The sequence below is a fragment of the Pezoporus flaviventris genome, unplaced genomic scaffold (genome assembly GCF_033815535.1).
Source record: "Pezoporus flaviventris isolate CSIRO_AGI_PZ_B2104156 unplaced genomic scaffold, CSIRO_AGI_Pfla_v1 ptg000011l, whole genome shotgun sequence".
NCBI lineage: Eukaryota > Metazoa > Chordata > Aves > Psittaciformes > Psittacidae > Pezoporus > Pezoporus flaviventris.
In genome coordinates, this window is record NW_026892559.1 from 1,636,211 (window position 1) to 1,893,234 (window position 257,024).

The 257,024-nt window shown below is 46.2% G+C and overlaps 7 protein-coding genes and 2 long non-coding RNA genes across 25 annotated transcripts in view; 5 read left to right on the top strand and 4 right to left on the bottom strand.

Annotated features, from left to right (window-relative positions):
• TOB2 (transducer of ERBB2, 2) overlaps positions 1-2,349 on the top strand; it is a 5,736-nt gene extending 3,387 nt beyond the window's left edge. For all 3 annotated transcript variants that reach the window (XM_061450708.1, XM_061450711.1, XM_061450709.1), the window contains exon 2: positions 1,225-2,349. In XM_061450708.1, coding sequence (XP_061306692.1) covers positions 1,311-2,333 — 1,023 coding nt within the window. In that variant the 5' untranslated portion in view covers positions 1,225-1,310 and the 3' untranslated portion in view covers positions 2,334-2,349. The remainder of the gene's footprint in view (positions 1-1,224) is intronic.
• Positions 2,350-22,942: 20,593 nt separating this feature from the next.
• On the bottom strand, positions 22,943-47,007 carry TEF (TEF transcription factor, PAR bZIP family member). 3 transcript variants are annotated; one of them, XM_061450722.1, is made up of 5 exons: positions 46,709-47,007; positions 34,510-34,836; positions 32,815-33,035; positions 31,954-32,165; positions 22,943-30,089 (listed from the first exon to the last, which is right to left on the bottom strand). In XM_061450722.1, exons 1-5 carry the CDS (start codon positions 46,809-46,811, stop codon positions 30,068-30,070), a joined length of 885 nt encoding a protein of 294 aa, XP_061306706.1. In that variant the 5' UTR covers positions 46,812-47,007; the 3' UTR covers positions 22,943-30,067. The 3 variants fall into 3 exon arrangements, with proteins under 3 accessions (XP_061306706.1, XP_061306705.1, XP_061306707.1); XM_061450721.1 differs by lacking the exon at positions 46,709-47,007 and adding an exon at positions 42,135-42,326; XM_061450723.1 differs by lacking the exon at positions 22,943-30,089 and having other exon boundaries at positions 31,797-32,165.
• LOC133267960 (uncharacterized) lies at positions 42,757-46,513 on the top strand. The gene is made up of 2 exons (XR_009742925.1): positions 42,757-42,927; positions 46,140-46,513. It is a non-coding gene; the product is annotated as an uncharacterized LOC133267960 (long non-coding RNA).
• Positions 47,008-53,020: 6,013 nt separating the features above from the next.
• Positions 53,021-104,836, bottom strand: ZC3H7B (zinc finger CCCH-type containing 7B). 7 transcript variants are annotated; one of them, XM_061450713.1, is made up of 23 exons: positions 104,579-104,836; positions 98,464-98,524; positions 96,568-96,601; positions 95,991-96,188; positions 95,008-95,166; positions 92,097-92,177; positions 90,509-90,565; positions 89,199-89,241; positions 84,915-85,180; positions 83,689-84,037; positions 82,607-82,719; positions 81,576-81,738; positions 81,332-81,493; positions 80,257-80,462; positions 76,905-77,005; positions 76,063-76,244; positions 71,957-72,042; positions 66,465-66,598; positions 62,122-62,227; positions 60,655-60,763; positions 58,797-58,930; positions 57,880-58,043; positions 53,021-57,124 (listed from the first exon to the last, which is right to left on the bottom strand). In XM_061450713.1, the coding sequence occupies exons 2-23, from the start codon at positions 98,514-98,516 to the stop codon at positions 56,932-56,934; spliced, it is 3,093 nt and encodes a 1,030-aa protein (XP_061306697.1). In that variant the 5' UTR covers positions 98,517-98,524; positions 104,579-104,836; the 3' UTR covers positions 53,021-56,931. The 7 variants fall into 7 exon arrangements, with proteins under 7 accessions (XP_061306697.1, XP_061306700.1, XP_061306699.1 ...); XM_061450716.1 differs by having other exon boundaries at positions 82,610-82,719; positions 84,921-85,180; positions 90,509-90,568; XM_061450715.1 differs by having other exon boundaries at positions 84,921-85,180; positions 90,509-90,568.
• A 6,236-nt stretch (positions 104,837-111,072) lies between these two features.
• On the top strand, positions 111,073-130,182 carry RANGAP1 (Ran GTPase activating protein 1). Its single transcript, XM_061450730.1, has 15 exons — positions 111,073-111,230; positions 112,428-112,555; positions 113,652-113,711; positions 114,350-114,529; positions 115,810-115,944; positions 117,097-117,255; positions 117,429-117,542; positions 119,271-119,370; positions 119,743-119,827; positions 120,225-120,369; positions 120,848-120,961; positions 121,215-121,317; positions 123,040-123,128; positions 124,765-124,886; positions 129,284-130,182. The coding sequence occupies exons 1-15, from the start codon at positions 111,119-111,121 to the stop codon at positions 129,351-129,353; spliced, it is 1,716 nt and encodes a 571-aa protein (XP_061306714.1). The 5' UTR covers positions 111,073-111,118; the 3' UTR covers positions 129,354-130,182.
• Positions 130,183-134,770: 4,588 nt separating this feature from the next.
• On the top strand, positions 134,771-140,107 carry CHADL (chondroadherin like). The gene is made up of 5 exons (XM_061450741.1): positions 134,771-134,883; positions 135,920-136,090; positions 136,165-137,826; positions 138,975-139,141; positions 139,471-140,107. Exons 2-5 carry the CDS (start codon positions 135,938-135,940, stop codon positions 139,667-139,669), a joined length of 2,181 nt encoding a protein of 726 aa, XP_061306725.1. The 5' UTR covers positions 134,771-134,883; positions 135,920-135,937; the 3' UTR covers positions 139,670-140,107.
• A 1,438-nt stretch (positions 140,108-141,545) lies between these two features.
• L3MBTL2 (L3MBTL histone methyl-lysine binding protein 2) lies at positions 141,546-166,832 on the bottom strand. Of its 5 annotated transcripts, none has more exons than XM_061450735.1 (17): positions 166,454-166,832; positions 156,117-156,384; positions 155,751-155,884; positions 155,285-155,408; positions 154,227-154,306; positions 153,297-153,414; positions 152,800-152,934; positions 152,034-152,122; positions 150,174-150,405; positions 149,380-149,459; positions 148,714-148,818; positions 147,386-147,533; positions 146,453-146,535; positions 145,098-145,332; positions 144,262-144,327; positions 143,218-143,340; positions 141,546-142,359 (listed from the first exon to the last, which is right to left on the bottom strand). In XM_061450735.1, exons 1-17 carry the CDS (start codon positions 166,706-166,708, stop codon positions 142,247-142,249), a joined length of 2,388 nt encoding a protein of 795 aa, XP_061306719.1. In that variant the 5' UTR covers positions 166,709-166,832; the 3' UTR covers positions 141,546-142,246. The 5 variants fall into 5 exon arrangements, with proteins under 5 accessions (XP_061306719.1, XP_061306722.1, XP_061306723.1 ...); XM_061450738.1 differs by lacking the exon at positions 166,454-166,832 and adding an exon at positions 164,254-164,304; XM_061450739.1 differs by lacking the exon at positions 166,454-166,832 and adding an exon at positions 158,111-158,176.
• A 1,202-nt stretch (positions 166,833-168,034) lies between these two features.
• Positions 168,035-228,894, bottom strand: EP300 (E1A binding protein p300). 3 transcript variants are annotated; one of them, XM_061450732.1, is made up of 32 exons: positions 228,721-228,894; positions 227,526-228,410; positions 212,549-213,207; positions 203,738-203,914; positions 201,366-201,627; positions 200,494-200,607; positions 199,297-199,533; positions 197,192-197,285; positions 196,725-196,859; positions 196,122-196,239; positions 195,520-195,694; positions 193,337-193,414; positions 192,402-192,511; positions 191,756-191,911; positions 190,235-190,675; positions 189,511-189,699; positions 188,420-188,576; positions 187,736-187,854; positions 186,340-186,579; positions 185,705-185,793; positions 183,201-183,281; positions 182,615-182,671; positions 181,095-181,172; positions 180,024-180,091; positions 178,427-178,577; positions 177,946-178,092; positions 177,416-177,529; positions 175,299-175,464; positions 174,521-174,685; positions 172,346-172,507; positions 171,638-171,919; positions 168,035-170,334 (listed from the first exon to the last, which is right to left on the bottom strand). In XM_061450732.1, the coding sequence occupies exons 2-32, from the start codon at positions 227,617-227,619 to the stop codon at positions 168,103-168,105; spliced, it is 7,347 nt and encodes a 2,448-aa protein (XP_061306716.1). In that variant the 5' UTR covers positions 227,620-228,410; positions 228,721-228,894; the 3' UTR covers positions 168,035-168,102. The 3 variants fall into 3 exon arrangements, with proteins under 3 accessions (XP_061306716.1, XP_061306717.1, XP_061306718.1); XM_061450733.1 differs by lacking the exons at positions 189,511-189,699; positions 228,721-228,894 and having other exon boundaries at positions 227,526-228,239; XM_061450734.1 differs by lacking the exons at positions 212,549-213,207; positions 227,526-228,410; positions 228,721-228,894 and adding an exon at positions 204,985-205,465.
• On the top strand, positions 228,767-232,386 carry LOC133267975 (uncharacterized). The gene is made up of 3 exons (XR_009742927.1): positions 228,767-228,903; positions 231,737-231,929; positions 231,963-232,386. It is a non-coding gene; the product is annotated as an uncharacterized LOC133267975 (long non-coding RNA).
• The last annotated feature ends 24,638 nt before the right edge of the window (positions 232,387-257,024 follow it).

The following is a 257,024-nucleotide window of genomic DNA, read 5'->3' on the forward strand; positions in this document are numbered from 1 at the left end:
AAGCCCATTTTAGGAAGATGGTTGAATACGACATGACTGTCTGAGCAAGGTGAGGGCAGCTGAAGAGACAGCGCGGCCTCTGACTAAGCTGCCAATTAAAAACTGGATATTCTGCTTCCCTCTGGAGAGGCGTGGAGGCTACTGGAAGTGTGCTTCCTCTTAAAATATCTGTGGGTTTTGTTTTCTTGGGATGGATGACAGCGTATGGTGCTGACCTACCCGGGGCTTTTATTTTGTACCCAGGCAGACATTGTTTGCAAATCTGTGTATAATGGGAGAGTTGAGTGTTGTGGTTTTGCACTGGGCTTTTGTGGGCTCTCTCCATTTCAGAGACTTCCTCACAAGGAGGGAAGGAGGATTACTTCAGTCTTTGGCAAGCAATTTCAATTTTTGTTAAGTAGGTACCTGATCCTGGCAGAGCTTAGCTTCCCTCTGCGCAGGGATAAGCAATGTGAACTGTGTCAGACAGGCTGTTGGTATGCGTGTTTTGTGACACCAGGCGTGTTTCCTGTGCCGCTCTTCTCCCCCCCCCCCCCCCCCCCCCCCCGAATTAAGTTGGGATTTTAGGCTTGTATCTAGGCAGAGAGCCTCCACTGGGTACACTTCATAAGATCTGTGCCTGCCAGTCAAGGGGATGGTAAACACGGGCTGGCAGCTGGTGCCTCAGCACCCTCTCTAGCTCCTTCTCATATCTTCTGTGCCAGCACCCGGCATGACCACCCGGCCTTCAGGAGGAGAGGCTGGTTCTGCTGCCCTGAGCGCAAGTGGGGGTCTCTGCACAAACCACTGAGTGAGGCACAATACTGCTGGAGTGGTGTGCTTGTGTTCTGGAGAGTCTAGTGCAGGGGAGCTGTGCTGGAAACAGCTGGGTGCCAGGGCAGGGAGAGGTGCGTTAGATGTGCTGAAATAGCTCTGCCAGGGTAGGCAGTTGGCCTGCTGGGTTTCAGCAGTGGGATGTGGCAGTGAGGTGAGTATGATGTGTGTACCTGTGTAGCTACCCCCTTATTTCTCCTGTAGAGGAGCAGGAAGACTCCTCCCTAGCAGCATCTCTCTGGAGGGCCAGTAGATTTGGAGTGAATCTCCTGGAGAGCATCACTGCTCTTCAGCATGACTGTGAACTGCTCATTCTGCTTCTGTTAATGACAAAGTGCAGCTGTTCATCTCGACAGGTGATGAGTTGTTGTGTTCTCCCATCTTCATCTGTCCTTTTCTCTCTTTCCCTAGGTCTGTTTGGAGCCACATCTTGTCTATGTGTGTGTCACTTTGTCTCTTTTAATACACTGCCCTGACTTGCTTGCTGCAAGGGGAGTATGCATCTGGAGATCAAAGTTGCTCTTAACTTCATCATCTCATACCTGTACAACAAGCTTCCTCGGAGGCGGGCAGACCTGTTTGGCGAGGAGCTAGAGCGCCTGCTGAAGAAGAAATATGAGGGTCACTGGTACCCAGAGAAGCCTCTGAAGGGATCTGGCTATCGCTGCATTCACATCGGGGAGACAGTGGATCCGGTGGTGGAGCTGGCAGCCAAGCGGAGCGGGCTGGCTGTGGAGGATGTACGTGCCAATGTGCCAGAAGAGCTGAGCGTCTGGATCGATCCTTTTGAAGTTTCCTACCAGATAGGTGAGAAGGGCTCTGTTAAGGTCCTTTACCTGGATGACAGTGAGGGCTGCAGCGCCATGGAGCTAGACAAGGAAATCAAGAGCAGCTTCAACCCCGACGCCCAGGTATTTGTCCCGATCGGCAGCCAGGACAACTCTCTGTCCAGCTCTCCATCCCCCTCCTTCGGTCAGTCACCCAGCCCCACCTTCATCCCTCGCTCTGCCCAACCCATCACTTTCACCACTGCCACCTTTGCTGCCACAAAGTTCGGCTCCACCAAGATGAAGAAGGGCGGAGGAGCCGGAGGAGGTGGTGGCGGAGCAGGGGCTGGGCAGCAGCTGAGGATGGTCAGGTCTCCCACTACCAACCTGCTGAAGCACAAGGGTCTCTCCCTGTCTATGCACTCTCTGAACTTCGTCGGCAGCGCCGGGAGCCAAGCCCCACAGTCACAGCTCTCCCCCAACGCCAAGGAGTTCGTGTACAGTGGCGGGTCACCGGCAGCCAGCAGCCTCTTCTTCGATGGCGTTGCCAGTGAGAGCCAGGCCAGCAGCATCCCGCCAGCATCGCAGTTCAACACTGGCACGGGTGGTACCTTTGATATGGCTCAGGTCTTTGGTGGCAGCACCAACAGCCTCTTCTTGGAGAAGTCTCCCTTCGTGGAAGGACTCAGCTACAACCTGAATGCCATGCAGTATCCCAGCCAGTCATTCCAGCCTGTCGTCTTGGCCAACTGAACACAAGGAAAGAGAGTATTTTGGGGCAGGGAGGGAGGGGGGAGAAACGAGAACAAAACAAACAAGAGGGAGAGAAAAAGAAAACTAGAAATATACAGAAAATATTCAAATCTTATAAATATAGCTTCTTGGGAAAAGAGAGAGCCCAGTGTTGTTGCGCTGTGCTGGTAATGCTCCTGAAGCACTGATTTGTTTTTTAACTCAGTCCCTATGCTTTTTTCCTACTCATTTTTTTACTCCTTAAATGAGCCTTGGGATTTTTTTGGTTCATGTTTCCCCTTCTCCCAGCCCAGGGCTGGTGCAACCATAGGTCACGATACTGCTGATTCCCTGCACCATCCCCCAGCGCTGGACACAGGGTCCTTCCACCTGGGTGTAGGGATGTCTTCCTTGTACCAACTTGCTGGAAGCTGGAGGAGGGACGGAGAGAGGATGAGTCAGTGGAGATACACACGCTCCTGTTGCGTGCTAGCCAGAAATGGGTGGGTGAGCTTGCTTGTTCTGTTACGGGTCTGCATGTAGACTGGAGAGCATCTACTGTGCCCATGGGCGTAGACCATTGTGCTGTTTGTTGCTCAGCCCAGGCTGGTGTCAGCTGCTCTGTGTGCTGCAAAGCACTAACTCTTCTTGACCACTTCCCGGCACGAAGCAGGGAGGGCAGAGCATTACTGTGAAATGGCTTCTTCCTGCTCCCTTCCTCACCTGCACTTCCAGCTGCAGCTGCAGGAGGACAGCCTTGAACTGAGTGGCTGTTATTGCCCCCTTCTGAGTGAGGGGGCCTTGCTATGCCCCCCAGGGCTGGCCAGGCAGTCTGGGCTGGGTCTGAGTTCTCATTCCCTGCTGTGAATTCATCATCTTGTCTCAAAGAGGGGATTCCTTCCTTTTTCCTTAGCAAGGCAGCACAACTTTAGAGGAAGAAGGGCTGTGTTGTCGAAGCTGCTCTCTTGAGTGGTGGCATAAGGGTTTATGCTTTCAGTGAGATACCCACCTGACTAAATCCCCTCCCCTCCTCCTCTAGAGAAGTGGGAAGAGGCAGCTGATCCAGCATGGAGGGGAAGCACCTAGCCCAAACTCATCATTGCAGCCAGATCTCATCAGTGCAGATGGCAGCAGGCTTAGAGCGGAGCCAGGCACTTCGAAGGTGAGCAGTCATCCTGCTGGGTCAATGTACGGTGCCTCCCTGCCACAGGGCCAGGATCCAGGAATGCTCCTGCAGCTTTCCCCAGGGTGATGTGCTGCAATTGAGCCACAGTGGCTTTACAGCTAGGTTGGGTCTGTGTCAGGGACTCCAAAAGCCACCTTCACAGGAAGCCGAAGGAGGGCTGCTGCTTTCGCTGGCAGGGTGGAGGCTCTCTAGGTGGGAAGAAGACTGCCTTGGAGGCTGTTGTGTGAGTATGGAAGTGTGCAGAGAGGAGAGAGATGGAGATGATGAGACTCCAGTTTTTGAAGTTCTCACTTAAGAAGAAAAATAAGCTGCTTTTTTTTTTTTGCTGCCTCCCAAACTTGAGGTTTGGTTTTCTTTCAGTGGTGTCTCTGGAGCACGCACTAAAGCCCACTTCTCCTGTATCTGTCAAACCCATGTGCTCTTTCAAGACATCCCTGTTTCAGGGGACGTGGGCTTGAACCCAGGCTGCAGCTCCCTCCCCTCGAGCTGAGACAAAGGCGCTCCCGCCCTCTTATAGTTAATGCTGCCAGTGAGCCCCAGGGAGGCTTCCACTGCCCAGAGCTCTGCAGGGACAGTTCCTAGCACCCTGCCCCTCGCTGGGTACTGGGGGGCGGCACAGTCCCTCCCTCTCTTCCCGAGCAGACCGCTTGCCATTGAGCTATGACCAACATGTGGGTGGGCAGGGAGGGTGGCTTCCCCAGAACCAGCCTCTGCGGGCTTCCACACCAGGACACGTTGCCGAGGAATGGCCGAGCAGTTGGGTTTCCCTTTTGTTTCCGTGTGTTTTTTGACACACTATACCCCCCCCCCCCCCCCCCCCCCCCGACGAACATCACCACTGCTACCGCATCCTCCTCCCGCTGTCCCTGCATCCGGACAGCGTGCTCTCCTCCAGCACAGGAGGAGAAAGGAAAGGAGGAAGGAAAGGTTGGGATAACCCCCCCTGCTCTGTCCACCTGCTTATGTGTGTGAAGCTTTGATGCTGCTTTGCCCTGCCACACGTATTCTACCTGCTTGAAAACACAGTGGTGTGAGTGAGTGGAAGGAGGAAGAAGAGGAGGGACCAACCTCTTTGTATCTTAAAAGGAAAAAAGCGTGCTTCAGAAGTGTTCCTCCAGCGTCAGGCAGCGATGGAAACTTAACGGCCTTTTCGGGTCTTTTCTAGTCTTGGATGTAGGCGTTCAGCTTCGAGTTTATTTTTTAAAAACCTGCACTAATTTCCCTGGTTTCTTAGGAAGAGAAGAGAGGAAAAACATTTTTTTTTTTTTAACTTTTATTTTTTATGGGTTTGTGTTTTGTTTTTTTTTTGTTGCTGTCTGTTTGTATTGAATAATTTGCTACATTTGTAAAATGTCAGAGGTATATATAATATATGTATATTTCTAACGTAAGAGAAAAAAACTGTAATTTTTTTCTTTTCAAGATTTTTTCTTAAAAAGAGGAGAGAAAAAAATATTTTTTCAGGAAAAAAACTTTAAAAAAAAAAAGAAGTGGTGAAGATTCCTTTCTCCCCACTCCCGCAGCCTCCCTCCTCTCCCTCCCGCCCCTCTCCGAGGAGTGAATCCAGAGTTGCCTTGTGGGAGAGGCCAGAAGTCTCTCTGTGTCTGAGCAGAGGGTTTCTGTGTGTGCTCTGCTTTTGGGGTTCTGTTCCCCGAAGGGGGCTGCTGCGAGGGGGCACCCAGGGGGTTGCTGTCTTTTGGGTTTTATTTTTCTCTTTATTTTATTTTTATTCTTTTCTTTAGAAGGAGGAATACAATCAGAGTTTTGTATTCAGAATGTTGTGCAATATTTTGGAAGGGGACATTGGTGTGTCTAGAGATTTAGTTAAAAACAACAAAACAGGAAAAAAAAAAAGGTTGATCAAATCTGTACAGTTTCTATTGTTCCAGATTTTTTTAAGTTTGTATTAAAAGCATGGTATAATAAATGCTTGTTTCGTGGTGTGTGTGATTGGCAGGCAGGGAACACTTCTGCTCCATGCTGCGCTTGGGTGGAGTGGTGCTTGGTTGTGTCCTGCCGCAGGCAGGGTGAGTGATGGAGGTCAGGAATAGCCTGGTGATGGCCAGGCTTGTGCAAGACCTCGAGGGCAGCTGCCTCCCTGACCTTGTGCTGCCAGGAATAGCGGCGACATAGGAAAAAGTGTCTGTGTGCCTGGTCCTGCCATGATTCAGCTCCTTGAGCAGGGGAGGCCAGGGCTGAGCTGGGGTTCCGCTGGTCGCTGTACAGGGTAGCTGAAGCCTTTCTCAGCAGTGGTTTCTGCAGAGGGCCTGCTGGTTGTGGCATCTCTCTCCTCTGCAAAACAGTTTGGGGTTTATCTGGGGAGACTCAGGAAGCGGAGAAAGCCTGAAGGTGTGTGTGCAGGCCCTATCCTCCCTGCTGTGTATGCCTGTCACCGGAGGTACAGTGACTCCTCGTAGCAGAGCGGGCTTGAGGTTGGACAGAATAGGCAATGATGCAGGTCTGATCTTGTTCCTTTTTCTCACCTCATTGCTTACCTTTAGTTGTAATTTCTGGCAAAGGGCACTTCTCCATGGTGACAGGAGGTGAGATGGCCCCTCTGTGCTGAGGAGGATGCCGAGGTGCCTGTCCCAACCCAAGGGTGCCCCATGGCTGTGGAACCCAACTGCTCCTGCTCCAGGGGGACCTTGCAGCTCTGGATGTACTTGAGGCAACCAAGCGTGGAGCCAGTACCCGTGGGCAGCTCACACCAGCATCCTCACCTGTGCCCCCTCAGCCCCCTGAGCTGGAATGTGTTCCTGGAAGAGCTCATGTTGCTCTGCCCTTGGCTTTGCAAGCCGCTGTTCGCGCTTGCTGCGTGCCACGTGACTGTCACCCTCTGCTAAGCAACAAAACTATTTTTTCCCCTTTGTGCCTCAAACCCCTTGCAATCATTTATCTCGAGTGTGCACCAGCGCTTGCCCTTACACATGCTTCTGGGAATGGAAAACCGAGGGCGCGTATGTGCCTTCCTGATCCTTGCCCTGCATTTGCTCAGCTGTGACGCAGGGAGGCACGGAGCCTTTCCCTTTTTGGACACAGGTACGGCCGGGTGATAGGGCCTGGAGTTGGTTTACAACTGATAGCTGTGCAGCCTGGGCAGGGTTTAGGGCAAAGCCTTAGTGTAGCCTCAATCCTGTCCAAGCTATTTGCCCCTGGAGCCTGAAGGGTGTGGGGAGGTGAAACACCCGCCTGGAAGCAGTGTGTTGGGATGGGGATCTGCCCTCCATCAGCCTCCAGGGAGGGAAGGAGATGCTGGAGCCCCGTGTCGGGTGGTGCCTGGGTGTGGGAGTATTTGCTGGGTGCTTGTCAGTGGCTGAGTCGGTCCCCAGGTTGGGTGCTGCAGCAAAGCACAGTGACAAGATGGGGCTTGTCTCCTGGAACCTCCAAAGCGAGGGGCGTGCGGGTGGTGTTTAGACACTCGTCACAGGGGACTCCGTTGTTAGAAGGAAACGTGCTGCTTGAGTCACCGAGCGGGCGGGCTCCCATCTGAAAGGAGACAGCTCTGCTAGAAAACGCCATGCTTCAGCCTTGGGCTTTTCAGCCTGTGACAGCAGCAATTTCTGACATGCTTCGGGCTGTTCTGGGAGAGGGAGGGGGCTGGCACCCCGGGGGAAAGCCTTATGCAAGCAGGAGAAGCTGGCTGTAAGGCAGCCGTGCCCTGCACTGCGTTTTCAATACGGGCCCAGCCAAACAGCCCAAGATTGTTCCGGCAGGAGAGCATCTCCCACCGCCTCAGAGCCCACTGCAGGCTTGGGGTTGTTGGGATTGAACAACACACGGCACAGGCACCGCTGACAGCGGGTGCCTCCCCTGTGCCGGCACTTGCCGACGTGCCAGCACCGAGAGGTGCAAGAACATGGCTGGGACCTGCTGAGTCCTTGGCGTCCCCGAGGAGTGTTCCTGCCAGTGCCACCTGCTCCCGCTCACGTGGCTGCGGCCCCTGTGCTCCCCACGGCCCCGGTGGGTGCGAGGGTCGAGGCTGGTGCCACGGTCACACCGTGTGTGTGGTTCCACCCCATGTATGTCCCCAGCCAGGGTGCAGGCAGCAGCGCAGAGGCCAAGGTTGGTTTGCTGCCTCCCAAACCTGGTGCTTTTCCCTTCAGTTTCTATGGCTGGGCTCCAATTCCAGCACAGCCGGGAACATGCTTGTAAGAGCTGTTCTTCCACTGTCCCCCCTGCTGCCGCCTGCATCCTCACCTCCAGAAACCTGGTCTGCTTTTAACAAAGCTGCTGAAGAACAGAGCTCTCGCCCCCAGCCCTAGGTGAAGGACAAGCCCTGGCCGGCATGCAGGGTGCTTTTGAAGCCATGAAGGACCAGTTTGTGTGTGGCCATTGCTAGTGGCAAAAGTGACTCTAGCACGGCAAGCGCATGCGCCGGGGAGGGATACATGTTCACCACTGCCAAGAAGCCCTCAGAGGCAGGTCAGCGGGTTAGGAAGAGATCTCTGCCAAGAAGATTCAAGGTTCTTTGCTTGAGGAGGGATGGTGCAGGTGTAGCAAGGGGGACCAGACTCTCTTCCCCAGATGCCAAGGAGGCAAGTGTGGTCCCCGTGTTATCCCACAGTTACCATGACCTGGTTGAGGAGGGGTTTTTGCTTACTTCTGTTTGCCTGGGGCAGGCTGAGTGCTGAAGGAAGCAGATCCGCAGGAGGGAGCGTGTCCCTCCCCCTTGGCAGGGTGTTTCCACCAAGGACAAAGTTTTCCTTCAAGTGAATCAGCCAGAAGCTGCTCGCAAAAGGTGCAGCTGGAGCTCGCATCAGGGAAAAACAGGAACACCAAGCTCAAAATGACCCACATAAGGTGATGTGCATGGAGGGCAATGGGTGACATGGCTGCAGCAGGAAATGCTTCTTTCATGGGCGTCAGTTGCAGAGCTTGGCAAACTCATGCAAGGACCAAGTAATGCTTTCCTCAGCAACAGGCACTTTGTGCTTCCTGATGTTCCTGTGGGTAGGTTCAGTGTCAACACATGCTGCCCCGGGCTCCCACAGAGGTCTGAGCAATGTCTCAGCAGGCCTCAGGCGCCTTTACAAAATTACCCAGGTCACGTCCTGTCCCTGCATAACATGAAAGGGGGGAGATTGAGATGAGCTCTGAGGTAGAAGCTCTTCCCTGTTTGGGTGCTGAGGCCCTGGCACAGGTTGCCCAGAGAAGCTGTGGCTGCCCCATCCCTGGCAGTGTTCAAGGCCAGGTTGGACGGGGCTTGAAGCAACCTGCTCTAGTGAAAGGTGTCCCTGCCCATGGCAGGGGCTGGAACTGGGTGAGCTTTAAGGTCCCTTCCAACACAAACCGTTCTGTGGCTCTATGAAAGGAGTAGCAGAGGTGCCTGGAAGACACGAACACAAGCCAGAGAAGGACTGAGGAGCAGAGGGAAGTAGGCCAGCACCCTGGGGACATCGAGGTGTTTACACTCCTTGGGGAGGCGAGGGCGGGTGGAACTCCTGCCTTCACCACCGGTGGGACAGTGTGTGTTCCTGGTGACCCAGCATGGGCAGCAGCCTCACCGGCTCCCTCCTAACCCGCCTGCCTCCCTGCTGGCCACCCTCGCACGTGGGATCGTCCTCATGCTGCTTCTGGGCTGCTCCCAACGAGGTGGTTCCCCTCTGGGGATATTGCCAGCTCCCGCAGGGTGCCCATGAGTCACCGAGCTGTCATTGCCGACAGCACAGACGTGGAGGCGCCGAGCCTTGGGGAGGTGCCGCAGCTCCTCCTGCTCATGGGGAGCACGAGTGCCGGGCTGGCACCCATGGCGCTCCCCTGCTGCCTCCACTGATCCCACCAGCACCAGCAGCTGCTCCCAGTGGGGCAGGAGATGGTGCAGAGGGATGGGATGGAGACACACCAGGGAGGACGGCTTATCCCTTGCAGCCACGCCATTGCCGGCCTCCACCAAGGAAGGGAAAGAGCTTGACAGACTCGGACAAAAATAGGATCCAACAAAATAAACCCAGAAAGGGCGCAGGTGGGCTGTGACACTCTGAGGCAGAGCTGAAGGTAGCCAGTGCTGCCAAGGGGAGCAGTCTCACTGCGTAAACAGTTGCTGTTGGACAGGATGTTGAACTCTACAATCCACCACCTAACACATCAGCACAGGGAAGGAACCACGAATGGCTGATTTCAGAAGGAAAACTGAAGAAACCATCCTATATTGCAGATTATAAATCACAGCACAGATCAAGTGTATAAAACCTTGCAAAAGAGACCTTACTTGGTTCTTCAAACTACAAACTTGTCCATTGAGACTAAACAGTTGATACCAAGCCAGCTAAGAATGCTTATTTTATTCTGATGAGCTTTTATTTTTAATCTTGGAGATACTCTTTTCTGCAAGACACAGTGCTCTTTGAAATACATCATTTTCCTCCGTGGAGATACTTGTTCTAGGAACTTTTTGACCAGCCAGTGCACATTAGTAGGGAATAATACAGTATCTAAGCAGCATGTACTCCATCAAAGTTATATTAGACCATTATCTACCGCAGGAGGAAGCCAGTGACCACATCTCTTTGTCATTCAGACATTCAGCACACAGACAAGATCACAGCTGAGGTTTTCTGACTTCGTATTTTTAAGAGAAAACTGCAGCTTTCCCAATGTGCACCACAAAATGCTCCAAAATGACTCAAGTCCGTCCAACCCTGGCCCCAGTGTTTTACATCATAGGGTGCCTGAGACTGAAGCGTTGACTCCTCTGAGCGCATGACTCCTCTGAGATGCTAAGTGCTGCTGTGGGGACCCATCGGTCTTTGAGCAGCACAGGCCTGATCTCTGCCCCCTGTGAGGAAGTGTTCCTGGGAGCGGGATGAACTGGTTGAACAGGTTGCCTGGGGACCGCAAGAGTAATCCAAAAAGCATCACTAGGAAGTGGAGGTCTGTGTCAGTAACTGTGCGCTGACCCTTCCCTTGCCTGGCCAGTAGAGCTTCATAGTCCAGAACTGGTTGGGGCTGGACATCTGCCTTTAACATACCTGGAGCATCCTGCAAAGTTGTGCAAGTGCCTTCCCCAGAGCTGCTCTGCCCAAGTAGGGCTGCAGGAGCTGCTGGGAGCTGCCCATGGCCATGAGGAGCCACAAAAGTAAGACCATGGCACCCCACTGGAGAAGCCCGTGTGGCCTCAATGGTGTGGAAAAGCTTCCTGCAAATGGCTGGAGGTGTCTTCTGGCTTCCACAGCCAGGGAGGTAAATGCGGGTAGGTCACTGTGTTGGCCTGGTTGAAAAACCCCATCAATTACATCCAGTCTCATTGACCGCAACAGAATTGGGTACGGGGAGCTGGCTATGATTTCACCAAAATACCAACCCCTCCCCAGGTATTTTTTGGTGCTACAGCTCTGTTGAGGAAGGTACAATTACCAAGAGACCCCATTTACTTCACTGCCTTTGAATTTACCCCCTCTCCCTAGGAGGTCTGCAGGTAGAAAAGGGAGGCTGTGCCAAATGCACAGAACTCTTCTCCTCCTATGCATGGCAAGGCTATTGGCTGCCCTCTTCTTCACCTGAAGATATTGGTGGGGGAATTAGGAGCTGCTGCTCCTGGAGGGAGCCACGTTTCCTCCAGAAGGTAATTGTCACTTGGCAGGATGTTACTCACCTTGTGGTGGCAGTGGCTGGCTCTCCAGGCTCTGCTGCTGGCAGAGCAGGCTGCGGGGACATGGTTCTCCGCTTCCCGCCCAGGGGCACAGCTGGATTTGCTGCTGTGCAGAATTTGCTGGTGCTGGGTGAATGCTGGCCTCTTCACACCTTGCCACGCAAACTGGTTGGACTCCAGGAGTTAACGCTCATGCTGGCCTGCAGCTGAGTTTGCCTGCTCTCCCTTCTGGGTGCTCTTCACCAAGCAGACTAGAAAGGAAGATGAACAGATGCAGCTGCATCTCCAGAATGTTTGCCATTATAGACACCTCCTGCCAGAGCCTATACGAAGACCCCAAGAGCGTGGAAGCATTTCCCAGCTTTTTGGCTATGATACCAGCTTATGTTACCATGGGTGCTGGTATTCCCCGGGTGGGAGCTCATCCACCCACCTACAAAACTTGGGTAGCATCTTTCTCTAGAGCCCCAGCCTCTTCTCCCTCACCTCTCTTGCTCCGAAACAGTATTTTCCCTAAATGCTATGTCCTGATCCTGGCAGCCAGTAGTAGGGTGAAGGGAGAATCCTGCACACATCTCTTCCCATAGTACCTTTTCCTCCTGCTGGACCCATCTCCCCTGTGCCATTCACCTGTGATCGTTTGATTCCTTTTTCCTCCCTCTGCAGCGCTTCCTGGTCTTCTCCATTTCCCACACATTTCCCTGCCATGGAAACAGCTGCCCTCCATGCAGAGGAACAGCACTGGCAAACAGACCTGCAGGACACATGGCTGTGGGAGCCCATTGCTGCACTGTAGTGCAGGGGCCTCAAGCGCAGCAGGTACCAGCTGCATGTCAGTGTATCTTGGAGCAGTCAGCTCAGCTGGCAGAGGTGTCCCAGCACTGCTGCCATAGCACAATAAGCACTTCAGGTGTTGCCACAGCCTTTGGCTAGGGCCCAGGAGCTAATGGCAGAGGAGGTGGCAGATGTGAGAGTTGCAGAAGCACGGATGGAGATGACGGGAGCTTGTTCTGAACAGCTTGTTGACGCCAGTCTCTGCTGACCAGCTGGGACAATGGGTTTTGCAAGGTGGATTTCTTACTTCTTACTTTGCAGAAGTCTCCAAACCCCTTCAGCCTTTGGAGCTGTGCTGCAGCCACATGGGGCTCTGCCGCCTCTCCCAGGTTGTCCAGAATTATGTTAGGACTACCGGAGTGACCGTCCCCATGACCGCTGCTTTACAGCCAGAGGAAAACTCATTAAACCCCAGGGGGGTTTAATCAGAAACAAAGTGGCAATGTGGCTTTGACACACCACGCATGTTGAAGTAATATGGTGGTATGAGGGCATGAATGTAATTGTCTGATGGAAGACATTCTCGTCTTACCAAATACCTCTGCTGTGCGTTGACCACAAATGGCCTGAGGCACTTGGTAACTACTGACCCCAAAGCAAAGCTATGGAGGGAAGCTGGGACAGGAGAGGCTGCAGAGTGGCAATGGAAGCTTTATGGAAGTGTACAGGCAGTGCAGCAAAGAATGTGCAGTGTGACACACAGCAAGAGCTCGAGGAGGTTTTTCCAAGCAGGTTGAAGAACTGGTTAAAAAGAGGCTTAGAGCTACGAGCAAAGAAGCTGTTGATGCAGTTTGACTCCTGCTGTGCTTACAGAAGCAGGAGTTTGTACGTTCTTTGTAGGCAAACAGGATTATGTCAAACTACCCGATGCCATCATTCAGTTCACTTACTAATGGAAACATTGAGTACAGGCTAATTGCTCAAGCCAAAAGGGAGGCAGGTTTTTGTGATCACCATGCTGTGTTATCTACGAGTATAAACTGCTCCTGTGGTGCTCTGTACAAAGCAAGAGTACAGATGCAGCTCTGGCTTGCTTATGCATGCACAGGGCTCACGGATACATGGACCCTCGGAATCTTTTCCATCTCTAGCTCTTTTTGTTACCATTCTTCCCCCAGGCCTACTTCCGATTCTGTTGTTCTCAATCTCAGACGTGATTTCAGTGGGAGCATTACAGCCCTTGGGTGTGAGGCCCTAACTGTAAAGAAAAGGGGTCAAAAGATCTGCCCTTGCATCTGTGTCCTCTATATTGATGCTTTTTTCCTCCAGTGACTCCAAAAACACCTTCAAGCCCACCCGCTGCTGCTGCAATACAGCCCCATCGTGCAGGGAGCTGTGTGACAGGGCAGCCATTTAGTACTAATAACAATAATTTTGTGCTAATACCGTGTCACAGGAGGGAAGACAGAAATGACTAATTAAAATGTTGGGGAGATAGTAAAGTCATGAGAGCATTACTCAAGTGCAATTTAGCTGGGAAGCTGCAATTCACAGCAGTGCTATTACAGAAATACCACAGGACTTAATTCACCAGACATTGTTGTCAAGGTATCAGGCTATCATCCCACCTGAAAGCAGCTCCAGGCTACCCACCACCCATCCCAGGCATCGGCTCAGAGCCATCCGCCAAGAGCAGACCCAGCTTCAAAGTGCTTGGTGCCATTTCCAGCAATCAGCATTTCTCTGGCCTAATACCAGGCAGGCCCAAGATGTCTCAGCTTGCAAACAGGCTTATAGCTCTGGGTGACACTATCATCATCAATGGGAAGCAGAATCCCAAAGCCCTCACATAAATACTTCGTGCCCTATGTAATTCTGCAACTGTTGATCTCTGCCCTAAGCCCTCTCCAAATCCTCTAATGCAGATGATGAAGAAATTACTTCATAGTGAAGGGAGAGACCTGAAAGAACAGTTTGATGCTTGTTAGCTGGGGGTCAGGCCAGGCACACAGTGGACCCTACAAAGCCACTGAGCGTGTCCCATCACTGCAGCGAGGGTCCCAAGTTGTGCAGGGTCCTACTGCATACAGACTTCATGCAGCAGAGAGAAAACAGGCAACAAACATCAACCTCTGCAGGCTTGATATAGATTAACAGGGGAGCTGGCGCATGAAGCACGTGTTTTAGCAGCTACGATCCCTCCCCTGCTGTGTCAGTCCCTGCTTTTACAGCTGTAGCAACAAGGCACGGAGGTCTAATGTAGTGGAGCTGCGTAGGAGAAGGGCTTAGCTGAGTGAGGTGTGAGCTGCAGATGGGCCTGGAGCCCACGGTCTCGGGTAGGAATGGTGTTTGGTGCTGTAATACAGTTTGTAGGAGCTGGAGGGCTCTTTTATTGACAGCTCCGGCACTGCTTTGGACAGTGGCCACTGCTGACTGGTGAATGAAGGGGAAGAGAAGAGGCAGTAGGGGGAGAGGGAAAAGGAGCAAAAGAAAAGTAAAGATCAACGTCTAGCCAAGAGAAAATTTAAGTGTAGAAAGCAAATGAGATGGAGGGAGGGGAAATCAAGGAGTAACACAGTGGGAGAGATGGAAGAGGAACAGCAGCCCTCCAACAGGCCAGAGAAGGGAGGCATGAAGGAGCTGGGCATGGAGAGGACAACAGTTCCCATAGTTGCTGTTGCTGTCTTGGAAAAGATGAGCCTGGCTGTAGCTGCAAATACTTAATGAGCACTTAGCACAAATACCTTCCTTAATACCTTTTGTGATGCTTTGAAGCTGAATGACGTATTGTGACAGGAGAGAAAAGTGATCTTGTGCAAGCTCAAGGAGGCATCGCGCCCCTGTGTAAAGACCCTCCCTGAGAGGTTAATGCACAAGAAGCAGCAAAAGCAGCCAGGATCTGGAGAAGGGCTGCCTCGGCCCAAAGAAAGGGGAAGTTTGGATGCATCCTTGCAGCTCGGTGCCCTGCAACCAGTGAAAATGGCCCTGTGCTTTTGCTGCCTCAGGCTGGGAGATCACAAGCACTTCCCCTGCTCTGAGCCAGAAAAAATCACTTTGGTGAGGAAGCAGAGCTGAGATCTTCCTTCTAGCTGGCCTGCACGTGGTGGCCCCACAGAACTGCTCTGCTCATTCAGCTCCTCACGCTGACTGCCAATGCAGATGTCACACTCACCAGTGATGCCTCCTTTTCCATACGCCCTGTCTTGTCTCAGTTTGGCCAGCAGCAGCTCCTCAAACGTCTGCCACGGCACAAGGCAAAGGGCTGGTGATTGTTACTGCCTCTCCTCAGCAGGGCAGGGCAGGATGGGGTGGCTGTGGTGACACTCAGCCTAAGCACGATGTGTGCCTAGGACCTCAGCTGGTGCCAGCGGGATGCAGGGGGAGAATGAGCTTCCCCAAGCCTGGACTCATTCATAGGCCAGTGGCTTCACAGCGGGTCTGGTTGAGCGATGCGGAGCCAGGGAGGGCATGCACCGGGACTTACTCATTACTCTGGGATGTCAGTCCTAATGGAAAACAGCAGGGAGTAGTTAGAATATGCCATAAATATTTACTAGCTAAGACATCCATTCCCCCAATATTTAGAAGCCCATATCTGCCTGAAAGTTGGACTCTGGTCCCTGCTCCAGCACCAGGAGAACCCAAGCACCATCCCAGCAGCTCCGGGTCATGCCTCCTGTGCAGCGGATGGCTGCATGGCTGCCAAACCAGCCCCAGGCCTGCTGAGCCCCAGGGGACCAACACAGTCACCTCTTGTGAAGCACAGCTGGTCTGTGGTTATGGATATAGCTCAACACTGTTTGAGCTTGGGATGAGCTGCATTGCTCTCCCCTCTTTGGGGGGGTGTGTGCTGACAAATGCCAAGGTTTCCCATTGCTCTGGGAGAGGCTGATGAGGTACCAGTATTTATTTCGGTGTCCAGCCTTCTGTGTGTGAGCTCTGGGGTCCGACTGTGCTTCCCTTGTCAGCCTGTGCAGCACAGGCACGTGGGTAGCGCTCAGAAGGCACACTTTAAATAACCGCAGTGACTCATGCCTATCCCAAGGCAGTCTGGCTGCTGGCACATAAAGCGTGAAAGCCAGTGATCTTTGGAAGAAGAGAGGATCCTACAGCGAGCAGGCATATGGCTCAGTTCCTGGCCAGAAGGTGGGAGGGGTGGAACTGATCCTAGATGAGATAGGCTGAGGCTGGCGTCCCTACCGTTGCCCAGCTCTGTCCTTCTGACCTGCCGCCACACACGCAGCCCCTCACCTCTGGAATTTTCCTGAGTCAGCAGATTTCGGAGCTGGAGCTTGGGGCAGTAGGGAAGAGGCATGTGGGAGCAGTGCCTGAGCCCAGCGTGGCTGACATGAGGGGATGTGGAACGCTCTTTTGCCCTTTGCAATGTTTGGCCTGTAGCACGCAGGAGGCAGGCAAGGATAGGCAGTGCGATGGCTCCAATGGACCTTCACCTTTCCCTCAGGCGCCTGAATCATCCTCCATTTCCCCAGCCCTCACCAACCCCAGCACTGCCCTTCTCACCCTGCCACTCTCCCCAAACCCTCCCTATCCACTCAGCCCCCTCCTCACACCAGCTCTCCTCAGTACTGTCCTTCCCTGCACTGCTTCTCACTCCCCTTGCTCACCAGACCCATCCTCCCATGCTCTCCCCTTCCCAGTTTCTAACCCCCTGGGAGCTGCTCTGCAGCCCCTGCTCTCCACCAACCAGTGCCATCTCTGCAGCCCCCCTCCTCCTCTCCCCGTGGCCACATCTTCCCCTCTGACAAACTCCATATGACCTACTGTGGCATTTCGCAGCCCTCCCCACAGCCTATGGCCCCTTCTCACAGCCCTTTGCACCGCAGCACTCCGCAGCTCCTGCCTGCTTTAATGCCACAGGGCCAGCCTGTGCCCTCGGGCTGCCCCTGCTGCCACCTCCTCCTCCCCAGCCCACAGGCTGTTTCCAGGGCCTGGGCACCCAGGAGCTGCCCATGGGCTTTGGCAGGGCAGCGTGAATGTCATGTCCCTGGCTGTTCCCACCCCGAAGCGATGTCTATCTCCCATTATGTAAGGCGCAGCGTGGATGGGAGCAGGGAGGCCTCGGGCTCACTTACGCACCACGAATGACAGCTACAGAAATGAGAAGGGGACTATTTTTAAACCTCACCCCTCCTTCCTTCTTCCCCACTGTGCAGATGTCCACCCTGTGGGGCAACTGGTACTGCTGGGCTGTGCTAAACTGGTGCTGAGCAATGCTTTGTACTGCCACAGAAGGGACCCGCAGCACCTTGGAATGGGGCCGGGGTACCTGGAGGACACGTCCTCTTCCAGCTCTCCTTACCCGTTAACAGTCCCCTCACAGCCTCTCCTTCACCTCTCATGGCCCTGCTTGCACTTTCCGCCCCGCAGCCTCTCCCTGTAACTTTAGAAAGGTCATTCCTTCCTCCCTGAGCCACAGGGTTATCACAATTCCTCGGAGCAGAGTGGAAGGGAAAAAAAACCCTACCTTCTGTGGAAATGCAATACCCCAGCATCACCCTGTCCCTCAGAGCGAACACAAGAGACACACGGTCCGGAGCAGGGGACTGCATGACGTCTCATTTCCCATTGAACACTGCTGCACAGGGACTGGCAGGGGACAGGCAAGGAGGGTGAGAAGGAGAGAGAGGTGGTGTTGGTCACAGGAAGAGTTGTCAAAACTGGCAGTGTTTTGCCCCAGAATGCTGTAAGACAGGCGCCCCTCAGGTTTGAGCAATGGAAGAAGACAGGCAGTGGGTGGATGCTGCCCATGCTGCCACTTCGGGTCTGAAAAAAGACACTCAGTTCAAGGACATGCCCATCAAAGAATTGTCCGGAGAGACCAGCAAGTTCGAGGTTCAGCTTCACCCAGCACTGTAAGCGCTGCTCTAGACAGCAGTCTTCCCTCAGGAAGGACAGAGCTGACCTGCAGCAAGTACAGAGCAGGCTCCTGAGTGGCCATTGTGAGTGTGCAACTTGTTTGAGCTGAACCAGGAGAGGGTGAGGAGAGACAGAATCCACACATCATAAACATGCGCTGGGGCAAAAGTCCAGTTTGTTCTCCTAGAAGCTCATCTGGATCAGAAATATATTTAGACTTGAAATGAGAAAGAAGTTCCTAGCCAGCCATGGTATAACCTTGTGCTATAGCCTGTTGGGCTGGAAGGTGGGCAGAAGCAGCCTAATTTGGTGAGAGATCCAGCCGGCTGGTAGTCACTGCATGGCAGGAGAGGAGGGTGCCCATAGAGAGCCATACACATGCCTGAAATAAAGCTTGCAATGCTACCGCCAAGCTGGTCCCCAGGAGGACTGGTACAGAGCTGAAACCTCAGTGTGTTGCATCCTCTTTAGGTTACACGTTATTAATCTGCTTCAGGGTCCTCCGGGATCTTTGAAGGGGCAAGGAAGAGGTCACCTCTTTTCCTTCTGGACTTCCAGGAAACTCTTTCATTTCCTTCATCTCTGTAACCTCTGTGGCCAGGGCTAGCCACAGGGTCGGCTGAGGCAGGGAGGAGGTACAGGGCAAGCCCTGCTGCTCTTAGTCATGCTTTTGTGTGCTAGTTTGCTTTGCTTACAGGCTCAAGACAAAGCTGGCTCTAGGGCCAGGAAGGCATTTCCCTTGGGCTTGGTGTGCTGGGGCAGCCTGGGGAGCATGAGCTGCTGTTCACTGTGGGAAGCAGCGCTCTTCCGGGGTTCCTCAGCTTCATTCTCCTTGGTGCAGGAGCTAGAGGCGCTTCTGCTCTCTTCCAATTGCTCCCTTGCTGTGTTCCCACCTTTAGGCTTCTGTGGAGCTTCATCACGGGCAGTGACAGGGTCTCTTCAGGCTGAGGTTGTCAGGACGCTCTCTGGATGGTCCCTACACGTCCCGTATGCTGCCCTGCGTGCAGGTCAGGACAGGAGTCAAAAGACCCAGGGCCGTGTTTCCACGTGGCACGGAGCCTGCGTTACCCCATCACCATGACAAGCTCCTAGCCGCGTGACCAGCTATTTTTGCCTGCTCCAAGTCCTCCCCCGTGCCAGGGGCAGCTGGGCAGCGCTGTCCTGGAGCGGGAGCCTGGATTAGCGCTCCGGTGGGCTCAGTTCAGGAGGCTGTGGAGGGCAGCCACAGGGCAGCAGGTCTAACAGGAGGGTAAGGCTGCCTCCTCCAGGTCAGTTCGAGGTTACTCCCAGCCGGCGCCTGTGTCGCACCCAAGCCCTTCGGCGTCTGCGGTTCCCTGCGGCTCCCGGGGACCCTCAGCGGGAGCTCTCGAGACGCTGAAGTCCCCGCGCCTGCCCCCGCGCCCGGCCCCGGCGCGCACTGCCCGGCTGAGCGCCCGGCGGTGCTGCCGTACGCGCTGCCGTAGCGCCACCTCGCGGCGGCCGTTGAAGCGGCGCGGCCCGGCCGCCATTTGGGGCACTGCGAGCCGGGGGAGAGCCCGGGGCAGAGGCTGGTCACAGCAACCCCATGCGATGCTCCAGGCTGGGAAGCTGCTCGTGGAAAAGGATCTGGGGGCGCTGCGTGACGGAGCTGAACATGAGCCAGCTTGTGCCCAGGCAGCCTAGAAGGACAACAGCATCCTGGTCTGTATCAGCAGTAGTGTGACAGCAGGACCAGGGCAGTGATCATCCCCCTGTACTGGGCACTGGTGAGGCTGCACCTCAAACACTGTGGTCAGTTCTGGGCCCCTCACTACGAGAGAGACATTGAGGTGCTGGAGCAGGTCCAGTAAAGCTGGTGAAGGGTCTGGAGCACAAGTCTGATGGGGAACGGCTGAGGAACCTGGGGATGTTTAGTCTGGAGAAGAGAAGGCTCAGGGGGACCTTATCGCTCTCTACAACTGCCTGCAAAGAGGATGGAGAGAAGTGTCTGGTCTCATTTTCCAAGTAATAAGTGACAGGTTAAGAGGAAATGGCCTCAAGGGGTAATTTAGATTGGATACTATGAGAAATTTCTTCACTCAAAGGAATGTGCTTTTGCAAATGTCCCCATCTCATGGATTCTGGAGCTTGTGCTGCACGAGGCAGTGAGCAGACGTGACAGCATCTTTAGGATGAGAAGGACTTAGAAAATGGCACCTTTTCCTGGGCTGCAGCAGTGTTCCCAGCAGAAGAAACCACTGCTGCTGGACTGAGGCAGTGTGTGAATCTAGGACAATCTGAGGAAGCTTCTTCTCCTCAGATTATGTATTTTATGTTTATAGGTAGCATTAGGAGCCTTAGGAGCAAATAAGCAGCCAGCAGGGTAAAATGAAGGCACTGCTGACTGATGACAGAGACTGAAGCTGGCTACAGAAGCTGCTGTTTGGGAGCCACAGGCAACCTTCACAAGCATGAGTGGGTGAAGAAGCACTGCAGCCCAGGGTGTGTTCACAGTACAAGGGCTGGAGCAGGGCAGTACCCACTGACACTGCACTACCACCATGGAACATGCGCAGGGATCAGGCTCCAAGGCTTGCTGTGCCACGGTTGAAGCAGGAGTGAGGTGCAGAGCCTGCTCTCACAAGCTGGAAGCACATTTCTGGATTAAAGCATTCAAGAGCTAGGTTTGAGCAAGTACAAAGAAGCAGTAAGGCACGTGAACTCACCTCCTGCCACTGCTGGAATACTGCCACCACCTTTCTGCTGTACTCCACTAGCTACCTCATGAGCCTGCCTTGTCTGCCTCTTCCCCTTTCCAGAGGGGAGGAAGGCTGGTCCCACATTGGTCTTTTGCAATTATTCCCCAGGGACACCCCACATACCCACCCGCAAGCCTGTCATACCTACACTGCCAACTTCTGGCTCAGTTCCCTTCCAGTCACTTTGCTCACACTTTCTTTCCATTGCCTGCCCTCCTCAGCAGCCTGCTCAGGTCTGATGTGCACAGCACGCCGCTCCCAGCCTCACAGGCTGAGCAACTGAGGCAGGGCAGAAGACAGCCTGTTGCTCCGAGACCTGTACACAATGGCATCTCCAGCTCCTCTGTGTCCCCCACTTCCCAGGCAGGAGAGGGACTCTAGTGTCATGCTGGATGGGGGGTCTGCTTTGTATACAGGATCTCTGGCCATATTTCACCCACATCCACAATCCGGGACTCCCACCCTTTTGCAGGTCCCGCTGCCTCCCAGCCTTGCACGTCAGCAGAGAAGGCGTTAGCCTGCTCTCCACTTGTCTCCATTCCTTCTTGCTTGAACAGTCACACAAGGATACGATGCCATGTGATGCCTGAAGAGGAATTCAGGGGCAAGTGGAAGGTGAAACCACTTTTGCAGCCTGGTCACCTCACAGATTTAGCCTTTCAAAGCCCAACCATCTTCCCAACTGTAAGGGAATTGTATCAATTGAAAGACACATAAGAGACTTGGAAGTGTCTTCTCAGTGGCCATGTTTAACCAACCACCACAACCAACAGCAAGCAAAAACCCAGAAGAGCACCTCTTGCTCATTTCTCAAACCAAGGCATTCCAGTTGCTGCTACAGTGCTACAAATCAAACAGCAGACAGATCCCTTCCCCGCTCTTTTGTGGATCTGGTGTAGCCAAGAGGAGAAAAAAATTAGAAATGCATTTGAAGTTCTGAGGTCAGCAGATCCCCCCCGCACACAACAGGAAGGAGGCTGAGTAAGAGGTTGCCATTTTTTCCATTGCCATCTCCCAGATCACCAACGGCTGCAGATTTTCCTGCAATACAATGTGCAGAGTTAGCACATTTATACATTCGCTCAACACCCACCCAAGAGAATACACAAGCTCCCTGAAAACAAGGCACTGTGTAATGAACATTGGTACTGCTACCAGATGCCACCACAACAGGGAAAAGATACCAAATACCCTCCAGTCATTCTGCTTTAAGGCCGCATAACACCAGAATAATACATCCAACACATCCTTGTATCCCCTCTGTTGCTACTGCAGTTCCTTGTTTTAGCTGCGTCAAGCTCTTGATCTTCAGTACATGGTATAAGTCAGGCCTCTAAAGAAGTAGGTTTTTAGCTTTCATACAGATTGCCTGGGACATTCATCATGCCATGGCTTTGGAAGGTAGCCAGAGAAAAAACACCCAACTAATTGACACTTAATTTCTTCCTTCTGCCAAAACTGTATGCTTGCCTTCTTTATCCGCTACGGTAGGTTGCAGGTACTCATCTTTATACATATGTTTCAGAATTATACTGCTGAATGACCAGGTGAGATGCCAACTTGGTCTTCATAGATCTTCTACCACCTGGCCTAGATACTTCTTCCTCAAGTGTCATAAAATGGTCACTGTCCCTGTAGGAAAGCCCAACCTGCAGAGTCAGATGAGAAATCCCATCTTCCCCCCTTCTTCCTGTTCAGAGTTTTATTTCCTTGCACCTGCATCACTAATTATACAAGATACCTTTTACAAAAGCAAGTAACCACAACAAAATCTGTCTTACTACAATTTCTAGATATGCTAAAATACTTCAGAGAAACTGAAACACCAGTGACCTCGTTTTCCTTGAGAGCATGTGGTTCAGAAGTATCACAAACTGTAAGGAGCAAAAGAAAGTGAACACAGCCTTCTCTGGAAGCTGTCTTTTCCACTAACATGCAATGAATATATAGAAGACATACATTTCTTTCTAGGTTGGTCTTCAGCTGTCAGCTCTTGAAAACACCACAACCAACCACCTAACCAAGGTTTAGTAAGAAAATGGAAAGGCATGGAGAAAGCTGCCCTCATGGTCAAAACTTATTTAAACTTTATTCTTCTTATGAAAGAACTTAAATTCTGATTATTTCGTTGTCAGCCCCAAAGTAACAGACAATGCGAGGTCCAAGTGACTGTGGCTGACTACTAGTTCTCAGCATTTTTCCTCCTACCCGAAAGAGTTCAACCTGGCGTCACTACAGGACAAATGCAAAACCTTGCAAAGCTTTTGAAATCAGTTAATCCAGAAATTAGAAATGGGGGATCATATACCTGTTGCCAGCACACCTAAGAGTTAACACATGGGAAATGCACAGCAAGAACCTAATCCTAAAATGTGATCAGCTGCTTTAGCATCTATCAGCTTTGTGCAGATCGCAGGTGCGATGCTGGCAGTTGAGGTGTACAGCAAACAGTCTGCCATCTAAAGAACAAAATTACTGGATCTCAGCATAGTGGAATATACATTTTATTTCTTAAAAAGGAAGGGTACTAACAGAATTTAATACAGTCAAAATTTTACATTTTAAACAAAGCTTTTCTTTTTCTTAAAAACCAGTTACGAGCAGAGAGGTGAGAGGATTTAAACTACTCACAAAATCCAAGCTGAAGACTTTGAGAATTCAAATCTGTGGTTTATACATTTAAAAAAGTGTAATAAATGGAAATATAAAATAATACCAACTCTGAAACAGTGAAATGCCCTTTTCTCATTTGATTGCTATTTAAGCACCTTTATTTTCACCCATCAGCTGCCAGGAGTGTGTAGGTTTATGTACAAAATAAGCAGTTTGGGATAAAAGATTCATATATAAATTAAAACCATTTATGGCAATACAGTTTTACTCAGCTGCTTTATAATCTTTATTATCTCTTTCACATCTATAGAACCTCCCAGTCAAGATAATCTCAAATGCACTTGATGGACTGCTTCAAAAAGCAGCTACATTTACAGGAATTATATAGACAACCTCAAGGAACACACATCCAAGAGATTAAACTTAACATGCAGTAAAACTAAGATTAGATATATATCTTTAAATATAAAAACTGTGCAGATTTATCACCCATCCCATTGAATGAATGGGACAGATCAGTGTCACATCTGAAGCCAAGAAAATACTTTTATCCAAGAGACATCAGAATTTCAGGCCAAATATAGCAGATAGGAGTTCCCTCAAACTATTTAGTTAAAAACTGTATGTTTCTCAGAAAGCTTTACAGGATCAGAGTTTTCTGAATAACTTGCACATATGCTGAGCTGTTTTATAGCCATTTTACAGCCAAGAAACACTGAGAGGGGATAAAAAAAAAAAACAGGAGAAAATAAAAACAAAACCAGAGATGCCACCATCTCTGCCACCTGCAAAGGATGTTGTGGCTTTTGTCATTTATGGAACACTGCAGACACAGCTGTTGCTATAGAGGAGACTACTCCAGTACAGCATTAAAGAAAAACAAGTTATATTACGGCTGGATAAAGCATCATCACAGCCTAATCTCTTTAGATGAAGGCTGATGGATCAATCTTACCTCTCCCTCAAACCCCAAGTGACTGTATTTCCTAGCAGACTGCTCATGATTCTCACTCCACTGTTTTGTTTTTTTTTTTCCCTTTTAACACGAGATAGAAAGGGCCATGAAAGCTGATGAAAGTTCCAGCTGTGCAGCATCCAGTGAACATGTACTCAGCAAAACCTCAAGTCATTAATCACTTTCTGTCTCTCCACACCACAGCAGGATACCTGCCTCATCTATGTGTATAACAGAACTAATGAAGATGTAGACTATCTAGGTTACAAATGCGCTTCAGTAACAGTCACTCACTGTTTCATTGCAACTTGCTGCAGTCTGGCTGAAGGGTGGAGACAGATCTGTTTGAGCCAAAAGAGAGAATAGTTTAACAAAATAAAACAAAACCAAACAACTTTAGTTTTCCTCAACCACTAATCTTCACAAATGATTTAATATCACCACTTTCCAAATACTACTCACAAACAAATCCACTGTCCAGCTAATGGGACGAGAAGAGTACAGTTATGAATGTAATCAGTAACTACTGTTAAAGAAAGACTGGAGAGAATCAATTCCCTCAAATTCTCAGTTTCTCTGCTTAAGTAGGTCGTCATTATTTTCAAAACATTTTTTGTTGATAGAAAGCATCACAACTAGACTAGAATTCCACAACATCAATCTTTGTTTTGATTTTTGTAGTTCTGTAGGAAAAAAATAATCCCAAATCAAGCTACATGAAGCATTAACAATATTCAGATATTACAATGGAAGCACTTATTTATTACTTCATAGAACAGTTTTAAAAGTGTATTTACATGTTCTAGGTTATACAAAATACAGTATTCCAATAATCATGTTAATCACCATATTTCAGACAACTTCACATGAAAGTGCAGAGGATGCATCCATCCATGATCCTGGCCAGTAGCAGTCAGCCACAGCGTGACAGATGAGAGCTGCTATTGTGCCCCCTCAGGAAAACAAATCCCACCAGACCTTCTCACCTAGACATAGCTGCAGATCTAAGAAAACATTCAGGCAGGTACACGAGAAAAGTTTGAGACCCACAGACCAAAATCACATGCCTTAATTTACTAGACATATGTGAAGTACTTTTTTTTAATACACAAGTTGCACAGCAAAGGGCTTCTGCTCATGCCTTAGTTGGGAACGTGAAGTAACAAGGGTTTTGGCTATGTAACAGGCACCCAAATTACACTTATTATCAATAGCCTTGTAACTACAACTGATCACGTGTTAAGGACACAATTCTGCAGTGGACCCCCTGGGCAGAGCTTCACATTCAAGAACAGATCCTGTGAAGTCCACATGGTTCTCCATAGATACAGGGCTCATCCCACACAGAAATGACAGCAGAATTAAGGCCTTGAAATACTGGGGCCTCAGAGAGTCATTTCCTCACAACACAGCACTATCAGTTCACATCAGCAGGTCAACCCTCAGTGCAGCAGCACAGTTACTTAAAGCAACTGCTATTTTTCCATGCCTTTCTGCAGTGACTCTCCTCCCTATCTGTATACTCCTTTCACCTATCTTCTGGACTGTGGAAGTGAGATCAAGAAAAGGAGATTCCCAAAACCTCAACAAATACTTGTCTTGTGTATGATGCTAACCTGAGGGGATCCAAACTGGCCTAAAATAAACAGTGAGGCTTTAGTTTTAGCGATCGTGCTCAGATCGGACTCTTGCATTATTCTTCTCTTCCTGCTTTCATTCCTTATTCTCCTTGCCCAGTATCTATGTCTGTCTATACATGTATCTTCCTCAGAGGATTCCTTTTCCCCCGTAGCTGCTTGACTTCTAAGAAGTCTGCATTCTTAAAGTGACTAACGAGGGGATAGCATACTATAAAACTGACAAATTACATTTTGCATGACAAATATACATTATCATGAGTTACTGTAATTTCTCAATTAGCATTTTGTTAGCATCTCCACAAATGTTAAGCCTATTCTTTCTGCTGCTTCCCCAGTCTTTCACTGTGAGTTTATCTATCCTCATCATGTTACAGTGGCAGATATACAGATCAGAGTAATTATCTGAACATCTAGAAAGCTGCTCAGTGTCCTGCAGTACTACAAAGGCAAAAGACTAGCCTTAACAAATGATTTTGCTATTTATGGATTTAGATGTAGGCTGCCAAAATTATGAGATTTATGCATTTCTTCATCTTGTGCTTAGCAGCTAAAACCGTAAGGATGAACAAAAGCCTGTGTGGATTTTAGAAAGGTCCAAGATACCTTCACTCTTAGTTGGGGCATCTGATCACAAGGAACCCTCTTATGCTGAGGAGGCTTACAAGGCTGAAGCAGCAATATTCTCTTCTGTGCAAGTCCATTATTTCTGCTGTCTACACAAAAATATTTTTCCACACAAGTGGTTTCATTACAATATTCCCAAAGCTGCTGGCCTTCCACCGCTCCTCTCATTCTTGAAATGAATTTTGTACAATTAGTAGCAGTCCTGGAGGTAATGCTGAAAGCGATTTTTACAGCTAGGGCACCTTGGGCTTTCCAACAGCACAGCAGGGAAATAAAGAATTGTCAGACCAGACAAAATGTTACTAGATGAACTGCAGAAAGCCACATTTAACTTAAAACCCCCCAAATAATTCTTCTCCCAGTGCAAGCTTATGGTGCACTACTTTTTCACCCTGTCTATGCAGGGTGGAAAAAAAGAAACTGAGATTATCCGAATATCAAAACCATCACTAACTGTGTAAATGAGAAAGGGATAGGAGCAGTTTACTAACATTACTTGGGCAGTCTGCAATATATCCACCTGATCCCAGCACAGAACACTTCAGAGTAAAGCAAAGACACCCATGACTCCAGAGCTTAATAAAACTTTACAATAACCACGTGAGAGTACAGACTTTCCTGCAGGAGTTAATGAGGTCTTTGTTACTGGTGTCAGTGGGTGCAGATCTTGGCAATTGGTGAAAGATTAAGCTTCTAGGGAATTTTTAAATACAAGCCCACATTATTGTAAGGAAATACAACTATGTGTAGACTAGAAGACCATGCACAAAAGCAATCCTGTATTAAATGTTGCACATCATTTATTCAAGGTTTCTTTTGCACAGTAAGACAATGCTCATTCCCCACAAATCTCATCAACAGTTTGTATTTTCAAAGTTAGTACTGTGAAATGGCCATTTGGTGTCAATCCACTTCCTAATGAATGTACAGCTCTGTCAAAAACTGCTCCCTCCCTTTACTGGCAATCCCTGCAGTGATGCTGAGAGGCGGACTCCCTTTATTCTTTCCCCTTGGAGATGGTCCCTTTATGGCTGGAATGGGGGTACACTGGCATCAGGCACATTTATGGCCTCTGCAGAGCATGTTCCAAGCCTAGAGAACTTCAGACTCTAGCAGTGTCAATTCAGCATCTTTTAATGTTCAAATTGAGCTAAAAGAATTATCAGTTGTCTTATGACCACTATGAAAATGTACACAACTTAACGACTTAAGGATAGGATTGTCATCCTAGTCAAAGAAACGAGATTATATAGTTAATCTTTCTGAAAGGAGCAGAGAGCTCTGAAGCAGTAAGCTTAACTTCCTGAGACTGCAAAAACTGAGAAAGGAATTCAGCATTGCACATTATTTTTTGTCTGGCAATACCTATACTCCTTTAAATAGTTGCTACCTTCTCATCTATCTTTAAAGATGTTGCATCTTCACACAAAAATAAATCTCCAACTACAAAAGTTAAGCCACACTCACCCTAAAGTGCTAATTTCCAGTTTTGCAACCCAAACACACAAATCACAGAATGTGCAAATCTGCGCTACAGGGAAGCACAAGAGATTGGTAACAGTCTTCTCTGAAGGAAAGGTCTGATGAACATTCACTGTTCATTTCCATCGTGGAAGCTTTTAATACAACAGAAAAAGCTAATAGAATTGCACATACTAATCTCACTATTTTGCTGTTAAAATAGCATGATATACTGCAAACCCAAATCCTGTATACAATATGTAAGTATTTATAAGATATTCCTAAAGGAGTAAGACAGCAAGACCCAAATGAAGGCCCAGCAACTCCTTGGCCAATTACAATACCCTTTAGCTTTGTGATTTAAACAGGAAGACATTCAAAGTTAACTGAAAATTTAGAAATGATAAAATGCAGAACAGTTGCTACATTTACATGCTGTCAGGGTCTTTTTTTTTTCTTTTTTTTTTAAGTCTATGTTTTAGCATTTATCACCAAAATAAAAACAACAACAAAACAGTACATATCAAAAATATCAGTCCAAATCAGCAATAGTTGATAGAGATATATGCTGACATTTCAGCAACACAGAGCTAAACTATTCATCTATTTGAAAAGAATACCCCAAGATTATCTCAGAGCTTTAGAATCCCAAACTATATTAATACACTCGTAAGCATACTTTTGTAACCAGCAAAAAAGTTGAAAGCACTTTCTTGACTTCAGAACATGGTCCATTAAAAATAATAGCTCAATAAGTACATTTAATGTATACATTTTTTACAAAGGTTATATTCAGAAAACTGGTTACGAAATCTGGGGTTTGAGATTTTTTTCCTTATATTTTACATGAAGTTTACAACATCAGCTGCTGCTTTGCACTTTTTCTCTCTTTCCTTTCTGCTCTGAAATTAGAGGTGGAATCTCTTGGGTAAATGCAAAGTCAAAATACTTGTTCAACATGATAGCATTGAGCTTTGCTGGTAACAAGTTGTGCCTCAATTTCAGCACTTGTGCTTCTGAAAGCTTTCAAGATTGTTTTTCTTGAGGTGTATGCTGCTTATAAAACTCCAGACACGAATACGCTCCTGTCTTACAAGCTCCATTTTGGCTATAAGCTTGGCCCTCTACTACCTGCCCAGAAATTACGTACGCTTTTTCTTCCCACACAAATTTAGCTCCTAAGGTTCCTTAACATAAGGGTACATTCTTGTTACGCTGATGATACTCTTATAAAGGAACTTCCACCTACTTCCTCCATCTTCTGCACACAGTGAACATCCCCACAAATCTGTCCAAGCTTTCATCTACTCTCCCACACCAGCACTAGGGTCTTGATACTTAAGCTGCCCGTTGTAACTGTGGAAAATCATTGGCTGTTTCAGTTTCATAAAACAGATGAACAAAGTACTCTTTCACCACTGCAGTTCTCATGTAGTCAAGAGACAGAAAATTCTAATATGGCACCAAATAGCCATTGTTTTGCTGGAGCTAATACTCATTTGGTAGTTGCAGACTGCCAAAAGACAAAGGCATCAGCAGCTCAGACTAGCACCTTTTCTGTGATTGCTGAATCACTAACAGGAGAGTAGATCTGGTTTCAGCAAGATACCATGGAAGCAAGTGAGCCTTATGAAAGAAACAAAGGGAAAAGCAGGTTAACAGCAGTGGAGCAGAAAAGCAACTGAAGTGTTTTACTATTACATGGGCAATAGAGGTTTATTACTACTCTTTGTGTGGCACACTGCGATGCTTTCTGGATTGTTTCAGTACATCTGCTGTACTTTTCTGCACTGGAAGTCTCACACATCACAAACTGCTGCTTTAATTCTGCACTCACAGTACTCCACAAGATGCTACACTGTACTAGAAGTGAGCTGCAGTATTAAATAAAATCCATACTACTGCAGGGAAAAAGAGTCTTAAAGTATAGCAGTTCTTAATATATACAGACACTCTCATTTAAAGCTCCCTATTTTCTTCAAGTGCCAAAAGAGTCTCTGTTCACACAGGCTGTCAACAAACCTTGAGACATGAACTTTGAGTGTCTTGACAAAACCCCAGTAAGTAAGCTTATTGTAGCTCATAGTTACAGTGAGAAAGACAGATAAGAAAGCCATTTACAGAATTAAGGAGACTTTGCACTTTTCATCATGCCCAGCCCTGGGTAGTTCAGATGGGGTACTTGCAGGCAAGCAGGCAGGCAGGGTCATCGTCAGTTGTTTGAGTTGGGACACCTCATAGATTTCACTGCTCACTCTGAAGACTGGCGACTCATGTGTGCTTTTTAGTTTCTTTGTTTTTAAAAGTCTTTAAAGTTGCATCACTCGGAATCAGATAAGTCACTTTAAACAAAGCAAAGCGTTAAGTGTGACAATTTATTTATAACATACTTCCCACCATCACCACCACACACCACCCTGTGAAAGAAAAACCCCTGCTGAAAGGGTGACAATTTTTAGTATGCTTGAAAGAAATTAGACCAACACTGCATCAAGAGCCACTCTAATCAAATTAAGAGCATAACAGAGGGGGAGATAGGTCAAAGCATACATTTACTTTAAGCATTGTATATTAGCCTGCTTCTCCACTTCCTTAAAAAGTCAACACACGATTGGTCTACACTCATACCAATTTCCACATCATGTTTAAAAGACAAGCTAGGCAAGTCTTTAGTATAGAAACGCCAATGCTTTTTTAATATACTTTTCAGATTTCAATGGGGAACTGGAAACTAGCCTAAGCATCATCTATCCCACATTCAGTCCCTAATATAAGTATTTGCCCAGGAAGTATAGCTTGAGAGTTCTGACAAAGCCTCTATCTTTAGATAGCTTCTCTTGTTAAGAGGACTTCTAGACATATACTTGTGTTAAAGCTTCTGGTTCTTGCAGTTGTAGGTCACGAAGAAGGTCCCAACATCACACAACATATTTTTCTTTTAACACCATACAGTGTTGAAGAAGTGCTTGGTGCTGAGAATGGATTACTTCCAAGAGGGCAAGTCTTGTGTGCTAATTTTGTAACAGGAAGCATGCTGGAAAGAGAACCAGCAGGCATAGAAAGGCCAGATATGCTGCTACACAGGAGACAGAGGTAAAACGTTCATGTTTAGAGTGGGTGTTGTTTGTTTGATAGACTGGTCATGAGGCAAAGGACCAAAACTCTTTTCTCAAGCTCTTGTACAAGTAAGGTATAGTAAAGTGAAAGTGGCTTGTTTGCGTCTTAAAAAACCCAAATCAACTTCTTCCAAAGCATAATGTACTGACAATTCCTTAACAGATGGGACTCAAGGTTCAGCCTAATATGCCAGACCTCTTTTTCTAAATCTTCCTTACTTCTCAGTTAAGTATAACGGGTTGCTTTATCAGCAGTTAAAGAGGGAAGTCCCTCTAAAGAAAAAATAGGAGGGGTGGTGTCAGAAATTCTGAACCCCACAGATTTTTTTGTCCATATCTGTCCCTACTGTTCTCTCTCCTTGATTTCTGGAAGCTATCCAGGATTAGAACCTACCAAGATGTTTGAGCAGTATTTTAATCAACACTGCACTGACTCTGGTGCAAATAACACTGTGCATTAACCTTGAGATACCTCAATTTTTACAAGAGAGTGAGTATTTTCCTGTCTTCCCGTCTTAAACATTCCCCTATTCCTCTTCCACAGGAACAGAGCTCTATACAACAAGTACTTCCTAGTGCCTCTGAATGGGAGGGGAAACAATTTCACGACGCTGCCCAGCAACATCTACTTACATCTTAAAATTATGGTTTACAATTTGACTGGGAAGGGTGGGCAGGGAGAAAAGAGCAGTTAAAAAAAAAAAAAGGCAAGAAGAGTCTCCTAAGCTCTTCCTCCACATGAAATAGAGATTAGAACAGATAGCAAAAGCCCTGTCCAGTCAGGAGGGATCCACATCTATTCCTTCAGACAGGTGAATCTGTTCTATTGTATGACATCAGAAAATGCTCTATCAGTATTAAAAACAAAGTTGCAAATATGGACACTAAGATTTTGGGCAACACAATGATCAGGAAAGGGCCTGAACAAGTTGCGCCAACAGAAACAGGGTTTGGTGGTGTATTTTTTCTTTTGTGTAGATGCAAAATAGCAAAGCCTCCACAAACTTTATTTTTGGAAGTCTCTACGGAAAGCAGAGAAGTCTAAGAGGCTAAACCAAGGAGCCCTGACAAGGAAAAGGGGTGTGCTTACAAGGGTCCGTATCTGGTCTCGTATTTAGAAACAATGTTCTTGCATCGTCCCACTTCCTTGCGCAGCTCCGCAACCTCCGTCCTCAGGGCTGTGTTCTCCTTCTCAAGAAAGGCTGCCCGAATCGTGATCTGATTCTCCTTTAATCGCCGAGCATCACGGGAGCGCTTTGCTGCCACATTGTTCTTCTTTCGCCTTGTCCAATATTTCTCATCCTGCAGCAAAAAAAGGAGAGGGAAAAAGAAAAAAAACAGCCAAGCTGACAACTCTTATCAAGCAAATGCCTCTTTACTGTATAATGACATTCACACTGACTGCTGTATTGAAGAACCTCCTTCGTTGGTTTGCAGGGATCTGACACCAAAATGCAGGCAACACTAGTATAAGATTTCATCCTTACACAAGTCTCACTGTAGCATAAACCAAGCGTACTGCTAGAACGAGGGAGATCAAGAGACTTGGCTACTAAGAAGCAGTCCAACTGAAATGCTCCCTTTACTTATTTTCAATTCAGGAATGATTTTTCACAGAAAACAACTTGTTCTGTTGCCTGGGCTGTTTAAAGCCAGATCGGACCTAATGCTGGGCAAATACATACAAGGGCCTTTGAAAGTGCAGTTACTGAGGATGTGACTTGATAGTTCTTCTCATTTCCGCATATATCGTAAGTTGCTCCTGCCCAGTAATTAGCTCATGATACCAAACCAGCAAGAACAGCAGCTGACTTGCCAATTCTATTCTTTGTGGTACTTCTGCCCAATCACATAGGTATAAGTGCATTAGCTTTATACGTCAGAACGTGTGGACAAAGAATCAGGAACTTTGACCAAGGCCTAGAGAAGTTTACAGCAATAAATCTGTTACCTTTTGCTCATCTGGGACAAAAACCTTCTTGGCTTTTTTAATCATTGGTTGTGGTTTCAGGTCCTCTTCAGTAAACTTGTGTTTGCGAGGATTGAAGAGCTCACCACCAGGCACACTGGACAGCACTAAATCAGCAGGGTCAGGATTAAAATTCACCTCAACTTCTACGCAGTCAGGATCAATGGGGCTGGGAGTATTTCTCTCATTTTGTGGTGGGGACTCTGGCAACAACAGGAGAAGTTACAATACATTCATCAAGATTAAGAGAATTAACTAAGAAGCCAACTTGGGTATCTATTTATTGCCATACTGTGAGCAATATTTAACAGTATTACTTGTTATTTCCTTAAGGTGTGTTTGGTGCTGTACCACTGCTGGCACAGAGAAAAGCTACACAGTCCAGTTTGTAACACAAACTCTAGGAACATATGCCAGACTAACAGACATGAGCAGACAGATGCAGGACAAGAGTTAATACTTCCTTAGCAAAAACTACATGCTTTGCACACTTAAGCAGCACCTCCCACAGCAGGAAGAAGTACAAAACTTGTACCAGCCCGAGTTTTGTACCACAGAAAGCCTTACAGAAACAAGCCTGCCCGATGACCTCCATCCCTGGGACGCTCAAAGGTCAGACAATTTTATTTCCAAACAAATGACTAAATAAAGGTGGGTTTGTTGCAAATGCAATAGTGTTCTACTTTACCACATGGAGAGAAATGTTCCAACAAACTGTCTGACACTGATAGTGTTCATATGAGCTTTGTAGTATTTATCTCTTCTTTACTTCATACACGTGAATTGCAAGTATCAGTCCATTTTGAAGTAGTGATCGACAAGTAAGTTTTTCCATATACCACCTAGAAAAAAGCCACACCCTACCCCTTATTGAAGGAGTCCCACGTTGACCTTTCTCTTGCAGATTATTTAAAGAGGCCCTGATCAAAATGCATTCTGTAAAGTCTGCTCATAAAATAGCACTGTCAAAGTTCAGTAGCTATCAAGTTTAAACTCCAAATCCAGGGCAAAATGTGCTGCTGAGTTCCTTAATAGAGAAGATCTCCATGTTGCAAATGAAGAAGTTCCCTAGTACCATTTAAGAACAGTTTTGTTTCTTATTCCTCAGTTCCTACTTCAAAGCACTAGGGAACATCAGACTGCATCATTAACACCTTTTCCAAGCGTCTCTTCTCACACTTCACAGGCTAGCGTGAAACACTGCTTCATTGTTTTTCTGTTAAGCATTGTTATTTGAAGTACATTAAGTTAGTTCACCAAAGAAGCAGAACAAATCACCAAGGTAGCCCAAACGACTTGGCAAAAACTACCAAACCTGTTGTAAAATAACCCAAGGAACTATTTTCTCAACATGTCTAACTTCTCACTACACCAGCAATACCAAGAAAGCAAATACTTTGTGTTGGTGGTTCAGCTCTTCTAATTTAAAGAGAGAGACAAACCGCACACTGAGACACTCAAGTCATTTTTTTCAGGAAAGGGAAAGGGGAAGAAGAGGACAGGCAGCATCTTCACAAACTGACACACAGACTAAGGCTCTAGATTGAGTATGTTTGTACTAATTAACCTGCCACAGCTACCCCTGACAGGTTAGCACGTCTCCTCTTTGATCTAAAGAGGCACCTTTCAACAGAAGAACAACAAAAGTCCCTCACAACCCCGTATTATCCCATCTACCTGTGCTGGAGGCTGCTTCAGACTGCTGGTAAACTGCAGTGGAAGAGGATGATGCAGGAGAACCAGTGGAAGCACTGGCAGACTCCTTTCCTTCCAGCTCAGCCACAGGCAAGAGTGGATTCTGGTTCAAATCCAGGTGAGTAGGGCTGGAAGGAATTCCATTCTCCAGCAGGAACTCATCCAGATCCATGTACTCCAGGTGGAAAGACTCGCCATCGTAAGGAATAGTTTTGTCCCAAATGGGCGGCATAAGGGAAGCTGAGACTGCCATAGTGCTGGCAGCTGCTGCCTCATCTTCCTCAAGCTTTATCTTCTCCTTCTCTTTATCTGAAAGATACAAGTAGGTCACTGTACAAGCTGCAACACAGGAGAGACTCACGCTTTAAGAGCCTAACAAAATCCCCATGAAAGGAAATTCAGTAAGCTATAGTTCTGCCTCATGACACGATCTGAAAAATCAGATGTTGAAAGGCAACGTTCATATGTAACTCAGTATGGAATGCTCTGACTCCCTGCGATGGCTGGACCACAGGCATTTGAGTATCCTTGAAGACCAGCATCCTTGCTGTGGTAACTTACTGAAGTTTGATACAATACTGCATCTAGCTTATTAACTAGTCACTGCAAAATAGCCTGTTTTTCACAGGCTCATCTTGGAAGACATTACAGGGAAAGTCCATAATTAGGATTACATGGGAAGCCACTAAGAAAGCTCCAAGGAAGCAGAAGTAGTTTATTCTATGCACAAAGAATGTGCAGAAGAATAATCTAAATACAAACAAGAAAAGAAGATGGGTTTCAGATTATGTTTGCAAATTAGTCAAAAGGGCCACAGGACACCAGAGACCTGGATGTCTACTGTTCAGTATTTCAGAAGCTTTTCTTTCTGAAATGACTCAGCATGTCCACACAAAGCAATAGCTCCAAATGCTGTTCACTATAGATAGCTCAGAGTACCTACATACAATTTTCACTCTTTGGGGAGATGTCTAATAAGGCATACTCCCACATCCCACCCCCAAGCCATGAAAGACTGATGAGATTTTCTCCATTTACCGTGCTACAGTGCACATATTACAGGAAAATGGCTGTTTCTATGTTCCTCATAGCTACTGAATCTTAACAATTGTCTGGGACAGAATCCAAGCAGAAAACTCAAGTTATGGAATAATTACATAATTTAGGAGACAAAAATAAGCTGGCAGAAGAAAAAAAGAAAAGAAAATCCAAGTAATTTTCCTGATCCAGTTCTCCATGTAGCCATGCAATTCTACCAGGGCTGAAGAAGGCATTGCAGAACCAGTACTAGCACTGCCATCAAAAGGAATGTTCACAATCCTACCCCAACCAACTACAGATTGGGTCTTACCATGGAAGCTGACAAGTATTCAGTTCAACAGAACAAAGACTTCAGGGACATACACTGGACTAGTTCAGATCTAACTGGATCCAGTATCCACACAGGTCAACCCAACAAAATGCACAAAACTTTGGCATTAGTTTTCTAGACTGGCTAAAACATGCTAAAGGAGTATTTTTCTTTATCGGGGGTGGAAGTGGGAGTGAAACTCTGCTCTAAATCAGAAAAGTCTATTTATATAAAACCTATTCCAATAGAACTGGCATTCCTTCCGCTGTTGCCTTGGCTGGTGTGGAACTGAGACTGAAAGAGCTTTTTATGGCTTAAAGAACAGTGCTGCCATACAAAGTAAATTATCATTTTAATCTACCATACCCTGAACATCTCATACAAAAGATACTAATTTTATACTAAACAATGGGGACAACATTAACCAGTCACCAACTTGGGACTAAGAGCACATGTTAAATTCAGACCAGCAGCTCCCGAACCTGAGCTTTGTTAACATCTTGCAGCTTTTGGCCTTCCTCTTTGCTACTCCACACTGCTGCCTCTGAACTGCCATCTTCCAACTCCAATCCCTGCTATAAACTCCGTTTTGCAGGGAGTTCTGCAAATTTCCTACCCCTTGCTTAGGCAAAGCAAAAGCACAGGCTAACAGTCATGACCCAAATAACCTGAATGTTTCTAAACAGCTCCTACTTGAAGCTAGGAAACGAAGAGCATCCACTCTACTTCACATACATGAATGATTTTGGTTACAATTGAAACACACCCCACCAAATTAGAACCACCATTTCACATGTGACTTCTGAATCAGGGATTGTGTATCTTCCCAAGGTTTGCACAGTGCCCAGCACAATCGACCCCAGACTGATACTGGGAATTGTGGGTGATATCCTAGCAAAGACATCACCAAAAAAAATGCAAGTAACAACAACGAATTCTTGACAGATCGCTATTTTTTAATCAACAAGATAAAAATTGTGAATGGTGCATCAAAATGTTGAATTTAAAAAAAAAGTCTTCATTCTTGAAAAAAAAAAAAGTATTCCATTTTAAGTTATGCCAAGTTTAATGCAAGCCAGCAAGGCTTTTGTTTTGCAACATCTAATACAACACCTCCAGGAGGAAAAAAGAAACCTTAAGTGATTAACAGAATAAACATGAGGCTTAAAAATACCTGTCAGAAGGCAGTGCCAAAAAGACTATACTACTGGTGTATGTGGACCTTCTCATATCTTTTAATGCCTTTTAGATGCACACCATCGTCCTGATGTACTGTGGTCCCTCCAACTTCCTCTTGCCATTCTCCCTGGCTCACACCCACTTAAATCCTTCCTTCACACGAGAAGAACATCTGAATTTTTCTGTCCTTTTGCTATAAGTTGACAACTGACAAGCACTGGACTGACAGTGCTGTCTTTGCTTCACCATGTGCCTCCCTCTCTCCCTCACTTCTAATATCTGAAACAAATTAAAATAGCAGAAGTTAACATGCACATGTTAAGAAGTTAACAAGTCTATGGAACCTGATGAAATCCATCCACGGGTCCTGAAGGAGCTGGCAAATAAGGTTGCTAAGCCACTGTCCATCATATTTGAGAAATCATGGCACTTGGAGTTCCCAACAACTGGAAAAAGGGAAATATAACCCCCATTTTCAAGAAGGGGAAAATGGGTGACTCAGGGAACTACAGACCAGTCAGTCTCACCTCTGTGCCTGGCAAACTCTTGGAGCAGGTTCTCCTGGATGGCATGCTAAGGCACATGAAAATCAACAAGGTGCTTGGTGACAGCCAGCATGGCTTCACTAAGGGGAAATCCTGCCTGACCAATTTGGTGGCCTTCTATAATGGGGCTACAGAACTGATGGACAGGGGTAGAGCAGTTGATGTCATCTACCTGGACTTGTGTAAAGCATTCGACACTGTCCCACACGACATCCTTGTCTCTAAATTGGAGAGACATCAATTTGATGGATGGACCACTCCGTGGATAAAGAACTGGCTGGATGGCTGCACACGAAGAGTTGTGGTCAATGGCTCAGTGTCCAGCTGGAAACCAGTAACAAGTGGTACCCCTGAGGGATTGGTGTTGGGACCGGTCTTGTTTAACATCTTTGCCACTGGCATGGACAGTGGGATTGAGTGCGCCCTCATCAAGTTTGCCGATGACACCAAGCTGTGTGGTTTGGTTGATACCCTGGAGGGAAGGAATGCCATCCAGAGGGACCTTGACACGCTTGTGAGGTGGGCTGATGCCAACCTCATGAAGTTTAACCATGCCAAGTGCAAGGTCCTACACCTGGGTCGGAGCAATCCCAGGCACAGCTACAGGTTGGGCAGAGAAGAGATTCAGAGCAGCCCTGTGGAGAAGGACTTGGCGTGTTGGTTGATGAGAAAATGAACATGAGCAGGCTGCAGTGTGTGCTCACAGCCCAGAAAGCCAACTGTATCCTGGGCTGCATCAAAAGGAGCGTGACCAGCAGGTCAAAGGAGGTGATCCTGCCCCTCTACCCTGCTCTTGTGAGACCTCACTTGGGAGTCTTGCATGCAGTTCTGGTGTCTGCAACATAAAGAAAGACATGGAACTGTTGGAACAAGTCCAGAGAAGGGCCACGAGGATGATCAGGGGACTGGAGCACCTCCCGTATGAAGACAGACTGAGGAAGTTGGGGCTGTTCAGCCTGGAGAAGAGAAGGCTGTGTGGAGACCTCATAGCAGCCTTCCAGTATCTGAAGGGGGCCTATAAGGATGCTGGTGAGGGACTCTTCATTAGGGACTGTAGTGACAGGACAAGGGGTAACAGGTTAAAACTTAAACAGGGGAAGTTTAGATTGGATATAAGAAGGAAGCTCTTTACTGTGAGGGTGGTGAGGCACTGGAATGGGTTGCCCAAAGAAGCTGTGAATACTCAATCCCTGGAGGTGTTCAAGGCCAGGTTGGACAGAGCCTTGGGTGACATGGTTTAGTGTGAGGTGTCCCTGCCCATGGCAGGGGGGTTGGAACTGGATGATCTTAAGGTCCTTTCCAACCCTAACTATTCTATGATTCAATATTGGGTGCCCATGTATTTCAAATGTGATACATAAGATACAACCTTTGTATGATCATTTTTGCACTGACATTTTCCCACTGGCTTCCTTTCAATTCATTTAATCTTTATTTCTGCAGCATAACATCCTGCTGGGTGTGCAATATCTAATGAAAGACTAATTAACCTCTTTCATCTTGAGGGGGAAGTTTCCATCCACCCCAGCTCAGGGACCTGAAACATTAATTCTCTTAAGATATTTATAGTGTAAACAGGTATTACCTGACAGCAGAGCTGCAGTATCCTAAGAGGCTCCATTTGCAGTGATTCAAGGTCACCCTGATAAATCTGGCCTGCACTTTTGCAGCTGATAGCTGGATGTCTGATTTAGCCCCCTCATTCTGCTCCTGTGACCTATTAGCTAGTCTGTACATATGCTGTTAAGAGAGGTCACTAATTTATGCTAAGTAATTTAGGCAGAGCATTCCAGTTCTTGTACTGTTAGAAATATTGCTGTTTAAGCCAAAAGCAGCAGCCTGTAAAAAGCTTTAGTCCACATTGTGTTTTTTCCTCAAAAAAAAAAAAACCAACAAGAAACCCAACAAAAAAACCCAGCCAACCAACCCCAGACCAAAAGACATTCTGGCCACAACTGTCAAATGCTATCCCAGCCACAAGCAGAACAAACACTTTTATGACGAAGTTCCCCTCGCTCGTCAAAAAACATTGTCAAATTGTACTGGGCACACTAGATAGACTAAGGCTGATTGCTCCAGAGATCTTCAGTCCCACTGGTGACAATGCAACAAGACAGGTCATAGGGTTCTGTATTCCTGATGTCCATTACTGTAATGCTTGCCGAGGCATTTCTCCAGCCACAGCAGCACGCAACTGGTGATTAAAACACCCTTTGGAGAGTATGCAGCAGCTCATTATTACTAGGAGAGACCTATGCTTCTGCTCTAGAATACTAATTCTCTTCCTTTACCCCACAGGGCTTTTTTTATTAAGAGATTATTTTATTTAACCCCTACAATGTATGTGACAACAACTTACTGCGAGGCCGGTCTGACACACTTGGTACATTGCAGGGCATTTCAAGATGACGGTGTTCAGCTGGAACTGGATGTCCTCCTCTGTTGCTTAGGATTAGAAAGCCTACTTGCTTAGTGGGTAGTCAAATTACCTACAGCAGTTGGAAAACCCACAGGTAGCTCATGGAGACTATAAATGGACACTGCAGCTAGTTGATACAATTTCTTCTTGCAGAATACGACAGAACACTGTATTTTTGTCGACAGGCATTACAGGCGAAAAGAATAGGGTCTTTTCTCAGAAAACTTGCTGAATACGCCACTGTATTAAGTGAGTTAGCAATTATTTAACGTTTTGGCTGTCACTATAATGGAACAGAAGATAAACAAGGAACCTCTGAAGTGAGCTGAGTCACAATTCTACTGACAAGTCTTTTGTAAAATTAGGAGTAACTACCTGCTAACACAGAAGGCATTCTTTTTGTCTTGCAAATATGCAAGCAAGAAATGCACCAGAGATCAAAATAAACAGAAAGCAACAAGTTCCACAAAGTGTGAACTGAAACAGTACAAGGTGGAGTAAGGAAACCCATGGAGAAATTTAAGAATGAGAACCTCCAGAACTTCATCACACCATGAAAGGAGAGGGGCAATCAAGAGGAAAGGGACTCGCTGACAAGCTTTAGAGAATCAAGCTGAACACCTTCCCAAGTTAGAATGGGATCATCTAGTAAAAGTAGCAAATGTTTCTAATTTTAGAAAAGGCAGTACCTCAAAATGGCATTAATCTTAAAATTGTACAACTCCATAGCCCAGATCACATGATTCTGGACAAGAAAACCAGCCCCAACAAAAAGTCACCCCATCCAAGACACCTACCATCATAGTTTTCACACATGAACTTGAATTGTTTCTGCTGGCTAACAGAACCTTTGAAGAGGATTGGGTGCAGAAATACCTTAAGAAATCCCATAATGTTGCAGAGTCAAGATTCTACATACTGCAGCATGCTGCACCATAGCAACACAGCCAAAACCTTTATCAGGGGCTCACTTTTTTCTTTTTTTTTTTAAACAGAAATGAGAAAAAATGTTTGCCATTATCACAAGAGGGATACATTTACACAGCATTGTGCAATGTTACACATACAAAAGTAAATGGATGTGAACTAGGATCCTCATTGGAAACAATCTTGCCAACCCTGCTGGCGCTGTGTCTACCCTGGATATTATCTGATGTTCCAAAAATTATTCTCAACCTCTAAATGCTCAAATGCAAGGGCTAATTTAATATACACTGGTACACTGGGCACTACAGCAGTGTAGATAAACGTGAGGCTTGCTTAAAACCAGACATACTCAGCCAAAAACACTCCCAGGTGGAAGGTGAAAAGAAACCAAGTCAACAAAAACGACCAGTGCCATGAGCACTGAAGACTACAAGCACCAGCCCTATTATTTACACAGCTGCTGTCTGCATAACGAGTGGGAGGGAGACAGCTCCAGCCTATACAGGACTGCATGTGCAGAGGCAGCTGGTCATCCCCTCACGGATTATCACCAAACCTAATCTGAAGGGATTTGCCGTTTATGCGGGTCCTCGTACAACTTTTCAGCAATTTTAAGGCCAAGGAAGTCTCCAAATCTTTTCGTTGCTGCTCCCAACTCTGGGTCTAAAGGTAGGGGAGGCTGCTAAAGGAAGGAAACCAGCGTGTCACCACCCGATTCCTGCCTAACCCCGCACCTGAAGCATTTCATTTCGCCCAATGCCGGCACCCAAATACACCCGAGAGGACGATGGCAGCATCTGAATTTTCCAGTCGCACCGGCTCACCGGGGAGTCCCAGCCCGCGGGGCGGCCACCGCCGTCCTGAGCCTCTGAGGCAGGGAGAGGGCAAGTGAGGTCGAGCGCTTCCTGCCAAGCCCGGCGGGCCGGTATCCCGTGCTGCCGGCGCTTGGCACGGCCGGCCCGGGGAAGAGGAGAGAAAAGGGGCGCGGGCCGTACGGGGGTAGAGCGCCAGGCGCGGGCGTGCGGGCTCTCCCGCAGGGACACCCACCGCTACCCGGCGGGTCCCGCCCTCCGCGGCACGGAGCGGGAAGACTGGGAGGGAGGGGGGGTGGGGAGGGAGAAGGAGAGAGAAGTGGGGGGAGAGCGCAGCGCGCTCCCGCGGTTCCCTCGCGCGGTCCCGCGCTCACCCAGGCGCGCCTCCCGCGGCGGGTTCTCCATCAGCTTCTTCAGCACCAGCGGGAAGGCGCCCGCCAGGCCCCGCTGCTCCTGCTGCGCGGCACCCCCCGCGCTGCCCCCGGCTGCAGTGGGCTCGGGTCCTGCCGCCGCCGCCGCCGCCTCCTGGTGCGCGGCGCGGCCGGGCATGCTCCCCGCGAGCCGGCGGGCGGGCGCGCGCGCTGTCAACGGTCACCGGCGGGCCGCGGCGCGGGGCTGCGACAGCTCCCCGGGACCTCAGAGGCCGGGAACCGACGGGCTCGGACCGCGGACGGCGCGCTGGAAGGGCGCTACGGCGCACGCGCGTCCGGCTGACGCCTGGCGCGTGCTGCAGTATTCATGAGCGCCGAGCCGCCCCCCTCCCGCTCCTCCCACCGCCGATTGGCCCGCGCCGCTAGGGGGGCGGAGTCCCGCGGGCAGGCCCCGCCCTCCCGGCCGGCGCGGGCACGCGCCCCCCGCCCGCCGGGGCACGTGCAGGGGCAGGCGCCGGCGGCTCGTTTGCATGCCGTGCCCCGCCTCCCCGCCTCCGCGGGAGCTGCGTCACCGCCGGCTGCTCCCTGCGCCTGCGCGTCGCGCGCGCCAAGCCCCCCTGCGCAGTCAGGCGACCGTTACCGCTGAGGGGACCGCGCGGGGGGTCCTCGCCGCCGGTGCCAGCGCTCCGTCCGGCCCCTCAGTACCCGCCTTTGTCCCCACGTCACCTTCCCATGTGACACAGAGGTAATCTCCCTCTGTCCTACGTGATGCCCGCCGCGGCGTGCCCTATATAATGTAAGCGGGGAGAAGGGATTCACTGCGGCTGCTGGCATGGCCTGGCTGCTGGGGGCGGCGGGGGGACAGGCTGTCCAAGTTTTAATGATCACAGGCAACCCTTGTGATTCTCCAGCCAGACTCCCCTGTTCCAGCAACAGGGATGCTGTGCCGGGGTTTAAGGTTCTGAACATACAAAGGGAGCAAGTGTTGCCAAATCCATCCCGAAAGAGCGCAGGCTGGGGAGCTTCCCCTGCAGAACAAGTAAGCTTGATGAAGTGGCAGAAGCTACAGCCACAGGCTTCTCCTGTCAGCAGCTGCTGCCTCTTGACACAGAAGGGCCGGCCGCAGCAAACCTACTACGTCTAGAGCTATGAGAAGGGAAAGGAGAGGAAACAGTGTGCAACCTCCCTGGCATGGTCTCTTCTGTACCCAACTGAGCCATAGGTGCCAGGGTGGGGATGTCTTCCCGAGTGCCCGCAGAAAAGGGTCCTCCTCTTCCTCCCAGGTAGACACTCAGGCACCTGCTTGGTTCTGTTGCCCCTACACAAATCTCAGGCATTTCATTCTGGTGGCAAGGCACAGGTTGACCTGACTTGCCAATAAACCCTGATGGTCTTTCTGACACAAAACTGGGTCTGGAATCCTCCCCATGCACCCCAGGAAAAGGAACGTATTGGAAGGCACATGGGGTAGGTGCTTTCCCCCCTTGCCTCACTTCAATGAGAACCAGGGGATGTTTTCATGCAACCTGGGCAGACAGAGCTTCCCTACCTGCCAGCTACTTCGCTTGCTGCCTCCTTCACAGAGGACCAGAGTGAAACTCTAGTGCAACTCCTGTGCATGCGCTGCCTGACAGGGAGCTTGGGAAAAGGCCATCTTGTGAATACAGGCTTGGAACAGTGCAGGTTAATGAATCATATGTCAAGACTGATAAATGCAGCTGCAAGAAGCAGGCAAAATAGCTCATGCTCCACTGCCCAGCATGCTCCTGGGCTGCTGCTTGCCCTCCACAGACTCCCTCTGCCTTGCCAAGCTCAGCTGGCGGAAGAAAAAAGCACATGCGTGAAAGGGAGATGCCACTTCACACGGGGCAATGAAACACAGATGTCAGACCACACATGAGAGGTGGAACACGCAGCTTGCAGCAACAATTTTCCCTGGGAAACAGCTAGTGGTAGGTGGTAGATAGAGAACACAACCAACTGAGGTCATGAAAGAGCAATTTCTAGGAACAGGGAGAGGGGATGTAGCCAAAGCAGAGCAGGCTTCAGTTATGGCTTTCATGGTTGCTTTGTTCCGTTATTGTTGATGCTGGAGGCCCCTTGGGATGATGCTGTGTCTTAGTACTGTACAGTGCTCCTTCAAGGAACAGGCTCTGCATGTATCCTCCCCCGAACTCAATGGAAACTGCTTTGCTGGGTAACGTCCATATGAATGGAGGTTATTAAAACCACTCAGCAGCCTCTACTTCAAGGCTTTTCCCTTTAGATCAACCACATTCTTCCTCCAGCCCATTTGCACCCACACTCCACTCTACTAAGGTTTATTCTGCACCACCACTGGGTTGTGACTTTGCCTGGAGAGACATTTTAGCCCGTACAGTGTTAGATGCTTGGCCTGAATGCTGGGGAGCATTCCTGTGGGTTCCCTCTCACATCACCCTGCTTGGGCACCAGCTCTGCCCTGCCAGCTAGGAGGGAGGCTACTCCGAGAGCTTTTCTTTGCTGCCTCTGGGGTTTAGGGGCTCAAACCACTGCCAGCAGAAAGTGGGCACTGCACCATCAGCTCTACCTTGTTGGTTAAGCTGAAATCTGCCTGGATTTTTACAACTTCTCTTTTGCTCTGCAGCTCAGAAGGAAGAGAGGAAGACAATGAGATGTAAGGAGAGGAATGCAGCCGTTACTGCTGGGAGCCTTGTCAGGGCCAGATGATGCAGAACAGCCCAGCTCTAATGCAGCAGGGAGGCGAGAAGCAGCCCAGCACTAGGCATGGGGGGAGGGACACACACACACACCAGCCTCTCTGGGAGGTTTGAATCTCAGAACACATTTCAGAGGCCTGAGACCCAGCAAATCCAGAAGAGTGGTGCATGGGTCTGGAGACCCAGAAGGGGTGAACTCAGCTCTGTGGGAAGAGGGCCATGACAGGAATGCTGGTGTGGGGAAGGAGGCAGCATAGTAGGGACAATTCTAAAGATTACAGGAGGTGATGCTGAGAGGCAGGGTGGTCCTGGGGCTAAGGAAGAAAGTGCCACAAAACAGTACCCTCAGCAGCCAAATAAGCCACAGTGAGTTTAGGCTAAATTATTCCCTCTACAAATCACTGATCTCCCCTCTAAACCCCCGCTCCAGTTCTTGCCAAACAAATGTATCTTGCCAGCACTCCTCCCTTGGATTAATTCAATCCACTTGGCTGTGGAGCCCAGAGATCCCAGAGAGGCAGCCAAACTTCAGCTTAGCCACAGGAAGGCTCTGTACCACATGAGCCTCCCTTGGCTGTTACTGCCTCCTGCCAGCCAGGTCCACCTTCTATCTGGGTATCAGTCAGCTCAGAAAACATGCCCTGTTCCCCACATGCAGCTTCATACTGTGTGATGTGTAAACACCCCCGTCATTGGGCAAAGCCTCAGCAAAGAAGAGAGCCAGCTCACAGGTGGCAGCAGCAGAGCGATGTGACAAAATGAACCCTTAGGGAGTATAGTAGCTACCCTTGCCCTCCTTCTCCTTCCCACAGGGAGCTGTGCAGGTGCCATAGGGTTCACTATATGCAGCTGCCTTTCCTGCCACAGCAGCAGCCTTTTCTCCCATTGACCCCAGGACATGAGCAGGGTCCCTCTCCACATGTTGTATCTGGCTCTTCTGCTCCTGGGTCATGCTGCCCCTCAAGACGACAAAGCTGTCTGCATGTCCTGGTTGCAATTCCCTGTGGAAGAGCGAGGTCCAAGCATGTTTGTTTCTGTGAGTTCAACTCACTCATGCCTAGACATGAGCTTGTTGAACCAAGGTGTTCCCACACACCTCCCCGGCACTCAGCAGCCAACATTAAAACACAACAAACAAAAAGCAGCTTGCCAAGGGCTTGTGGCATCTTATCCAAAACCAGACTTGTGTGATGGGCACTTGGAGCACACCCAGCAATGGAGAAGTGGTCAGTTCAGCAAGGGTGAAATGTTCAGCACAGCAGAAGCCCAGACTAAATAACCTCATGGCTCCTTTCCATTTGTTTTCTAGGATGCTGCACGGAAAGCAGGACAGCCCCGGAGTACAAAAGTGCTCTTGCAAAGAAAACACCACGTTTGCTATGTTCCCTACTCCAGCTTCTCACTGATAAACAACTGCAGCATCAAACACAAAGTTTGCACAGAGTCTGTAGGCTGGGCTCCCTGGACATTCTGCGTCTGGGAAGAGGCAATGTCTGGAGGCTCAGCAGTTATTAACCATGGGACAACCCGAATGGCAAGCTTGGAAGTCACTCCTATTGTGAGCATGGAGATTTGTGCCCAAGCTGCCTCTGTGCACAAAGCTTTGAGTGTTTCCAAGAACTAGCTGAACCTGGAGATTAAAGGGATCAGGAGCTCAGCACTCTTGATTGATTTTCTAATCAATCCATTGCTGCTGTTTTTACTCCTAGTTGCACAACACACTCCGAGCCAGAATCCCATGTCTGACTTGGACACTTGGGAGAAACACACCCTCGAAGGGCTTGCAGCGGACAAGATCATCTACCCCCTTCTTTGCAACTTAAGGAGGAGAAAGAGAAATCAACCAGAAACCCTGCAATGCAATTCCCTCAACCCTACCTGTCATCTTGTTGGTCCAGGGTAAGGAGTACTCCAGCAGGGACTTCAGGACTTCCGGGAAGTCCAGGGCAGCAGGGCCCCCGGTGCTGTTGCAGCTTGACATGTCCTGTGCTGAGGCTGTGCCAGCACTGCTGAGGCAGGGCCAGATGCCTGGCTGCCAACCCTGAGTGTGGCAAGGAGGGCTGGGGGGCACCGCGAGCAGGCTTCCCAAACTACTCCGACTGAGAGCAAGCGAGGAGGAAAGGAAGCAGCAGTGTGCCCAGCTGTCTCCACCTTCCCCTCTCCCAGTCTGAAGTGGCCAATTGTGGAAATGGCTCCAGGCTCGCAGGGCTGGGCCGGGCTGGGCTGCTGGCCAGCTGGTTTTACTGGGCCTCTCCCAGCCAATCCGGCAGCGAAGAACTGGGCCAGTTATCTAACTTTGCGAAGGCAGCACCCTTTTCCTTCCTAAGGTGTTATAACAAATGTACACGATGGGGTGGGGGAAGGAAGCAAGCGAGCACTGTCAGGAGTACACACGTCAGCTGCAAACACAACAGCAAAGGATCCTCAGCATGGCTCTTGGAAAGCTCTGAGGAGCTCTGAGCTGTGCAGGCTGCCCCTGTGGCAATGCATACGCTGTCTGCATCTGCCTGCTAACTTCATCTGAGATGCAGATAGTGACAGTATTTGTACATCGTGCAACAGTTAGTGTGTGTCCTTCCTAAGACAACATTGATAACAGCATAAGGCATTTTTCTCATCAAGTGTGGATCATCTGCAAAATGCAGAATTTCTTTCTGTAAATGGCACAGTTTCATCCGAAAGCCAACAGCCTCCTCTCAGAGCAGTGATGTAAGGCAAGATAGTTCATGCACCCTGCAGATATTCTAACACCTGGTTAAGTAAGATCTTGAGCATGCAAAGCTCCTCCTCTCCCATTAGTGTCACTTTTAGTATGGAGGGAGGGATTGGAAATAGGAGAATAAAGGCCTGGTCTTCTTTATCAGTGTCTGGCTTGGGAAGAAGCATCTTACACATGCTGGGGGGGGTGCGGGGGGTGTGTGTTCTCTTTTGCTGGGTGTGGTAATTAGAAGAAAGTGCCTTTATTTCTCAGTCTGCTCCTGTCCATTTTGCCAGGCTCAGCCTTACAGCACCAGTGTGAGTCATTAGCAACCAGGTACTCCTACATCACTCTGTGAGCCCCAGCTACTGGGGACAGCCCAGCAAAACCTTGCATGGCTCTAAGCATGGAAGTGGCCTGAGCAAAGTCATTAGGTATTTTCTTGTGCTTGAAGTGAAGCATTTCACTGGCCCAGCATTTGAGGTTTTCAAAAGTGATAGGGTTTTGCTCACTCAGGAATGCATTTGATTCAATCCAACAGAAAACAAAAAGAAAGAATTACCTAGCCAGGTTGGGTGTTGGGAATTTCAGATTAGCTGGGGTAGTTTCATGATCTAGATCCCAATCTAATCAGGCTCAGAAATCACACAGTAGATGCTTTGGCAGAATTCTTAATTATGATAGAACCATAGTACAAACTGTTGGGATTTTCCTTGTTGTTTGCTCCTCCCTGTTCCCCAGGGAGAACATAAGAATACAGCCCGTGATAATCATCAGTGGTGAGGCCATTCAGAGAGAATAGTCCCCTACTAACTCTAGGGGTTCTCCAGCCACCCAAAGCTGGAGCCTGCAGACAGTCAGTGCATCCTGGCTGCTGGCAGCAAGAGAAATCATTGCATGTCTCCCTCCTGAAAGAACTGCCTGCAGCTTGGAGGTCCACGTCCTCTCCTGTAATCTTCTGGTCCATACTGGCTGGTATCACTAACATTTGGGACAGCTACCATTATATATGCCTAGGTAAAGTGATTGGGATGTGGTAGCTGCCCAACGCCAGGTGCAGCTGGACCTCCTGGTTTTGCCCCAGGCTCAAACTTCTCCTGAGAGCTGGAAAAACATATGACTACATGTCTGGAGGAACCCAAGGGCTTCACAGCAGCTGCTGCAGCAATTGACTGACACATGGCTTCAGAAGATTAAGTTCACTGAGTGGAAATTTACAGAATCATGGAATGTGTTAGAAGGGACCTTACAGATCACCCAGTCACTTAGCATTTTGGATTATTAGCCTGTGCGTCAATCCAAGTTGCCATCTTTCCCTCAGCCTCAGGAGTGCTCCCTCAACTCCTTCACAGAGCCACACCCAAAGTTTCTGGAGCTGCCTTTGCACTACCTCCTCTCCTACTGGTGTCTTGGCAGGGTCCTGCTGGACCCTCAGACCCAAAACAAGAGACGGTGGCACACCCGGGTGCCTCCTTGGTCAGAACTCCTGCAGGTTGTTGCTGTGGATCTTGTACTTGGTGGTGGCACTTGGCTGCACACCAGCTTCTGAGACCACCATTACAGAAGGGAACTTGGTTGTTTCGGAAAGCACAGCCCGTGGGGAATCCACCAGCAGCAGTGACACTTGACCAAAGAAAGTCATTACTGGTTACTGTTACTAATTGCTGTTAGCTTCCTCCAATGCGATGAAAGCTTGGCTTGATTATCTAATGGAAAGAAAAACCCATTTTTTGTCTGATTTTCTAAGGACACAAAGCTTACACAACAATATTATCCCTCCTTCTCTGCCTCTTTGCAGACATCCGTCACTGGTTTTTGTTCTTGTACTAGGTCTGAGGACAAATGCACACTCCACTGACAGCTTCCAGGTTTAACTCTTTGTTTGTGTAGTGCGTTTGGTTTGATAGGGATTTTTTTCACCTGTGCAGGGCCCAGCAGGCTGAGTTTCACCATGGCCTTTCTCAAAGGACGCTTGCCCTGCATCCCACCACCTTGTCTTCTACAGGGTTGAGATGCTGCTGCTGGTGGCAACAGACATCTACAGAGCAGTAAGAATACCCAGAATGGCAGCAGCAGGCCCCACCTCTGAAGGAGCTGCCCCTTCCCAAGGCAAGGTACCACATGCATACACCTGTGTATGTGTCTGTGTGTGCCCTTCTCCCTACATGGAGCAGCAGTACTTGGACTCCCAAGTGTGCAGTGCAGTTGGGTGGATGGAGGCACCTGCACCTCCCACCTGAGGTGAAAGGATTTCTAAAAACTAATTCCCCCAAAGGAGTGCCAAAAAGCTAATGAGCTTTGCTTCCCCACCCCCCGCCAAGACATCTCCCCCTTCTCAAGAATGCTCATGTGGCAGCTCTGCTTCTCTGCACGTGGCCTTCCCTTGTGAGGTGCCATTTTCTGGAAAACTAGGTGCTAGGCTGGGAGAAAAGTGAGAAAGGCTCTCGGGATCACCAGGAGTTGTGCTGCCCTCGGCAGGAAGGATACCTAGAGCTGCCTGTGTGCATTTCCCTGCTCTGGAAACACTGAAAGCCTGGGCAGAGCTGGCTTTGGGAGATCTCTGAACAAGCCTTGGCAGGAAGCAGGGTCCAGGAGGTGCCAAGAGTGGCAATAAACCAGGGTGTTTAAAGCAGGATGGGGAAATCCAAGGACAGTGATTGCTGGGCCTCTGCCAGGGCCTGTGGGAGACTGTTGGGTGGGACACCAAGGAAGATACATGTTCCTTTGGCTGCTTCCTTCTCAAAACGGAGAAGTTGGCTGTAAAGACCTCGGCTGTCCCTCGGCTCTCCCTTCCCAGGCTCACTCACCTCCCCAGGGAATGACGTGGCTCCCGGCAGGAGCAGGGATCCTGCAGCATCACAGTCCAAGAGGTCAGAGCTTGATGGATTGATACAGGGATCAGCTGAGCCTGGGGAATACACGTAGGATGGAAGAAAACAACCTGCCCTCCAAGAAGCATGGGCAGTTTGGCTGCTGCTGATCCCCCAAAGCCAAGATATGAATGGTCTCAAACAAGAGAAGATCCAGGCTGCCAAGAGCTTCTTTTGAAACACTGCTTCTACTGAACCGCCACCACAGCAACTTCCGATTGTGCTGCAGTTATACTCGAGCCATTTGGCTGAGGAAAGCTGAGGCCATCTCACTCCCGTGGAAGCAGGACTCTCCCTCACTGCCTCTGAGCTTTGCTGAGGTACAGATGGGGGAGCATGCGTTGGTATTCAATTAGAGAAGCTATGCAGCTCTTCACCCTTCCCAAACGTCTGCTGGAGGGCCCCAGCACTACCCAAAGCCCACAGCTAAGGCACACAGAGGAAATCCAGAGAACAAGGGAAATACACCAAAGAGCACCTCCAGTATTTCTCCAGTTCCAAGCAAGCCAAATCTACTCTGGCATCTGGGTTTAGAGATTTCCATTCTAGCCCCGGGTAAGTGTCATTTTTGGAAGGATTAATCCAGCTGGTAATTAATAAATCTATTTCCTGGGACTCTGTGCAGTTTCTGTGCCTCCCAAGGCTCTCAGGAGAAATTAAGAATTTCTTGGGGTGCTGCCATCCATAAGCTAAACTGCAGAGAGGAGAACCCCTGAAAGGGGCAGTCTTGGGAGCTGCCAGCACCAGGACTGTTACAGTGGGGAAGGAGTCAGACAGAGCTGTCATCTCTCCTGATCTCTACTCCTTGCTGCATCTGGATCTGCCTTCAGGAGACACCAGAACCTCCTGCTCCTGCCTGGAGAGGGACCCACAGAGAAGCAGGCGGAGACAATCAAGCTGGGGAGGGAGGGAGGTTATTGGGAATGGATGGGCCCCATCCTCTCCCATCCTGAGGAGAAAGGGTTGAGGCTGGATGACACATGGTGCAGAGCTCTCAGCAGTGCCCATGGCTTTCCAGGGAGCCCAAAGCACTCCACACTGTTACCTCCTCTGTGCCCTCCACCCCAGCCAGTGGCCAGCGCTGCTCCCCAGGTTACAGCTCCTGCAGGACGGGAGCTCTGCTGCTTTCCATGCACAAGACACAACACAACATGATGCTGTTGTTGGTTGCAACAGCTGCAGCAACACAATTAAAAGTGATGACAGCATTTGCACCACCTGCTGTCACTGCCCAGAAACGTTTCCCTGCAATGTGGGCAGACAGACTCAGTCACAGAAATGCTTGGGAATCTTATCTGCAGCTTGCATGCTTGGCAAGGCAAACCCTCTGCCACGCTGCTGTGTGATGCCATTAAAGGTATTTAGGATAAAGCCATCCTCCTATCTCTCATGAGTCTTTACCCTGCTCCTCCCAATGCCCCGCTGCACCTGGTTCCTTCCAGGGCGAGCTGGAGCTCGTCCCCTTGACTTTGTATCTGCTGAAGTTCCTGTGAGGATCTGAGTACTGAAATCACCACTTCTTTCCCTGCCTCTCCAAAATACAAGTTTATTTTCTTCAATGAAGAACCACCAGTGAGGAAGGGTTTACATCAAACCTGCAAGGAAAACACTGTCATTTTTCTCTTCACGCTTTGTCTGCCTCTCAGTTTGCTCTCTATTGTATTGGAAAACTACCCTTGCTCTTGCCAGCACGACCTCAATCATCTTTGGAGTGTAGAACTAATGCCTCTCACATTGTGGAGATGCACCTTAGAAGTGCACTGGGTCCTCATTCCCTCTGCACTACAAGCTTGTATTCAGGCTTCTCCTCTTTCGACCAGGACACCAGTCCTCGTATCTGTAGCTAGGCACATGGGGGAGATGCATCATAAATCTCCTCTCCTCAGGTCTGGCTGTAGATCACTTTCTGGTCACACCATCAGTTTATGCAGTGGTAGTAGGGTGTCTCCATGGGACCCCCTTGTCTTTGCCACATCTCCAGTTTTGGCTTCATTGGGAATCCAGATCAATCTGTATCGAGATGGATTTGAAAAATTAAGAAAATAGTTTTATTAATAAATGTTTCCACCTTAACCTGTTCCCCCCAGATGTGACCATCACTGCACAGCATCCTCTGCAGGGCGATCTGCACAGACACTGCCCGCGACTCAGTGGGTAGGGTAAATCAGGGAGCACACTGGTGGGCAAAAGAACCGGCTGACCCAGTCAAACAGAGCAGCCTACACAGTGGAACAACCTCTAAGTGAAGGTGATGACAACACACGATTACTGGAGGTTTCAAAACACGGGTTACTCAAACACCTGAAACTGTGTGTTAATGCAGAGCGTGTAGATTCTTGATCCTTGGGGGAATGAAAAACAGAAAAAGTCTTAAATACACCTAAAGTTCACAAGAACTGTGCACCTGATGGAGAACTGCCGAATCTCTTAATACACACAGAGGCTATTTTCCACTCAGCAAGAAACAGCAGTAGCTTCTACTTAAAAGATGGGAGAAAGCAAAAAGTGATCCAGTGCCTGAAGTGCTCCTTTTGCTTCCCTCCTTACAGCAGGGAAACCTGAAACCAGGACAAAAAGCCTTTGCAGGGCATTTGAAAAACGCAAACACACACTGGATCAGGAGAGGGTTTAAAGTGCACACTTTTATTTTCTATTACAAAGGCTAAAAGAAGCAAGTTTGGTTGTTGGGTTTTATTTATTTATTTATTTAAGAACAAAACCAAAAATGTTGTTAAAACATCTACATTATTATCTTGATACTAGACCTTATGAAAGATACTAAGTTCTTTTTTAATAGTAAAGCGTGGTATTCTTAAATTATATTAATACAAAGACATATTAAAGGACTCGAAGTCATTACTACCCAGCTCAGAACTGCAGCATCCCCTTGCTGTCTTTTCCTCTCACTTGCTAAAACCCTTCCATTTTTGACATACAGTTTCATACAAGCTAAGTAGGGTATTTTTTGGTTTTATACTTCCCCCTGTAAAGGTCAGGTCAGCTCCAACACCAGTGTCACTGAAATCCCTGCCCCTACCAAAGGATTTGGGAAAAGATTTTCACTAAGTCCTTCAGCATTTGACAAGCCCCTGCTCTGTGCAAGTGTGTGCGTCTGGGGTTATTTTACAGGATATGAGATTTTCTTCTAATGTTATAAAATTAAACCATAGCTTGTTTTGTTAATAACCCTCAACTTTGGTTCTGTGCTGCAAAATCATCTTCTCTCACGTGAGTGAAGAAAAGAGAGAGCTGTCACAGGGTCAGCAGCCCTACCACACATGGTTTGTCTGCAGCTCTGCTAAGAGTACATAATGTGCTGAAGAAAACCGTCTGGGCTTGGTAAAGCCAGCCTGGGAAGTCAAGTGTGAAGCTTCCTGCCCTTTAAATTAAATATAAGCAAAGCCTTTACCATTAAAACTTTACTTGCTAGTTAGCAGTATAATCCTCTGCCATCGAGATATGACTGCGAGGACATCCTAGGGGGTTTCAGAATGTGAACAGGGAAACCTGTCCCATCTCAACGTTTATACCTATCTATATAAACCCTCCCCTCTTTGTTATTTCCCTTTCCCTAACCAAAATAAAAGTCTTCATATTTAAAATGGAGATGCTGCGTTTCCTGGCCCGAGTCCTTTTCCTTTACCATCGTTTAAAAGATTCCTTCGATACCACACACATATAATATTATATAGAGCGATATATTTAATACCTGTGTATATATGCTTCATGGGAGGGGTCACATATATACACACTAAAACAAGTCTGGTGACAAAGTACTGCAACACCACAGACCAGGTTATCATACCAGGGAAAACATAAAGAGATACTGGACGCAACCCCCATGACTGTGGGCCTCCCTCACATCACCTCACCTCACACACCTCTCCCTGCCTCAGCCCCAGAGTGACAGGGAGAGGGGACAGCAACCCACTTTGTACCCTACAAAGTTACTGTATGAGAATTCATGGCGCAGTGAACACTAGAGTCACACTAAGAGATGCAGGTTTGGTTTAAAATAAAAACACATCCCAATGTTCCACGATCCAGATCAGATCCCCTGGCATCTCTGCCTGAGAAGAGCAGAACAAGACAACCCGGGAGCTGATGCCAACCTCCTCCCCTGTCTCTATGAAGCTGACCACTTAAGCACAAGGAGCACCAGGAGAAGGTATGACCCAGACAGCTACAGGGAAGGGCAGAGGAGAGAATACACCACCTGACCACTCAAACTGCCATGTTTGATGCTGCACCACTCTCTCTCCTCATAGCACTACAGATCCTTCCCCATCTTGTCCTTCTCCCCACACGTGGGCAGAGATGGAAATAGCCACTTCCCTCCCCACCTCTCCCAGTGAGCTGCCTGCTTATCATCAGATGTTATGGTCCTGGCCCCTTCCAAACCAGATCTCAAGGTGCTGAACAGCTGGGAAAGGGAGCTCACACCAAACCAGCAACCACCATCCATATTTTAAAGGCGAGGAAATAAGCTCTGCAGGGCAGCGGTTGAGTTGCCATCCCTGGAGGTATTTTAAAGACATGCAGATGTGCTTAGTGACATGGTTTAGTGGTGGACTTGGCAGTCCTAGGGTAAACAACTGGATGATCTTCAAGGTCTTTTCTAATCTACACAATTCTAAGCCCAGGGGCACATTCAGCTTACTTAGAGCATGGAGTATCTCTGAAAAGACCCAAAATCAGCATGCAGCGCACTCTGCTCCTGGGTCGTAACTATTCCAGTGGAGCTGATGCACCCACCTGGAGGCTGGTCTAAAAACTTGCAGCTGCCCCCACAGCACCTCCTGCATTTCCACATCTCTCCTGAAGCTGGGAGCCCCAGGGATATGGGAGCAGCAAGGGAAAAGGGGGACCCAGCAATGCCAAAGCACAAAGCAGTTCATGGCCAGATTGTATTTACCACGGATACAGCACTGCCAACCCCAAGGGCTCTGAGCCTGCTGTCCTGGGAGACTCTGTATGAAAAATACATCCCCTACAAATGCTGGGAAGGAGACGTGTTTGAGTTTGAGTGGATGGTGCCATCCATGCATGCAAAACTGCAGAGTGCAGCTGGGCTGCGGAAGAGAGGAGAGGGAAGCTCAGGACAGGACATGCTTTTTACCCTATGGGGTGAGACCACCAGAAAGGACAAGGCTGGCACGCAAAGCAGTGCTGCCTCTTACTGCTGCCACTATAAAAGCCAAAACTCCTGTCCCAGATCTCAGCATCACTGTTTTCCATGGTGGCACACACCAGGTGGGACAGGAGTGGGTGCATGGCTGGGTCCCATTGTGCCACTTGCACTCCACCACAGCCCCTGCCCTGGGTCACACCCTGCCTGCACTGTGTGTCTGCAAGCTCCCTGCCTCAGCTCCGAGGAGGAGGGGGTTAGACCTCTGGTGCTGGTAAGCATCCTTCCAGCTGGATTCCCATCAGCAAAGCTCTGCCTGCGCTGCTCAATGCTGTCCTTTTGAACAGGTCCCCAGTTCTTCTGGCAGTGCAGGTTAAAATGCAGCTCTAAGTCACCAAGAGCAAGAAGGGAACCCCATTACCTCCCTACCTCCCTTCAGGAGACAAGGCAACACAGAAACACAAGCTCCTTTTGGTTACAGCCTTCCTCCTCACTAATACTGCTCACAGATTGCAGCGACACAGGGTGTGCCACAGCCGCCACTACACCTTATAGATGCCTTCAGCCTTACTGCCACCAGTCACAGCCAAAAAAACAAACCAAAACCTGCTGCACACTGAGAAAGATATCTAATGAGGAGTCACCAATTTGCTTTCCGAGTACAGTCAGCTGAAACAGTCTTAAGTCACCTACAATCCAGTTCCTGCTGCTGCAAGTGGTTTTATTACTTTGCTGCTCTTAGCTATAGTTGTTATACAACATGGCTGTTACTTCAGCACCAGTTGATGCCTCAGGGCAATACAGACAGCAGAAGCTTAAGCCTACATGTTTTAAGCCAGATCTAGTGGTTTTCCCTCTTTGCATCTCAATTCCTAATTTTTCTGGTACAGAACTCCCAGGAGAGCAGGCCAGCCGCAGCAGTGTTAAGTGGGGCTTGCTCTGCAGCACTGAGAAAAGGAGCACATGAACTTCAGGGTCACCTTTTCACCAGATGTCTGGCCCTTCCTCTCAGCTTTGTCCTCCAGACCTCCACAGCCACATTCTGAGCTGAGGGGCAGAAGAATGATACAAGGAGAAGCTCCCCAATCCACAGCCCAGTCCAGACTGGATTCATTCCTTTGAATGAAGGACAGTGAAAACAAGAAGATGAAGAGGAAGGAGAATTTGGAGGGAAAGAAGAAAGAGGAAATGGATCACAAACTCGGTGAGCATGGTGTTCGCTGGCCAAGGAGAATCAAATTCACGATTTCATTCACCACTAATAAATCATCATCTCATAATCTTAAAACAAAAGAAAAGAAAAAGTTCTCTTTGCGAGACACAGGCCTCGCTCTCCCTGCTACTGCCACCCATGGAAAACCCACCCTGTGTTTCTCCAGCTGACAGGCTCCCCTCTCATCCCTTACTATACGCCATCCCGCAATAGGAAGTTGTATTTCCCAAAGTCGTCATCCCTGGGGCACAGCAGCATGTCCTTGCGGGCTTTGGCCAGCTTCTGCTTGAGCACCTCTCTCCGGTCTAGCCATTCTGTCAGCTCATCCTGGCCGTGGGCAAAGCGGCATTCCTCTCCTTCAGGGCAGGTCTTGCTCTTCTGGAACCTGCCGGCACAAGGAGCGCGATCAAGAGGGCATCCCTGGGACAGGGGTTTTTGCTCCCCATCTGGAATACCCGCTTGGAGCCTACTGAAACATGCTGTCAACTCTGCTTTCTAAGGGTGAAATGATCCTCCTAGATCCTTCCCATGCGCAGCCAGTGAAGGCAACAGGGAGGTTGTGCAGAGCAACAGAGCAGCAAACAGAGCAATGTCTACGAGGGGATTTAGTCAACAGAACAAAACAGTGTGAGCTGGAACTGGACCAGCAGGGATGAGGAGAAACCACTACACAACGCCACGTGGTAGCCATGAGAGACAGAGCCTTCCCTTGAATCAAAATGGCACTTCTAACCATCACAAGCCTTCTGAAGTCACCTCAAGGCACTGATTTGGAGGATGCAAAGCATTCAAACCACTTAATAAAGCACCTGGGATTCCCCCAAGCATCAGGCCAAGCAGACTGTTCAGCAGACAGAGCCAAGAGCATCCTGGCTATGGAGGGCACAGGTGCAGATGTGAAACCCCTTCTCCTTTTCTAAAGACATGTCCTTGGGAATGTATTTTTACACTCAGTAGTGTGGCTGAGCATCCCTGGGATCCAACTGCAGCCTCACTGTCACCCAAACCTGCCAGTCTCACTCCTCCTCCAAGCAGAATTCCCTGGGGACTCTGTGAGAGGAGGAGGAGGGAGTGAAGGTCCCTGGGCCTGTTGCCCCATCCCTGCAGCAGCAGCACAGAGGGGAGATGAGACAACGGTACCTTTCACAGAGCCGGAATTCACCCATGGGGAAGCGGTAGTTCCAGCAGCTGGAGTCACTGTCTGAGGTGAAGACCTTCTCCTTGTGCTTCTCTGACTGGATGTGCTGCTGCCATTGCTTTTTGCTGTTGCTGTTCTTCCCACAGAGCCAGCAGTGGTAGCCCATCTAACCGGTGCAGACAGGGCAAAGGGCCAGTCAGTGCATGAACAGTCACACCCATCAGCCTTCCCCATGCTGGCACTGCCTCTCCCCCTCTCTTTCCAGAGCATCCTGGAAGCTCCACTCAGTCTAAGACCTCCCACACTTCCCTGCCATGTCATCTTTAGGACATCATGCTGCTGCTAAGGGGGAGCAGAGGAGATGCTCTGTCAACATCTACCCTACACCTCAAACAGGCTTAGAGAACAGTTCACTGACATGGTCCCCATGCCCCTGCTGATGGCACCCAGGAGCACAGACAATGCAGGACTCTTCATACACCATTCACAACTCCTGGCCTGAGGAGATACATCTGCCTCTAGTTTTCCCAGGCCTTTACGTTCCCAACCCAGTTCTTCTCCAAGCTTCTACACCTTTTCCAGCAGGCCAGCAATGACTTTGCCAGCTTTCCCAGGAGCCAGTAGGAACCTTGTGGAGAGGCTGAGCCCACACAAAAGGGAACCTAAGGTAGACTCCGACTGACTGGAGGATTAACAGAAAAGCCATTGCAGAGCCTTACTGATGACAGGTCAATCTCCTTCCATCTCATCTATGCTGCCCTTGCTGTACTGCTCCAAGCTGCCCATCTAACCTACATTAGCACAAGCTCTTTCCCACAAAAGCAGTGCAGTCCCTGCTGGCTCACACCTGGAGTACAGGAGAGGGGCAGGCTGTCAGCACGGAGGAGGAGGGATAAAAGACAAGAGATGAGCTGATTACCATGATGTCAGCATAGTCGGTGGGCATCTGGATCTGTTTCTCCCCTTCTCGTGAGGTGAGTGGTGTCCCCTCTCCAGGCTTCCCAGGATTGTGTTTCTTCAGCCACATGTCGTAGGTCTGCTGCATATCCAGTACTGCACAAAGGCGACCCATGAGGTCACTCAGCATCCCGCACCATGCACAAACTACAGGACAAACGTTGGGGCAGCCCTTCCCTTCCCTCCCCTCCCCTGTCCTCTGCAGCAGCACCAGCCACCACACTGAAGGTCTGGGAGGCCCCATGTCACCTCCTCAAATCAGACCCCTGGGGAAAAGAACCAAGTTCACACCACGACCACGTGGGGTAGGTGTCTTCTGTGAGTCAAGTGGCAACCTTGACAGCAGCTACACAGAGTGTTCAGGAAGGAGGGGAAGTGTCCCAAGATCTCCATGGATTTCCCCCACCAGGTGGTTCTCCATCAAGCCTGATTCTGCTTGACTCAGCAGACATCTCACTCCAGCCAGGGACCAAAGGCAGGGGCTGGATTCAGACTGGTCCATTCCCTCTAAGTCCTTCATCCTCAGCACTCAAGAGGGAGGAGAGCCCTTAAGCCAGCTGGCCACAGGAAGGACTGGGGAGGGGAAGAAGACCTAATGATAGCTTGCCCCAAGTTCAAAACCTGCCCAGAGGACAGCAGTAGATGTCTCTTGCTGCTTTTGTTTTAAAACCCACTCAGCACACTAGTGGGAAGGGAAATTTTGGGTGGAAGCTTTGAGTGCACATCTCCTTTTTCTCCTATTTTCTCCTGAGAGAGGCTATGGAAACAAATGTTTGCAGTACCAAAGTGATGCTGTAAGTGTGTTGGTAGTGATTTAGTCCTCTCTAAACGGGTAATTGAGGAACTCGTGGCAATTTGGGATAATGAATGCAAATTGCCCCAAACTGAAACAACTCTTGTCATTTGAAGATTCACCTTCCTGCTTGAGCAAACACACCCAGACTAGTCTGATGTGCTCTAAAGGCCTCAACAACAAAATTAACTTGGACTGCAACAAGTAACAGCATCTGGCTGGCAAAGACTCTCCATCCAAATGTGAAGACTGAAGAAACTCAGAGCATGCCTGAAACCCTCCAAGCTTTCCAGCATCTCCCAACAGAAACAGGTGAGTACCTGGACAACTGGGCCTTGCAGAGAGTCTCTTTTCCCACCCCACAGTTGGTCTGAATAAACAAGGATTGCTGCAAGGGAGCTGGCTGTCCAGAACATGGGTAACCCCCCTCAGCTATCCCACAGAAGGTAAGCTGGGAGTCTCCGTAATTAATTCCAGACAATCCACTCCACAAAGGCACCACCCAACGACGCTCTCATTTGGGATCTCAAATCCAATCCAATGAATACAATGCCATGAGCAGGGAGTGACACAGCCCAGGAGCAAGGGATAGGGGCAGAAATGAGCAATAAAGCTAAGGCAGATACAAGACAGACGAGAAAGATACAGGAGCAGCTACAGGTCAGGACTGGTGCTTTGGCAGAGCTCCATACAGAGCCAGGCCTGGGGCAGTACAGGCAACTGGAGGGTCAGCACAGCATGGATTCAACAAGCTGCAGAAAGGGAGGGCAGCAATGGAGCAGTGCGAGACTTGGGACCAGTGTGCACTAGTCCCAGAGTGAGGGACTCAAGATATGCATGTATGTTCAAGAGAAGCTCTAAATTACTATAGACAGACCTGACCCATAATCCCACCAAAGCTCATGGTACCAGCTCTGTCCAGCTCTGTCTCTGCTGTCAAGAGTACATCTTAACAAACCCTGCATCCATTGCCCAAATGCCCTCTTCCCTCTCCCCAGACTCTCTGGTCCATGTTAACCCCACTCACTTTTATTTTCCTTCATGAAGGTCCACATGTCTCTCTCCTCAGGGCTGTGGGCGAAGGAGCAGTTGCCCACGTATTGGCATTTCCTGCCATTTTGTGCATGGATACACAACTGGTGAAAGAGAGCAAAAGTTAGCATCTGCATAAACACTCCTTGCTAAAGGGGAAAGTGGGCTCACAAAAACAGCTGGGGCATTAAACTGCACATAGGAGAGGTTGCAAACTGGACCCTCCATATGTCGTTAACTCATGCTTCTTTTCCTCAGTGATGACATGAACAGTAAGTTTTCCCTATAAACATGAGGGCAGCTCAGTTCAGTCCCTGGCCTCTCTCTTGTTGCCATTTCCACAGGTGACCGGGTGCAGGTACATCTAGTGCTGGCCCTGGGTGAGGCAGCAGGGAACAACCTGGATGGACTCAATGTTGTCTCCTGCTGGTCAAGCTGCTGTTCCCAAAAGGTGCTCCATTCTCCACCAACTTCCAAGTGGATGAAGTGTGGCCTTACGGGTTGCTTAGACCACACTATGGCACACACAACTCTACCTCACAGCTACCAACAGCATCATTGTCAGGGAAAATTAGCAGCTTTCTGAGCATCGTGTTTACTGATGGTTCCTTCTCCCCTAGTCCTGTCACCAGTGTGGACACCAGCTTGCCCATTCAAACTGGGGAAAAAGAGACAACACTGCTTCTCTCTGGCTGGGGCTGAGTGGGAGCTCAGGCAACGCACACTTGAACTGCTTTGCTGCATGATCTGTGACTCACCTGCTGGCTTGTTGCCTACTGTAGCAGCTATAAATAACTCCTGTTCCCCCACACCAGCTTCTAGCAACTGCCCTTGCAACTGGAGAGTGCTCAAAGCTTTGTGCCTGCCCATGGACTAGGGAGCAGCAGGTCCCATAGGACAGGGGGAGAGATGCCTTCTACTTCCAGGGAGAAAGGAGAGGAAGAGAGAACTATCAATTGCTGTATTTGGGGCTGGGGTTGGAGGTTGAATATCTGTAGTTCTCAGAGAACGTGGCTTTTTAGCCAACTTCTTAGTTCTGCTGTCAAAACACATTATGAGGCAGTTTCACAGTCTACAGCAGCACAGCCATAGGGACAAGCCCTCTCAAGTGCTCCGTTTCACCTCTCACCCGCACTGGGAAACCCTGACCTAAAGCGAGAATCAAGTCTCATTCCCAAACCCCATGCCATCCACTTCTTGAGATGGTGACTGCGTTAATAGCAATGTAAGAAACTCCCGTATGTGTGTAGAGTGGTTTAAACAGGTGCTGCTCCTCTTTCTGCTCCACTCTTTTTCTGGATGTGTTTGAAATCTTGATGCCATCAGTCTGTCCTTGCTTTCTACCACAGCCAACACGTCCTTGCATCCCTACCAGGTCTCCAAGGGACCAGCCCCCAAAACACTGCACCATGGTGGGAGGGAAGAGGAAGGGGCACCTGGCTGTGCCAGGCATGGGGCTTACATCATACTGCTGTGGGAAGTTGCGGATGGAAGGCAGTGGTCGGACAGACACCCACTTCTTCTTTGCTTTGGACATCACCAGCAGGACGCGACGTTCCTTTGTCCAACTGAAAACCAGAGAATAAATCAAGAGAGGCAAAGGAAGAGCAGAACAAAGTTTTGTTTTCCTCAGGGACTCTTAAATACTGAGAGATGACCAGATCCTCCTGTCCAGGTCGCCCCTGCACTATGCAGCTATTCCTAGACATGCACATCTGTGATAGAGAAGCCTCAAGAAGGGTGTTTAGGAGGATTTCTCCTTGTACATGCCACATATTTCTTGGGGTATCTCTTCTCTTGAAGTCACTGAAGTCTCCCCCAAGTCTCACAGGGAATCTCCAAGGACTACTAAACAGCTGCTTTCCACCCTTCTACACAGCCAATTCTTGTGCAATCACATCCATGAAAAAAAATTAGGAATATTTTCTGCTTGAAAGGTGTAGTAGAAATGCAAGTCATTACAAGCACTGTTTTATGAACAGGTGCCAGGAAGTACTAATTCTCTTGCAGCTCCAGCAAGTGATCACCAGGAGATACCCTGGGCAAAACTTCAAGCTCAACTCAGTAGCTGCACAAAGAGATGTTGTCCTTCCCATTCCAGGAAGCGATCCTCACCTGCTCACCTCTTCCAGCAACTGCTGCTTCTGTCTCTTGTTCAACAAACCGCTTACATTTGCAATAGGATGCTGGACTGTGTGGCTTGTGCTATGGCATGTGAAGTCCTATAAACCCTTCTATCCTATCATGCCAGGCTGCCTAGGTGAGATGGGCCACAGTTCCCATGACCCAGTGGTGATTTCCCAGGTGATATTCCTCTTCTAGGGGGCTTATAAGAAAGATGGGGACAAACTTTGTAGTAGGGCATAGAATCATAGAACAGTTAGGGTTGGAAAGGACCTCAAGATCATCCAGTTCCAACGCCCTGCCATGGGCAGGGACACCTCACACTAAACCATGTCACCCAAGGCTCTGTCCAACCTGGCCTTGAACACCTCCAGGGATTGAGCATTCACAACTTCCTTGGGCAACCCATTCCAGTGCCTCACCACCCTTACAGTAAAGAGCTTCCTCCTTATATCCAATCTAAACTTCCCCTGTTTAAGTTTTAACCCGTTACCCCTTGTCCTGTCACTACAGTACCTAATGAAGAGTCCCTCCCCAGCATCCCTATAGGCCCCCTTCAGATACTGGAAGGCTGCTATGAGGTCTCCACGCAGCCTTCTCTTCTCCAGGCTGAACAGCCCCAACTTCCTCAGCCTGTCTTCATACGGGAGGTGCTCCAGTCCCCTGATCATCCTCATGGCCCTTCTCTGGACTTGTTCCAACAGTTCCATGTCCTTTTTATGTTGAGGACACCAGAACTGTACACAATACTCCAAGTGAGGTCTCACAAGAGCAGAGTAGAGCGGCAGGATCACCTCCTTTGACCTGCTGGTCACGCTCCTTTTGATGCAGCCCAGGATACAGTTGGCTTTCTGGGCTGCAAGCACACACTGCAGCCTGCTCATGTTCAGTTTTTTCATCGACCAATACCCGCAAGTCCTTCTCCACAGGGCTGCTCTGAATCTCTTCTCTGCCCAACCTGTAGCTGTGCCTGGGATTGCTCCGACCCAGGTGTAGGACCTTGCACTTGGCATGGTTAAATTTCATGAGGTTGGCATCAGCCCACCTCACAAGCGTGTCGAGGTCCCTCTGGATGGCATTCCTGCCCTCCAGCGTATCAACTGAACCACACAGCTTGGTGTCATCGGCAAACTTGCTGAGGGCGCACTCAATCCCACTGTCCATGTCAGCGACAAAGATGTTAAACAAGACCGGTCCCAACACCGATCCCTCAGGGGCACCACTCGTTACTGGTCTCCAGCCGGACATTGAGCCATTGACCACAACTCTTTGTGTGCGGCCATCCAGCCAGTTCTTTATCCACCGAGTGGTCCATCCATCAAATTGATGTCTCTCCAATTTAGAGGCAAGGATGTTGTGTGGGACAGCGTCGAACGCTTTGCACAAGTCCAGGTAGATTACGTCAACTGCTCTACCCTGTCCATCAGTCCTGTAGACCCATCATAGAAGGCCACCAAATTGCTCAGGCAGGATTTCCCCTTAGTGAAGCCATGCTGGCTGTCACCAAGCACCTTGTTGATTTTCATGTGCCTTAGCATGCCTTCCAGGAGAATCTGCTCCAAGAGTTTGCCAGACACAGAGGTGAGACTGACTGGTCTGTAATTCCCCGGTGCATCCATTTTCCCCTTCTTGAAAATGGGGGTTATATTTCCCTTTTTCCAGTTGCTGGGAACTCCACCTGACTGCCACAATTTTTCAAGTATGATGGCCAGTGGCTTCACAACTTCATTTGCCAGCTCCTTCAGGACTCACGGATGGATTTCATCAGGTCCCATGGACTTCTGTACATTCAGGCTCTTAAGATGGTCTCAAACCATCACAGTGGGCCTACAGTGGGCCCAAGGTCTTCATTCTCACAGTCCCTGCATCTGCCTTTCAAGCCTTGGGTGGTGTGGTCAGAGCACTTGCCAGTGAAGACTGAGGCAAAGAAGTCATTAAGAACCTCAGCCTTCTCCAAACCCAGGGTATACAGGTCTCCTGAGAGCTTCCAGAGAGCGCCCGTGTGGTCCCCTACCTTCCTGTTATCTTCCACATCCCTAGCCAAGTTTAATTCTAACTGGGCCTTAACTTTCCTAACCTGGTCCCTAGCTTCTTGGACAATATCCCTGTACTCTTCCCAGGCCACCTGTCCTTGCTTCCACCTTTTATAAGCCTCTTTTTCCCCCTTGAATTTTCCTCAGCAGTTCCTTATCCATCCAAGGAGGTCTCCTGGCCCTCCTGCTGCACTTCCTTCTAGCTGGGATGCAACACTCCTGAGCTTATAGCAGGTGATCCTTGAATATCAACCAGCAGCCTTGCCCCCCCCTGCCCTCTAGGGCTATATCCCGTGGAACTTTACTAAGCAGGTTCCTGAAGAGGCCAAAGTCTGCTCTCTTGAAGTCCAGGGCAGTGAGCTTGCTGCACACTCTTCTCACTGTCCTGAGGATCTCAAACTCGACCATTTCATGATCGCTGCATCCAAGGCTGCCCTGGAGCATCACATTTCCAACGAGCCCTTCCCTGTTGGTGAGCACGAGGTCAAGCATGGCACCTCTCCTTGTCGGCTCCTATTACTTGCAGAAGGAAGTTGTCTTCCACATAATTGAGGAACCTCCTGGATTGCTTGTGCCGTGCCTCCAACAGATGTCAGGGTGGTTGAAGTCCCCCATGAGAACAAGGGCCTGTAAGCGTGAGGCTGTTGCTATCTGTCTATAAAGCACTTCATCCGCAGGTTCCCCTTGATCAGGCGGTCTGTAACAGATCCCCACAGTAATGGCCCCCATAGCTGTTCTCCCTATAATCGTGACCCACAAAGTCTCTGTTAACCGATCATCTGTCCCCAGTCAGAGTTCCATACTCTCTAGCCTATCGCTAACATAAACGGCAACCCCCCTCCCCGTCTGCTGGGCCTGTCTTTTCTAAAGAGCCTGTAGCAATAGAACAAGGGGTAACTAAAAGAAGGGAGTTCCAGACTAGATAAGGAAGAAACTTTTTACAATAAGGGTGTTGAAACACTGGAACAACCAACAGAGGTTGTAACACTCCATCCCTGGAAACATTCAAGGTGAGGCTGGATGGGGCTCTGAGCAACCTGATCTAGTTGAAGATGTCCCTGCTCATTGCAGTGTGGGGTTTGGACAAAATGGCCTTTAAAGGTCCCTTCTAACCCAAACTATTCTATGATTCTATGATACTATCACACCAATCATCCTCACAGGCCCCAAGGAGCTAGGAGCTGCAAAAGGACAAGACATGCCTCAGAAAAGAGCAATCAAAGCAATGAAAGAGCCAAGGAAATGAATGTAAAAGGAAGCAGAATACTTTGAATCATTGCTAACAGTGACATGACAGACATCTGCAAACAGGCAGGAGTATAAACAAGTGCAGAGGAGAACTATATTAGTGACTTTTCTAAGAAGAAATGATAGCAACTGGGAGAAAAGGGATTTGTGGGAGCTGGACTGCATGCACCAGGAGTAATAGCCTGCACAATGCTGGAAGCAAATACAAACAGTAAGAGAGCTGGAAACTGGAAAACAGCTGTCTGCAATGCTTGCTGTAGTGACAAACACCCTGAGCAGAGAGGCTGCAAGGTTTCCTAGCAGCCTCTTCCAGAGAGGCCAAATGAAGCCCTGGAGAGGTTAAGAGGAGAAATTTCTGCCCCTGGGGAGGGGTGGGGGAAGAGAAGGCAGCATTGCTCACCAGTGGCGGGCTTTGGCACTACAGTACTTGAGGTCTTTGTCTGGCTCCACCAGCTGCCCATTCCTCCAGCACTGGCCACACACAAATTTCATCTGGAGGTCGAAGGTGCTTGATGCAGGAGCCCGGGGAGAAGCCTGAGGAAGAGAACCACAACCTCAGGCAACCTGATCCAAAATGCACCCCTCAAGCTGCGCATCAGCAACAACTCAGGTTAAATCAGAGACAGCCCAGTTCTCCTCTGCCAGTGTTAGCTGCTGGCCCACTGATATACTGGACAGGAGCAAAACCACTGCTTTCTTCAGCATTTCTTGAGCTTTTACAAATGGCCAAAACACGGCCACCCTGGCAGATTCAAGCACTAAACAGGCCTGGCTGTGAAACCCCTGCAGCGCATCTCCATGTACAGATAAACTCTGTGAGACCTGCACCAGCACCTAATCCCCACCTCCGTGCAGGGAGGGCAATCCACAACCCCTCGCTACTGCTACCGTGACCAGAGCTCAATCACACAGCTCAGAGAGCCCCCTCAGGAGACAATCAGGCCGTGCCACAGCAGAGGACCCATCACTCCTGCTGCTGAACTAAGAGGCACATTTGACACCATGAAGTCAGAACTGGATCCCCTTCCAATCAATTTCTGGGCAGGTTTCCATCTCTCACAGTCCCTTTGCACCAGGTTTCACAGGCAGTTAATTGTGATCACTGGGCAGAAATATACAATGCACATATTCCAAATCCTCTCAGCCATTCGATTGGCCTTCTACTTGTCCCCATGAAAAAGCTGGTTTGGGATTACAACTAACTGGTTGAGGATTAAAAAGGAGCCAGTCTGCCCACCCCATATCACTGCTGCCTCATGTTTTCTGAACCAATCTCTGGAAAGCTGTTTGCATTCTGTATCCCCACTGGAAAACACGTGACTGGTGCCTCCAGTTCATTTCCAAACCAAAGAGCAGACCTGGATGGATGCCAGTGGTCCTGGGCATGGGAATATGTGAGGGTACAAGAGAAAACCCCAGTCATCAGGCTGACCATAAAGTACAGAAGTTGTGTATGGATGAAACAGCTCTCTGATTGCTAACACTGCCCATCCCAGCTGCCATGCCTTGACTTCTAACCCTGAGCATCTAACAAGGAGATGACAGGAAAATCACATCTCCCAGGAGCAGGCTTCTGTCAGCAATTGATTAGCTGCAGCATGCACCCTATGTGCATTCCTTTGGCACAGGGAAAACAAGCACAGGCAGTGCAGAATCAAAGCATCTCCCAGGAAATGCCACATAAGCTATTGACTACCACTCTGCATTGCTCCAGACCTGATGCCTGAAAGGTACTCAACTGCTGTGAAAAGCTGACTAGAGAGCTATGCTGACTACAGGAGGCCATCACTGCCTGGGATGTCCCAGGAAAAGGACCTTTCCAGGGAACCATCATCTCTCACAAAAAGCAGCAGCAATTCTGTCCTACCTGCCTCCAAGATGGCCTTTCTGGTGGCATCTGCCACATAACTTGTGCATCTGTCAGCTTTCACCAGTGCTGGTGACCACAAAGAACACATCAAACTGTGGCTGTGGGATGAGCAGGGTTGAGACCTGGGGTATCAAGAAGGCAGCAGGGTACCTCCCTCCCAGATGCATGGCCTCTGAACACTAGTTTTAATTTCCACTTGGTGTCCAAAGGAAATTACACTACAGCTTGCCTCTGACCCACCAAACTTATAGATAGGCTTAAGGTAATAAAATGGCACTGCTGTCATATTCCCTTTTACCAGCCCCATGCTATCTGCCATGTACTCCTCCAGGCAACAGATCTCTCAGCACAGTCAGGAAGCTTGGCTCAAACCTACTGACACAGCAAAACCAGAAACTGAGTGGCTCCAGAAGGCACAATAGATCAGAGATAAAGAGAACGTTTCCCAGGTAATTCTGGTGATCCTGGCTGCTTTTCCCACAAATTCTTAACCAAAAGAAGCCTTTTTGTGTGCATTTCTTCATCAGTCATGCAAATTGCTGGTCAATCCAGTGGGCATGTATGCTCCCAGGGGATTAAGAGACAAGTGAAAAATCAAAGCTGCTGCTGCTGTTGCTGTTACATGACTGTTTTGTAAAGGCAAGACACATACCTGGCAGGCTGCTGATAACCAACAGTGTGGAAACTATATCACATGAGGCTCTAGCAGATGAAGCCAGGCAAAACTGCCTCAGGCTGTGGCACCACCCCTTGCTATGGAGCCAGACAATATAGTGTTAGCTATGCACCATGGCAACCAAATAAATAAAGGTCTTTAGCACGACAGCTCTCCACTTCAGGCTTTGCAGAAAGCAACAGCCCCAGCGTGGCCACTCGTGTCTCCTAGCTTCAGGAACCCCACTCAGCAATACTTGAAATGCTCTCTGGAGGAGCTGCATGTCTCGAGGGGACTACAAGAGGGGCCCAGGTTACTCAGCCACCTGACCCACTGAGCAGTACTTAGGTGCAAACACCCCTTACTAGACACTTTCTGCTCCATGCTGAAATTGCTAATTTTGAGGCCGCCTTTTTTTTACTCCAACAAGAGGAGTAAAACCAGGACAGTCCTCAGAAATCAGAAAAAAATGAGCACTAAGTCCCCTCAATTCCTAAGGAGGTGATGGGAGGACACCCAGCTATTTGCAACAGTCTCTTCTGCTAACTGCCTCTTCAATCTGCAGCCACTGGTTTTACTCCAGCAGCAGCCTTTATGGGGCCAAATGCAAGATCCCTGACAGGTCTTTAGCAGCAGTGCTCGTTTTCCACTTCTTGCTAACTTCCACTCTCCTGACCTGCAGCATCACAGCTGCTGGGTCCCTGCATGCTGCCTGCCTCTTTTTCCAGAACTGGATAGCCCCAGCCGATAACCGAGTCCAACTGGCAGCTGTGACAAAAGTGCAGCAAAATCCCTGGGAGCGACTTTGCTTCCGCTGACCAGAGGGCGCTGGGGTGAGCATAGATCACACGGGATGGTGGGAAGGAGGGGTCTGCTTTTACAGCACTCCTGGGAAGTTGTCTTTGCCAGGCAGCCAACTTCGAAAGCTGGGAGGACGCTGAGAAAACTCTGAGTCACATCAGCCTGCTTGGATGGGAGAAAATAATGGCAAAAGTAAACTTCTCTCAGCAGATATGTTAGTCCTACCCCTGAGGTCTGTGGCAGCAAGCCAATGTCTCATCCCATAGCACAGCCCTCTAGCTGAGTATGTGCTGATGCCAAAGCTTGTTTGCTATTGCAGATGCATGCATCTGACCAATTTGATTCTGTCTCCCTGCACAGTGTCAGTGCCAGGCTGCCAGCCCCTTCAGACCATTGATGGTGCTGCTGGTAGGCAATTTCTGACTGTAGCAACAAGGCTGCTGCTTTGCCTCCACACAACATAACAACCTGGAAGGGATGGAGGGTGCAGTCCGGGTCTGTGACAGGCACAACTAGACTTCATCACTGGCCATCAGCCCTACTACTGCCCACAGGGTTCAGAAGCTGTAGCTCATTGCTCATCCCCCGACAGCTGATGTAGCAGGCACTGGCATTTCTTTTCCTGATCCACTGCCCCCTGCAAGTCCCAAAAGCCAAAACTAAACCCTTGCTCAGCATCCAGATCCCAAGTGCTTCAGAGGATATGCTCTGACTGTGCCTGATGAACAACCTGTTCTTCCAACAGCAGCACCTCCAGACAAAGGTGAATTTGAAGCTGCAAGGGTTGCAGGACAACAGCTGCTCACCCATCTTCTTTTATCCCCTGATTATACACAGAGAATGGCAAGACAGAGCTCTCTGGAAAATGCAGATCCACAGCAGGCAGGACAGAACCAGTCTCTAGACTTCTCTCTCCATGCGGCAGGGATTGCCAATATATATCCAACTACTGTCACAAGCTGCTGCAAATTCACACTTTGTTTCCTCCACTATGAGGATGCAGGCAGCTGCCTCTGTATTCACATTAGGCAGAAAGAGATCACAGCCAGCTCTGTCTTCAGGGGCCATTCAGGTCATCCAGGCTCACTTCTCATACAATACAGGCTGCAGAAACTCATCCTCTCAGCTTCCTGAGAGGCTAGAACATATTCCTCCAGCAAGTCGGACAACCTTGAGAACTTGGTTACTCTGGACTGCTGCTTCACACTCCTCTCCTCCAACCATGTCAGACCACAACAGCAGAACAAGATGCACAGGTACGTTGCTGAGCATCTCCTCAAAGATGACTCCATTCAGCCCACTGCAAGCATCAGTGCAGTCACCCAAACTTTTCCTGCTGCACTTGCCCATGCCCATCAGATCTGCTTTTCCTCAGCATCAGTGCCCTGGAGCCTTCTGAACACTTCTGCTGGTCCGTAACCAGCAAAAAAAAAAGTTGCTACCTGCCACGCTGAGTGACTCATATACCTTTCCTATAAAACACCTCCTCTGCAGGGTGCTCACAGGCTGCATTCAGTGCTGGTCTCTGCAGAGGGACTCCTGGGTGAGGGGTCCCAGACAAAGGTGATGCACCCTTGCTCTGATAGCGAGGCACAGGCCAAGGGGTGGCAGATCAAGCATCCACAGGGGGAAAGAAAGCTGTCAGGTGGGAACAAAAAGGATTCGCAACATCTTCCCCAACATTTTGCACGGGACAGAATTGCTCCTATGCCTGAGAGCTTGCTGGGAGGTATGAACTTTCTCATCTCATCAGACAGATTTTCTGAAAGTAATGAAAGAACAACAAACTTCCTGCTCTAATGGCAGAACTGCTTTAGTTCAATCTCAGGGCTGGGTTGGAAATCATCCTCACTAGGTGGGCTCTGTTCCTAAACTACAGAACACCTTCTGTAAAAAAAGAGGGATAAGGCAGTGCCACCCACAGCCAACAGGCTGGAAGAAAGCAAACAAAGAGGTGCCCTTTGCTTGTCACACACCTCCCCAGAGAAAGCTGTTGGCAGTGCTGGCGGGTACAGGCAGAGGCACCTTCTCCCACACTGAGAGACTGGCGGCACAAAGAGAGGCAAAGCTCACAGCCTCATCCTGGCAAGGCGCTGCTAAGATCTCTGCCCAGCCCCAACAGCACTTGAGCTGGAAGTTCCATCCACTCCTGCATTCAGAGGAGTCCTGAGGGTCATTTCTTAGAACCCTTCAAACTGTTGTATCATCCCTTGGCCACTGAAGGGCAGCAGGACACCTTTGGTCCCCTCTCTGTGTGGCCACAGTCTCCAAAGTCTCTTGATTTCAGTAGCAAGGTGTCACAGGAAGCACCGTGCTCTGCACATTGCCCTCCATCCTCTGGAAGCTTCACCCCACCACTGAACAGACCAGATAACAGCGCTGCAAGACAAGCCACAAAGCACATCACTAGCACTGCAACCAGGAAAGCTCTCAGGTGTCCTGCTCCTCAATGGCCAGCCTGGTCTGCCTGGGACCTGTCACGCACTTCACTGGAAGTTAAAAAGAGAAAGTGCTGGAACAGTTGGGAGCAAAACTAGGCTGCAAGCAATAGATGCACCTTACTTACCATGCTGTTGGCTGGTTTGCTGGCATGTGCCTCCATCTGCTGCCAGTACTTCTTTGATTCTTGCACGATATCTTCGTGGGTCATTCCTGGGAACAAAACGGGACAGAACTGAGCTACCCTGTCTTGGCCAAGAGAGGGAGGGAGAGGTTTCAGGACTTCCTGTGTTGAGGCTTACTAACCCCTGTGTGACTGACAGCTCCCAGTGTACCTACTGGTAATGTCAGGGTTGTAAGAGGACCTACCACAGAATGCGTTTAAGCACAGGCTAAAGAAGCTCCTCTCTCCACACAAGGCAAATAAAAAAAAGGTCTCCTGGGCTCACTCAGACCTGATGCTCTGCACACACTGTCAGCAAAGGACCCAGATGCTGCCTCCAAAATGATGATTTTTGGCACAGGGTCAAGAGGCCATCCCTCAACACTGTATCAACAGATCCTCCCAAGACCTTCAAGACAATGCTTTATTACTGCTGACCTACTGTATATTGGAGTTTTGGGCACTAGCTTGGAAGACCACAGATATTCCACCGAGACATCTAGCATCTCCAAGACCCCAGAAGTCTCACCTAATCCCTGCTGGTGTTAATTAACCTGTTACTTCTTTAATCAATAGGTGAAGAGGAAAGTTGAAATTCAACACAGACAAACACCAAGTGCAACCAAGGTAGCAAGGAAAGACCAACAGCAGAAAACCAACCAAGGAACAGCTACGAGTACATAATCAGCAAGTAAAGATCTGCAATGTTTCAGAAATCAGAAATGCAGTATCAGACAGCAAGAAAAAGGGTTGTTCAGACCTTAGCTAAGGAATTAGCTCCTGACCAACTCAAGTGGTGAGGGAAAAGCACCTGTCAGTACCAACCAGCTAGATGGGCAGTATGAATCTCACAGTGCTAAACAGCAAGAGAAAAGTATGTAAGAGTAGGAACTGTCTGGTCAATGTGAGGTCTCTGTTATAAAAAAGCCATGTTATTTAAGTGCTATAAAGACCTGAGGTAGCTGCCAAAATAAACTGAAGCAGGTATCTTAGAACAGCCAGCTGACTGCAACAAGTGGGGTGCTGAGGGTGACCTTGATGCAGCATCCCCAGCACAGAGAGGTTGCAAAATTGCTTGTTTTGCTTTTGCCTGTAGCTTTTATAATTGAAGTGTTCCCCAGAAATGCCACATGGACACGATCTTTGATCTGAGAGGCAGCATGTTCCAGAACTTAAAGGCCAGCAAACACAAGTTTTCATCTCAGCTTAGGCTGTGTGTAACTTGGGTAAGTCACAGCATTCCTGACCTCAGTTTCCTCACCTGTGATTTCAGCTGTCCAGGTCCCTGCCAGGCAACAATACTGCTGTTTGTACAGGGCTTGGAGAGAACGAAAAGCATTCAGGGAACTTTACCATTCTTCAAGAATATTTGCTCTGGCCTCCAAAATGGCAGCTGCTGCAGAGCCAGTACTACTACAAGATCAGAGCTGTTTGTGGATTTTCTTCTTCTTAACCATTAATCCCAGAAGAAACTGTGCAAAGTTAGGAAAACTGCAAATCCCTCTTTTGTGTCCAAATATTCCAGAGCTGGACACAACACTTATCTTTACATTTTTTGGCGACAAAAACTATAAAGCTGGGAAAAGGCACAGTAAAATGTTAACTGCGCTGGACCTGGCACAGAAAGGGCCAAAGCAGCTGCCATCTTCTCCATTCCATACACCTGCACTGTGACCCCAGGGGTGCAGAACCGACAGGAGAAGCATATACAGCCCTTGTCAGAAGACTGAATTTTAGGTCAAGTTCTTAGCAAGTGACTGCCTTCTTCCAGTCCCAGAAATCTGAATTAACTCAACAATACAGTCTAGAAATGTAGTGGCTGGGGAAAAAAACAACCCCCCCAAATATGAAAGGATGTTTTTCAATATACCAGCTCTCAATAGCATGAACTGTCCCTGAAGAGAGATCTGGGAACCAAAAGACCCATGCGGTGATTACTTATATTTCAGCTTCTTTTGCAACACCATTAGTGAGGACAAAGACCCTGTGATTTCCACTGATGGAAGAAGATAGTAAGATATGTCTGTGAAAAGCCACAGTGAACAAGAAAACAGTCCTGCCTGCCCACATTTTCATATCTTGGGAACCTTTATTCCACTAATACAATTCTTTATCCCCATGAACAAAGCCACAAGCTCTGTAAAAACTCAAATGGCTGTGAAATACAACAGACCAGAGGTTTTAAATTCAAGATGCAATGAATGACGCCTCCTTCCTAATCTTACCAAGCAATGGAGCCCAAATCAAACTCTCTGCTCCAAAGCTAAAGCATTCACAGAAAATAGTAACAACTACCTTTCATCTCTGTTTCCATCATGAGGGATACACTTAAGAGAAGTAATAAACTACCACTCCAAGAAGTAAAACTCACAAGGAAAGCAGGTTCATATATACAGCCCTGCACGAACACACAAACAAATTCATACAACAAACAAAACAAAAAATATGATGGCTCGCCCATTGTTGGAAAAGGTGGGAATAAGTACAAGGCTTACTGACCACCTCTGCAGCTAAACTCATGGCTTATTTCATCTCCTCAGCCTCCTGTCTGGAAAGCATTCTTCAAGCAAAGAAGGCAAGAAGCAAAAATCAATCTAACCAATTTCTTCCACAGTCTGATAGGGAAGGAACAGGGGAGGAGGGAGCAAAAACACTTTTTCTAAAAAAAAAATAAGCAAAATATTACAAAAATAAACCAAACATGGGGTGAGGAAAAGAGCAAGGTGCTTGAATGTTAGTGCCCAGATTACTACAGGCAGTATCGTAAGCATGTAGGGCAGCAATGGTAGCTTATGGCTCACAGGCAAGAGTCTTAGAAACTCTGGTGGTGTCATTTTTAATTTCTTGTGGCCACAAGCAAGAAGAACAGAAGACAGCATTTGCCACAGCGTGCTATTTGTTCATCTGTATCCCCCAGTGAGTCAAGCCAAGGACAATGACTGCGCTGAACAACAGTGACAGGCACTTCACAATAAACTGAAGAAGTTGCCCTCAACTGTATCAAAGAGTGGTGAGAAACATCCATAACATGTTTCCTCTCTGAAATACTCTGGGCTGGGTCCTGCACTAAACAGGACCCTGTGGTTAAAAAAGATGTAGGCAGCACTGTGGGTGGACCAGCATCTACCCAGTTACCAGGAGAGCAGCAAATGAAACCCTCCAGCATGTCAGAAAGAGAGAGAGAAAAAAGAGAGAAAGGACTGAAAGTGCCAGATGTGGGACTGTCATCATATGAGTGACCGGAATATAATTTCTGCAATAACCTCTTCAGAGCCACGTCATCAAAGCCTCTCTGGGAAACACCGAGTATCCTCTCATTTTCCACAGGTGGTGAATTTGAAACTGGAGATGCACAGTCTTTGTTTGTATAACTGCTTTGTAACCTATGCATGCTGCCATTTTCACTGCACCAGATGCCCACTCAGGGATCCAACTGCTATTTAGGGTCTTGCACAGGATTTACACACCAAAACACCTCTGGGGATTCAGCCCTACCTAATAATCGTTTCAACTTATGCAGCTGGTCCCAAGGGAAAGGCTTCCTGGTCTGCAAACTACAACAGCACACGTAAAGGGACAAAGGGCCAGATGAGAATCACAAAATGGTTTGGAAGGGACCTTAAAGATCATCTACTTACAATTCCCCTGCCATCAGCAGGGACACCTTCCACTAGACCAGGTTGCTCAAAGCCCTGTCCAACCTGACCTTGAACACTTCATGGATGGGGCAGCCACAACTTCTCAGGCACAGCTTCTGGTGCTAGGGCCTCGCCACCCTCATAATGAAGAATTAACCCTAATATATAATCTAAATCTACCCTCTTCTAGTTTAAAGCCATTCTCCTTGTCCTATCATTACATGACCTTGTAAAAAGTCCCTCTCCAAAACATCTCACAGAACACCTTGGTTCTCTTTTCTGTGCTCCCGAGGATAAAAAGTATATGCACAAGTTGAGTGACAACTTCTCAGTACTCCCAAATCACTCTTTTCCCCTCTCAAATGGCGTGGGGTACACACTGGAGGAAACTCAAATGCACACATCACCAGCCCTGCACCAAGTCACACTCACCTGAATACTGCTGCAGCAGCCAGACCTTGAGCTCGATGAAACTATGAGCGAAGTGGCAGCTGTCCTCGCGCAGGCAGCCGTACCGCACCTCATGCCGGCACACATCAAACTGGAAGTGCTCCTGGAACTGTCGGATTTTGGAGTACTTCAGGGAGGTGGAACGTACGATGTGGACCAGACACCTGCCCATGCCAGAGAAATATGAAGCACCTGAGGAAAAAACTCTTCACTCCCTCCTCCTTGAATGTGACTTTCAGACACTTGACTGGGCAGACAAAGATCCTCTGGGTGAGACAGACTCCACTGGGAAAACCAAATCCCTGCCCTGCTACCCTATCTACCCTAGGTAAGTACTTCCGATCTTCTCAGCCCATGGGTGATGCTCTGCTTAAGTTCGCAGATCAGACACATTTCGAAGTATGCAGCAAAGATACCAACACCTCTGGCTCAGCAAGTCCCTAAGTCTCAGGTTGCCAGGAACCAGAAGGCTGTATTACTGTGTACTTGATGTGTTTCTTACACTTGTTTCCCTAAACATTCATCACTAGCCAGAGGCAGGATCCTGAGCTAGAGGATCTTTGGTTTGACCTTTATGTAAAGGCCAAACTGAAAGGCAAATTGAAAGTCAAAGGCTGACTTCAAAGGGCATTGGCAATGCCTGAAATCCCTTAGTACCAGGAAGAAACAGGGAGGGTGAAGCACACAGTGCTATTTATCATGCTTTGAGCTGCCCTATGATTGGAACCCATGGGGAGGAAATAAAGAAAGAGACCAGTGCCCTGGAGTTAAACTGGCTGGACTTGTGAGAGATTACTCCCATCAACACAAAAACATTCACTCACTTGTTGTCATGGAAACTGTGTTTGGCAGAAAGGTTGGAGCAGACAGATGGTGTGTCCTTGGTCCCTTTGCTGATAATCCGGGGTTTGCTGTCAAAGCAAATCTGAGAAGAGAAGAAATAGCATGCTGGGAAAATCTTAGAGAGCAGTGAACCAGAGCCACTTCACTTGGAAGGAGAAGAAGAGCCAGAACCAGCCTATTCTAATGTTCAAAGTCAAAAGCAGCCTGGTGAAAACTTTGTGGTGGGGCTTTAAAATAAAGCAAGCAAACTTTTGGAAGAGCTTCCAGGCAACATTTTTTGGCTTATTCTCAACAGTATTTTCCATTGTGGTTGGAAAACTTTTGGTCAGAGCCACATATTCTTTCCCTGTTAGCCAACACAGCAAGAACAAGGGGGAAACGATGGGGAGGAATAAAAGAACAGCCAGTTCACAGCAAAGAACATGTCTCTACATGTACCATTGCTAATGTGGGGCACTTTCTGCTGCAGAACATCAAGATGGTACAAGTCAATCCTTAACTGCCTGTCTTGGTGGCTCAGCACAGACATCAAATTGGAATTTGTTGATATACAGAGTTCTGGTTTCTAAAGTAGATGGGGATAAATTACAATTCAAAGCAATATCTCAAGACAGAGAAAGAGATGGGTGATCCCATGAGGCTGTGTGCACCTGGTTCAGCTGCAGGAGGAAAACAACCTCTCCTTTCTTCTACACAGCTGTATCCATTACTCACTGCCCTTCTGGGAGCAGGACAATGGCTGGGACATATAAAATCATAGAATTTATTAGGTTGAAAAAGGCCTTTAAGATCATTGAGTCCAACTGCTACCCTAGCACTGCCAAGTCAACCACTAAACCATGTCCCTAACCACCTGCAACTTCTAAATGCATCTACACCTTCTAAATACCTCCATGGATGGTGACTCAACCACTTCCCTAGGCAGCCTGTTCCAATGCTTAATAATCCTTTAGGTGAAGAAATTGTTCCTAATATCCAGTCTAAACCTACTCTGGCACAACCTGAGGCCACTTTCTCTTGTCTTATTGCATGCTACTTTCAGAAGAGATGGACCCCACCTCACTACAACCTCCTTTGAAGTAGCTGTAGAAAGCGATAAGGTACCCCCTGAGCCTCCTCTGCTCCAGACTAAACACCTCTAGTTCCCACAGCTGCTCCTCATCACACTTGTGCTCCAGACCCTTCACCAGCTTCATTCCCCTTTTCTGGACCTGCTCCAGCACCTCAGAGTCTCTCTTATAATGAAGGGCCCAGAACTGAACACAGGATTTGAGGTGTGGCCTCACCAGTGCCAAGCACAGTGGGATGATCACTGCTCTGGCCCTGCTGGCCACACTGGTGCTGATACAGGCCAGAATGCTGTTGTCCTCGGCTGCATGGGCCCAAGCTGCTCATGTTCAGCTGCCTGTTGAGAAACACACCCCACACCCCCCCCCCCCATCTTTTTCTGATGGGCAGCTTTCCAGACACTCTTCTCCAAGTAGCATTGCATGGGGTTGTTGTGACTGAAGTGCACAACTCAACACTTGGCCTTTCTGAATCTCATACAATTGGCCTTGGCTCAGTGGTACAGCCTGTTCAGATGCCAAATTGGTGCTGTCTGCAAATCTACTGAGGGTGCTCTTGATCCTCTCATCCAGACCATTGGTCAAGATATCAAACAGAGCTGGCCCCAGTACTGAGCCCAGGGACCACCACTTGTGACCAGCCACCAACTGGAGTTAACTCCATTCAGCACCACTCTTTGGGCCTGGCCATCCAGCCGGTTTTTTACCCAGCAAAGACTGCACCCAGCCAAGCCACGAGAGGCTTCTCCAGGACAATCCTGGGGAAAGTGGTGTCAAAGGTTTTACCCAAGTCTCAGCAGCAGACAACAACCACAGCCTTTCCCTCATCCACTCAGTGGGTCACTTTGTCACAGGAAGAGACCAGGCTGGTCAAGCAGGACCTAACTTTCATAAACCCATGCTGACTGGACCCGATAGCCTGGTTGTGCCATATGTGCCACATGATGGCACCCAAGATGATCTGCTCCATAACCTTCCCTGGCACGAGGTCAGGTTGACAGGCCTGTAGTTCCCCAGATCCTCCATCCAGCCTTTCTTGTAGATGGGCATCCCATTTGCTAACCTTCAGTCAACTGGGACCTGCCAGGTTAGCCAGGACTGCTGAGAAATGATGGAAAGTGGCTCAATGAGCACTTTCACCAGCTCCTTCAGAACTCCTGGGTGGATCCCACCTGGCCCCATAGACCTGTCTGTGTCTACGTGGTGTAGCAGGTTGTCGATCATTTCCCCTTGGATTAAAGGGGCTTTGTTCTGCTTCCCACCCCTGTCTTCCAGCTCAGAGTTCTGGGTACCCAGAGAACAACTAGTCTTGCTATTAAAAGACTGGGGCATTAAGTACCTCATTCTTTGTCACTATGTTTCCTCCCGCCCTCAATAAACGATGGAGATTCTTCCAAAGGTCATAAACTCTCCTTATCTACCCAAGTTCCAGCCAGAGTTCTGTTCAGTCAGACTGGTTTCTTCCCCACCAGCTCAGCTTTTGGCACACGGGGATGTCCTGCTCCTGCACCTTAAAGATTTTCTTGTTGAGGAAGGCCCACCCTTCCTGGACTCCTTTTCCCTTCAGGACTGCTTCCCAAGGGACTCTCTCATCCAGGCTCCTGTACAGGCCAAAGTCTGCCCTCCAGAAGCCCAAGGTGGCAGTTCTGTCCTCTCCTTACTTCTCTGTCATTCTGTGATTGCTGTGCCCAAGAAAGGCTCCAACCACCACATCACCTACAAGTCCTTCTCTGTTCAGGAACAACAGGTCCAGCAGGCACCTTCCCTAGTTGTGTCTCACCAGCTGTGCCAGGAAGTTACCTGCCATACACTCCAGGAACCTCCTAGGCTGTTTCCTCTCTTCTGCATTGTATTTCCAGTGGACATCTGGTATGTTGAAGTCCCCCATGAGAACAAGGACTTCTCCCAGCTGCTTACAAAATGTTTCATCTGCCTCTTCATCCTGGTTGGGTGGTCTATAACAGCCTCCCACCATGATTCCTGCCTTGTTGGCCTTTCCCCTGATTCTTAGCCATAAACACTCAACCCTATCATCACCATCATTAGGTCTAGACAGTCAAAATACTCCCTAACATACAGGGCTACCCCACCACCTCTTCTTCCTTGCCTATCTCTTCTGAAGGGTTTATAGCCATTCACTGCAGCACTCCAGTTGTGCAAGTCATCCCACTATGTTTCTGCGATGGCAACTATCAACGTATCAATGGTTCAGACACATACTGAGGAGATGCTGAAAGGTGCCAGCTCTCTCCTGCCAGCTCTGTACCTCACAGAGGAAGGTGAAGATTCCTTGATGTTCCTTGAGGAGCTTGGCAATGGTGAGGCTGCTTTGCTTGATCCCACCTAGCGGGTCAAAGAGGAGGTCACGGTTGAGGGTCCCCTTCCTCTCCTCCGTCCACACGTCGATCTCTTCCTGGTGGTACGCGAAGGTGCAGTTATCCCCGTACTTACAGTCCTGCTTGTTTAGCATATCTACAAAGCAACAAACAGCACACACCACCACACAAGGAGGGCGGCCCAGTCAGAAACTAAACTCTCTCTTGTCTCCTCCCACTGCCCACACCTCACAAGGAGCTGAAAGCAAGAAAACACAGAGTTATAGAAAAAAGAAGAGACATCGCCCCCTGAGTTTGCCTATACCCAGGACATTCAGAAATGTTAATGCAAACTACTGAATGGTGACAATCTCAAGTAATGACATCTGCTGTGGAAACTGTCTCAAGTTGGAGGCCTGCTTTAATGCAGTGCCTGGCCAGGGACAGACCACAGTTTAACCAACCCCTTTTAAAGCCAATTCAGATTAAGTTCTCCTAGCAGCCCAGCACGGAGGAGCCCTGTTATCTTGGCTCTTGCAATCTCCCTACTTCATTAGGTACTTTGTAAAGACACTGCCTTAGTGACCAATCTGGTCACATTGCCCACCCATACAGAGTGATAGGCTGGAGCAAAGCAGCAAGCAGAGCAAACTTTTACCTAGGCAGAACCACAGCTCTGCCATGGGGCTGCTGGGTGGAGCAGGACTAATGCAGGCACATGTACAGGAGGCAGGTTCTCAGCAAAGCCCATGTCAACAGTGCAGCTCTGAGTGCCTGGCTCTGCACAGCACCTCACTATGCCTTTGCAACATTTCTGCTCCACCACTTTAAAAGCTGCTCATTCTCCACAGCATGGGAGCTCATTGCCTTTCATTGTACTCAGCCTCCTGGTCCATGAGCTACTGATGGGGCAGGAAGACCCCAAAGAAAGCACATGATACCAACTGAAGTCCCCTCCCAACCTCCCCTGGCACATGCCAAACAGTCCCTTCCCGGCCACTGAGAGCCCTATCCCCTCCAGATCACCTTTGCACAGGTAATAGGATCCTACAAAGTTGGTTTTGGTTGGGCGAGGACGGATCCTCTTCCAGGTCTTATCTTCTGAGCTCTTCAGCCTGCCCAGCAGAATGTCCCGCTTGCACTTGTGCTCCAAGCCTTCCCGGTAGGTGTAATCACCAGCCTTGGGTCCTGCAGGGCAGAATAACCCTATCAGCCCAGGCAAAGGCAAACCCTAGCCTGGGCCAGTGCTCTGGCAGAGCACACATATCACCTGTTTTGGGGTAGCAGATATGACAAGCTTGTTTGAAGACATGAGTAGATGCCAGAGGGTTCTTCACCAGGAGGGCTGTGTTGGGCATTACTGGTTCTGGCTGGGACAGTAAGTGCTCAGTGACTTTGGGCACAGCTGGGTGACTCACTCCACCAAGGCTGACCTGAGCAAAAGCACACATACCTGTGTTTTCAGCTTTGCAACCACATGGAAGAAATCTCTCCAACCCCCTGCCCCATGCCAGTCTCTCAAAAAACCTTCTTGTTTTCTCTCTTATCAAAATCTTTCTATCTGAAGTAGCATTTTCAAAAGAGCAGCATGCAACTCTTTTAAAGACGATAAACAGTGTGGTATGTTCACTTCAAAGATCTTTCTCTTTTGGTAAGGGACCTCAGTTTTCTATTGTTAGTCACAGAACAAAATATCCCATTCACTCCCTCTCATACCTTCCGTCACAACCAACTCCACATTGGAAGACTCTCGTATCAACCCTATCCCAAGCTGGGAAAAAGCCAAACCTCTTATCAGTGAGTCTTCAGGGAGCAGATTAATTTGAGGACAGAGACTTTGCTGCACATTGATGTTAACAGGACTAGCAGATTACAGGAACTTATGAATAGAATTCTTGTTCCAAGCTTGCCAGCCATAGATATCCCGCCCCCTTTTCTCCAAGACCGAAGACATGGGAGAGGGGCAGAAAAGTGTGTAAGGAAGAGCCTCCTGAGAGGTGCAAAGAACCTCAGTAGCCTGAAGACACAGTTGGCTTACTCTGCCTCATCCTTCAGTGTTATGTGGCTGCCAGATAGAGTGAGGCACTGGCCTCCGTGATCCCCTGTCGACCCTACAACCTAGGTCACACCATGTTCACCTTGGCAACAGGCAAAGTAGCAGATGAAAATGAAGATGGAACTGATGTCTTCCTACTGACACTAGGGAAATCTTTACCTTCCTTGCCATAACATGGGAGACAACACTCACTGGGGCAGGTTAAGAGGAGGGGCCCAAATTACCTACATCACTCAAGTCACTACTACCTTGGCTCCAGAGCACCTTGGGACATCAGCACGAGGGAGCGGCTCACTCACCACGGGGGATGGTTTTTGGCTGCCAGGTGGGTGTCGCAGTTCCTGAGGACTAGTTTCTTCTGGAAAAAAGAAGGGAGAAAAAGCTCCACAAAACAATCATTTCACTTTGAGAGGCAGTTTTGCTCACAAAAAGACACACAAAAAAAAAGCTTATTAAAGCCATCTGCTTTATTTCTTTTATAACATTTTAGTATTTTTTTTCCAAAACAACCAGTCTAAGTCTGAAAAACTCCAGTAAAGGCCTTCTTGTTCCCCAAACCCTACTGAACCCAATTCTAGACTGCTGAGCACTGGCATTCCCAATGTTGCAACTCCAAGGTAGTCCAGTGCTGAGGCAAATCTAAATATTGAAGTGCTGACTGGCCAATGTCTACTCTTCTCAAAATACTTCTGCTGACAACATACTGCAATACTGGGGTCAAGTAGGTCAAGAAGCCTGCCTTCCCTCTTGGGACAGGAGGGGACAAACTTTTTGGCCACAGCCCTCCAAAACTTTGCTCCCTGCGGCATGAGAGTGCAGTGCCACAAGCAACAGGACACTCACTGCCCTGAAAAAAGAGATGTGAGAGACCCACCTTAGCCTCTACCATTCTGCCCAGTGCTACAAGGTCCCGTATCATCTAGAACAGTCACCAGGTGTTTGCTCATTTGGTCCAAAATGTCAGAGTTGTTGGAGGGATCATGTTATAGTCTAGCAAACTGTACCAGGGGAGGTGTCCTGGACACCAAGCCGAGTTTAAACCTCATCACTCATCATTATGCACCTTTGCGTTCCTTTCTCCTCTTGAGATTTCACACCATGGACATGCTGTTTATCTGGGATTACACACCTATAGCCTTTCTCATTACTCCTGAGCTAGACATACTCAGTTGCTCTGTCCAAGACAACTTCCTGCCTTACATTTACACTCCCGTTCTGCAGCACCAGCAGACAAAGCTATAGACAGATATCCTCAGCGCTGAAGGAAATAATTTTGGCACGCATTCACAGCTAAAGCAGCATAAAACCCCATCAGTCCCGCGCTTACCAATGGCAAAGGAATCCAAGGCATCCAGTGACCCTCTGCTTGTCCCAAAGGAGTCTAGGGCATCAAGCCGTGAGTCTGTATAGGGGAGCAGATCCAGGGAATCCAGCGAATCTAAGGTGGAGCCGCCACTTCCTCCTGGTGGAGCCTCAAAGGCATCCAGGACAGAGGAGGAGGAAAGCTGCTTAGTGGGATCCATCACCAGCCCGAAGGAAGCAGGTGGCAGCGGGGTGGAGACAGGAATGCTGGCTGTCACAACTGGGGGCAGCAGCGGAGTTCCCCCGGGAAACACAGGGATGAGCTGGGGCATCTCTGTTGGCAGGTTGGTAGGAATGGTGCCCTGGACCAGAGACTTTGGGGAATCAGGAAGGGAGAGGATAAACAAAAATTAGGAACAAGGAGTAGAGATGAGTAAATACAGACAGCAACAGGCTCCCACTCAAGTGCGTGAAACAAAAGGACACCCAGCAGCTACATCTGCCTGCAGACCTTCCAATCTACACTGCACATGGACTGGACAGAGGTCCCTGTGGAGGGGTTGGGCTACCTGAGCTCATCAGTCTGCAAGGCAGAGCCATGTGCTGGGCATTTAAACCAGCTCGGGTCAAGAAACAGTGCAGCTGAGCACATGCAGTGCTGAGGTCAAGTTGACAACTGCTATTCATGGCACCTCTCATCTGAGCTTTTTGGCTCAAGAGGTGTCCTGCATGAATATGAGTATATTGCTTCTAGACTCAAGCTCACTCACATAACATCAGCAACACCAGCAACCAAAATCCAACATAAGTACGAATACAGATTATCTCTACAGCTCTCAGACATGTTCAAATATCAGGCTGAATGCAGCCTGCACAAAATACAAGGACATTAGAGCATGCCCACTGTATAAAATACATCCATCATTCCTGCTTCAGCCCACTCATTTCTACGCTCAGGCCTGCTTCAACTCCATGACCACCAGAGTCCAGGAGAGAGGTGATGGTGTGGGACGGCTATCTTGGGTACCTTTTGTGGGACAGCTCCATGATGTTGCACACAGAAAAGCAGGCTTAAAGGCAGGCTCTTTGGATACCCCAAGCCAATTACAGAAGGAAGGAATGAATGAGTTTTACCAGAGGAAAAGCAAGGAGGGGAGAGTGATGGAAAGAGAGAGAGAACAGCAGCACACATATTCACACGCTCCAAGGACCTATTTGGAACAAGAAGTAGGGGACCCACACAGCACCCACTCTTACTAGAGGGTATGGTGACCCTTCGGCGAGGGAGTCCAGGAGGGAGTCCAGTTCTTCCCCAATGATGTCCCCATCTGTGAAGTCCTCCACGCTCTCAGGCGCTGGCAAGGACATGCAGTCTGGAGATGGGAGCAGGCTGGCAGCAGGGAGCGAGGTAGGCAAGCCCTTTGCATCCGAGTCAGAGGGCAAAGAGGCCAGCCCCTCACTCACAGGGATGGAGGTGGCCACAGGAGCTGGGAGGCACTGCAGGTCCATAGAGCAGTCTATGATGAGGGAGAAACAGACCCAGTCACCCAGGAGAGCCTCTTGCAGGGGGCAAGCAGAACACAGCCTGACAAAAATAATATTGCACAATTCCCTCAAATCACAAAAACCAAGTATGACAGTTTTCTGAGAGGAGAAGCTCTGGTCTGAAGAGTTCTTGCCTTTTCATTTTTGTTCCCAGTCTCTCATAGCTCACCGATAGCTGAAACACACTCTAAGGGCAGTGCCCAGACTGACTATCAGGATTTGGCAAACACGACCAAAAGCTTGTACAGTATCTAGGAAGAACACAAAACCTGTGGTTGATCAGCTACTGAGTTCACTGGGTCTAGGACTAAAGGCCAGGGGCACATAATCCAATTTCTCTATAACCCACCACCTGGTGTTTTCTTTAATGTTCCTCACTAATGGATTTGGCAAAGATGACTCCCTTCTCTACTCCTTGAAGCTTCGATACCCCAGCTGAAAGCTTGCTTACTCGTTCCCTCTCTAAAACCTCAGGCATCCTAAATGGCAAAAGATAAAACCCACAAAGCCTTGCTGGGAAGGAGTCAGAGATGAGGTGCTCAGACCAGGCTGTGCTAACAGTGGGTCCCCCAAAACACCCATTAGACTCACTCAGCTGTCTTTACCCAAGTAAATTTCCTGCTTGAGTGCTTCCTGATGTCTGCAGGTGGAAGGGCGCTGCCCACACTCCCTCGCAATGCCTCAACAACAAACATCCTCCTGGGAGCTTGTGTGAACCAGGGTCAGGGCAGGAGAGAGGCAGTGATTTTCCCTAAGGCTTCCTTGCCTCTCCAATACATTACTGAAATGGTAAGATGTTCCCACCATGCAATATAAACCTCTGTTAACTGAAGTTAAGGTTAAAACACATATTCTCCATAGAAGAGCATTTTATTCTCAAATAAAATAAAGGTTAAAAAACCAAAAGAAGTTCAAATGTTAGAAATTCGGAAAATGCAGTGTTACACTTGCAGCTCTCAAACCAAGCACCCAAACTACCTTAATTCTGCCCCTGTGCAGATGTCCTGGAATAAAAGAAAAGAAGTAAGACAAAGATGCTGCTTTCTCAATCCACACAGCAGTGTCTGCACCATAGCTATGATGGTCTAAGGCTGTAAGCAAGGCAAAGTTTGGAAGTAGAGACAATAGCTTTTATTAGAAAGACTGGTAAGAATGGGAAAGAAACTAGACAAGCTTCCAAGACACAAATCCTGATCCAGAGAGAAATGCTGCATCCTGTCTATATAAGATCTGCTCACTCAGCCTCCACAAGAACCAAGCCATCCCTTTCTAACTGGGACTGGATGAGTGCACTGTGTTGCTGTCCTCTACACTGCATGTTCACTAAGTGCAGAGTGTGTTGGTGACCTTCTTAGCTCAGAGGATCAGCAGTTCCTGCAACCCCCCAAGTCCTGAACAGAACAACAGCAGAGACAACACACACATGCAGCCCCCTTATCTCTAACCCCACCAGGAACACACCACCACCCCCTGCCACCTTTCCTCTGCCTTTTGTTGTGAGTGGTCCACGTGGATGAACCACAGCCAAGGTCACTATGGAAGGCACTGGAGGCAGAGACATGACAAAAGGGAAAGCAGGGGGAGGCAGTAAGTGTTAGACACAGGGACCTCCCCACAACCTCATGCATGCAACTGAAGGAAAGTGCGTGTTGTACCTTATGGGATCCAACACAGGTTTTCAGTGCTGCAGCTAGAAACATTCCCCACAGGCAGCAGCAGTTCAAAGGAAGCCTGTAAATGTCCTTAGTTTTGCAGCTGCCCCTCAGACCAAGCTCAGCTCCAACCCCAAGCCCTCTTTGCATTGGCTTCTCTCAGCTCACCTCCCTTTGTGCTCAGGAGCCAGCCATTGAGCTTTCCTTGGTGATGGCCTCATCACTGGTAGCTCGGCCGGATTTCTCTCAGTATAAAGGGATGGCTTGTGCCTTTCCATTTTTCAGATGTTTAAACCTGCAGTATTGTCAAGATCCCTCCAGGGGCAAACAAGAAGTTCGGAACACACTGGAAAGGACAGGGACATGTGCACGGGGGAGCAAAAGGGTTCACAATGACACGGCCCTAAAGGATCCAGAAGTTCAGACCTTCGTTGAAGAATGAAAGAGGCCCTCCAGTTCCACTCACACTGGGGAGCAGAGGAAAGAGGCCCTCACAAACCCTGAGAGGCCCGAAACCCTGAAAAAGCTGAATGCACAACAAAAAGGCAAAGAATGATATGGGACCCATACACACAGCTCAGTGCATGTGAAGGGTGAGAAGAGCAGGGACCAACAGGTTCCACTACTTCTAAGGGGCAGAGGGGGGATGTCTGCTCCCCTCTCCCTGACCACAAACGCTGTCATTCCTTCAGTCACTTCCACCCATTCCCCACTGTCCAATCTTTTCACCTCTCCCTCCTTTCCCATTCCTGCTTTCCTCGGGATACCCCATCTGCTGACCTTACCAGCCACCATACCCACATCTCATGTATTCTCCTTCCAGAAAGCTCATGCACTTCCTGCATTCACCTAAGGTTTGCTCCATCTTAAAAAAATACATCAGCCTTCTTTGATGGGCAGATCACAAGCACGCACCTGAGTCCCCTTGATTTCTGCCACTGCCATAACACTAAGCCCCATGTATTATTATAAGCTCAATGAGAGTCTTGCCCATCTGTTCCTCCATCTCTCGTTCCATGCCCCCCACTTGGTAGCTTCTCTGGCATACACCTGTTTGTCCCAGAGGGGCAAGTACAGTACTTTTAAAAGCCCTGTTTCTAGCTCTGCTTCCCAAACCAGCAGTGGTTCCCTAAGTCCGTTATCTGGCCAAAGGCCATCTGAGCCATGATCTGTGTGCAGTGCCAGGCTAACTTAACCAGATGACTTCAAGCAGAGCATGGGGGAAAGGGCTTCAGGAGTCTGAATCTTAAAAACAAACCACCAAACCAACCACAAAAAGCCCTTGCTAAAAAAGCTTTGAATATGAAACTCTCAAGGTACTCAGCACGCACAGCCCTCCTGGTGGCACACTGCTCTCAGGGCAATGGAATACCATATAATTTCAGTGCTTTTGAAAAGATTTCCAAGCAGTAAAGGTTCTCTCTGCCTGAACAAAGGTGGCATGTTGCTCTTACACCAAATCCTGATTACATAAAGAGCTTACTGGATGCAGTCTCTCTTAACTCTGCAGTAGGAGTCCAGTCATTTTAGCACTACAAGATAATGTGAAAAACTCTCCCTGATTCACAGAACTGGGACTCATGATTGCACACAGCATTTAGTTAGTGAGCTGATATTCAACAGAGAACTAACATGTTTTTCAAAGCATCCTAATAATGGAATTATTTTTGTTCTATAAGAGCAATTGCTACTTTCAGTGATAAGTCTCCACACTTACCTTCAACACAGAGCTGTCTTTCAAAGAAGCAAAGACTGATGTGCTCAGAGGCACGAGTTCAATGTTCCAGCACATAAGAAAGGGCAAAGCACATAAGAAGCCTTTCTACAGGGGCAGAGTTAAGGTCACTTGTTTCCCAGCATGAGGAAAGCAAGCCTGTAGCCCTCCTTCTTCTCCTTCCGAGTGCCTAACTTTGAACACAGCTCTTCCTGGGTCTCTCCAAACTCCCTTGGTTCTCCTCCACCTCAGCATCTTGGAGGACGATTTGTGCTCAGAGCACTGACAGCTGCCTGCAACCTTAACTTCACTTTATCTGGACTGTTCTGCCTAGGAGCAGACTTTCAGGAGCTTTGCCAAGCCCAGCTTTAAGAAAGCACAGCTGGAGAGAGCTGTGTGCCTCAGCAGACCTTTTTAATTCCCAGATGTGTCTCTCACTCGGCCTGGACAAAAAGCTTTTCTGCAGGTAAAACACTCCTGCTTCACACCACCTTTTCCTCCTCCTAGTTACTAAAGTCAGGAGTGCAAAGAAGAGACACAAATAATGGCAAGGAACCCCTCAGGCCTGCCAGCCTGGTGAGGTACCTTACCAAAGCCACAAAAATCAGAGAGAGATGTCTTTACCTGTTTCAATGTCATCTATTGAACCCAATCCATTGGAAGTGGTCTGCAAAAAGGGTGTAGGAAAGGAGAGAGAAAAATATTACCAGATATTAATCTTTAAAAAAACATTTACACTTCACAGATGAGACTCTTTACTACTCCTAAAGGCATCTGGCCCCTTCTTTTCCTTTATGGCCTCTTTCAGTGCAAGAGCATTAAACCCAACAAACTTTAAGAGGCCATTAATCCTAGGACCCTATTCATTTCTACCTCCAGCAGTGGTCAAACCCTGTTGCTGCGAAGCAATACCAGCCCTGCACAATACCCAACCATGTGAGCAAATCTGTACACAGAATAAGGTTTTTTATGTGTGGATGAGAATGCTGTGCCCCGAGTCCTAAGACACATCAACCAGTCAGCCCCATGCTGGTTAAGATCTGACAGCCTGATCTTACAAAACGTTCCTTTTCTCAGTTCACGTATTTTGCAATTTAACAATTTGCAATTTATAGCTAACTCAAAACAGGAAAAGGTTTCCGCCAAGACAACTGCTGACTCGGAGCTCCAGGCAAGGAATAAAATGAGCCCATATTTTACAGAAATATAAACAGAGATAAGTATGCGTACCTTCAACTTAAGCTTAAAAGACACAAGTACAGCATTAATCTTGAGATGCTGCATCTACTGCAATAGTTTTTGCAGCTTCTAGTTTTTGCACTGTTTTCATTTATTGCAAAAGGGAATATTTGCAAATTAAAAACTTGGCTCAGCTATTAAAGCAAGCTGACTGTCCTTCCTAGAAAGATGTGAAGGCAAGTCACTGAACGGTGGGAGCTAAGCTAATTCTTTAGTATCCCACCTTGTACAAACTGACAATTTTTACAGTTTTATAGTTTGTTTGCTTCAAAGAGCAGTGTGAAGTACAACACAAAGACTACATAAACTGTGTATGCACCTTGGCTTGGTACATGGCGTAATTTCATTCTGTATGTTTCTTCAGCACGTGCGCTTTCTGACTTATACTTAGCATTGCCCTAACTACGTAAAATCTTGAAAACTAAAACTTGTTTAAAATGCAAGCGAAAGCAAACCTTCACAATAACTAAGGAAAATACCATCTTCAGCAACCTAATTACCAACATAAAAAATGTTGCCATGAGAAGTACTTTCAAAGAAATTAATTTCCTTCGCAATATTCCTTAAAAGTGGAACACACTAATTAACACATTTAAATCCTAAATGACAGTTATAAATTTGGAGGTAAAACAAATCTGTGAAGCATTCTAGTAACAGTGACATGAACGGTGACAACCACACAATGCATACTCTACCTGGTTTGGTAAATTGATTGACGTGCCGTTACTGAGTAACGAGAATGTTTCCAATTCCTGCTGCAAGGAAGAGAGAGATCTTAGAACAGAGACAGCCTATGAATGCTCATAAATGAGGTAAAGCTGGGTTACAATAAGGTTTTCCTTCCAGGCACTGCCCTTAAATAACAGCCAACCCAAAAGGCATACCACTGTGACACAAGGGTACAGTTTTCTGAACACTGAAAGGGCCATATATTAGCTCTGGACACCTTAATGCAAAACACCCAATATCCAACACACAATCAGGAGGCAAAACAACTTCCCTGAGAAACAGAAGTTTTTGTCTTTTTACCAAGAAATTACTACTTTGGGAAGGCATTACAGCACTGGAATGAAAGCTGGACGTCAAAACAAGAGACAACAAGGTGTCATCAAAATACCAATCACTACATTTCAAATAACAAAAAACATTTTTGAGTTTTTAATTTTTATTTTTCTAACATACAGGTGGTTTAAGCCCATCACAACTGAGTAACATGACAGCAGCAAAAAGGTAGCAAGGCCAACACAGTGAGCAGCTACAAAAAGTATTTCTGCATAAAACTGCCCTTTCTGTGAGACAGAATCATTTTGAAGTGTGAGAGCTGCTACAATGACAAGGAATTTTTGGGGGTTGGTGAACCACAGGTGTGGTCGGTCAGGGAGAGAAATAAGATGCTACAGCCAAATTTAATCCAAAAGCTCTCTGCACACTGGATGCCCAAGTGATTGATCACAACATACTGCAAAGTTTCCCCTCTTGAGATGGAACATGCTGCCTGTTTAACACACCACTGCACATGTGGCTGAGGATGCAAATGCAAACACAAATATAAGCCTCGACTACTATTTAATATTCCCTACTCCTGAAAATGTATCCTGGGATTTTACGAGACCAAGGCAGCTTTGTCCATGAGTGGATATGCAAGAGGCCTAACGCCCTCTAGCTCCATTCCAGGGTATACATTCAAACACCAACAGCACTCCAGTTACAGCAGCACTTTCTGGCAGAGCCAAGTTACAGGTAAAGCCACTGGCATAAATTAATTGGACCCACGACTTGGTATTTCCTGCCTTCTGACCAGATGCGCACCTGTTCTCCCAAAGTGGAGGCCTTTCCCCCACCATAAAAAATGTTTATGCCTAGATATGGGGCGGGAACCCTTCATGACCCGTGGCACTACAACGCAGCAGAGGCTCCCACCCTTCTCATCCCGCAACAGGAAAAGGACTGTGATGCAAAACCTCCTTTGGGATTAGGTTATATGTCCCTCTCCACCAAAAAAACACAGACTTCCAGCAGACTGGAGGCCTCTTCTGCAGCACCAGCCCAGCTCTGCCTGGTTTAGCTAGGGACTTGGGGAACATCCTAGCAATAGACAGAAATGGGGTTAGAAAAGGATCAAGGCAAAGTGAGTCAGAGGGTCAGGACAAGTAGGGTAGCCAGCAGCATGCTAGAGGGACTGCACGGTACATATGTCTGTAACCGCAGAGCAGTACCTATCACATTTCCAAAAGTAAATCTGAAAAAGCCAAAGAATAGCCTATAAGAAAAAAGAAGTCATACCTGAGGTCTTTTGTATGCTTTGCGAACTCTCAGTCCCAGCTTCTGGGCAAGCTCCTGCCCCAGCTGCGTGACGCTTTCATCCTGGGGACAAAACCATTGGCAGGACACTTTCAGTTTTGCCTCTGTGGCACTCACAATGAAATAAACAGGAATGCAGTTATGCACACTGGGCTGCACCAGGAAGCCTCACTTGCAGGCAGAAGCAGGTGGACAATTGCCAGAGCAGCCCTAGGAGAGTTAAATGCAGACCTAAAGAGCTCTTGTCATTCAGTCCCACTGAGTTTTTGAGGTTGCACCAGGAGCTCTCCCAACACTCTTTCAATGCTGCAGAAAATCAGAATCAAGTGCCTGCTTCCAAGAAAGCACCCACTCTCCACAAACAGGGTTCTTGAGTCTTGCTGGCAAGACAGATGGAGGGGCTGCCATGGCTGGCTGCTGGGGGCTGATACAATTTCCACAAGGTCCCCAGGTCTGGGAAGGAGCCTACATGCCTTCCCTCTCTGCCAGCCACAGTTAACAATCAGTTCTGACACGAAGACAGTATTCACTAGCCTCTTTTGCTTGTTTGTTTATTTGTTTTTAAAGCTGAAATCAAGTCTCAGTTTCCAACTTACAAGCTACAAGGCATTTGCACTGGCTCTGGCTCTGGTTAAATTGCCTCAACAGATCGTGTGTGCACCACTGCAGGCTTTAAACAAAGTTCTAGGCCATGCTCCATTCCCCTTCTCCACCCTCTCCAGTTCTGTCTGGACTAACAACCTGCCATAACCTTCTTCACTTATTTACCACCAGCAACTCTTTCCTTCTGCTTTCTCTCTCTCCCTGTTTGCAAAAATGCTAGAGTACAGTTCCTTCAAAGCAGAATAAAATATCTGCCCAACCTCTTCTGATATCCCTCCTTCATGTCCCAACATCTCCTACATTGAAGCTTGCTCTCTTCTCTTTACTTGCTGTGCTGGTCTTTCCAACCTCCTTCTCCCTGCAGGTTCATCATCCTTTGCCTTTCAACCCCTCACTAGCCTCTGGTTCTTCTAGCCCACAGTATCAGGAACTTGTCACTTCAATTTGGAGTGCCACTTTCTGACTGTACTTGCTCCCACACACTGTCAACACTGGTCTTGTCATCATCTTCTCTGAACTCACTGAAGACAGAACCTTGTCCATTTCTTCTCCTCTCCCCATGTGACACCCCTTCAGCATTGTACCACCTTCTGAAACTGTCCTCACACCCTCCAGAGACTTCTTGGTCAAACCTCATGGTCACTCTTTCTTCCTCCTCTCAGATCTTTCTAACACCAATCATGCTTTCATTGCTCTGTTGCCTTTGGTTATTCTGCCTTTCCAAACACTCTCAGGTGTCTTCTGTAGTCAGCCATTTTCTTGCTCCCTGTGAAAAACTCACCAGAATGACCTCTGATGTAATTTCTTTAAATTGATCGCATACTCATGCCTACCAGGCTTACCCTATCCAACTCCAGATGCTAACATAACTCTGAGATGTCTTCTCAGATGCCTGGACAAGATTAAGAATGTATTTCTCTCTAGACTGCCTCCACTTCCCTTCCCAAAAACACATGCTTAATCACTGTCCTTTTTGTCAGGATGCCTGAGATTTGTGGAGGGGGTTTATTTGCTCTTTGCCATCCCCAAGATCTTCCTTTAGCTTTCCCTTCCCTCAGACAAATGCCACCCTTGGGTGCTTACTACGTCCCACCTAAATGAGGGAATGCTCAACAAGGGCGTGCAATATGCTCTCCTCCAACACCCTGAAAAATAATGTGCCATGCCAAAAAAAGCATACTACCAAGGAGTATCAACTTCACCGCACTGGAAGCCTCTGGAAACTAAGTTAACTCTGCTAGACAGTGAGTCAACTGAGTGGCAAGTCCTTTATCACCTGAAGTTTTAATACCTGAAGTTTTAAGTGGCTCAACTGCAATGTGAAATATAGCAAGACATGGCTTTACATGAACACATATATTAGATGGTTTTGGTTTTAAAAGTGTTTGTTTAAAAAAAAAACAACAATTTTTTGAATTCTCCTAACATGACACCTTTAACATGTTTCGGTCACCCTATTCTGCCAAGTCAAAGAAGCCAGAATTTACAAGCTTTACAAAAACAATAACTAGTTGCTAACAAGGCTTCCAACGACTGCTTCTGTAACACCAATAATAAAGGCAAATTAACTTCTCCTGCTGAAGTAGATGTATTTTTATTGTATTACTGTGATTGATCAGAACCAAATTTAGCAAAGGCAACCAGTGCTCACTAGAATCTATCTAATCATAGTCTGTTTTCATGCTCAATACTTGGCCTAAAAGGACATGCAACAAAAGCATTGTCAGGAAAATATCTACAGCCTCATATATGCAGATAGTCCCCTCTGAATGCAAAAGTTTACACACCTGTGAGTACAAAAATAAGTATGACATGTGATCTCAAGGACACCTTTGCATGCCCCTCAGAAATTAAAAGCTTTATCAGCTTGCCTTAGCAATCAGCAAGTAAAAACATTAAAAGTATGCATGTTTTCCTTCCAGTGCTCCAGTTCCCATTTCTCCCATGCTCCTAGTCACTCCCATTAGGCATATAAACCCAGCTAATTAAAATATTTTCATGGCCTTAGTTCACATTTTGTTAGCATAGGGTTTTGCTCTTCACAAACAGGTCACCAAACCTGTTGTTTATCTCTGGCTGGCACTATCCATAGAGGGTGACTTGGACTGAAAAAACAAGAGAGGTCAAATATCTTCTTCGAGTCAGAGAGACAAAATTTCTAGGTATAACATGTTCCCAGGAACAGCCAAGCTTCCTTTTTCACTATTCTCTGGCCTCATTCTAAGCATGTTATGAAGGAGGAAGGTGGTGAGCCACAGAAAGCAAGATGAGTTGTATGTCAAAAACTTACATGTGGGAGGGACAGCAAGCATCGGCTATTGCACTCATATGCTTCTTTGTGTCTTCCAAGTTCATTTAAGGAGCGGGCTTTCCGGAAGAGTGCTCGGATGTTCTCCTTGTCAAGACTTAAAGCCTTCTCACTGTCTTCCAGTGCCTTCTCATACAAGCCCTGCATGGAAGAGACCACCTTGAATCAGCTGAGGCACAGCAGACTAAACCCTCCTTCTGTGTGAATGCTAACATTTTATCTCTCAACAGAAAATGGGAATATAAAAGGCAGTTGGAAAGAGGTGTATTACCTCATACAAGACCAGAATACGAATACACAAAACCTTTGTTAAGTCGTGCAAGACTAAAAACACTTCGAAGTCAGTAAATGCCAGAATTGAGGCTGCTTGAGCAACTTTATCTTGACTCCCCCTCCACCTTAGGCATGTCACATTTGACAGTCTTTAATTATGTGACTGCTTGTTAATTTTTTTTTCATGGGACTCAGCCTCATTATGAACAGGATGGACCTGCTCTGGGGTTGTGCATAAAGGAAAGCTGTTATATTCCTTAGGAAAATGGAAGCTCACAGCCGTTTATAGCCAAAGTATTTCAGAATGCTTCTCCGTGTGTGTGCCGAAAGTTCCAGCGAGACCCAAAGCCTTCTCACCATCTTCCAGTGCCTCACCTGAGGAGGCAGGAGCCTCCACAGCAATGCTCAAACAGTATTCCAGAGAAATACTCAGGCAGTACCGGAAGGCACTGGATCATACTAACTCATCACCAACAAGGACCAATACCTTAGGCCTGGCCCCCTCTCCTTCACATCCTTCCTCAGGTCTCATAAGACACAGTGCAATACTGGGGAGATTCTGTGTCACCATCTTCTCCAGTGTTGGAACACGGAGCAGACAAAACCAGTTGAAACCCCTCTTCACATCTTTTCTAATTGCATGGCAATGCAATCACAACATTCTCCCTGTCCTGTTTTGGGAAGGCACTCACCATGGCAAAGTAGCAGGCAGCTCTATTGACATGCAGCTTGCACAGGAGCTCCTTTGGGATGGTCACCTCGTCGGAGGCTGCATAATCCGCCACAGTCAGACCTTCTACATACTGCACGAGCGAAAGTTTGAAATCCTTCTCTTTAAACAAATCATTGCCCTCTGCAAACAGGTTTCTCACCAGCTTCTGCAAAAAGGCCTGGGCAGCAGGGAGAGAGCAAACAGACGAAAGTGGAGCGGCTATTCAGAGACAGGAGAGGCTTACCATTCGTTTCCATATGTTTTAGCAAACTTCTTTTCCATTAAGATTATCCTGCCTCCCCATCCTCCTCTAAAACATTAGTCTCCTAGTTAGAGGAGAATAATGCAGTCAAATCTCCTTTTTTCTTGAATATTCAAGTGTCTTCTCCTTTTCCTGACAGTTGTCATTGTCAGAACCTTAGAACTTTACATTACAGACAAATTGTGAAAGACCATTCCACACTCTCCACTTTTGGTATGTAAACTAATAGCTGTACAACAGAACAAATCTTGATAACCAGTGGGTTCCCAGCTTTAGAAAACAAGTTCTTCATTACCTCATAATCTTCTTGGCTTAGGGGTAATGTGGACCTGAAAAAGAAAGGAAATGCTCATAAAACAGGCATCCATGCAAACAAGGGCTTTTGTCTAGTGATGAAATCATCTTTCTGGTCCTGTGTTGTTGACGTCAGTGAGGTACTGAACATTTCATCACTTCAAAGACAGCTGGAGCAAAGAGATCGCAATTAGGGAGTATTACGCTCGGTGATGGCCACAGTAGTGTCAAGAGATGGTCAGGTCCCAAAGGGATTTGGGACTAGAGGAATCATATTCTCAGCTATTTCCTGCACACACATGATCATCTGTAACATGCCTTCAGAGAGACAACTGAAAAAAAACATCTTTGAGGAAGTCCCATGAGAGACTGTTGTGAATACAAAAGTATTTTAAGTACATCTGGCTCTAATGAGAGACAGACTGCCACTCCAAGACCTCCTCAAATACTTTGTGAGACTAAAGACATACAGTGACAAATGCAATCACTTTCCCCCACGTTAATTTAGCCACATACCTTTAGGTTTACACCACAAAAGGAAGGGAGGCCACTTAACTCCAACTGTCTTAGCCAAGGCTGCTAGGCTATACCACAGAACTGGCAGTGCTGTGTGGATAACATCTACCCCACAACAACACTGAGACTCAGAAGAATGGACCATTCTTCAGATTAGACCAGACAAGTCATCCAGGCTTGGTCCACATATATTTAATTTTCCTCTTCAAGAAGAAAACAACAGGCTTTAGAGAAATCCTTCACACCTTTCATAGCCCTCCTCACTTCTGAAATACATCTCATCTAATCACCATCTACTCCTTAAAATGAAGTACAGGAAATGCCATGGCTTTGCAAGAAACATTCACGCTGCTCATAAAATTGGACTACCTCTTTCACATCAAAACAAGCCAACAAATGACACTGCCCCTGGTTCAGAGTTCACGATACACTCCAGAAGCATGAGCAACACCCTGTATTTCTGAATTATCGTCTTTCCAGGAATATTGAGCATTTTTATAAATGTTACCAAAATAAACCTCACAAATGCCTCTCTGAAACTGGGTTGTCAGCCCCATTCAATCTCAGACTGGGGGAAAATATCATTGCCATGCTACAGGATATAAATATGTAACATGGAAGAGTTGGCTATTTTTCTTTTTTTCCCATATTGTTGAGGCACAGATTTCAGCTACAGTAACTGCAGACTCAAAGCAGACCTTAAAAAATATCCCAAATGAATCTGATTACAATCTTGTTGGTTTGTTACTCATCATGCAACCTGGACCTGAGTCTGAGGCCTTTGCAAACTCAAATACTGGAGGGAAAAAAACTATTGTACTTTATAAGGAAGTACGTGGACTTACAACTATTACTTAAGCAATCACTTCAAGCTCTAGAAGGCCATAAGATATTCACGGAAGACTGACCTGAGCACCTATCAGGCTGGCAACTGCAAAAGAGCCCAGGTCATCTATTTCTCCTATAGGCACCATATGGGGTACCTGGCAAGTCATTTACCTTGCTTTCCCCACCTACAAAATAGAGACAGTATCTCCCTTCCCAAGAAAGGTGGGATGACCTTGTTGAAAGCACTTTGAGATCTTCATGCTGAAGATGAAGTAGAAGGTCTGAGTACTACTGGTGCTATGCTGACTATAAAGATCATCCTGGAACTGCAGTGAAGAGCAAAACCAAAAGAAATTAAAATGACAGAATTTCAAGTTTAGAGAGCTGGCAGGACAAGAAACACCCTGAAGAATGACAGTGAAAATCCTTAGGAAAAATATCTCTTTCCTACGCAGCAGACTCAAAATCAGTAAATAGGATGCACTCCCTGAAATCTTTGGTACAAAGAAAACTGCTTGCAAAGCCACAGGAAACAATGAGGTTGTCCACTTACTGAATGAACTGAAGTCCTTTCTCTATTTCTTGCTTCCTCTTCTGTCTCTCCATTATAGTTGCTGCAGAGGAAGAAGAAAAAGAAACAACACAAAATGAGTCATTTTAGGTCTTGCTGGCAATTAAGCAGCACAGCATTTTGTGTGTGCCTGAATTTACTACTAACAAAATGTTCCAGACCAGATGCCCTGAACACCGAAGTCCATGATTTATCCACACTGCAGATACAGAACAGCAAGCAGCTCAGTACCAAGTGTCTGCTTTTTCTCACATGCCACCATGAAGATACATGGGCAAAGAGGAATTACTTCAGACTGAGCTCTCTACTTAGGCTGTCAGTAAACAAAGCAATGTGAACCAACTGTTATCATGGCTGCCTTCTAGGAAAAGGGAAAGAAAAAAAATCAGCATTTCCTCTGCACTGGCAGGCATTTCAGGAATTTGTGCTAGGCCCCTCCCATGATAAGGAATTCTGACCACTATTTATCTGGGCCAGATTTAAACTGGTTTACTGCAGGACATATGAAACAAGTCATCTATATACTGTATACAGAGACATATCACAAAGAAACATGTGAAGGAAGGAGACGGAACTGCTTGCCGTGGGCCACATAAAAGGGCAGCCATGAATCTATGTAATGGGAGTTCCATGACGAAAATCAACAGGCAAGAGCAGCACAGACTCGAGAATGTTCCTACCCAGAGGGAACAGAGCCCCATCCTACAGTGTTTGAAATTGGAGTGGGCAGTGCCTGAGGATGGCTCAAGAGAGAGTTATCCTCACTTAGCCAGGGACACAAATGGGCATAATAACTTGCCTGCGTTTGACCAAATCCAGTCTGGGTCTCTGTAAGCACAGACAAATAAGTAGAATGATTGAGCCATTTTGGAATAATATCCCTTTTCTCAACTAAAATGGGTTTGAATTATACCACTAGATACATGAGCTTCATCCCCTGCAGTATGGAAGCACATCTTGGAATGGCTCCCCTAGACGTCTCCCCCAGGCCTGCCACACAAGAAAAGGATAAAGAAGGGTAAATGGCATCGCACTCTGAGGCAAAATACAGTCGCTGGCAACAGCAAATTTCCCAGTCTTGCCACCAACCAGCTGTGATCACAAGCAATACTCAGCATTTGAGGGATGGTAACTTGTGGACAAAGGTAGCAAGCACACAAGCACTGAGATAAGATGGAGCTAACAACACTGTGCCTTCCCAGTCTGGGACCACCTCTGAAGAGACCATGAGAAAAACAAAAGTAATTTCTCTAACTCTATACTACAACAGCTTTGAGAGCATTATGGCCTGGCTCCTTTTTACATTAAGACCATCCCTGTCATTTTAAAGTATCTTACAGTTACCTATGGCCCATTCAGTCTGGAATAGGGTGAAGGGACCTTTAAAGTACATGAAAATCAATCCTGACAACTCAGCAAGCCCTTATTGATCGTGCTCTGTGCCATGCAAAATGCAGAATTGTTACCTGACCTTTACCAAGAAGGAGAGTTGGGGGAAGGGGGAAAGTTAGGAGCAAGCAAAAGACCAGAAAGAAGTGGTAGCACAATGAAGCAATAGCTTGAAAGTGACACTGTGCCGTTTGTAAGTCATCAGACATTAAATCTGAGAGCAATCTGGTCCAAGCAGCAGGCAGAACATTTTAAGCGGCTGCATTTGGAACAGGATGGGCAGTGCAGCAAGAAAGTGAAAGCCAACAGACAAGGTGAGTGATGATCAGCACCTCTACAAGGGCTTTTAACAGAAGCAATGGAGAAGAGCAGGTAGACTTCAGTACAACACCAACAGAAGGCCTGGAATGATTTATAAATAGCCTGGATAATGAGCAATCAGGAAGAAAGAAGGAAATTTAGCAAGGAGACTGTGAGGTTAATATGATCACTAACACTACAGGCAGACAGGCTTGAGGGGTAGAAAAAGAGACAGAGATAAATCATTTGATATTTCTCCTTGTATGAAACTCTGCAAAGACAGAAGAAGTAAGAGAAAACAGACAAGGTGAAAGAAGCAATAGGAATCATCTCCACATAGACAGCACTGAAAGGCACAACAGAGGACAGAGCAACCACAAGCACTCCAGGAGAACTGAGGGCTATCAGAGGCAATGGTGGGGAAAAAAGCTACCATAAGAAATTACAAAAGATAAACTGGGTTGGAAGGGGAGAGGGCAAAAGAGTAAAGCTGTCTGGCTCTTGGGTGCACTAACAGGCTTGAAATATCTCAAACAGCCTCCCCTTGAACCCCATCCATATACCCTCTGCCCATGGTCCATGAGCTCCATTGCAGCTCTGGTCCAGGCATACTGCCTTGTCTGAGCTATACTGTACGTGGACAAGTCCTCAGTCCTATCTCCTGGACAAACCTTGGACCTACACTGTAGGCAGCTCGCCTCCAGTCCTGTATCTGACATCATCTCCTACTGCTGGACTCGCTGGGTGGACCCAATTCACCATCTCATCTTCTTTGGGAATGTTGAGGGACCCCTCCTATCAGCATCTTGCTCTGCCTGCACTCTTCAGATGTGGTAGGACTGTACCCCAGTTACTGAGGGCACTGCTGGTGGCTATCAGCACCTTCAGCTCCTAGCTTGTCTTCCCTGGAGGAGCAGCCCTGCTCTTGCTGCTCCCTGACATAAGCCATGCCAGAGAGAACAAAAGTCAGGGAAGCAAAGCAGCAGCCCACAGATCTGCTGAAATGGGAAGACTGTTGGTGACTGTGGGGACAAGAGTTAACACTGGCTAGTCACCACAAAGATGATGGCTGCACTCCAAAAATCCTGTGGCACACCTTCATAATTCTGTATGTCCACAAAACAGATCACCTTGAAAAGCTTCTCATATGCACAGCCTACCTCAACCTCTGCTTCTGAGCTCAACTTTTAAAACACTACTGCAGGGAGGGGAGATCAGTACCTGTTCTCACCCCAATGCTACCCTCACCCCACTGCTAAAACACCACAGGACCTGGGCATGGGTTACAACCAGAGCTGGTTACTGTTGCTTCCCCATAGAGAAGGGCATTCAAACCTTACTGACTAAAACCTGGAGTGGAGCCAAAGGACTACAGGGAAAGGCTCCAGAATGTCTCTTTCCTAGAGTTACCCAATTCTTCTTTCCTGCTGGAGCTCCCTTCTGCTTTTGTTCTCCTCACCACCATTGCCACCGCAACCAACATGCGTATCTCTATCCTTGCTTCATGTGGATGGCTGACCAAGCTGCTCCATCTCTGTTAAGTCCCACAACAATACCCCCCATTAAAAAAGCCCTCTGTGCTATGCATGCCGTTTACTCTCTGCAGTCCTACCCTCATCTTCCACAGTGAGCATTCTGGAACTGAAGACCCTCCATTGCCTTCTTTAAACATAAACCAGAAGCTTAATCACCCCTCTAGACTGTTGCTCCCTGATACAGCCCTGAATTCCCTTCCCCTTTCAAACGGGTGACCAGCTTTCTCTGCTGAAGCTCTGTCACACCTTCAAGCTTATGTCACGACTTTGCACATAAGGCTCATCCCTTCATGACAACACCCTCAAAATGCACACCACATGCTGCTGCCCTAACAACATCCTTCACCTCTCCTCAAGCAGCAGACCTATCCCCTGCTCTGCCTGCCCCACCACAGCTGGAGCCTACCATTTGCACCCCTCCATTTGCTCCTCACACCTCTTCCCTGCCACCCCACCAGCAAACTTCTGTCTTCCCTCATTGCTCCAGCCTCCTCACTGTGTCTCATTTGACCCTCAGACCAAGCCACACGCTGGTTACACCAGCAAACCCAACACACCGCCAACCACCTGTACATGCAACACTTCTGCTGCACACCATTCCACAGGTACAGCATAATTAATTTTAAGCACAGAGCCTGTTTAGCTTTTGTTTTCTCAGTCTTCTGAATATTTTCAGAAACACAGTGGAAAACGTTAAATGAAGCAGTACATCTAAGCGCCCTCCCCCCCCCCCCCCCCCCAAAATCTGTCTGTCCAGACTTGTCTGCTCAAACCACCAGCAGAGTTTTAATCCAGAGTATTTATATCCATGCTACAAAGTTCCTATCCTTTCAGTCCAGAGATGTTTGTCCTCTTTGGTCCAGCATCTAGAAAGGACTTTATTCAGAGTTTGTCAATGAGTTACAAACTACTTGCCAGACAGAAGTGCTGCAGACAGGCAAAATGGCTTTCTTGCCTTGAGAAGGAAGCACAAGCCAGTAAATACGGTGACTCAAGCACAAACTGATACGCTCTACGAGACACTATGAGATGAACCGAAAGTCTAGAATTTACCTTATCAAGGACCTGGGTGTTATTCCCAACCCTGCCAGAGCTGAATTTGTGCAAAGTCTTTCACACTATATTTCTGGGATGGCAACGAGTTCACACTTGATGTTCTTCCAGGCTTTGAGTATAACATTTCAGCCAGAAGTAAGTGCACCAAGATGCAAGTGGCAGGTTGTAGAGCTGAGACAGGAGCTCAGCCCCAGGCTGTGTGTGCTCTCCTCCAGGCAAAAGACTCCAGGATGTACTAGTCTACAACATGAGAGTCTTTCACTGGCTGCAGTTCGGCCACCTCAGTGGTGCAGCAGAATGGGTCTGCAGACTCACATCAAGCAGGGGACAAACCACACAGCCCACTACAAACATGAGCTCTACTTGCTCCTGCAGCTGTTCTCTGCCAAGCCCCACTGCCTGGCCTTGAACACTTCTCACAGCCATCAGCTCTGAGTCCCCACCACCACAGTGTGCCCACTGGGTCCGACAACCCTGCCCGTCCACACACAGGCCACCCCAAAGCACCTCCGTGGCCACTCTCCCACACCGCAGCACGCCACTCTTGCTCCACAGCACTCTCAGGGCAGCTGATGCAGGTGCCACCAGCTTCACCCAGCGATACTTCCAGTGAATGCAGGGTGAGGTGGTGACAAACCCCTCACCCCCAGCTGAAAATAATACCGAAAGTACTGCAGGCCACCCTTCCTCCTGCCCCAGCCCACTGGGCCCTGCAGCGTGAGGAGAGCGTGGTGGAGTGACGCTGCCCACCCCTCGGCCCCTTGATCTTGGTTTCGTGCCCACCTCGTTTGAAAATTAAATCCCGGCGCTGGCTCCCACACGGGTGTAGCGGGAAAACCCGCTCGCCTCCTCCCCCCACCCCCAGCACTAGGCCGCCGATCCCCGGCCTTGCCTAGCGGCCGCCGCCACCAAACGCACCACCTCGCCCGGCCGGGGCGGAGAGGGTCCGGCGGCGCCCTCCCGCACCCACCGCGACTCGGCCAGGCGCCGGCACCCCGGCATCCCCACCACCCCGGCTCTGCTGGGAGGGGTCTCCCGCGGCAGGAGATACACAGGCTTCCCCAGGAAAAGGAAAACAAACCGAAACGTACTCTTCCTCCTTCCCCACCCCCCATCCGCTTAAATAAAAATCACACATTTCCAGGAGCCTGGGAGGTGGCTTTAAGATTAAAAAAATCCAAAGATGACCTCCCGTGCCACCCGGAAACTGAATAAAGCATTAAAGAACTGGGGGGGGAGAGAAGGAAAATAAAATATCCCACAACCTTATTTGATAAACTTTACAAGCCCCAAAGGAAGGGTTGCATCTGAAAAGCTATTTCACAAGAGCTTCTCTGCTGCTTCATGGGGTTTATACCAAACAAGAGGGGGAAACTGCAGCCTAAATAAAGACGTGAACACAGCACTCAAACCGACAAACCACAAACAGGCACAGACGCAATTAATACCAAGTTTTTCATATAAACCCAGGGGCTTTTCCCCCAGCTATCCACTTTTAGACTAGTGCCACATTTTTTTCCAGGGGGTGGGATTAAGATCTCTGACAGTTATTTTTTTGCAAACCCCACATTTTTGGCGGAAGAGAGGGTTTGCTTCAAAATCTCACCCATATTATTTTTCTTTTTTTTTTTTCGAATTTGCAATTACACAACGTTTCATCCATGCAGCTATTTGAAACCTTTACTTTCCAATGAAGCAACATCCAGATTTTCTCGTTTCTCAAGTCCACCCCTTTCTACATACACAAACACATCCACACACAAGAGAACTGGTTTAAGACAAAAATAATCCCCCCAAAATAATAATAAAGGACTCACCTCTCCTTGGGTTTTCCCCCCCACACTATGTATAAACTTTCCGTGATAAATGGTATTGTATTACTAGAGATATTATTAATGTATTATTACTAGAAGTAATAATAATAGTAAGTGCTATTTAATTACAGAAGGCAGCATTCTGCTTCTGGATCGGCTGCCCCTGCAGCTCCCTCCATGTGCCTCCTGATCTCTTTACTTTCATTTCCAGGTCTCGCTCTCGCTCGCTCGCTCTCAGCTGCACCAGCAAGAGAAAATGCCTCCCTGCATATCCTCTGGGCCCTAGAGGCTCCCGCTTTCATTACAAAAATTCACAGATTCAGCCCTTGTGGTTGGTTTTGAGATTCTTTAAGGTGAATTAGGCTTTAAAAAGGTATATTAAAAAAAATAAAAATACAAAAATGAAAGTGTTTAAGCAGTCGAGGCTCCGTTCTTAATTTTAATGCGACATTTTTCTTCTTCCTGTTGTCTTTGCTGATGTACAATATACACCCCAGGAAAAAGCAAAGCTGCCTCTGCAGAGGGATTGCATGCATGTGAAGCACAGCAATGAACTGAATTACAAGACACCCCCCTCCCCATGGGATTATAACATACGTGAAGCAGTGACCCTGCTGCCCACCCATATATGTTTGCTGGAAGGTGGCCAGAGCTATCACTTATGGCAGAGCAATTATCTGTTCCAGCCAGACCTTATGTATTCCACCCCACGCTGCTGAGGGGGTCCCTGTAAATAAGATCTTCTGCAAACATAAATCTTTAGGTGGAAAGGAATATGCAGCGTGTGTGTGTGCATATAACATTTTTATTACATACCACTGTGTATTATACAATACACGTATATGATATATATGTATATGCATATGGATTTTTATATCTGTGTTTACATATATGAGTTTAGGCACTTCTTTGAACCAGATTTTTACCTTGTTTTCATCCCAAATCCCTCAATATTTGCAGAAAGTTCACTGAATCCCCACAGCAGCCCATGCCAGCAGAGCCCCAGGAATGAGCTGCTGATGGGAAGTGGGGACCCAGCAGCACATTGTTGTGTCATGGGGTATGGTAGTGAAGACAGACATCCACTGATGGCCTTAGACCAGGATTCATCCATCCCTGCCCAGCTGCACTACTATTAACTTCAAAAAAACCTCTGAAACAAGTTTCATGGGGGTTTTAGCTTCCCTGGTAGGATAGGTTATTCTCTCCCTAAAGGGTTCTGTCTACTGTTAGGTCTATCATCTCCAAACTGACACTGGTTTAAATTATTACCCCTTTTCCAATGTAATCAGTGACATGTTTACTCCTCGGCATCCTGCTTCTTGTATTTACAGTGACCCAAGAGAGTGTTGCTTTGTGCTATGCAGCTAAGCAATGCCAACAAGATTCAGAGGCAGGTAGAAGATATCATCTGAAAGCGTACTAAACTTGTTTAATATTTTAAAAGTTGATCAGAAAAGAGAAGGCTATTATACTGAGTAGGACTGTCTTCTGTCAGCTCTGTCAACACAATTAAAAGATAATTTATGAATTATATTATGAATATACATTATTGCATAATGTACCATATGACACTGGAGAGCACTGTCTTCTGCTCTTCACAATATATAATCACATTGCTTTTATTTTTTAGATATTATGATCCAAAGATTGATTGACACAAGCAACCGTTGTGTTACAATAACCTTGTTCTGACATGAGAAAAAACACAGAAAACTTTTGTTCATTAAAAACTGACAGTACATGTTTTTCAGATTGCGCTAAATTCCAATTTAGGCAATAAAGATCTGCCTACCAAGACACACCCTGTGACATGAATTACATATAATGAATAAAATCATAGAATGGCTTTGTTTGGAAGGGACCTTAAAGCTCACCCAGTTCCACCCCCTGCCACAGACAGGGACACCTTCTACTAGACCAGGTTGCTCCAAGCCCCATCCAACCTGGCCTTGAACACTGCCAGGGATGGGGCAGCCACAGCTTCTCGGGGCAAGCTGTGCCAGTGCCTCACCACCCTCATAGTAAAGAATTTCTTCCTAATATTCAATCTCAGTCTCCCCTGTTTCAGCTAAAAGCCATTCCCACTTGTCCTGTCACTACCTGCCCTTGTAAAAAGTCCCTCTCCAGATTTCTTGCAGGTGCCCTTTAGCTACTGGAAGGCTGCTGTTAGGTCTCCCCTGAGCCCTCCCTTCTCCAGGCTGAACAAGCTGAACAATGAGTAGAGTCTAAGCAAGCTGGGCCTCTGCTGTAGAAGCTGCTGAGCAAAATATACATGAAATGGTGGGCCCTGTCAAGGGGTGTCTTTGGACCAGGAAAAGTAAACATGGGTGAGACCTGATATACCCCAGACCACATGGGGAGGGCAGCCTCACAGAGCCCTTATGTACCAAATGATTCACAGAGCCCAAGACACCTACAACTCTGCACACCTCTGAAAGGCGAGACATCACAGCTGGGGGAAAGAAGAGGGCTTAGGAGTTGCTGGGAAAAAGAGGAGCAAGCCAAAAGTCTACACACAATTAAGAGTTATACTGGAAAAAGCAGTAGTGTTTAATTCAAGAGCATTCATTTACAAAACTGCATTTCCTAATTCAATGTCATGTTATGCTTCCCTCCAGTCCTATATCCTTTGCCCTGTAAGACTGAGAGATGTCCTGCAAGGCCATGGTCCAGCACATACGGCTCCTCTCATGAAACATCTTTCCTCAGTGGTTAGCACAAAGATTTTCACCATTTGCAAGAGTGGTTATTGAGGTCTTGTGTGTGGGAAGTCAGCAGAGCCAGAACACCACCAATCCCTGCTACAAAATACTCTATCATAAAAATTACTTCGATTTGTAAAGCTATTCCTGTAAGGAGAATAAATGTATGGATCTATGCTACACTAGCACAGCACAGCTTCATTCAAATTCCAACTGCATCCACAGTTAAAGACTTTATTCTCGCCCCTCCAGCCCATGTTAGTATTAGTATTTGGGAGAACAACAGAGAAGGGAATCAGATATATTTTATATGATTCTGTTTATTGATAAATATTGTGAAGAGCTAATAACAAATGCCAAATTCCTTGCTTATATTTTCAACGTTCAAGCTCCTTCTTGAGGTTAGACTCATTTATTCCCTTATCTGCTCTGAGTTTTCTCGCAGCTTTATGCTTCTCACATACAGCCATAATCTAGTCCTCGTCTTCTTGGTTTTCTTCAGTTGCAAGAGAAACTCCTCTTATTATTTCTGAGCTAAATTTTGTTCAGGTTTTCCATCTGGTTGCTGTACCAACTTATGGCTTTTATTCTCTCAGCTGTCATGCTTCATAAAGAAACTTCATTGCTTTTTGTATTCCCCTTGAACAAAGGTGGTCTGTCATGCCATTCAACCTAATGCTGTCTCCCACGTCACTCAGCATTGCCAATTACTGACAATCTTGTGTTGGGTCCATATAAGCATTTGATATCATTTCTTAAAACTACAGTTTGGAGAATTGTGAGAGAATAAAAATGCCTCTTGTAACGTCTTGGGACTAAATGGCAGAATAATTCCAGGCTATTACTGACCTCAATACCGATCTCACCAGGTATCTGTACTTGTCACATGAAATGTACCTGTATCAGTGCCTGTAGATTGAAACTCAGAGAAGGGATTGCCTCAAGAGGACCTGTGCAATCACACTGCAGTAGGAAGGTTTATACACAGCTCACCTTGTCCCACCAGATGTACTTTTATCTCTACACTCGAGAAGAAAATGTCACACACAACATACACACCAAGCGGTCAAGCAAACCGGTGCTTTTTGCATCCTGAAGTAGGAATGACTGCGCACTACCGGATGAAACGCTTTCCTTAGGGAAAAGGCTCGACAGTAACACCTAAGTATGAGATCTGCAGAGACAGTATCTAAATAAGGCTTCACAGGAAAAGGCACTCGTATCTCATCTGTGGGTATCTTGTAAGCCTTACAGAGCAACTCGGAGCTCCTCTAGCCACATCCTCCCTCAGCCACTGCTGTGAAAGAGGCCTGACCACACACCCCAGATCCACTCGGTCCTCCGACGCCGGTGGCACGGCTGCCTCGGAGCCCAAGCGGCAGGAGCAGTGTTGGCCGAGCGCAGGGACAAGGGCCGGTGTCACACGGACTAGCTCGAGCCGCAGAACACAGGTACAACAGCCAAACCCCGGTCGCCCCCCGGCACAGTGACTCCGCGCGAGGCATGCCGGATACTCCCCTCCTCCAGGACTACACATCCCGGCGTGCCCCACGGCTGACGCCGCCGCGCAGGCCGCGTAGCCCCGCCCACACGCAGCCGGCCAGCCGGCTGCGGCACGCCGGCCGTCAGCACCCAGCGCGGGGCCGGGGGAGGGCTGTGACGTCACGCCGCACAGCCAATCCAGCAGCTGAGAGCAGAACTGCCGGCGTTCAAATCCTCCGCCTCCGCCACCCGCCCCTCACCCATCGTCCCCGGCGGCAGCGGCGGCGTGAGCGTTTGTGCCGGCGACACTCTACCGCCCTTCCCGGCTGGGCGGCAGCCGCATCGTTAGGTGAGGCGGCAGCCGCCTGCCGCCGCGGGGATGGGGGGCATCGGTGCCGCGGCCCGGGGCGGCGGGGTCCGTTAATGGAGGCTGTCGGGGTGGGGCAGCGTGGCTGGCACTCGGCAGCGTTATCGGCGGAAATGGGGAACCCTCAGCCGTCACCGGGGCTCGCTGCGCTGGAGACCGGTCCAGGGCCGGCTGGAGGGTAACCTTGGGCTGTCACCTAGCGCTCCTGGGTGGCCGGGGAGCAGGGCAGGCCTCCGCCTAGGGTAGCGCAGCAGGTTGCCGCTGTGTGGTCTGTTGGCGTGGATAAAGCGTTGTAATTAAAGCAATTCCCGTTTTGGTTTATTTTTTTTAGATCACCGGGCAACATACAGTTTCATAGATTCTTTAAGTAACAAGAAAACATCTCTCCAGGTGTTTCCAGGCTGTGGGTGTAGTTGCTAAATGTACTAACTCTTCAGTTTTTATTATGATCTCTTTAAAGCTTTTTCTCTGGAAGACGTAGCAGTTCAAGAGACTTCTGGTAGGTTGACAATTGGGTGTGGTTGGTGTGCTTGCAATAAAACGTGCTTCAGGATGTGATGATGAATTTGTATGTTGAAATTGGGCAGTAGCCTGTGTGTAAGTTGAAGAAAGTAAAAGGGGATTTAAGAGAAAGAGAAGCAAAGGGTGTGAGTACACCTGTAGAGTATTGAAGAGCATCAAAGTAGAACAGAACTAATTTTTTAAGCAGTAGAGTGATGAGGTATTTAAAAGTAAAGCTAATAATTGAGCTAGGTGAATAGTCTGAATTCTTTGGATCCTAGCTTTTGTTCCTGTTTGGTAAAGCCTTCATGGGTGACAGGATGTCCTCTTTATTCCTTCTTGGTGTTGGATTGGCAGATGTTAGAAATGTCCATCAGTCTGGTGTCTGTGTGGTAAGAGTGGAGTAAGTTGTGTGAGCATCTTTCTACTGGCAGCACTTACCTGACATGACAGTCATCCTAGAAAAGTGATGTTGATAACCTTAGAGATCTTTTTCACAGCTTCAAAAGCAAAACAGAAGTTAATGAAAGCTGGAGGGAAGTTGTGCTCTGTGAAGCTGAAGGCTTTGCATCTAGGTATCAGGAGGAGAGCATGAATATGCAGCTTCTGTTTAGGGGGTGTTTTAAAATCAGCACTGTTGAGCTCAAAGAGCTGCAAGGGTGTGGGGCCATTTCTAAGTCGGACAGAATGGACAGGAACCAGTTTTCTGTTGTAGGAATGAACCTTCATCCCTTCTGATGCCTGAAATCTGTTTTATAAATATGTTGCTTCTAAGCACAGCAGAGGTGCTGGGATAAGAAACATGCTGTGCTTATCCTGCTGAATGAATGGAGGCTGGTTACTTTATGCAGTGATTGATATTCATCAAATAATGGTATGCAGATTCTACTAGGCAAGGCTAGCAAAACTTGCTTCAAGGCAAAATATTTGCTTATCCTTCATCAGTGTAAGACCATTCTGCTTAATGTGTGATGATTCATGTATGGGATATCGGCAAAGAAAGAGAGCCCACAAACCTGGGAGAGTTTTGGATGCAACACATAATGCTTTCAGCAACACAGCAGTTCTAGAACTGTGCTGACAAGGGCAGTACTGGGGACATCACTGGAAAATAAAACCAGTTGTTTTCACTCTGGCTTGCTGTGGAGGACAGGGCAGATGTGCAGCAGGTGTAACTAAAGATTGGGATTTGGGGAGGGAGGAATAGTATAATGGCAAAAGTATTGCCCAGAGGAATGTCTTAATGTGGCCTTAACTCATAGTTTTAGCTACTGATTATTTATGAAGTATTACAACTCCGTCACAAACCAAGTCCTGTCAGTACTGGAAGAGTCAACACCATCTGACTGGCTTTGGAATATTAATCTAGCCTACCTAGCTGTGATAAGCAAGCTATGGGGAAAATGCTAATGATTATGGATTGTAGTTTGCTTTCTGATGTTGACAGTTTCTTTGAATTGACAGCTCAACACTTGGAAAAGCAGAAAAATGGCATCAGAAGACATCACTAAGCTTGTGGAGTCACTTGCCAAAACGAAAGTGGGTGGTGGACAGTTGAGCTTCAAAGGCCAGAGCCTTAAACTCAATACAGCTGAAGATGGTAAGAGAAAGTACCCTTGTGTCTGGGAAGTGTCTCCCTGAAATTCTAAAGTCTTGTGGGAAACTGCCTGCTAATTCTGCAGGGGCAAGTTGTTGTATTAGCTGTGATGCAGGGGTCATTCAGCTACAGCTGCTTCTGATAGAGATGCTTCCTTCCCTTGTGCCCTGGTAGTGCTACAGATGGTAGAATTGTGGTTTTACCATCCCTGGTGTATAATTCTTGTTTCCTTGGTGTTCTCTCCAAGTCCTTTTGGCAGTCACTGGGCATTAGAAGTCACTACTTTCAAAAACAATAAGCAAGTGAATGACAGCTTACTTACTGACAAGTATATGCCTTAAAGACCTGCACAGAAGGAATGGCTGACAGTCTATTGCAATGGTCCAGTGTCTTCCCAAATTGTGATTAATTTGTTAGACTCCTGACACTTTTTTCCTGGATTTTCTCTTGCTGGTATATATTTCTCAATTAAAAATGTCTTCCAGTAGCTGCTAATGTAGCAAATACCTGGAGAATATGTATATATTTAGATCAACATTTCTGCCACACCAAGAAACAGCATGTTCTTCAGAAAGGTTTTGTGTAGTGCATACTTCTACTGATTCCAGAGGTGATGCTTTTTTTTGTATGCTATTTTAGTAGTGCAAAGCCACTGAACTATGGCTAAAGGCTTTGGAATGTCAGAATAACTGACAGGAAAGGGTCTGTAGCCTGCTGCTGTGTCTTGCATAGGATTCCTGTGAAGGTAAATTGCTCCACCCTGACATGTTTGCTCAACAGGCATCTACTTTTACCAGTCAGTGGGAACTTCTTCCCTGTGATGTGGCACCAGTTCCCATCAGCTTCTATCTTAGTCCTTACATCCTTGTAGTCACATGCACTCTAGCTCCTAAACCATCTACTGAACAGCAGAGGAATCTTTCTTGGGAAGTCAGGAAACTTACTCTTGCAAATAGGAGGATGACTGTCTGAGAATAAAACTAGAAATAAAGTATGAAAAGGCAGGATGAGGAATGGAGAATGTTCTCTTTAGTGACCTGATGCTTTAGGTCTGTTCCCATTGCTGTTTCAGGATTCTTTTAAATACTGTTCAGCTGTTTTCCATAAGGGTAGAGTTGAGTGAGTATTTCTGCATCAAAGTGTTACTGTGGTACCCAAGGTGATAGCTGAAAGGCCTACTAGACTATCTGCTTTTTGCAGCTGAAGGAGTTATCAAGCAAATTGAGGAGTTTGATGGCCTCGAGGCATTGCGCCTGGAAGGCAACACAGTGGGTGTGGAGGCAGCAAAGGTCATTGCCAAAGCCTTGGAGAAGAAATCGGAGCTCAAGGTGAGATCCTCAAGTGGGGGCTAATTGAGGGGGAAGTAATGTAGAAATACTGAAGGCCTAGCTATGCTTTTTCTCCAGTAGCCTGTCTTGAGTAAGGCCCAGAACTTGCTTGGTGGTTCTTCCGTTAGGAAGAACAACCAGATGAAAATATGGCAGAACACGGGGACTTCAGGATAATGGGAACACTTTCTGCATTCCTAACTGTTCCTATTCAGTGAGCTTCCAATTTTAAAGCTGGAAGGCTGTGCAAGGAAGAGCCTCACTGCAGAGGCAGGATCTGTGATCAAATGACTGACAACAAAACTTAAGTTCTAATGGAAAAGCGGGGTCATACAATCTTAGGAATGATCAGATTGTCTGAAACATAAGTCTTCAGGGAATGCCTGAATTGGGAAAATATAATGAAGTGCACCATGAGGCTTTTGTGTTCCAGGTACAGTTTCTCTGCTGTGTTCTAGCCTAATGCTAGGCGCTGGAACAATTTGTCCAAAAAAGTGTTGAATGCTCCATCCCTGGCAGTGTTAAAAGCCAGGTAGGACTGAGTCTTAGCGTGTAGTGTCCCTGCCTATGGCAGGGAGGTTGGAACTAGGTGATCTTAAGGTCCTTTCCAACCCCTACTATTCTGATTCTATAATGCTGTGCTGCTAGAGGCTCTGTCCTTCGCAGGAGAGAAGTAGGAAACACCGATTCACATTAATCATCCAAGTGTGGCTTTTCAAGCAAATTCAGATTTTTGAGCTTCATACCTTAGCAAAATCTGCATTCTTAAGGTAACCTTCAGTTTCCTGCTGCTTTTTTTTTTCCTGTGGTAATCATCTCAGCAGAAAAGCATTCCAGCTTGAATTAAAAGCAAGAATTCTTATATAGTGTTAATTTATAATGTGCTTTTCAGTGGGTTTATGTCCTTACAGGTGAAGTAATTGTAACATTGGTTGTTTTAGCTCTTTAATACAAACAAATGACAAGCCCAAGGGAAGGCATATACAGTGTTAAGATGTCCCAGTGATGTAATGCAGCTTGTATGTGTAAACCTCTGTATAACTAGTGATTGTCCTAAATATTTTAATCGTTTCTACCTGTATGTTTATTATTTTAGAGGTGCCATTGGAGTGACATGTTCACAGGGAGACTAAGGTCTGAGATCCCTCCTGCTTTGGTAAGTAAAAACTAGATCTGAGACTGCTGCCTAATAACTTTTTTCACCTGTAATGCTTTTTGTGGGAGTATATTTTTTCAGCAGAGCTGATCTTTATGCTGATAACACTGAGTGTCTCACTAGATGAATTACTCCTATTTTTTGCTCCCTCTGTACAAGGTGGAAAAGTGTTAATGAAAGGTCAAATGCAAGTCCATGCTAGTGAAGGAGCTTGTCACTTGGGAAAATATCCTTGTGATAGAACAGGAGTTAAGCTTTCTAAAGCATGTGGCCATTTCTTCCAAGAGCATTACGGAGCTCCCTGCCTCCTTGAGTCCTGTGAAACAAAAAATGATAAACTCAACAGAATGGAAACAGTATTTCTTCTAGCAGTGTAGAGGGGGAAAATCACTTTGAAAGATGTGTTTGACCTAAAGGAGTGGGAGAACTTCTTGGTAACTTCCTTATGATTATCTTCAGCTTAATTTGCACAACTTCTTCTCTGGCTTTAGCTGTAAAGTTTTATTTCCCTGTGCAGTTTTGCCGAAAGACGTCACAGTGGAAATTTTTTGCAGCATCCCTGTCATACCTAGCCACTGCAGTGATGCTATCACTAAGAGTCGATCCACTCCCACCCACTGCCATCTGTTTCCTTGCAGATTGCTTTAGGGGATGCACTCATTGCTGCTGGAGCCCAGCTGGTGGAGCTGGACCTGAGTGACAATGCCTTTGGGCCAGATGGAGTGCGTGGCTTTGAGGCACTGCTGAAAAGCCCTGCATGCTACACCTTACGAGAGCTCAAGCTCAACAACTGTGGCATGGGCATTGGTGGTGGCAAGGTAAGGATTCCCTACTTTTTGGGAATGAGGTTGGAGCCAGGACTTGGCTTCATACTGCCCTGCACAGAATCACAGAATGCTTGAGGTTGGAAGGGATCTTTGGTAATTGTCTAGTTCAACTCCCCTGCTCAGGGCAACTTGACCAGGCTGCTGAGGGATGTCTAGTCAGGTTTTGATTATCTCAAAGGATGGAGAATTTTGATAAGCTCTGTGGATAGTCTATCCCAGGGTTTAAAAAACCCCAAACCACTTTTTTGTGGGTTTTGAATGGAATTTTCTCTGCATCAGTTTGTGTACATTTGTCTGGCTTTCCCTTTAGGCCACCTTATCTTGTGAATAACGTCCTGTTACTCTGCCTGTTCTTACACATGGATAAGATCTCCCCCAGAGCCTTTTCTTCTCCAGTTTTAATTCCATCTCTTAGCACTCTCCCAGTATGTAAAATTCTTCAATTTCTTAATCATCCTCAGGACCCTTTGCTGCACTCACCCAAGCATGTTCCTGTAGGAGCCTGATGCAAGGAGTACTTGGATGCATTTCAGAGGGCAGAGCAGAGACTTCCCTTGACCTGATGACAATATTTTTCCTTAAGGCCCAGTAGATTTTCTCCTCTGCAAGCGTATCTTGCTAGCCTGCATTCAACTTCTTATCTACTAGGACCCTTAAGTTCTTCCCTGTCAAGTTGTTGTACCCCCAGCTTATGCTGGTTTATGGTGTTATTCCTCCCCATTTGCAGGACTTCCCATTTCCTTTTAAACTCAAGATTGTTGTTTGCCCCTTTCTTCGGTCTCCAGATCTCTTCCTTCTACATGCTTTCCTGGATAAATTTCTGAACTGTGGAAAGCTCATCTATTTTTATCGACCATAGGAAAAAGTGGTTGTTTTCTTTTTATCCTAAAGATTAGTTTCCCTGTCAAGGGGGCTAGTAGACTTGGATTTGAGAATACAGTGTTACCAACCCTAGCGCTGAAGGGATGCCTGTTGGAAGCCACAGAAAACTGGGACTGCTATCATTAAGATCTATATGTTTACCTGTTTAAGAATCAAATGTTCTTAGTGGGGTCACTGTCTTCTAGTTTTGCAAAGTTATTGCATCTTACTGAAGACTGTACTGCGAAAGTGTTGTAGTTAGACAGTTTTATTGTATGCCCTATTATATGTAGATCAGGTACATAACAGTGGTGACAAAAGTGTTTCTTGAGAGCTGAGTCCTCAAAACACGTTTGGATTCCTTCAGAATGGGATGCTGAGGTAGTATAAACTACTTGTTTTATCTTTAGATATTGGCAGGTGCTCTGAAGGAGTGTCACAGGAAATCAAGTACCCAGGGCAAGCCTCTTGCTTTGAAAATATTTGTGGCTGGCAGAAATCGTCTGGAGAATGATGGTGCCACTGCTCTGGCTGAAGCTTTTGGGGTAAGTACCAAACCAGAGCTTCTTAACAGCAAATAGGAGCAAGGTGTGCTTAAGGGCTAATGTTAAAGGTAATGTACACAAAGCTTGCTTCAGCTTTGACACAGTGGCTGGTTGTTTCACTAAAGTAGCAATGTTGCTTGCTGAAACTGGAGTCTTCAACAAGTGCTGGTAGAATTAATGACTGAATGTTTCTGTGACCCAAGTTTCCAAACACACGATTAGTGGCTGTGTAAAGCAGTTACTTGAGGGAGAAATAGGTATCTCTTGAGTAATTTAATAATAGCCCTATTCCTTCTCCCTCTGTGCTAATGGAGTTTATCTGGGGTTAGGTGAACCAGCTGACCTCTTGAGTGCTTTTTTTGCCTAGTTGCTCAATCATCTGGCAAAATTAACCTAGTATTTTCACTAGCATCCTCCTTTAAGGTCTCTAAATGCTTCCTTAGCTTTTTCTTGGTGTCACTGGCCAATTTGCCTGTTATTGGGGGAAGAGAATTCATTGTAGTTGTGGGCACCTAATACCTTCTTTCCTCCATTGGTGCTAAAAGTGATTTCTGAATTGTAATGCATATTGTCAGATATATTAATGATATTGCAAGTTATAGGTTGTTTTAGTTCTTTTCTTTTTTGTAAAGAGCTGTCTGGATGTGACTGACTACCCAGTAATTATGGCAAAAAGATTACCTAGATACATATGCATAAGTGATTTGTAAGGAATTCATTATTATGTTTTGTGACATGCTGTTTAGACCATAAACAGTGTTCATACTGATTTTCTTACGGGTTTGCTTCTGCAGTCAAGGTAAAATGTAGATCTTAATTAGAAAAATACTGTATCCAGTGGTGCTGCTTGGTCTGTTCAGTATTATTGAACAAAGGGTGAAGAGCTCTTGTCTTAAGGTATCTAGAGCAGGCGTGCCAGGAGGATGCCACTTGTGAATCTTAAAATCAAGGCTTTGTGTTAATATGACACTTGTTATGAGCTTGCAGTTTCACTTAAATTTGTGACATAATTGCTGGTAAATAATACTCTGTAGAAGAACTGAGTTCTGAGTTGGAAGAAAACAACTTTCAGCAAATCCTAAAGAGTGGAGCTCTACTCCTGAGTTGAAATATGTCTCCTGACAAGTTTTTTCATATACAATCCTTTCCCAGATCATTGGGACCCTAGAAGAGGTCCATATGCCACAGAATGGAATTAACCATCCTGGCATCACAGCACTGGCCCAGGCCTTTGCCATCAACCCACTGCTTAAGGTTATAAACTTGAATGACAACACCTTCACAGAGAAAGGAGCTGTGGCCATGGCAGAGGTGAGTTGTCCTAAGCAGTGGCTTTGGGTTTGTTTCTCCAAATATGGCTAGCCTTAGCACCTCTGGGTGGTGGAGCCAGATGCTGTGCTGTGTTGGGAAAGATGACCTTCCAGGAGTGATAGGACATTTACTTACTTGCGTGTCTGTACTTTCAAATTTGTGCTGTCATGCAGACTCTGAAGCTACTTCGGCAGATTGAAGCAATCAACTTTGGAGACTGCCTGGTGCGTTCGAAGGGTGCTGTTGCTATTGCTGATGCTGTTAAAGAAGGGCTTCATAAATTAAAGGTATTATAGTCTTGCTGTTCAGCTTTGAATCTCTTCAGAAGATGCCTCTTTCTGTGTCTTACTTCCATTTTCCTACCACTACTGATTATTTTAAAGTGGGATTTACTTCAGTGCAGGCTCTGTGCTTACAACTCAAAAGCAATAAGCTGTAGTGTAAATCAGTGGCATCATCTCATCCAGCTAAGCCTATTCTACATGGAGTTGTACCAGTGACTCGGCTTGATGTTTTTAAAGCTCTTGATTCAACTCGGAAAGTTGCTGTTCAAGAAATCTAATAACGGAAGTATCTGCTTTTTTAGAACCTCTCAGAAGGTCTTGAGTTAGGATTGAGATGTTACTTTTCATGAACAGCTTCAGCATTTCAAAGCTCACGCAGTTAATGCTTTTTCTTTGTTAGGACATGTATCAAAGATCCAAATATTTTTAGATTTTTTGGCAATACCAGAGCCTCCTACATCAGTATTTTCATTTGACAACATTCTAGACAAGCCTAAATCCATTCAGTAATGTAAGTAAGCCAGGATCTCTAGAAACACCTGCCATGGGTCACAACTGCACCAGGACAGATGCTGAACACACAATTCCTTATCTTGCAGGCTTAGTCAAAGACAAAATTTCAGCTAAGTGCTAATATTTATTTACATATATGAATGTGGTACAGAAAGAAGTAGGTACTTTGTGTTACATCACTTGTGCAGGCTTCTCTTGGTTATGGAACTGGTCTGAATCTCCCAGGAAAACTTAACTAAGGATTCTACTGGGAGTATTGAGATGAACTGCTAGAAGTTAAATCATGTTTTCCAGAGGAGAAGTGGTTAAGGGAGGGCAGCATGAAGCAATCATAGCTGATTCATTCTGTTCAAGGACTGCTTCCCTTTTGCTGTTAATATTAAATCCCCTCTTTGCGAAGGATCGAGCGCAGTGTGGAATGGTGGGGGATGGTGTCTAGCTGCTGGATAACTTTATTCTTATTAGTCTGTGCATACTGTTTCTCTTCTGGCTGTGTTTATCAGTAGTAGTACCACTTACAGTTTCTTTTGAAGTCTAACCTGTGTCCAAAAGCAAATGTGCATTCCACTTTGTATAGTATTTACCTTTCTTCAGTAAGACTTACTGATGTGCGAGTTTTGGAATGCTCTCATGACCCTTGAATAAGTGAAGATTGCCAGTCAGCTAGTTGCTAAGGACTGAAATGCCTACCTTTTAGGTGATCAGTCAGAATAGTGTAGTCTCTGTGGCTATTTTAGTGGAGTAGTTACCTTCAGTAGTGCTACTTTTAACAATAGTCTGTATCAAAATGCCCTTTTTAGGTATATGAAGTAGGGGGTATGTCAGGTATTTCCAATTAAAAATACTTTTTTTACTAAGATTGTGTTCAAATAAGTCTTTCCAGAGCTCTTGTGAGTACATGAAGCTTATGGGGATGATAGATGTTAAGAATTCTGCAAACATCATGGAACAGTGGGTTGGAAGGGACCTTAAAGCTCATCTAGTTCCACACCCCCCCCCCCCCCCGCTTATGGGCAGGGACACCTTCTACTAGACCAGGTTGCACAAAGCCCTATCCAGCCTGACTTTAAACAAGTCCAGGGATAGAGCAGCTTCTCTGGGCAACCTGTTGCAGTCTCATCACCCTCATAGTACAAAGCTTCTTCCTAATAACTAAATATACCCCTTTCAGTTTAAAGCTATTACTGATTCTCTTATCAATGTCCTTTTGCTTCATAGGAACTGAATTTGTCCTTCTGTGAGATCAAACGAGATGCTGCTCTGACAGTTGCTGAGGCTGTTGAAGATAAGACAGAGTTGGAGAAATTGGATCTCAATGGTATGCAAGTTTGCTGGATCAAAGTATGTCTAGTCTGATCCTAATGAGAAACTACTAGGAAGAATATTGACAGTATCACACAATCTAGCCTTACAATTGTCAGCATTTAAGAAATGGAAATCTGAGAGTTGCTGAACTTGGATGACTTTACAGGAAGTAAAAATTAGGGGCTTGGCTTGTCTCCAACTGTTGTGTAATGCTGCTGAAATGGGTTTAACATCTTTGATTCTCATAACAGAAGTCTGCCTTGCTGCCTGTAAGGTATTGTGTAGGATAATGGCTCAATTTCAGAAATGAGACAAGAATACACAGCAAGTCCTCAAGGACAAACTTATGTGTGTCTGTTAAGTCTACTCTCTTTTATCAACCTAGGTAACTGCCTGGGAGAAGAGGGATGTGAGCAACTCCATGAGATTCTTGAAGGCTTCAATATGGGAACTGTGCTGGGATCTTTGAGGTAGGCAAGATACCAGAGTTTAGATTGGAAATTTTATGTAAATTGCTATAAACACTTTCATTCACCTATCAGTTTTAAGACAAAAACTGTAACATTCCAGATGGATGTTGGACAGAGCATGAAGTGTGGAGCACAATCAAGGGATTCCATAAGTAGGCTAAACCTTGTGTCTTGTTTTAATTGATGGACTTGGTATTGACTGCATTTCTTGCTCTTTGCTTGCCATTGTCAACTGGGTGACTGAAGCCTGAGTCTTCTCAGTCTGTAGCTGGATATGTACCACCTGCAGTATATCTTGCAGGGGAGGCTGCTTTTTTTTGCTCTTGAAAAGGTGCTTTGAGTTCCAGTGTACAGGAATTGCAAGTGTGTAATGTAACATGTAACTCTCAAACCTTAGTGATGATGAAGGGGAGGAGGAAGATGATGAAGAGGAGGAGGAGGAGGAAGATGAAGAGGAAGAGGAAGAAGAACAGCAACAGCTGAAGGAGAGAGGACAGGGAGAACAGGAGTCACTCACTCCTAAGAAGATAATTGATTCACAGGTAAGCTTGCTTCCAAATGCATTCCTGTTTCTTCAGCTGGAGGAAATTAAAGGAGGAAGTGTGATCTGGAGTGAATCTGAACTTGGAGTGCTGGGAGGTGTTAGTGTTCCTGTGTGGACTGCCAATGTAGTAACAGGGAGATAACATAAAGGCAGTAGGTGAATTGGAAACATGCTTTGTTAAAGTGAACCATGTGCACCTGTGCATGGAGGGAAAGGCTGGGTAGTGGTCATAACAAACATGGGTAGAAGTCTTCCCATGTTCAGAAAACAGTGGGTACCTTGTATGTGCAATGCCATGCAGTTGAGCTAGCATATTTTGGCTCTTTCAACTCTGGGCTCATTCCAGCCTTGAATAATTTTCAAATAGAACAAATCCTGACCTGGTGTACCTGTGTCCTGACCTGTCCTATGTGCCTTTGCTGCTGAACTAATTTATTTACTTTGAAGAGTAAATTGATGGACTCTGCCTGTTCCAGGATCCAACTCCAGTGCCATCTCCTCCTGTGGATGTTGCCACATTCCTTGCTTTCCCATCACCAGAGAAGTTGCTGCGACTAGGACCAAAGTGCTCTGTGCTGATAGCTCAGCAGGTAGGCGATTTGCATCTTCTCCCCAGTGATCCCAAGGAAGCTAATGGAAGCACAGGATGCAGTTAATGCTTATAATGGCACCAGAGCTTCTACCTAGAGTAATTTTGTTGTGTTTTATGCCTTGTGATATGGCAAAGGCAAAACTGATGTCAATCAGCTGAAGGCTGTAATTCTTGTCACAGCCTTATTGGAGACCTGTTTTCTGTAGCTGGTGAGCAGTGTACTGAATGGTCTGGTTTTTTTTGTCTTTCAGACAGATACATCTGATGTAGAAAAAGTAGTTACAACTCTCCTAAGGATATCATCAGTTTTCAAAGATGAAGCCCCAGTGAAAACAGCAGTGCATGAAACAACAGGTGACTGGGCATTTCTTCATTTCATGGTGTGATCTGCTTCAGTGTCAAGGACACCAGTGTGATTAACAGGGCGCTGTGGGCCAGGCCATTGGACTGTTTTGTCCCTGGCAGCAAGAAACCCAGATAACAAAGTACCAAGCTGTGCCATGCCATTGTGTGGAGTGAAAATAGAGGTTAATTCTGAACTTAGCATATCTTGTGCTTCTAAAACTTGATCAGTGTCTGTTGTAGTTGCTGTTATTGTACCTGTGTTGCCCTTCATCTCCTTGATGCTAGGCTGTCAATAGACAGTCATTCTGTGTTCCAAAGGCAGTTACTTTTTCAAGGCTGCTTACTTGGAGTATTTTGTAGAGAATAGCCTCACCAATGTAGTATCAAGAGAATGTGAAGAGAGACCTCTTAGGTCTTTTTATCAGTCAGAAACATTTTTAGTTGCTTCAGGAAGCAGATACTTGCAACATGAAACAAGGCACAGAAGCTAATGTACAGACAAGGGACTGTATATTGTGGAGCAGTGATTTGGCTTAGGTCATTTCCCTGTACACTAACAGTATCCCCTTTATGTTTTCACTTGGAAATGGGAATTTCTAAGTGCTCCTAGGCACCTGACCATTGACTTTCATCTTTTTCAAATCCCCTGGCAGTTCTCTCGTACATGAGCTACGTGATGATACTGTGCAAAAGAACGGGATCAACTACTTTCAAGACTATTTAGTGATTTAATGCTAACAAATGTGCACTTCTCTAATTTGGAGTATATAGTCATTGTGAAACTGTTAGCTGTTGTCTGTCACAATGTGTGTTTTCTACAGTTGGCTATGGTTCCAGTCAGCCAGAAATAGTCAGTTGGCATGTCATTAAGCCAGTGCTGGCCTTGGCTCATGCTCATTGAATTGTCCCAAAAAATGGAGCACAGGATATTCCTGTTGTCTGAATTGTGCTTGTAAATGCATTTATTTCAATAGCTGTTCCTTACTACTCTTACCCCTTAGGGAAATGTAGAACCTGGCAATTACTTTCCTTCCAGGAAAGTAAGCATAAGCTGACCTTGAGGTCCCTGGTTAATGTCTGACACTGTTCTACAGCTGCTGTAATAGGTTCTGCCTGTTCCAAGAAACCAGAACAGTCATAGGTCAAAAGAAGTGCCTTGCCTACCTTGTAGACCTGAGAGGCTAAAGCACTGGTTTGCCCATAGCTTGTGGCAGAATATTGGTCCTGAGGGAGCCCAGAGAACAGCTAAAGAAACTTTTTTCTCATTGTGTTCTCATTCCCTTTGGTTTCAAATGAAAGGTGAATTCTTGCTGGCCTTTAAAATGTCACACTTCTAATTTGATGCTCTATTTCATCTGATCATATTTATATGCCTGCACATAGCATGCATGTTCAAATGCCTTGAGGAGAGCATGTTATGGTGCAGAAGACTGAGGTCGAATAGCATTTGAAGCTTGGCAGTGTGGGGATTTTGGGGGTTTTGTTGTACCTTTTTTGGGGGGTTGTTTGGGTTGCTCTTCCTTTGTATTGGACCTTATACTTAAAAGACCGGGTTTTACTTATCTCAGTGTTTCAAAGATTACACCTGCTCCCTGAGAGACAACTGTATGTTAATGGGTACTGCATCCCAAAACAGATGATGCTCCCTGAGATCCTGTATGATCAATCTCAATCTTAAAATCTGTTACAGCATCCCTTTCTCTATTGCTTAATATGCTTATTTCATTTTAGATGCCTTGATGAAAAAAGCCTTCACTTCTGCCACATTTAATTCAGATGCATTTGTCACAAGCCTCTTGGTCCACATGGGATTACTTAAGGTGAGGAAGCAGCAAAGAGTTAAGTTATGATATGTTTAGGCTGTTGAAGACCAGGCTGGTTGGGTTTTGGGTAGTTATATTGCTGTGGAAGCAGCTGGGTACCTATGCATGCCTGATGCCCAGGGACAATGGAAGTCTGCAGGTCCAACAGAAATTGCAGATTGCAAGGTTACATTATGATGATGCTAACTCTTTGTACCTCTTCTGCTTAATGTCCTGTGCATCCTTAGTCTTCCCTTAGAGGAAGGAAGGGTCAGGTAAGGAAATAGTGCTGTTGTGGACTACAGTGTCTATAAAAAGCCATATCCAGGAGTTAACCTATTATGTTACTAATGTGACTTTAGGACATCTCTTAGTAGCATGACTCAAACATGTATCCCAACTACTCATGCTAGATCAGCAGCATTCAACTTCATGCTTTGGAGTATATTGCCAAATACTAGTGTTAAATGTGTAATTACAGGGAATAACTTTCTTGTGAGAAAAGATGGGCATCAGGAAAGTTGAATTAATGGAAATTAGAATACCTGCATCTTCACTTTCAGTGAGGTGACTGGGGAGAGGTTCTGTCTGCAAACTTAAGCACTTCTGCCTATTTGTGCTGCAAGGGCTAGTGTTTCTCACTGCCTTCAGACCTAGAAGCTGAGAATGGACCAGTGCTGAAGCTTCCTGTTTCTCAGAGGGGTAAATAGAACAAGAGAGCTTTTTTTGCTCAGTGCCTGTCTTGGGGACTATCAACTCCCTCTTACAGAAAACAGCAAATATGTATAAGGCACAAAGCATAGACCTGTGCTCCTGAAGAGCTTTCAGGCCAGGAAGAGGCATTGATGAAGCCCTTGAGGGTTAGCCAACCGATTGCCTTCTAATATAGAAGACTCCTCATGGATTAAGCATATGTGGAGGGGAAGCATCTTCCATAATTTTGTCCCATATAGCTGGAAGCACTTGAGCAGTGGTTATTCTGGAATGAACTCATGATCATACATGTAGGAATACAGGTTTAGTTAGATCTATAGAATGTCTGTAGATTGAAGGACTTTAGTTGAAATGGCAGTGGAGAAATAAATGGAAACAATGTAAGAGATGGCACATGTAGGTTAGCATCACATTAGGAGCAGGAGTAACTTGTGTATCATGTAAACAGTGGGATTAGCTTTATCTTGTATGTGACTGTGAGACCAGTTCTGGGAATACTGCATGGAGTTCTGGAGGAAGCCTAACAAAGAACAGTAGATGGTATAAAAAGGAGCTACAGAATAATACATAAGAAATTATTTTAGTGAAGGCATCTGAATTCTTTGAGTTGAAGTCTGGAATCGCTTAAGCGAACACTCGGGGCCTCAGAAGTTTTTGTAGTTTCACTTGCAAGGTCACTACTTTCCTTTTGCAATTATGACTGCTGCCCCTTGATAAGTAATATAATGTTCTTGATGCTGCTTTATTTCAGATGATGGTGCTAGGAGGCTGTGGAATTCTCTTTGTCACTAAATCGTGCAGTGTTTCTCAAGACAATCTTTTCTTTCCTGCAGAAAGAAAAGCACTTTCAACAAAGTTTATTGCCTCTGTGAACTACAGTGGATTAGATAAAATAGTGATTTTTCTGATGTCTGTCTTCATCTTCTTGTCCTTTTCTCAGAGTGAAGAGAAGGTCAAAGTTGCCCCAAGCCTCTATGGTATTCTTATGACCCTGAATCATATGGTCCAGCAAGATTATTTCCCCAAGTCTCTGGCCCCAGTTCTTTCTGCTTTTGTGACAAAGTGAGTATTGTACTTGCCATGCAATCTTCTCCACAGGAGCTAGTGAAACTGAGGGTTAATAATTACATGCAAGATGTTCTGTTAAAGCCTAAGAAATACCTGTTCTGAAATTAAGGATTAATAGTATAATAGGCCTCTACTTTTATCTTGTTTACTGCAGTATGCTAGCTTTAGAGTAAAAAAAAAATCTTCTTGATCTTAAAGAAGAACTAATGGAAAGCTGGCTTTGCAACCAGCTGGCTCTGAAACAGAGACTACTAATGCTATTCACAGAACAGTTGGTTTTGAGCTAAAGGAAACCTGCTGGGTTTCTAGCCACTAATCTTGAGTGAACTATGAGTACACTGGATCTAACTGTGCCCTCCAAATCATCCTTCTGAGTTTGAGGGTCAGCAGAGCTCTGCCTGGGTCATCATGCTGTGTAACACTGAATGCCAGCAGATCAAAACATTGCAAAACACAAAGGCTGAATTTGTTCCTAAATTAAGCTTCCTGCTGTGATGCAGCAAGGTTAGCAATTTTTGAGAACTAAATTGGGAGCATGTGTGCTGAAGAAGCTGCTTCTACTGCCTGCCTCTAATGTTTTTTTGTAGTATAGGTGTAGAATAAATGTCCCACTAGCTCTAGGTTTTCTAATGTACTAAGTGCAATAGCTGTGGAAGCCGTATCTGTTCTGGATTAAATTGGTGTGAACTTCAGCATTGATGAGACTTGGAAAAAACACACCAAATAGGCCTTTCCTCAAGAGAGGAAGGATTAAAAATTACTGTTCAGAAGTCAACAGGAGAAACAGTCTGAGATTGTTACCTAAGACAAAACAACTGAAGCCCCAGATCCATTTGGAGCTTAGTAGTGCTTTGATGTGAACCTTGTGCCATGTAGGGTGAGAGCAGCTTTTTAACTGGTTAAAGGATGAGCCTTAAGCTTTCTTGATTTTCATGGTATGGGTAGCATGCAGATGCTTAAGATCTCTTGCTGATAAAAGGCAGAGGCATTGAATACTTGTGATCTGCACAAACTATGGGTGATTAAGGATGCAGTTAAATATTGGTAGTCTTTTCTTAGTTCTGCTGGGATTGGAAGCAGGCCAGTTGTGATAAGGTGTGGATGTGACTGAAGCTGTTAAAGCTGATGTGTAATGGTGGTATGTGTTCAGCAACCAGCTGTGCTAAGGTCAGTTTTGGAAAATAAAGCCACGTAACTAGCTTGTTTAGTGGTGTGAATCCTAACCTAGAGGCCCTTCTGGTAGAACAGTTTTGCTCTCTATCTCTTTAGCTTCATTAGGCTAGGAATTAGGCAATTACAGGCCAAGGATCATACGCTTTACCAGCTGAACAACTCTACCTCCAACTCTGTAGGTTTAAGCAGGAAGTAGCAGAACTTGCCCTGTGAAGTTGTCCAGATGGATCGCAGTTATTTCTGCTGTTTCCTACACTGCTGCCTGTGCACTTGCGTGTTGATCAAGTAAATATGTGCAGTATAAGGATCCAATACCAGCCCTAAAATAAAAAGGTGAAGAAAATGACTGACTTCATAAGGTGTTAGTTATGTGGAGACCCAGACTGATCATGACAAGTTCCACTTATCACACCTCGGCCCTCCAAACAGGATTTAAATCGCTTGAAGCTGGGAATACAGAAAGGGGACTTTGGTTCAGTGTGTTTAACCATTCTAATTGCTTGTGTTGGGTTCTAGTTCCCAGAGTAACCTTAACTCAACTTTACATGTCCTTCTAAATAAATTTGCTTACAAAAGACACTTGTCTCCCTTTCCCTGTGTATATGTAGGCCTCTCTCAGGCTTCAGTAAATGTTTATCTCTAGATTGTACTGTACATACAAAATAAGAGTAGGAGTCTAGCCTCATTTTTTGTTGAGTTGATTCCATTGAATGTAGAGGCAGTATTTCACTAGAAGCACAAAAGGGAAAAGTGAGATTGTTCAAAGCTTCTGTAAAAGCTCTGTGAGTCAAGAGCCTCTTACAGTAGAAAGCAGATCTGTCTGCCTGCCTTTGGTATGCAAGGGTGCTAGTACCAAGTCTGCAGTGTCCCTGATGTTATGAAATTCTTGAAGCTGAAGCATTCTGATTTGCAAACCCTTCTGCTGCATGGTCTGGTAATATCATAACTTTCTGTAGGTCCTGTGCAGCATAGTGAAGTCAGTGCTGCATGTAAGCAGTATACTTGTGTTTTATAAATACACATATTTCTTAAAATCCTTTCCTTAAGGGAACAAGGAGAGTGGCTGTTGTGTTCTTTACAGTTGTCTGGAGAGAACAACAGCAGTTCAAGAAACAAAGTCCAGTTAAAACAGCATGTTGTAATTTTACCCCAGCTAGCAACTAAGCACCATACAGCTGCTTGATAGTGGGATGGGAGAGAGAACCAGAAGAGTAAAAGTGAGAAAATTGTAGGCTGAGATAAAGGCAGTTTAATAAGTAATGGAGAAGTTGTGTATGCAAGCAAAGCAAAATAAGGAATTCATTCACTTGTTCCCATCACTGGGCAGGTGTTCAGCCATCTTCAGGAAAACAGGGCTCAGTCACACATTGCTCTGATGACTGCTGTAACTCTGAATGCCCCCCCCCCAGCCCCTTTCCTCTTCCCCCAGCTTTATATGCTGAGCATAACACTGCATTATGGTATGGAATATCCCTTTGGGCAGTTGGGATGAGCTGTCCCAGTTGTATCCCCTCCCAAAGCCTTGTGCGCTCCCAGCCCACTCCCTGGTGGGGTGCGGAGCAGTAAAAGACCTTGACTCTGCCTGCCTAGAACTAAGGAAAATGTCCCTGTATTCTCAACACTGGTTTCAGCACAAATGCAAAATGTAGCTTTTTACAAGCTACTGTGGAGAAAATGAACTACCCCCAGCCAAAACCAGCACACAGCTTCTCAATTAACCTACACCCCTTGTCTTTCCTTGGAATTCAGTCATAATAAAACCACATCCTAATCTTAAATTGCTCCACTGTCAATCCCATGCTTCATTTATAGCAAACAGGGATGCTTTTTTTTTTTAATATATACTTCCTAGGTTTTTCTTTCAGGATTGTGGTTCTTTGGGCTTCTAGAGCTATAAACTTTTTGTAGCTGCCTAGACTGGAGCTCTGCTGCCTTGTGCTGTAAAGGGCTTAGTGCTGGAGGAGTAATTCTCCTTTCTTTTGTGACAATTTTTGGTAATGTGGGTTATGTTCTCCATCCAAAAAGAAGAATTACGGTTATGGATTGTGAGCAGCATCCATCTTAACTGCTGCTGTCAGGCCTTATTTCCTATTTTTTTTGGACACAAGAGGGTGCTGTGAATCCACATGTGCTTTTATATAATCTTTTAGGTGAAAACACTGAAAGGGTGTGGATGTCTGCCTGCCCAGTGGAGGAGGTGGTAGGGGTTTTGGGGGCTGTTCTGCTGCTCTTTGCAGTGGGATTGGATCCCATCACTGGCCTCTTTCAACAGTCTGTAGCATGGAGTGTCAGCAGTTGAACTTCACAGCAAGTGAGGAAGCTTTTGGTGTTAGAAGAGGGATTAGGAGTGAAGGTTGAGGGAGCTTGGCTGTGATCAGCAGCAGCAGTTTAGATTCCCTGTTTCCAAAAATGGGGAGCTGCCCAGACAGAATCAACCTGTCCATTGCAAACAGGGCTGCATCTTCCGAAGATGGTGACTCAAATACCTTGCCCAGCCACTTTGAAGATAAACTATGAGTTGTGTCTGTTCAGTGTGGGGCATTGAATGGCTCTTGAAGAAATAAAAGGGGTTAACTCTCCTTGCCAATGCTTTTATTGCAGCAGACATGGAGCCCTATCCTAACCAAGCACTGCAGCTATTGCTTCTTGTTTTTACCTAGATATTTCAATCTTTATTTCAGCTCACCCTTCTTTCTCAGATTGAATAGGCCTCGCTACTAGTACTTATTAAAGGTTATTTTGCTATGGTGGGAGAGATAAAATTGGGTCATAAATAGCAGATAACTTGATGAGTAAAGTTTTGAGTAGGAACAGGCTTGTGTTCTGGGGCCTGAACAGTGGATCTAGATGAAAAACCTATTGCCAGAAGTGAGGGAAGGGGGCTTCCACCCTCACCTGCTGTGTTCTACCAAAAATGTGACACTAGCATGCAGAAGCCAACAGTCTGTTGCTGTTTTGTGTACCTGTGGAAATAAATGATCTGATTCTTGGTTGTTGTCTTCATGACTTGGATGCAGCAACAGGAGAGTGTTTTCCGCAGCAAGCTCTGAGCGGGAAGCACTGATCTGTGCAGCAGTGAGGGAATTGTTTCAGAAGAGAGAACCAAAGGGAAAAGATGTAGGCTTTTGGATGTGCAAGCCCAGTGCATTTGAAATACTCAAATACAAAGCAGTTCTTAAATTTAGTGTTTTAAATCTGTGTCTCTCCTCTTTCCACAGACCAAACCGTGCTCTTGACTCCTGCTCGTTTGCTCGCCACATGCTCTTACAAACCCTCCACCAGCTGTAGGAGAAAAGAGACATGCTGCTGTGCCCTTCCCTCCTCGTAGGACTGTCATCAGCAGAGAACGATGAGCTGCATGGTGGGAGAGGATCCCAGAGCCCATACAGACACACTGTCCATGCCTCTTTCTTTTCCCTTTCTTTTTCTCCTCCTCCCACCCCCTGTAGCTCTGTCCTTCCTTCTGCTTTCATAAACATGGACAAATCATGCTGATTTTTTTTTTTTTTTTTCTTCCTACTCTTCATGAAGTGACTCCCTGGTCTGCAGGGCAGGTGCTTATGCTAGAGTATGTCAGTGCTGCTCTGAGCTCTGCATGAATTGAAAAGAGGAGTTCTCCACTCTGCTCGTGTTGGCAAGGGTCTGTCAAGACTAAGACAGGGCCCAGAAGTGCTCTCGTCAGGATCAACCCAGTTGTGCATTTTATTTTATTGGACTGTGACTCCTGTCTGGTAGCATTCAGCACGGTGCAGGAGGGAGGCGATTATGTTCCTGCTTCTTCAGGCCAGGGGAGTGCTTGACCCCCTTCTGCTGCTGCCAGGTCAGAGGGGTAAGCTGTGCTCCCCTTTGCTACTTCTTTCAAGCCCATTTGTTGACGGCAGTGTGTGACTGGTTTGTATTTTAATATACTGCTCCCCTGCTGCTGTGGCTTGGAGTATCTGTGTAGTGTGGCTAACCCTGGTGGCCATTGCTTAGGGAGCAAGTGTATTTTTATTGTAAATTTTTTTTGCCATTGCCTGTGTTCTTCCTTCTTCCTGCCCTTTCCCTGTTCCTTTCCCTTCTCTTCCTAATTAGATAGGCTTGGCTTGGAAATGAATACAAAAATCCTTGTGGAATACGTGTTCCCTTTCTCCTGCCTTTGACAAAACAGTGGGACTGTGTGTTCTGTATGTGTGTTTGAAAAGGGAGCACATGCAAGAGTAAGAAGAATTAGGGCTGTGCTGATCATTCTTGGGTTGGACTGTTCTTCTTGGAATGGAGTAGCAGCAGATGCCCCTCAATCTGTGTGGAGGGTTGTCCATGGGTCTGCGTGTGTTTTGTGGCATCTACCTGTACAATTCCTGAGCACCCAGGCTCATCCTGCTCCCTCTTCATTCAAGCCTCTGAGAATCAACTCAGCTCTCGCTTCAGGTAGCAAAGAGTTAGAATCCTAGAATGGTTTCGGTTGGAAAGGACCTTAAGATCATCTAGTTCCACCCCCCTGCCATGGGCAGGGACACCTCACGCTAAACCATGTCACCCAAGGCTCTGTCCAACCTGGCCTTGAACACTGCCAGGGATGGAACATTCACAATTTCCTTGGGCAGCCTATTCCAGTGCCTCACCACATGCTGTCCTGGGTTCAGCAGTAGCAGTCATTTTTCTCCTTGGTAGCTGGTGCAGTGCTGTGTTTTCACTTTCGGCCTGGGAACAGAGCTGATAACAATGATGTTTTGCTCTGGCCAAGGACTTTGCGAGCCTCATGCCCTGCCAGGGAGGAGGGGAAGCCGGGAGGAAGCAGAGACAGGACACCTGACCCAAGCTAGCCAAAGAGGTATTCTATACCACAGCACGTCATGCCCAGGAGGTAACTGGGAGTTACCTGGAAGGGCTGGAAGACTGCGGGGTTGGAGGAGGTATCAGTTGGTGCCTGGTGAGGCTGGAGGGGGCAAGTTATTGGTCAGCAGGTGGTGAGGTGTTGTATTCTTTTCCCTTGTTATTTCCCTTGTCATTATTATTGGTGGTAGCAGTAGTGATTTGTGTTACACCTTAGTTATTGGACTTAGTTCTTATCTCAACCCGTGGGAGTTGCATTCTTTCCAATTCTCCTCTCCATCCCTCCAGGAGTAGGGGGAGGGCAAGAACGGGGGAGTGAGTGAACAAGCTGTCTGGCTGGGTATAAACCGCGACACATGCATAGTGAAGAATTTCTTCCTTCTAGCTAACCTGAACTTCCTTGGCTTCATTTTAAGCCCATCACCCCTTGTCCTCTTGCTACAGTCCCTCTTGTTCCTTCCCTCTCTGTTTTCATTTGGAGAAGACTATTCACCTCCCTTAACTGGCCTTGCAGTCAATGTGCAGTATAAATGGGGCCAGTGCCAGGAAAGGAGGCAAGGAAATGGAGTTAGGTGCCCCTTCCTTGTGAGAGATATGTTCCGCAGCTGCCCTAAATGCAGGAAAAGCTGGTGTCAACTCTAGGGTATGCATGGATAATAACAAGGGCTTGGGGTACTGCACTGAAATACAGTATGTGGTATGTGCAAGACCTGCTTGCAAGCGCTACTTAAACTCTTCCAGGTTGTGAGCCTGTTCAGGGCAACCACTGATGTAACGGGGATGGCTGTGGGAGGGTTTTTGTGTCTATGATCCCATCGGGCTCAGGAAAGCAGTGTCTAGTCTGAGGTGTAAGAGGTGCTGCTCTTCATGTGAGAGCAGTGTCCCTTGTTAAAACAGGGCTGCCGTAAGAGCAAAATGCATCTTCTTGCCATTTCTGTGACAGAAGCTGGGAACTCCTCTGTGTCCAAATGGGTGAAAAACAACTGAAGTGAAGGTACCTGTGCCTACAGAAGGAGCTTCAGTCACTGCAGGCCGAGCCCTGCCTCTTTCACCTCATTCCTGGCTCGTTCCTTCACCTGCCTGATGCACAAGCAAATCTGTAAAGTTTTGCCATCAGCTTCAGGGCAAAACTGGGACATAAAAGAATCTGTGTTTTCTGTAAGTCTTGAACACAGCTTTTCTTGAGGCTCCTTGGCGTCTTGCTGCTCTTCATGTCCCTCTGCCCCAGAGGAGGGTCATGGAGAAAAGGAACATGATGCAGAGACCAAGCCAAAGGGTTACACTGTACAGGAGGTCATCTGCAGTGGGTCTGGTGGAGCACAGTGTGTGCGTACACAGAGCCTGCTAAAGAAGGTCAGAGGGGTGCTGCTGCTCCCAGACAGACCTGTGGGCCAGGTTGTGGGGCGAATGTGTGCGGGAAGCTTTGAGTAGCCATAGTAGCAGAACAAGTTTGAGATGCTGATCCCGAAGTGTTTTTCAAAAGCAAGCAATACTTAGTAGCAGGATTTTCCTGGTCCTGGTATTCAGTGTCGAGGTCAGATGTTTATAGGAAAAAGGGATGTGTGAGGATAGAAGTTACAGGCTCTGCAGAAACCAAATAGCTTCTAGGTAGCCCATGGACTCAGAAATCCCTCAAAATTGGTTTATGCCTCAAGATTAGGAAAAAAGAGGGTGGGAATTGTTAACTGTTATTTCCAGCAGAAGTTGATCCCAGAGGAGGACTGATTCCCAGCAGTACCGTGAAGGAAGACAGGGTCATTCCAGTACTGCTTCAGCCTGTCTTGTGCAACTATCTAACCCCAGAAGTACTGCTGTTGTCAGTAGCATTTTTAATTTGAACATAGCCCAGCCAGGCAGCGGTGGTGCAGAGCTCTCTGCATGGAGCACCTTGGGGTGTCAAACTTGATGATCTTAAACGTCTTTTCCAGCCTAGTTGATTCTATGATGCGTGAGCAGTGAAACCCTGTACCGGTAACAATAGGACTGTGCTCCTTACCAGCAAAGGTAAAACATTTTCTTTCATGGAAAGCAAAAGTGTCTGGCCTGGTAAAGGTGGGTTAAGCCCCATCAAGTAGAAGTTCAAGCCTGCTGCCATGCCCCATCGGAGAGAGGAAAGGTTGGCTGCCTCCCTCCAGCCTTGGCAGAAGCTAAAGCTCTGCTTTCAATCACTGCTGGGTAAGCGAACAACCTAAAAGCCTGGGGGAGGCTAGGGAAAGGGCAGGCGTGGTTCTCGCTGCCAGGGTACTTGGTTCCACACCTCGACTTCCCCATGGTCCTCCAGCAGAGCCAGGGAGGTGTTGGTGCCTTCAGTCAGCCATGCAGGGGTGGGAGGACCTGGCCAGGATAACGGGTGGAGGGGCCACGCGGTGGGGAGCTGGGCAGCGATGGTGGCTGCGCAGGTAGCTCCACATCAGCTGGCAGATGGTGTTCCACTGAGGTGCAGGGTGGTCACAGCAGAGGATCTGGTTGAGGCTCCCCAGACCCCTCCAAGTGCCCAGCGAGAGCTGCTCCACCCCACTGTCCCTTAGGCAGAGCGTAGTGATGCTCATCAGGTCTGTGAAGAAACCAGCCTCCAGCATGGGGAAGAGGCAGTGTTGCAAGGTGGTGGCACTGGGATCATAGAATTGTTAGGTTTGAAATGGCCTTTAAATCTGACTCAGTTCTAACCCCCTGCCACGGGCAGGGACACCTTCCACAAGACCAGATTGCTCCAAGCCCCGTCCAACCTGACCTTGAACACTGCCAGGGATAGTGCTGGGGCACAGGCCACAGAACTTATTAGTAACAGCTCAGAGGGGCATAAGGGCCAGCCATGCATGCAGGAGGCGCAGGGTGAAGACCACCAGGCAGAGCACCCAGAACAGTCACTGCTCCCTTCAGGTGGCTCTCCCCAAGGCCACCACCACTTCAGGATGGGTCTTGGTGGTTCAGTGCAAGCTCTGAGCTGCCCAGGGTGACTGCCACCAGCCCGAGGCAGATTCATCCCCTCTAGATCTACATCCCCAGTGGTCCTCCCTACAGAGCAGAGTGGAGATGAGCACAAAAGCGGTGCCATAAAGATGCAGTTGGGTCACCTTGTGTCATGGGAGCAATAAGCACCCTGGGAGCTGCAGGGATGAAGGGGATGCCAGCCCAAGGCCACAGCTAGGAAGGCTTTGGCCATCTGGCAGTGGGGAGGTTGGCAGGTGCCATCCAGCATGTCCATCACCCACAGGTGGCACCAGGATGGGATGTACTGGTTCTGGCAGCTGAGGTGATTGGTGAACAAGGGAAGGGCTTACTCGGGTTTCTCTCCCTTTTATGAGATTTTTGCCAGGCTGCAGATCTGCTCGTGTTCCCTGGGGGAACAAAGCCCAGAGCCAAACAGGGGAAATGAGAGTCAAGGAGGAGAACAAAGGCCCCCCTGCCCTTCTGCAACAAACTTGTGTGTTTCACACAGGCACTGCCACCCCTGGCCTCTTGGAAGCAGGCAGAGAAGCAAGATGAGGAGACGGGAGGGCTGTAAACGAGGCACAGCCCTGTAGCCAGCCCTGCCAGCTCAGGCTTACTGCTGCTGTTGCCATTTTGGCTGGATGTCACCTTTCTGCCCTGCAGCTCTGTAGCTCCTGTGACTTAGGCAGCAGGAAAAGAAAAGGCAAAGCCTGAGCAGCAGCAAGAGCAAACCCCACGTGGGCTCTGGCTGGGCTGGTGCTGGAGCGCTCTGGGCTTGGGCTCCCCAGTGCTGGTGCTCCCGGACCCCTGTGATACAGGGAGGGAGGTGATGGCTGGGTCTCTGCCTTCTCTCCAAGATCGGCCTCCCCTTCTTCCCCCCCACCTCCTCCTCCTTCTCCTCCTCCTGCGTTTCTGGCTCCGTGCGGCGAGCGCTGCTGGGAAGGCAACACAACGGGCCCCTTTCAGCTCTCGCTTCTGCAGGGAGAGCAAACACTGGCACAGGCGCTCGGCCGCTGCTGCACAGGGCAGCCGGCTGCTCTCCTCCCTTTCCTTACCACTCCTTGAGGTCCAGGTACCCCCAGGCCCCAGGTGGGTGACCCCCAAGGTGTGTGGGACGGGGTGGGAGGTGACGCCTGGCATGTGGATGGGGGCTGACATGGGGACATCGCGTTGGTGACACTGGCCGGTGGCTGCACGGGGGGCATGGTGGCCCCAGTGTGTGTGTGTGGCTGAGGAGGGTCTGGCTGTGGTGGCGGGTGGAGGGCAGACTGGGGGTGGAACCATGAGGGATGAGGAGCCAAGGTGGGCGAGGGGATGGGCACCATGTGGCTCTATGAGTTACAGCCTTGCAGACCCCACTGCTTCTGCTCCCGAGAGCTTGGGGGGGGGGGGAGTGCTTTGACCATAGCTGCAGCCCCACCACCCCTCTGTGTTCCCCCCAGCCTTGGCCTCTCTCTGGCACCTCCACCCCAGGGGTTCACCTCTGTCTGGCCAAACCCAACCCCTCCTTCCTGCTGCTGAACAGTGGCGATTTATTGCAAACCCTGCTATGAACAGCTCGGGGAGGCACAGAGCTGTGAGCTGGGAAGTGGCCAGGGTGACAAGAGAGGGGACGTTTGCAGTCAAGAGGTGGCAGCTCAGAAAGCCAGCGTAATCACATCCTGTGAATGGCTATACCTGCTTGCCTTACACAAAACCCAAGCCTCTCATAGGGGGCATGTTGTTACCTTGTACAGATCAAGACCATTTTATGCTAGAGCTATACAAAGAAAATGGGGTAGGGGTGTATCTGCTCCAAGCCAGGTCCCCACAGGTGACACCAGTGCTCCTGCCAGGCCCCTTGTAGGTGCTCCCAAATGTCCCTCAGGAATTTAGGCTTCAGGTCTCCAAGTGGAGCCCTGCTGTTTGTGCCCTTCACTCTTCATTCTGAATGTTTCTTTTCTCCTTCTTCCACTCTCTTCCTTGTTTATGACCTGTAAAATCACTGTGAGAGCAAGAGGCAGTGAGACCTGCCCCACTAGGTCACAGCAACAGCCCCCCTTGGCAGCCGGTGCTGGTAGACACGGCTGTTTGGGGACACTCCTGGTTTCACCACCCTGTCTCCACAGCCACAGGTGCCCTCCATCATGAGGCTGTCCTGGGGGCTCTTCCTGCTCATGGTGGCACTGGGGGAGACAGCTGCTGCCCGCTGCCCCGCACCCTGTGTCTGCGACAACCTTCGTGCCCATGTCCTGTGCCTCAACGGGAGCCTGACGGCCGTCCCCACTACCATCCCGCAGGTGGGAAGGGGACAGGGAGCAGGGGGTGGTGGCAGCCCTGCGGTAACTCAATGTTTTATTTGTGTGACCGACAGCTCACCAAGAAACTGGACCTTCGGGGCAACAGCTTCACGGCCATCCCAGCGGGAGCCTTCCTTGGTACCCCTTACCTCACGCACTTGGACCTGCAGCGCTGCAAGGTGGAGAAGCTGGAGGAAGGGGCTTTCCGAGGGCTGGGGAGGCTGGTCTACCTCAACCTGGCCTCCAACGACATAGCCATCCTCTACCAGGAGTCCCTAGATGGGCTGTCCTCCCTCCAGCAGCTCATTCTGGAGGGGAACCGCATTGAGGAGATCCAGCCGGGTGCTTTTGGCCATCTGGGGTCCCTCACTGTGCTCGACCTGAGGGCAAATGCCTTGGTCTACCTCCCAGACATGGTCTTCCAGGGCCTGGCGGTCCTCAGGTGGCTCCGGCTGTCCCACAACACCCTCCATGTGCTGGGCAGCGAGGCCTTCGCTGCCCTGCCCGCACTGCACAGGCTGAGCCTGGACCACAACGAGCTGCAGGCATTGCCTGGCGAGGCCCTGGCCAGGCTGGACGGGGTGACCCGGCTGGACATGGGCCATAACCCCATCACCTGCCTGGCCGAGGAGGCGCTGGCCATGGCCTCCCTGAAGCACCTCTTCCTGGACCACGCAGCCCTGCAGGACGTGGCAGCCGAAGCCTTCACCCGCAGCCCCCAGCTGCGCACGCTGGACCTGCACGCTAACCAGCTGCAGGGGCTGCCGGCCCTGGCTGGGCCTGGGGCACTGGTGAGGGTCAACCTGGCCAGCAACCCCCTGCTCTGCTCCTGCCTCCTGCGCCCCTTCCACGACTGGCTGGTGAGGGAGCGGGTACAGGTGGAGGGGACCTGTGCGGCACCTGCTGCCCTCCGCGGCCGGACCCTGGACTCGCTGAGGCCCCCCGAGATGAGATGCGGCCACCACGAGCTGCCCCCCACCCCTGCCACGCCGTCAGAGCAGCCGAGGGCAGGCGGCAGCAGGCAGTGCCCCCGCGGGTGCTCCTGCTCCCCCGATGTCCACCACGGATCCTGTGAGAACAGGGGCCTGCAGGAGATCCCCCAGGGCTTCCCCAGGGACACCCGCCTGCTCGACCTGCGCCGAAACGCCTTTGGGATTGTGCCACCGGGTGCCTTCCCTGGCCTGAAGGAGCTGGTGTCCCTCCACCTACAGAGCTGCAGCATCAGGGTGCTGCACCCTGGGGCGCTGCGGGGACTGGAGAGCCTGGTCTACCTCTACCTCACCAACAACCGCCTCTCCACCCTGGCAGCCACCGCCTTCGAGGGTGCCCCACAGCTGGCCTACCTCGACCTGGACCGTAACGCCTTCACCCGCCTGCCCACAGGGGCCTTCCAGCTCCTGCCCAACCTCATCTCCCTCCATCTGCAGCACAACGCCATTGAGGAGCTGGCAGAGGGTGACCTGGCCGGGGCAGGGGGGCTGCGCTGGCTCTACCTTGCTGGGAACACCATCAAGCACATCACTCCCACCGCCCTGGCTCCCACCGTGATGCTGGAGAAGCTGCACCTAGAGGGAAACCAGCTGGCAGAAGTGCCCACGGCAGCCCTGCAGGGCCTGCCTGCCCTGAGTGAGCTGAAGCTGTCCCAAAACCCCATCAAGTACATGGGGGACGGAGTGTTCCTGCCTGTGGCCTCCAGCCTGCAGCACCTCTACCTGGACAACATGGGCCTGCAGCAGGTGTCTGGGGCTAGGAACCCCTGAGGGGCAGAGTCACCGCAGGGCACAGCCACTGGTCCAATCTTGTTCCATTGCCCTATAGGGGCTGGTGGCCCCTATAGGGGCATTCAAGCAGATGTCTCCAAACTCCTAAGGCTTCAGGATTTGCTCCACAGCCTGGCTGGGAAGAGAGGCATCTTCAGGCTTGCCTGGAGCATTGCCTTGCTCCAACATTGCCTCCAGCTCCTCTGGGACAGGCTTATTGCCTCCAGTCCTGAAAGACACCCAATTTCAGTGAAATTCAGACTATTCCCCACCCCCCCAGCCCTAGCCATACTTCTCTTACGGGCTGCCCTGTGGCTTCATTCGCTGTTACTCTGAATAACTCCATTCTCTCAAGAAAGTGGTATTAGCAGCACTCTCGTGCCATGGAACCATTGGAGCAGGTCCAGATGAGAGCCACAAGGGGTTGATCAGAGGGGTAGAGCACGTTTTGTACGAAGACAGGCTAAGAGAATTGGGGCTGTTGACTGGAGAAGCGAAGCAGCGTGGAGACCTTGTAACAGCCTTGCAATAGCTGAAGGGGACCTACAGGGATGCTAGAGAGGGACTCTTCATCAGGACTGTAGTGATAGGACAAGGGGTAAGGGGTTAAAACTTAAACAGGGGAAGTTTAGATGATTGGATATAAGGAGGAAGCTCCTTACTGTGAGGGTGGTGAGGCACTGGAATGGGTTGCCCAGGGAGGTTGTGAATGCTCCATCCCTGGCAGTGTTCAAGGCCAGGTTGGCCAGAGCCTTGGGTGACATGGTTTAGTGTGAGGTGTCCCTGCCTATGGCAGGGGGGTTGGACTGGATGGTCTTAAGGTCCTTTCCAACCCAAACCACTCTGATTCTATGAGCTTAAGAGCATCCAGGGGTCACTTTAATACCTCCTGCATGTCACCTTATTTATTTCTAAGAAGGTTGAACAGGGTCTAATGAGTCCTAAAACGTGATTGAAACCAGTTGAGTTTTCACAGTCCCTGCTGTTTATAAATGGCTCTTTCACGTGACCACTAGCTTGAGGAGAGGCTTGCACCCCCCCCCCCCCCAGCTAATTGGTAGGGGAGGGGCAGCTCTCCTACACCTGCCAGCACCCCCCTGACTCACTCTCTCCCTTAACTGCAGATTTCCCCCAGTGCCTTCACTGGCCTCGGCCCCAAGATCCGAAGCCTCCACCTGGAGGGCAACAAGATGAGCAGCATCCCCAGTATGAGCAACTTCACTGGGCTGGAGATCCTCAACCTGCGGGATGTGCCTTTCCACTGTGACTGCCAGCTCCTTCCCCTGCGCCGGTGAGTGCCACGAGGGGGGAATGGCCCCAGGCGACATCTGCACCCTGCCACGGGGGGGGCGGATGGCAAACTGGCTGGTTTGGGTCACGGTGGTGAGACAGAGCATGTGTCTGTGTGCAAGGATCGAAGTAGCCTGCGCTTTCCTGGCACAGGGAAAGCAGTCACAGGCTGCCGTAGGCACATACTCAGGTATTCAAACGTCACCCAGGTAAGACCCTGAGCAACATGGCCTGGCTCTGAAGTGTCCCGTGCCCACTCACAGGCACTGAGTTTCATCTCTCCCTTTGCCCCATCCTGTTCCCTTCCCTGATGTCCTGCCATGTTTCCAGGTGGATCGAAAAACTCAACCTCCGTGTAGGGGCCACCTGTGGGTCCCCTACAGAAGCCAGAGGGCTGAAAGTGAAGCTTTCCACCACCTTCCAAACCTGCCCTGGCTGGGGAGACATGACCAAGGCTGAAAGCAAGCCCAGCAAGAAAAAGAGGTTGGGAAAATCACCAGCCAGAGGCTTCATGAAGAGCAGAGCTTAGGAAACGTGCAGGCTGCAACAGGATTTCTAGACTTGTCTCAGCCAGAGCAACATGGAGAACATGGAACATGGAGAAAGGCTGGTGCCACCAAAGTGATGCTCAATTGCCAAAGCATCACAAAGCATTTGGTTTTGCAGGACACAGAGACACGACTCTGGAGAGACCTGGTGCAAAAAGCTTCTGCAGTATTTGCAGCATGCTTTGATGACTTGAACAACAAAGACAAATCCTTGCTTTTTCTTCCTGAGGCTTCTGCCAGCCATATGGGAAAGCTGGAATCCACAAGCTTCATTTTGTTTTTATGAGTGGGACTGCAAACGGCACCAGTGAAAGATCCTGCACAGGCCTGGGTCTTGAGAGCAGGAAACACAAAAATTATCATGAGTGAAAACATAGCCTAAATTCCCACAGCAGCTCCTCAGAATTAAAGCATAACAAAACCTTTCTATGTCCTGCAAAATTTGATCAGTGACCCTGTTGATTGAATGGCATGTGGCCAACTTACTCCTCATGGCAGGCCAGGTTGGGACGCCTCAGTCCCATTTTAAAGTCAGAATTTTGTTCAGATTGAGAAGGCTTTAAAAGGACAGACTCATCTAGCCACTGAACTACCCTGGCTACAGCAAAAAAAAAAAACAAAGAATCATAGAATCAGAATGGTTTGAGTTGGAAGGGACCTTAAAGCTCATCCAGTTCCAGCCCCCTGCCATGGGCAGGGACACCTTCCGCTAGACCAAGTTGCTCAATGCCCCATCCAACCTGGCCTTGAACACTGTCAGAGATGGGGCAGCCACAGGTTCTTCGGACAACCTGTGACAGTGCCTCACCACCCTCATAGTGAATATCTCTTAATATCTGAATCTACCCAATATCTAATCTGAATCTAAGAAAGCTAAAGGCATTTGGAAATTACCATCCTATGAAGAAAGCTGGCTCTCAATCCCAGCTGTTTGACAAGAGAAATACGCAATGGCTTTGCCACTGCATTAAGCCATCTATGACAAGTTGGTGATAAGAGGCAGAGGTGCTGGGAGAGGGAGCAGCCAGAGGCAGGTGGGCAGGGAGGCCCCATCAAAAGCCTTTGATAAACCTCCCTCCCCTACCATGCTCACCCCACCACGGTTTCCCTCTCCTGGGGGCAGTTAGGGGTGGGCTAAGATGGCACATCTCACACCTGCCTTGACACAGACCCTCCCCACTTCTCCCACCTGTGTTCTATTACTGCCACACAGCCCTTTCTTTCCTCTCTGGTGAAAGGCTTTGTTTCCCTCTTTAGAAGGGAAAAAAGAGGAAGACTGTGTTTATCACCCCTAGTCTCTACCCCATGCTCTGTAGACAGCCTGCCAACATTTATTCTTTTTGGTCATGAAAAGCAGGGACTATTTTAGCATGACAAGCTCTCGCCTGGAGCTTGAGGGGACATGGCCAAGGCAGCTATTCCATGACCAAGGCTGTCCCTGTAGGATATAAGGAGGCACTTGCTTGCCCTGCAGTGGCACTACCAGACACATCCTCACCTGCAGACAGCTCACAGGGACCTGCTCCAGATTTAAAACTGGTTTTCCTCACTGTTGCCATACTGACCTTTCTGCTTTTTCTCCTCAACTTTGAGGCCTGTCTGGAGAGAGGAATATTACTGTTTTGCCCTAAAATGGGAAATGACATCCCTCGCTTTAAGTTATCTAATGTCATATTCAGCCCTTATGCAGAACTGGCAAGTTAACAGCAGCAAGTGCACAGAAAAATGCTACTGTATCCCTCAAAAAACATGAAAACCCAAACCCAAACCAATGCCGACTTCTACTGATGCACTTAGAGCCCTCTTCTTCTACCCTAAAACCTTGTATTTTGGTGGCCCGGAAGAAATAAACAAACCTTTGGCCTCTTCCTCGAGTTTAATTCACAGGGCTTTAAGGTCCAGATTGTAGACTGTGTTTACAGTAGGACTGCTAAAAAAATTTAAAATTCAAACTGTGCACCATGTCCTCTGCAGTGCTGGGTTCAAAACCAAGGAATGATGACACTCAAAAAGGTCTCTTGCTCCCCCAGGAGCCATCATCATCCCTTTTGGTTGTTTTATTTTTCCACCTCTTTCTACTCTTCCTGCGCTTTCTCAAGGGTATCAGGGCTTAGAAGAGGGAGCACAGTACTGATGTCCTATAAGGGCATCCAATTTCCTGACACATGTGACCTGCACACATCATCTTGGACTGCAATTCACCACCTCCAGCCACAGCCAAGAACCCAAACTGCCCCTTTGTGCTCTGGCAGCCTCCTTCCCCCTTGAGAACTCCTGCTCAAAGGCATCTCCAAAGCCAGGCACACGCAACCCCAGCCTGGTCACACTCTTCAGTGTGCCTGTGGCCTTTCTGGAGTCTAGCTCCCAGGGATTAAAATTACAAATCTGGGGGAAGTTTTCTTGCACACCAGGAAAGCAGAGTCGTGCTGTTGCAGGGTGATCTGCCTCAAAGAGGGAAGGCCCTCATAGTCTCCTGCTTTCCTTTGCTGGGACTCTCCCCAGAGAGCTACGAAAAGTGAAGTACAGGCTGCTGTGGGCAGCTGGGTGATGCTCCAGGATCAGTCTGTGACCTCCTCCTGCTTTATGCTGCTGATAGGAACAGGAAGCTCTGTATCTTCAAACTCTGCTATTGAGGGGTCGATTGTTTCTTCTTTCACCTGCACGGCAATGACTAGCAAGAAACAGAGAGGAAAATAAGTAAGTAAAATGAGCTCATTCTGCTTCACTCTACCTGCAGCACCCCAGAACCTGATCTGTTCATGCAGATGCTCAAAACACCCCAGAATTCCGGCGCACTTCTTGAGGGTCTCTTACTGTAGGCAGCCATGTCTTGCCAGCACAAAGCTATCCATGATCACAACAGCAATCAGGATGGGACTAAACCCTGGCAGCATTCAGCTGCCTAATCCCAACAACAGCTTCTCCTAGGGAACCACGGGGTTCCATTGGGGGTCCATTCTCTACCTGCCTGGGTCCACAAAGGGGAAATTAACCCTCTTTGAGCAACAGGAACCTTCATGAGGCTTCATCCCCATGTGTGCAAAGTGCTTCACCCAACCATCTTCCCCAGTACCCACTAGGAGTGGCAGGTGACCCAGCTGCCAGATGCTTTTCTGGTCACCACATCTCCTGATGGTCAGCACAACAGACTGTGTTCACATGCTGTGACAGCCCTTAGAGGGACTGGGATGTGACAGCACACCTTGGACATGTCCATCTTGTCTCTCCACCCAAACTGACCTCACACAACCAGACTGCTCAGTAGGGCAGCCGGGCCCTCAGTGGCATCCATCAGCAGTATCAAGATATCTAGCTGTACTGGTGCCACCAAACCTTCCCAGGAGGCAACCCTTTCCAGGGAAAGCAGGCAAGGGCTTTCTTCCACTCCATCTGTCTCTGAAGGAGTGAAGACTCCTTTCCCTGACTACATAGCCAAGAAGCAGCACAGGCCTTGGGAGGGCTGGTGGTATGCAGGGTGTACATGAGAGAGCTGCATGTGCCTGCTGGCTAGAGTAACTCACTCCCTTACTCTCATCAGGTGATGGCTCTGGCAAAGCCTTGCTGGCAGCTTTTGCTTCTCGTTTCGCTTTCGGAGCAGGTGGCTTCTTGGTGGTCTGCTTGATGTTGCGGGTTTTGACCGGTAACTTTTTTCCTTAACAAAGAGATAACAGAGCATGGGGAAAAGCGTGTTTCTTCTTCCCTGGAAAATCAGCAACCCTGCTCCACTGAGAAACCACAGGCCAGGGACCATCACAACTGACCGGCAAGCTACATGGTCATTAGCTGTCAACTGGTTACTCCACAGAAATGCCCTACTGGAGAAAAACTCTATAGTTATCATCTCAAGATACGCTCCTCCAGGTTCTCCATTAAAGGCACTTCAGCGTGTGCTTAACTTCCAAAGAGTAGGTCCTGTTGGAATCAGTCTGGAGTCAGCTTTGCTTACCTGTCTGGGTCTAGTCCTAGGCAATGGGCATGTTGACTGCAAGGCATGGACATCGTAGCATTAATAATTTCAATTTTAACTGACATTTTTACTTAGCTTGTCTTTAAATTCTTTATATGTCCTTTCCTCTCCACCCCCCAGGAAGGAATTTGTCTGTCTACTCATGATTTGCCACAGCTACTGCAACAATGATCACAAGAAGATTAAACAGTAACATGGTGCAGCCCCGCTACTGGCCTCTTCAGCCATCTTAAGGCCTTCTTTCCCTCAGCACAAAGCAGGCAAGACTGCTCTCCAGCTACCCTTCAGCTGCAGCAATCTCCCTCCATCCACAGACACAGTAGGGAAAGCAGCACAACCTCACGCCTGGAAGCAAGCGCCATCTATACCTCAGCCAACAGAAAGTAGACTGCGAAACAGATCCTTCCAGCACACAGAGCTCTCTGCTCTTTTAGGTAATAGGGCAGTTAAGAAGGATGAAGCTGTGTTGCCAAACCCACAGCTGAGTGAGGGCATCCACAGCAAGACAAGGCCTCTCTCTCCTGCTCTGAAAGGACATGGACAGGGTTCCTCTAACTGGGCCCAGCCTGCGAGCGAGCGGGAGGGCATTAACCAAACATCACTCACTCTTCTTTCCATAGGGTTTCTTCTTCTTCTTGAGCACCTCCTTGGCCTTCGCTGGAGTTGTGGGCTCTGTCATGGAGACGAGAGGGAAACGAAAGCCAAGTCCCATAACCAGTAGGTAACTGGGATGAAGTGACATAAGCGAGAAACAAGATACACCCGTCCCCCCAAGCTAACGCCCTCTTCCCAAGACAAGCAGCTGAGGAGAAAGCATGGCTCTGGTGTAGTTGCTGTCTGTGCTTCCAGGTGAGGGCCCAGGAGCAGGCTGGGGCAGCACAGGGGAGAGAGGCCCAGTAGAGGTTTGGCAGGGGCAGTAAAGAACCAAGGTTTGTACCTTGGGAGAAGAAGGAAAACAACTGAAAAGGTGAGGCAGTGGCCTCCTTGTGAGAAGGGAAGGAATAAACTCTTGAGAGGGATGCTCTTACCTTTTAACAGACAGAGCCAGAAAATTGATGAGAAAAGGGAGCAGGGGCCAAGCTCCCCCTGCTACCTGGCTGAGGTTGTAGGTAGGCTTAGTAAAAAGGAGCTGTGCAGGGATAGGACCACCTGGAACTCTACCCAACGTCATCAGGAGCAATACTCTATTGGTGTGTAGGTGGGGAAACAGAGGGAAAACAGAGCCAACCTCAAATCTCAAGCCGTTTTCTCCCCACCAGACTCCTCTCTCTGCCAGCTACTAGAGTGTGTGGCAGCAAGAAGATTTATGGTAGCCAGCACAAACCAAAGAGGCCATTTTCTCCTCCCTACAAGGCCCATAAAAAAGGAGGAGCCACTCACAGAGAAGGAAGAGGGAAACCTTTTCCTCTAGTGTTAGAAACCACAGTAAAATCTTCCCTCACCTGGAACAACAGGTGGCTGAAGCTGGTAGCCTGTCAGCTCACACCACCCCACAGGATAAATGTCTGGAGACTCGCAGTCCACCCACTGGTCATACTCGTTGTCCCAGCCATCAAAATGGATGCTAAGGAGACGGTGGACCACACGCTTCACTGTGGCTACACAGATGAGCCGGGGCTCCATCAGGTCCACTGCTTCCACCTTCATGCCTGCCTTAAAGCCATGGTTTGGGTAGTCCTGGTGGCAGAAAATGTGAAAAGAGAAAACTCAAGGACCCAGTCCAAACCCACATTTGACCACCAGCACCCTAGAACAGGCTTGCCTCCAACTTAAGCACAGAGAGCAAGTCCCCAGTGGCACAACAGAACCATCCACTCACATACAAGAAGGGGGCACACGTGAACAGATCCAAGGCCAGGTGTGTTCTTAGTGAGTCTCAGCCCAGCCTTTGGAAACAAGATCCCGACCCTGGGGGGAGCAGCAGACAGCAGTTAAGGAGCACCCGATCAAACCCATCAGCGTCATAGCCCTGGGAGATCAGAAAGACCAGCACAGGCCCAGGTGCTGCAGCAGTTTTGCTGGCGCAAAGCAAACCTCCCACTCACCCGTATATCCACAGGCAGCAAGCAGTGCAGAACCCACTAGGAGCCTGGAGCTCTTGAAAGCACTACAGAATCCCAGGTCATACTCAGAGGGACCAAGATACCATTATGTTCACAAACGGCATGACACTGCTTATCCCAATCAGCCAAACAGGGCTTTTCCTCTGCTCAGCACTGGTGAGGCCATACCTGGAGTGCTGTGTTCAGATCTGGCTTCCCAGTACAAGAGAGGCATGGACATAGTGGAGAGAGTCCCAAAAAGTCATGAAGATGACAAGGGCACTGGCTCATCTTTTATATGAGGGGAGGCTGAGAGAGCTGGGACTGTTCAGCCTGGAGAAGGCTCAGTGAGATCTTATCAACCTATATAAATGCCTGAAGGGAGGTGCAAAGACAGATCCAGGCTCCCCGCAGTGGTGTGCAGGAACAGGACCAGAGGCAATGGACACAAATTGTAACACAGGAGGTTTCCTCTGAACATCAGAAAACACTCTGCACTGTGAGGGCACCTAAGCACTGGCACAGGCTGCCCAGAGATGCTGCAGAATCTCCATCCATGGAGATATTCAAAAGCTGTCTGTACATGGTCCTGGACAACCCATTAGAGGTGACCCTGCCTGAGCAGGGATGTTGGACAAGATGACCTCCAGAAGGTCCCTTCCAACTTCAACCACTCTGTGACAGCCAGAGCTCTTGTGCACCTGCTTACTAACTGCAAGCACCCCTACACCTCTCTTCTTCCTGACAGCACTCACTGTATTGAAGAGTCGTGCTGGAACAGGTCTTGATTTAGTCTTTTCCAGGTAACTTTCCCAGTTGAAGGTCCTTGCATCTTGCCCTGCAGCAGGAAGTGGTGACAGGAAAAAGACAATCACTGAAGAGACCAACTGGGGGAAAAGGCAGAATAGGCAGGAAGGAGGCATAGCAACTGATTGCAAAGCAGTTTCATAAACCAGCATGTACAGACTGATCCTGATGTGGGACACAAACCTAGTGCACAGGCTCCATGGCAGTCCAGCATCCCCTTCCAGCAAGCAAATACAGAACACTGCAAGCCGCAACTCTGAACATCCATGTCAAGTCATACATCCAAACCACAGAGAAAGGTGAGGAGAAGCAGGAGGCAGGAAGTATGTTCAAAGCACACCATTAAGACCAGTCTTTCTCCCACCAGCAGATATATCAAAGGAGGACAGAACAGCACTGCACAAAAGTGGTGCAACACAGAAATTCAGAGGCAGCCCTTTTTGGGTGTGGCCATACAAAGCAGTAAAAATACTCAGAGGGTGATTGCCTCTCAGGATTTTGCAGAAACACGGGTCTCAGATTTATTCATACAAGAATAGAGGTAACTCCTGCCACTTTTAAGTACGGAGTCATGCAGCAGTGGCTCTACTTATCCCTTCCCACCCTCCTTGTCCTTTAAACTTTTGATTCTGCTCAGTCTGGGGATCTTACACCTCTCCTGCTGATCTGCCAGGAGCTATCCACCATTCCATTAATGCCCTCTAGAGATGGTACTTCCTTCCACAAAGCAGTAAGACTTAGCATATGGGAAGAGCAAAAATAGACTGGATCTCTGAACCAGCCCTATCTTCCTGAAAACAGGCAGATCGGGACCTTTTGGTTTTGATTTGCCTGAACCTGACCCTGCAGGTTTGTACCATAGGGCAGAGCCCAAATCTCACCTTTTGGAGGGGTCAGAGCGATGTTGTTCTTCTGACAGAAATTGACAGGGAAGATGGCATGTGAGGAGGCATGATAGCAGAACCAGTCAGAGCAATCATCAGATGTGGCTCCATCAATGCTGATCATGAGATACCCATCCAAGAGGACCTGAGATGGGAGTGAAGAGCACAAGCATAGAGCTTCGCTTGTGCTTGTACCCCACAGAGGTACCGCAATTGCCACTAGAGAGTAAAATGCAATGTTATATGCTCCAGAGCATGCAGTAGCTTCTCCTTATGTGTCAGTCAACACAAGCTAGTCCTCAAAGCAGCAGCAATTTCTGCAGGACTGGGACCAAGGCTAATAGCCTACTGAACAGGATTCAGCCATGAATGGTCATAAGCTCTGTTCTCCCTCAGAAACAGACTTTATTGGGAGCCCGGAGACCCACCACAACAGCCAGGTCATGAATTCGTCACTAGGCAAAAGGGAAGAGCATCACCTTCAAACTCACTACTCCCACAGCAACAAGACTTGTCCCATCCTGTCACTCCCTGGTAACTGGTTCCTACCAAACGTGATAGGCATGTCTGCCCCAATCTCTCCACATTTCCAAGCAACGGCTGAAGGGAATATTTTACAAACACAAAGAGCTCTCCTAGTATCTCCCTGCCAAACCCCAGGTGTCAAAGCCGCCTGCTTGGGTCCTACAAGGGCAAACAGATTCTGGAGGGAGCAAGAAAAAAACCAAGTTGATGCCACACTTTCAGGACATGCAGTGCATCTTGCTGAGGAAACCTGGCCAAGCAATTTACTTCCCCAGCACTAGCACAGGAATAGAGCTCACTACCACCTCATCAAGACAGACTGCAGGAGACACATCCATCCTCAGCTTCCTGTATCAGTAAATGCATGCCCATAAAGATACACAGTTCCCCACAAAGAGGTCACCCTGCAACTCTTCTGCTCTTCCCTCTCTCCTCAAGAGAGCACTAGAGGTCTCTCTTTATGCATTCCAAGAACTGGAGAACAAATCTTTCCTACTGCATGCCCAAGGGTGAAGGAAGGGTGGCTGCCAGTCACACACACTGGACAGTTAGCTTGCAGATCAAGCATGCTCATCTTCATGCTGTCCACTTAGGTACACATGGACAACTGCTGGTCTTATCAGCTCCTCACACCTGTGAGGTAACACTCCGATTCTTTCCACACAGCAGCTGCTTACCTCTCTTGACAGCCCTTTCCTAATGCAAAATCCTACCCAACCTTACTAGTTTGCAAAATCCTGAGGAGAGGCTGAGTTCTCTCAGCTAAACAAAGTAGACCCCCTTCTGCCCATGGGACTTACCTTGCAAACAGTGGCCACACAAATGTTGCCCAGATTCAGGGGGTCAATGGCCTCCAGCTTCATGCCTTCCTCAAACCATCCACCTTCAGCATAGACAGCTCGTACCTAAGGGAGACTCTGGTCATGTGCTGTCAGGAGTATGGGACAGTCCCACCCCGACACCAAGTGCAGATTAGAGCTTCTTTACTTGGCTCAACCCAAGCTGGGAGAGGAAAGAAATACTACAAGAAATACAAAGAGGCTGGCAAACCAATGCTGTGTTTGAGCCAGCAATCTCCTGCCAGGGCTCTGGCCAGTCAGAGTGTCAGGCCCAGTACTCAGCTGCTGTTCCACAAAAAAAGAAGACTCCTCATCTCAGTCCCTATCAGTATGATCCAGCTCCTTCCTGGAACTGGTCTCTTCCATGCAATCGTCTTCCCTCTCCAACTCAAAGCTCCAAGCAACTGCTTGCCCTTCACCTGAGCCCCTCAATCTGTCACTGTCTTCTAGTTCTTCCATCTTTCTATCGTGACCTGCCCCTGCCCAACCACAGCCTTGACACCCCAAACACCTTACTGCCCTGTAGCTGTAAAAGACACAAATAAGGCATTCTCAACAACCCATCCAGCAGCACATATACCCAAGGAAGGATGCGGTATCATTTCTTCCTTTGCTGATTTGATCTACCTTCTTAAACAGATAGGGGACAGCATCACAGTAAATCTTCCGGAAGGTGGGATGGTTTGCCATTTCACTGCGTTTTTCTTCTGCAAGGAATGAATGAAACAGAGGTAAGAAAGCTACAGCAACTGCAGTAAGAAAGCACACTGGTTATTAATTCCCTGGTGAGAGCTCAGCTACTATAAAAAAAAAAACTAGACCAGAGACCATGAGGAGAGTAATAAGAACAGGTCAGCCCCTCTAAACCTCCTCATAACGTGGGCTGTGATGCAAGGCTTGCTTAAAAGCAGATGGCTGAGCTTCCTGAGCACTACTGCTAACACCTCTACACGCAGCTGTAATCACTAGGGAGCTGCAGCAAGGAAGAGATGGAACCAAAAGGATCAGCAGTGCTGGAGTCTTGTTTGGGGTTTTTTCTCTACCAGTCTAAGCTGATCAAAAATTTTTCTCTGTGAAGCCCAGAAAATCACAACTTGATGGCATCCAGTCTTGCAGAAGCCAGCATGAATTTCCTCAAAAAGACTTTCAACACCTGTGATGTTCCAAACTCTGCATTCTCATACTGTGGGGATAGACTATCTGCTTCAGGAAAGAAACCCTACAGGCCCTCTTTTCCTGACGTGTGGCAGCAGACCACTGGGCTTTTATCGATCCAGGGGAAAAAGCAGCAGACACAACTCCATAGGCTTTGTCCGATCTTGAGGCAACTGCCTGGCTCCTAATATGTCAAGACCTGTTAACAGCAGGGTCCAGACAATTCATAGCAAATCAGAAGATGCTTGTGGTGCTATGATCCCTACCTGTCTTCTTCATGCTGTGGCCCACTCTCCGTGACCAGCCCACAGGATGGATGAGGGGACTCCACATATGGCACCAGAAGTCATCATCACTGTCACCGTCCTCATAGAGGAGTCTCAGTCTGCCCCCGATCACTGTGTCCACCACTGCCGTGCGCGTCCGGGACACGTGGTTCTTATCCACCACCTCTACCCGCATGCCCTGCCGGAATGGGTACTTCATGCTCTCTGCCATCTGGCAACAACCAACAGAGGAACCGAGATCAATCACACTTGGTGTTTTCCTTCTCCAAACACTTCAGAGAACAGCCTTCCCCTTAGACTTCGCTGGCCAGCACCCTGCACTTCCCAAAGCTGACAGGAAGACACCTCTGGGAAGGGATGCATGGAAGCAGGTTCATCAGGGAGCAGCCAAACCCACACACAGCAGCACAGTGGGGTACGTGCACCCATAAATTTCCCCTGTTCTGTGGCCCCAAAACAGCCACCCCCACCCTGGCCCAGCAGCCATGCTCAGCCAGCACCTTCTGTCAATGTCCTGAGTGGGAAAAACAGATGTTACTTCTTGACAACTCCAGCTGACCAAGAACTGAGTGAGGAATCGTGTGCCTTTTTCAGTCATGACCACAAGGGTTTCAAGGCTGGCTGCAGTTAGACGTGTAGCAGACAGGGCAACAGGATTTTCAGTTGACTTAAAAGAGGTCAAGTCCTTATTTTCACTTTTTCACTCTGATCAGAGGTTGAGCAACATGAGGATCTATCTGCTCCAATGCCAGAGTTATTCTGCAGACTGACCAAAAGGCACAGGCACAAGAGTCACTGGTTGCCTTCTAACTGATTTGTTTTGAGACTTTAGTTTGCTGATCCAGCCTGGCCCTACTCATCCACAGATGGCCAAAAGTGTTTATAGCACTCCTGACATTTTGGTACTGCAATCCCAGAATACCATGCAGCAACTAGGAAGCACAGCTCAAAACAGACTCAGACAACCAAAAACCAGCCTACACCTGAATCTGAAATTTTTAAGGTAAGATCTTTCCCTTTCACTTCCTGTTCATTAGAAGGGAGTTGAGATGCAAAGCAGAGAAAGAAACTGACAACATCCGTCTCCCTCCACCACTTCCCTTCCACGGTATGAGCTCTCAGCTACAAGCTGTGGCCCAGGACCAAGAAGCTACAAGTATCCTCTTGACTTTGAGAAGCCACAAGGGAAACACCAACTCTGTCAAGGTCTCCAGCCCAGTGTCACCAATCACCTCACACACAGGAAAACCTACCACTTGTCCGCTGTCTCTGGGACCATCTTCCTTATTTGTGGTTTCCAAAGCTGCCAGGGACAAAAGAGCCTCTTTTCCCTGACAAGGTCTAACTCCAGCACAGGCTAAACAGCTATAAAGCTATCAAGGCTGCTTTTTTTTACAGCTGCTCCCATGCACTCTGAGGGAACCCGCACCCCTCTCACTCGCCACAGGCTACTGTGCTATCAGCAAAGGTTTCTGACTCTCAGCACTGAAATGAGGCAGGGAAAGCTCAGGCTGGAGCTTCACTAGCCTTTCCTTTCAGCAAAAGGGTAAATCTTATCCCCAGTATTTCCCAGCAGATTAAATGATAACAGCTTTAAACCCCATCTATGACCCAAAGGAGAAACAGTTGGGCTGACAGGGCCTGGAGGCTTTAGTATTCCCCACAGCATCATGACAGGTATCTTAGGAGTATGGCGAAGCACTCACTGTCCCTGTCATGCCCAGGTTTTGAGCAGTCACATAGGAGTTGTGTGGATCAGAACCAGAAGAGACACGTTGCACACGTATCTCTTGGCTTCAGCTTCATTTCCACACATAAAATGACATCTTCCACATTTACCTTGATGTGAAAATCCACTGGGATTGTCCTGGCTCCCACCAGTTTTTTCATGAGGTAACTTCTCCAGTCAGTGTATTTGGCATGGATACCTACATACGCATAGGGAAAAAGCATATCTTTATGATCAAAGGAATTACAGCATCACATTACACCTTTCTTCCTCTCTGAGAGCCCATTTGCCTTAAAAGGACCTTTTCAGATGCAGATGCTGTACCTGCTCTCAGTTCAGACAGCTTGCCCCCACAACTGGCTGAAAAGGATGGCCATTACAGACTGGGCTGGGCCAAGCAGACACCCAACTTGACTGATCTAGGTGTGGAAGTGACATTAGAGCAAAACCATGTGAGCCACACCAAGGAAATCTCAGCTTGCCAGAATTTTGCTAAACTGGCATCCGTCTCTGAACTGCCAGCTGAGCAGTGGTCGGAACCACTGCTCTCCCCAGAGACACTGCCCAGGATGTAGGACCAAAAAGGTCCTCCCAAAGGTTAAGCCTAGCCACTCTCTGGGTCAGAAGAGGAACAGCAGCTGCATTAGTTTTTGTCTGTAGGTTTAACACTAGCTCTGTCACCAGCACCCCCAGGGTGAAACATAGGGAGATGCAGAGGGAGCAGTTCAAGCAGTCTCCAGCTTCCCAAAGAATTAACTGCTCCTTGTAAATCAGAGCACAAAGGGAGCTGTGGTCCCATATACAATGGGAGGATCTGTCCCCCTGTTCTAGGCATAAACCAAGGCTCCTCCACCACCCCTCTCACCCCACACTCACTTTGTGGTGGTACCAGGATTTTGCTGTTGATGGCACACCAGCCGATGGGGTGAATATCCACTGTGCCCAAATTGCACCAGAAGTCATGGCTAGCATCATTCTCAAAGCCCTCATATCGCAGAAGGGCCCGGTACCCTGCCAAGACAGAGCAGACAACCACAGCAAGGCATTAGAGACCAGGAATTTCTCCTCTTCCTGCTGAGCACCAGAGGCTTAGTCCTGACATCATGGCCTTCAGAGCTCTGCACAGGTTATTAGAGCTTCTCCAGCCATTCTGGAGGCAGAACCAACCTTGCAAAGAGCCCAGCAACCAGAAGAGGAACCAGATGTTGGTTTCCTCCCAACCCCACCCTGTGGTATTTCCTGTTCCGAAATCTCTCAGCAGCTGCAGAGCTCCAGAGAGCTGATGTTTTCCTTGACCAGCAACACTCAGCTCCCCAAAGGCTCCCCCAGAGGTCAGCCATCCCTACCTGTCAGGAATCCCATTGCAGACATACCTACAGTCTGCATGACGGATGCAATCCAGTACACACGGCTGGGGAGCACAGCATCACTGTTCAGCACTTCCACTTTCATACCTTTCACCACATCATCCCACTGATCGAAGAGCGGCACCTGAAGGATCGAGGCAGCCGCAAGAGACATGGACAGTTAGAGCAGGGCTCATTCTAGCTTTCAGAAACATGTTCTAGGCAGCCACACTTTCACCTTAGGCACATGCACGCCTTACCCTTCCTGTATCTGCCAACAGCTTGAAATGCAAACAAACTGTCCCAAACATTTCACAGGGGCATTCACTGAGGATCCCAAAAGGCAGAACACTGTATAGCAATGCTTAACTATTTCACTGTCAGCTGACCTAGAAGCCCAAAGTAACTGCTGCCATTCCTCTATGGTATCAAAATCCCCAACCATCAATAAAACTGCTAAGTCTTCCTGACCTATCCTCTAGGTAAAGGACATTTTGTTAGTATTATCACAGATCACAACTCAAAAGGAATATAACAAGTGAGTCTTATTACGTAGAGAATATTATGTTACATATAATACCTGAGAACTGCTGTTCTTCCACTACGTGCCTCAGCTACTTGGCCCATAAGGACTGCAAATCCATGACCACGTCAGCTGAGTTTCCCTCTGCACACCACCCTGGGCTGTGCTCACCCAAACAAACTGCAATTAGGAGCTGTCTCCAGCCAGCAATGGGCCATCACCATCAGCAATGTCTCTGTCAAGTCCCCCTCTGCTTCTTCCCCCAGGACTCCTGGTCCCTCTATGGGACTCCCATTCTGAGCTATGAGAAGCCCCGACTTCCTTCCCTGCACCACCTCCCCAGGCCTCTCTCCTCCACTTGTCACAGGAGTACAGGGGAGCCCCATGCATACAACATGCCCCATGCACACTGCAAGGCACAGTAAAGAACTCACATGTTTAAAGCAGCTGACAGGAGCTGCCTTGAAGCCATGCTCCTGCAGGTACTTTCCCCAGTCAAAGCCCAGGACGAGAGCTACAAGCAGACATGAGAGCAGAAAATCAACTGAGATTATAGAAAAGACACAGAGCACCCTGTTACCTGGGACAGATCCCTCTGCCTCTACACACAGGAACTCTGCATTACACCACATTTTCCCTGCTGGGAAACTCAATCTTATGAGTGCACAGGGACCAGTCTCCTACAGGAGGCACCCTATATTATTAACTGATCCTTGCTGACATGTGCTTTTGGCAAAGGGGGAGCAGGAGGGGCAAGAAAAGGGGCCAAATTCAGCCCATGGCTCAAGCACTCCAGGTAAGAGTGTAGAATGCATCCTGTCAGTGTTAAACCACTTAGCAGCTTTGCTTCTCAGTGGCAATACTGCAGGGTCAGGTCAGCAGCATGTGCTTCCCCAAAGGGTGCTGGGAAAAATGAGAGTGAAGCACCGAGATACTCATTCCACAGCTGCTCCTGATCCAAGGCTATAGATCTGAACTAGCAGCAGCCTGCTCAGGGATCAATCCCTGCTGCCACCTCCTGGGGCTGATTTCACCCTAACACAGCAGCTTGCTACTACTTCAGCTGCAATAACTGGTTGTTCCTTAAGCTGATCCATGAGTGACTTGGGTTAAATATACCTTCCCACAGAGAGCGGGGCAGCAAAGGGCTGGGAGCAGCAGGACACCTTTAAGTCAGTTTTGCCAGCAGAAGTCAGCACCCTGCGGCACTACAACTACAGAGTTTGCACTCCACATAAAAGGTGCACAAGGAGTGAGGATGGGGCTGCAGTAGTGGATGGGCGGGAACTCACCCACCATTAGCACTTGGAGGGAGAGGGAGCGACATGCCTCGTGTCTCGCCAGACTGTGTCAGAGCGATCCACACACATCATTTCAGTACAAGGGAGAGCAGCAGAGGGGACGAAGAGGACTGCAGAGCTTACAACCCTCCGGATGTCCCCTTTTCTACAGCTCCAGCAAGCTGCACCTCCTCACTGTCATCTACACTCACCGTCCTGGCCTGTCAGTGTCCCATCAGCCAGCTGCCCTGTGCCCTGCGAATGGAGGAAGGCCCCGATCTTTGCCGACCAGGCTGCCTTATGCAGAACTTTAGCTTTCTTCGTTGGTGGCTTCCCCTGCAAAAGAAAGCACATGTGGAACATTAGTGGCACAGGAGAGGAAGCCAGTCACTGCAACTGGCCAGCAAGGTATGCATCTTTTCCTTGGGGTGATTTTCAGGTTACTACAATTTTTACTAATGCTCACAGGAACAAGAAGAAACAGCAGGTAAAATAAATCTATGTGTCCTTCCTCAGCTTCTAGGGACCACCACCATTCAGCTGGCATGCACTCTCTGGGGACTTCAGGCAGGAATAACAAGCCACGGGTAATGGCAGTCTGATCTTTAACTACAGAGCAACCACCAACTCCTGTGTACAAGGCACATCCTCAGGGAATAAGGAAGGCTTTTGACTCACCTGCAGTCTAGCCAGGATGCTGGCCTTCTTGGAGTTTGAAGAGTAGCTTCTGGAACAGGAGACGCTGCAGAAACGTTTGGTCTTGGAGAAAAAAGCCTCCCTGGTGCCCACAATCCCACACATCTCACACACAGCTAAGAGAAGGAAGGCACAAAAATGTGAACAGTTGGCATGGTTGATGTACCACAAGGACATAGCTGAGCCCAGACAATCCACATTACACACAGCCGATCCCCCACATAGCCCAGGAACTGCAGTGTCAATCTACTGCTGCCCCCAAGGCATACTCACACATACCCGTCAGCTCCTCCAGCCCTTGTTCCTTCCATCACACACGTGCTTTAGGTAGAACAGGCAGCGTAATACCTGGCTCAGAGCCACTGTCGTCTGGGAGTCGGCCTATGGATGGCTGGTGCACAGGAGAGATCGGAAGCTCTCCAGCTTCCCGGTCTGCCACCTCATCATCACTAGACTCATCCAGACAGGAGCTGCTCTCGCTGCCCATGCTGCTGTTGTAGCCCCGGAAGCTGTCATAACCTCCAAAGATGTCCAAGTCCTCATCCTCCTCCTCATCATCACCCGCATCCTCTGTCCGCTCCAAAGATGAAGTTTTGTGACAGAAAGTAGACACCAACTAAAAATAAAGAGTCAGTCTGCCTTAAAATAGACATTTTACCCACAACCCAAAGTAAACCTGCCTTCCTTGACATGGGGGACCAGGGAGAAGCCTCAGGGTGAGCAGAATGTCCACATAACAACCCCAAAGGCAGGAGTCTGAATCCTTGGCACCACTCGCTGAACAATGCCCAGCTCATACCCCAGCAGCAATTGGTCCCTTCCAGCCAACTGCCCCTGTTTCTACACTGACCATGACATGCTGTAGTATGGAATACCCCTTTGGCTAGTTTGAGTCAGGTGTCCTCTCTCTGCTCCCTCCTGGCTTCTTGTGCCCCTCCCCACTGGCAGAGCATGAGACTGAAAAGTCCTTGTTCAGGGTAGCTGCTACTGAGCAACAACTAAAACATCAGTGTGCTATCACCATTATACTAAAGTCAAAACACAGCACTGTACCAGCTACTAGGAAGAAAATTAACTCTATTCCAGCTGAAACCAGGACACTCTCCCAATACAGTTGCACAGCACCGCAGTGCAGACGCCCTCAACATTAAAGTCACTATAACCTTATAGCACGGAGCACAGAACTGCACACTCTGGCTACCATAGCTCACAAGACCAGTACAGGCTGGATGTCAGCAGGACACACTTGACTCTGAGGAAAGGTCACGTTCTCTGGAAGCTGTAGTCCACAGCTGACATCAGTTCAGAAACTGCATCAGCAGGAAGACAGAACAATGTTTAAGAGTTTTTGCCTACAACCAGATGTCTCCACAACTACACATCTTCCCTAACTCCTCATACTTGCTGTTACAGCAAGAGAGCAGAGAGGCAGCGATTGAAGAAAGGAAAGAAATCCAGTGTCTGTTTCTCAGATTAAAAAAATCTTGAATTAGGCTCCAGCTAAAGGCAAAACGAACTGGGAAAAGGCATCAGCAACTCATGAAACACCAGCAAGAAGTCAGCTTCTTCACAGGGGGTGACAGAATAGAAAGGTAGACTGGAACAGCCACACAAAGCACCAGGATACAATTGTTCACTCAAGCGTGCGACAACAAAAGATGAGCAGCAAGTCCATCAATGCTAAATTCCCTACGATCCCTGGCTCCTGGGTATTATTACATGCACACAAACAGGAAGATCAGACTTCACTCACTGCTGTCTCCCAAGCATCCTCCCTAGCTTTCACACAAAACAGACCCATGCTGTTCCCTTGAGACTGAGTTGCTCTCCTGCAGATCCAGCCCTCAGACGGCATTCCAGATGTCTAAACACCTCAGTAAAAAACCACATTCATCTCTCTCACCGTAGGAAGTATCTTCGGGTCATTATGCCTCCACTAAATGCAAATGAAACAGGCTGACAAACAAGGACAGCACCACCCGCAACCACCACAGGGAGGAGAGACGGTCGCAGAGGTCCATGCCTCGCGGGTCAGCACCATCACCCCTGCAGCAACGAGGGGCGCGAGGGCACCTCACCATGGCGGCCGGGAGGAGGCGGCCCGGCAAACCCTCTCTGTCCCTCCGGGGCGGGGGCAGCCGTTACCTCAGTACCACACCGCTGCCAATACCCCGCTAAGGCTGCCCGGGCCTCGCGCCCTCCCGCAGGTCACGGGCCTGCCCAGCACAGCCCCCCAACGCTTTCCCCAGCACCCTGCGGACACCCGGAGTCGACAGCGTCGCTTCGGCCCGGTTGCAGCCTGGTTCCGGCCCCGGAAGAGGCCGCGGCCCGTAGCCGCTCACCTCTGCCTGCTCCTGCTCCATGGCTCCCGGGCCGCCGCCAGCCCGCCTCACACGAGGAGAGTGCGCCCCACCACCTCAACGGCGCATCTGATTGGCGGCGACCGGGAAAAGAAAGCTAATCAGCGAATAGCTTGTTCTCGCCCTGAGGCACGATGGGAAACGTAGTTCTTTCCCCGCAGCGGCGGCGGAGGGCGGTCATGGCGGCCCCAGTCAGGGGATGTGAGAGGCCGAGCGCCTCTGGCACGGCCTCATCCTCTCCAGTAGCTCTGCGTTGTCGTTAGTTCGCTAAGGCACAGAACATTATGCAAACAGAGCAACAAAGAATAATAATGATGATCATAAAAAGCAACAACCCCCCAAACTTCCACTCCACAGACCAATTTGATGCCCAGTAGCCATCAGCATGTGGGTGTGAGTGTAGCGGCCCTGAAACAATGGGAGTTGTGCATCTTCAACGTAAGGGAGGAAGCACATGGCTTCCTATGCACCTCGGTAAGTGGGAAAGGATTTGGGTTTGGGTGGGAGGAATGCCTTTGGCATGGCAGGCACCTAATGTCACACTGGCAATGCCTTTGTCCCTGTTCCACACTGACAGCAGCAGCGTGTCACCCAGGCTGGGGAGCCTCCACTGGATGCTGTGAGAGCTGCCACCCAAGCAGGGAGGAGGATGGAGACCTCGGGATGGAGAACTGGCCATGCACTCCAACCCTGCCCTGATTTGTCTGAGACTCACACAGTGAATAACCCTATGAGTTAATGCTGCTCCTTCCCATCTCCTCATGCAATCAGTCTCAGGGCTTTCATGCAGAAATAGATGTTTTATTTGGCAAGGACAGTATGACCTTGCACAAAAGAGGCCTTGAAGTGCTTACTGTGATATTATTAGATTTTTTTATGCATTCGTAGCATAGTTTCTTCATAGTACAAATGATTTCCTCCATTTGGGAGCGTTTTTTTTGTCCCCATGGAAAAGTAATGTGGTCATAGCGGTACTGGTGGCAACATCCCTCATCCCAGCTCTTTGCCAAGAATCAGGTGTCTCACTGTATGCCTCCGGCATTGATTCTCTTTTATCCAAAAGGTAAGTCTCCTGGAGTTAGTTCCATTCCCTACTTTACCTTTTATTTTCTTATCACCTTCATTGTGTCAACACTGTAAAAAGAAAAAGCTGTACGGTACAGACTGTGTAGTTAAACAAGTAACATGTGAAGCATATGCATGGTTCCCCTCCGGTGCATATAGCATAGCCTTCGTTGCAGGTGGAAGTAAGGCAGCATGGCAAATGTTCTTTCAAAGGCTTACCCATGTCACAGATACACACAGATCACATCGCTCCTCCAGATGACCAAAAGGCTCTTTTGGGAGGTGGTGGCCTGTCAATCAAATGCAAAGGAGTGTTCCTGTCACATTAGACCATGTCACCTAAAGCTCTGTCCAGCCTGGCCTTGAACACTGCCAGGGATGGAGCATTTACCACATCTTTGGGCAACCTGTTCCAGTGCCTCACCACCCTCACAGCAAAGAACTTCTTCCTTATATCCAATCTAAACTTCCCCTGTTTACACAAAATCACCTGAGGTCTTTATTTTTTAACTCATGATTTTGTGGTTCTAACTTATGGCAGCTCTAACCCTGCGAGTGAACGTGGCTACAGACCCTGGCAGCATGGGTTGCTGCTAGACCCAGGTCACACCTCAGGCCTGAGGCTGCCCTGGCTTCATTTGACAGGCCTAGTGAGATGTCTGTTGTGTGGCTCCCAAACCTCTGCTCATCAGGGAGACATTGTAGTGGAGCTCATTTCAGTGGCACACTCCAACCTTCACACCCTATTGATGGAAAAAGGAGGAGGAATAAACCCTCAAACTCATCCTAGAAATAAGCTTCTGATTGTAATTCCCCACCCTATCCCAGTGCTGAAGGAAGATTTGCTTTGGAATAATAAATCTTATTCTCCCCTTGATTCCTTGGAGCTGAGTGAATTGTGAGAGGAGCATGTATGAGCTTCTGTAATCAGAAACAGAAACTGGAGGAGTGTAAGAGGGAAGGGAAATGCATGTCTCACTCTCCTGCCATATAACAAATTTTCAGGCAAGACACAGCACATCCACAGTCCAGGAGAGAAACAGCAGGTTTCAGTAACAGGGTTACAGTAGATGGACTAAAAAAAACCATCCAAAATACCTGCCCTAAGGGTTTTCTTTCGTGAAACTTGAGCCTACCAACCTGCTGCCAGAACAGCAGAACACACCTGCACAGGAAGAACATGGGACTCCTCAATCACTGCTATTGCTCTCACTGCAATCTCAAGAAGCACAGGAAAAGCAAATGCCCAAAGGACTTTCAGCTTATGGACCTGAGATTGCTATGAGCAGAAAAAGTGGCCCTGGCTTCCAGTGCTGTATTTGCAGACACCACAGCCCTCAGCCCTGCAGCCACTATCCCTCGCAGTACTGCAGAGACCTGGGCCCTGGCTGACCAAGCCTCATTCCCAGCCAAAATTTAACACCCAAGTCCTGCCTTCCAGCCCTTGGAGAGCCTCTCTGTGTCAGCCCAGGGACGCATCTACATCTGAGCTCTTGCTTCACTGGCCCCAGGGTCCCATGCTGCCGTGACTCTTGCTGCACAGGGTACGCAGCAATACCTGCATTCTTTCCCCATTTTAGAAAGGCTACAGCGGCACTGTGGGGAAACAAAGACAATAAGAAAAGAAGAAGGAAACAAACCTAAGTGAGGACTCCTCACTTTTCTGGGCAGCAGAAGCTATGCCCTTTCAAACAGAAGAGTGGGTTGGCAAAGAGCTTTCTTCTTGCAATGCCACTGTCACTACCTTCCAATCCCTGCTATTGCCATGGGGCCTGTGTGGGCATGAGAAGAAGCAAACTGACGGAGCTTGTGGCTGCATCCCCCATAGCTCCATGCTCCCAACATACATCAAAGCCTGACACCACCTAGCACACCTGGGGAAAACAAGAATCTGGGGCATGACGACTTCTCCAGGAGCTCTGAAAGGCTTCGAAGATGGCTGGGGCAGATGGTGCCAATAGTAGTTCCTCCACCCTCCCTAAATCCACCACATTCCCTACAACAGGAGCGTAGCCTGGGTCCTTGGCTGATTGCCCATCAGCTATCCACAGCACCAGTTACAGAACAGGTTTCCCTTTCAAACATCACTGCTGGGGAGTTACAACCAAGACCCTGCTCTAAGAGACAGCAACTCAAGCACGTCACCAAACCCCTGTTTTTCTAAATGAAGTGCCAGATCAAAGTTGGGCAGGCAAATACCAATGCATGCAATGTACCTATGAGGCTGATGGAGCAGCTCGGCAGCTCTTCAACACCATGATGCAGGCGTAGAGTGCTGCTGAAACCACTGCAGATGGAGCCCACTGTGTTCTCAAAATTTCAGGGACTGGGCTAGGCTCTGTCTTAGGCTGGGATCTACAGCACGTGATCTGTTTTGACAAGTCAAGGAGGGAAATGGCTCCTTGTGCAAACTGACAATTACCCAAGGGCGGTGTGGTACAAAGGCAGCTGCTAAGAGGGCTCATGACAACAAACATTCCCAAACCAGGGCAACCTCTGGCTGCTCTTCAAATGAAACCTGGTTTTAAGGGTAGGAGGCATTAGGAACAGATGCTTCTGACCACTGTTGTCTTTCAATACAGGCCCCGCACCAGGCTCTCCAGAGTCTGGGCCAGAGTCTTGGTTGTAACTGAGAGCAGCACAATCAAGGACATGGTGTGTGTAAAAAGACCACCTTGGAAACAGGAGGGGGACATACTAAGTGTGTCTCAAATACTGGAAAAGGAAGCAGAACCTGGAATGACTGTCACTATCACATCATGCACCTCAGCCTTGTGGTGCTGCCACCACTTGTAAGAGGCCACAAGGTCTGCATTGTGTGAGTAACTTGGGCCCTGTCGCCTGATTTGTCTGGACTTGTCTTGGCCTGCCAGGAGCTGCGAGGTAGCTCGTTTCACTGTCACAACAGTTGTCTAATGACTAGGTGACTGTTACCAACATTGTTTTAGGTTTTGCACAATTATCTGGTGTGACACTTGCTGTATATGTATTATTGTAACTAACAGACAACAGGTACTAAGGAGAAGCCTGTGTAACTGCCGAGTCCAGAGTGCAGCTCCCAGGGAGCAGCTGAGAGATGTACACAGTGACTCCCATGGTGATGAAGCTGCCAGCTGTGTCCAGTGAAACATCTCAACTGCCTGAGCCATGCAATAGCACCACACTGATGGGTGCTGGCAGTGACAGACTCCCTGCTGCAGGGCACAGAGGCCACCATCTGCCAACCTGCCTAAGGAGATGTGCTGCTTGCCACGTTCTAGATGTGGGAGCCTACGGAGAGGCTGCCAAGGCTTGTCCAGCCCTCATACTGTTAGTACCTGCTGCTGCTCTTCCACATGGGCATTGATGATGCTTCCAGGGGAGACCTGGGGCGTATCATGTGAATTCACAGCTCTGGATGCAGTGGCTATGAGGATGTGGGCTGAGTGGTCTTCTGCTGGTGAGGGGGAACAGATGCAGCCTGCAGGTCAACAACTGTTTGTGCAGCTGCTCTCAATAGGAATTCAGCTTTTACAACAACGAGACCCTCTTCAGTGATCAAAGGCTGCTATGAAAAGATGGGATCCACCTGACCAAGGGAGCAAAACCACCTTTGCTAAGCTGAAAAAGGCTGTCCAAGCTGTGGAAACGTGCTTTAAACTAGAGTCAACATGTGAGAGAACTGACAATCAAGTGATGGACTAGCTTGGCAACCAAAGATTGCATTGTGGCATGGACAGGAGAGATCTTAACACATGGCAGCCTGGGGCCCAGCCCATGTGTATGCAGGAAAACAGGGATGTTCTGGGAGGACAGCATCCTACAGAAATGTCTCATAGCTTCTCTGTGAAATCAGCACAGCTGGGTGCCTCTCTGAAGGTCCCTGCTTTCAGCTACCCCAGCTCCCTGGGACCAGGGGGAATGTCTGGAGCACTCTCCATAAAGTAGAATTAGGTTAGAGAACATTTAAACAAACTAGACATGCTCAAGTCCATGGAACTTGATGGATGCACACCCAAGTGCAGAGGGAGCTGGCTGATGTCAGAGCAAGGCTATTCTCTATTGTCTTTGGAAGGTCATGGTGACTGGGGGAAGCTCCTGAAAGAATAGACTCCTGTCTCAAAGGAAGAGAACCTGGGGAACTACAGGCCAGTCACCCACACCTTAATCCTTGGGAAGGTGACAGAGCAAACCTTCCAAGAAACTATTTCCAAACACACTAAGGACAAGATGGTGAATGAGAATAGTCATCATGGATTTATGATGAGGAAATCATGTTTAAGCAACCTAACAGATGATAAGATGACCAGCTTGATGAATGAGAGAGCAGTGAATGTTGTTTATCTTGAATTAACCTAAGGCTTTTGACACCATCTCTGACAACTTCCTCATAAACTGAGAAAGTATGGGCTAGATAAACAGACGGCAAGGTGCACTGAAAGGTTGGGAACACTGGCACAAAGTCCAGTGGAGTCAAGTCACTGGTGGTTGGTACTGGGGACAATACTGTTCCACACCATCTTCATTAGTGACTTGAATGATGGGGCAGAGTGCATCCTCAGGAAGTTCACAGATGGTACAACACTGGGAAGAGTGGCTGATACACCAAAAGGTTGTGGTGCCATCCAGAGGGACCTCAACAGGCTAAAGGAATGGGCTGACAGGAAGTTCAACAAAGAGAAATGTGAAGTCTTGCACGTGGGAGGGCCAACCCCATGTACCAGCACATGCTGGAGGGCAGCTTGGCAGAAAAGGGCCTGGTGGTGAATCGAATATGCCAGAAACATGCCCTTAATGGCAAACACAGCCAACAACCTCCTCAGCTGCACTAGGAAGAGTGTTGCCAGCAGGTGGAGAAAGGGGATCCTTCCCCTCAGCACTGTTGGGACACATCTGCAATGCCAGTGTTCAGTTCTGGGCTCACCAGTACAAGAGAGAGACATGGATATAGTGCACAGGTTAGCAAAGGAGATGATGAGGGTCTGGAGCATCTGTCAGATGGGGAAAGGCTGGGGGTGCTGGGACATTTCAAGCCTGGAAAAGAGAAAGCTCAGGGGAATCCTATCCATGCATACATATACCTGGTACAGGGAGTACACTGAGAGGCTGTGGCACATCCATCCTGGAGATGCTCATCTGGACATGGCCCCATACAGCCTGCCTTAGGAGGCCCTGCTCTGAGCAGGGAGGTGGACTAGATGCTCTGCAGAGATGCCTGCTCACCTCAGCCATTCTATGCTCCTGTGGTAACAAGTGGCTCTGTGCAGAAGGTATCTATGATGCTAGAATGAAGAAAAATAAATTAAAAAAGCAACATAGACACATACAGCCACAGGATGATACGGCAGGCCCAGAGCTATACACAGTTCACATTGCCAAACCATCAGAGTAACCAGAAGCTGGATAAAACCATTTTAGGAGTAACAAAGAACAAGTCTGCAACATATCTAAAACACTTCATAAACGGTGAATTTGTCCATAATGTAGAACAATGAAACAGGGAAGAGCAACTTGTATTTTTAACAAACAGATGGCCCCAAGACAGAAGGAGAAACCATAAATGTTCCTCCCTGTAACAAACTCACCATAAGCCCTCCCTGCCTGCAACTTCAAGTCATTGATCCTGGGAGTCAACGGGGCACTGGAAGGAGCTGACGCGAGAGAGCTTGCATCACTGAGCTGTCTGTTATTTGACTATAAGCATTAGCACTGGTATCTTTTTGCTGGTCCAAGAGTCTAACAAACACATGGTAAGTGAAACAAGCTACTCTAACGTGATGCAGATGAATGGCAAGAGCACACAGCAGTGATACAGGTGACATCTGAAATTTGTTGCCATCCTGAAGTCCTACCCCATCCCTATCAGCCATAGTATTTCCCCAACTGAAGGGTTCTGGTTTTCCAGTAGAATTGGGGAAAGCAGATGCAGAAGGATGTAAGGGAAAGAAACCCCATACAAATTCAAGACCATTGATCATCCACACCACCTCAATGAAACATTTGAGCTTAGCTCAGAGACAGCATCTACAGAGGGGGACAGAGCAGCTGTGCTGTCACATAAAATGCCTTGTGGCATCTTTTAAGCAAGTCACTATGTTGGCATTCAAAATTGGAAGATCTATGTCTCTTTGAATCAAAGCTGCTCTGAAAAACCTCAAGGCTTCCCCACTTCAGCATAAGCCAGATGCTCCCGTGCAGGCTGGGACAATTTCAAAACATATTCTGTGTGCTAACAACATAGACAGGCACAGATAAAAGTGGTTTCCTGTGTTCGGATGCACGAAAGCATATAAGACAGAAAGCTGGGCACACTTTACATCTCACTAACCAGTATGTGGTCAGAAGGAATTTCATTTATATTCCATCCCAAGAAGTCCCCCCCAAGGCTGAAAGTAAGGCTAGGCTTTGCTTAGGTGCTGGGAAGGAAGAGGAAAGCATGCCCACAGAAAACACAAACCTAAACCAGGCATTCAGTATGTGGTTTTGTGCTTTCTGCTCTCCCTCAGAGCAGGACAGATGGAGCCCCTCCCAAAGCAGACAAGGTAACTGGGAGCTTGGTGCAGAGCTGGTCTGCACCATACAGGTGTGATTAGTGCAGGGATTATCTAAGGGAGACTACCAAAGCACAAGGCTGCTTTCCTCCAGCCTTCCAGAAACTTTCCACCATCTCGCTAAAGGCTGGTTACCAACCCCCTCTTTTTAATGCAAGATTCATTGTCCTCCTTGTGTTTATATCTAAACATCAGGCATTTTACTCCCTTTTTCTTAACAGCCTCTAACATCTGTGCACACTGCAATACACCATTACTTTTGTTTGGCACTCAGCTGAGGCTCCCATCCATCCAGGTTGCCTCCACATCTTCCACCAGCAGTTTCCCAAGAGCAGCTTGCTCCCATTGTTATTTGCCTTCGATTTTTGTGGATACACTGATGCTCAGCACACAGGTGGTGTTACAAAGATGATGTGCTCTGATCACATTTGGGTATTCCAGGTGTGTAATGCTCTGGTACAGATTATTCCCAAGGCAACCAGCACTGCACGTACAGCACACAGGGCAAGGCTGTATTGTGGGAAGTCCTCCATGGACTGGCTGCATACATGGTACCCAGCCAGTGCACAGCATGCACTCAGGATTAACTCCATGTGCATGCAGCTACGGGCAGCGCACAATTTTGCTTCCACAGACAGACCATGTTCAGTAAATACCCTACATATATCTGTCAGGTCATCAGATTCAACACAGGGTTACGGGGTGCCCAGCACCTATGGGATAAGCTTACCTCATGCTGACGCTTTGGTGCCAAAAGCTGTACAATATATTCCGAGTGAAAGAGGATGTTTTTAATATCACATATCCAAACAAAAGCTCTCATTTCAAAATGCAAAACAGGTCCTTTTGAGATGAGCTGCTCCCAGGCTGGGTGAGCTGACGGGGTACAGCTGCCTGGCACAACTGCTGAGGTCAGACCTTGGTTCTTTGGTAAGATACATGCCGGGAACAGACGCGAATGCAGAGCTGTATCAAAAGTGTCCATGTACAAGAGTAATTATTACTCCATATCCCTTATTAGAGATTTACACTTTAAAACAGTCATATACATTAAATAGCTCTCCAACATCTAAGTAGCGAACGCTTGAAGCAACATCTACGTTCTGCTACCCCCATCATCTGAAGAATAAGTAACACATGGGAGAGAAGGGAAGCATTAAAAACAGGCTGTCTGTCTCACACAGTTTATTTAACAATAGGTAATAAGAAATCAATTTTTAACAGTCTATACAGTGATCGAAAGTTCATATTTATAAGTAATCAACTTTAATTGCATGATTTACAACATTTGAGGGCCTTTTTTGCTTTCTATTTTCAAGTTTTACAGAAAGTGGAAGAGGGTGGGGAAGGGGCACGGGAAAGAGAAAGCAAGCATAAAGAAGAAACCCCAGGGACTTTTTCTCAGGTTAAAATCATCCCTTCGGAATTGTTTCTTACCCTCTTTTTTATTTATTTATTTTTTTCCTTTGTTAGATGTAAAAATAACGAAAAAAAAATCTTTCAAGAAAACAGAAACCACAATATATATACTACATCCATTTGGCAGCTGCCCCTGTGTATTTGCAAAAATGTTGTCTTCTCTCTACATGTACAAATTAGTTTAATACTTGAAGTTTTTCTTTTAAGCTCAGACTCTTTTATAGAAAATTCTTGGAGGACAAAAGTAGACTTCAGGAGGGGACTGAGTTATTTAATATTTTTTACACTTTTTTTAAATTCAAAGAATTGACATATTTCCAACCAAAGAGGAAAAGATTGGTATTTATTTTTTTAATATATATAATATTTATATATGTAATGTATTTTTAAAGCAACACTAACCCCTTTTGTCCTCCAGTTTTAAGAAAAGGTTCTTAAGTTTTGTTTCCGGTGTGGTGTGTTTGGTCTTTTTTTAAGTGACATGAAGAAAAACCAAGATAGGGAAAATGTTTACCATCTGCCTCAGTAAATAATAACTATCAATATTACATATTTTCATTAATTTAAAAAAAATTCAACAAAAAAAAAACCTATTGGAGGCATGAGGAGGGCCCAGCCTTTGGTGAACAGCCCAAAGACCACCCTCATCCCAACCTCCCCAACGCACACAAGGAAAAGAAAAAAAAACCAAGAAAAAGGACTGGTCAGGATTCCAGCCATAACAAAAATATATTCTTTGTACTCTACTGTCCCTCAGGTTCGTTGTTGGTTTGTTTGTAAAACCACAAACTGTTGGTGCAGAGTTCAGATGTGTTCCAGGGAAAAATGTTGTTTTAGCTAAGAAAGATTCAAAAAAATTTGTCTTCAGTACAAAAAGTCTTGAGAAAATAAGTTTTTTTTCTTTTATTTTAATTTTTTAATTTTTTCTCTTTTTTTTGCTCCCAAAATGCTACAATGTGTCTAGTGTATGTCTAGTGTACTCTGTGAAAGGTTTGAATTCAAGTCTGAGTTCTCGGAGCTGAGCCCAAGTTCCGTGGCGCTTGTACCATGGAGGCCTGCCATGCCGGGATTGCTAGCAAGCTGGGAAAGCATTGCACTCTGGTCTGGGCTGGCAAAGTGCCCTTGATCCATGGGGTTAGCCTGGGCAGCTACCAGTCCTGGATGTGGGGAGCTGGTCTGCGGGGAGACGTGGTGTGGAGAAGGCTGAGGTTGCATCCGAGGGGACGGGCTGGAATGGGGGGGCTGGGACTGCGGCCGTGGTGAAGGGACAGGCTGTGGAGAACGCACTTGATTGGTGAGCGATGAAGGGAGCTGCTGGCCCTGTAGGTGTGGGGACTGGGCCTGGCTGGGGAGCATGTGCTGTTGGGGGCTCATAGGATTGGGCTGAGCTGGGGACCCCATCTGCTGCTGAAGTAGCCTCTGCTGGAAAGCCTGCTGCAAGCTAGCTCCCGTCTCTGCACTCATAGCCTGTGGAAGCTGGCTTATTTGTCCCATGTTTCCTTGCTGCATCTGCTGCATGTGGTGCTGCATCCGCTGCTGCTGCTGTTGGGGATACCCGACGCCCTGGGGCTGCTGAAACTGGCTGTGGTTGGCCATGCCTGGCCCCAGTGCTGGTCCTGCTCCCTGCTGCTGCTGTTGCTGCTGGTGGCGCTGCTGCTCAATCATCTGGTGCCGCCTCATCAGGAGGTCTCGGAACTGGGGAGCCATCCCCGAGTGATTCATATTCATCTGCTGCGCCTGAGGATTCATCCCAGCCATGGCCTGCTGCGGCGGCTGCTGCTGCGGCTGCTGCTGGGGCATGCTGGGCCTCTGCACTCCTCCTTGCATGGGGTTCATGTTCTGCATTGCTGGGTTGGGGTGCACGCCTCCTTGCTGCGCTTGCATGGCCTGCTGCGGCTGGAGACCCGGCTGACCCTGAGGCATGCCAGGCTGGCCCGTCATCCCTTGGGGGTTCTGGGTCCCTGCGTACTTGGCAGCCCGCTGCTTGATGAAAGCGGCCAGCAGCTGAGGGTTGGAGTGAAGGATGTTAAGCACCTGCTGCTGCTGCATGGGTGAGCTGGGAGACCTGAGAGTCCGCAGTAGGTTTTGTAAGGCTGCCTGGGGCAGAGGTGGTTGTTTGGGCTGAGCAGCGCCAGGTACCTGACCCATCCCTGGCTGAGGAGCCATATTCATTGGCTGACCTGGCTGGGCTACTGACATCATCGATGGCCTTTGCATTCCCGGCTGCAGCTGAGCTTGGGGTAAGGCCCCCTGCACCCAGGGTGGCTGCTGCTGGATTCCTGCTGGCCCCATTCCTTGATCTATGTGACCACCAGGACCTCTGCCTATCTGTGGAGGATTCATTGCCATAGGTGGCATCTGGGGCATCTGGTGCTGAATTGGCCTTTGGAAAATCTGAACCTGCGCCATCTGACGCTGGGTCTCTGCTGCCCGCTGGATCTGCATGGCCATTTCCACTGCTGCTGGAGGAGGACCCTGCACCGGTGGTTGAGGTGGCTGGGGTGGTGTTGGAGGAGTCACCTGGCCACCTGCCTTGCCCTGGGACACAGCGCTGGGAGGCTGAGTTCTTGGCATGGTGTAGGGTGGCATGCTGTTGGGAGGTGCAGGTTGAGGCTGCGAGGCAGGCTGGGGTGGAGGCTGGGGCTGTGGGGTTTGTGGCGTTGGGGGCTGCTGGCCTGTTGGAGTTGTTGGGGTGGCTGGCGTTGGGGAGGGCAACCCTTGCTGCTGGCCTACCACACCGGTCCGCTGCATACTCGCCATCCTCCTGCGGAGCATCTGTGCCTGTTGCAGGCGGTGCTGAAGCTGCTGTTGACGGAGCTTGTGTTTAATGTTGAGGCAGAAGGGCACCGGGCACTTGTTCTCCTGGCAGTGCTTTGCGTGGTAGCAGCAGAGAGCAATGAGTTGCTTGCAGATGGGGCATCCTCCGTTGGTTTTGCGTTTGCAGCCTTTGGTGTGCTGGACAACCCGTTTCATCTTCTGACAGGACGGCAGCGAGCAGTTGGCATTACGGCACTGGCAGGCGTGCACCAGAGACTGGATACAGCGCTGAATGCTCAGGCGGCGTGAATCACCAGGACTCTGGGTGGTTGCAGTCTGCTGGTTGTTGCTCTCATCATCTAGACCAAGGCCTAGTTTTTCCATCTTGTGGTCATGGTTTTTAGTGTTATAGCAGGTGATGCACAGGTCATAATCCTGGAAAGACAATGAAGGAGAAGTTACTGGTGTTCCAGAAACTCTGTACAACAAGTAAATGACGTTATGCTACCTTAACAAATTACTACCAGTCTGTTCCAGGCAAATTTTTGCTCTAGGGAAAAATTCAATCTTTCACACGATGCTGAGTTACTAGAGAAGGAATAAATCCAAATTACAGCCTGGGTAGGTGTGTAGATGTAAGGACGACTGAAATCTACACAAATATATATAGCTTGAAAAACCAGTTTGCTCTGAGCTACTAAGTCACACATTATTCATCTGGGCCAGGAAAATCCCTTTGTTTCCAGATAGGAAAGGAGAAGAAAAAGGGAGGGAACAAATAGCTGCTTATCTGCTGCTGCCTTAGGAGGCCAAGAGTGGCAGGAGAGGTACTAATTTTCAAAGAAGAAAAGACAATGAAAGCTGCGTTTTCAGTTTTCAGGCAAGCTAAAAACCAGAGTATGCTGACTGAAGTAACAACAGCATTACATTCTGTGAAAGCAACAGCATATGAGTTTGGGCTCAATAATTGATCTTTAAGAAAAAGATCCAAGTCCTCAGGATTCATTAATTCACAGAAAAAAAATAATCAGAATTTATTTGCTCCTATATAAAAGGAAATGTGAGCATCCAATTTTAATCAGACCTTTTCAGAACTGAATCAGAGACAGTAATTTACTTCCAGCAGGCTAAAAATTTACATTCCAAACCAGATTCAAGGTTAGTCCAGCTTCTGGAGGGCAAAGAATTGACCCACACTGGTGCACTCGATGTTCAAACACACTTGCAAACAAAGATTTCTGAAAACAAAAATGCTGTTTGCAGCATCTACAGAGACACAGCAGAGTAGCGGAAAAATCACCCAAGTACAAGAATCTGACCTCTAGCATAGCAAAACCTTTATGCCAGTAAACGAATGGAGAGTCCCATTTACAGAAATAGTGCAGCACAACAGTTCTAACTCTGGAAGAAGAAAGGATGCATCACTTTTCAGAAAAATCAGCTAATCCTGATTATGGCTCAAGCAATTGCTACAGTTCCAAACTGCTTAAGCAGCAGCACTTTAAATGAACTACAGGAAATATAGGAAATTCAGTTCTCCACAGCTTGAAAGTAGAAGACAAAAGTCACACCAAGTAGCGGATTAGTAAAATTGCTTGTAATGGAAACTGCTTCCTCTTGTTTCTTTCAGAACTGCCAGAGGATGAGCTGTACAGATCTTTTTTCATCAGTTAATACTGAGAGATCAGTTCAGGTAAAGATACAGGGACACAAGTAGAAAGAGCTTCACCAAGCATACCTCACAAACAGTGCAGTGCCATCTGGTCTCCACATGATGCTTGCACTCATTGCAGGTGTAAACAAAGCGGTCTTGGCTCTGGGTATGCAGTTCGACCAGCATGCACATGGTTGACCACTGAGCCCTTCGTAGTGAGGAGAACTCCAGGTGCTTGTCTCTAGCAAGGGTTAGGAAAGCATCACGCCCATCCATCAAGTCACATGGAATGAGGGGGTCAGGCTCAACAATGGGGGGCAGGGAGTTGGCTGCAGGGCCAGCAATGAGACGGATGACAAAGAAGACCTGAAAGATAAAAAGACTTAATATGCCAGCACTTCAAGATGTTTTGGTTGCCAAGCTTCCTTACACAGAGAGTACAATTCCATGACCAGCTAACGCTTCAGTGATGGGCCATCAGGCTTGTAAGACCTGAGGAATTTCAAAACTCCAGGTACCTTGCAGGTTTCACCTTCTTCAAAAGCATTAGGTAAGCAGCACTGGACTGAACAGCAAACCTGTTGTGGCAATCCAGACTTTTAGGAAGTTCCGTATGAGCACAGTTGTATTTATCTGCACTGCCCTCACAGCAAAGAGCCCAGACTTACTGGTGTGCCACTCAATTCTCCAGTCAAACCTATATAATTTACAGGGCATGACTCGGAAGTATCAAAGTTTTGCACACCTCTCTACTGGAGTAAAATCCATAGATCTCATTGTACCAACTCTTACCTCCTTGTGCTTCTCCATAGTGGCATACAGCTTTTGGGAGAGGTCATTGGACACATTGGGCATGCCAGGCTTTTTCTTATTGCCACGACTCAAGCTGCTCTTGTTCTTACTTGTCTTCTTATTGTTCTTCTTTTTGGCATTTTTGCTGTCTCCCTTGCTCACCTATTAATTGTAAAGGCATTTTATGTCACGTATCTAAGCCACATCACATCAGCATTTTATTACTTTCACATCTTCCATAACTGCAGCACAAACCACACATCACAATCATTTACTCCAAAGACACTTACCAGGGTCCCCCGAAACATTAAATTAATCACATTAGAATCACTCCAGAACATATCAAAATCAGCAGTTCTAAAAATATTAAAAGCATAAATGCTCAGGAGGTGCAAAAAAAACATTATTTACTGAATCCTGTTTGCCTGCTATAGCTGAACACTGAAGAACCTCTTGGATAATCACAAAGAGGTTCAGTAGATGGCTTCCTGAAGCAATTCAAAACTCAACTGAGAAGTACAACTGATATTGCACTAACCAGAAGAAAAACTTAATTCACTTAGATTTAGCTTGTTACAGCTCCGACAGATTTATTCTTATTTTTTAATAGACGGCATTAAACTGATTTTGACAAGAAGCTGTTCTTCTGACTCCAAAAAGCATTAGTAGTGCAATTAATAGTATGTACCTTTCTCCTGTCATATCCTGCAATAGTCAAATAAACCAGGTCAGCTTAATTTCAATTATCATCATTTAGCAATTAATGGTTTATTCTTCCCTGTGCTTCTCAGAGGGCCCCTCAAAATACTACAGCATGTGATGATCAAGGATCAAAGCAATTCTTACCCAAACAGCCATTCTTCCTAAGCTTAAAATAACTTAGTCAGGACAGAAATTTCCAGGGAACATGAATGACTATCGCTTTTTGACAATACAATTTGTTATTGCCTCATTTTCAAGAAGTAAAACATGCAGTCAATAAAGAGTTAAACCTCTTTATAATAGTAAAGGTTAAATAGTAATATGTCACAAGCTTCCCCCACCACAGGATTTTGGGGCTGAACTGCTGTGAAGGATGAACAAAGTGTGATACCTCATGACTGGTTTCTACTATAACAGAGAAATGGGAACTCGCAGCTATGCCAAGTAGAAAACAAACCTTTGAATGACACCTTCCTAAATAAGATGTTAGCTAATGCAAAGTCAATATTAAGTTGCCTCATTCACAGGTTACTCTTGCACTTAATTCATTCAAAGTCCTTGAAAGAGCAGCACAGGAGAACCACAAATTCTAGCTGTAACATTAAACCTAACTTTTTTGATCCAAAGATCTTTCAGGAAAAAGATTAATTCTAAATCCTAACAAAAAAATCTAGTGAGGTGACAAAGCAGCAGTGCTTAAACAGTTAAGTACTACTGCATGAGCAAAAGTAGTAATCTTATCCTAGATTCAACACTTCCTCCATAAAAGCTCATAAGATCAAAGGATGGGCAGATACATAAATTTTGTATCTGTTAATTTCAAATTTATTATTAAGAGGCATAGCCTTTTTTTTTGAAGGTGAAAGCACAGTTGGTGCACATTCTCCAAGAAAATTGAACAAGAGAACAGCAAGAAATTTCTCTAAGTAGCCCAACAATAGTTTAGCAGGAATTTGTGCTTCAGATTCGCAATGCCTTAAAGCTTTCTACTAAAAAAAAAAAAACACAAACCCAAACCCACCCCTATACAATGTAAACTATTAAATCAAAGCATTCTGTCACATTCTCAGAACATTCTGCTAAGACTGGCATTATAAATAAGTTATAAAGAAAAGACTTAGCCAGTATTCAAAAGCTAAGCTTAAGGAAAAAGCTTCCAAATCAGGCTACGGTTGCAGCATGAACATTGATATTAATTGGATTTTAGCAGTAAAATATTCAACTAGCAGCTGTTTCAATCTAATTGACTTTGGTAACTAATTAGGTTTAAAGCCGTATGAACAGCCACTGCTCATACCAATGTAGCTGAGTGGTATTTTAACAGCTGTAATTTATGAAATGTAAAATTCAAATTTATATTAGAATAAAGCTAGAAAGGTGAAAAATCCACTTAGTCAGACCATTTTTTTCAAAATTAGCCACACATAATCACAACTTTTACATTAGATCGTGAAATAGCAGAAGCATCCTTACATCCGTGCTTTCATTACTAGTGTTTTCCTCTCTCTTCCGTTCTTCTTCCTCTTGCTCTAGCTCCTTAATGCTCTCCTCTAGAACATTAGGCCAGAAGTCTCCTTCGAAGTAAGGTAGCTCTTTCGCACTTGTTAGACGATCTTCCGTTGCCTGCTTAAATATATCCTGAAAAGAGCAAAACACTTTGTTAACACTGTTTCAAGTCACAGAAGTAAAAGCAGCCTTTTCAGTATGTGATAAAAAAGGCAGATCAAAGAGCAGCTTAATATTTCATTTTGAGAGCACGTTCTAAATGCAGATTTAACACTGCATCAGTTACAGACAGTTCAACAAATACATTTAGAACATATGCTAGACTCCAATACACATACTTACCAAATGGGACAAATAATCACTATATTATCAACACTAGTTAAAGCCCTGGTGACTCCAAAGATTTTATATATTTCTAACTGCATCAGCAGCCTAACCATGAAATTTTATTTAACAGAATATTAAAAAGTCCACATAATTTCTTTGTATTAATGAAATGAGATGTGCGCTCTTTTGCGGTATTCCTCAATAATTTATTTGTTCTAAGAAGTTATTTCAAATCTCTTGCTAGAATCATTTCAGAAGCTACATGCTTTGAAAGGGATTTACTTCAAACTTTAAGAGCTCAATTCATTTGAAACTAAAACAGCAAGCTTCAAGAATCAGGTACAATGCAAAAGGCAAGGAAGAAAGCAAGACAAGACTGGTCAAGCCCACCCCCAGTACAAACATACACTTCACAAACCTTGTAATCATGTACGATCCGCTCTGACACAGATTTGTCCAGCATCTTTTTGTACCACTCTTGCAGTCGTTTGGGCTTGGGTATCTTTTGGTCAGGAGGATGGCAATGGAAGATGTAGTCATCTCCTTCACTAGGTGGGCATGCCCAGATATGTCCAGTAGTATACCTAGCATAAATTAAAAAGTACATGTAGACTCTGATAATTAATAATAGAATTTGTTCTCCTCTCTGCCACGAGATGGAGCTACCACAGAGTTGGCTGGTGGTACCAGCTGGACAATAATTACAGCTCTCCAAGATTTATAATTCTTGTGTTCATCCCAGCTTCATTAATGCAACAGCATTACCATCTTTTTGCTATTTTTTTTAAAATCCAGCACTATGTATGGAGTTATTTATATACAGCACGCATGTTTTTAAATCTGGATACAAATCCAAGCCTCATACAGACGTACAATTGTCACCTCCCAATTAACTAATGAGAGAAAGAGGGAGTTTTTCTACTTAGTATTACTAAGTATTTCAGTAGTAAAAGCCAGAATTCTTTTTCCTTGAGACAGTGCAGTCAGAGTGGTTTAGGTTGGAAGGGACCTCAAATATCACCTAATTCCAGGGCAGAGACACCTTCCACTAGACCACGTTGCTCCAACCCCATCCAACCTGGCCATGAACACTGCCAGGGATGGAACAGCCACGGCTTCTCTGGACAACCTATACCAGAGTCTCACCGCCCTCACAGTGAAGAATTTCTTCCTAATATCCAATCTAAAAACATTTAAAAAATGATTCACTTAAACACACAATTCACATTTTCTACCATAAATCCTCTGGCTTTTAACTTTGAGAATCAGTATTGAAAGGTTTCACAATTATATCTGGGAATAAACAGTCACCATTAACCTATACACTACTGGGTGTACAATCTAAGTATTATGAAGACAGATGACATCCAAATAGTAGCAGCTGCAGAGAAGATGAAATCACAAAGAACACTTTTTCATCTTCAGTTCTTTATTAGTTTTTGAAAAGAACTCCAGTAGGAGGAATAATTAGATCTCAAGTTGGAGAAAAATAGCCATCTTTAGCTCTGCAGAATCCTACCCAAACCCTGTAAATTGCAGCCAGTTGTCATTCCTTCTGCCCAAGAAGGGAGAGATGATATTGCATGACCAATACTGTTTTCCCAAAATGAGAACCTGATGTTAGCCATTAGCACAGAAAACAGCCTTAAGTAAAACTGAGCTCTGAGTGCTAAGCAGCAATTTTTTTCAGACTCACAGGTTAGAAAATACACAATCAAAAGGCCAGAAAAGTCTAATATATGCCTCTAAAGTCCTAAGGAACATACCATCTCACTGAGGTACTGAAGAGAGTACCATCTACCTCCATTCTGACCCCCCTAATTTTTCTTACACAGCTACTCTAAACATAGTCCCTAACAATTTCTTCATTAATAACTCTGCCAAGCTACAACAGATACCTTTGACAAGAGATTGAAATTTCCTTTACTGCCTTTACTTCCATAATCATGGTAGTTCAATTTCCACCTTTCTCATTTTTTCAGTTGTTTTGTGTTCTCTTTTGTGCTGTCCAAAGTATACTCTCCTCTCTCATCTAACTTTTCAGTTTCTCACAAATTTCAGCTATTCATTCTATAAGAGATTTCTTAGTGGTCTTACACAGCTGTTAAGAGTAAATCAGTACAGACAAAAATACACTTACCTTTCTCCTTATAAGCATGGGTAAGGACTTGCCAGCCCAAACAAATGACCTGATTAAAGCACTGGCATTACACAAGGACTGCACTATCAACACAGCCAGCAAAATTTTATGGTCCAGATAAAAGGCTCACTTTTTCTGCTCAGATTTAAAGAAGTTTTACATAGGTTTGGAAACCTTAAAATATCTGAAGCATAAGCCTCTCCTGAAGGAGGGGCTTTGTCGTTTTGTCTCTTCAACTATACGCAGTTGTGGCCAAGTTATCCTGTCATCAGCTGATATTTAGACACCACATGCTGCACAGTAGGATGTTGTTGCATTTGCATTGAGAAATACCTAGCACAAACACTGCACAGAACATAAAAACCCCCAAACAAGTCCAAACCAAAACCACTTACCCTAGTTTCTTGACATATTCTAGATATCCAATTAGTATTTCATGATAGACAGCAGTCCTCAAGCATTTAGGGCGGAAGAAATGAACACTGTCAAGGTAAGATATATACACTCGCCTAAAAAACAAAACCCAAAACAAACACAAAAGGCATGATGAGAAGCAAAGATTTTAAAGTAGTTCCACAAATCTATTCACCTTATTTTTATACATTTAAAGCATCCAATGTAACAGCAATCTTTAAAGCCTCTGATCCTTATTTACCTCTAGAAACTCAGCCTTCTTTTGATATCCTAGCCTCCTCTCTAAAATTATTGAATCCTTTCCTCGAGAATACTGACAACTGATCTTTGAGACAGTGTCTGTCAAGCCAGCATCCCCAGTAAGAAGCGACCCCAACTGACATATTTCCTACAGAAGCTACTTTCTTTCTAGAAGGTAACAGCACTAAGAGTCTTCACAAATGCAACACTGAAGCTCTACACACAAATGAAACAGTACCAAAATAAAATAAAGGTTCACACAGCTCCTCACCTTTGATTGGGTGGAGGACAGTCTGAGCCATACTCCTGTACATGCATCCCAAAAAAGCACAAGTCTACACCATCAATCTCCTCAAAGGCAAAAAGCGCTTTTGTTCGATAAGGGAAAGACTCTGCCATCTCTCCGCTGTCTACAAATCTGCAGATTACAGAGGGTAAAGAGGAATACCAAATATATTCACACATTAGAGAATACGTGTCACTAGGTAAAGGCAACACTGACGAAGGCTGCTGTAAGTATAACTTTAGCGCTTACAGACTATTCAAATATAAGGCACACACTTCTTACTGTGAAAAAGCTCACATTCATCACAACTAAGGAACATGTTGCTGTAACATCCATCTTTAAAGAACTGGTCAGTAGTCAGGTTTTGAATAAAAAAGTATTTTTTCAGAACAGTAACATGTAAGTAAATTTAGATAGCTTCCATCTCCCCCCAGAAGAAGTAATATTAGAAATGGAAAGAACATACCTTGCTTTCATTCCAGGTTTTACTTCAACAGTTTTGTCAGACGCATGTACCACCCTAACTGTAACCTCTCCTGCCTCAGGGTGGTTCTGTCGTCTTAAGAAATCATTGACTCTGTTCTCCAAGAAGGTACCAAGTCTTGTAGCTGGTAACCCTGCAGGAGAAAAATACAGCTCTAAATATATACAGAATTGGAACTGTTCAAATGTGATTATTCAGAATTTAATAAAAAATGACTTTTAATGTATGCAGTATGCAATCATAAATTAGAGCTTTATCTTTAAACACTAACACTTCTAGATGGGGTGAGCTGCTTTTCACCTGCAGCCATGTTTATGGCTTATACATTATTTAAATGAAGACTCCATATTTCAACCCAATTTCTATCCGTCTTAGAAGTCAATTACAATTTAGGCTCCTCCTGAATAGAAGCTCTTTGTTGCTTCAACTGGATTACAAAACACTGCTCTCAGACATAGCGTCAAGAGCTGACATTGCATTTGGAAGTGTATTCTGCCTATGAAGCCACGCTACCCAAGTTAGTCTCCGCATTTACCAAAAAGAACATATCTCAGTAATACAAATAACAAGTAAATACAACTGTATCTGCAATTAACATAGTTTAGAAGTTTTTCGTTTTCAAACAAAACTGAGAGAAACCTGAAGCTGAAAGGGAGTGTAAGACTTCCGGTGTAACAGGGCCTGACTCATTGCTGCACATTACCCCTGGAAAGTGACACAGCTGCCAATCAGCTTCTCATTTTCCAATTTGACACCTTTCAGCAACACATCTCTATACTATGTTAAGTATGCAATACAGGTTGCTCAAAATAAAACCTGATACAAACTATAAGAGAACTCTTGTATTTTTCCTGTATTCTTGATGGATCTCAGGAGTTTTGGAGATTTTGGAAAAAGACTCAAGACATTGAATCCATTCACTGACCCATTTGCTGAATCTTGATGCTATTGGTTGGCCAGGGATATATATGTACATTTTTTTTTTTCAGCAGAAATGTAAATACTCACCGTTTGTAAGTACACCAACCTAAGAAGATTCTGAAAGACTTGGCATATAGAACAGATGGTGACTGCACCAATTTCTTCCTACAATGCCTTCAAGTCAGCTGCCTTGATCAAGAGGAAATGCCTACTGAGTGGTTTGGGTTTTTTTGTGATTGAGCCCTTTTCTCCACCAAAGCTTTTAAGAGCAGCAGTAGCATGGCAACTTGGTACACGTTACCATAAATTTAAGTTAGACTGCAGTCACACAGTAACCCTTTACCCAATGCTATATGACAACTGAGATAAAAGGATGTGTACCTTGCATTAGCAGTGCTCTAAAACAGAGCGTTAACCTTCTACAACAGACTACTAACCAAAGACATCAGCTATGAATGCAAACATTCTGAACATCACAAAACTGATGTTCAGAACTGATCAAAAGTACCTGCCTTTAACTCAAAAAAAAAAACCAAAACCAAAAAACCTAAACCAAACCCAACCCAACCCTGAAAGAAATACAAAATGAGCCTAAAATTCACCTCTTCCCCATTCTTAAATAATTTAAGCTGTATTGGTGTAAATGTCAGAATCTTACTTTTAGCAGAAAATTTGTTCTCCTTCCTGGTTCGTCCTGTTTTCTTTAGGCAGCCATCACAGACAAAGCTGAAACAAAAGAAGAAAATGAAATCCCACCCCAAGTCAGTCCATGAAGTTCCTTAGCATCTTAACATTAGAAGCCAAGTCTTTCATCAGATCTTATCTGGTCTGGAAAACATGTTAACTCAAATTTGAAATAAAAGAACAGCGCCAGCAAAAATGGCTTAAGTGTTTCAGAGCTGCAGAGGAGGATCTAAGCTCCATGGGGTGGCACCCCCTGTCAGTCACCTGCAATCCGAGGAAAAGGTCTCCACTGGGAGGGCAACAATACTGGCTTAACATATTCTTGGAACAAACAGTTTAAAACTGATGAAGATGAGATACCACAACACAAAGAAAAAGGCTGATTTTTTTCTCTAAATATTCAAGTATACTCTAGCATTGAAGGGCAGATTCTTCCTCAGTTACAGGATATCTACCCTCTTCTGCAGCAATCTGGATGGAACAACAGAATGGTAAAAGACATGGCATATAAATGGAACGTTTAAGCTCATACAGAGCTTTATCTACACTTATCAGCTTTTTAAAAAAGCTTTTAAAGCAATCAGAATAAACTCCAGTATGTTGATCATGAACCATGGAGTATCTGAAGATCAGATTTTCAGATTTAATCTAATCACCAAGGTCAAAAAAGTCACTTCACCTGCTAAAATTCTTTCAGGTTTTTTTTAGATGACAAAGCAGTGATTTGTATAGAAAACAGACCATATTAAACTATTACTATAACTGAACATATCTTTTCATGAAGGACTAGAATCTTTAAACATAAAAGGCTGAAACAAAGCTGAAAGGCACTCTTGCACACAAAGGAACGTTAGAAACATTAAAGACTCAAAACAACTTCACACACAATGCAGTAGGGTATGATGTCATCTTAAAGATTCTGTAGAATTTTCAGCCAGGAATGCAACTTCTTCCATTAGATAATCTTTTATAACCAATGTAAGGATGTGCATGCACTAACTCTAGAATCTATCATATACTCTCTACTTAAGGAGAAATTTCTCACCCAGAAGGCCAGATTATCTCATTGTGAAGAACACAGATCTGGTGCATTTTTCTTCCACACTCTATACATTCAACAAACCTGTAGAAGTGAAAACGGGGGAAGGGAACAAAGGTTAATAGCATCATTATTTGCTTGTATAGTATTTTATTGGAGAATTTCTAGTATTTAGGGTCTTGAGCCTATTTAACAGAGGGCACATCTATGCTGGCAACTGCCTCCAGAATGCATTAAGAATCTGTCAGCTCAAGTCAGGTACACTATGCAGGGACACATTATTATTACTACTTGCTTGCCTTACTGCCATCCACTTAACTCCGTTTTGTGGTTTTGTTTTTGATGGGTGTTGGTTTTTTTTCCCTCTAAAGTGAAGACCTTATAAGGCTAAAAATCTGTGAAGTGTTTGTTGTTATAATAAAGAGAGGGGAAATAGATCCACAGGTGTCAGAAGCCAAGAACCAGGGGAAGTAGTTAGCTGTTAGTTGCCCCACTATACTTGAAATCTGGGGTACATTCCAAATACACTATGGAAGAGCGGGCAGGAAGAAAACAGTAGCAACAAAGTCACTTTCAGAAGACTAGCTGAGATTTAAGGACAACTGAGGAAAGTGGCAAGATTTGCTTCAAATGTTGGTGAATGTAATTCTCTAAAATACATAAGATTGCTTCATGTGTCAAGACAATCTGACTCCTTTTGAACATGTGTATTTATAAGAACGAGATTTTGAATGAATAGCTGTCATTTGTGTTGAGCATACGGTACCATACTGGAAGCTAGGCTTGTATTCTGTGTTAAGCTGTATCTTCAATGTAACTAAGGGAAAGGAAAGTTATGAATCGTTACTATTCTCTCCTTCCCACAGGCCTTGTAAAACGGAAGAACTGAGTGACCTTTATGCCCTCAGAAAGATGGCGTGGGAAGAATACATATCCTTTTTGCTCATTCATTTGAGAATGAGGATAATTTTCACACAGTAGCAACACAGGTGTATAATGCAGAACTGCGTAAAGTGACTTCGGAAAAAAACCTCAGGAATATAAAGAAAAGCAGCTGGGTCACCATGATCTTAAGTTTACTGGATGTCTACAGTTCTGCTTCCAAAGCAGTACAGAACCACTGACTGATTCAAATTTAGCAACTTCTACTACAGCTGCCTGTAAAATATGACAACTAGAAAAGCCAACAGCACTCAAAGAGCTACTGCCAAGTGACTCAAACCAATTCTGAGGCTTTGCCACAACAGGGTTTCAAACAGTTATCTGCATTCATCCTTCTGTGAATCCACATTCAAGACAACAAAATGCAATAGTTTTGATCCATGTGTGTTATGTATTTCTCAAGTACAGCTGTGGTCGTTTGGGTTCTCAGTACAGAATGCTGCTTACTGAGCACCCCCTGCCCACTAACAGAGCTACATGAAATTGGAAAACACTGGAAAGCAAAGCTGACAGAAAATAACATCTTGTTACAAAACAGTAGTAGTAGCAATAAGGCTCATTCAAAGTATGACAACATTACTTACAGTTCAGGGTCCAGTGTATCATTTTTCCTTTTTGAAAACTGTTCTTTGTTTATCGTGCTATGGAGAAACAAGCAATAAAATTCAGTTTTAACACACAACACATTTATGCCATACCACATGTATCAACATATCAAGACAAAACTTGCAAGCAAGTTTTTTAAATGCTCACTGACACTACAAAGAAAGCTGTATTTCACAGTGACAGACAACTGAAATATATGTCACCCTTGATGCATAAAACGTGGAAAATATTCTTTTTCTATGGGACAGCTTGTAAAGAATCCCACTGCTTCCTTATTCAGTTTTACTACAAGGATAAATGTTAAAACTTGCTGACACAGACTATTTCAAACTTCTGTTTGACTAAGTGCTTATTTTTCACTACAGTTCAGTCACTCCAGACTTCAAAGAAAAAAATAAAACACTTTAGAGCACCATCCCAGGCTTTTATGAAGAAAATCTTGTCCACCTTCTACTAGCCTACAGAAAGCAAGGGTTATCCAAAACTAAACTTCCCATTAAGAAGGCACTATAGATGATGATATAGCTTACGAATGCACAGCCCAAGGACACAGAGATAACTCACGTTTGAGGTTGTGATGGGTCATCTCCTAGAGAAACGCTCTCCCCTTGGATTTCATTGAAGCACTTCTCACAGAAATGATACCTGTCAGCAAGAAGGTCATATCTGGGTGAACTGCTCCATCCACACAACAAAACCCAGGTCAAGCAATGGAGCCACCAATCCCAGCAGACCAAGGAACAGAAGTAAAGAGCAGGAGAGCAGGTCATCAGCAGCAACAAGGCTATTCAATGATGCAGACTTATGGGGCCCACATTGGCTGGTTTGGGATTTGGGGACTTTTTAGAATTTGGGGTATTTTGTGCAATCAGAGCCAAGTGCAGACAATGGCAAGCATGAAGGAGAAATAAAACAACACAAAGACACAGGGGTTTGCAGGATTAAACCAAAAACATAGAAGCAGGACTTCATGATCTTAAAGGTCTTTTCCAAACCAGCTGATTCTATGACAAGAAAACACAAAGCAGAAAGCTGAGGCAAAGCACAGATTAGCATTAAATCTCTCAAATGGGTTCACAAGCAGCAAATGATTAAAGCAAATTAAACAAGGAGTATTCCATTTTAGCATACCCATACCCTCTTCATTTTAATAATCCATGCCACGTACAGCAAAGGATTAAAAATGAGAAGGGGGAAAGAGCAGAAGGAACGAAAAACTGCTACTCTGACTTATACATCAGCACAGCAATTCTGGCAGAGAGGCAGGAGATCAGTGGAAGAGGGGTAGTCTTCCATCTTATACGGGTAAATGCTAAAAGACCACATTCTCTCCCAGTTAAAACAGAAAGCTAAACATCAGAAGCCTCAAGAACAACAAAAAGTGTCCCTGAAAATCTCAGACATTATAGGACAGTCAAACTTCATGTTAACTAAATACCTTATGTTAACTACACACATAACACCCTAGAATGACATGATAATGCCACAGCCCAGTCTGAGTGTAGAACAGTCCAGGCATCAACACAGCAAGCATCACAGAGGAAGATTTCTTTCATACTTGAATAAAATAATGATTAATTCAACACTCTACCCCAGCCCTCAAAAATGTTCTAAAACTGTAGCCTTCCCATTACTAAGGCATGTTAATTAAGTGCACAAAACATCTAAAATTAGAAAGAAACAAAAGAAAATTCAAACAATTTTATTATAAAGCCACACAAACCAACACTATAGCAGCTGTTCAGCTACAAAGACAGGTCTCAACCCTCTCCCATTTTTCATCTGAGATACTGCAGAGAACTGTACTTTCGAAATTGTACATTTTGGTCTAATATATATGTGTGCATACAACATAATTTACAAGTCACGTGTATGCACTTGTTACAGTGCAAACATTCCCTTCTAATGTTTGAACACATGTAAAGCACATCACATTTGTGAGTAATAATCTTTTGGTCCATCTAGTGCTTGCACAGAGATAAGTGTAAGTGGAAGATACTGACACAATATGAAAAGCTCTACACTACAGAAGTCTAAGAGGACAATAGTTATTATGGGATACTATAAGCTTATTTTCTTCTTATTTTCTACTCCTAAAAACCTTCATTCACTGCTATAAACCTTTCTGAAGCCTACGGTGGTCAAGACTCAACTTCTGTAGCTCTTCAGCTGTTTTCACCTGATCAAGCGCTTCGGTAAACTACAACTCTTGCAAAACATTCTTGCCTTTCAGGTAAAAGCCTTAGTGGGTTTGTTGTCCTGGGTAGTTTTGTTTAAAATGTTGAAAAGAATTAACAGTGGGAATTAAATTCATGGAGGTGACAGTCTGGAGGTAATCAAAATCTAACAGGCTCATTTTCTGGTGACAGGATACAGGAGCATTAAAGCATGTATTTCCCTGCTTCTTCCTGCCTCACTTCCCCAGTTGGCAGAGATGCCTGGCAAGAAAACTTCCTTCAGAAGTCAAATTAAGTTTAAATCCTTTAATAAACCCCAAGTAAGATGCGAAAATAATAACAAAAGAATTCAAAATAGCTGTAGAAGTGACAGCATTTTACAAAGCTGCTGACAGCTACTGTGAGACAACTCCCTTAAGGAACTTTCAGGAAAAAAGCAAGCAATCAATCTGCTGAAGATCTGAATACACAGAAATAAGTTTTGCTCCTCAGTGTTAACATAGTGAGAAAAACAAAGACTTGCCAAGTATAATATGTATTATGAGCACATACTTGCTGCATAGCTTACTCTGTGTTCTGCATGAAAAATACTGCTGCATAATAGGAAGACAAGACTTGTAGATACCTGAAGAAATCTTAATTAACTGCAGGATAAAAATTTACTAAAACATCACATTACTGCAAGCAAAAGGAGGAAGAGCAAAGGCTGCAGTGAACTTTTGCAGAAAGAAATCATTAACACAAAGTAAACTATTCAATCTGCACTTCCAGCAAATTATCTTAAAACACAAAGCTGTACAGATATTAAGAGGGTGTATATGTAAATACATTCACGCCTTTAAGAGATTGATTTCAGCATGCACAAAATGGCACAGAGCGAGTTTTTCTTACCTGTTCTGGTAACTGTAGTAAGTGGCATCTCGAGGGATTGTGCATAGCTGTTTGCCATAGCAACACAAAGTCTGTGGCGAGAACTCCAACTGCAAAGAGGAATGGATTGTCTTAGTACTTATACACAGTTTCATTTGCTCTCCAAATGAAGGCAAGTGTGACCCAGACAACTACCATTTCCACCTTATTCTGTACACAGATCTCACAGTACATCAAGTATATGAAGTGCTAGTCATAAAAACATTCAGTGGCCTATTGCACTCAAGTTCTTCTTCTCCAAAGATGAAGAGCGTATCAAAACAAGACAATGGACACAGACAGTCCCAATATACAGTGAAGCACTTCTGCAATAACAAACCCACATCTGTTTAATTTGAAAACAGGTTTGCCCTAGTCAAAAATAAGCCTTCAATTACTGACTTTACCCTCCTCCAAGGGCTTCTACACAAATAGATGATGTAAGCACCAGATAGAATATCCATAAACCCCTCAAAACTGGGGTATTCAGGTTTGCTAAAACCTGGTAAACTCTCAAATTTTTTGACACACCAAAAGTACTAACAACTACAACTGCTGTATTTTTTCCCCTCTTCAATACCAGGAAGCAAACAGCAGACTAATATTAATTTTCTTACCTTTCTTCCACAGCAATAACCAAGGCTCTGCATAACTGGGTCAATTTCTTGCTCAAACACCTCAGCCAGTTTGGAACAATACTTGTATACCCGGGATGTTTTGCGGTTATACAACCAGGCATTATTGAACATGAGCCAGATGTCATCTACATATTGCCAGGGCTCCTGATACTGTCCCGTGTCCAGTTTCCTCTTGATAGTAGAAAGATCCATGGGGTTCTTCACTATGTCAAAATAATCCTGCAAGAATATGCAGTGCATCAAAACACCGCTACAGAGCTATGTTGTGACATGACAACATGTGTATTCTCAGCATATAAATTCATCTCCAGTACATCAAGAAAAACAGGTTCCTCCCTGACTTGACTGTCAAACTGATTGTGACACATGGTGAAATCTCTAAGTAATACCATATCACTCCCCAGTGCTTTCTTTTCTTATTCCTTTATTTCTCAGATGTTATTGCTCTTCCAATCCTGATGAAATATAGCCACTCTCGTGTTAATCACCAAAAGAGTATGACAAAAAGTAGTAAATGGCAATTTTTTTTGCAGCCTGTAAGCTGAGGTTATACACAAGAGCATTAATAGAATGTGACTCTCTAGTAGATCAGACAAACTAATAAACAAAAAAGAAGTAACTACCAGGTGAGGAAAGATACATGTCTCCTCTAAAGAATCCCTTTTCCCAATCCTCACCCCAATCAGTTATGGGACTACTTCTCCTACAAAAGTTCTTGGAATATGACAGCCAACTGAGAGCTTGTTAAAGAATATCAGCAGTATTTATACCTGCTTACAATACAACAGGCCTTGAATTTCTGCAATATTTATCCTAAAAAAAAAAAAAGACAAAAAACCGAACCCACAAAACAAAACAAAAAAGAACCTTTCAGCCAAAAAAACCCAACATTGCCCAAAGCACCCAAGTAGGACTCCTATGTATAGATATTTGAATATATAGTAAACTTGTGTGGTCAGTCCAGAGAGGTTTCTTTAACTGGCCTTGATGGGCTTAATTTCCCACAAATTCAGCTAAGCTTTATATATGATGAGAAACACCTACAGAATTCAGCAACAGAAACATCACAACATGAAGCAACATCCATAAAAAGCCCACACAGCACTGGAGATCTGGGGATCTGTTGGTAATCACTTTAATGTATGGCATACCTGCTTATTTATCAAAAGGAACACAGAACCAAACAAACTTTGGAAAAACACTCCCAAAGCTTTCCTAAGCCAGACATCATATGTTCCACTGCCTGAGCTAAACCCCTTCAAGTGTATCAGTAGATAAACTTTAACAAGATGGCCTTAAGCTGTTCTCAAATGGGTATACAGTCATATAGTAGTTTTGAATTAAAGCCAGCAAAGTATCTTGCTAAGACACTCACAGGAATTCCCAGTAGTTGGGGATCCACAGGCTGTCGGAATGGAAGAGACTCTGGATCCTGACGGTAAAGTGCCTCCAGTGTTGGCATAAGTGCCTGCCGCAACTCTTCTGGCTTGAAAACTTTGAAAAACAATCAACATTAGAAGGACAGCAGAAACAGCTGTAAGGAAAAAAACATACTGGAAAATGGGGTCTGTGGAGAAAAAAAATACTACAGACAATGGGTTTAAGGTATCAGCATGTCTTGGTTGTCCTCTGCACTACAGAGTTCTGAGAAGGATATTAAAATGATCACCTGGACACAAGGAGTTGGCCAAAATATTAAAAAGAATTTTGTTTTTATCATAGGAAGACACTGCTAAGTTTAATAAAGACAGTTTACATGTCAAGTACAGCCCCTCTCTGAGGTACCAAGAAAATCTTGTTTAGAAATTCTGTGACTGAAGTATTTCAAATCCTATTGTATTGGCAATTTTACTAAGGCTTACTGTCCAATACTAAAGCCTTAAAGAACTTGTCCATAGCCAATTACAAGCACATGTACTATTAGGTATTTTGGTCCAAAAGCCACAATCCATACAAATCTACTGAGTACCAGTAAAGAAAGCTCAGGGTTTCTTTATCCCCTAAGATTTTTCTAGGGAGGGAAATACAGTGAATTTCAGTCAAAACTCTTCCTGCTTACTTTTTTTCTTGGACTGCCCAGCTGCTGGAGAAGACTGAGTGGCTGGAGTAGTAGGCCTTTCTTCCCCCTCTGGTATTTCAGTCTTCACTTCAGATTTCTTCTCATCTTGCTCCACTGGTTCTGGTTTACATTCCTCCATGACTGGTTCTGCTTTAACCTGAAAAGCAGTTTGAAGCCTGTCACTCAGTCTCTTGTGAAGTCACCCATCCACATTTCCATCCTTTAAACCTATCCGCCATCCTGCCCACCACTCCTTCCCAGGATTAAGGATATCTACTTTGTAGTCACTTGCAGATATACTAGAAAAAAAAAAAAAATCTTTAAACGCTACCATGTTAGCAGTGATAACCAGTTTTGAGCTGCAAGTAGACACACAAGTACACATCCAGCTCTTCAGGCAGGTCTGGTAAGTCTCTCATACACTGTGGCTGCCAGGATGACACTACCGGGTAGCCACGCTCCTTGCCATCCCCAGTGACAAGTTGTCAAAGCCCAGTAAAGCAGCTAATCATGTACATCCAGAATCACAGAATCATTTAGGTTGGAAAACACTTTCAAGATCATCAAGTCCAACTGTTACCCCAGAACTGCCAAGTCCACTACTAAACCATGTCACTAACCACCACATCTACACATCTTTAAAATACCTCCAGGGATGGTGACTACACCACTTGCCTGGGCACCCTGTCCCAGTGCTTGAAAAACCTTTTGGGGAAGAAATGTTTCTTAACATCCAATCTAAACCTCCCCTGCTGCAACTTGAAGCCATTTCCTCTCATCCGAATATCTGCTACTCTAACATTTAACAACCACAAATAACATCTGACAGACTGACCAGAGTGCCCTTGCACATTGGCATTTAGCAAAAAGCTTCACAGCTGCAACCATGTTATCATGGTCTTTTCTGCTTCTACCACCATTTCAGAAGAAAGTAGAGGCCCTTATTTAGGAAAGTAGAGGAAGACCATTATTAAAACAGCAGCAGCAGGTAGCACCTACTCAGGTGAACTCTGGAAGGAATGGCTTGAACAGAGACACAAAGCACCTGGCAGTACTAGGTATTTTACCCAACAACTGGCTGACAATCTCACCTCAGATTTTTCATCCACTTGCATTTCTGTTTGTTCTGGCTCCCCTTCATCTGTTTTAATTTCTATTTTTACTTCTTGCAAGGGTGCCTGCTGCTGTTCTGGTACAGTCTGCTGAGAGTTCACCTCTGTGCTGCTGGTAGATGGGGGGTTGGATACCTGCCCATCAATGCTTACAGCTGGCTGTGAAAGCTGAGGGAACAACAACACACACATTATACACAAGCTTCTAATAAACCGAAGCCTTCTTTCTCTAATCTACTTTTTACCTATGCTATGTTTCCACCAAGTTTAAATGCACTCTAGTCCTTCTACTTCTTTCACCTGAAGAACAGACTGCTGCACAACTCCAATTACAGAAAAACATGCAACATAAACATGCACTGGAAGGTCTTAATATACAGAAAGTTACATATTGTTTCAATATTATATGCCATCACTATGCATATGCAGAAGTAACTAAAGACCTCATACATATTTCAAAGTAAATTTCAAAACATGCACTATAATTCTGATAAATACTCCCTCTCTGGAAACACCAGATGATCTATAGACTTGTCTCAATGAAAAAACTATTACTTCCCAGTTGCAAAAAAAAAACCTATTTTGACACCAAACATGCCAGGAGCTACCTCCATTATCACAGACTCGCACAAAAATAAAAGACCAACTGAAAATTAAACCTTAAACATTTGCAGAGGGAAGCACAATTAAAGTATTTCCTTACAGGTGTTGTGGGGTGCTGAGGCTGCAGTGGTGCTGTTGGTGTGGGAACAGATGCAGTCGTGCTTTGCTGTGACAAGGGCTGCTGCTGTTGCTCTGCAGACGGTGTAACTGGAACTGGAGGATGAACTTGTGGAGGCAGCTGTGCCTGTGGAGGTGTTGGAGTCTGCCTTTGAGGGGGGTGCATAGTTTGCGACTGTGGTCCAGGAGGCATTGCCTGAGGAGTAGGTGTGGGGGCAGCGGGACCAGCTGCTGCTGTCTGCTGTTGCTGTGATCCCAAGCCTGGGGGTGTATGGTGAGGTGTTGGGGTTCGGCTAGGTACTGGAGAAGGAGAGTTTCTGTGTATAGCAGGCTGTGGAAGAGGTGGACAGTGAATATGGCTCCCTTGGGAACCTGGAGCCATTGCAGGAGAATTCACAGGACAGGAAGTGCTGGTCATTTGTGCCTGTTGAAAAACAAGACAAGTACACATTTGCAATGGCTTGAAATAGAAAAAGTCAGAGAAATTACTGTCAAATGGCTGTTTTCCCACAGTTACAGCATACTTTAAAAAATGTGGCAAACTAATCTGTTTTGTTTTTAAAAACTCTATTTCAAAAGGAGAAATGGTCTATTAGATTCATTTTGCTCCACACAAACAGAAAGCTGATTTATTTATTTAGCTCAAAGAGATGTTTCAATAGAATAACTTCTACTTCTTGGCATATTTAAAGAATGGCACACCTACACTCCCAGATCACAAACCACTTCTCTCTAAAGCTGCAGATTTGTACATCCTGAATGAGACAATGCACCACAGTGAAAAATCACTTTCAAATACACTTATCACACCCATGCCCCCACCCCAAAACTAGAAACTGAATTTATCATCAGAAATATGTACAGCTGCAACTGCACCATTACAAGATTACAAAAAAAAAAAGAAATAAATGTATTGGTCAAGGAAAAAAGCTGTCACTCCACAAGAATCTTGCCTGCAAACTAGGAAGAAGCATCAACGAGAAGCAAACTGACGTTCCCTATTTCTTCCTGGCCTGAAAGGTTCTTGCTGAAAAGGGAGAGGGAAAGGACAGAAAGGAAACTGCTAGACTACAGGTTCAGATCTTCAGTAGTGACAACCCTCCTATCCCCCAAAGCTAGCAACATACAATGGTCCCGGATAGACATGCTTTTTTAGTATTTAGTCAACAATCTCTTAATTTTTCAGCCTTTACTGCTCTGCTGTTCAACAAGAAATTCTTAACTACTGCATTCTGCATAACAGTTTCTTCTTTGCTCTGTAGAAGAAACTTAGAAATATCCCTTTGTCGCACCTAAACTTAAGCCTGAGAACAAGCCAAAAATGTTTCACTCTTCCCATTCCCAGTGCTACATCAGGAAAACGCAGTGTCTCAACAAATGAATTTAGTTGACTATAATTCCAAAAGCATGTTGAGAAAATAAGCTGTTCTCCACTACAAACCAAACAATGAAACCTGTACACGACACAGCCCAGTGACACCACTTCCAGAAATCAGACGCTTACTTGAGAAACGGGTGTCTGATTGCCAGGCTGAGACATAGGCAGGCTCGCCGTGTTCATTCCCGGGGAAGAAGCAGGGAACTGGTTCTGTTGCAGAAACTGATTCTGACCAGAAGGCTGGCCTACTCCTGGTTGCTGCATGCGTGAAGGAAACCCCATCTGTTGGAAAAGAAACAAAGTCGTATCACAGAGTGTGCATATAACTCCATACCATTTTACACAAAACAACATTTATCTTGTTGCCGAAATTGATGTTTGCCACTTATCTGTAGAATACAATATGGAAAGTCTGCTTACAGCTCCTCTCAAAAAATAGATATTATGATGATTTCCCTTGTAAGCTAAGGGAAAAGATATTGATTTCAGTTTGGAACTGTGATTTAAGATTAATTTTCATTCCTTTTGCTAAGGATGCAACGGCACAAAACCCCTTCCATTTTTAGGCTATATTTTACTACCCACATATAAAGGCTTACTATAGTCCAAGCAAATCTTTCAGAAGAGATGCAAGAGGAGGAACCCAAAGGGTCAAAAGAATGAAGAAATAATACTTGATTCTTTAAATTCTATTTATTTACCTACGAAAACTACAGCCAACAGAAGCAAACCTGCGAGCTCACCACCCTGGGCAGAGGGAGCACACACTGACCTGGCTCATGGCCCCAGCCTGGCTTAGCTGTCCAGGGTGCTGAAGAGGAGGGGTTTGCCGGGGTCCCATCGGCGACAGCTGCATGTTCATCTGGCCAAACTGATTCATTCCTGTGCATTCAAGCCAAAAAGAAACCAACCCACTTATAAACAAAGGAGGCTTAAATTCTCCTTTGGGCACCATTCAACATTTGGTGAAGAAACACTGTTAACTTCTTCCGAATTTTGTTTTCTATCAACCAGTTTTCTAACATGCAATAGTACTATAAAGAAAATAATTCCATCACCCAGTTACATGGAATAATTTTAAAGTGTCCAAGGTACCATACTCCTCCAGAATACAGACCAATCTTCTCCCCCCGCCCCCGCAAAAGATTTGTTTCCACTGTTACCAAAGCTTTGACGTTTGAGAACTACTGGAGTACATGACAAATAACTGGAAGTATCACTGCTGAAGATCAACTTTCTACAGTAAGTTGCGTTACCTTAATTACATATTAGAAATTCACTCACTGAATCCCAGACTCTTCACTTAAGTGCTTTGTATGTTGGCTACAATACTTCTTGAATATGTAACAAAGGTTCTGCCCCTTCCTTTTAAGTAGTAAGTCTCATCATCTTCCCTTTGCCACCATGTCCTCATCTATGATCAATCTATGTTCACACAATCAGAAATGTCAAAAGCACAGTTCTTTAATTAACCAAGCAAGCAGCTAACATGCAGCTCAAATCCACAAGATCATGAAATGCTACCCAAGATTTTTTTCTTTACATATATAATATATAGTTATATGAGTATTATGCAATATAGATTGCTATTTTCTCAATCAAACGGGAAATCTGCAGGTGAAGCAAGGGCTATAACACTTCAGCAAGAGCTGCCCAGCTCCAAGATTCCTTCAAAATCACAGTAGCTAATTTTCTTCAAATATTTACCTGGCTGTGCCTGCATGCGATTCATCATCTGGTTTGGCACATTGGCACGTATCAGGGCTGGGTCAGGAAGAGGACCATCTGGATTAAATAATTAAAAAAAAAAAACGATACTGGAATGAGATTATGGCATTCAGAAGACCACCAGGTTTTATCTGGCAAACATACATAAAACCTCATGTGTAAAATAAGCAAACAAAAAAGGAAGGACACAGTCCAGTAACTCTAAATATTTTAAGGAGTCCTCAAAATCTGAAGCAAAACCAAAAACTTCCCTGAAAATGTAAGCATGTCCCATTGACAGAAACATCATCTGACATAGAGTCAGTTTTCAGAAACTGAGGACAAATGTGAAGTATATTATTGAGGTACAACAACAAACTCAGTCACTCAGATGCGCACAAGAACTTCTACAGACCACCCTACACTGTTACTGCACCTCTAGGTTTAAAACAGTATGAAAACTATATGGTTCCACACAGTATCTGTCAAAGCTCTGAAGTCTGAGAACTACTGAGTATATGGTAAGTAACCAAATGCATCATATCTGCTGCTGAGGATCAACTTTCTACAGAAGTTATACAGCAAGTGAAGATCACCTTTAAGAATCTTTCTTGGATCTTGGTATGCACCTTGGTGAACCCTGTTCTGACTTCAAGCATAAAAAGACGCAGAGCTGGACTTACCAAGGTACATTCAAATTTAAGCAGAAGAACTCAGAGGAATATTCTTGCATCATATGCCTAAAGCCACTGCAGTGTTATAAAAAAAACAGGGAGGTTTTTGTCTCAATTGACTAAATCACATTTTGACCCAATCTCCTTTGACAAGTTTTTAGAGTGTCATTGACAGCTGTGTATCTGTTTCCATGAGCTGTCTTTAAGAATTCCATTCTTAACTGTAAAGTATCTAAGAACATGCAAGACAAAGAATCAAGGAGAAAAATCCTTTTCTTCTGAGAAGGAACCTCTTAAGAGAAGGAGTCATTGGAGGGACGAGATCTCTACAAAGTAGGTTTGCAGAACTGCTGCACTTATTTTTAAGTAAAGACTACTTCAGTGGCCAGAGCAGGGAGGTTGGAACTAGGTGATCTTAAGGTCTTTTCCAACTCTAACTATTCTATTGGGGTGGAGAAGAAGAGTCATTTTAAAACAGATCATGGCTCAAATAATTAAAAAATACTAACTCTCTTCTACAGTTAAATCAGGGTATGGAATATAATTTTATTTAGAAATACACACTTTAAAATCCTGTATTTCAATTCTTTACAGGACTTCATTGGAAATACAAGATTACAACATCAGCAGATACCTCTACTTTCTAACTAAAAAATATCACCTGCAATAATTTGTGTTACCTGTTTTTATGGTACCCAAGTAAATATATTCTAGATACTTGACAGCCTAGAACACCTTGTCCTTCCTATTGTTAAGGAGGCATTCCACTCTTTAGCAGCGTGATAGTTTTGACCATTAACTCCTCTACAATTTTATTCTAATACATAAATACATGGTTAGCAGAGGAGAAAAAAAAACAACAAAACCCAAACAAAACAAAACCAAGCTGTTTAACATTAGGAAGGTCAAGTCAAGTAACAGAACTACTGTGAAATACAAGACAGCTGCACAGGGGAAAGAAGCAAAATCTGGTTTTCACTGCATGCTTGAAAGACCACTCGTCAAAAAAAACCCAAATGTGTCATAGAACAAGCACTATCTAAACTTCTAAACAGTGAAAGGCATAAATACCTAAGCACGTCAATCATCATACTCCCTTAGCAACAACAGTAATAGTAGTGATAATTTTAAAACTAAACTAAGTATTATGAAAACACATATCTTACAGTAACTGAAGTTATCTTTAAATCAATTCATTCTAGGAGTGAATCTAATGAGACTGAAGCTCTACAGTCTTAAGGATGCAACTTAATCTCCACTCCCTCCACCCTCAAAGTAAGTGTAAAGGTTTACAATTATTTCATTTGTTCAGAAGACTAAATGCTTTTACATAATCTATGGTCACTAACACATAAGCAAAGAGCTTGCAAATACTTCAGAACAAAGAGGGAAAAGTTCTGTTTAATTCTGAGAAAGCCAGGTACCTGTGAAACAAGGGCATAATGATCACTAGCTTACTAAAATGACACTACAGGATTCCCCTGCACCAGGAGTCCCAACTGCTCTTACTTGCAGACATCCCAGGCTGGGGCTGTCCCATGTTTGGCCCTTGATTCATGGGAGCCTGTGGCATGCCTGGAGCATTCGGGATCATGTTCTGCTTCTGCAGCCTGGTTCTTCGTTTCTCCTCCAGCTCTTTTTGTATCTTATAGATCTTCTCTGCTAGCAAGTGATAGTACTCTGCCTGTTGGGGAGGAAACGAGTCAGGATGGAGATGATACATTAAGTAAAGGCAACAAGTCACAGCAATTCAAGCTTGCAAAACAACCGCACACACACATTTTGGCTTGGGTGGGCACAGCTCTCCTTTTGCAGGGGCTGCCAGGCAGACAGGAGGGCAAAAAAAAGGGGGCACTGCTGGCAACCATTAAACCAACACAAGACATTTCTTGTGTCCAACACTTCTCTGGGAGAATCACAGTGAAGAGCTTCACGCTGCCTTCAAGGGACCCAGAGAAGTCTCAGGCAGAGCAGACCCTGACAGGCACCACCCCCACTCCTGGCACTTCCTCAGACTGTGAGTCTCATCTGGGCTTTCACTCCTCTTCCTCCCCAGTGACTATGGGCTTGGGGAGACACACACGACTGGATGACAGAAGATGGCATCTCACCCTGCTGTTTGCCGATTCATACATATCACCTTCCACTTTCCGAGCATATGCCACCAGATTCTCCATACGCCGATCCTTCAGTGCTGCAGGATCGGGAGTAGGAAATATGGCTTGAACCCTGAAAGAAAAAAAGCATACAAAAGATAACAGAACATAAGTCCAGACAGGGACCCAGAACTAACTCCAGTGATCTGAACACACAGCAGCAAGCAAATATTCTGACAGACTATGGCATTGCTACTGCTCCCAGGGGACTCTACCACCGTGTTGATGGCATGAGCATGCAGTGGGACACTTCCAATACAACAGCCCCAAACCAGCAGATGCACTCCATCTTTCAGGCTTCTGCTTTCCCTTTTCAGGTACCCTGACAAAACCCGTTCCCTGGGGCCCTAGTTTTTGCTAACACCTCTGATGGTGATTCTTTGAGCAACCCTAAATCCCCCATTTAAAACTAAACCACAACACCCTTCTCATGCACCCGGACAAGACGCAAGTCCCTGGCCCTGTAGTTTTGGAAGCCAGGCTTCCTCCTGCTGCACATGTACACCTCAGAGGCGGCAACTCACTTAACAGGAGATTGTTTTGATGTTAACTACTCACAGTTTATGAACAAGGTGGTTTCGGAGATCCTGAGTAATGTCTTCATGCCACTGCTTTCGAATTCCGGTATTGGATGGTTGAGCTGTTGGCATGGCTCCCAAACTGGCAACATTGGCGCTTTCACTCATCATGGGGCTTCAAAAACAGAGCAAGAATTGAGGGCAGAAGTCTAGTCCAAGCTTAGTCATCTTACAGTCATAGCCTCTTTTAGAATAATGTTAAGACAAAGTGCTAGTTCAGCCATTCCCTAATCAATGGACAAACTCTGCAGAAATAGCTGCACAGACACCAAAACAACACCATGAACGAGTACATGCTGTACTACCCAAGGATTTGGAAAACTCTGACAAAAGCGACGGAATCCAAAGGGAGAGATAGCCATCAGTGGCATTTACCCCACTGCTTACGCAACAAATGCTACGAGATCAAACCAAAATCGCTGGGGTACAAAGAATAATTCAACTTACTTTTGAGAATTCATGGTTGAATGTAACATTGAGTCAGGCAGCAGATTAGGAGCTTGAACCCCAACTCCTCCATTCACTCCCATTGGATTTGAACCTAGAAAACAGAAGAATAAGTATTCTTAAATTAATATCCCATTTACTGTACAAAATCAGTAATTGCTCAGCAATAACAAGGGTCTACACTGGCAAGTACTTTGACTTCTCTGAAGTGAATTTAATTATCCATTGCTCTCTTTACTCTTCCTGCTACAAACTTAAGGTAAGTCTGAGACACAACACTGGTGACCTCCAAGCGAAGCATGACATCACACTACTGCTCTGCACATAGAATGGTTGGGGTTGAATGGGACCTTAAAGATCACCTAATTCCACTATCTTACTGTACTTCTCAACAAGCAAGCAATTTCAATTTGCTGCAAACGTTATGTACCAGAGTCCTTTCCTGTGACACCTCTACTGAAGATGCAGCAGTACCAACCACTTCAGTTTTTTTGTTTAGAAGCAGGTTTTTTTTTTTTTTTTGTCATTCAGAGGTTTAGGATGTATATTCACAAAGGCTTTAAAAACTTAAAACATCAGCTACCACCTACATCTGACAAGGTCCACTCTCACCCATTCTGTAATCCAGGATCCTATAACCAACATCAATGCCTGTACTAGGAAGGAAAACCTGACAATCCTTTGCAGGAAAACCTCTAGTAATTTGTTATGTATCAAAATCCGTTTTTTTCTGAATCAGAGCAGATCTCAGTCACCATAAAAAATTGCCTATTTTCTTCACACACTACAGTTAAGACTTAAAAAATGGGGAAAAATTATGCATATTTCTGCCTGGAGCTCCCGAATAGATCATTTTGCGAGGTCAAGAGTAGCCTGAACGCCATTACCAAGCTTCACACATATTTAGGACACCTGAACCCCCCCCCCGAATCTATATTTCAAGCAAAATTTGACACTGTATACAAGAGAAATCCACTGAAATAAAGTATATCAAGCCTAATACAAGCCTCTGGTATCACAACCAAGTGCTTAACAGCCTTTTCATAAAGCTGCCTCCAGCCTCCCTTCCCTTAGTCATTTTCTTCTCCTTCCCAAATTCGTTTTGCCATTTGACAGCAAGCTGATGTAGAAGGCAACTGTCAACCTTTGCCTTAACTCTCCCATTTCAAACTGCCAAACCCAACCATTTGTTTGATCTACTTAGGACTGCCTCTTTTCACACTGCAGTCCTCACCAAATCCTGCTGTTTCTCCTAAACCAGCCCTGTTGTCATGTAGGCCATGACAACATGAATCTGGTAATTCCTCTTACCTGTTGCAATTCCCTCCTTAGCCACCCTCTCCTAATAATGAAACAACAGTCAAAAGTCTACACTCTCCATGCTTGTCCTTTCTACATTAAGATTCAGTTCCCCACTCTCCAGGAGTTGTTCAACCCCATCTCATTGGATTTTCTTATCAGTGCTACAAGGAGCACCTAGTGAGAATGCAGAGGCCGAACTCTGAGTCTATAAATAAAATACTTTAAAGCTCCATGCAAGAACCATTTTCTTCAGAAAAGGGATGACATTTTGCAGTAAGCTACCCATGCAATTTACAGTTACGTACATCCACATGACAGGATTCAGAGAAAGTGTTATTTACTACTTTTTATTTTTAAAACAAACATTACTTATCTGAAATACAGCTGTAAAATGCTGCAGTCTGAGTGACAAGGAAGTACACTTGAATACAGGCATTCCAACACATGCATTTCCAATTAAAAACTCTTAAAAAGCCCTAAACTTGCATTACAGTACAATTATAAAGCTACAAAGCAACATTAAATAAAATGCTTTAGAAAACTTGTTCATAAACACCCAACCTCTAATCATCTTTCCAAAGAAAATACTTTTCCCAGAGAACATCTTCTCCAAGAGAAGATATCTGGTCCCTCTAATGTTCCTGTTCCACTGTGCAGCTTGCTAGACCAAATCTAAAATATTGCAAAGCCATGTTTTTTGCAAATCAACTAGCAGTATTAACCTAGTAGGTTAAAAAAAACTGCATTAGATAATAGTACAGGAAAGTTGCAGGTAGTTTGTATTTTAACACAGATAAACTTACTCATAGGATTCATAGGGCGCAGACCCTGGGGTGTCTGTCCTTGTTGCTGATTCTTCACTTGAGCCTGGGGCTGTGTCTGCATCTGGTTCCCTTGATAGGTCAGTCCAAGGGCTGCATAGGCTCTCTCAATGGAGCTGGGATCTATCTGACTGGTAGTGTTTATGCTGGGTGTTGTCTGCTGCCCCACACCCACAGAGCCAGTATTTGCAAGTCCTACTGCAGCTCCACCCAGCAGCGCTGGAAGAAATGTACCAGTATCAAGTGAGTAAGGACAGCAGGAGGTAGCCCAAAGACATCCACAGAAACAGGAAGAGACCCTAAGAAGTACACTAGATAACTAAAACATCTCCTAACTACGTGCAGAGGCTGGATCTGGAAACTTGGCATGAAACAGGGAGACAAGTTTTGACCCAACCAGCCATTACAACAACATGCTATTTTCCCTTTGAGCTGCTGAGAGAAAATCCCACTGAAGTATTTAGGATACCTGTTTGCTTCAAACTGAAAATAGAAGCACACCAAGACACAGGGGCTAAAGGCAGAAGGGTATATAAAGCTCTTCACCAGTCACTATAATGTTTGGTTTGTTGTTTTTGTTTTTTTTTTTAATTTTCTTAAAACAAGAAATAGCTCGTGTTAGTCATGAGAAGAGCCCAAAGTAACATGAAGGAAGGAGAAAATGAACAACAAAACCAACCAAAAAAACCCCCTCCAAACTAAATCACCATATAGGTAACACAATGACAGAAGTCATGCCAAAGATTCTAGCAGGAAGACCAAAAAAGAGACAAGGAGAAGGGGGAAGAGACATCTGATACAAACAAAGGATGAAGACAGAACCAAGCATCATCAGGGCTGAAATGACACAACAGTGTGTGTATATGCATGCCTATCTGTCTCCAGAATCTGGCCAGCTGGAAGAGATGGTAGTGAAAAGCCAATCATGTGGTTGAAAGATCTTGACTTGTTCACCCCTTACACTCTCCTGCTAGGAAAATCCAATAAAGTTATAGAACTTCCACAGACACTAGCTATCAGACAGAAAAATATTCTGTAACTCTAAAAGCAAGAAGAAAATCATATTACATGTTCCTAGATACCAACAGCATCACCACTACCACCTGGGTGCAAGAAAGTTTAATTCCCAATATACATTTTATGGTTTATCCAATACATGGAATTCCCCTGTAGACTTACATTGTTGATTTCTTTTGTCCCCAGCATTTTTGAGAGGCAAACATACAGGACAGTCATGTCGTGTGCAATTCTTCCAGTGTGAGATGATTTGTCGGGAAGATGCACAATGTGCCACTGAAAAAGGGAGAGGAATGAAAAGCTTTACTACCAGGATCTTCACATGGCACAGACAAACTAGGTAGAGAGCAACTACTCCTTTCAGCAAACACATCTACATTAACACAGGTCAGTACAGTATTACTTGAAATAACTCTGAAAATGTAGGTAGATTTCTTTAAGTACTATTGGCTCAACTACAGCTTACTTCAAAGACCTATGTCACATACCCCAGCCTATGGCTCAAAGTACACCACCATATACATCAGGCAGACTGTACCAAGCAATTGAGATGCCAATAGGCACAACCCAAATAAGCCTAGGCTACCAAAAAGGCATCATACATTTTTCCTCAGCTGCTAAGCTAGACTAAGAGTTCATCAGTGCCAGTAGCAGCTTAATTCCTGCTAGCTACTGCTTGAAATTTGTCTCTTCCACTTAAGAGAAACAAGTAGACTACTATTTGCAGATTGCTGCTTTGTGCCTACCCTTATCAGAACGCAGCATCCAAAAGGTATTGCAGTGAGGTACAGAGTTAAGCAAAAGATCTTTACTCATCTCTCTAAGCTTAATCTAGAGATGAGTGCTCTTGTCTCTAACTTGCCTGAGCCTTCTGAGGTTCAGAAGTTGTTCATGATTTCCATTCTTAAGGGGAGAGATAGCTTAAAAGAAATTGTACTTCCCAAGCTACCCGCTAGTTTTCCATGTCCTTTGGGAAGATGCCCTTCTCATTCTGCAAATGATGACTGCACCTATATAACTACTCCTTCACTTACCCTGGCAAGATTTGCCAGCCTGACAGTGTGTCATATGGTTCAGGACATTCTTCATGGTTCGGCAGTGAGGGAGGTTGCACTGTCGCACTTCCCCGTTGGCCTGTTCGCGCCGCTGACACTTGTGAGCATGCAGGAGGAGAACCAGTTGCTGCTGAATAAGTTTCCGTTTTTCTGGATCTGCTGTTGGTGCTCCAGAACCCATTCCTTGAGAAGCTGCTGGTCCCATCCCAGCTTGCTGAACTTGAGGAGCCTGCTGCTGGCCCTGGAGGAGATGGAAAGGAAGTTCCCAGAAAAAAATCTATTTTTGAAAATAATTCATTTAGCAATTACAAATAAACAGGAGCAAAAGCAAAATAAGAATTGAAGCAGAGAAACAACTACCACATTCTGCAATTAAGGGAATAGCCCACCTATCTGTAGCTGTGGATGACTCATTAAATACACCCCTTAGCAACAGTCCTGGCAATTCTCTCACCAGTCATAATTTCCTCCCCATATCACCATCCTAGTCCCAGCTCTTGCCTTATCAAAGAGTAGCAGAACTTTGCACGTGCTGACGGGTTAATTTGCAGTGCTAGACCAACCAGAAAATATTAATAGCACTTAGACCTCAAATCTCCTCCTCATTTTGGAGGCTAGAAAGTTGCATCCACAATTCCTGCATTAAGGGAAGAAGGCACCTTTTAGAGTGAATAGAGTTTCCCTTTATTTCAGTATAAGGTGCCTCAATTTAACTGTTCCTAGAAAAGGAGAATGAAGGGGAAGTTCTGGGAACCTTTTTCCATCAGAAAACTTGCATGTAGGCATTCAAAACAAGTATCTCCTAGTCTCTGCTAGAGATAAAGCACAACTTCAGGATAATATACATGCCACAGAACTAACGTCAAGTATGGCAACATCTAGTACTACTTCTGTTTACTTCTTCAGACTTCTTTGTGTTTCTTCCAGGAGACATTTGAGGAGTACTTTGCAAAGGACAGAGGGGACTCTGTGTTGCCTGCATCACTTCAGTTCAACATCTTTCAGTTTTCAACAGACTCTTCACAGAGGGTTTTAGAGGATGTTTCTGGAGATATCCAGATTTTTAGAGCTCAAGTACTTGCATTTGTAAAGCCCAGTTCTCCTACAGCATTTCAATACTAGTATTAACCTTTCTGTTTACAAGGAGACTTTACCAATTACTCAAGTTCCCTCAGGGTTTCTGCATGTTCTCATATAACCCTACCTGCCTTGTTTGCAGCCTGTCATTCTAAACGATAACAGATAGCAGCAACTTCTCACTCCTAGGTTCAGCTGGGGTTCTAAACAGCAAATTTTGGCTGCTGCTTTATCAGTTCATATAACCAACTGGTTTGGAGACTTCCAGTGTTTCATGCTCAAATTAAAAAAAAACAAAACAAAACAAAAACTCATAGGATTGAGCTCTTTAATTCCAAGGTACAAGTTACCTGGAAATGTTTTTTCAGCAACACTGAAAAGTCAAGAGATTAACCCTCCCAGAGGAGGGGACTGGGGGAAGAGAGGGCAGGCGTGGAATTTGAAGCAAGAAGAAACATAAGCTGTATTTAGAAATCTGAATTTGTTTTCCAAATTAAAAAAAAACCACATGTATGTAGGGGATAAAAAGGCAGGACATGTTGCATGTATACCCCTAACCAACTTCTAAAATGAGACAAACAATCAGCCATGAGCATTAAGCTCAAGCTAGGGAATCTAATGTTCAGGCCTGTCATTTTTAAGCTTGCACCATCCACTATTTGCAGTCCACTTTTCCCACTTCTTTTCCATTCCTTAAGCCCTGCTTCAATGCAGTGTGAGGGGAAAAGGGGAGGCACAGGGCTACTACACCAACAACTGCCAAGGAACATGCAGCATCAGGACTGTTTGTATTCATGTAATTCAGAACAGAAATGAACACACAACTGGGGCTTCTAAGCACTATCATTTCTGTTTGAGAAGGGATACTTCTCTCTCCAAAAAATCAGTGAGTACAAACAGCAAAACAAGCCTCAAAACAAAGCTACACTGAGAAGGGGCCCAATAGAGCAACTTCAAGAGAAGGGATAGGAAAGGAGAGCAGAGGTGCCCAAACAGGTGGCAAATCTCACTTCAGTCAAGGAACTTCATTTAATTTTCTCTGCTAATGAGGTTTGAAGGGCAAAAAATTTCTCCAAAAGAGAAAGTACAACTCAGCTTTCTCCTTCAGATCAGCCTTTTTAAGAGTTAAGCAAATGTATTATGGATGGATTCAGAGCATGCATTCACACTGGGTATGACAGCTGCAAAAACTCATAACATGGCAAGAGCAGAGTATATCGCTCCATTTTAAGTCTACTACAACATTTTCTGGAGACATTTTTCATTCTACTTACCATGTTAGGCATTCCTGCCCCAGGAACTGGCTTCTTGTCCATTGGAAACTGTGGTAAGCTATTCTGCAGTGCAGCTTTATTCTGCATCTGAGGCCCAAGTCCACTGGCTCCAAGCTGCTGCCCAGTATTCTGACTATATGTCTGGCCATAAGGACTGGGATTGCTCATCATTCCCATCTAGGAATTAAAATGGTAAAATGCTCAAGTAAGACAGCTTAAATTCACAATGTGGAAGGCAAATGAATACTTCAGAGAAGCAAGAAGGATCACAGCTATGAACCAGCTGCAATGCAATACTGATCCACATACTTCCCTGCTCCTCCATGTGCATGTATTTAACCCATCATACAACATCAACTTCTCAACCAGACAGCTCCTGTAAACACAGTGAAGCCAACTTACCAAACTTTAAGGTCAGACTGGTCAAATTGGCCTGATTATTTCTTTTTATAAAGATTTGGTGCAACAGATTTCTCATTTCAGCTTTCCCAACCACTAATTTGTTCCATGGGCTATGTACCTCACAAGTCTGAGAGAATTTCTCTGCTCCCAGCACCTCCACATGAAGACAAATATCACCTTCATTCATATCGGCAAGGTTTATCCCAAAAAAACTATCCCACCCAGCTGTCAGCACTCCCACAGCTCCTCTCCAGACAGCTGTAACAATGCATGTCTGTATACAATCTTTCTCTATTTAAGAATATACCATAGGCATAGATAAAACCACACAGTCACAGTAACCCATTTGCAGTGAGCAGTACTGGGGTCAAAAGGAGATGTTCGTAGACAAATAAAACAAATCTGCTGAACCATTCATCCATAGAGGATGTAAGATTTCTATATCATACAAACTACATGTATATTCAACAGGCCTTCTAGGACCAAAACAACTAGCCATAGAGGATCATGAAACATGGAGATCTTTGTTAAGATTACCAAGTTCTCACCATTACTCACATAGGATCCTAAAAGAGCCATAACTCATAATAATAAAGGCACAAACATACTTTAAAGAACTGCACTGTTTCAATTCACATTAGCATTTGACTAGACAATGTTCAGTCTCCTTTGATACTTCATGGTTCAAGTCTGGGCATTTTTCTGCATTCAAAAACTATACAAGCTCCTATGGTAGGTTTGTTTACAATCATTCCCACATTTATTCTCAAAGCATCCTCCCCTAGTAGAAACACCTTCTTTCTTCTCCTTATTACAGAGAAGTAACATACATGTCCAGCAATTACCTGTGATTAGTCAAACACTTTTTCAGGTTGTAACATCTGCCAATCCACTATAAAAGTTGCCTTCAATTTGCATTTACAAAGTAAAGCAGAATCAAATCCAAGCTACAGGAAAAGAAACACAAAATTCACTAAAGAGCCTGCCACTTTAGACATCCGATATGTACAACTGAATTCCCTTGAGGACAGTGCCTCTCTTCCACAAACAAGGAATAACAATAATCACAGAACAGCAATTCATTAAAAAGCAAAGCAAAGAATCTCCACACACGGAAGATAAACTGCAGTGATTAGGCAGAACCAAAAAAACCTTCCTTTTCTCTGTTTCCTTTGGCACTACCCCTGCTGTGTCTCAACTGCAACGAATACACACAGGGTGACCAATGAGGCAGCTGCTGCCAAAAAAAAGGACAGGTAAGAGTCAAACCCTTCCTGCTTCTCCCTCAGAAAGCGAATAGGACCTTATTTGCAAGCAGAGCAGAAGGGAAAGGAAGAAAAATGTAAGGAGTCAGCAAACACTTTCAGGACTCTTCCCCATCGTCACTGCTGCCGCAAATTGACCAGCAGTTGGTCAGATTTAATTAAGGACTAACCATGGGAATCATTTCCTTAAGACAAGGTCTGTTTCCCTGTAAGACAGCCTGGATCCCTTTGGCTCCAGAAAGGGTTTTGAAAGCAGGTACATCCCCAAACCCAGAAATTTCTAAGCAAAGTTTTCAAGTTCATTAGCAATCACAGCTCCCAAAGTTAGCTGACACCTGAGAGTACCCTAAAGCAAGGACTATGTTGGCCATCACTAACACTGTTCTCATAACGTCTACAACTTACACTGCTATCAGCCTCGAAAAAAACCCTAACCAAATAATTCAGACTTGAGGGCTCAAGGCACATTTTCACACCCTAGTGTCACGGTGAGAAATTAAGATGCCCAACTCAGATAACTGTGGGGACTTCACACATTGATAAAAAAGGATTCAGAATAACTGCGGCCTGAAGAGCTAGCTCTGTCCTGGCTATAGGGGGAGAACCCTAAACCCAGACTTAAAAAAAAAAAAAAAAGCACCTTTACCATGTCACTCATAACAGACTTCTTCTAATGAATTTCAGGGATGAGGTTTAACCATGTCAATCAACTTTTGTATCTGCCACACAGCTGGATAGAAGCTCTATGTGAAGCAGCTGGCTTTTTCAAATGTACTAATCAAGTTGGCCCAGCAAAAAGTTCTGGTATTTTCTTAAGCATGAGCCATTGGAACTGTTTGGGGTATAAAACCAATCCTTCAAACAAGGCTGTCTCCATTGCAGAAACACAGGGCTCCACTCTCCCAAGGGCTGACAACCATCATCCACCCCACCAAGGGGACTTCCTCCACCCTGCTGTACCCCAGGGACCTAGCAGCAGAAGACTGCATGCCCAGCTCAGCTGATCCTGACAGAAGTAACCCTCAGTTCTCTGTCTCAGTCTACAGGAGAGGCAAACACCAGAGAAGCATAGACCAGGTTGGAGGGCAAACGTGCCAAACTGGCTCTGAAAGCCACAGACTCAAGCAACATCTAAGAAGGACGCTAAAACCCAAATGTCTCCAGGTCTCTTGGAATAAATCAGCAGCCATTCTTGGTCCAGGTGAAATAGACACCTGCCAGATTCACAGCTAAACCTGATGGCAATGCCTCCCAGTCTTGCTATCACAGACCCACTAACCTGACACCAACAACCTGCACGCAACTCTAGACTGAGTGAAGGGTCATGTGTGAGGTTCTTCACCTGGCACAAGGTGGCCTTGTGACCCTGGCACAAGAAGCAGAAGCACACATTCATGTCATTTCCTGTGATACGTTGAGAAATATGGATAAAAGAAAACACCAAACGGGAAGATATGGATGGCCTCATGACTACTGAAGCAAGATAAAAATAACCCAGTATAATTTTATCGGTAGGAAACAAACAGACTGACACAGTACATCATTACATTCATGATCTACTAGGAGTGAGGGGTAGATAAACAATTAAGTGCAGAAGAACCAGCCAAAGAAATGTGCTGTTAGCACCATTACATGAGACAAGTACAAGGCTTCATCTGCAATATCATGCAAAAACGCACATGACTGAATCATAGTTAGAAGTCATTCACTGCAACTTCTACACACTCCTTCCTGGCCACCTCTTCCATTGCTCTGCCCATTTCTCTTCTTATTCATCCCATCTGTTGTTTTTCTTCTCCTCAGAGCCTCAACTTACTTTCAGCACATACAAAAAGACTTTGACACAGGAAGAGCAGACAGAAATCCACAGCACAGTAAAGAAGAGGAAAGAAGGAAAACTGCAAAAATATGATAATGCATGGCTAATAGATGGCAAAGGTAACCTCAAATGGTTATACCTTCTACATACAGTAGAAAACAACTTGACTTCCCTGCCTCCAATGGAAGCAGAAGCTATCATTACCAGGTGGAAGGGGAGCACCTCCCATCATGTAAAGAGCATCACGACACAAGTTCAGGAAACATCCTAGTTCACAAGCACAAGCAGCATCAGATAGGGCTGTTCAGACACTCCCCCCTGTCTGAGAAAAGCAGCTACAAAGGCTGAGGAAATTCTCTGAAGTTTTGTTCCAGTGCCATGAAACGCAAGCATCTTCAGTTTGGTAGGTCAAGTAACTAACTCTGATTGCCATTCTACTTTCAATACCATTGAGTACAAATTGAGGAGAAGTACCTGTTACAGCTACACACAGACATTAAATATATTCTACTGTTTCTCTATAAAAAGAATTGCTTCATTTACAGTCTAGGATTTGAAAGACAACTAGGTTTCAGCAGTAGTATTGAACAATGACGAGTTTTAAGATATGCAGAGATATAAATGTAAGCATGGAAAAGTGAAGAAATAGGATTAGTATTAGTTACATTTTTTCAAATAATCCAACATTTGCAGCATCAACTATGTATGTCTCTCAGGGTAACTGTAGTACATGCACTAGTTTAAGACCATACTGATAGCATCTTTCCAGATCAAAGATGTTCACAAGTGTAAGTTAAGAATCAGGAAAGTCAGTTCTGGTAAATTCCAGATGGCTCTTTAAAACCAAGAATTTATGGTACATCACTTCACAGTGCCATTCTACTGACTGGTAGAGCATTGCTGGACCTAGGCATAACAACAAAATTTTGCTAGTGGTATCCACTGCATTCTTTCCAAGGACTGTTATTGCTCTTCTTTGCACCTGACTGCATAATGTTTTAAGATACCTACTGCAAGACACTAGCATTATTTCACTGTCATCCGTGCAATGAACTCCCCTGACCACCCCAGAAACTTCAATTCAAATCCATGTCTCCACTGCTCTAGTTCTCCCTCACAAACAAATACTCCTCCCTTACGCTTCGATCAAGTGAGCAATTTTCCATTTTTTCACCTTGGTTCAAAGAAGAAAAAGCAAAGGACCAGAACACACAATTAACTTTACCTGTTGAATCAAACAGCTAACAGGCAACCAAGAACACTGACCTCCTACTGAAAGTGCGATTTTAAATATGCTAGCACTATGGAACATCATCTAATTTTACAATTTTAGAGTCTCTGTGCAGCTCTGAACAGAACTTTATTCTGAAATTTCTCACTGTTTTACTTAAAGGAAGTTATGGAGATTCTGAAGAATTACATTTGTCTTTGTATAATATTGATGTTGATTCTTTCAAGAATCATAGAATAGTTTGGGTTGGAATGGACCTTAAGATCATTCAGCTCCAACTCCCTGCCATGGGCAGGGATGCCTCACGCTGGACCACATTGCCCAAGGCTCTGTCCAACCTGACCTTGAACACTATTTAATAGAGGTTAAACCAATAAAACCAAGTGTATCGATTACAACTGAAGTCTGTATATACCCCAACAGTAAACCAAATGACAAATTACTACTGGAACTCTAAACATTTCATGTAATTTCACATGCGAGTAAAATACATACCAGAGGTAATAATAATGCTCTTTACTAATCTGAACTGCCTTCATATCCATTTCATTACTTGAGTAAGGCAGTATTTCTTCAATCAGTGGGAGATGAAATCTCAGTGACCTGAAGGCCACGTCACTTAGTTACTCTGTGATAGAGAATTGCTAATACAGAAATGCACAACACAAAATACTCTCCTCCCCTAATAAGAGGCTGGACAAAAAAAAACGTAACTGAACCTACTGGAACAACAAACTTAAGTAGATAAAATTGCGAATGAAGAATGGTTCAAAACAGGAAATGTGAATTTCTTCTCAGTCTAATACAGATCCTGAATTTGCTGTTTACTTTTCAATTAATCAAAGTTGTAAAGCTACCTAGTGAAACAAAAAGGCCCCAAAATGCTTAAACATTGAAAGAATCAAGGCTTTACAAACAAATTCCAAGCTTTCATTCTAAGAGTAATAGGCAAGTCTGTCACCCTCCTAACTTGCTCTCAACATAGCACATAGAAAACCAAAAGCTATTCAAGAAAGTAAAACTGACAACAATTCCTTTCACTTCCCAACTTCTCAGTTCCTTTCAGGCTAGACTTTCACATGCATTTTTAAGCTGGTACTGTCACCAAAGCAAGGTCCACAACTCCTCTGACTGGCAACATCAATTCCTTTAAGATGATCCGTCCCCAATATCAGCATCAACTTCCGTACTGAGGACCATAAACTGGACCAGAAAAAACAATGCAAATGAATCTTTTCTTTTTAAATGACCATCTGAGTTTCAAGCTTGGATTAGTTCCTCAACAGTCTCATGCAACTGACACAGAGACGGCATGCAGACAGAATTGCTTCTTTGTACGTCCGTGGCTGCTTTGCTGCTTCCAGCATATGAAAAGCTACAGCATTAAGCCACAGGATGTAAATGGCACATTCTGACAGTACAATTTTATGCATACCAGGTGACCCTAAATCAATCATTTACATTGACATTTGGGATTTCAAGTCCTAAAAAGTAGCCACACACCTAGAAATGTTTGGAAGTACATGGGTAATACGTAAAGCAGGTGCGCCACTACTGCTAGCCAATGTTTTGGGAGGAGAGGAACAATACACTTCAGTAACTCCATAGAACAACGGAACAAAGCAGAAATGCAACCAATTTTACTTTCCAAATTGGCAAACCACTTGTCACAAGCTCATCTTTACTGTTAGAGGAGTATAACACCCTCCCTCCCAAATAGTTCACAGCACAGGAAACCTAAGCTATTCCTCAGTACAAACCATTGCAGACAATACACCTCCATTTTACTGTGATGGAACTCCTGGAGGCAACACTCCCCTCCCCCCCTCCCATCACCTAAACGGGCTGACATGGCAAGGTAACATGATGAAGCTGAACACAACCAAAGTGTTTGGTCTGTTTTTTTTTTACTTCCATTGAAGGACAGCTCCTGGATAATGTACAATTTTGCAGTGAGGAAGGAAACCTACAGAAGTTATTACACAAACTCCCACATAAACAGCAACACAGCACTAAAATTACCAATTAAAAAAAAAAAAAGGCTTTTAAAAAACAACTGCTGAGGGTCCTCTGTTTTCATCTACTTTTTGAAGATTTGTAGGTGGGAAAACACAAAAGCAGATGGGTGGAGAGAGAAAACAGTCAGACATGACTGCTGTCAGATTTTGCTAACTCCAGTGCATGAAGTGAAACACAGGCTCCCTGCCAACAACCAAACCAATTGAAGACATTCTGGAATTTCAGCCTCCATTTCAGACTGTTCTCTCTCATCCGGCAGTTTCAACTCCTGTGCAAGGGCTATACCCACCACACTCAAAGTCACCAGCTTTTTGTAATCAACAATTAAAAGACTCTGAAGTATCTTAACCAGTCTGGGACTGCAAACTAAAACCCAGAAGTTTTGGTCCAAATATTCCCAAAGGCACAAAGTGTTCTTACTTTTGATGTACAACACATTTCAGAATTTAAGTAGGCAAAGACAACAATTTAACTTTGGGCTACATCAGCCAAAAGATTGATTTTGTGTTCTTCTATTAATTCTCCTAGCTAAATGAGATTACAGTGCATAACCCTAGAGCTCTGGTAAGTAAGGGTTAAGAAGTTGCATTTCACCCGATATATCAATTTTTGATCTCTAAATACAGCTTTCTGAGGATCAAAGTAAATTTACTTTTTTTTTTTTTTTTTTACAGCCAAGGAATAATGAATTAAATACCATTTCATTCCAATACAAGAATACTTCTACATAGTTACATATTTCTTTCCACAGCAAACTGCATACAAATTTGCTACTGTAGCAATGAAGCTTTGCAACAACTTTCCTATCAGTCAAAAATATCTAACATGACCAGGTCACACATTACTAGACACGTACATATAGATATCTATCAGAACCATTAGCACACTGAGCTTAAGCAAACAGCTCAAGAACTTTATAATTAATAGCATTCACAAGACAATTTACTACATTAAAGTGTATCAAAACCATTAATACACAGCATAATTTTCATTTACGTTTCAAATACGTTAAAAGACTATGTTACTTATCATTCCAAGTTCTTCAAATGGACTTCAGGCACTCCAATATAGATCTATTCAAGTATTGCAAAGCATGCTGGAAAAAACCGCCCCCTCATTAGCCAAGAAGCAAAATATTACCCACCCCTAAAGTGAACTGAAACATTGAAGTATTTTCTAGGCTTTTGATCAAAACACTGAAAACTGGAGAACACATACTTAAGTGGCTCCCTACACTAAAAAAAAAAAAACCTAATTGTGCATGATAAAAATTCAGTGCAGACATCTCTTAGTCACTTAAGCCACTAGGTCTTCACTTCTCAGTGACTCATGACAACAGCTTCTTCCCCATCGCCTAAACCCTATAAGGACATTTCCTTCTCCAGCATAAAAAAAGAATTTTTTTACCCCAGCTTTCTAATTTACTCTCCTATAGACAAAGCCTTTATAAAGTTTAAAAGTAGAACTGAGTTGGTTTAACAGTCTTTTAAGAACCCATCATTTGTCTTCAGGTGTCCTTAACTCACATACCTATTTTTTTAAAGGCCAATGTATGTGTCTTAGCCCATACAGTGTGCTAACTCTATTCAAACCTGAAAGTGCCTCTCAGCATCTGCTACAGCATATACATTCACTTGATTTCAGACAACACAAACTCTCATTAAATGTCACAAAGAGAAGAGCACCACCATACCTAAAAGGTCCTGATGGATTCCCATCACACTCAATATCAGGATCACATTAGATGGGAAAGTACATTTGTGGATGATACATAAAACAGAATAAAATATAAGCATGTTACTTTCCAGTGTTGCTGATAAACTATACTGCCACAAGATTTCTACAACAGACTTTTTAATCTAGCAATAGTCTTACTTGTTGTGAAAGACTCAATTTTTGCCTCTCATCACTGCTCCAGGTTTCACTTTAGCAGCATATGAACTATTTACCACATGATCCAGGACTCTTAAAAGAGAAAAAGTCCTATTCTATAGAACCCATACCTCCCAGGAATAAATCTTTCCAAAGTCAACAACAAGAAAGAAGGTAATAAAGTCAAGTTTAGCTTGTCTTACCTTGTTCATAGCTCCAGGCTGTGGCCCCCTCAGTGCAGCCTGTCCTCCTATTTGTGGAGAGCCTTGTTGCAGTGTCTCGGCCAACAGGTTACCAGGATTACCCATTCCTGGGTTTGGGTATGGCATATTAGGTCGACCTCTGCCTGCTCCAATTGAACCGTTCATGACTTGCCCCTGCATCATTCCCTGTCCGTTGCCTGCTGCCAACATCCCAGGATTCATGCCAGCATTCATCCCTGTGTTCATTCCCATGCCAGGCTGATTAACTGGACTGTTTACTGTCGGCATCATTCCCGCTGTGGATTGGGCTGAAGGACCCTGGTTTGGTCCACTTGCACCCATCGCCATATTGGGAGAAGTCAACCCAGCCTGTGCCATGGGGCTTTTCACCATGCTGTTTAACATTCCCATTCCAGGACTGCTTTGTTGGGTTTGACTGGCCATGCCTTGGCCAGGGCCACCTACCCCCATATTGAGATTTGGGGAGCTACCAGCCCGTAAAAGTTCAGACAGCTGCTTGTGTTTAGAGGCAGCATCTTGTGCCAGGCCAAGGCTGGTCTGCAGCTGATTAATGTCACCACCATTGGTGAGTACCAGTTCTGTGGAGCTGATCAGTTCATCTGGCAAGTCATGTTCCAGATCAAAGAGTGAGCCAAAATCTGAAAAGCAAAACAAATTTTATATGAGGTCAGAGCAATCAGCAACATCTTTCAGAAGAATCTTGTTCATTAGTTTTTATTTTTCTATTTCAAGTAACTAGCAAAACTTGACTTTTTATGTTCCAGCAAAATTCCCAGATCAGTCATTACTGAAAGCTATCCAAATTGTCATGGTAAAAGTAATTTCTAAACTTTACAGAGTTTAAACTAGAGAAGACCATTCTGCTTCACTCTCCTACAACAGTTTCTGTTGAAAGATCACTGATCAGTGATCTGAGTAAAGCTCAGAGTATCATCTCTCAACTTGAAAAATCTGAGAAGAGAGAAAAAAGCCTGTATTAAAACCCCACAATTAGCCAAAGGAATTAGACAACTATTATAAAGGATTAAAAAAGGTTGATAGGAAAGCACTGTCATTTATTTTTAACTTTCAAGGAAGTCTGTCACTTTTGGAACCAAGATAACTAATATATGGTTTTCCAAAAAGTGTTAATAGAGGTTTAGTTGTGGCATTTGGGTTTTTGGTTGGCTGGCTTCGTGTGAATTTTTTTTTGGGGGGGGGGGGGGGGTGGCGCTGTTTTGAGGCGGGGGGCAGGGGGGGCCACACAGAATTGCAAAATTCCACTAAACTTCACTTGGACAGTCAGTATCTTCCCACAAAGAACACTGTTGGAAAACAATCATATAACCCTCCTGGCCACAAAGCTGTGAAAAAAAGAAACCACCAGGATGAAAGAATCTGATTCATATCTCAGGAGCCCATGCAAAGCAATTCCCAAGCTAACCAAGTGGAGAAAGGTTAGTATTTGGGATATCTAGAAACAAGAATATTGGACAGCACCAGAATTAATTTGCTCAAGAAAACAAAAAGTTCTTAGGTCCTCAGAAGGGGCATGCACCTTGAGCTGTATATTTAATCTATGGTAGTTAAAACAAACATAACCTAAAAAGGTTATGGCTAAAAACTGTGCCACCCTGTGATGTTGCTACACACATCTAAACACTTAATATTTGGAAGAATACTTAGTAAAGAAGAGGGGATTTCAATCTTAATTATTAGAACATCTCAGCACCACTTCTGCCAAAAAGGTCATTTCATGGATGCTCTGTAGGAGGTATTGCACTCCACTTTCAAAAATTTCAGATCCAGCAATGACCTAAAATACTATTCATTACCTCAGCAACTGCATTTAAAGGAAAATCTCAATTACACTGAATTCTAGAGAGGCTGGCAAGATGACTTGGTCCAAATATTAATAGAAAAATACTACAGTTAAACAGCCTGTAAGTCAGAAAAGCTCAGCAGCATTAGAAATCAGTTCAAAATGTTTCACGATACGGTACCAAACTCCAGTACTAACAGAGTTTCTACAACTATGTAATTGTTATCACAGAAAAGATAGTAACTTAAGAACCCTGAAAACAGAGTAGGAGGTTGGCAAGAACACAGGTAAACCACAACAGAGGAGATTTTGTAACTCCATTTATATATTCTTCACTACTGCAAAGCACCAGGGACAGAATGATAACTTCCACTAAAGAAGTATGCTTTAAACTATTCAAATCAGTCTGCCCATTCTTCATCAATGTAAATCTTGTGCTAAAAATTATGCTTTGCAACACATACTAAGGACTCAGCTTTTATTTGTATCACTGGTAATCCTTAGCATGACTGGTATTTTTCAAAAATTCAGAAGTGAAGGATGAACCAAGAGAATAAAGCTTTGTGCAAGTTGCCCCCCATTTAAAATGATGAATTTACAGTTTGTGTCACTAGACTTATCGCAACCCCTCCAGCCCCCAGAAACCTTACAGTACTCAGTGGTTAGCTTAAGAATTAAACACTGATGAAATGGGAAGAGCTGCAGTGGAAGAGATCTTTGAGCTCCCCTCAAATTAAGAGGAGAGATCAGGGACATGGGGAAAGCAAACAAAAAGACAAAATACAAGACAGTTTAACACAGCTTTTCAAGATGCCTGTTAGGATGCCTTTAAAAATGAAATGCTGAAGTACTACATCCAGAACACTGACAAATGGCCGATGAGTGAGGTAGAAGTACAAAATATGATGAGTAATTCATAAGTTATTCTGCCACCCAGGAAAAAAAAAAAAAAATCTCCTTAATGAGGAACAAACAAAAGTGAAACTGAAAGTCAAGTGTCTGAGAAGAACATGAGCCAGCACAAACCCTGTACCTACAACATAACCATAATGGCAGCACACAGCGACCTGTCTGCAAATGGAAACAGCTGTGGAAGCAAGATGAGTACCCAGCTCAAAGACCAGTTCTGCATGTGACTGTAGCTTGGGAAAAGAACTTCTTCTGTTGAACAGATACAGTCTCCATGAGAGGGCAAATGCTAAAAGAAAAATCACTACTCCTGTCCTGAGATCATATCACTGTCTATTAAGCCTTTCACAAACCCACCTAGAAAACAATCGGTAAACATCCAAGCATGAAGATTTAATTTGTTTTCAAACAACCACAAAATATTTTCTCCAAAAGACCCCTTTAGATGATTTCAGATAACACCTATCAGATAATCCCTATCAGATTATTTACATCAAAATAATGTAGAACATTCTTTCTCTAAGACTAGGATTAAAAATCCTAGCAAGTTAAAGATTACACAACAGAAGATTCATCACAGAAGAATACTACTGGCTACAAGCCTAAGTTTTAAGTCCTAAATACCAAAAATGCTACATTCTGGTATGAGTTTGCTCTTTTTATAAGTCTTTCCCAAAACTTCAAAGTCTTCTTCAACCAGTAGATAACAAAACTGGATAAATACTCAGTTGTCTGGTCAATTATGGAAGTTACATTTTTAGTCAACTGCCAGGAAGCAGAAGTTTTCAGACGTAGGACTGAAACATGAAGAGTCTCAGAAGACTACAAAGATCAACAAGGCTTTGTTTATCTCTAGCAATACCTGAAATTCATTTCACTATTTTCTACATATAATAGGTATTCTAAAGCCTATGGTAGAAATTCCTACCTATGACCAATCAAAGAAACTGGTAAGACTGGGCCATACAGCTCATATACCACATGAAAATAAGAGCACATACACAGAAGACAAAGGTATAGCTTAAAACAATGGTGATAACTGTTACTGGAACTGACTTCAGTACACAGAGTCCACTGCTTGCCTTGTATTCCATTTCATTAAGGTTACACACACAGACTTCTTACTAACAAAATAAAGCTCATGAGAAGGTGAAGGAGGCAGATCAGTCCTGCAAAGGTTTGCCTACCTGATTCATGACCCCTAGAGATCTTAAGGTAAAATCAGACACAGGAAAACTGGGATGCAATAGAACTGCTGGTATCTGGTCCAGGAGCTCAAACATCCAGTAATACGCAAACATTAAGTGGTAGAATTAAACCCTGATCTCCATAAAGTGGCACAGAGTGATTCCACATTATGTTACTTACAGTATTATTACTGTGTTTCTTTCCATGAGTAACAAGAAGATATAAAAAAGATTGCTACTGCCAACTAAGATTCAAAGGAAAGAAGCAAAGTACCTTAACAAAACAACATCTCAGCAGGTAATCAGAAAGTCTTAACCTAAGGTAGTGTCAACATCCAAAGGCATATAATAATTCCTCTTAGGAACCCTATCACTAGGTCTGGTTTTGTAGAGTTAAGAAACTTGCTTGATTTGCCCAGGCTACATTAGATCTGTAGTGAGGCAGTGGATCAGAAAAGACAGGAGATGGAGCAGGACCATTTCTTTCAGTGGCAGTCCAGTTAGATTGCATTAAGTAGTATGAACTGCACCCTAAACTGTGAGAAAGCAACTTCAAAAATCAGTGTGTTAGTTTGTGTTGCATACTACGGATTGCTTCCTTAGGTTCAGACCCTACTTCCAAGAAGCCTGCTTTTGACAGTGTCTGATCTGCAAGATGCATGGAACCTGCCAGCCTGAGCTGGAAACCCACCTGGCACCAAAATGGACTTTAAACTAGTACAGATTCAGAGTGTGCAATCAAAATCCTAAGTCAATAAGACATGGAAGCCTTATCAAGTGATTAATTTTCAAATGAGTCAAAGTATTTATTTCAAGCTAGTGTTACTGCAAGCGCACCTGTCAGCACCAGGGATGAAACAGTGCTCAAAGCAGGCAAGGCAAGGTAAATATTTCCTTGTTTAGAACACAAGGAAAATCATAGTCATAGAACAGTTAGGGCTGGAAAGGACCTTAAGATCATCCAGTTCCAACCTCCCTGCCATGGGCAGGGACACCTCACACTAAACAATGTCACCCAAGGCTCTGTCCAACCTGGACTTGAAAACCACCATGGATGGAGCATTCACAGCTTTTTTGGACAACCCATTCCAGTGCCTCATCACCCTTACAGTAAAAAACTTCCTCCAACTTTTTGTGTTAAGGACACCAGAACTGTACACAATACTCCAAGTGAGGTCTCACAAGAGCAGAGTAGAGGAGCAGGATCACCTCCTTCGACCTGCTGGTCATGCTCCTTTTGATGCAGCCCAGGATATGGTTGGCTTTCTGGGCTGTGAGCACACACTGCAGCCTGCTCACGTTCAGTTTCTCATCGACCAACACCCCCAAGTCCTTCTCTGCAGGGCTGCTCTGAATCTCTTCTCTGCCCAACCTGTAGCTGTGCCTGGGCTTGCTCCGACCCAGGTGTAGGACCTTGCACTTGGCATGGTTAAACTTCATAAGGTTGGCATCAGCCAACCTCACAAGTGTGTCGAGGTCCCTCTGGATGGCATTCCTGCCCTCCAAAGTATCAACCGAACCACACAGCTTGGTGTCATCGGCAAACTTGCTGAGGGCGCACTCAATCCCACTGTCCACATTGCTGACAAAAATGTTGAACAAGACTGGTCCCAACACTGACCCCTGAGGGACACCACTCGTTACAGGTTTCCAACTGGACATTGAGCCATTATATCAATAAAATATATCTATACTACCTACTTAGCAAAGAAATTAACATGTGGGTTCAAGTAGCACATGGTAGTTTCTTTTGCGTGCTTTCTAGCTTACAGTCATGATTCAGTCGTGTTCTCTCTTCTGGATTAAGACAACAGACCTCTATTCACCTTTCAGCATAAAGTAGGTGTTTCTGTCTACATGAATTATCTGTTTCTAGCAAACAGGCTGCAGTGAACAACATTAATTTTCGAAGAACTTGCCCATGTGCTACAAAATAGCAAGAACACTTTTCTCATATACTATACCCTCAGACTCAAGACACTGAAGCAGTCAGTCTCAGAGAAAAGTTGGTACACCTGTACCAACAGTGTCACATATAACAATGATGCCTGAAGAACCCTGCACGCCAGACATGCAAGACAACAACTTACTCTAGTGCTTACCTCATTGCTGATCTTGCAGAGAAAGGTAAGAGACTTTACAGTTCCTGTCCCTGCATCCCATTTATTACATTATAGCCTGAACACAGAAGTATCAAATTAGAAACTGCTGAATAGTCACCTTTTTGCACAAATGTTTCTGGACTCGAGAAACCTATCAATGGATGAAATTATACCACAGTCATTAGGTTCGCAATGAAACAAGTGGACAAGGCTTAATACAGGACACTGAATACAAAGTGTGCATGTGACAGGGTTGACAGGAGCCATAGAGGATGTTGGACTACACAGAAAACATAACACCTTTGCTGCACTTTCAGGCAAAGGATAACGATAGGCTGCTGAGGTCAGTCTCTTCTCTGCACAGCAACACAAAAGTTCTCCAGGAATTGACCAGGGCCTTGATGTAACAGAGAAAGAGTCCAGAGGATACAACAATATTCCACAGAAATGAGCCATTTGGGCTTGCAGTCAAGCACCAGCATTACAGGCCCTAAAATGTGCTGCCTGAAATGCTCTTAAAACACAAAAAAACCCACCCCCACACCCAGAAAACTCAAACCACACAAAAAAGTCAGAACAAGATAAGGAAACTATTCTCACAAGAGAATTCTCTAGTACCCATGAAAATGCAGATGCAAAGATCAAGCAAACTTGCAATCAAGTTCTAATCAAGAAAGCCGTCAATTCCCAAGGCCTCTGCAACAGCAAAAAATTGAGACAAGTTCAGTTTCACTGGGGAAGGGAACCACGTCTGAGGCAAAAACTCTTAATGTTCTTACCAGGCAGGTGTGAAAGAACTTTGCTATAGAGCATTTTGGAGATCAGGTTTATTCTTACCAATAAAGCCCATTCAGGAGAAGGCTTTTCATGTAGATCATCTGTAGCCACTGTTATCCAATGGTAATGCAAATTCTGCCAAACCACCTTTCCTAACTTAAAATGTAGAGTTAATTTCATTAGTCTCCTAATTTGATGCAAAACAAAGGGGCAAAAAAGCGACATAAGCTTAAAAAAGGTCTAGATTCATCATCACAACTACTGCTTCCAAAATCCTAGCTCATCAAGAACTACATATAACACAAAGTAGAAGTGTGATATAGAAGTCTTCGCTACCACTTACACAACAGCAACTGAGAATTCTTATGCTGTATTCTGCTATTTGGGTAACAGTCTAGAGCATTAGACTTTGGTATTAATTCTGTTCCCTGCAAGAAACTGGGGAAGCACTGCCTCCTTACTTCCCTGCTAACCCAGACAAGACCTGAATTTGTTCACTGCATCAAGAAATTTGGTAATTTGAAGAATTCGAGAAGTAGAACACACAGCTATAAAGGACATACTCAAAACCCATGGAAGACAAGAAACACAAAGACACAAAACGCCTCAGCACATCACAGTAGCACACAGCTCCAGGCAGGGATGTTTTTAAAAACAACCAAATGTTTGTTGGTCAAAGTCCAATTCACCATCTAGAATAAATGTCACTATCGGTTGTGAAAAACAGGTATAAGTATTTTACAAGTACAAACAAAAAGAATCATTCTAAAGAATAACTTATCATTCAACATATACCGAAGTCCTAAAATTAGGACCTCACAGGCTACATTTTTTTTAGCTATCCTAATTCCTACTCAAACACTGGTGTCATCAACTCTTGCTTAAGGAAAAAAAAAAATAAAAATCTCCATTTCATTAAGTCTCAATAATCTGCAAGTTCAAGTCAGACTCATCCCAAAGCACTACCAACAGAAATACCAATTTTAGTAGACTCTGGCTGATGAATTTTTGCCACTTCAGAAGAAAAATCATATTTATAACAAACTGCTTTCATGATCACATTCAAAGTTCTTCAAAACCCAATATTTAGACTTACAGACAATAGTAGGTGTTTATCACTGAAAAACCATAGCAAAAATTCAATGGTTGTGATTCTGGAACACAGAACTGTAGCTGGTCTAGGGAAACAATAGTAGTGTAATCATATGGAAAAGACTGGGTTCAAGAATCAAGACGGGGTATGTTTGATGTTTTTGACGTTACTTAAAGAGGAATTTGAGGGTCACTGTGTCCCTGCCTATTCACCCTATTACTTAACAATGCAAAGGTATGAATGAGTCTTGCCATCACTGAAGACGCAAATAAGGTGAAATTTTGTCACTAATTCCAAAACGCTCAAGTCACACAGTTAACAATTTCCTTGTGAAGACGTTGCTATTTGCACAGATTTCATTGAGCTACCTTTAACTTTTTTGCAAAGTCTCTAAATTAGTACTCCTATTCCCAAGACTACCCTGTGTATGCCACTGAAACCCCCATAAGATCACCTTAAGTTACCTAATGATCGTCTGTGATATTGTTATATAGTAGGAATGGCATTTCAGTTTGGAGTCTGACAAATTGTGGACCACTGTGCACAGGGACAGAGAGATGTCCTGCGGCCTGCTGTACTGGTGGGCAAAGAATGCATACAGGCAGATAGGAAGGGAACACCCCTATGTGCACAAATGCACAGAATCAGTTTCATTTTAGAAGTGATTACAAATCAGTTTCAAGAAAAGAGTAAAGTTCACTTCATTGTCAAGTTAATGATGACTCTGAAATGATACATAAAAGGCAGTTTAGCTTCAGCAGACTAAGCCAGACACCAGCATTTTGCCAACATTTTTTTTTTTAATTCCAGTTCTGAAAAAGGAAAATAAAACCTGAGAATTGGATTATTCTAGTTCATTAACACAGTAAGAGTATGTTCCAAGAGAGATTTTCTACTCACTTGTATTTGGGAGTTCTACAACACAAAAAACAGTAAATCATGATTCTACGCACAGATACAGTTCAAAACTGTACTTGCATCTGGTATGGAGATGCACTAAAAGGTACAGCACAGAGGTGTCCCACACCATCAAGCAGAAAAAAGCAAAATCTTCCTCTGCCCCATCTCACAACCATCAATAAGAGAAAATAACGCGCTGTTTTTGAGAAAGTAACTTGTGCTGTACCTAACTTGCACTTTTTAAATGAACATCTTGGTTTATACCACAATTTCATCTCCTTGCTGTTCCTGCAAACCCACCTGACATCACCAACTAAACCACAAATTACTATGATTTGAGTTCAGAATTCAACATTCCATTTTCTAATTTTCTTAAAGTTTTGGAAGAAATGTGTGCTTGAAGAATATAGCAGGTCACATTTTTAAGAATGCTTTAAATATGTTTGTATGACAATCCATTTTAAGGAAAATTGTTGCTATTTAGGAAGTAAACAAAGTCATGTTGACAGATACTTACTGCCCAGGAAGAGTTCTATGAACTGCTCTAGTTCAAGTTCTACTTGAAATTCTACAAATTCAATGTAACCCCATGGAAGTTTTTTATCAGCGCATACAACCATATGCAGAGACAGATGTACTTTACTTCAGCCTGCTGCTACAGTTTAAGTAAAGACAGAAAAGCCAAATCCTTGGAGACAGGTGCATTGTTTATCTGTCAGTTAAATCTACCCAGCAAAATCACCCCATTTATCAAATAATAAATTTAAATGAATTTTGCCCAATCCCTCTCAGAGGGGGCACTAATTCAGGTGATGAGAAAGGTTATAGTATCATTACGCAGTTGGAACAACCACTGCTAAAGCATCTAAGCAAGACACTGAGGTGAGACACTGGATATAATCAAGCCGTCTACAGAGAAGATGCAAGAAATGCATGCTAAATCATACAAAATTAAAATCTAATAGTAAAAACGTTTTCTCCAAGTTTTAAAGGTTCAAGAAACCAGAATTCCTACAGTAGAAGTTCAGTGTTTGTTCCTAGTACCTTCTGAAACCCAAATGCCCTAAAAACATACGCTAAACCCAGGAGTCCACTAGAGCCTTCCCAGACAAACTCTGGCTTTCTGCAAACACCCAACTGACCAGTAACCTGAACTGGGGACCCTCTAGATTAAAACCAAAGCCTGCTCTAGGACAGGGACTGACAAGATGCAAAAATTACTTGTTTGGGTTTTTTTTTCTTTAACCTAGGATTTAAATTCCCAAGTTCAGTAACAAAGATTTTCCCTGCAATATCAAACTTGTGACTCTGTATTTTTAAACAGCAACTGCAAACTGGCTTTTTGGTCTCGAGGTCTTTTTTTCGGTAAGTGCTCAAGATTCAGTTTTAGATCACAATATGCACAGTCCTCACATCATAGTAGATTTCTTTAAATAGGTATCTTTCTAACACTGCTCAGAAAAAGTACATACCTGTGTCAGACACACACAAAATCCACCTGGTGAAGGTGGAAAAAACAGCAGATGCAGCAGTTCAGAAATCTAGTGTTCAAAAGTCTGCAAGATTTTCTTTAAAAAGTTGCTAAGCACCACATGAACCATCAGCTTTCTCTCTAAAGAAAGTCTTGCAGACTTAAATTTCTCTTAAATTTATTCCTAATGCAGTTACTTCAAGAACCTACTTAGCTACAAAGCAAAGATGCCTATTACTGCAGTAGACAATTTACAGTGTTTGCCACCTATCAAACCATATTTCAAGGCATCTCTTATCTCACAACAATTAATAGTTGGAAAAAAAAAAAAATGTGGTGCTCAACAACAGGATAAAACTACGTAACTGATGACTAAGTTAAATGTAGCTAATGACTTGGTCTTAAACCTTAGCCAGAAAACAGATTTGTGAAAAGTACTTATTTTTTAAAATGGTATATACAAACACTAGGGAAAAAACACAGCTGCCTGAAAACAGACTTAAAAACCATGCACATGCCTCTGGAAAAGGCAGTGAGACATGGTTAATACGATTCATTTTGAGCAAAGCAACATTCAGATACATGTGGAACAAATGAAAGAAAAGTATCAGTTAAATTCGTGAGAAGTTTTGTCACAAGTCTTAGGCCCTTGATGTAAGACAGAGTAAAGTTCTGAAGGTCAGAAGCAGTTCCTGAGGAAAAAAGGAACATAGAAACTTCATAAAAGGGAAGACTGAAATCTGAAAGGGAGATTGAAGATGTGCTGTTACTCAGAAAAAAAAATCTACTTTTGGATATAGCGAACTGAATAAGTCACGTATCACAAAAATACATACACTGATCCCTGATGCAAAACACATGCCAATTAATTGTAGAAAACTGACTTACAATGTTACAGCAAGCCAGAAACACTAAGCACTTAAAATCCTGTTTTCAGATCTAGCAGCCCAAAGATACGATACCATACAACCACACTGCAGCAGAGAGTATACTCCATTTTTATTCCCTCACAAAACACAGCAGTTCTGAACCAAGAGTGCTAAAAGCTTTCCTAGTTCACAGAAATCAGGTTATTTCTAAAAAGTGGAAGGGGGCTTTAAAACATGATTAAGCCACACAGAAATCTGTATGTGGCAATTTCAGCCCACTTGCATTACTGTAAGAAAAATTGAGGGGTTCACAAATAAAAAGGTCAAATAAAAAAAAAAAAATCACTGGTTTAAGGCATCCATTCAAAAATGTTCCTTTACAAAAGACTTCTACCCATCTACTCAACAAGGTAACTCTTCAGGATGCACTCAAATTACTCTGTTATGGGGGGAAGGGACAGAGTACCATACAGCAGCGTGCTAATACAATGTTTAAGGAAGTCTTGTTAAAGAGTAGTTGCAACATATCGAAACAGTGTTCCTAGCAGTAGAGGAAAGGCAAGAAACTGAGCCATAGTGGCAAAGTACTTCTGTCAATGTAACCATGCTAGCACAGAGGAACTGCGCACCCACTGTAACAAACTCCCGTCCCATACTACCGGTACTGCACCAACAAAAGGTACAGATCCCGAAGTAGAGATGTATTGGTCCTCAGAAAAGTAAGCCTCTGGATAAGATCTATATAAAATTATCATTCTTATTATCACACAAATGCAACAAGTATTTAAACAGGAAAAAAGAGAAAGTTGTAGAAAAACCTCTGGTAGTTTAAGGGAACCCACACACAGAGTCCTGTTCAGGAAGCTATTCTAGAAGTACACAGCATTAAAGAGGAAAATGAGACCATTCAAAAATACTAATATACTACACAACACTGACAACACCAAGACTTCCTAAATTACTTCAAAATGTTTGTTAGAAAATGTGCTACAAACACTTCAGTTTCCATGTAAGTCTATGTTATTCTCATGTCCTCAAGAAGGAATTAGCACCAATAAAGCAACTGAAACCTACATTAACACAGCATGTTCTATGGCAAAGCAAATTCTGAGCAGGGAACACACAAATCATGTAAGGCTTTCAAGACAGAAGGAGATGCAGCACTGCAACGACAGTGGGAAATGCAGCTTTAACGAGTTTAGTACATTCCAAGCGCGGTATCATCCAGGTCCACTGTGAAAACACATGTGAGTTAGATTCACCTTAGTTTTCAATATAAATAGACAACATTTTCAAGTTTGGGCATTAGTAACTACAGTCAGTCATTGTTTCTAGGTATCTGGCAAGCTAAAACAGTATTTCAGATTAAGAAGTAAGTCAAAAAGTTAACCGCAAAAGAAACACTGAGAATGCCACTGTGTATGTGCTGTGAAAAGTTTCATCAACAGTGCAAGTTTGTTACCCTTCTTCTTCCCCCTTTCTGACAATGCTGCGAGTAACAGTTTGAAAAACAGTACTTGAGTAAGTACATAAGCACCGTGTTATTTATTTTCTATAATTAACTAAGGAGTCGGGACAATACAACAGATTCTGTAAGTGGAAATTACTTAATGAAAGCTGCCTGCACTATTTCAAAGCAAACTTAAGGAGGAGATAGGTTAAAAATGTAAACTTGAAGAAGTTTCTCACAAGAGCAAAAGTGGGACAAAAAAACACAGTCTATCAAGCAGCAAACGAAAAAAACACCCTCAAATAACGCACACTGGTTAAGAGGTTTGATTTCATCCAAATAGAGAACAAGTATGATATCATGTTAGAAAAACACAAAAAGTGGAACTGTCACAAATCCAGGTATCAACAACAACAAAAAAGAATCCAACTCAGAAGAGTAAGACTCCTTTAATAGTTTTTATGTAGCATATATCTAAGTCTTTGCACCACTATAAACCTCTGCATAGCTATGGTGACGACTATCTCCATCACTTTCAGGCAAATTACTCCATTTGTGCACTACTGAAGCTGTCCAACAACCCATGATGCTTCAGCATGACTGCAAAAAGTTCATTAAGCTGTCCAGTAAACTAATTATTAAAATAAACTAAGTACTCTGCAGAAATCTGCACCTGTTAAACTGACACAGATTATCCAAACATTATCTGATCACAAATGTCCTAACTTAGATATGTGAGTTCATCTGAATTAAAATACATCTTTAAATCAGGACTTCTCTCACAGCATGTATTTTTAGCTCACCTCTCTAAACAGAGCAAGCTAACCCCTATAAAGACAAATTAAAACCGGTTACTATTAAATTAAGTACTGGTTTCCAAGTCTAGAACAAAACCCCCAATAACTAGCTCTAAAGACCAGCACCTCCAACACTCTTCAGAGACCTGCTGATATGAGGAATAGTCACGTTCTCCAGCTACAGCATAATATTGCCTGTACCTAATATGCATTAAAAGTTACACATAAACTTTTTCAAAACTAATACGTCACTCACGAAGACCAGAGAAGGCAATAATCAAAATCTGCCTGATGATTCCGAGAAGAATCACATACACTGCTCAACCAAAAACAGCTACTAAAGCCTTCTGTTCACTGCCAAATGAGAAACATTAAAAACGAACAAAACAAGAAACAAGTCTTTCTTTTTCTTGCCAGCTGTTAACAGCATGGGCAAGACCACTGGTGGCTTCAGAAATACCACAACTCAGACTCTGGCAGGAGGAAGCCTCCTCCATGTGCCACAGGATAAGAAGATCTAAAGTGAGTTCAAAGAAACTCCTGTGGGACAGGTAACCACGTAGTCTCACTGCAAAATGACACCAAATACTCATCTGCTTCTCAAAAAGCATTAAAAAGCTGAACAGCCCTTTGTTACTCCCTCCCTCTCCCAGTACAACCAGTTTATATTGGCTAGGGATTGGGACACCTAAGATTCCCAACATCTAGCTTGCCTGCACAGCATCATCGAGGACCTTTGCAGGACTGCAGAGTATCTTCGCAGCTCTTAAGTCTACAGGGGAATTTCAGACATTTTGGCCTCACAGCAAAGAAATGCGAGATGCGCTACACTCCATATTGATTCTTAATGCAAATAAGATGAAATAACATTAACTCTAAGATGATAAGAGCCTGATAAGAGCCTCAGCAAACCTTACACCCCAAGCTTGGGATATGGATTTTGGTTTCAGCTGTTTTTTTTCTTAAAGTCGATGGTGTCTTAGAATCAGGAAAGCAGTTTTTAGATATCCTTCGGCAAGGAAAAGTAAGGAGGACTGTAAAAGGTGAAGCAAGTAAGAAGACTGCAGGTAAGAATTAAAAATGGAAAATAGCAGAGAAGTAGATCTCATTTCTAAACGAGCTGTAAAAAAAAAATCCCTTGTATACACAAAATAAGAAAGACACATACATGTGTACAAATGTATATATGTAATTCAGCAATAAAGTGTACAAAAGCATCATCCTCAGCACTTTCTGTAACTGGCATTAAAGATACACGGTTTGCAAGGAGCTCAGTAAATAACTACTACTGTGAAAGACACGAAAATGACAAACTGTTACATCTTATCTGCAGTTGATCAAAAGCACAATAAACTGAGCAGCTTTGCTTTCAATCACTTCCGAAAAAATAGAAGGGCAGAAACCTCCGAGCACTCTCCCGATGCCATTAAACGCCAATACGTTCAAATGGAGCAAAACCGAGAGAAACAGACAGACGTAGAGGACGAAGGCAGGCAAGAATGAAGAGCGGCGAGAGAGAGGAGATTTAGTCAGAAGAGGGGAGAAAAGGGCAGTAATTGCAGCACCGAAAGGTGGGGAGAGCAGGGCCCCCGAGACTGACCTGTGCCGTCGCTGGCGGACACGGAGAGCGCCGGTGAGGAGAGTTTAGGCCGCTTGGCTGAAGGCGGGCCCGGCTCCACCACATTCTCGGCCATTTTTAATTCTTTTTTAGACAATCACTCAGAGCAGAGAGACGGGAGGTGCGGAGGGGTGGGGGAGGAGTGAACCCCAAAACCTTCTCCTTCTTCTCGGGCCCCGAGGCAGCTGAAGAACAACAATAACGCCGAAAGCGAGAAAGGAGGATCTGGCGGAGGAGGGGGCCAAGTTCCCCTTTTTCTGCCCCTCGGACTCCGGGAGGGCGGCAGCGGAGAAGCGGGGAGAAGGTGGGAGCTGGTGCGGGGTGGGGGGGAGGCAGAGTCCTCTTCCCCCAGGCGAAAGGGCTGAGCGAAGATGGGAAAAGCAGGTAAAGCTCCCACCAAAAAAAAAAGAAAAAGAAAAAAAAAATAATAAAAACGCTGTTGGGGTTTTGGTTTTGTTGTTTGGTTTTTGTTGTATTTTTTTTCTTCTGTAAAATTAATCCCGGCTGTTGTGTTGCTGGTGCTTCCTCGCCACCGCCACCATCATCTTCTTCATCCTTCGGGGGGTCTCCTCCTCCTGCTGCCTCCTCACCGCCGCCATCAGCCTCTTCCTCCTCGGCGCCGTCCTCCTCCTCCTCATCGCCACAAGGAGGCGGGCGAAGGAGGGGAGAGGAGGAGGAAAAAAGAAAAAAAGATCACCGTCCTCTAGCAGCAGCTCCTTCCCCCTCCAACACCACCCTGCAAAAAAAAACCCACCGCCAGCGACAGGGCTGGGGGGGTGGCGGGAGGGACAGGCGCAAGGCGTGCGCGGGGTCCCCAGCTCCACTCGCTTCTTCCTCGCCCGTCGCTAATGGCTGCAGAAAGGGGAGCTGTAAAGATGAGGAGGGTGAGGATAAGTCCCAGGAGTCTCCGCTTCACATCTTGTTGTGCGGGGAAGGAGGAGGGGTTGTTGTCCTGATGGAGGCAGCACCGATCGCGGGATGGGAAGGTGGGGGGCGGGTTTCAACACCCTCTCTGCCCCCCCCACCCCTTCTTCTCTTCTTTCCCCTTCCTCTTTCTCTCGCTCTCAGTAGCAGGCTGCCCCCCCCCCCTTCGGTGCAGGCAGAGGGGCCGATCCCACAGCAGCGGCAGAAGGAGGAGGAGGAAGAAGCCGGCCCCTCCCCCCCCCCCTCAGCCTACCTTCCCCGTTCCCGGACTGCCGAGTACGGTTGGGAGTGCTGGCGCTGGGCAGAGAGGGGGCTGCCCGGTCTCCGCTCCCGCGGACCACGGGCTATGCAGGGCGCGGAAAGCCAGGGAGAAAAAACCCGGGTGCGGCGGGGACTCCCTCTTCGCCTTTGCGAGGGTGGGGAAGGAAGCGAAGAGGTTGGTCAGCGACCCCTCCGAGAACGGGGGAAAAAGGGTAAAATTCAAATAATAAAATAGAATAAAAACCACGCCGCGGGAGGGCGGGGGACTGGCCCCGGGGTGAGTTAAATGGCTGGGAGGGGGGTCCCCGGCGCTGCACGGCGAGGGGTGGGGCGGGACAGCGCAGGCAGCGCGGGGGCCGAGCGCAGGCTCCCTACTGCCCCTGCCTGGCGCTCGGCGGCGGCCCGGCTGCGGCCGCTGCTGTGACGTGTGTGGCGGAGCGGACAGAAGCGGGAGCGGGGGAAGAGAAAGAAGTCGGGGAAAAGGAGAAGAGAGGAAAGCAAAAAAGAGAGAAGAGAGCGGGGACGGGCAGGGTGGGTGGGGGGGGGCGGGCGTCTCGGCTCCTCGCTTCTCTCCCCGTCCCCTGTCCGGGCCCCTGGGTCTCTCTGCGCTGCCCTCCCCCTGGCTCGCCCCGTCCGGCTCGGCCTCTCGGTATCGCTCCCTCCCTCAAGTCGCTCACACACAAACAAAATGGCGGCTGTTGTTTCTTCACTCTCCGGAGTCCTCGGAGGGAAGCAAACGGCGGCGGCCGGAAATGAGCCAAGAGGAAAAGGGGGCGGGGGCAAGCCTAGGGGCGGGGCGGGGCCCGGCGGGGCTGGCGCACACAATGGAAAGCGGGGGGGTAGCGTACCGCCGGGCGGGCGGCGGGGGGGGTAGGCTTCTGGAACCGCCCACCGCCGTCACGAGACTGCGCCATTCCAATCAGCGCCCCGCGTGTGCCCGGGCTCTTCCGCAAACTCCCCTGGCCCCGCCCCTTAAGGCGAAACGGGGTTTAAGTAGTGAAAAAGGGGCTCCGTCTTCTTCCTTCGTCCTCCGCCTTTTTCTGTCGGCCGAAAAGTGCCGGACTGGGGGGGGGGGGGGGGGGCGGCCGCCTCACCGCCCGGTACCCACTGCCTGGGGGTCCTGCGGACGGAGCGGGCTTCCGCGGCCCTCCCTCTCTGAAAGGTGCGGGCGCCCGGTCGGTTCCCCGTGGGGCGGGGCGCTCCTGCCGCCGGTGCTGGGCCTTGCTGCGCCACAGACATGGCAGGTCTGTCGGGCCCCGAGGCAGCGCGGCCTACCCCCTTCACACCCCACCCCTCCCAACCCCCCTCTCCTCGGCCTGGGTGAAGAGGGGGTGAGGCGCAGCATCCCTATCCTCCGGCAACCAGGCGGCGGCCATACGGACCCGCAGCTGCCGGCGGGCGGCGAATGCACGAAACCCAGAGGCACCCTGCGTACTGCTTCACTCGGGATGGGAGAGCTGCCGCGGGTTTCCATCTGCGTTATAAAAGATAAATGAAAGCCACACCACCACCACCCCCAGTTTATGCCATAAACCCACAAACCCCACACTTAATGCCATACCCTCCTGGGGAAGAAGGCAGGAGGTATTATGTGGTATAGCAATGTCCTGAAACCGGGCCCCTGCACCTGAAGCTGGGCATAGGCTGACCCTTAGGCTGCAGGTAGGGACAGGTAATATTTGCATGGTCCTTCAAAAAGCCTTCACAGCCTTTAAGCCTTTTCAGAGCTTAGTGAGCATTACTGACCCACCAAGAGTTTTCCTCAAATCTTTAAGGACTGGTCAGTGAGGAAATACCTCATCCCGGCTTTTCCCTTTGGTGTGTTTGGGCTCTTATCAGTCCATACACCATCACAAAATAGGAATGGAAGGGAGATGCAGGCCTGTGTATGCGTCTAATGGAAAAAGCAGGATATTTGCCCACCCTCAGGGCTGAGCTCTACACAATCCTATGTGTAAGAACCAAAGCAGGTATTTGGGAAGAATCTAGCCTAAACAGCAGGATAAATGCACATTGAGAGAAGGCACGAGCAGAGGTTAACAGCCCTGTAACAGCTATCCACCAGCTCCTTCACATACTCCCGCCCTTCAGCTTCCCTTGTTCGGGCTTTATTTCAAGCAAGATTCTTGTGTCCCCCAGCACAAAAGGGAAAATACAAATAGGGTTACAGTCAAACAGCTGCAAAAGTGCTTAAAGATTGTACATGCATTAGCCTGCTGGAGAACTCATGGAGCCATAGGTAGTGTGCAAATCTGTATTTTTTAGAAGAGAGGAGGAGGGAGCCTTGAAAGAACAAACAAGCAGTAGGAAAATAGTCTGGAGAGCAGAAAGTTTCAGAATTAAGGCTATCAGGGCTTGCAGCATTAAAACCAACAGTGTCACCTTAGAAACAATGTTACGGTTCTCACAGGATTTTTGCCTCTTATTGCTACTTAAATCCCACCAAATATTCCAGTTATATAAGTCTTATATTACCTCAATTTATTTATTTTGTCAGATTGACTTTCCCTTGCTTGTGAAGCACTTTTTTAAACACAGCTGAGACTAACTTTATTTTTAAGTCTCCTTAGAATTAAAAGTTGACTGAACTAAGTCTATATAAGGTTTTCAGACTTTCTAGAGGCCCTTAATCCACCGTTCAATAAGGAATTAGTGCCAGCTTTATAAAGTCACCAAGGTGCACATAAACACCTAAATGTCAGGCCCTTACTAAACAACAAGTTTAGAGCAAAGCAGATGTTTCAAATAAGAGTTTCGTGACACTGGTTCCTATCTAGAGACTTAATCCTACCAATAGTTACATGTGTGCTTAGTTTTATATAGCACATAGTTCCACTGAAATCACACTGTACTACTCACCATAGTAAAACTAAGCACATGTGTGCTTGCTGGAGCAGTCTGAGAGATAAATAACTGGTTAGTTACTTGCTACTCCATAGAGTGTCATATGTATCAGTTAGTTTTGTTAAGTTCCAGAAAATTCTGACAAACAAATAATGTCCTCAGAGCTTCCCCTCTGCTCTGAGTACTTGTCTATCTACCCTTCAAACAAGTTCAGGAAAGCATATCTTAGCAGTGGGAAACATACTCTTTGCTAATGCTGCCAAATCAACATATGTCTTCTGAATACAAATTACAGATATAAGCAATTAACTAATATATTAGTAAGACCGTGCCTCTGCCTTACAAGCATCATAACTGGTAGAATATCTTGGTTCTTTACATATTAGAAAGCCATATTCAGTTATCCTTCCATATTAGAGACTTAAATGCAAGCTAGAGTATACAGAAAATAAATAGAAAAGAATTCTACTCATATTTTTTCCTAAAAATGAAGGTCATCTAAAAAAGAGAAGGAAGACAAAAGAAGGAAAACCCAGGAAAAAAAAAATAGGATAAATCATGTATATATATGTAAACAACAAAAAAGAAAACCTCTTCAGCATCTGTTAATTTTTCTAAAAACGCTGCTGTTTTCTTAAGTGAACCTTAGTACATACACACAGCCAACTGTTTTTAAATGCTATCTGCCAAAACAATAACAGACTCAATTACTGGAAAGCAATAATAGAATGCAGAACATACTATGAAGCAAATATGGAAAGCTATACAAATAAAACCCAGGAAAGATTACACTATTAAAAGTAAACCAAAGCTATTTACCCAACAACTGCTCTTCCTTGCCTCAGTTTCTCACTTCTTACAGCAAGAATAGCAGTATTTATCCCTTAAAAATAGTACCTAGAAGAACTGATTAGCTCATTATTGCTAGTAATTACAGCAGTCATTATGTACTTTGAGATAACTGGATGGAAGTACCATAAGTCTGATTAAAATGAGAACCTGCTCAGGAAAGAAGCAAGAAGAGGAAGGCAGGGCCTTGAATTTCTATCATGGGATCTCCTTTGGCCTTAGCTGGTACTTACTGAAATTGGTAAGCATGCCCAGCTGCTTTGAGTGCTACAGGGAGCAAGATACAATCCTCTTGTACTGCAGGGATCAATGTGACACCCAGAGCTCAGCATCCAAGCTTCAGTGAAATGACCAGGCAGAAAAAGAATCATTTCCATCAGCTTGGAGGGAGCAAGGGCTGTGGTCTTTCAATTCCAGCTGCTGGATGGAGAAACAGTGTGTGATCTCAAAGTCACTCAACCAGTGCCTCTCTGGAAATCACTTATACTAAGTGAAGCTTCTCTGCTCTCCTTCAGCAGGATTTGCCCTGAAGCCCTGTGGCTGTGCAAGCGTCTCCGAAAGAGGGGGACTCAGATGTGGGGAGCAGGAGCCGGGGATGGGGCACTCCCATCTTCTGGTCCTGCTTCTGCCTGCAGTTTTCAGCTGTATTATCTTTTTTCCTCAGCTTCCCAGGGCTGCTGCTTGTGTCTGGCAGGTAATTTCTCCTGTTCCCCAGTTACCTTCCGCCACTGCAGCTCTCCGCTCTCACAGAACCACTCCTGGGGAGCAAAGGAGGAACGACCCCCTTCTCCAAACCAGAGGGGAGATCTGCATGTGGAGGGTCCTTCCTTGCACAGGTCAGAGGGGTGAGGAAATGATTTAAGGCTGCAATTTTTGCAAGTGATGCCAGAGCGCAGCTATATTTTTGGAAAGCAAGAGCCAGCTGTGCTGGAGCAGAGAACATTGCTCAGTGCGGCGTCAACATTAAAACCCAGCAGCGTCTTGATATGAGACAAATTTTATTAAAACCATAAGAAGTAACCAGCCAATAGCTGGTTCTTGCATGTAGCGTATACATAAAAGAAAGGGCTGGCTTTCTGACAGCAAGCAAAATGCTTTCAGTCCTTCTTCCCAGAAACACAGGCTTCCTCAGTCACACAGTGTTCAATAGCTGCAAACACAGAGTTATGTTGCTAAATGTTAAGGGCTCAGCTGTTTACCAGAAGAATGTTTCCTCCCTGGAACACATGGTTTTGCTTAAAAGAAGTTCTCAAAAAAAGACCACTTTATTTCATTAGCAAATGCAACATTATAGTCTTAGCAAACATGCCATCCAGTCTCCCCTTGCAAGAAAGAAACAGAGAAAGACAAAAATTGACCTCTCGTTATAAGAGAGGGGTAGAGGTACACTCTGCTGAGGAATACCACAGCTTTCAGTCTGGTGAGCTAGAGCCAGATCTCGTGCTCTGAGATGCATGTATCTTCATACAATGTTTTCATATTCCGGTTGATGTTGGAAGTACAAACGTGGAATAGAGCGAGAGGCTTGCGTGCTCTCCCAGCTTTACCAATGACTAGCCAAATTGCTGCCTTTCACTTCCTAGAATCAGCTCTCCCCTCTGTAACAGGGAGGTGATTTCCCCCTTACAGAAAGCACATTTGAATTGTTAAATGAAAATGTTGTACTCTTGTATCTTCTAAATGAAATTACACTGCAATTAATGCATTTACATCAGCACTTGATTTATCCCAGAGTATTACAGGGATGCAAGCAAGAGGTTCTAGAATGAAAGTATATTTTTAAGTAAGAGCCCTTGAATTTGCCACATGTTTTGAGCTTGTAGAGAGTGAAATGATGGCAAATTTCTGAACAACTTGGTCAGGTCAGCACTATATTTACAATGATCTGCTAGAAATGGTCATTGTGAGATGGAGCTCAAGCTAACATGAGAAATCTGTGCTGAAAGAATTAGAGATACTGTAACGACCCAGAGGAAGCATGCTATTCACATTCCTCCTACTTCTTTTGACTCTGGTATCCAATGGGAAAGTTCTTGATAAGCTTTACTGCACTGCAGAAGGTATAAACAATGTGCTTTGAAATCTGGTGAGCTTAAACCCAAAACTTATCTTCTCATTTGTTTCCTGAATTGTCCCACGGATACAAATCCATTGTCAACACATGTGCTTATAAAGAACAGAATACACTTATTTCTGTTGTACCTTCCCTTCCTTTGCTGTTTGTTTTTTACATGGTATTCCTTAATAAATTCTTTTTCATTTGCCAAAACATTATGCTGAACTGCAATGTGACTTTGATGTCTGCAATCAAAATGCAAAAAGGGAAAAAAATAACATTTTTGTCTGATTTATTAGTTTTCATGCTTCAAGATAATAAAGGGATTTGTTGATAGGGTCAGGCAGGAATTTACTCTGCAGCAGAGACATTTACTGAATCAAGAGGTTTTCAGAACAGAGGGTATTGGCCTGAGAGAGCTAATGGGACCCTGTTGTTCACAGGATAATACATTTAGTTAATCAACACAATCTGAGCTGGTTTTACAGTTGCCATGGAAGAAATTTTTTCCACAAGAAATATAGGTCTAGTTGTCTTGTTTCTTTTCTTTTCTTCCCCCCCCCCCCCCTTTTCTCTAAGAAGATCTTGTACTTTCTTGGCTTTTTGGCATGCCAGAAAAGGCAATCCCTCCACAACTGTTTTCCTTCTATACCCAGATAAAAGTCAATAATTAACCACAAACACTAAGAGCCAATCCATTCTAACGTGACAACTCTGCGTAAAACAATAGGGTTAATCCTCGGTTCCTTACCTTCCTAATTTATATGGGCTTAACACTTCTCTTCCCAGAAATTTTTTCATGAACTCTCATGTTTCAATGCCTGTGAGGTTTTTTTTCTCTTGGTCTTTTCTAGCAAGGGACACCAACATCAGGCAGCCCTGGACTTTCTGTTTGCATCCTCTGATTGCCCCATGCACGAGACCTGTGAGCCTTGGAGAAGGGAGCATCAGCCCCTGCTAGTGTTACACTATTAAAAGCCATCAAGAGAGCAGCAAGAAGGCAGAATCTGTAATGGGCCCTCTGTACTTTTCCTCCTGGTGCTCCCACACTGTCTGAAGCCCTGGCATGATAATTTCTGCAGAGCAGGGCTGGTGTATGAGCTGATTTATGAGCCCATTTGTGATATTTTGCGATACTACTCCAACCTCTTTTGCCATCTCAAATGCCTTCCCTTTGATCTCAGGACAGGCATGGGAGAGGGATGCCACAGCACATTCTAGATTAAATGCATAGAGGTGGACACAGCCTGTCAATGGAATGTCAGGGGAGGGCTGGCTGCCTGGTCCAGCGCACACACTGCAATAAGGATGCAACCGTCTGGGATTAAAGCTTAAAACTTTTGGCATGTCTGGACTGGCCATTAAAAAACTTTCATACACCATCAGACCCCAGTGAGAAGTCAAAGTTGTGGTTGGCACTGTATTTTGGCATCAAGGACTTGTTTGTCTTTTATTAGAGCTAGAGAAACATTTAAGTAACTTTTGGAGGAACATAGAGAGCTTTTCTAGTGATCAGAAAAGTAACCACTTCAAGGCTGACATTACTCCTTATTTGTCAGTATTTATGTGACTGCAAATTGGTTGCTATTTACAAACCGGCTTCACAAAGTGTGAGAGGACAGTTGACATCACAAAATGACAGAAAGTTTGGTTCTTTCACATTGTTTGTGTGATAAGTAAATGTTTTGTGCAGGTGTTGTTTGGGCCCTGCAGGAAGAGGTTTGGCCATGGTCATTCTGTGTGGTGCTGCAGGGCCAAGCACCAAACCCCAGGAGAAGCTTTCCTGGGCAACCAGGGTACTGTGTTCCTCTGGACAAAGAAAAAGCAGTTGTCTCAGCAAGAGAAAAAAGAGTTTTAACATGGACCCCACAACAATGAACAGAAGGAATTCTGCCTGGACATGCTCCTGGCACGCCTCTTGGTGGTGATGTACCAGACAGCTGCTCTGGCAAAAAGGATGGCGCTGGTGGGCAAGGGGAGATGCAAACCTTAAACCACCAGAGTGAGTAGCATAGTGAAAAGTCTGTGGCTGGATGTGCCGGTTGTCTTGGCAGCTATGCAGGTGTTTTTTTTCTTATTTGCTTTGCTAGACGTAGGCATCTGAATTCCTACTGAAAAGAAACAGAGGTGCCCGAGGCCTCTTGTGATTTTGCAGTTTGCTGGCTCACGTGTCTTCATATATGTGACACATATATGTGACAGATAAATATGTATAAATACATATGTATATTTATATACCTCAGGGTATAGAAATTAAATGTATTTTGTTTAAAATATTCAATCCATCCTGACACATTCAGCCCCTGAAAGAAGAATCTTTAAAAATTATTTGCACTGAGGTGAGTGTCTCTCTGTTCACAGAGGAGTACATCAAGACTCCAGGTGAGATGTGTGGAAGATCTCCTGTTCCCATGTGAAGGAGCCAAGCCAAGGGCTAATAACAGTGGTCTGACGCTACACTATGAAGGGCGAGTGCATCTGTGCTTGTGTAGGAGTATCCCATATTGGTGCAAAATGGGCCCTTGGATTCCTCCATCCCTCCTGGGTATTTCAATTAAAAGCTGAGGAAGAAGTCCAAGAAAATGCCTAAAATGGCTTGAGTCCTTCCTCATGATCTGGAAATGGAAGTCGGCGGTGACTAACTACAGCCCAGCCACCAAACCCCTCCCTCCCCGACTCTGCATCGCTCCATTCGTTCCCAGCTCCTCTCCTGCCTTTGCAGTCGCAGTGGAAACAGTGAAGCAGCCTGGCTTCGAGTGCCAGGAGCGCACCGAGCAGCGTGCGACTGCAGCAGTGACTGTCACCCACCCGTCCCGGTGCCTAACCTAGGCAGAAGTGATCAAAATCTGACAGGAACAAGTCTTGATTATAAGCAGAGGAATGATTTTAAAAGAGGCTGCTGCCAAGCCTGGAAACAAAGCCCAATTAAATCCTGCCATTGATTTAAATTGGCTTCAAACCAGGCCTCTAGCAGCTACTCAAGTAAAAAGAAATAAAAAATGCTTTTTTATGATTTTTTAAGCCAGTTTAGGTGGTGTCTCCTGACCTCCCAGCAAGGCTAACATATAGCAATATCCATAAAGAACAAGATTAGCTGACTGAGTGATCAGGAAAGCCACATCCCTTACTTGAGCACGTTGTGATGGCCTCTGTAATATGTGAGGTTTTTGCTGCTGATACTGTCATGATATGCAGTTGATCTGAATTTGAGATCATCAACCCCAAAAGAAGGGTCACCTGGACACTGAGAGCAGCAGGAGTGTGTGCTCTGATAGTTACTCTATGAGCATGAGCCCAGTTCATTCTCTCTCTGTTCACTGCCATCCTGTGCCAAGCATGAAGCCTCATTCCTTCTGCTCAAAATTTCTAGCTCTCTGGGTGCAAACACCCAATGGAGAACCTTCCTGTGGGATTTCAGATGCTCCTTTCCTTCCACCACCCATCCATCTCACATAAAAGTCCATCAAGACTTGCTCTTTGTGTGGTACTTACTCCAGAGAAGGGTGTAATCTCTCCTGGTATCCAACAACTATGATAATGCAAAAAGTAAAGAACAGAATGGGATGCTTATAATCCCAATTGTACGTTATTAAAATCTCACCTTCTTCTTCTATTTACTTTGGCGCAGTTCTTCCCCTAAGAACTTTAAGGAGTTAGAACCCTGTGTGCTCACCAGTGTAAGATAAGGAAGGATAAATAATTCAGTGCGGGGCCCAGGATGTCCTGTTGTCTCCTCTCTGATGGTACAGCATGCAGAAGAATGTCCTGGAAAAGTTTGACTTCTTCTGAGATGAAGCCCTCCATGCCTCTTGTTCAGCAGTGCAACAGGATGTCTTTGGGAGATGCTGGAGACCAAACATGCCTGGACATGAGTTTATTCACAGGGTGTGTGAGGTGTTGGCTGGAGAGCTGCAGAGCTGAGCTGCCTACATGTGCCCTGCCCAAATTTGCCGCTGCCCTCAGTGACTATTTGATAGGGTAAATCTACCTTGCATATTCACTGCAGAGGAGATTGAAAAGGATGAGCAGATGAAGGCACACCTGAACAAGAATATTGTCAGACTAATTCATTATTTTTACTAAGCTAATTAAAAACAGATCAATGGAGGGATCACACTGAGATAATGATTAAGATCAAATCAATAAATCAATAGATTCACATGATCAGTCATCAGGTTATATAGATGTCTATCAAAGTGATTTGTGAAGTTGCCACTGAAGGAATTACTTAGATTTAATCTTGTCTAGGGAGATTTCAAGGAAAAGTCAGGGTATTTTCAGGCTAAAACCCCAGCAAGCTTTCCAGCAGATGCAGTGACTCCTTTGGTGAACACAAATCTTTGAAGGATATAAGGATATATATCCTCCCTTCTAAGGAGATATCTCCCCCACTTCAAAGGGGGATCTCCAGTCATCTTTGGGTTTTTTTGCCGAGCTATATGACCCAGCTTGCGCAGTAATCTTGTTTTAGCTCTGTTTGGGGAAGTAACACGATAGGTATCTCCACGGTAACTTTCCTTCAACACATCTTTCCTAAACTTTAAGCTTTTCTAATAAAAGCTTAAAAAGATTTATTGTCTGTGTATTCCTTGTTTCACAAATGGCCCAGTTTTCCTCCACTACTAAAGCAGAAGGGGTGGTTAAGGTAAGCCCAGCTACTTATGAATAATCTTGTTTTCAGCTCCAAAGACTGCCACCCTAATTCACTTACAACTTCATTTTAGCAGTCCTCTGAGGGTATTTTTCACACCAACAGACCTGATCACGCATTCATACCACCAGCAAATCAGAAAAACAGAAAGTGAGGGAATCAGTTCGTTAAAACAAAGGTAAAAATGGACAATGCCATTTCATCTGCATCTTTCTTTGAGGGTTTTAATTCACATATGCATTTCTTTGTTATGCAGAGGACAGCACTGAAGGCTTCCTCCAATTGCACAGCCTGGAGTCTGACATGGTCCTGGAGCAGGCTGCAGCCTGCCCAGCCTGATGAGAGCCTTCACTTGAGGCCTGTTCATCTTCCTCTGCATGGATTATCCAATGCGAAGCAGAGAGGTGTTCTAATTTTGGGGAACAGATGATACAAAAGAACCAGGTTCCCACATCATTATCATTTGTATAGGTGTATCTTCTACTTAGATCAGCCATGGGTTCAAACTGTAGGGCTGGCAGACCAGTTGTGAACCCTGGTGTTTCAGACGATATCTGTCATCCAGGTGCCTCACAAATTGGGGTGGAAAGCCCCATCAGCAAGTGACCTTTAATTTTACCTGATCAAATCTTCATTGGTAATATAAAATACAGACGTGTATGGGTGGAAGCCTCGCCAGTAAGGCAGATGCTGGTCTTGCAGCAGAAGTGAAGGGAGTATAACATGCTGTCAGCAGAAATCAGCTTTCAGAAAAATACCTGGTATCCTGCTCAGTCTTCTGAGCAAATATTCCTCATACGAGTTCCTCCTCCAGTGTTGCCAGCAGTTGTTAGAATACTGTGAACATTTTTAATGGAAAAGAATTTGGGACCTAACTTGGGGTAAATTTTTCACTTACTTTTATGGCTGATAACCTAAGACCTACAAAACACTGTTATATTAATCAGTATTTGACCAGTAAAGTTTCCTCAGGATCAACTGTAATTTGGGCCTATTTTCATAACCTAAGACCTACAAAACACTGTTATATTAATCAGTATTTGACCAGTAAAGTTTCCTCAGGATCAACTGTAATTTGGGCCTATTTTCATTCCACAATCTGCAGTCCAAGCAAGGGTCAGAATGTATTTGAATTCCCAGTTCATGAAGACTCAAGGCCTGCCGGTAACACAGCAAAGGCTTTTCACATTTCTTTCTCACCCATGTGAATTATAGTGTGCCTGAGGTGAAATGGGGGCCTTAAAAATGAGAAATGAAAATGTAAAATAAAAGATGCTCTGGTTCCCCTTTTGCAGAGACAGCACAAATCAGGAGGTGAGCTCTGCACAGTGCTCTGGTAGGAAGCAATTTCCTGATTTAGGGTGATATGTAGCTAAGGATTTTGACTGATCTCATCTATATGTATATTCAGTCTCTTCAAGATGCTATTAGTAAGCATACCCAAAATTTGAATGTCTTATTTTATTGTATAAAGTGTCTTTTATATTATTTTTAGGAGAGTATCTGTGTTACTTGGAGCCCGACACAGCTTTGGGTCATCTGCAGGTTTAACAAACCTGATCTTTCTTCTTTCAGACAGATGATTTATATGAAAGCCGTGTACAGGACTGGGCTGGATCCTGGCTCACGCACACTTGGTACAGGCTGTAATTTTGAAAATGAAGTACTGATGAAGACCGGAATAGCACAGGGTCTTCTACACCTAGTCTAGACTAGAACTAGTCTTTTACTAGTTTTGCTCAGTGAGTTTCTCTGTCTGGTTTAGGCACACAGTCGTGTGAGACTGTGCTGGAGCTGAGCTGAGCACCTCTGGACCTTTTCCTTTCACCCCAGAGCCTGCTGTTAGTGTGCTTTAGGAGGAAAGAAGGTTGGTTTTGTATGGCTTGCTCTTGACAAATCCAAGGTGGCTGCTTCTCATCTTGTTGTCATCTGTTGGATGTTTACAAATAAACTGATTATTTGTTAAATATGAAGTTATAATTTGTAAACATTAAGCTGACTGGTCTGTGATTCCCTTGGCTCTTCTTGTTTTCCTTTTTCTGTTGAGAGGAACTCCTTTGCCTTTGCTTAATCTTGGGGTGCCCTGACGTGTCTGTCACGACTTGGTGGCTGTCCTAAGGTCACGTTTCTGAAGGTTCCTTTTCAAGATCCCCAAATCCCTACATCTGCCCAATGACTGTTTTGGCAAAGGGGGCAGTAGGGAGGACCCTGTCTGCACAACCTCCTGCCTGCCCCTACACAGATGGCTCCCTGTGAAGAGCAACCCCAACCCCCACCCCCCTTTCAGGATGCTCATGCTTCTTCTGGCGCTGTGGATGCTGGTGATGCTTCTGGAGACCGAGGCTCCCCTGCATCCTTTTGGAAGCCTGGTCGCTATGGCGACTGTGTGCAGCTTTACAATCTGTTTGTTGTCCACCTATTTCAATCAGAAACACTTTTGGAGCTTTTATATTTCCAGTGATTTTAATTCAGATTGCTAGTGGGTGGTTTTGAATTCAAGAGGGAAACAATATGCTGTGAAGAAAAACTTTCAGAAACCTTTGCAGTCTGCTGTTGCATCCTTTTACATTTTAACGATTCAGAGTGACTTTTTGTCAGTTTATACCCATTTTTCATCATTTTTGCAGTCCTCTGGGTACATTGCTGAGAAAGAGAAAAATCTTTACTTTGTCACCTGTTTAGGATGCAAACCCCACCAAATTGCTCATTATCACCTAGCCAGGGTGGCCTGCAGCAGTGAGAGGAGCAGCAGGGCTGCTCAGGATGGACAAGAACCCTTTCATGGTCTGCGGCATAAAGGCAGTTTTGGCCTCCAGCAGACCTGTGGGTGGCCATGGGGGGATCCCCCTTTTGGTGCTCCCAGCCCAACTAGGGAATGAACAGAAAGGAGAAGCAGTGAAGGTGAAGCCTAAGAGTATGAGCATGGCAATCCCATGCACCTTTGCCCACCTGAAGATGCAGTTGCTCCTCCTAGCTAAGGAGTTAATGCTTTTACCTGCCAGATTGTAACACTTCTGATATATGACTACATTAACAAAGGTTCACCAGTTGCATCTGCCTCATTCTTGGCCTGTCCCTCAGAGAGAGGTTTTATTCCTTGTCTTCTGCATGTTCCTCCAGCTGCTTGACCCCCTGGCCACAGCACTTCCCTGGCATCCCCCGCGTGAAGGAGGTGAGTAGCTGTTCAACTTTGACTAATGGTAGTTTCAATCAAAGGCATTGAAATCTCTCTCTCTACCTTTGCTGCATTTCAAACTGTTGCATCCAGGTTCTGACGTGGGAAGAGCTGTTTGATTGGGAAATCATGGTTTGCTCTGTAGGTTTGAGATGATCAATGAGGAAATCTTATTTCTCAACATGTGGTTTAATGAGAGCTACCGGGTGACTAAGAATAAGAATGTAAAGACATGAAATCAAGAAACTACTGGGGAGAAAAACTGAACTCTGCTCAGAATGCTTTCAAATAAAGGAAATAAGGGTTGTGGTTTTAGTTGTGTTTTCATGTAGTTTGGTTGCTAGTGTTCATTCATTCTAGCCAGCCAAAACAAACTGCTTGTTTTAGACTTTGTAACATTTTTACTTACAGAGCATGGCATGATGCTCTTGGAGTTGGTCTTCTAAACTAAAGCTGCTTAAATGGCAAAGGGCTTCCTATGGTTTTGATAAACCTTCCCATTTTGTGGACAGAGCCATTAGGAATCTGTTTGCTTGAGTCCCTCTGGAAAGGACCTTTCTTTTTCATCTTGTCCTAGGTGTGGCAGTGAGAAGAGATCTGGGGCAAGAGATGGAGGACAGGTTTGCACCCAGCACCTGGATGCTCCTCTCCTCCCTGGGTACGAGGCAGAGCCATGATAGGAGCAGAAGGTCACGGCAGCTCACGCTGCTGAGTAACCTTTTCTGAAGGCTCTGATGGGGCAAAAGAAGAGTTCTGTGTCCTTCACCATTTTCAGTCACAGCTAATGGTTTGCAGGCAGCTTTGCTCTATGTTGCTAAGCTTGCTGCAATCACAGCCTGACCCAAGCCCACCTTATTGCCCAAGCACCGCGCTCCCGTAGGGCAGTGCTCAACTGCAGGATAGTGGCTGACAAAACTGGCTCCTTGAAGGAAGTCTCTTCCTATTTACACCAGCAAATACCTGGCAGAAGCCAGCCCTGATGGCTGTGCCCCCCTCAGGGTAACCTACCCTTGCAAATGGGAATGTGGAAAAATGCTGGTCTTGAGCTTGCCACATGTTTGAGACCAAGGCCAAGTGCTGCCCCTCAGAGAGAAAAGAAATGAAATACTGAGCTGGCACAGAAATGCTCAGAGAGAAAACATCACCTTAAATTACTGAACAGCACAAATTCAAATGTAGAGAACCTGGCTGGATGTCTGGGATAACTAGGACTGGTCTTAGGTGCTTCGGTTGATCACCCCACACACCTTGGCGGCCCAGATGTGCAACAGCAAGATGAAGGGTAATGGTGTAACACAGTCCATCCCTAGACCTGAGGTTTGCAGGGAGCAATGCATGGTGTTTGTCTCACTGAAGAAGGCAACATTGAAAAGTCATCTCCCTGTTGTGGTGGCTCTGTGCTGACTTTTGGGAGGCTGCTCCTACCAACAATGAGCACGCTCAAGTTGCCCCAGATGTTGCTAAAAAGCTATTCCAAGCACTCTGTCTGGCTGCACGTGTTAGTGACAAGATTATTAGCATCAGAGGAAATCCCAGCTTTTGTTAGGAAGAATGTAAACAACTGCTGCTCACAAAAGAGCTGCTTCATTCATCATCCAGGAAAGAAAAAGAAAGGAGAGGAAAAAAACCCCTCTTGGGGCATTGCTGCACGGCTGACTTCTGCCGAGCACTGTCCTGCTCCTAAGCAAAGGGTCTCAAGCCTGTTTAGAGAAACATAGCAGGCAGAAATGATAAGCTGAAAGCAGCATTTCGCATGAAAAATGCCTGCATGCAGGTTTATATGTCACCTCACCCCAAAGCCAGCCCCTGCTCCACATCAGTCTACCTATCTATCTATCTGTCTATCTATCTATCATCTATCTATCTATCTATCTATCTATCTATCTATCTATCTATCTATCTATCTATATCTCTCTATATCTCTCTATCTATATCTATCTATCTGTCTATCTATCTATCTATCTATCTATCTATCTATCCACTTACAAAAAAATGTACAAGTGAACACAGTGTTTTGTAAGCTCCCAAAGTTCTGGGATATCTGAAGGACTGTAAATATGAAAAGTGTTGAACTCATTGCAGCCCAGGGTCCTATACTGGGATTAATATCTCCCCCACCCCACAGTTATCCTGCGGCAGAGCTCAGTAACCTGGCTCAGCATTCCCCTTATCCTGTACTATGAATAAAAGGAGTCAGTTTGAAAAATCCCTGTTTTACTTGCTTTTTCATCTAGGCAGTTGAAAGATAAGCGGTTGAATTCAGGACAAAACAATGAATTATCACATCCTTGAGTGTTATTTTAATCCTTTCTTATAAACAAGTGTTTTTCCAGCTATGAAGAACAGACATCTTCTGGTTGTCTTTGCCGAAGGATCCAGTTTCAAACTATTGATCGCCACCTCAACCCCAAACCACCATTTAATTGGGCTGAGGCACAAGCTCACCCTGCAGCAGCTCCTCAGATGTTTGTTTTACGGAGCTGTCATGGCACAGTGGGGCACGAAACAGTCCTGGGGATCCAGAGGGTGCTGTGCAGAGCACAGGAGGTCACATCTCCCATCCGCTGTATGGCAGTGCATGTGCCAAGCACAGGAATCATGTGCAGAATGCTGCTGGTGGGAGACCTCAATGATGACTGTAGCAATAGGACAAGGGGTAATGATGATCTTAAGGTCCTTTCCAACCCAAACCATTCTATGATTCTATGGTTTTATGACCATGTTTGACCCCTTTCCGCTCAGAGATGTGTGTTGTTTTGGGGTCATTTATGCTATCAGGACAAAGCAGGGATGAGCTGGGATGCTACAGCCTGGTCCCTGAGCAAATATCTATGCTCAGCTCCTCCGAAGCACCTCATGGACATTTTAAACCCCAGCACCAGCCAGCAAGGCTGCCCACATTGCTGCAACAACAGACTGCAGAACTCGCTGAGATTTTCAGCCACCTCTCAAGCTCACTCCTACCCTGTGATCCCTGTTCCATTGTTCTACTGAGCAAGGCTGATCCTGCGACCCTTTTTACTCCAGTTGGGAGTTTATTGCTTTTAGGGTCGTTGAATCCCTTTGCCTCTTTAAAGAATGGTAGTATCCAACAGCAGCAGATACAGCTGTCACAGAATTGCATAAAGCTTGGGGTGACCTGGTGCTAGTCTAGAGACCCCTGTATAAGACCTCCCAGCTAAAGATTCTCCTATTTTTCTGGTGGCATCTAGTAAGTCCATGATGCCCTACTATACCAGCCAGGCTCTGGGCATCGTGCTGGAGCCATGGAGCAAGCAGAGCACTTGTGGCTCTGCAGTACTCACAGTGCTGCTGCCAGATAGAACACTGCCAGAGATGGGAAAGGCCATGGAGAGGGTGGTGGGAGGGTTCTGGTGGCTGCAGAGCAGCTCATTTCCCACTTTGCTGCAGCTGCCAGAGGTTGCAGCAGCTCCAGGGTGATTCATTCCAGACCAGGAGTAATTGATTGCTGAAACACCGAGCCCTGAAACTGTTTCATTAGGGTTAGCATTTCCCGCTATATGACAAGCAACTTTGGTGTCTGCTCTGTAGCAAAGCCCTTAGTCACCTCCCTGCAGCGCTGTGTCGGTCCTGAGGAAGGAGCAGGCAAAACAGATCTTGCAGGAACAGACTAATTGCTTTCACTTGCTCAAGGAGGCAGCAGCAAAGAAAGAAGATATTAAGAGGAAGTGAATAGTTTAAAGAAGCTGGATCCAAAGTGAGTTCCTTTAGAAAAGCCTGCATCATCCACCAGGATGATAAGTGGCGGTTGGGAAATCTTTGCGAAAGAGGACGCACAGACTGATGGCAAAACAAATGATCAGGAGTTGTTAACTCCTTGCTTCGGTTCTATCTGACAAGGCTCCTCACTCAGAGCTAAGAAAATGACTGCCCCGAAGCCGGCTTTCCCCACCAAACCTCCGTGGCCTGGAGGACTGAAACATCAGTCAGCACATGCTCTGAGAGGAAGATCACAGAATCATAGGATGCTTTAAGTTGGAAGGGACCTTAAAGCTCACCCAGTTCCAACCCCCTGCCATGGGCAGGGACACCTTCCACTATTGCAGGTTGCTCCAAGCCTGGCCTTGAACACTGCCAGGGATGGGCAGCCACAGCTTCTCTGGGCACCCTGTGCCAGGGCCTCACCACCCTCACAGGGAAGAATTTCTTCCTAATATCTCATCTAAATATATCCTTTTTCAGTTTAAAGCCATTCCCCCTTCTCCTGTCAAGGACAGTGTCCTTGTTAAAAGTCCTTCTCCAAATTTCTTGTAGCTGCTTTAGGCACTGGGAGCTGCTCTAAGGTCTCCCCTGAGGCTTCCCTTCTCCAGGCTGAACAAGCCCAGCTCTTCATACAGCAGAGCTGTTCCAGCCCTCTGAGCATCTTCAGCACCCTTCTCTGGACTCAATCCAGCAGGTCCACGTCCCTCTTGCGTTGTGACTCCAGAGCTGAATACAGCTTAAACCAAACTTGGAAAGCAACCCAAACACACGAGTACTGCATAATCACCATACATGTTTAGCACCTAAATAATAAAAGTGCTTGTGCTGCACTTTGCCAATCGGAGCAGTGTAGACTCTGAGTAATCATTTCTAGCCCCGTGCTACCGATGCTCATGTTGCTTTCCCAGGCCTGCTGATGAGGAAGCTGAGGCGGAGGGTGAGCCTCATGTCCTGGAAAGGCCACAGAGTCAGAGTGAGAGAGCGCGGGTGTTGTTGAGATGTTCAGCTCTCCCTGCTGCACACAGCCCTTTCAGAAGGGCAGAGCCGGGACTCGCTGCCTGTATTTCTCTTCCTGCTGCCCTTTGAACGCCACTCTGCGCACAAGCGTGCTCGTGAACTAAGCATCTGAAAGCTCAACCTTTCCAGGAGATGTGCATTACTTTGTCTTCTCAAGCCTCTGTATGTTTTGTTGTCTTGGTTTTGGCTGGGATAGAGTTAGTTTTTTTCCTAGTAGCTGGTGCAGTGCTGTGCTTTGGCTTCACTCTGTGAACAATGCTGATAACACACTGATGTTTTACTTGTTGCTAAGTAATGTTTATCCCAACCAAGGACTTTCAGTCTCTCGTGCTCTGACAGCGAGGAGGGGCACAAGAAGCGGGGGGGGGGGAGCACAGTCAAGATGCCTCACCCAAAGTAGCCAAAGGGGCATTCCATACCACATTGCATCATGCTCAGTATAGAAAGCAGGGTGTTAGCAGGAAGGGGCCGATTGCTGCTCAGAGATGAGCTGGGCATCAGTCAGTGGGTGGTGAGCACTTGCATTGTGCATCACTTGTTTATTACTTTCTTGCTCTCCTTATTTCTTCTTATGATTGTACTTTACTTTTACTTCAGTTATTAAACTGTTCTTACTTCAACCCATGGACTTGTACACTTTTCCTCATTCTCCTCCCCATTCCGCTGTGGTGAGCAAGTGGCTGTGTGGTCCTTGGCTGCCAGCTGGGGTTAAACCACAGCCCTTCTGCTGCAGCTGAACCCAAAGCAGTGGTGTGGGGGAAAACGGTGATGAAAACAACTCGAGGAGAGAAGGGTGCCAGAGCAGCTCTGCCATATCCCCTCCTGAAAGCATGAACACACACGACTTGCAGGAAGCACACGCAGTCATGTTCCTCGCTTATAGCAGTTTTAAATGGGGGCAGGAGGACCCATCACCCCGAAAGCAAGCACTTTTCCTGGGTGTGCTGTGTCGGAGGTGGTGCAGCCTGGCCCAGCGTGGTGCCCACTGGGATGCTGTGTGCATCAGCTGGTCCCTGAAGCTGTTGGAGATCTTTGTTGCTTACCTCCCATAGCCACCTCCTGGGGCAGGCAGACACAGGGGGTGTTGAATCAATGCCTGTAAATGCATAGGAAGCAGTGGAACAGGGAGGTGTGGAGCAAGGCAGATGAACCCAGTGTAGAGCACATAGAGAGAAACTCGGAATCCCACCCAGGGACAGGTTCCTCACTTTGGAGGCTGTTTGAAGAGCTGCTTTAAAAGATCCCTGCGGTGGACTGAGAGGAAGAAGATATCATTTTAGATGTTTGAAGTACAGCACATGTTGCTTTTAGGTGTGTTCCTGAGGAAAGCTTGAACTACTGAAGGCGCAAAAGATAGTCCAAGATAGACTGGAAATTTGGAACAAACCCAAAGGACATTATGTTGTTGCAACCAGATAAACACTGTTTCTCTTTCAAGAATAAACAGATTTTACTGCAGATATTTCTACTGTTTTATCTTCATGTTTTGTACATGAAGGCAACCTCCATAGACCCACACTGCTGGGGGACCTGCTCCCGGTCCAGCTGGGGAATGAAGTCTCCTCCTCATAAGAAGTTATCCATAATCAGGGAAAAGACTTCTCAAAATTGTATGGAGAGCCACTTAATAAAACCAAATAAAGCAAACCCAAAACAACCTGGTTATATTAGTCCCATGGTAAGGAATTCAGCCTGCTCGTACTTTAGTCTACCTGCAGCTCTTCACCTCTGCTTTTTCGATGGGTGGGAATGGAAACACAGTTTCAATGCCAGTCCCAGTTCCAGAACTGTAGCCAGTCCCAAATGCAAACTCTCTTCAGTCAATAGCTTCAGTTCTGGCCTTCAGTCTCCAACCTTCAAGCATTTACCTGTCAGTGAAGGCCAGAGTTCAGCCCCCAGCTCTTGTCTGGAGGCATCTCCTCAGGTTTGCGCATTCAGAGGCTGGATAAAACCCCACTCTCCAAGGAGCCTCTCACAAACCATTGGAGCTTTCTGAGCTTGTTTTGTCCAAGAAGAATTATTTTAGATCCATAACAAGGAGTTTAGTCCAGGTCCCTTTCTGTTTAGAATGCAGTATTTTAGTTCTGGCTCTACCCTTGCCAGCACCGTGAGCTGCTATTTTATTGTCATTCCTGCTAATGAAGTAAACAGCCTTGCATTCCAGCTCATGATAATAACACAGCTATATTCCTAGCTGGCCTTGGCCAAGGCAAGCTATTAAAATGAGATTTGTTTGGTCACGTTTCATTTTCTGAATCACCTTCAGGAGGTGTGGAGCTGGTGGAAGGCACCAAACAGGCTGAGAGGCAAAGGCAGGGAAAACATCCGAGACGAACCCGCTGCACTGGGCTCCGCTGGGACAAAAGCAATAACACTGCTTGTCTCCTGGTGCCGTGCAAAGACACATGTGAGAAAAGGCTCATTTCTGTGTGTGTGTTTGAAGCACAGCCCCTTTTTCTCTTAATCTACTACTGGTGTGCAGAGTGCCTGCTCTTGCTGCAGGGAGGTGAAAACGCAGCGCTGGGTTTTGTTGAGCCCTTCCCCGTTGCTGGGGTAATTTTGCTCAGTGGCATCTGTCCTGATAGGGGAGAAAAACTAATAATAAAAAAGGTGGTTTCACATGAGTTGAGTTCTGCAGCCTGAGACAATCATTAGGAAGCTTTGGCTATGTTTTAAGTAACTTTGGGTGCTAACACAGCTTTGTGCAGGCTCCTCTCTGAAGCTCCTACCTTGGCAGCTTCTCTCAGTAGCCTCACCTAATGTGGAGGCATCCCTGATGGCAGTTGCTGGTGGGGATGATGGGCTGAAAAGATCATCTTTGTGTTCACTGTATGGAGCTGTTGCTTTCTGGGGCTGAGGAAGGCTCAATTCCTTTCCCCACACTCACCACCCATACACTCCTTGATGCGGGCTTGTTTCTTTAGCATCCATACCTAGATCCCATAGGACTTTGGCTGGATGCAGTTCTGGGCAACCTGATCTAGTTGAAGATGTGCCTGCTCATAGCAGGGGCTTTGGTCTAGACGACCTTTGAAGGTCCCTTCCCACCCAAACTATTCTATGATTGGTACGGATTCGGGATCACTCATTGCACAGACAAATCTTTTTCGAAAGGGAACAGCAAATTTCAGGGCAGCCAGGAAAAAAAGCCTCCTCCTCAGCAAAATAAGCCTCTGAGCAGCTGCCAGTTTGCTGCTGCAACAGATCATGATGTCAGGTAGTGTTTGAAAGCCAGAGATTTATAATCCAGAGACACATAAAGTCTATGGCAAATCAAATCTGTGATGAAAAAAACGAAAGCAGCCTGTAATAAAAAGATTCAACACAGGAAGTCTGATAAACTGTTAATTTCACTTAGGATAATTACAGTATTTACATTGAGGTAGCGCTGACAGTTCAGGGCTTTGATATGCTCTAATGTGATTTATGGGCAGCAGAAAGGAGCTGGGTTGAGGTCATCGTCTTCACCCCAAGGGACATCCGCTCTCCATGCAAAGCTCTGATGAGCACGTGCTGCCCCAGCAGACCACAGGTACCTCTCCTCTGAAGCAGGACATCTCTGTGTGCTGCTGCTCCATCATGCTGATTGAATGCTAATGAAGATACTACATTTATGGACAACCCCAAGAGCTGGACAAAAAGCCCAAGGGAATAAGCCAAAAATGGTGTGCTGACCCCAGAGGAGGCAAGTGGGAAAGGAGAAAGGAAATGAGGCTGCCTTAGCTTCGAGGAGCTGCTTTTGGTGCTTCGGTAGACAGCTCATCAACAGCAGCCACAGCCCCAGGTATGGAAGAGGCCACCATCATCACCCATATCTCCATTCTGCCAACGCAACCTGCAGCATCAGGCTGAAGAAACAGCCACGAGACAAACAATGGGCAGGGCTCTAACACTGAGTTTCAGCACAAACAGTGCAGCTGCTTGTGCTTTTGAGGATTTGCTGTGTCCCTCTTTCATGGATCACATCCTGCCCCTCAGGACAAGCAGTGTTACAGGTGGTGGAGGTGGTCACAAACCAGGACAGCAGTGTTGCAGGAGCAGATTGCTTGCAGAAACAGTAAAAGCAATTTTGAGACAGATGTCATGTGTAATATGGGGAGAGACTAAGGATGAGCTCCATTTCTCCATCAGCAGAAGCAGCACCTCTGGGCTCCAGTCTCAGGTTTTAAAGGTTGGTAGCACCTGGACTGAAAAAGGAGACTGATGTTCGGGGTTGTCAGCAGCTGGTGTCTGAAATGAGGCTGATGCTTGTGGGTGACACCAGTGGGGATGGAGACAAGGGCTGGGAAACAGGCAAAAACCTCGTGAAGCAAACCCAGCACGGCCTTTCTGAGTTCTACCTTCCTGGAAGTGGTGTCCAGCAGACCCGTTGGGATTCACATCTACCTCAACCCTCTCAAGAAGATCCCTCACAGATAAAGTGAAATCTGTCCCAAAATGCCTGAAAAAGGATGGGGTACCCTATTCTGCCTCCTATGTGGGAGCAGCACCTCTTTGCCATCTCACACCCTGACACCAAGAGACACCCAGAATACCAGCCTGGGAGGACAAGTCTTGGTCGTTCCTCACAGCAATCCCTTCCTTTAGGCACTGATTTATCTTGTTGGAAGATTTCTGGAGACACCAGAGGCTCAGGGAAGATCCTTATGGAGCTGTCATCTTTCTCTATAGACTTCCACCTCTGAACAGTTCCGAGATCAGTGGTTTATGAGTATTAAATGCTCAGTCTCTGTTTAGCTCGGCAGGGAGATGGATGGCACTCGCTCCATGCGGAGCAGAGGGATGTGAAAGCCTTGGCACTGGAGCCAGCTCTCATTCCCAAAACCAGTGACAGGGGCAAGCATTAATAACCTGCACACTGGAACTGGACAAAACCAAACTCGTGTTTTACGGAGAAGGCTGCAGCTCTGGGATGAATTCTGGCAAACACACTCCCTTCAAAAAAGCCACAACACTGGCATTTGGGGGGAGGACACAGAACATCCAAGGCCATGTTTTTCATTAAAAACCATAATGCTTCATGTCTAAAATGTCAAAATGAATAAATTCAATGCATCCAATGCAACCGGGATGAAGAGACAGCTCCAACAGCACGCCACCTCTACCAGTGAGCACAGGACACTAATGTCCCTCTCGACTTGAATTGTAGCTCATGTCTCCTAGGACACGGAAGAGGAAGGAGAATGAAAAGTATACTAGGTGGGCTGCATCTCTAGAGAAGAAAAACTCCTTTAATCCCCTTTCCCAGTACATAATCATCCACTTGAGACCCAGGGCAGGAGGATGAAGAGAAGAAGAGACTGAGCAAGGAAGAACAGCACAACCAGAAGAAGAGGACATGTTCCCAAAGGCGTCTCCAGCACACTGCCATCTAGGATCATCTGCCATGGCAGCAGGTCAGAATCATAGAATACTTAGGGTTGGAAAGGACCTTAAGATCATCAAGTTCCAACCCCCCTGCCATGGGCAGGGACACCTCCCACTAAGCCATGTCACCCAAGGCTCTGTCCAGCCTGGCCTTGAACACCTCCAGGGATTGAGCATTCACAGCTTCCTTGGGCGACCCATTCCAGCGCCTCACCACCCTTACAGTAAAAGAGCTTCCTCCTTATATCCAGACCTTCTCCTTACATCCAAAAAGGTCAGCTGAAAATACCCATCTGATGCCCCATGGACAGGAAACCCTGGTGTGCCAGGGTCGTATCCTTTGCAGTCCCATCTTGAGTTTTGATACCTACCATGCTGATAACCCTGGTACCTTTACAGAGACAACTGTCATGCCCTCATCCTGGCTTACGTGCTGAAGCAACGAGGCCAGGACCCACCTTTCATGCAGGGACCAAGAAATGAGGTGTCTGAGCCATGATCACAGTCATATGGAAAGAAAAGGGGGCAAAGAGGCAAACTCTAGGGTGCAGCAGCAGGGCAGGTAAGTGCAGCAAGGCAGCAGGCAGTGGTGCATCCGCACACCCGGATCTGGCCCTTCCGGAACCAACTGGTGATAATTTTCAACAGATAGTTAAATTTTAAGCACAAATATTTGTGATTTTTCCTTTGCAGCCCTGGTGCAGGGCAGTCCATGGTTGATGGCACGAGCGGACTCCTGGCGAGCTGTGCCACCACTGGGCTGAGCTTTGGGCACCATTCCCAAAGGGTGTCCCATAGGGAGAGGCTGGAAAGCAGCAGAACAAAGCGAGACGACAGGCTGATGTCCTGTTGTGAGGGAGTCAGGGGGGCAAAACCGACCTTCCCGCAACTTGCACCTTGACTTCCGGGGCTGGATGCAACTGCAGCCCAGGTGATCCAAAATTCATCCCACCAATCCCCTCAGTCAGGCTGCAGAGGGAGGAACAGCACCATCGGTGCCTCGGGATCTCCATGGGAACCAGATGAGAGAGGGGAAAAGTGAAATAGGAGAGCAGGGAGCAGACCAGAACAAGCAGCAGGGAATGGGGAGGGGATGGTGGTGGGGGGAGTCTGTCTGTCTGTGTACCTGAGACGACCCACCATGAGCAATAACGGGCTTGCTGCAGAGCCTGCTGCACTGGGGAAGGAAACGAGCGAAGTACAGAGCGTGTGGTGGAGGGAACGGCGTGTTGCCTCACAGCAGATTAAAGCTGGCAGCAGTATTTTCAGAGCAAGCTTGCGGGGAAGAGCAAAAGCAGGCACGAAGAGCTCGCTCTTTCCACGGGTTTTGTGGGCAGCAAAAGAGCAGCGTGAGCAAAGCAGGGAGGCAAGGGTTGCTTCTCCACACCCATTCCCTTCCACCCTTCCTGCCCCCTGGGGTACTGTGGTAGGAAGATACCCCCAGCAGTGTCATCTCCTCCCCCTTCTCTCGAACCATTGCCTGGGGTTCTCTGAGCAGTTGTGGCTTTCACCCAGGCTGGGTGAGCTACTGGGGGTGCCAGCAAGCCACTGAGCCCACCCAAAACCTCATTGTCCACTGCTGAGGGGTTCATCCCTTTGCTTGGTGGCAAAGCAGGTGCTATAGGGCAGGAGCATAGGGTTCATGGCAGGCCAGGGGAAGGACCAGCAGTGGGCTGGCCAAGCACCACTCACAGGCATCAGCTCTGCACCCTGCAGGTGACTGTCTGCTGTCCCATGACAGCACCACATTCCTGCTGCCCAAGAACCATGTGGCAGCATTCCCATGCTGCTGAGGGGAAGAGTTTGTGCTCTCCACCAAGGGTAGCCCCCATCCTCCAGGACATCTCCTCTCCTGCCTGCTGATGTGTCTTGGGCAAGCACAGATTTAGCCTGGGTCTCTGCCTCTGCCCATCTCTTCTTTATCTTCCCATCCGTTCTGCTTGGCAGCTCCTTTTTAGCTCAGGCAATGCAACCCACTGTGGTGCCAGGGGTGTTGCTGCCATCCTCTGCCCTGATGACTTTGGAGGAGGAAGCCTGCCAGAAACAGTGCAGATCTCCCTCCCCGCATGGGTGCTCTCCTCCTGGAAGCTCAGCTCTCTGCCTGTACTGATATTGCTCCAGCTCACACAACACCAGTGCTGCTTGGCTCATCTTCGCATCAGCTTTGCCAACAATTTGTTGCCAGAGACCACTTTGGGGTGCTTCTTCTACCCCTTCTGGGGTAAAGGTTTGACTTGATGATCTTAAAACGTCTTTTCCTACCTACCTGGTTCTATGATTCATTAGAAACTAGCGGGAGAGGGATGATGGATGCTGGTGCCTTTGCTTGCCTACACACAGAGATGCAGACAGCTACTCCAGTCTCCCCTCTCTAAGGTGTATTTTCCCATATGGGAATCGTCACTCCTGATCTGATCACAGTGGTGGGAGCTCCCAGTGCTCCCCTACAAGGGGTACATGTACATGACCACCCAAACCAGTTGCAAAGCTTCCTCATCCCAATCCAGACATCTGCATCTCCACAGATAGGCCCTCCCTATACAACTGGGGCAGGAGGACGCAATCATGCGGTTTCAATGGTGTGCTGCTACAAGCCTGGCAAACTGGTTGAGACTTCAGCCATTTCTCTCAGTAAACAGACACCTTTCAAGCAGCAGGCTCCTGAGGGTCATTTGTTTAATCTACAGCCCATTGCATGATTTTGACAGCGAAACTTCCACCCATTCCCTGCTACTCCCACATAACCCAACGTACTATCTCAGCCCCACGTCGTCCTGATTTTGGCATTTTAATGCAAGAGCAGCAAGGGATTTAGTGCAGGAGGCACAGCACCTGGAGCTCATTGTCTCCTTTCCAAAAGGAAGAGAAGGAAGCCACTGTCCGGTCATTCTGGCCTGCCTGGAGCACTCTCCACCAGGCCCTGCTCAGTGATGAGTCTTGCCTCAGCCGACAAACCCATGGAAAGCATCACGAATATCAAAACTGCCTTCTGCTCACAGCAGGTCTACCAGTGATTTGTTTTTCTCCGAGCCAGGCAGCTGCAGGAATCGCTGCTCTCTGCAGTTTTAGCTGTCATTTTCTCCTGATTTTATTTTGGGGTCCACAGTTCAGATGCATCTTCCATTTATAGGACAGGCAAACAGCACAGGCACGATCGTCATTTCTCCCCTGCACACCTACATTCCCCCCAGGATGCTTAGAAACGTGTCCAATTCCTCCTGCCACCCCGAAAAGCTCTCTGTATTTTGCAAGAAGGGGATGCTGTAGATGAAAAAAAAACAACAGAAAAAGGCTTTGGATAGGAATGGTCTTAACTCCTCCCACCAGCACCACATTCTGCAGAGGTGGAGGCTGGACTGTAAGAGTCAGGATAGTGCAATGCCAGCCTGAGCGAGCAGCCATGCCCCGAGGAAATGGGGCACTTCATGCCTTTGGATGAAGTAGATTCCTCTTACCTTCACTTGATGCTGCCTGTGCTGTGGAGCTTCTCTCCTCAGTCATTTGCTGAAGCTATTCCTCCTCCCCCCAGACACAACCATTACTGTGCCATGGGCCATCACAGAGCCTAGGCCTTCTGGGATGGGGGAAGCAGTAGCAGAGCCATCTCAATGGGCAGCAGCTGAAAAGGGATTTTCTTTCCTGGGACTGTCAGCAATTGCTGCTTTACAGTTCATATTTTTCCATTTGGGAAAACCAGGTTTGGGACAGATGCTACAACAGCAATCTCAAATCAAAGTAGTTAGGAAGGGCTTTACGCACTGTAGCAGAACACATGTTCAAAGGGTATGGGGGGAAGAGCGCCTGTAGCTGCTGTTCGGAGTGATCATGAAAAAAAGCAATTAAAAATACAAAAAAACCCCCATCTTCTTGCAAGCACAGCCTCAAGCAAATGCACATGAAACCACAAAGGAGAGGGAAATGCCTGCACTGATGTGTCTGTCCCCAGCCAAAAAACTATGAACAGGGTAATATGGACAGACTAAAGGGAGACAAACCAGAAGGATGGAGCTGGACCCAGAACAAAGTTCTCAAGGAATTAAACTCCCCGATCCATGAGCATCTGGATTCCAGGTCCTGAAAAATCCAATACTGCAAACAAAACGGGCAATCGTAAACAGGGACATCTGGCTTTCTGCTCGGCTGGACAGGACGTTAAATGGGAGTTCACATTTCAGGGAATGGCATTTAACCTGGATGTCCCACTGCCTGGATGAATGCTCTGACCACTGCTGAGGTCATCTTCCCCCTCCTCTTCTGTTCCATTCCTGCCTCCATCACCAAAACTACCTCGCAAACTCAGGATGAGCTTTTTATCCACTAAATCTGGTAAATGAGCTATCTGGCTATAAACTCTCCTGATTTCAGTTGTTCCTCTTTCCTTCTTCAAGCTGGAAAACAGCAAATCTGACTCCAGCTGATAAAATAATCCCAACACTTGCCTGCTGCAGATTAAAGGAAGCCCCATAATTACTGAAAAACTTGCAACTTTTGCTTCCATCAGTGACCATCTTTATTCCCTGTCACTGTTTAACACCAGCTATCAAACTTCCCATCCTCAATAACTAGCAAAAAAGTGGGGACCCAAAGGTGGCATCATGAACAGCCAATGAAAGA

Excerpts from the sequence above, each read along its gene's own strand:
- ZC3H7B (XM_061450712.1), bottom strand. The coding sequence starts at position 98,516 with ATGGAGAGACAGAAGAGGAAGCAAGAAATAGAGAAAGGACTTCAGTTC. Across the intron at positions 80,463-81,331 it reads ATCCTATTACCTGTGCAAAG|ATATGCTAAACAAGCAGGAC; the intron begins GTGATCTGGAGG and ends GTTGCTTTGTAG. Across the intron at positions 58,931-60,654 it reads CTTCATGAAGGAAAATAAAA|TACTGGATATGCAGCAGACC; the intron begins GTGAGTGGGGTT and ends GCCTTTGTGCAG.
- EP300 (XM_061450732.1), bottom strand. The coding sequence starts at position 227,619 with ATGGCCGAGAATGTGGTGGAGCCGGGCCCGCCTTCAGCCAAGCGGCCT. Across the intron at positions 200,608-201,365 it reads GGCTGGCAAATCTTGCCAGG|TGGCACATTGTGCATCTTCC; the intron begins GTAAGTGAAGGA and ends TCCCTTTTTCAG. Across the intron at positions 187,855-188,419 it reads TGGGCAGTCCAAGAAAAAAA|TTTTCAAGCCAGAAGAGTTG; the intron begins GTAAGCAGGAAG and ends TGTTTTTCAAAG.
- CHADL (XM_061450741.1), top strand. The coding sequence starts at position 135,938 with ATGAGGCTGTCCTGGGGGCTCTTCCTGCTCATGGTGGCACTGGGGGAG. Across the intron at positions 136,091-136,164 it reads TCCCCACTACCATCCCGCAG|CTCACCAAGAAACTGGACCT; the intron begins GTGGGAAGGGGA and ends TGTGACCGACAG. Across the intron at positions 139,142-139,470 it reads CAGCTCCTTCCCCTGCGCCG|GTGGATCGAAAAACTCAACC; the intron begins GTGAGTGCCACG and ends CCATGTTTCCAG.
- L3MBTL2 (XM_061450735.1), bottom strand. The coding sequence starts at position 166,708 with ATGGACACTTTTGATACAGCTCTGCATTCGCGTCTGTTCCCGGCATGT. Across the intron at positions 156,385-166,453 it reads CACCAAAGCGTCAGCATGAG|TTGGTGTCTACTTTCTGTCA; the intron begins GTAAGCTTATCC and ends CTTTATTTTTAG. Across the intron at positions 149,460-150,173 it reads CCACAGCATGAAGAAGACAG|AAGAAAAACGCAGTGAAATG; the intron begins GTAGGGATCATA and ends CATTCCTTGCAG.
- RANGAP1 (XM_061450730.1), top strand. The coding sequence starts at position 111,119 with ATGGCATCAGAAGACATCACTAAGCTTGTGGAGTCACTTGCCAAAACG. Across the intron at positions 115,945-117,096 it reads CTCTGGCTGAAGCTTTTGGG|ATCATTGGGACCCTAGAAGA; the intron begins GTAAGTACCAAA and ends ATCCTTTCCCAG. Across the intron at positions 119,371-119,742 it reads GGAGAAATTGGATCTCAATG|GTAACTGCCTGGGAGAAGAG; the intron begins GTATGCAAGTTT and ends TTATCAACCTAG.
- TEF (XM_061450721.1), bottom strand. The coding sequence starts at position 42,309 with ATGCCCGGCCGCGCCGCGCACCAGGAGGCGGCGGCGGCGGCGGCAGGA. Across the intron at positions 33,036-34,509 it reads TGAAGCAGCCTCCAGCACAG|AGTCCCCACCACAAAATGAG; the intron begins GTAGATGGGATA and ends TGTTGTTGCCAG. Across the intron at positions 30,090-31,953 it reads GAGACCAGATACGGACCCTT|TGACTTATCTGATTCCGAGT; the intron begins GTAAGCACACCC and ends CTTTGTTTAAAG.